This window comes from Antechinus flavipes, chromosome 3 (genome assembly GCF_016432865.1).
Source record: "Antechinus flavipes isolate AdamAnt ecotype Samford, QLD, Australia chromosome 3, AdamAnt_v2, whole genome shotgun sequence".
Classification (NCBI taxonomy): Eukaryota; Metazoa; Chordata; class Mammalia; order Dasyuromorphia; family Dasyuridae; genus Antechinus; species Antechinus flavipes.
In genome coordinates this window covers 519,011,352-519,299,709 of record NC_067400.1, presented here as the reverse complement: position 1 = coordinate 519,299,709, position 288,358 = coordinate 519,011,352, and the positions used below count along the sequence as shown (strand labels likewise).

The window sequence follows — 288,358 nt, the reverse complement described above, 5'->3', positions numbered from 1 at the left end:
ATAGCAGATCAGGGATTTAAAATATGGTCCCCAGAATCTTTCCATTGAAATTGTGCTGCCTCTTTAAGATTGTTTTGATCTTTTCCCCCTTCCCAACTTATCTCCCTAGAACAGAAATTCAGAAACAGAAATATTCTCTCCCCAATAGAGTGGAATTTCTTTTTGGGGAATGACTCTGATGAACTGAATTGAATTGGCTAGAAAGCCCAAACCAAACACTGAAAGTGTAATGCCAGAGAAACTGAAGCAAAGACAGAGATTGGTTTATAATCTTTTAAGGTAGAGAGGTTTTTTTTAGGCTACCCGACTGAATAGAAGTCATGTTCAAAAATCATTCGGCCCTGAGGAACTGAGGCTGGCAACTTAAATAGCTAACTCGGGTTTGCAAACAGAATACGTAACCTGAGCATACAATCTTATAGGAGAAACAAAGGTAGATGAGGGAGGCGAGGACACTGGATGAGTGGACAAGCCATAATTCCAGGACAGGTTCATAACTTAATCTTGACAGGATAAGGGTCAAGATAAGAAGATCAAGGACAGAAGACATTGAGATGGGAGGCCATATTCAAATGGAGAGGCAATTATTCTAGCAAGGATCCAGATAATGCACTTGGATTTTAAGATCAATGGCATGTAAAGTGGCCAGAGCTTCAAGGTTTTTTCCTGACTCAATTCTCCCAGTCCTAATAGCAAGGAAGAAGGCAGGGGATGGGGGAGGGGAGGCACTATAATAATTTTATTTAGGATATAGCAATTCAGGGCATGACAAGAAAGGGATAAAGACAGAAGGGTATTGGGGAAAACAGGGTAGATATTAAGGGACCCTAGAGAATATTAGGGGTGGGCAAAGAAAGGAGGAGTTACAGAGTATCCAAGGATAAACCAGGGATCATAGCCCTACTCTGACTTAATAGGAGGAGGATTGAGATGATATTGACAACTCTTGGCTTTTCTGAGATAAGCTCAGGGCCACAGCCACTTTAACTGGATAGATTCTGTTGCTCTAAGCTAGAGTCTCTAGCTGGGGCTGTGGGGAGAAGCTTCCTGGGTTTTCTAGCTACTGCATTTGAATTGCTCTCCTCCTCTGTGAAAAAGGGGGTCCTTAAATTCTCCTGAATCAAGAGCTGCAAGACTTAAGTCACCTAGGGCCACCTCCTCCATGTTCCTGCCCCAATTGACTTTCCTTTCACCTTGGAACAGGAAGCAGAAAAACTGAATTTTATTCCCTGTTCTGCCCTGTCAGACCTTGAGGAAATAATATCCTCTCCCCATGTCTCAGTTTCCTCTTTGGTAAAATAAAAGAATGCATTAGATAGCCTCTGACTTCATGTTCCATTTTCTAAGATCTCTTGAAACTCCAGTAGTTTGTTTTCTAAGGTTTCTTCTGGCTCTCGTATCCCATGAGAACAGAATGGTAAACTCAGTCAAGAAGACCCAGAATCAAATCCTGCCCCTGATACCTACTATGTAACTCTGGACAAATTATTTAACCTTTCTGAACCTCAGTTTCTTTACCTATAACCTGAGAATAATCATAGTATTTACATCCACAAGGCTGTTCTAAGAAATAAATGAATGAATGAGTACTTATTAAATACTTACTATGTACCAGTTGCTAAGCTGTATGCTGGAGCTACACATACAAGCAAGCAAGACAGTCCAAATCTCAAGGACTTTATATCCTAATAGGGGAGGCTATCTTACCTGATCTTGGTATGGAGGGTAGGGAGGAACTCTAGAATTGGCCAGATATGAGAAGAGTGCTTACTTGGTGAGATGTCTGAAAGGCATGGTAAATGCAGATAAGGTGAAAGCTCAAATAACAGAGTGTACAAAAAGTCTTTAGCAAACCTGAAAATGCCATATAAATGGGAATTGTCATTTTGTTCCAAGAATCCTTTTAGCTCTATCTAGGTCTATGTTCTTGGGTGACCACATAATCTAGCCCTCATGGTCCATCAGTCAGTCAAGCATTTACCAAGCAATTACTATGTACCATGTTTTGTGCTAAATCCCAGGGACACAAATGTAAAGGTCTGAAACTCTGAGTTGATGCACTGGGAGCAAACAACCGGGCTCTTAAGGCTAATTACTTATTGGACAATATTCTATTAGTATATGCTAATAAGATAAGGAGGATATGAAAAGATTTGCCTTTTCAGTGCCCAGCATTAACTTAGCTGAGCCTTATAAAAGATATGAATGGACAGTTTTGCCACAGGGAATGAAAAACAGCCCTACTATGTGTCAAATGTATGTTGCTGCTGTTCTTACTCCAGTAAGAAAAGCATTTCCAAAAGTAATGTTATAATATTACATGGATGATATATGGGGATGTGCACCTGAGGAACAAATGTTAGAAGCATGTCTACAAAAGACCATAGAAACACTAAGGAACTACAAATTGTACATAGCTCCAGAAAAAATTCAAAGACATTCTCCTTTCCAATATTTAGGATATGAAGTATACCCTAAGGTGCTTACAGTACAAAAACTTTCCTTAAGAACAGAAAAGCAACACCTTAAATGACTTTCAGAAATTGATAGATATCCAATGGATGCAGAAATATAGTGTTAGGCTTGACTATCTATCAATTGCAACTGTTATGTGACATTTTAAGGGGAGACAGTGCTTTAAACTCACCATGCCAGCTTACAAAAGAAGCTCAAGAGGTTTTGAGAGAAGTTGAATTGGCTTTATCCAATGTGGTTGAAAGAGTCTCTCAAAAACCCTTGGAAATATCAGTTTTTGCTACACAAGAGGTACCCACAGCAGTCCTTCATCAAGGAGACAGTGTGACAGAGTGGGTGAATCTTCCAGCACATTCAGACCAAAGCCTTGCTCCTTACCCAGTGCTTGTGGCTAGAATTTTATTAAAGGCCATTAAGCAAGCAGTACAATTATCTGCGATAAGACCTGACCTTTTTATACTAATGCACAAATTAACGTATGCTGTGAAACCATCCCAGAGTGGCAAATTTTATTGATCACAGCTCTAAATTTTACACACAGGCTTCCATTAAAAATAATCAGACTATTACATAATTGGCGATGGATTCTTGAAGAAAAGGTTTCTAAAATTCCTCTTAAAGGACCAACTATCTTTACAGATGCATCCAAACATAATATTTGTGCTGTATACTCTCGTGACTTAACTATAAAGAGAGTAGTCAGAACTCCTTTTCAGTCCATTCAGCAGAATGAATTGTATGCAATCATTCTAGCTCTTACTTATTATCCAGGAGATACAAATATAATATCTGATTCAGCCTATTCGGTAGGTGTGGTACAAAGAATTGCCACAGCCCAAATAAAATTTGTAGCCTCTAGGACATAGAATAGGAGAGGGTTTGCTGGTATCTCCACAAATGGAGAAGGAATCAGATGGGTGCCAACAAACTGTATTTGCCTTGTCCATCAGAGAGAGATGGAGCAAACCCTTGAAATGAAGGAGAAGGCCCAAGAAACATCGGGTGGTTCTGTCACTGACTTTGCCCAACACTGAAAGAGCATGGCAGTTAAGGCATTTGAATCATGGACATCAAAAATTGTTGGACTTCAAAACCCTCAGGAATCATTGGATTCTCTGAGACACAATAAGATTGTTGTAGGACCTCAAAACCCTCAGGAATCATTGGATTTTTTGAGACATGATAAGACTGTTGCAGGACTTGAAAACCCTCAAGAATCATTTGATTTTCTGAGACATGATAAGACTGTTGCAGGACTTGAAAACCCTCAGGACTCATTGGATTTTCTGAGACATGATAAGACTGTTGCAGGACTTGAAAACCCTCAGGAATCACTGGATTTTCTGAGACATGATAAGACTTGCAGGACTTGAAAACCCTCAGGAATCATTGGATTTTCTGAGAATGATAATACTGTTGCAGGACTTCAAAATCTGCAGGAATCATTGGATTCCCTAACACATAAAAAGACTGTTCCAGAACTTCAAAAATTTGTGGGGATCATTGGAGTCCCTGACACGTGAAGCAATGGACAATAGATTGGTTTTGGACTATCTCTTGGCTGCTGAAGAAGGCATATATGTGACTGTTGTTTACATACCCTCCTTTTAGGACTTCTGGAAATCTTTTACAACACCATGTTGATTCATATTGCTTGTTATATCACTACTCACATGTACAATTCATGTTTGTACCTGCAATGAGCCTGCACCGACTATGAGGAAAGTCATCACTAATAGCCTGTGAGTTATTGCTATATGCTTGTGTAACATCTCCCATGCTGATGGGTTTGTGCTGTTTCTAATAAGACTCTTCAGCCCAGAAACCCACTAGCAATATCTGTCTTGACTCCCCACTTCCCTTTGGTGCTTTTCATCTCCCTTCCTGAGAAGTTGGGAGGGATGGGGAGACTGATCACCTCCTTTTTGGTGTTTTCACCTCCTTTCCTGAGACGTCAGGGAGGGCATGATCACCTTCTCTTTGGGGTTCTCACCTCCCTGAGAAGTCAGGGATGGCGTGAACACCTGTGTACTAAAATAAAAGAAAGCGGGAGATATAAAGGATTGAAACTCTGAGTTGATGCACTGGGGTCGGACAACCAAGCACTTAAGGCTAATTACCGATTGGAAAATACACTATTAGCATATGCTTGGAAAATGGCCCTTCCCACTATTCTGTGCTGATTCTATCTTTTGGTGTATGCAGAGAATTGTGGGAAGGATTAGGGGGTGGAGTAAGACAAGCCAGAGTCACTTTGGTGATAGAGGAGGAGAAGGGAGGTCTTGGAGATCTTGCATCCATCCAATTAACTTCTACCCCTAAAGACCAAGAATAAAGACCAAGGACTTTTGCTTATCCTGACTCTGGCTGATTCTAAGGTATCCAGGGTGTTAACTCAGTCTTCACAAACAAAGAAAAGCAAAAACAGCTCCTGCCCTCAAGGATCTTAACATCTAATATGGGGAGAGGGAGGGAGTGGAAAGAAATAGAAATTATTTAGATATGCACAAGGTACAGACAGAGTAAATGGAAACTCTAACAGATGGCTAAGGCAAGAGGTGGGAAGGAACCAGGAAAGTCCCTGCACCCAAATCCCACCTCCTATCTAAAGAAGATCTGGAAGGAAGATAGGAAGCATAAGTAAGAACTGGAAATGAAGTAGGTACCCATCCATTGGGAAACAACTAAACAAATTATGATACACAAATGTAATGAACCATCACTATTCTCTAAGAAATGACAAATGAGCTAGATATGGAGAAATATGAAAACACTTTTACAAGTATACTGATACAAAATGAAGTAAGCACAACTAGGAAAGCAAAACACAAAATGATTACAACTAAGGAAATGGAAACAAAAAGGATAGAAACAATGCCACAAAATTAAAATGATGGAACATAGCCCCCCAAAAAGAAATTTGAGATTGCTCCTCCCCCACTTCTTAACACAGGTGGAGGGGTACTATCCCCCATTGTATATAACTTTTTCAATATGTTAGTTGGTTTTAATTTTTTCTTCCTTTTTTTCAGTCTTTATTTTAAAAGATGGATGTCCAGAAAGGAGTAGGAAGAAGGATTAGTGGGAAATCTAGGTAATAATATATACATACATAATATACAATTAAAATGTATTATTTTAAATGAAAGCAGAAGTCCTTGGGTCTCAGTTTCTCCAATTTTAAAACAAAAAAGGTTTAACTAAATGACTTCTGAGATCTCTTCTATTCCTGAATCCATGATCTTATGAGTCAATGATGTAAGATAAACTGGGGCAGCAGCATAGCATGGTGAACCCTGGAATCAGTAAGACTTGCCTCTGACACAAATGAACCGTACACCATTGGCAAATTAATCCCAGCACTTAGCACTGTGCCTGGAACATAGGCTTAATAAGTGTTTAGTAAGTTGAAATGAACTTACATTTACATCAAACACAAAAAGTATTTCACTTAATGGAGAGAGAAAATGGTTCTTTTTATTTGCCATTTTAGGAGAGAAAAAAACAGATAGTGCCACTTCTTATAATTTGGACTTTAACGGACCTTGAATTTGATGTGACTAAAAATCCCTTGTTTTGTGGAAGAGCTTCTGAGTAACCTTTTCATAGGCATTTTAGCCTCTAATGGTGTTTGCCACTACAACAGAAGGAAAAGAAAGGAAGAAGGATTTACTAAACATTTCATATGTGCCATGGGCTTTACAAATATTATCTCAATCCTCACATCAATCCTAGGAGTTAGATGCTATTATCTTCATTTTATAGCCTAGGAAACTAAGACAGATTATGTGACTGGCCCAGGATTATACACCTAATAAGTTTTTGAGATAAGATTTGTTTTTAAAGATTCCAGCATCAAAGCACTAGCCACCTTACTACCTGACTGCTCCTGGAGTTTAAATGGAAAGATTCTCTATAGATCAATAAGCATTTATTAAGTACCTATTATATGTTGGAATTAGACTAAACATTGGGATAAAAATAAAGGCTAAAGACAATCCTAAAAGAGCCCATAATATAATGTAGATCATATATAAGCAAGCTAAATGTAGGATAAATAAGAAAAAATCAATAGAGGGAAGTTTCAGAATTTAACCAGATTGGGAAAGACTTCCCAGAAAAAGTGGGGTTTTAGCTGGGACCTGAAGAAAGCCAGAAAATAGGAAGCAGGAAAGAGAACATCCCAAGTATGGAGGAGAGCTAATAAAAGTGCCCTGAGTCAAGAGATAGAGTGACTTGTGTGAAGAACAGATTGGAGTCACTGAGGAGGAGTGGGGAGGATAGGAAATGGAAGAAGACTAGAAAGGAGGGAAGGGGCAGGTTATGAAGGGTTCTGAATACCAAACAGGATTTTGTTTTCATCCTAGAGATGACAAGGAGCCACTTGAATAAGGGATGTCCTGTAATTTAGGAAAATCACTTTAGTGATTGAATGCAGGATGGGCTGGAGCAGGTAAAGAGACTTGTGGCAAGCAGAGAAACCAGCAGGCTGCTGCAGTAGTCCAGGAAGGAGGTAATGAGCCCTGCACTAGAGTGGTGGCAATGTCAGATGAAAAAAGAGGGCACATTCAAGAGACATTGCAAAGGTATAATTAACAGGCTTTAGCAACAGATTGGATATGGGGATGAGAGAATGAGAAGTACACACACACACATACACACACATTTAATGTCAACCTTTTTTCCCCAGAGTTCCATCTGAGAAAGACAAAACAGGTTATATCCATGGCTTTATTTCTCCTAAGTAAGTGGACTTGTATACATGGGAGCACAGTTAGAACTGAGCCCAAGGTGGGCATATATAATAGGGGTCATAAAGGGAAAAATCACCAGGTGGGTGGGTACAATTACATAGTGGTCTTTATCAGATCATTTCTGCACTAAGTTGTTTTTCAGAACTGGGATTGCTATGAATCAGTCTAAGTTGTTATCTGGCATAGCAGAGAAAGTTCTGGGTTCAATATGTCAATACTACAAGGAACTTCCAACACACAAAAACTGCAAGAAACTTCTGATGTTCCCAGCAAGAAATGTTCAGTTTTATTTGATTCCCTGGTCACTCTGGCCACTGCTGGACAGTAAAGGAGTTTGAACAAATCAATGTGATTAGTAAAGTTATTAACCATTCCATTTTCACTATATATGTATATTCACCCACACACACCCACACACACACACACAGAGATATATATATATATATATAAAGAGAGAGAGAGAGAGAGAGAGAGAGTACATCACAGAATGTCAAAGTTGAAATGGACTTCAGAAACCAATTATTTTAATACATTCTTTTCTTCTCCAGACTAGTGTTCCTGGCTCCTTCCAACAATTTAAATAAGATATTCTGCCCACACCCTTCATCCCTCCTTGGGATGTTGTCTATTTCATCAATAACTTTCATAAAATGTGACATTTAGAATGGCACACAATCCTTTAGGTGTGATCTGATCAGATCAGAATCTACAGAATTATGGAATTAAGTCCCCTCTTGAAGGTAGTTTAGGACCAAATTAGCTTATCACACTATGGATCTTAATGAGCTTGCAATTCACTAACATCTCCCCAAGATCTTTTTTCAAATAATCTAACCACAATGCCCTAATTTGTATGTATGGCATTCATTTTTTAAGCTCAAGATTAAAACTTTATTTATGGTCCCACTAAATTTCACCTTAATATTAATATTAACTTCAATATTCTTAACTGATGAGATATTTTGGGATCCTGATTCTGTCTTCCAATGTAGTCATTATATCTAGCTTTGTTTCATTCAAAAATCCAATAAGCATGCTATTTATTCAAGACATTGATAAAATTGTTAAATAGTGCAGGGGAAAGGACAGCTCCCAGGAGCACTCCACTAAAAACCTTCCTCCATGTTGACATTGAGTTGGACCTGGCCGTTCAACCAATTTCAAATCAACAATACCATTTTCTGATTCATTTTTTTCTATCTCCATATCTTTCCTGCAAAAACAATTTAGGACATTGTCAAATGCTTTGCTAAAGCCTAGGCAACCTATATCAACAGCTATCCTTTGATGTTCTAATCAAATAACCCTATTAAAAAAGGAAGTGAGCTTTGGTCTACTGTAAATTTGCTGAAGTCATGTTGGTTTGTTGTGTTTACCACTTCCTTTTCTATATCCTCACTAACCACCCCTTTAGTAACACATTCTATAGTTTGTTTGTTTGTTTTTTATTATACTTTTCTGATTCTAGTCTCTTCCTGCTTTGGAAGATTGGAATATTTGACCTCCAGTTTTCAGAAACTCAGTTTAATAACTCAATATGCATCTATTAAGCACATATTATGTACCAAGCACTGTTCTAGGTACTGGGGATTTAGAGGACCCCCTTAAAAACATTTCCCATTCTTAAGAATTTGTCTTATGATCAACTCCCCTGTTAACATAATCACTTAGAGATTTACTTCCTGTAGAGGAGCACAGGATATGATAGAGAATATCTCAAGACTTGTCAAACACTATTATCCATTTCTAATATTTTATAAGGGCATGAATGATACTGCCCAAACATTATTATGGAATTAGGGGTAAGATGGGGGAAATGGAGAAATGCAACACATACAAATAAATGAATATAAAAAAATATAAAGTCATTTCTGATAGAAACTTCTTCAACCTGGAGGATCACTTCAGTCCTTTGATTTATACCTCATGAGTACTTTGTGCCTTTGGGACCTTTCCCTCTAATTGGAGAGTGAGGGGATCCTCACAGAACCTCCATTTAAGGAGAACTACCCTTCTCTTTATTTCCTAACCCACTGCCTATGTTTGGACTTCTCCATCATGCCTCCCCATCAGCTACTTTCTCTGCCTGCTTCTCTCCTTTCCCAGAATTACCCACTTTTCATCTTCCTTTTCTGTGTTATCTTTCTCCATTAGATTGTCTTTGAGAAGAGAGGAGGGACTGTCTTTTTCCTATTTGTATTTCTAAGACTTAGCATAATGCTTGGCACATAGTAGATGCTTAATAAATGTTTATTGACCAATAAATGTGTATTGAACCACTTTGTCAGAAAGTGTATACAATATCCCAAACTCATAGTTCCCCTTTTCTTTACTGAGAGAACCAGACACCATTTTCTTAAACAACTGTTTATTTCCCAAATCTGCCTCATTCTTTTGAGGGCTTTGCCTTTAGTAGGAAACAGTACAAAAAGTATCATCTGGACTCCCAAGATCTTCAGGGTTTTGCCCAAGTCTCCATCATCTTTAGCACTGTTTTTCTAGAACCCTTTGAGAAATATCATTCATATCCCCATAAAACATCAGAAATAGATAATAGTATTTGACAAGTCTTGTGACATTTTCTATCACATCCGGTACTTCCCCAAAGGAAGCAAGCTTCTAAGTGATTAGGCTAAGAAGGCCGCAGACCAGAGGTTCCTCTACTATCTCTAACTGCCTGGATTGTCCAAAATATCCTTTTGAAAAGACAGTAGCAAGCTACTGTCAGTGGTCTTTCAGTTTTCCTTCCTCAGAACCTGAAACTCACTAATATCCATGCAGCTCATCTGAAGGCTGTGAAGACATACAATTCTCTGAGGAGGTTTTGGAGTCTATGAAATAAGCTTTTATACTGGATTTTCCCCTAGATTGAATTTTTCTTATGATTTCAGAGAGGAAAGGGGAACCTGAGAGATGATATAGGCTCAAATTAGAATTTAATAGGAAAACAAAAGCAAACAGGGTAGAAAACAGAGTAGAGAGATGGAGAGACAAAGAAATGGGAAGAAAGAATAGTACAGAGAGAGGAAAAAAAATCATGCCATCATAGAATTTAGAGCTGAAATGCTATCTTGGAGATCATCTAGTCCAAGATGCTGGTTTTAGAGATGAGAAAACATTGAGGTTTATCAAGAGGTGATCACTTCCCTAGGGTAATAAATAAAAGAGAGAGCCCTATGAAAAACAGAAGGATAGGATAAGTAATACAGAAATCAGGAACAACAAAAGCAAAAGAAGGAAGACAAAGACAAGGAAACAAGAGAGGCAAGAAGGGAGAATATGAAAGGAAAAATTGAAAGAGGAATGAAAGAATTGTAACAAGAGAAAGTAATGGAGAGAGACAGAAACTGAGAAAGAAAAGAGAAAATAAGAGTTTGTCTGACATGGAAGACAGAAAAACCTATTCAATAAAAGTCACTTTCCCTTTCCACATGGAGACCTCTTTAATTGAGTGGAGGGAGCTGGCTTCCAGGAAATGAGGCTTAGGCCTCATTATTCACAATTATTTCCCTCCATTCTTTTCCCTATCATCCAAAGAGGTCTGGTAGCCATAGCCTGAGGGTGAAAGTATGAAGAGACGAGACTGGTGGAAGATAAGAATACATGGAACCCAATGAGGAGGATAGTGGGAAGAGCCCTCAATGAGAAAGATTAGGATTTAGACTCTGTTATTTATGAATGCTAGGATATTGACAAAGTCTCTTCCCTCCTTTGGTTCTCAGTATTCTGTAAAATAAAGGATCTGAGGATTAGATGGGACCTCTTGAAGCCTCCTAGTCCAACCTGCACCTGACCAAGAATCCTTTTGCTAGCTTCTCCAACATATGCCTCTATCCTCCACTTGGAAGCTCCAGTGAAGAAGCCCAGCAAGGAACTAGAAACTGAGTGGATGCTTATCAGTTGAAGAATGGCTGATAAGTACTGGAATATTACTATTCCATAAGAAATGTTCCATATGAACATCAGTTAATATAAGTCTTTCAAGGCTGATTTCAGAAAGGCCTTGAAAGACTTATATTAACTGATGTTCATATATAAGAACCAAAAGAACATTGTATATGGCAACAAGAAGATTATATGATGATCAATTCTGATGGACGTGATGCTTCAATAGCGAGGTGATTCAGAGCAGTTTCAATAATCTTGTGATGGAGAGAACCATCTGTATCCAGAGAGAGTACTGTGGTGAATGAATGTGGATCACAGCATAGTATTTTTACTTTTTTGTTATTGTTTGCTTACTTGGGTTTTTTTGCATCTTTCCCCTTTTGATCTGATTTTTCTTGTGTAGCTTGATAAATGTGGAAATATGTTTAGAAGAACTGTACATGTTTAACCTATATTGGATTATTTGCTGTTTGGGGGGGGGGATGTGGGGAAGGAGGGACAAAAATTTGGAGCATAAAGTTTTGCAAGGGTGAATGTTGAAAACTTTCTTTGCGTGTATTTTGAAAAATAAAAAGTTATTGTTATTAAAAAAGGAGAAGGAAGAGGAAGAGGAGGAGGAAGAGATGAAGAAGAAGAAGAAGGAGAAGAAGAAGAAGAAGAGGAAGAAGAGAAAGAAGAAGAAGAGGAGTAGAAGGAAGAAGAAGAGTAGAAGGAAGAAGAAGAAGAGGAAGAGAGAAAGAAAAAGAAGAGGAGGAGAAGAAGAAGAGGGAAAAGAAGAAGAAGAGGAAGAAGAAGAAGAAGAAGAGGAGGAAGAAGAGAAAAAAGAAGAAAAAGAAGAGGAGGAAGAAGAAGAAGAGGAAGAAGAGAAAGAAGAGGAAGAAGAAGAGGAAGAAGAGAAAGAAGAGGAAGAAGAAAAAGAAGAGAAAGAAGAAGAAGAGAAAGAAGAGGAAGAAGAGAAAAAAGAAGAAAAAGAAGAAGAAGAAGAGAAGAGGAAGAAGAAAAAGAAGAGAAGAAGAAGAAGAGGAAAGAAGAGAAAGAAGAGAAAGAAGAGAAAGAAGAAGAAGAAGAAGAAGAAGAGAAGAGGAAGAAGAAGAAGAAGAGGAAGAAGAAAAGAGAAAGAAGAGGAAGAAGAGAAAGAAGAGAAAGAAGAAGAAGAAGAAGGAAAAGAAGAAGAAGAAGGAAAAGAAAAAGAAGAAGAAGAAGGAAAAGAAGAAGAAGAAGAAGAAGAAGAAGAAGAAGAAGCAGCCACTAGGACTTCCACTCCTATACAACATTAAACTGGTATTTCCCTATTCTAATAGAAAAATTCTCCAAGAGGACCATGACATTAGGGAAATTATGTCATCACCTGCAAGTGAATTGCATTGAAGTGAGGAAGGGCTATACAAGGTCACCTGCCTCTTTTCCCTCCAGAGCTATCAGGGTTCAGTGACTAGATATAGATCAGGACGACTGGAGATGACCCTGGACGCAATGGGAGACTTGGCCTTGTTAAGCTAAGGTCTTTAACAGGTTTGACTGAGACCAGTAGTGCCTTGCCCATGTATTCTTCAGCCCGGTGACATCAGTCTCCTTGCTATTCTTCACATGATACTCTTCATCTCTTCACTCTGTGTTTTTATGGTTGGGCCCACCAAGGTTGGATGCTCTTCCTCTCCATCTCCATTTCCTGGCTTCATTCAAGTTCTAGCTAAAACCTCACCTTCTGCAGAAATTCCTTTTTGATGTCCCTTAGTATTCATACCTTTTCTCTTTTCATTATCTTCATTTTATCCTATCTATAGCTAATTTGAAAGTAGTTGTTTTCATATTGAGTTCTTCATTAGATTGTGAGTTCCATGAGATCATGGGCTATTCCCCTCCTCCTTTCTTTGCACTCTCAGTATTCCCAGCTGACACACAGTAGATGCTTAATAAATATTGGTGGTTAGTGACAAATATAACAGGCACTGAAAAGTATCCACCTTTGCTTTATCTGGAATCCCTGCCTTCCTCCCCTCCAACTCTTAGAATTTCTAGCTTCTTTCAAAGCTGAGATCAAGGGCCACCTCCTCTACAGAGGCTTTCCCCATTGCCATTGTTGTTGCTGAGTTGTTTTAATCATGATCGACTCTTCCTGATCCCATGTGGGGTTTTCTTGGCAAAGATGGTTTGCCATTTCCTTCACTAACTCACTTTATAGATGAAGAAACTGAGGCAAACATGGTTAAAGGACTTGCCCAGGGTCACATGACTAGTAAGTGTCTGAGGTCAGATTTGAACTCCAGACTCCGCGCTTTGTATACTATGGTGCTATTTGGCTGTCCTACTTCTCTCTTCATAGTGTCCTAATCCCAAATTATTTTCTATCTGCTTTGTATATATTTGGTGTATACATGTGAATATGTGTGTATATGTAACTACACATACACATATTCATACTTTGTGTATATCTGTATATTTTGTGTGCACATGTAAATATGTGTATGTGTAAATACACACACACACACACACACACACACACAGAAATAGTTTCTTCTCAATGGAATGTAAACTTCTTGAGGTCGGACTCATTTCATTATTTATTTATTTTATTTTTATTTCTATTTGTAGACCCAGGATCTGACACACAGAAGCTGCTTAATATATGCTTGTTCACATGAATCAATATCCCCCCCTTCCCTTCTGACATTCTGTGATTCTGTAATCCTTCTCAGTTGAGAACAGAACCCGCTGCACTGCACCCTCTGGTGGCCATAATGGACAGCTTCACCATCTTCTGCAGGCAGGGCAGCCTCCATCCTGAGCAACAACTCTTTCTGGAAGTAGGAGCTAAATTTGAATAATTAGTATTCTCCTGGAGTCAGATTGGGACCCCAGAGGGGGAGGAATGATTCTTTCCCCCTAGAGGGTTGAGTCAGGTTTTACCCCAGAGATGTTAATTTTTTTCTTACAACTCTGATCACACGCTGCTTTGTGTGTTCTATTTTTGCTGCCAGACTGTGTGACATTAGTCATCGGTCAATGCTCAAATTTCAACATATGGCTCTATTCATAAGCATTCGATGAATCCTGGATGGATAGATCCAGGATGGATGAAAGAATGAATATATAGATGACTAGATGGACCTACGGATGGATTGAGGCAACTAGAGGTTATAGTGGAGAGAGCATAGGATGTAGAGTCAGGAAGATTTGAGTGCCAATATTTCCTCAGACTCTAACTATGCAACCCTGGACAAGTCACTAAATGTCTCAGTTTTCTCAACTGCAAAATGGAAATAATAATAGTTATTACTTTACAGGGTTGTGAGGATCAAATGAGCTGATTCATGTAAGGCACTTTGCAAATGTTAAATGCTATATAAACATGAACTGTAATTGTTATTATAGGTGGATTAGTGAAGGGTGAATGAGCCTCTCCTCATTTGGGGCTGAGGTTGGGAAAGGTACAGGGTGCTTATACTTAGATGAAGAGAGAATGCAATGATATGCAATGCTATTTTACATCCAAAAGGATCCAGCTCATGCCTTCATGCATTTGCAATGGCTTTCTCCTGTACCTGAAATGTTCCTCCTCCTTTTCATTTCTGCTTCTAAGAATTCCTGATTCTCTTCAAGATTAATTGAGGTGTTGGTCAAAAGATATGAAAGGCAAATTTCAAAGGAAGAAATCCAAGTTTTCCATAACCATGTGAAAAAATATCCCAAATAACTAATAATTAGAGAAATGTAAATTAAAGCAATTTAGTTCTACTGCATACCCATCAGATTGACAAAAATGTTCATAAAGAAAATCACAATTGATGGCAAGGAACTGGAAACTGAGTGGATGCCCATCAGTTGGGGAATGACTAAATAAGTTATGGTAAATGAATATAATAGGATATTATTATTCTATAAGAAATCATTAGCAGAATGGTTTCATAGAGTCTTATATGAACTGATGCTAAGTGAAGTGAATAGAACAAAGAGAATATTGTACACAGCAACAATAAGATTATGTGATGATCAACTGTGAAGGATTTGGTTCTTTTCAACAATGAGGTGATTCAGGCCAATTTGCTATAGACTTGTGATGGAGAGAACCATCTGCCTCCAGAGAGAGGACTATCGGGAATGAATGTGGATCACAACATAGTATTTTCACCTTTTGTTTACTTGCTTCTTTCTTTCTTTCTTTTCCTTTTTGATCTGATTTTTCTTCTGCAGCATGGTAAATGTGGAAATATGTTTAGAAGAATTGCTCATGTTTAATTTATATTGAATTATTTGCTGTCCAAGAGAAGGGGGAGGGGAGGAGGGAGGAAGAAAAATTTGGAACACCTTTTGCAAGGGTGAATGTTGAAAACTATCTTTGCATGTATTTTAAAAATAAAAAGCTATGATTAAAAACTTTTAAAAGAAAATCACAATTATTGGAATCTGAAGTCTGGCTTCTAATCTCATCATTCAACTGAAGCTACTCTTTCCAAAGTGGCCTTTTCCTCATCCTTGACCTTTCTGCATTCTTTGACACTATCAAACATCCTCTTCTTAATTCCTTTCTCTCTTCCATTGTATCGGGGTCATCTCCAATCATCCTAATCTATAATCTGGACACTGGACCCCTATGACTCTGGAGGAGAGAGTGAGGCAGGTTACCTTGCACAGCCCTCCCTCACTTAAATCCAATTTATTTGCATGTCATGGCATCAGCTTCCTGATACCATGGTGTTCTTCAAGAACAAAGGACAAACAACAACAACAAGTTTTCGCGACACTGCTCTCCCCTGCCTCTCTTCTCACCTGTCTAATAACTCCTCTTCAGTCTCTTTTACTGGATTTTCATGCTTGTCATTCCCACTAACCATATGTGTCCTCCCAAAGTTCAATCCTGGATCTCCTGTTTGTTGCTTTCATGACCCTTCCATTGATTCAATTATATTCTCTATAGGGGTGATTTTTAGATCTATTTATCAAGCCCTAACCTCTCTAATGACCTCCAATCTTGTATTGCCTATTGGACTTTTGAGTATCACAAACATCTTAAACTCAACAACTCTATAAGTAAGCTCATTATCTTTACCCCTAAACCCTTACTTCCCCAACTTCTATTATTATCAAGAATACCAGCATTTTACCAATCACCCCTTTTCACAATCTAGCTCTGATTTTCAACTGCCTTCTTTCTCAGCCTGCTCCCATCCTATCTGTAACCAACCCTTGCTTAGATTATATTTCCACAGGTAAATGCCTCCTTCTCTCCTCTAATACTAGTGGGTCTGCCTTTTCAAGCCTCTCCCCACTCCAGTCCATCCTACTCTTAGCTACTAATGTGATATTTCTAAAGTGCAGATCTGACTATTTGCCTTCTCCCCAGTCCCACTCCCCTCCTCACAGAGCTACTTCAGTGGCTCCCTATCACCTCCAGTTCTCTGTTTCACTTTTAAGCCTTTCATAACTTGGACCCTTTTCAATTTTTTTATATTTTATTCCATTCCTTATACATTGTCATCCAGTAATACTGACCTCTTTGCTGTTCCTCACACAAGACATATCTTCTAACTTTGAACTTTCATTGGCTATCACCCACACATGATATGCTCTCCAATCTTATTCCTGTAATCTTGCTTCTCTATCTTTCTTCATCTCTCAGTTAAAATCCCACCCTCCATAAGTTTTTCCCATCCCTTTTACTGCTAATAACTTCCTTCTGAGATTACCTCTAATTTTTCAAATATATCTTTCTAGCACAAAGTCCTTTGCATGTTGTCTTCCTATCCAATTTTGAATTCCTTCAAGATAAGGACAGCTTTTGTAGCTCTAGGACTTAGCACTGTGCCTGGCACATACTGCAACCCTAATAATTGCTTGATGATTTCAATTTTTCTGGAGGGGCCATGGAAAATCAGAAATGGTGAAGCTGTAAATTGGACCAGTCATTTTGGTCTGTGATTCCAGCCATCTGGAAAGTGATTTGGAATTATGTTGGTAAAGGATGCATGATCCATCAATACCACTATTAGGCATATGCCCCCAAAGAGATCAAAGAGGAAAAAACCATTCTCCAATTGATGATACATGCAATTTCCAGTTCTTTGTCCCCAAAAAGAGAGCTAAAATGTTTTTAAACATTTTGGAACACTTATAAAGCAGTTTTTTTTTTCTTTTTTCCCTAATATCTTTGGAAATAAACTAGTAATGGTATTGCTGAGTCAAAGTGTAAAAATATTTATAGCATCTCTTTCAGTAGTAACAAAAAAACCCAGAAACTAAAAGGGTATCCATCTAATATGAAACTAAACAAATTATGGTATATTAATGTAATAGCATATTATTGTGGCAAAAGAAAAAGTTTCAGAGGAAACTGAATATCTGTATGAAATGATACAGATTGAAGTGAATACAAATAGGAGAATTAATATAATGACAACATTATAAGGAATAACAACTTTCAAAAATTTTGGAATTTATGTGATGACAAGCTACAAGTCCAGAGGCATGAAGATGAAGCAAGTTATTCATTTCCTGCCAGAAAGGTACTGGACTTAACATTTAATTTGAGACATTTTCAGACCTGGCCATTAAGGGAGCTTACTTTGCTTAACCATGCATATTGTTTCAAGGATTTTGTTTATCTTTTTTGTTGTGATTCAATTAAGAAAGGGGTGATGAGAAAAAAATAAATATTTGTTAATTTAAAAAATATTTCAGAGAAGGAAATAAGACTCATTCAAGTGTCATCTGGTACCTGAAGCCATTCCCAGTTTCTCCTTGTTATGAGAATTTTTGATTTTTTAAATTTCCTTTTATTGTCTGTATTACTTAGATTAGGGTCATTTTTCCTAGTTAGGAGGTTATTGAACTGGCTAAAATCTATCCTATGGGACCTTAAGGCCTTATTTAAGGCCTTAAATATTCCTCAGATAAAGAAAAAAGGAAGTCAAGATTTCACAAAGTAATTTGACTTGCTTTATCCCAATGAGCAGCAACTCTAGTTATCTTTGAAAGATGTAAATCTCCCCTCTCAATCATCCCACTGTGAATCCTCTAAATATAATTTAATCAGGAGCTTGACATAGTTTACCTATAGAGTCTGTTTAACTAGGCTTTTTTTTCCTTAAGAGATATAATGATGTTTTGCTTCTATTTAATTAAATTTGTTCAACTTTCATAGCCTAAGAGGACATAAGAGATTGCTGGATGTCAAATACTATTTCTCTGTTTCTCTGCCATAATTTTGTCTATTAAAAAGCCTTGTTAGGATCTTAATTTTATTCAGAGTTACATCTTGGTTTATATATAAGTATAATAAAACTAGTTTTTTACTTCTATAATTTTTGCATTGTGGTAGATTAATTTAGCAACAGAAACCTACCACATGAATTTGATGGGAGATATTTCTCATATTAAAATATCACCGGGACAGCTAATTGGTGCAGTGAACAGATCACCAACCCTGAAGTCCCGAGGAACTGAGTTCAAATCAGAAAAATCTGGTCTCAGATACTTAATACTTTGAAGCTGTGTGACCCTGAGTAAGTCACTTAACCCCAATTGCCTCAGCAAAAAATAAAAAATAAAAACATTTCCACCACCCTCAAGCCATCCTCACCTCTAAAATTACTTTGTAACCACTCTATATCAGGTTTCTATTAGTTTTATATAGATGTAGCTTTTCCCTTAGGATGTAAGTTTCTAGAGGACAGGGATTTGTTTTCAGAGTTTCTTTGTATCCAAAATATTTAGCACAATGCTTGGCTCACAGGGCTGCAAATATAAGTAAAAAGACAAGGAGCTTATACTCTAGTGAGGGAAAAAACACATAAAAGGGAGCTGAAAAAGTAGAGGAAGAGGGGAGAGGTAAGGAAAGATAGTGTTGAAGTCTAGCAAATAAAGGATGGCTGGCTTGAATGAATTATGCCTCCCAAATGGAGGCTCTTCTAAAAACTAACAAGAGGGAAAAGTGTCCACAAAAGAAGCTGATAGTTTTATTAGTAAATGGGTGAAAGGTTAACAGCTTTTGTCAACATATTCATTACTTTTGAAAATATGTTCTAAATATGCTATATTATTAATAGAGGGGAGTGGAGAAAACCTATCTGTAGATAACATACATTATTACATTGTTAACGAGCAGAAACTGTTTCACTTTCATTTTCGTGTCTTCTAAACCCAAATTTGGTTCAGGGCAGCAGGTTCAAGGGTTTTGTTTTTGTTTTCTTTTGGTAAAGTTTCAACATGCACTCATGAACCATAAAATCTAATTTAAGACTGCTTTAATAAACAGCAAAAGCACATAACCAAAATATATTAAATCCAATTCTCCTTGTTCATTCATTCAAGAAAGCAACCATTTTTAGGTCATTTTTTTTTTTTAACCTTCTTCCTCATGTCAAAGCTAATTCTTCAAGTCCTCAGGTATGTAAAGCACTAGGCAAGTATGAGGCAAGGGATTGGGCAGGGGACACAATTCATAATCCACAACTAACCCCAGGGCCCAGTCTTCCCAGCCCAATTCAATTCAAACAGTTAGACATGCATTTAGCAGTAAATAACATAGTATGCACTTAACAAATGTATAAAGGCAGCTAGGTAGTGCAGTGAATAAAGTATGGAGCCTAGAATCAGGAATATTCATCTTCCTAAAATCAAATCTGGCGTTAAACCAATGTGACCCTGGATAAGCACTTAAGCTTGTTTGCCTCAGTTTCCTCATATCTAAAATGAGCTGGAGAAGGAAATGGTAAACCACTTCAGTATCTCTGCCAAGAAACCCCCAAATAGCAACACAACGATTTGGACAAGACTGAAATGACTGAACAACAGCCAACAATAATTTCATATTGGTTGATTGCTATGGGCTCATACCAATTACATTAGTTGGTAGACTATTTATTTAATAAGCACTATGTTCTGAAAGAACTTCTAGTGTGGATCTGGAAAGATTCAATAGGGAACAGATAGATAACTTGTCTTCAAATATTTTCTCTTTAGCCAAGAGGAAACCAGTAGAACACAGAGGGTCACGCCCTCCTTGACTTCTCAGGAAAAGTTGTGAACACCAAGGGAAATGGGAAGCCACACCAGATATTGTCAGCGGGTTTCCTCTGGGATAAAGAGTATTATACCTTACCCAGAGTTCCCCCACTATCTGCGGCCTTCTACGGACTATCCTTTGGAAAGAGATTAGTTAGACTAGTTCCATTTGGGGCCAGAGGGCAAAACTAGAAGGGATAGGTGGAAATGACAAAGGAAAACTTCTTAATAATATGAGCTGTCTAAAAGTGTGATGGGCTTTCTGGAGAAGTGTATAATAATAATAATAACTAGGATCACTATACTTAAAGGTTTAAAAATCAGCATTCATAGAGTACACTTCAAAATTTGCAAAGTGTGATATCTCTTTTGACACTCACAACTCTGTCAGATAGCTGCTATTATTACATTTTACAGATGGAGAAGCTGAGGCTGAGAGAGGGTAAGTGACTTACTCAGTGTCACAAGTCTGAGGAAGGCTTTTTTTAAAAAAAAATTTTAAAATAGCCATTGATTTTTAACACTAATTTCTTTTTAAATTTTGAGTCCCAAATTTTCCTTTTCCTTTCCATCCCTCCCCCATCTACTAAGAAGGCAAGCAATATGATATCAATTATACATGTGAAATCTGGAAAAACATATGTACAGATTAGTCATATGGGTGGGAGCAAGAAAAATTAAATGAAGAAATTATACTTCAATTTGCATTTCTTTCTCGAGGTAGATAACATTTTTTTTTTCATCATGAGTCTTTTGGAATTGTCATGCATCATTTTATTCATCAGAATAGCCAAGTCGTTAAGAGTTGATTATCCTTATAACTTTGCGGTTACTGTATACAAGGATTTCCAGGTTTTTCTCACTTCACTTTGTATCTTGTATCTGTTCACATAGGTCTTGTCATGTTTTTCTAAACTAATCCCTTTATCATTTCCTATAATACAAAAGTACATCACAATCATATGCTACAACTTGTTCATTTCCCAATTGATGGGCATTTCCTCATTGTCCAATTCTTCGCTACTCTTTGTTATAAATATTGTTGTACAATTGAATCCTTTACCCTTTTTTTAAACCACTTTGAGATATAGACCTAGTAGTGGTATTGCTGAGTCAAAGATCATGCATGGTTTTATAGCTCTTTTTGACATAGTTCCAAATTGCTCTACAAAGTGGTTGAAACAGTACACAATTCATTAGCCTACCTGTTTTTCCTTCAGTCCCCTCCAGCATTTGCCATTTTCATAGGTGTGAAGTGGTTCTCCAGAGTTATTTAAATTTTCATTTCTCTAATAATGATTTAGAGTATTTTATAAGACTATAATAGCTTTGTTTTCTTCTTCTAAAAGCTGCTTGTTTATATCCTTTATCATTTCTCAGTTGGAAAGTGGCTCTTATTTTTGTAAATTTGAATCAGTTCTATATTCAGTATGTATTTGAGAAATGAAGTTTTTATCAGAAAAACTTGCTGTAAAATTTCTTGATATTACTTTATTGTCTATGATACTTTTCAGGAAAATGTAGTTTTCCTGATCGTCTCTTTTAATTAGATCTATTTTTGCTTTCGCTTTGTTTGAAATCATGATTGCTACTCTTCCCCCTTTTACTTTGGATGAAGCATATTAGATTCTATTCTATTCCTTTATTTTTTAATATTTTATTTTCCCTCAATTGCATGACATTCAGTTTTTTAAAGTTTTGAGTTCCAAATTCTATCCTTCCCTCCTCTCTTTTTCTTGCCTGAAACATTAAGCAATCTGATATAGGTTATACATATGTAATCATGTAAAACATTTCCATATTAGTCATCTTGTACAAGAATACTGAAGCAAAAAAAAAAAAAAAACAAGTAAAAATAGTATGCTGTTAGGGGCCAGAACTCTGTACTTAAAACAAGGGTTCTGACAAGGTGCTAACTAAGACAATGGTTATCTAGTTTAGCATGATGATTAATAGTTGTCTAGTTTCGGACATGTACTTGGTACTTAATATAGTTCCACAAGATTCACACCTATGATAATGTAATTATAATAAAGTATATAACAGCCAGCAGGGACTGAGAGACAGATTCATTCCATCATTCACCTTTGTGGTGGCTGGAGGCTGAAGCACAAGCCCTAGAATTCAGAGACAGATTCACTTCATCTCACACCACCTTGGTGGCTGGCTTCCTGCACTTCCCCCACTGAGACCAAGACCTGTCTGAAAGACTCTCCAGAAAGCTGGCCAGGCGCCCCAGGCAAGGAAACTAAATTGTGAAGGAGATAATAAAGGATTTGGACTTCAATACCTGGCTATTCTTGTGGTGATTACTCTAATGAAAAGAAGGCTGTTCCAGGGACCTCTAGAAAACCAACAAGAACACTACAGCATGCTATCTCTGTATTCATATGACATCAGTTCTTTCTCTTAGAGGAGGAAAGGATTTTTCATCATGAGTCCTTTGGTATTGGCTTGGAACAGCTGAGAACAGCAGTCATTCAAAGTTGTTCATTATACAATATTGTTTTTAATATGAATAATGTCTTCCTGTTCTGCTCACTCCACTTTCGTGTAAGTCTTTCTGTGTTTTTCTGAAATCATCCCACTTATCATGTCTTATAGTACAATAAAATTCCATTGTAATCATATACCACAATTTGTTCAGCCATTTCCCCAATTGATGTTTTCCTAGTTCTACATGTTTCGCTCAGCATCAGTTCATGTAAGTCTTTTTAAGTTTTTCTGAAATTTGCCTACTCATCATTTCTTATACAACAATATTCCATTACAATTGTACACCACAACTTATTTGACTATTCCCAAATTGCTGAGCATCCCCTTGATTTCCAATTCATTGTCACCACAAAGAGAGCTGTAATAAACATTTTTGTACATGTGGGTCCTTTTTCCTTTTTTGTGATCTCTTTGGGATATAGACTCATTTTCCCATTGGTTGGGGAGTGACTAAGTAGTTGTAAATTGACATAATAGAACATTGACTACATAGTCAGAAGAAATGAAAATATAATGATTACAAAGAAATATGGCAAGTATGATGAGAAATGACCCAGAGGAAAGAAGATAGAACTATGGCTTTTCCTACTTAGTCTCCCATGCCTGAAATGCGTTCCATTCTTACCTCAGACTTAGTACCCAACTTAGAGATTACCTTCTACATAAAGTCTTTCCTGATCCCCCAGATGTTAGTGCCCTTCCTAACAAGCTACTTTTTATTGAAGTATTTTGTATTCATTTGAATTTGTTCTAATACATACATACATATATGTGTCTACTCACATATATACACATAAATAATAGAAATTAACATAGACATAGATATAGAAAGGCATATGGATATAAACGTAGAAATGGATATAGATGCAGACACTGACATAGTATATATATATACTTGCTTTCTCCTTGACAATACTATGGCATTTGAATCCCCAACTCCTAGCATAGTGCCTAACATATGGTAGGCACTTAGAAATATTTACTGATTGTTTCACTGAAAAGAACACTGACTGCAGGGGAAATAATAGTAGCAGCAGCAAAAGCAATAAAACAAAAACAAAAACAGATAAATACATGGGGAAAGGGGAGGAGTTCAGAAATGGATATATGAACATGACAATTTTATTACTTGCTTATTAAAATGAAAGCATGCATACACAACTCAAAGTTTGCATTTTTTTACAAATATATTATAAATAAAAAAAATTTATGGTTTCATTTACAAGTGTTTATGGCCTTTTAAAAGTCATATTTTTAGTTTTATTGTGAAGTTACAAGGAAAAGAATGAGCATTTCTGTAAACACTGTGGAACATAAAAAGGATTTCATATGAAACAGTGAATCTCCATTTCATAGCTTTAAATAGTATGTAGTTTGTTTCAAAAGTCTTAGTACAGCTGCAAGCTTTAATATCTTAAAAACTAAAACTTTTAGGGCACCTGTTATAACAAGTCAACATGTTAATTTCAAAATTGTTTTTCCATGATTATCTTTTTTTCAGAAATTTCATTCTCTTTTATGCATATAAAAAATTTCCAACAGATCTCTTTTTTTTTGCCATCACATTTGCTACATTCTTCCAACCTGGAATAAAGCAAGTACTTGATTAATGATTATTGTTTAAGATGCGGGTAAGAGGGAACTTAATGGTATTAAAGAAGACTCAATCTGGGAGAATGGAAGAAAAGGACATTGAAGAAGGAAGCCTGGCTCTAACAGCATTTGAGTCACTGACCCCCCAAATTTGCCCTACTATGTGCTTAGGAATGGCATCAGTGGCCCAGGGCGATTGTAGGCAGGCAAAAATATAGGGATTGGGAATTCTATGTAATGGTTCTTAGTCATCTCCCAGAGTTCTTTTGCTGTGTATAGCTTGTTCAGTTCATTACTGCTCCATTGGAACTGATTTGGTTCATCTCATTGCTGAAGATGGCTAGTTCCATCAGAATTGATCATTATATAGTATTGTTATTAAAGTATACAATGATCTCCTGGTCCTGCTCATGTTCACTATAGGCCTGGCATTGTGCTAAGTAAGTTCTGAGAATGTAAAGAAAGGCAAAATTAATCCCTGCCCTCAAAAAGCTCACATTATAATAGGAAACGTAGCTTGCAAATAACTAGGAAAATATAAGCTAAGTACAAGATAATAGGAGGTAATCTTAGATGAAAGATACTAGTAGTCTCCCATTCTGAAAGGAGGAGAAGTAAGAAAGGAAGGAAAGGGCCAGGAAAGGCCCAAATATCTAAAACTGAACTCATTTGTTCTCTGACTCCAAAGCCTAATTTCCATATTTCTAGGAGAGGACACTCACCATCATTCTGGTCACCCAGAATTTCAGTCTCAGAGTAATATACAGTTATTCATCTTCACTTACTCATATCCCATCTCATCAGGCACAGACTTGCCTAATTCCATAACATCTCTTGCATCTGTCCCTGCTTTTCACTCTGATGACCACCATACTACTTTTGTTTCTTGACATCACTCAGTCCCTTACTTTTCTCTTAACCAAATCTTTGCTCATAAAGATGCTAAATTGATATTCTAAAAGCACCACATCATCTTCCCCACTTGAAAGTTTTCATGGATTTGCTATAGCCACCAGTATACATCAAAAGTATTTATTAAACACCTTCTGTATGCTAGATATAAGTGGCAAAGAAACACAGAAAGGCAAAAGATAGCCCCTGCTCTCAAGAAGCTCAAGTCTAATGGGGAAATATGTAAACAACTAGATACAAACAAGTTACCTACAGGAAAAATGGAAGATAATTAACAAAGGAAGGTGCTAGCATTAAGAGAAGTCAATAATGGCTTCTCACAGAAGAAAGGATTTTGTCTTAAAAGAAGCTAGGGAAGCCATGAGGTAGAAATGAGGAAGGAGATCCTTCTAGGCCAGGGGCATAGCCAAGTGAAAATGCCCACAATTGAGAGATGTGAGAATTAACGAAGTAGGAAGTGGAGGAAGTATAAGGTACAAGAAGAAAGGAAGGAAAGGTAGGAGAGTACCAGGGATAAAATGCAAAGCCCTCTCTCTGTTTGGCTCTTTAACCTCGTCACAAGCATTGACCTTACAGGTTCCAATTTATCTTTCCAGACTAATTTCATATTCCTTCTTTGCATTTCAGTCAAATTGGCCTATTTGCTGTTTCCTGTAGTCAACATTCCTTTTCTTACTGCCATGTCTTTGCATGAACTTTCTCTCATACCTGAAATGCTTTCCTTCCTCTACTGCCTCTTGGAATCATTCTCTAGCTTCCTACATAACCCCAGGGTTATCAAGTTCTTTTTGTACTTCCCTTGTCATCCCTATTGTGAGTACTCTATACCTGTTTCCATGAGATTACATTATATTTATTTCTCTATTTACATATTGATACTCCAGTAGAATGGAAATAGAAATAATTTCCATTTTTCTTTTGTATTCCCAACCCTCAGCACAGTGCCTGGCAATAGTAATATCAACCCCTTAACAGCCCTTAACAGTAGGCATTCAATAAATGTTAGTTGAATTGAATTGTTAACTAGAAAGCTCACGGAAATGAAATGGGGTGAGATGGGCAGGTAGGTGCCACTGTGGATCGAGTACAAGATCTAAACTCAGGAAGACTCATCTTCCTGAATTGAAATCTGAATTCAGACATTTATTAACTGTGTGACCCTTGGGCAAATTACTTAACTTTGTTTGCCCCATTTTCCTTATCTGTAAAAGAAGCTGGAGAAGGAATGGCAAACCATTCCAATATTTTTCCAAGACATGCCAAAGTGGTCACAAAGAGTCAGACACAACTGAAATATCCAGAGATATGATCATTGAAACCTTGGAAAATGAGTTTACCAAGAGATAATATGAGGAAAGAGAAAAGAGAATCCAGGATAAAGTCTTAAGGATATTCTTAGATGATGAGGGATAAACCAGAATAAAGGAGTGAGAAGAAGCCATTAGGACAAACTGAAAGAAAATGAGGAGAGAGAATGGAGGCCAAAGGAGGAAAGAAAGCCCAGGAGAGATGGGGTGATAACTGCTGAAGGACAGGAAAAGAGGATAAGGACTCAGAAAAGGCCACTGGATTTACTTGGCTGTTTTTTGCTTATTGTTGGGTTTTTTTGGTAAACTACTAAACTTTGTTACAAAGGAAATTTCTGTAATATAAAAACAAATATAGTGAAGAGAGGTGATCAGAAGGTCTCCCCACTTCTAGCACAGTGGACAAAGAGTGGAATGGACATAAAAGGGATGGACAGAAAATGAACAGAGCTGGGAACATCAGGTTTCAAGCCCTGCCTCTGATGATCCAGTCACTAGATAAAGTATAACAAAATGAGGGATATAGTTGTCGCTTCAAAATCATGGAGGTTAGGAGCATGATGCCTTTGTGGTCTAGAAAACCTGTGGAAAATGTTTTGGATTCCCTTCATATCAGACAAGAATTTTGAATTTTTCCTTTGTCGTTTATGGAGTGTTTAATTGTAAAATGTAGGTTGCTATTGAAGAATAATACATATAATTCATAATATATATATATGAAATGTATTTGTGAGTTTCTAAACTTTTCCTGTATTGGCTGAGGTCTTCCTTCTGCAAAACGCCAAAAGATTCCCATTTAATTTCTTATGCTGACTAGTACTATATTGAAACCTCAGTGGGGAAAATCATGATGTGGAGCGATAACTATATAATCTCTCCCTAGGTACTCATCTAAGCAACTATCTAAGACTCTTAAGCTGACCTACATTGGTAGAAGGATTTGTTTTATCCAAGAATTCCCTATGTTAATGAAGTCCTCCCATGTTTCTTTGAATTCTTCATGTTCATTTTTCCTTACAACACAATATTCTATTACATTCATATCCTATAATTTTTAGCTATCCTCCAGAGAAATAAAAACAAAATAGATACTGATCAACTGGAGAATGGCTAAACAATTTATGAAATAGGAACATAATGTAATTGTAAAAAATTATAGATATAATACATTTGGAGAAACCTGGGTATGCTCTGTGTGTGTGTGGCTCTTGTAGATTATGTGTATTCACATGGATCTGTCTAGATGTGTTTTCCAGGAGGCATGAATACAGATATCTCTAAGATCACCTCCCTTCATTTTTCTTCAAAGGAAAACTTAGATTCATTCCAGGAGAGAAAGTAGAAAATTGGGACCAGAGTCTGGCCACCCTACTTTCCTAGGAGGGAATGTGAATTCTAGACTATATTCATATCTCTCTGCTCCCTTAAATATTGTTAGACTAGGAGAAATAACTTTTTTCTTCCACTTAGTTTATTTATTTTTTTTTTTAACATACATTGCTTTATAAATCATGTTGGGAAAAAAAAAGTCAGAGCAAAAGGGAAAAAACATGAGAGAGAAAAAAGAACAGAAAAAAGAAGTGAATTTAGCATGTGTTGATTTACATTTAATCTCCATAGTTCTTTTTCTGGATGAAGCTGGCATTTTCTGTACAAAGTCTATTGGAATTGTTTTGGATCATTGAATCACAGGAAGGAACCAAGTCTTTCATAGTTGATCATCACACATTCTTGCTGTTATTGTGTACAAAGTATTCCTGATTCTGCTTGTTTCACTTAGCATCAGTTCATAGAAATCTTTCCAGGCCTTTCTAAAATCTAAAGTTTGTTTATCATTTTTTATAGAACAATAATATTCCATTATTTTCACATACCGCAAACTTATTTAGCCATTCCCCAGTGATGGGCATCTACTCATTTTCCTACTTACGAGAAATAATTTTAAGATTCAAGCTCACTTCCCAATCACCATCTCTAAATAAGGAAAGTGTTCCACAAGTTGTATATTCAAGGCTTAACACCCTTTCCATTAAATTCCAGTTCCACAATAAATGCACATAGTGGATGATCAATTCATTTATACTAATCAATAGAGAAACAGAAATCAGAGAAGGCATACATGTGAAAATATGCCAGAAAATGTAGAGTGAATGAGCTCTTCCATTGCAAATATGATACCTCAGCTTAACCAAAAGAGTATCTCAGATCTCACTCAAAGATAAATTCCCCAAATTTTCTGATGTAAAGGTGTCAAATTCATTCTTTAATATGGAATCAGATGAAAATACCATTAGGATAAGAATATAATTATAAAATATAAAATAAAGCAAAATATAATTAAGAAATGTTTAACAAAAAATCAATAAAATGACAATATAACATAGATGATGTTAATTTTGTGGTTTTCTAACAGGAATAGGTTCTATTTGTCTTTGACATCACTATTGTAGTAGGTCCTTAGCTGAGAATAGGGACATGATTGAGACAGAATAAAAGGAAGGAAGGAATTTGCTAGGGAACGAGGATCAAGAAAGATATAATTTAAAACAAAGGTTCTTCAACTGTGGATCACAACCCCATCTGGATTCTCACAAATGAATCTGGGCATGAGAAAATTATGATTTATTATCAGTGAATGTTTGATTTGTATATCAATTTTATATACTTGTAAACCTGGAGTCACAAAAAAATTTCTTGAATGAAAAGGAGTCATGAGTAGGGAAAGTTTAAAAAGCCCTGATTCAGAATTAATGTGGGTCTTGAAGCTGGTAAGGAATTCTATCAGGCAAAGATATCAGGAGAGGAAGACCTATCTTAAGCAGATTATAGGATTCAGTGTGATGACAAGAGAAATGGAAGCTGAAAAAACAGAAGCATCTGTTGGCTGTCTGTGTGTGTTTACTGCAAAAACCTTTAGCGATAATTGAGATTTTAGCCTTTTTCTCTGAAGGGAAAAGGTTATAGTAAACGATACAATTCATTAGATGGCATTAGGTACCAGAAGAAAACCCAAAGAAGCTGCAGAGCCACCAAGAAAGAACAGATGACAGAGAACAGCTTAGTGGAAACAGAGGAAAGTGTGGCAAAGAAATCAGAGTAACTGAGAACCACATCTCTGTGTGATTCACCTGATGATATCACCAGAAGGCATTGATGATGATAGCATTGGACAAGTGAATTGTCTCATCTGTGCATCTGTTCCTTGACTTCACAGATTCCCTTTTTCGGCCAAAATAAATAAATAAATAAGAAAAATGAGAAGTATGAAAGCAAAGTTTATGGTCTATACAACAGAAATGATTGGAGAAATGGGAAAATTTGAATCCATGGTGGTAAGTCTCACCAAAGAAACAAAAGAAAAAATAACTGGTTAGAAATGCAAATATACAGATGAAGGATCACCTGGAAGAAGAGAAACAAATGTTATTCTGCCTCAACTCTATCCTCTGGCATTCCTGACTTCCTTAAAATCCCAGCTAAAATTTCACCTTCTACCTAGAAGCCTTACTGAAACTCTCTTGATTCTAATGTCTTCCCTCCCTTGATAATTTCCTATTTATCCTTTATATAGCTTGTTCATAGAGACTTGTTGATCTATTGCCTCCCCCATTTTTTATGAGTTTCTTGAGGGCTATAATTGTCTTTTAGCTTTCTTTGTACTCCCAATGCTTAACCTGGTACCTGATACACAGTAAGCACTTAATCAGTGCTTATTAATTGACTGATTGAAATGCTTTGAAATGTTTTAAATTAATTTCTGGCTATTTCCTGGACTTGATGCTATTGTGTTCAAGTCTGGTTTTGCCTATGATAATTTTTCATAAAAATTTTTCTTGTTTTGAAATAATAATGAGTGACTGTAATAAACAGTGAATCATTTTCTGTAACAGACTAAAATTTTGGAGATTTTCTGTAGAAAGATAATAAATGCATAATATTATTATCATGAACCAATATGTTATGACAAAACTGTAGATATTTGATAATAGAAAACATTTAAAAAGGTAACATTATGCAAAATAAATGCCAAATAAAGATAATTTTAAATGTAAAGACACCAAAAATATTTAATATTAAAAATTTATCATTCTTAAAATGAAATTTTAAAACACATAAAACCTTCAGTGTCCTATCTGGTAATCTTGAGTTTTGTTTTATGACAAATATACTACAAGAAAAAAGAAAAAAAATTCTTTCATTTGGTGTTAACACTAGTCAAATGTTTAAATGTGTATCCAAAAGCAACTTCAAATTGGGTATTAGAGTATATGATACTTTATCCATAAAAGTTTGTTTCCTTTAATGATGAATATATTTTGTCTACTTGGTTCAATTTTGGTTTTGCTTTTTTTTGGTTTTGTTTTTTATTAAAACTTTTTATTTTCAAAACATATGCATGGATAATTTTTCAACATTGACCTTGTAAAACCTTGTGTTCCAAATTTTCCTTCCCTTCCCTCCATCCCCTCCCTAGACAGCAAGTAATTCAATATATATTAAACATATTAAATATATATATACACACATTAAATCCAATATATATACAGGTATTTATACAATTATCTTGCTGCACAAAAAAACAGATCAAAAAGGAAAAAAAAATGAGAAAGAAATAAAATGCAAGCAAACAATAACAAAAGAAGTGAAAATGCTATGTTGTGATCCACACTCAGTTCCCAAAGTCCTCTTTCTGGGTGTAGATGGCTTTCTCCATCACAAAATCATTGGAACTGGCCTGAATCATCTTATTGTTGAAGAGAGCCACAACCATCAGAATTGATCATCATATAATCTTCTTGTTGTTGTGAATAATGATCTCCTGGTTCTGCTCATTTCACTCAGCATCAATTCATGTCAGTCTCTCCAGGCCTCTCTGAAATCATCCTGCTGATCATTTCTTATAGAACAATAATATTCCATAACATTCATATACCACAATTTACTCAACCATTCTCCACCTGATGGGCATCCACTCATTTTCCAGTTTCTTGCCACTACAAAAAGGGCTGCCACAAACATTTTTGCACATGTGGGTCCTTTTCCCTTTTTTATGATCCTTTGGGATATAAGCCCCAGTGGAGACACTGCTGGATCAAAGGGTATGCAGTTTGATAGCCCTTTGGTCATAGTTCCAAATTGCTCTCCAGAATGGATGGTTCCATTCACAGTTCCACCAACAATGTATCAGTGTCCCAGTTTTCCCACATTCCCTCCAACATTCATCATTATCTTATCCTGTCATCTTAGTCAATATGAGAGGTGTGTAGTGGTACCTCAGAGTTGTCTTGATTTGCATTTCTATGATCAGTTATAATTTAGAGCACCTTTTCATGTGATTAGAAATGGTTTCAATTTCTTCATCTAAAAAAATTGTTCATATCCTTTGGTATCTTTCATATCAACTGGAGAATGACTTGAATTCTTATAAATTTGAGTCAATTCTCTACATATTTTAGAAATGAGACCTTTATCAAAACCCTTGAATGTAAAAATGTTTCCCCAGTTTATTGTATCCCTTGTAATCTTGTCTGCATTATTTTTGTTTGTACAAAAATTTTTTAACTTAATATCATCAAAATTATCTATTTTGTGTTCAGCAATGAACTCCAGTTCTTCTTTGGCCATAAATTCCTTCCTTCACAGATCTGAAAGGTAAACAGTCGTTTGTTCGTCTAATTGCTTATAATATCACTCTTTATGTCTAAATCATGATCCCATTTCAACCTTATCTTGGTATATAGTGTTAGGTGTCAGTCAATGTCTAGTTTCTGCCATACTAATTTCCAATTTTCCCAGCAGTTTTTGTCAAATAGTGAGTTCTTATAGCAAATGCTGGAGTCATTGTGTTTGTCAAATACTGGATTACTATAGTCATTGACTATTTTGTCCTATGTACCTAACCTATTCCACTGATCGACTACTCTATTTCATAGCCCGTATCAAGTGATTTTGATAACTGCTGCTATATACTAGAGTTTTAGGTCTGGTACAGCTAGATCACCTTCATTTGCATTTTTGTCATTAATTTCCTTGAAATTCTTGACCTTTTGTTCTTCCAGTTGAATTTTGTTATTATTTTTTCTAGAGCTGTAAAATTCTTGATATTTTTGCAATTGATTAGATCTGACTTTATTTGTGTGAAAAGTGTTTTGTAGTTGTGTTCATATAGTTCCTGACTTTGCCTTGGCAGATGGACTCCCAATTGCTTTTGAAATTAATATTGCTTGTGCTAATTCAAACTTTAGATCGATTTCTGACTTCATATTGGAGTACCCATACCGTATTTTCTCTTTTGCATTTCTTCTGTTGCATTTTCCTTTTTAAAAAGTCTTTTCATTAGTGATTTTGCCTATCAAAATGAGGGATCATAAATCTTTTAAAAAATATTTTTATTTTGAAAAAACAGAGTAAGAAAAAAAAGGAAAAAAGAAAAGAAATACAAAACAAAATAGAATATTGCCATGTGCCCAATAGAACATCAGGGAAGATTTAAAATATATAAGAACAAATTGCCAGATCAAGGAAAAATAATATATGTATATGTAGAAGAAATTATATTCATAAATGACCATTTTTCTTTACTTTCTTATAAATTGTTCTTTGATTCTCTGCTGCTCATCTTATTTATTTTATTCTTTCCCCCCCACTCATCCTCCCCACCACTCCCAAGCAAGCTATATTTAAGAAAAGATATATAAGAAAAGAAAAGATAAGAAAAGGTACATATATAAATATATAAATACATAGACACACTCACACCTACAGTCACTCCACATATACACACATCTTTCCTATTCTTGCTGCCTCTTTAATTAAATTTTGCTACATAACTTGCCTTGCTATTACTTAACCTCCCCCCAACTAAGGATCCCTCCCTTATCTTTTTCCCTTACCCTTTGCTTTCCTATCCATCCATCCATCTCCTCTTATTTCTTTACAGATTTTGGAGGATGCTATACCCTTCATGGTATATATGTAGTGTTACCTACTGAACCCATTCCTGATATGAGTAGGTTTTCAGAACCATAAGCCCTCTCTTCCCTCTCTGCATCTATTCTTCCTCTGTATCCATTTGTATAACATGATTGTTATTTTTACCTTAATTCTGCCAATCTTTCTTTTGAGCTAACCTATTATTGATGTGAATCTTATATACATACATATATTTAAAAAACATTAATTTGTCTGCATTTAAACAGTTTGTTTATGTTAAATTTCTTAAAATTGATCTTTATATGTTAAATTTTCTGTTAAGCTTAGGTTTGGTTGATAGAAAGTCCTGAAAATTTGCAATTTCATTGAATGTCTATTATTTCTAATTCAGGATTAGAGATAATTTTGCTGGATATGATATTTTTGGCTGCCAGGCCTAGTTCTTTTGATTGTTGGTAGATATGATTCCAGGATCTGCAGTCTTTTATTGTAGCTGCTGATAAGTCTTATACAATTCTAACTGTAGCTCCAGCGTATTTGAATTGTTTTTTATTTGTTTCTTACAAAATTTTCTCTTTAATCTGGGGGTTTCAAAATTTGGCAATCATATTGTGTTTTCCACATAAGATCTATTTGAGGTAATGATCGATGGATTTTTTTCTATTTCTACTTTCTCCTCATGTTCTAGCACGTCAGGACAAATTTCTTAGATTATTTCCTGCGTTATTATGTCAAGGCTCTCTTTTTGGTCAGAACTTTCTGGCAGTCTAATTATTTTTCTCTTCTTGATCTATTCTCCATTTTTCTTTTTTCATATTCTGTTCTATTTTCTCATTCTTTATAATAATCTGTTTTGTTATTTCTTGGTCTCTCATAGCTTCACTGGCTTTCCCTTGCCCAATTCTAATTTCCAAAGCATTATTTTCATCTTTGAAACTCTGTACTTCTTTTTCTAATTGGTTAACTTAAAAAAAAAAAGCTTCTTGTTTTTCTTGGATAGTTTTAATTTTTTTCTTTAGTTTTTCCTCAATATTTATCATTTGATTTTTGAATTCTTTTTTGAGTTCTATAAACTCTCTCTGGGCAGGGAGCCATTTGTTATTACTCTTTGGGCTAGAAACTTTTTTTTTTAAACTAAAGTATCCTCTGCAGATGAATACCTGTGGTCTCTGTTCCCATAATATGTTTCAATGGTGGGGGTCTTTTTTTTTTTTGCCAGTTCACCTTTTTTTTTAATAAGAGGAATTAGTGTAAACTCTAAATATGGGGTGGGGAAATGGTTCCTCAAGTTTCCCTTCAATCTCCACTCTGACCAGGAATCCCAAATCAAGAGTGCCCACAGCCAGCAGTGCCTCTGCCCTGCTACTTCTGCACGCAATGAATGCTGGTTCCTTCTCACCCAGGGTCGCATCTCAAAAGTACAGTTGGACCCGGTGCTCACAATCAGTCGAGGTTTGTTCAGTATTCCCAGACTCAAACCCCAACTCCATAAACAATTTGGGAAGTGAGAGTCACTGTGGTTCCTGCTGAGGCTCCCGCCACATCCAGATAGCCAGAGAGGTCGGCTCTTGATGTTGTACTCTGGACATGTTAATCCCCAGCTCTAGGCCTTTCTTCAGATCTTCTGGGGTTGTATTAGAACGACCACTGTTCTGCCCCAAGTCTTCCTGATTTTTCACTAGTCTATGTTTGCCCTGAGGTGCAAATTTATTCTATTTGTAGGGGAAATAGGAAAAGCTTGAAATTTACCAACCTACACTACAATCTTCCCAGAATCCTCCCCAGGGTGATAAATCTTTTTCCTACATTTAATCAGTTCATTTTTAATTTCTTTTTTAAAAAATTTTTCTTTAAAAAAAAAAAAAGCAAAATTGTTTTTTCCAAACTAATGTGGTAGGATAGCAATGCTTACTTCATAATAAACAAGTGACAAATTCACAGTGTTTGCCTACAATAATTAAGGATTATTTACAATATAGGTTTGAGTAGTTATTATTGGATATACTACAGATAGCCTTTCTTTGATTTTATTGTCCCTATTCTACTTAAGTCATATTATTCTTAGAAAAACTGTCTGAATCAAATAGTCTATTCAACCTTCATCAGTCTTTTATTTTTTTTTTTGCCACTTTCCTTGACTCCCTCTCCCCTTTCATTAATCAGTATTATAATTTACTTTCCCCTGTATTTCTTTGCAGAGTCTTGCCATCAAAACTAGGTTTTCTGCCAAACTACTTTTGTGCTTGTCTTTCTTTATATTTCCCAGGTGATGAACTGATTACTCATTCCTTTTCCAAAGCATCACCTGCTGGCCGTTTTATCAGCAGAAGTTAACATGTAGAGGAGTTCATCATAATCAGTGTCAATTTCCATCTTCTGTTGCAAGATGATTGTAACCAATTCATTATCTGAAAAGACAGTTTTATTGAATAGATGCTTGGGGGCTAGTCTTTGATGTCCTATGTTGGATTTCCCATGGCAATTCTTTACTACTGCTGTGGGTTCACAGGCACCTAAGTTGTTGTTTTTCTAGAAGGAGGACCATAAAACTTTGGCCTGCGTTCACAATAGCTAAAGGTGTGCCAGGAAAAGGCATGGGCTGCCAGTTCGATCTATCTTTATTGCCATCTTGTTCCAGGACATGCCCTAAAATTGGGCTATTATGAAAGGTTACTCTGTCCATTGAGAATATATTATTCACTCTATTTCTCACTCCTTCTCTACTTTGTGTCAGCCTTTGAAAGATTGCTCTTTTGTGTTTAGTCAAGTCTAGCCTCCAATATTTGAACCAGAGAGAAGTGCTCATTGACTGAAACTTGAGACATGAGACATTAGCCCTATGTCAGATATACCACAGAAAATAATTTTCATGTAATCTATGATGAAGAATTCTCTGTCATAATTCTATTTTGTTGGACCTAAGAGTTCATGATAATAATTAATTACATAGATATAATCATGTATATATGCCTTACTCACATTTTTTCCATACTATACAATATAATAAATCACTTTCATTACTCTTTCTCTATTAGGTTGAAGTCTTCTCATTCAATGTTGTAGATTAGCATCTTCTGCCAATTTAAGATCTTCACAAAATTGTCTTATTTCTTCTATTAATTGTATTGAAATGTGTCTTGTCTTTGAACAATCAAAATCATGTGACCATGAAAAATGATCATTGTTTAGCCTTTCCATAATTAATGGGTTTTTTATCTTGAAAAAATAAAATACTTATTAGCTGTAACAATCTCCTTAAAATGTTATCCTCATAGTTTAATGATGCTTCTCTTTATCATCTTGGATCTATGAATTTAGGTATCAGTAATCATATCTCAGGACAGGATTCTGTATTCTGGTTTGCCAGATAGAATGAGTTCTTTGTTTGAATCCTGCAGTAATTTGGGGATTTCCCAGGTATTCATCTAATCACTTGAGGAATCACAGAATCTCAGCATTGGAAAGACCATCTTGTCCAACCCATATCTGAACAAAAATCCTCTCTACAACATACCTATAATGTGGATTATCCAGTCTTTGCTTAAAGACCTCCAAGGAAGAGAAATCTATCATTTCCTCTAAGCCCCTTCCTTTTAGAAAGCTCCCATTGGCAGGAAGTTTCTCTTTATGTGAAGTTTAAGTCTGACTTTCTTGAACATTGACAATTATTTCTAGTTCTGCTCCCTGGAACAGAAATATAAGATTAAACTTGCTTCCACTGAGTCTAAATACAAATTTGGGGACAGATTTTTATTGCAGTTCATTTAAAAGTTGTTCAGTTGTGAATAATTTTTCATTATCCTATTGGGGTTTTGGTTTTGGGGTTTTTTTTGGCAAGGATACTGGAATGTTTGCCATTTCTTTCTCCAGTGGATTGCTTTTTTGGGAGTAGGGAGAGTCAGGTCTCTTTATTATGACTTGTCCATCTTGGACAACCTTGCATAACACAGCTATGCAAGCTCCTCTGCTAAGAGAAGATAGTGATCTAGGAGGAGTTTGTCAGCTAAGATAGAAAGGTCTATGTCTCATCTAAGGGGAATTTCCTTGAGGTGTCCAGTGTAGCAAACTGATGTTACAAACATGATCAAGGTGTCAGCTCATCTGTATGTGGGCTTTCCCCAAAAGTTGTTCTTTTCCTTCAGGGACCTTAAAAAAATCTGGAAGTGTGTCTTCTCTCTTGAAGCTAGTAGTCTGAAGACCAGGATCTCTCATCTTTCTCAATCTTTTGCCAATTCCATGTCCTTAGATGGATGTGGAACATTGAGTAATCAATTTCCACCAAAGAAGAGAGTCTTTTTTCTTGAGGATTACACTAAAAAGATTTGTAAGAACTGATTCTGAGTAAAGTAAGCAGAACCAAAAGAACAATTTATACAATGACTATAAAAACATAAAGGAAAATAAGTACTCTGATCATTTCTATGACCAATGATAACTTCAGAATCCTGATGACAAAGCATACCTTCTACTTCAACAGAAAGAAAATGCCCTAGAGGTATAAAAAAAGATGTATTTTCAGACAAAGCCAATGAGTTAAATTGTTTTGAAAGTCTTATGTCTTGGTGGAGAGGGATAGAGAAAAACACACATTTTAAAAAGTAAGAAAAGAACATTAATAATTTTTAAAAATACAGTGTTGAAAAATTACTTAAGGAGCTTTATGAGACAAAGGAAGTGTATTTCAAAGATGAGGAGAACTGACAGTTAAAAAGCACAGACACTGTAGTTGTTCTGCTTTTCAGTGTTCCCTTCTGAACTTCCTTCTGCTCTCTTCTGTGTATTTTATTTACCACTTGTTTATGTATTTTAAAATTTTATTGATATCTTGCCTTTATATAATCTAAATTTTCCTTATATTCCTTCCTATCTTCTCTCAAAGAGCAATCTATTATAATAAAAAATTTTAATAAGGAAAAACCACAGAAAATATTCAGCAAATGAATCAATAAGTGAAGAAATATTAAACATATGCTGTTCTAAATCTATGAACCCCTCTTCCAACAAAGTACATGAGAGAGGTATCTTTTCATATCTTCTTTTGGACCAAACTTACCTTCTATAATTTTTCAATGCTATATATATTTTTTAAAAATGTATTTCCCATGCAGATGGAAGGGGGTAGTTAACATTAATCCACATTTTCAGGAGTTCTTAAGATTGCCTTACATGACTTGGATTTCTTTGTGACAGCCTAAAAGGGAAAGGTGGGGTATCTTTATACCCATTTTACAGAGAAAGAAACTGAGACTCAGAAGTTCAGTCTATCACAAATGTCTGAATCATGATATGAATCTGCCTCTGATCCCAAAATCAGCATTCTTTCCATTTGAGCATGATGCCTTCCAATAGTCAGTGGTGTCAAATGCTGTAGAGGTCTAAGAGAAAAGAGGACTGAAAATGGGTCATTGAAAGTTCCATTCAGTCCAGTAACAGGAGTAAAAGACATTCTTCATAAGGAGAAGGAAGAAACAAAGGGAGCTTGTTTTGATGAATGGGGAAGAAATGGTTGCCAATATATGAAAAACAATAAAAATTTTGCAAGAGATATAACCATTCCATTTTAGAATTTATCATAAAGGAATAAAAATAACCAGCATTGACATAGTAGCTTTAAGGTTTGCAAAGTGCTTTATGACAATCTCATTTAATCCTCACAAGAACCTCATTTCACAGATGTTGAAATTGAGGCAAAGAAAAGTTAAGTCACTGCCCAGGGTCATACAGCTAGTATGTGTCTGAGACAGGAGTTAAACTTAGGTCTTCCTAATTCCAAGTACAACTCTATTCACTTAAGCTGGGCATAGTCTCATGTGTAGCCTATCTTAGGAGAAAGCAAAGTTCAGAATTAAGAGAGAATATTGATTATGTTACATTAAAAAAATTTTGCATAAACAAAACCAGTGCAGCCAAAATCAGAAGGAAACCAAGAAACCAAGGGAAAATTTTATAGCAAATTTTTCTGACAAAGGTAACATTTCTCAAATATATAGAGAACTGAGTTAAATTTATAAGAATATGTTACCTTTCCCCAATCGATATATGGTGAAAGGATATAAACAAGCAATTTTTAGAAGTAGAAATCAAGACTATCAATAATTATGTGGGAAAGTGCTGAAAATACTAATAATTAGAGAAATGCAAACTAAAACATCTTTGAGGTGTCACCTTACCAATAGAATTAGCTAACATGACAGAAATGAGAATGCTAAATGCTGGAGGAGGTGTAAAAAAATAAGCATGCTAATAATGTAATTTAAGGCAGCTAGATAGTACAGTGGATAGGACACCAGGTCTGGAGTCAAATATGGCCTTAGAAATTTATTAGCTGGGCAAGTCACTTAACCCTGTTTGCCTCAGTTTCTCATCTGTAAAATGAGCTAGAGAAGGAAATAATATCTTTGCTAAGAAAACTCCAAATGGGATTATAGAAAATACTAAAATAATTGAACAACACCTATTCTAACCTTACTGTAAAACAATTTAGAACTATTTCTCAAAGACTATGAAACTGTGCATACTCTTTAGCCCAACAGTGCCATTATTAGTTCTACCAAAAAGATCCAAGAAAAAGAAAAAGGACCTATATGTAGAAAAATATTAATAGCAGCTTTTTTTATGTGGCAAAGGACTAAAAAATGAGAAAACACTCATCAACTGAGAAATGACTGAATAAGTGATGATATGTGATTATGATGGAGTACCATTGTATTATGAGAAACTCTTAAGGAGATGGTTTCAGAAAACCCCGGGAAGACTTATATGGACTTGTGCAAAGTGAAATGAGCAAGACCGGAACATTGTACACAATAACAGCAATAATGTGTGTTGATGATCAATTGTGAAAAACTTATTTACTCTGATGAACACAATGATTCAAGAAATTCCAAAGGACTCATGATGAAAAATTCTATCTACTCTCAAAGAGAGAGCTTATGAACTCTGAGTGCAGATTGATGCATTTTTTTCACATTTTATTTTTCTTGCCTTCCTTTTTTTGTTTGCTTGTTTGTTTGCAACATGGCTAATAAGGAAAATTTTTTTCATGACTTCATTTGTATAATGGGTTATATTGCTTGCCTTCTCAAGGATTGGGAGAAGGTTTCAAGGGAGGAAAAGAATTTAAAGTTGAAATTAAAGTAGACAAAAAAAAAAATAAGAGAAGATAGGTAAGACCTAAAGCCTAAAATGCTACAGGTCAAGTCCATCAAGGAAGGGTGAAACATACTGTCCACCTCTGGATGGAAAGGTGATGGATTCAGGGTGAAGATCAAGACATAGGTTTTTGTTAGTTTGTTTTTTTCTTGGACAGAAAAGAAACTGAGGTCTGAGGAAAACCTGAACTTAGAAACCTACTTCATCCTGGGCCATCATCGGTTATCTTGACTCTTATTCTGCCACTAAATTTTGATGACTGGAGAAGAGAGTGAAATGACGATTTTGGCTTTTTACCCTGATTAACAAGGCAAAACACAGGACAGAGAATTAAAGGAGGTCATTATAAGTCCATCAGCAGCAAGTTGACTTTTTAATTCTCTCTGTCCTGTGTTTTGCCTCATTTAACAGAGTGAAGCATTTTCCTTTCAACAATCAGCCAACTCAAAAATTTAAACAATCATAGATGACGGAAGCAAATCAGGAAATGTAGCGTGAATAGAAATAAGGCTAGTCCTGTAAATGTTCCTGAGGAACTCATACTCCTAAGGAGTTGAGGCCAGTGAGAAATTGAAGTCAGGGTTGCTAAAAGCGTCCAAGAACTATGCTGTGGTCAGCCAGATCAGAGAAGGAACGGGCCTGCTGCTCAGTGGGGGCTGATGGCTCATGGTGTTAATGGACCTCATTTGCATGACTTCTCGGGTCCTCCCAGCAGACACACCAGGCATTAGTAAGAGAAATCAGGCCTAATTGCCTACCTCTCATTTTTACTTCTATTTTCTCTATCTAGAGCTGGGGTGTGGGAACTGTTTTTAAACATATTTTCATCATTTTATTTCAATATAATTGGGTTCCTTTGTAACTCTATCTTATCTGATGCATATCTGATAATGACATTGCTATAGTGCCTTAAAGTTTTCAAAGCTCTTCACAAATATTATCTCATTTGATCCTCATCACATCCCTAGGAGGTAGGTGCAAAATACAGGTGAGAAAACTGAGATCCAAAGAAAGAACTTGTCCAAAGCAACACAAGTAGTAAATGGCAAAGTCAGAATTTGAATCCCGTCTCTGGCTCCAAATTTAGAACTCTTCCTAGTGAGTTCCACTGAGGACCTGGAGCAATGAGTAGGGGGAGTGATGGGAGAGGGTTTGGGGTGGGGAAATACCTGCAGAAATACAGAAGTAGGGGAGAAGAGGAACAGGAGCAGAGTATCACTGAGATGGATACCAAGAGCATCCTACCCCATTTTTACTCTTTGCGGAGGTACATGTTAACCCAGGAACTCTGACATCAAGATTGTTCAGCCTTATTCCTTCAACTGAGCCCTGGATCACCCCTAAGGACTTCAGTTCAAGGTTTATTTCTCCAGAAAGCCTTCCAGGGGACCGTGGGGAAATGAGTGTGATGGGGAAGACTATTGTTTCCCTACCTTGTCTATACCCTTCAAAGACTGCAATTCAAATCAATGAACAAGCAGTTACTTTTTGCTTATCAAGTGACAGATACTTTGCTAAGCATGATTTCTCAAAAGTAAAACAATGCTTTCCCTCAAAGAATTTAAATTCTAATGGAGAAGACCATGTGTATATAACATATAGTAAAATATATGCAAAGATAGATATTAGAATCAAGGTACCTTTAATGGACAAGGCATTAACAACTGAGATCGGGAGTTGAAAGGAGATGAAGGAAACTAGAGATTCCAAGAGGTGGAAGTGAGGAAGGAAAGAACATTTCAGGAAGGAGCAACAGCTCAGACAAAGGCAAGGGGAAGGGACATGTGTGAAGAACAGGAGATGAGTAATATGTAAGAAAACCAAAATGATAGGAAGCAGCCACATTGTGTTCAGTTGTACATACCTTAACCAAAAGGTCAGAGAAAGTCACTGGAATTTTGGGGGCTGTAGGTAAACTATTGATCTATGTCAGAATTTCTTTCAATGAATTGAAATCTTTTTAAGTTTTCATAAGTTGAGATTTCTCCTACTGTGGTCATTGGTAATTTTCTGTTTGATAGATAAAGGTGAGAGAAATAAATATTTCTCTCTTTATTTCTTTCTTGTACTAATAACTAATTTTTGAATCAGAACCAAGGTTTTTTCCCCTTTTCTATTTCTTCACCAGAAATCAACCTGCATGGGAAATCTTTCTCAGACTTACCCAGACCAAAATCAAATCAGACAGTAAAAAATATTCTAAGACTGGCTAGACTCCTGATCATAGTGTTTAATTAGATAGGTCTGGGAAACGTTGATTTTCCTTTGTCAAACAGATGACATGGAAATTGATAAACCTCTTTTCCCAAGATTTAAGCGATCTAAGTCACATGATCCAAGACCATAATTGTAAAACAGCCCACCCTCTCATTGTAATATTCATTCTCTCATTAGTTGTTAACCAATCAGAGTTAAATGCCACCCTCAGAAATACCTGCTTTTCCAAGAGTTTATTAACTGTAAGCCCATTGCCATGAGGGTTATTCCGTCTAGAAGAGAGAGCCAAATGGCAACTTTTTATTAATAAATTTGCTGGCCTTATTAGTAAAATGCTTAAATGCCTCTGAGATTTATTAAATATTACAGAGGGGATCATTTTGTTTGTGGCCTAAACAAAGATGATCAGCAGGACTTGGTCACTCTTTCTTTTATCCCTTGCACCCCTCTGTGCTCCATGGCTTCCTTGTGCTATAAGTGACCTGTGGCTGGGATTTTACTAGTTCACAGGTAATTTTTATTGGTTTCTATCTTATTTGGGGAAATTTAACAAAGAACCAGGTGATAGAGCTTTGATTATATAACTCTTTGCTTTGAAATAACATTTTAGGAAATATCTTTTTCAGGAAGAAAGATTTCCTCTAGAAGAAAAGGGTAGGCAGTGGATAGAGCTCTGTCCATGAAGTCAGGGGGACCTGAGTTCAAATACAATCTCAGACACTGGAAATTTACTAACAGTGTGACCCTGGGCAAATCACGTTGCCAAAAAAAAAAAAAAAAAAAAAAAAAGAAAAGGAAAAGAAACTTTTTCTTGGCTTAAGTGTACAGTGTAGGAGGGAAGGTGGCTAGATGACCTTTAGAGGTCTCTTTCTACCTAAAGATTTTGTGATGACTAATGATGCTACTGGAGAATTATATAGTCTCAACCTCTGGATTATGAGAGATAAATAGTAAGGGCCAAAGCAAGAGAATATTTGGCCAGGATGGAACAGTAACGTGGATGAGGCTGGAGCTGGCAAAATCTGTGAAGTAGTCTTGAGAGGCCTTGGGTAATGGTTGCTCTGACAGCTGCCTGAGGGCTTCTGCTTTTAAATTAGAGTAGCTCAGAACTCATTGGTATGAGCCAGGATTTAAAATAGATGGTACTTGCATGGCAGCCAAGAATTTAAAATACTTTCCTTAGTTTCTTACCAGGTTTTCTTACTGCTTGTTTCTTAAGCTTCTTGAGATCTGAGGTTCTATCTTGTTCTTCTTCATATTCCCAGTGCCCTTATTCAGGATAATATTGTAGCTAGTAGGTGTTCAATAATTGTTTGTTCAATTGAATGAAAATGCCGAGAAGCCCTGGACTGCCTTATCTTTGAGATCATCTCTGTAGGTCAGGGACCCTGGAGATAAAGAAATTCTGACAATGTTGATCTTAAGGTCATTAATATCTTTCCCTTTAATTTTTTCCCTTATAGGATATGGGTATGTTCTATCACGGAATCCAAATGGTCGATGAAGCCTTTGAGGCCGGAAGATTGGCAACTCCAGAAGTCACAGAGGTAAATACCTAGCACCCAGCATCCCCATAAATGTCACAGCAAATTATTATGCTTTCTTGAAATTCATGGATCAATGAATGTGAAATGCTGGCAATGAGACTATGGAGTGTTCCCAGAAATGAAATGGAATATAGATGCTTTCCTCCTGGCTTTGTATAAAGAGGTGGGTGATGGAATGGCCTTGGATGTGCAGGAATTCAAGCTTTTGCCTCAGTTTGTGGCTAAATGCTGACTTAGCAGGGGTGACAAGGTGCCTGCAATGGTTCTCAAACTTTTGTCCTCAGTAACTTCATATGTTAAAAATTACTGAGGATCGGTCCAAAGAGTTTTTGTTAATGTGGGTTATATTTATAGAGATTTATCATATTAGAAAGAAAAACTAATTTTGAATTTGTAGACCCTCTGAAAGCATTTCAGAGACTCCCAGGATTTTCTGGACCACGCTTTGAGAAACACTGATATAGTAGATAGCGCACCTAGTTTAGGGTCAGACCCGAATTCAAGTCCAGCCTTAGATACTTTCTAGCTGTGTAACCATAGGCAAGTCACTTAACTTCAGCTTGCCTCAGTTTCCTCAATTGTAAACTGTGGATTGGCATAAGAATCAAATGAAACAATTTTTGTAAAGCACTAACTGCAAAAAAAGTTAACTGCAACAATTAACCACATAGCATCACATAAATGCTTTTTCCCTATTCCTCTTTTCTTAATAGTGTGGTGTGTTATTGGGGAAGCAGGATTGATCACTCACTTTTACAGAATGATTTTCATTTAAGGTAAGTGTATGAGTTCTTTAAAAATTGGTTTCTGAAATGCCTGTGGTTTTTATTTGCAAATAGGTTTTCTGAGAGCATCCTCACCCTCTCTACCAAAGAACTCAAGTCATACTTCACTGAAAAAAAGAAATTGAAAAATTTCTCCCCTCTTCCTCATATCATATCACTTATACATCTTCCATCACTATTTTCTCCTTTATCTCTTTCTCACATGAAGAGGTGTTCTCCTCTTTTTTAAGGCTTATCCCTTTATACAAACTCTTAACCCCCATTCCCTCTCATCCTCTATTTGCTCTATTATCTCCACTCTCACTCATTTTCAATTTCTTCCTGTTTATTAGTTGCTTCTCTCTTGCCTACACATGCTCCCAAGTCTTCCCTATTCTTAAAAAAGTCCCTCATCTGAGCATCCATGATAAGTACTGTCAAGGGGGCCCTCTAACTTGTCTTTTTGATTTGCCATATTTTCCAGAAATAGTGGCCCAGAGTTTGCAGGAAGTCCTTTCTCCTCCCACTCCCAACTCCTCACAGCTGACATAATTTGCAAATTGAACTTTCTGTGCATCTTTGGACGTCAAAACCAGGCACTACCCAATCTGCACAAAACTGAGAACCTGTTTCTGCAACAGACACCCTTGTAGATAAGCAGACCATCCTATTTTCATAATCTAGCAGTTCCCAAGGGAAAAGAATGCTGCTTTTGCCATTTTAGTTGCCCTTAATTAATTCTTGTTAATTGTGTACCTTTAAGAACAGCTGCTGTGGTGAGTGAGCTAGAGTGGGATGGAGAATCACTTACGGATGATGAAAGAGACTGCTCTCCAGCAGTGAGGACCACCAGAGGTTCAGGAGCTTCAAGAGTGAGCAAATTGCTGATCCTATTTTTACCAAATCCAAGCTTGAGAGATGCAACCCAGTAAGTTAACTGACCCTCAAGACAAAACACTGGGTCTTACAAGCAAAGAAGCAATTCTGTCCACAGGTCATGATGTATTTACAAATAAACTTGGTAGGGCAAATGCTTTGTAGCAACTACTTTTTATCTCAATTGAGATTCCAGATCTCACCCAAGAGGAACTCGATATAGCAAGCTAGGGAAAGGGACATGAATGAGACCACCAGCTCCTTTCATGTCAACTTCTTTCCGGAGATTTTTTTTCCTTTAGCATCTTGAAATGAAATTGAAATTATCCAAATTCTCTGTCAAAGCTGAAAACTAGAAATGTGCAAAGTCCAGAAAGGTTCAGGGGAAAAATAAGCTGTAAGACTGAAGTTACCTCTCTCTGGCACAGGTGTAGGACATTATTCTCTACTAGTAAGAAGAAAGACCCATACCAATGGGATTTGAAACTAGGATAATATTACTATAGTTTTCCAACTTCAAGTCACCCTTCTGTCTCTCAGTCCAATGGAGAGTCATTTGTGTCAAATTCTCTTACCAGTGGTCAATCATCTCAGGAAATCCTCTGATACAGAAAGGTACAGATGAACTAAGGGAGTAAAAATCAGTATAAACTGAAGGAGATCAAGCAAGATTTCCTAGAAGAGATATCAGCTGAGTTGAACTTTACAGAATGGTTAGAAATGTGATGGGGAGGAGGCATTCTAGGTTTAGTGATTAGAAAGGGTGGTAGAGATGGCATGTAAGTGTGATGAATGAAAAGTTTGAGACAATTTCTGGAAATTAGTAATCAATTTTATTAATTATGGTTAGCAAATAATTAATGAAATGAAGGTCATTGGCCTTCTCTTCTCAACCAAAGACAACCCCTTGGAGAACATTTAATGCTTAAAAAGCGTGTGGAAAAGGAGGTATACCTGAGGGTGGAAATCAACTCTGATTGCTTAACAATCAATGAAGGGGCAGACATCAATGAAGAGATGGGCAAAAAGTCTTCAGCTCTTCCTGTTGAAAATGTGTCTCTATCATGAGACCCAACTGCCTCCAGCTATCTAGACAAAAGACTCCATCTTTACCCACACTCTTGTGGCTGGTTTTCCCTTTATAAGTGGGGTCTCCATGGAAAGTCCGAAGAAGAGTGGCTTATTTTCTCAAGGAAGATTTCACCTCGACTGAATTCAAATTGTAAGGTCTTCTGGTTTGGATGGGGATCCCATCCAAAATTAAAAAGCATGGATTTGGACAACCTCATCTATCAGCAATGTCCTTTAGAGACTGGCTAAATAATTTGCAGGAGTTGGTTTCTGAATGAGGAAATAGGAAAGGAAAAACCTTAATCTTAATTTAATAATTGGTTATTAATATAAGAGGAAAAATAATAATTTCTCTTATGGTTGCATCAGAAAGTACTTCCAGGGGAATAGTGAGATGAAGTTTAAAAAGGAAATAATTCTAACATTTATATGTTACCTTAAAGTTTGCAAAGCACTTTACAAATAGTATCTCATTTTTTATCCTCACAAGAAACCTGGGAGATAGAGGTTTTATTAAGCACTGTTCAAGCCTACACCAGAGCTTAATCATTCGATTTTGTGCTGCCCTAAGCCTCTCCTCTCTTTCCTTCCACCTACAAGATACTGCTAGGTCATTAATGTCAATATGAATAATATGAAATTTTATTTAATTTGAATTATAAAATGATACCAAGTATCATCTAATGTAACCCCAACTAATGCAATGTATGCAAGCTAGATTTTTTTTTTAAAGCTCTTAACAAAATAGACAAAAGAATACTTCAGATAGTTGTTGTTCAATTGTATACAATTCTTTGTGATCCCATTTAGGGCTTTTTGGAAAAGATTCTGGAATAATTTGCTATTTCCTTCTCCAGATCATTTTACAAATGAGGAACTGAGGCAAATGAAGTTAAATGGCTTGCTAATGGTCACCCAGGTAATGTTCATCTAAGTTCATATTTGAACTTTGGAAGATGGGTCTTACTGACTCCAGGCCCAGTGTCCTATCCACTGTGCCACTGAACTACATACAAAGTTCTCTGTACCTACCAATAAATGTATATATATTTCAAGAAAGAGAAAGTTCAATCTGTTCTGGCTAAAATATTTTGTGATGAAATGACATTTTGTTATAGCTTCAGTATAGGGTTATCTTTAGGTATAATATTTAGTATTTTTTTAATTTTAAGTTTTGCTTTCTATAACTATTATTTTGTAATAAACTTGAAATAATTTTTCTCATTCTTATAGTAATAAACAGATCTTTAAAACTTTAAAAAATGTCATTGTATATTTATATTGGATTAGAACAATGACCATGTTTTAAATAAAATCATAACTTTACATAATATAACCATTTCACAGAATTCTCTATTCTCACTAATCAGGGGCAGTCTCTGAATATAGCTCATTCCCCAGGGACTTGATTGTTGTGAATTGTCCCTCTTCCTTTTAAGCTTCCAGGAACCTATAGCTCCTTCAATTTTTAGAGAGCTCTCTGACGCATAACAGTGATTTTCATAACCCAGCTCTGTGGGAGATAATGACTTAGTAAGAGGTACAATGCTCAGAATGTGGGAAAAGGAGGAGGTAACCCATCACAACATAAATAAAAAAACTATTGGGCTACCCAAAGGCATGTTCCCATTATTATCTGAACAGCTCTTTTGTATGGAAAACTGGTCAGCATTTTTTCTTTCTTTTTAAAAAATATTTTGATGTCATTTGTTTTTAAATTTCTTCCAGTATTGCCTCCAACCCCCCCCTAAAAAAAGCTATTCCATCTAACAAAAAATTTATTAAGAAAAAAAAGGAGGGTAAAGATGGGAGGCCCATGGATGTAGTTCAATGCATATATTTTTGGACATTGTGCATTAATTGATTTTCCTGATTTTTTTTTTTTTGATCACTTCTTCTTTTCGTTGAAAAAAAGTATTTACTATATAAATGGTTCTCTGGGATAGGAAGGAGGAGGGATCCTTGGAAAATTATGTAGAGATTAAAAAAAGATATCAATATAAATCTATTAAAATTTTAAAAATGAAAAGAGGGGAGAAAAATAACAATCAAAATAGATATTAAAAATCAGAAAAAAACAATGTTCAACACCTGTGGATCTCTTATTTCTTCAAAGGAGTTTCAAAAGATATCTTCTCATATTTCTTCTTTGGGGCCAAATTTGTTCTTTGTAATTTTACAGCATTCACTTTTTAAAAATGTTACTATTGGTCTTTTGCTTCTTTTTACATAACCATAATTTCCCCCTGGTATTCTTTCCCTCCCTTCCCAGAATTATTCCATATAACAGATGTGGGGAACATCTGGTCCTTGGGCTATAAGGTCCTCGAAATTATCTGCTAAGGCAATAGACAGTGATGAGCTGAAAGCTAAGTTCACAACCTCCCACTGCTTGAGTTCTATAAGTTGATAGTTTGGTATGGCCCATAAATGATGTTACAAATATCTAAATGGCCCTTGGCAGAAAAAAGGTTCTCCAACCCTGCTATATAAGAAGTATTTTTAAGCTTAAAAGAAGAGGGGAAAATTAGCTTAATGTATCAATACATTGAAAAATTCTGAAAATGTGCACAATGTACAACACATAAACTTCCCACCTCTGTAAAAGGGTAGAATATGAGCATCTTCTTGTATCTCTTTTTTCAAGAAATACTTGTTCTTTATATTATTGTTAACATTCATGTAGATTTTTCAATGTGTGCGGTTGTTCTAGTTATATTGCTGTAGAAATTATGTATGTTATTTTCTTAGTTTTGTTTACTCCGCATTATTTTATGGAGATCTTTCCATTTTTACACCATTACATTCATGTAACCACAATTTATTTAGTCATTTCTCATTGATGGGCATCTACTTTGTTTTCAAATCTTTGCTGTGTTGCTATGAATATTTTGATGTGTATTGGACTTTATTCTGATTAATGGCTTTCTTGGAATATAATTCTAGTAATGGAACTCCGGGTCAAAACAGATTTTTAGTCACTTTTTATTTACTCGATTACAAATTTCTTTCTAAATTAGTTGTATAACTCTGTCAACAGTACCCATTAGTGTGTCTGTCTTTCCACAGCTCCTCCAACACTAACTGTTCCCATCGTTTGTCATCGTGCAAAGTGAACTCTCAGTGTTGTTTTAATTTACATTTCTCTTATTATTAGTTAATTGGATCATTCTTTCATTTGGTTGTTAATAGTTTGTCCTTCTTTTGAGAATTGTTCAAGCACTGGGCTTGGAATCAGAAAAACCTAAATTCAAATCTAGCAGGGATCCATGGGGTTCCAAAGAATCAGACACTATTGAAGCTACTTCTTTGGAGAACTTTTATTCATTGGGGAATGGCTTTTGATTTCACATGTATATACATATCTATCTATCTATACATTAGCTAGATGGGATGTTGGGGGAGAACTAGAACCTCTGAAATGAATGCTTGTGAAGTCTTTTTCAGAGCTGTTCACCCACCTTTGGTGTCTACCTGTCACACAACTCTCGGCAACGGCTCCAAGAAGTTGTAGGATGGACAGTGGCCACATCCCAGTAAACCTTCTAAGCAGATAAGCTAACCCAGGTTGAAGGGAACTAAAAGTCCTCAAACTTGAAGGTGAGTTGGGGGATGTCTACCCCAAGAGTGTGAAGACTTCCCCCCAAGGCAGGGCTGATGAGAACCTTTGGATCCTAAGTTTAAATATAAGTGTTGTGGAGCACTTAGAGTTTAATCAGACAATAAAGATATCTTTTGTGATTGCTTCAGATTGGGTTAAGAATACATCCCCTTCCCATCTTCTAATTTTTAAAAATAGTCTGATCTTTAATGAAACATTCACTTTCAATTGTCCTGTGGTGCTTCTTTCCATTTATACTGTTTTAGTCATTGTGTATATTATTTTCTGAGTTTGGTTTACTTTCCTCTTCATCAGTTCATGCTTCTCTGCATCTGTCACATCTATCATTTCTTACAGCACAGTGATATTCCCCCATTCTTATACCACAGTTTGTTTAATCATTCCCTAATCCACAACAATCTACTCTCATTGGAACAAAAAGCGTTGCCATATTTTGCTGTATACGAGATCTTTCTTGTTAAAAGCTAGCTGGCATTTAGAGAGCAGTTAACATTTTCAAAGTGCTTTCTAAGTATGATCTCCTTTGTTCCTCACAATTCTGGGAGGTGGGTGCCATTATTATTCTCATTTTAGAGTCGAGGAAACAAAATAAAGCAGACAGATGTTAAGTGGTTTACCGGGGGTTACATAGTAAGTGACTAAGGCTAGATGTGAAGTCAGGTCTTCCTCTCTCCACGTATGACATTCTATCTATTGAGCCTTCTAGCTGGCAGTACGCATTGGGAGTATTACATGAAAAAACTGTAATTGTCTCTGAGTCAATTGCTTAAGGGCTGGTCCTTAAAACAGGGACAACCACCACCATCTGCTGGAGGAAATTCAGCAAAGCAAGCTATGGATCTATCAAATATTTGCTCAGCTACATCCATATTTTCGTGACTCATTTGGGGTTTTTCTTGGCAAAGATACTGGCGTGGTTTACCACTTCTTCCTCCAGATCATTTTACAAATGACAAAACTTAAGCAGAATTAGATGACTTGCTCAGGGTCATATAGCTAATGTGTCTGAGACTGAATTTAAGCTCAGTTCTTCCTGACTTGAAGTTAGGTGCTCTATCCAGTGCTTCACCTACAATGACAAGAAAATAATATCATCCTTTCATTCCCTCTTCCATTCCTCCCTGGCTCCCTTCCTCCTTCCCTCTCTTCTTCTACCATTCTCTCCCTCTCCTCCCCTTCCCTCTTTTCCTTTTCTTTTCCTCTCCTTTTCCTCCCCTTTCTTCTCTTCTTCCTTCCCTTATGCTTCCATTTCCTTCCCCTCTTCTTTCCTTTCTTTCTCCCTTCCTTTCTCCCTTTCTTTCTTCCATGTCTTGGGCTTCAAAGGCCACATTTCTTTAAGAACCATGCCTTACAATGGGATGATTCAGGCCAGTTCCAATGGTCTTGTGATGATGAGAACCATCTACACTGCGAGAGAGAACTGTGGGAGCTGAATGTGGATCACAATATAGCATTTTCATTTCTCTGGTTGTTTCCTTGCCTTTTATTTTCTTTCTCATTTTTTTTCCTTTTTCATCTGATTCTTCTTGTGCAGCAAGATAATTATATAAATATATATGTCTATATCAGATTAACATATTTTTACCATGTTTAACATAGATTACTTGCCATCTGGAGCGGGGAAAGGAAGAGAAATTAGAACATAAGGTTTTTCAAGGATCAATATTGAAAAATTACCCTTGCATATGTTTTTTATTATTATTATTTTAAGTTTTTTATTTGACAAACATGCTGATTTTTAAAAAAGTTTTAATGAAGTATTTACATAAAAACTAAGATCCTGAAAAGCTTACCAAAAAAATCACTGTTCTACAGACTTGTATTCAAAATTTAGAAATATTTATTATGTATATTTTCTGCAGTTTTAAGGCATAATCTGGCCATTTAAAATAGAAGATCCTAATGACGTGCATAACAACAATATACAAAACTGTAGCACTGAAACAAATTTCTGTGTTTTCTATTAAAAAAGATAACATAGAAAAGTATGAAATACTGAAAAACAAAAGTAAATTTTTTTTTTTCTGTAGGTCACAACTTTTGAAAACACCAATTTCAATTACTACTATGAAAAAACAAATTAGGGTACATTTGAAAGTTTACAATCAACTCTACATTATCCTTTGTCGGATGATTCTCTTTTCAGATTATTTGCAAGAGATGCTAAGAAGACAAAGATGGTTTCTACTTCATTTTTGTAATGCAATGTCAATGGCCTCAAAAATGTGCTCACAAACCAAGAGTCCTAAGTGGAGCCTGAGAGTGCTGCCAAATTCTCAGTCTCCTATTCTGACTCAACATCCCACGAAGGTCTTTTCTACAACAAATAAAGTCTTTTTTCCACCTGTGCAAGCCGACAAGTCTGGGAACTTAAGAACATGAAAGGATTATATTGGTGATATACCAATGTGGCCATTCCAAACTAAAGTGACAAAGAAAGGGGGTCAATGGGCTAAGTGATAGAGGGGGTCAAAGCCCAGTCTCTTTCCAGGGCAGTCTGATCTGCGACACTGATGAGGATGTGGTCCCTTTAAGATTCCTTTCTTTGTGACTCCCAACACCCCCTAGTTAATGTAATTACCCTTTGACTCACAAATCCTGGTCCCTTTGTATTCCAATAGAAGATCCAGACCTGTCCCAGCCCCCCCCCCCATCTGAGCCAACTTTGGGGCTGCACCCACAGGCCCCTCGAGCTAAATCTCCCATTATAAAAGGGGCACCTCTTTGCAGAGGTCCCAAACATGCTAGCCATGTGAGAACTCTGTCCGCTGGACCCTCTGTCCAATGCCCTCCTTATCTCTACCTTCGCCTATTTCCTTAACTATACTTTAACCTTGCTTCCAAACCCCATAATGAACCTCTTTTATCAATCTAGCATTTCAGGCTGATAAATGCTTTTATTGGGGACTCGCGCCGCTACTAGACCTCATTTACCGCTGTATCCTTGCGCCGAATCTAAGGAGGTTGCAGGAAAGCTTTGCTTGACTCCCTGTACCCCAAACCTGCCACTAGACCTCAACTAAACCCTAATTTCACTTAGGTACCCCAAATCTAGACCTCATCATTTGGTTCCCTGACAAACAAACCCCAAAACTAGGTAATTTGGCGACCAAAGCAAACCCCAACCTTTTCAGGGCACTCAGAACCGATCTGGGTTTGGAGCTATTTGGACAGTGTTCTTCCGGGAAGAATCTGCGATCCTTCGTCTCACTCTATCTCTAATGTACTGGGAAGAACATTTGCATTCCGTCTCACCCTACTTGCATTTCAGGTAAAAAGTCCTCTATTCTTATCAGGAAATGCGGAACTCTGGACAAGGTAAAAGACTTTTTTTCTTTCCTTATCTTGCAGTGGACACCCAAAGCCCTCGGGTCCGGCTTGGATCGTGGTTGGGAGCTCTAAGCTTGGGCACAATTCTTTTTTTTTTTTTTTTTTTTTAATAACTTTTTATTGATAGAACTCATGCCAGGGTAATTTTTTACAGCATTATCCCTTGCATTCACTTCTGTTCTGATTTTTCCCCTCCCTCCCTCCACCCCTTCCCCCAGATGGCAAGCAATCCTTTACATGTTGAATAGGTTACAGTATATCCTAGATACAATATATGTGTGCAGAACTGAAGAGTTCTCTTGTTGCACAGGGAGAATTGGATTCAGAAGGTAAAAATAACCCAGGAAGAAAAACGAAAATGCAGATAGTTCACATTCGTTTCCCAGTGTTCTTTCTCTGGGTGTAGCTGCTTCTGTCCATCTTTGATCAATTAAGGCTCTCTTTATCGAAGAAATCCACTTCCATCAGAATACATCCTCGAACAGTATCGTTATTGAGGTATATAATGATGTCCTGGTTCTGCTCATTTCACTTAGCATCAGTTCATGTAAGTCTCGCCAGTCCTCTCTGTATTCATCCTGCTGGTCGTTCCTTACAGAACAATAATATTCCATAACGTTCATATACCACAATTTACCCAGCCATTCTCCAATTGATGGGCATCCATTCATTTTCCAGCTTCTAGCCACTCGGGCACAATTCTTTAGGAATTGCTGTGGACTGACAAAAGGCCTTCTTCTGTCTCACTCTCTGCCTCTAAAGATATGACAGAGGTTGCAAGATTTGGAAAACTAAAAACTTTTACCTGTCTAGACATTCCCCTGCCTCTAAAATCTTTTCTCCAGCAGATGCTTGGCTTGAGGAAACTCCCTCGGTCCAAATCCTTTGGAGAGACAAAGGCCCTTCCTTTGCATCTCAATGCATTTCTAATCTTTTTTTCTCTCTCACCAGAAAGACCAAGGAGACCCAAGGCTGTTCTGGGGACCCCACCTCTCTCGGGGCTGTAGCCACGAGGATAAAGGTCACTGAATTGGGGTGAGTTTAGAGAATGTCTCTGTCCACCGCTGCTACTCCCTGGACAGGGGTGAGCGGTCTTCCCCTCAGGTTTTGCTCTCCCAGCAAGATTTGGGGGCTTAGATGAGCTGCCTGCCCTCAAGTTCCGGCATGGAACCCCCAGAGGAGCCCTCGCCATTGGGGCCCGGTAAGATGGCATCTCTTCCTCCCCCACCGTCACTCTGGCCTTTCCTCCCCCTCTTCCATGGAGTGGGGAGTGTACAACTCGGGGCCTGGTTCAGACCTCTCTCAGGCTTGTAACCTGCCATTTAAATGCTTTTATCCTGTCCCCTTCTTGGGGACAGTGGGAGGTTGGGGACTCGATCTCAATCTTCTCAAATCTCCAGAAAGGTTTTCATCAACTTTTAAAACGGAACTTTGCTGGCAATCAGGACAAGTGGGCCGCGCCCCTCCCAGACCTTTGCTTCCAGCCCTCAGGAAGCGGGCTGTCCCATACGTTTTAAATAGGGTTTCCCTGATTTGATCATCCTGTGTTAGAGCCATGCCCCTCCCGTCACAGCCTTCTAACTGTAGAAGCCTCAGAATCAAGCTTTTCCGTGCTCACAAGACTGTCTACCCAGACTGGGGGTTTAAACTGCAGCCCACAGAAGGGCCTGATGCATCTCCTGCTGTTGCCATCGCCACCCTGGATGACACCCCACTTTTAACCTGCTCCGGAGATCTGGGCTTCAAACTTTGGATTCTCAACTGCCCTTCAGCCTGGAGAACACGGACAACTGACTGGGAACGACTGACCGGGACACACACCCCTTAGATGCCCTGCTGCCCTCCCCAAACCCCACGTCTCACCGCCTGGAGTGAACCCCAAATCCCTATGACCCTTGCCAGCTCGAAGCAGTTAAGAGGAGATCGTTGCCCGCCTTTCCCACATGCCTTTGGAGGTGACTGCTTGAGGGGGGAATGAAGAGGAGACCCCCGAAATTGGAAAATCCTGGAAGGAGAAAATCGTCAACTCTGCCTCAATAAGAGACTTTGCCCCATGTCTTTTTTTCTTAAATGAATTTATTCAACTGCTTGAGCGGGGAATGATGCAGATGTGGTCCCTTTAAAATTCCTTTCTTTTGATAATAAAGGGAAAGGGACCTGTATGTGCCAAAATGTTTGTGGCAGCCCTGTTTGTAGTGGCTAGAAACTGGAAAATGAATGGATGCCCATCAATTGGAGAATGTCTGGGTAAATTGTGGTATATGAATGTTATGGAATATTATTGTTCTGTAAGAAATGACCAGCAGGATGAATACAGAGAGGCTTGGAGAGACTTACATGAGCTGATGCTAAGTGAGATGAGCAGAACCAGGAGATCATTATACACTTCGACAACGATATTGTATGAGGACATATTTTGATGGAAGTGGATTTCTTTGACAAAGAGACCTAACTCAGCTTCAATTGATAAATGATGGAGAGAAGCAGCTACACCCAAAGAAAGAACACTGGGAAACAAATGTGAACTATCTGCATTTTTGTTTTTCTTCCCGGGTTATTTATACCTTCTGAATCCAATTCTCCCTGTGCAACAAGAGAACTGTTCAGTTCTGCAAACATATATTGTATCTAGGATATACTGCAACATATCCAACATATAAAGGACTGCTTGCCATCTAGGGGAGGGGGTGGAGGGAGGGAGGGGAAAAATCGGAAAAGAAGTGAATGCAAGGGATAATGTTGTCAATATAAAGTAATCATTAAATTTAAAAAAAAAAATAGAAAAAAAAAAAAAAAAAAAAAAAAAGAAATGACCAGCAGGATGAATACAGAGAGGCCTGGAGAGACTTACATGAACTGATGCTGAGTGAAATGAGCAGGACCAGGAGATCATTATATACCTCAACAACGATACTACAGAATGATTAATTCTGACGGACCTGGCCATCCTCAGCAATGAGATGAACCAAATCGGTTCCAATAGAGCAGTAATGAACTGAACCAGCTATACCCAGGGAAAGAACTCTGGGAGATGACTATGTACCACTACATAGAATTCCCAATCCCTTTATTTTTGTCCGCCTGCATTTCTGATTTCCTTCACAGGCTAATAGTACACTATTTCAAAGTCCGATTCTTTTTGTACAGCAAAATAACTGTTAGGATATGTATACTTATTTTGTATTTAATTTATACTTTAACATATTTAACATGAATTGGTCAACCTGCCATCTGCGGGAGGGGATGGGGGAAGGAGGGAAAAATTGGAACAAAAGGTTTTGCAACTGTCAATGCTGAAAAATTACCCATGCATATAACTTGTAAATAAAAAGCTATAATAATAATAATAATGATAAAAAAAGAAAGTGAGCTTTTTGAGGGCAGGGCCTGGCACATAATAGGCATTCAATAAAAGTCTAATGGCTTAATTTGTCGATTAATTAACTCTCCTTCCTCTTTCCAGTTATTTCTTTAAAAGTAAAAAAAAAACTACACTTCCCATAAGTCCTCGCTCTGGGAAATTGACAAAGATTTCACTGCCGCTGCGCTTCGCACTTGCGCAGTGACTGACTCTCCTCCCCCTCGGCTTTATAGTCACTTCCTCTGTACAGCTCTCCCTTTCCTGTCGGTGCAAGATGGCGGTGCAGATCTCCAAGAAGAGGAAGGTGAGGTGCTGGGAGCTCCTGGGAGGGATTGCAGGACCGCACGGGATGCCCTGGGAGGATTGGCCGCCCGGCCACAGGTCCTAGGCTTGCTTGGGCATCGCAGGGAGCCTCGGCGGAGGAGGATGGCGGTGGATTGTAGCTCCCGCCCTGCTGACTCCATGTTCCCCTTTGGGCTCTGGTGGCGGGGCCGGGCCAACCCACGCTGGCCAGGGCCCGGCTTGCATGTGGGGGGCGCCGCGGGGCGGATCGCACCAATGAGCGGCTGGAGGCAGAGGCTTCCTCGGGCGGCTTGGGCTGCGCGGTGGCAGCCGGGCCTGGGAGCCGGGAGGCCTGCAAGCCTCCCTACGGCTGCATGCAGCCTGAGCCGGGTCCGGGCCTCATTTTCCTCCGCAAAAATGACTAAGCGGGGCCTCTTCAGAGCGGGAGCTGGAAAGAAGGGACGCCGGCTATTTAAATGTCCTTTCCCTGAGGGGAAAGAGAACCTTTCTATCAATGAACGAGCATTAGTTTTTCGAGCCTGCAACGTGCCAGCCACTGCTGATTGCGAAGCTTTGTTTGATTTCCTGCCCCCTTTTTGATTAAGCTTCTAGAAGTTATATTAGGAAGTGTTCACGATTGTATGGACCTGAAGCGCTTAGTGTAGGCCAGGCCCTGAGCTACGTGACGTTGTGAGTGAGTACATAAGAATTGTTATTAAATTCTCATTTTGCAAGTGGCGTAGTACCAAAAATTGTTCTGTAAGGCAGACTGGTTTTTGGTTGGTCAGTTCTTTAAAAAAATTATCACATCGCCTCTAAAGGTTATTAATGCTATATGTAACATGAAATACTGTTTTCTAATGACATAGTTATAATAGCATTTATATAGTGCTTCGAAGTTTGCAGCGCACTTTACAGATGTTTCTTTTTATAATCACTAGAACTCTAGGAATAAGTGCTATTATTCCCCGTTTTACATGTGAGGAAAACTGAGGCAGATAGGTTAAGTGCCATAGCTACTAAGTGCCTGGTACTAGATTGAATTCAGATTTTGATTCCAGATCCAGCATTCGTTCCACTTATTTACACCATGATGCTGCATCTGAAAAGGATTTGTGTATAAGAGTAACTTAAATTTATTGTAGTGACTTCACACAAGTGAGGTAAGTGGTAAAAGCGGTTCCTTTTTATGGTTGAAGAAAGAGTCCTAAAAAAGATAAAATTAAGTTATCCAGAGTCAAAGCTACCAACTGGTGGGGTGGGAGACCCCAATCCAGGTGTTGTGGTTCCGTAGTCCTCCCCTTTTTTAAAATCCTCAGTTGTGTTGATGTTTAAGTGAATTAAAAGAAAGCGGCTGTTGGTTATTGGGGAGATTAACAATCATAAGCATGACACTTATTTTTCTGGGACTATGAAGATAATGGAATATTAAGAGCAGTGGGACCACTTAACCTGTAGCTTGGTGCTTGCTTAATAACTAAGACATGTCCGTGTCATTTACTGGTTCCTATCTCAAATAGGTAACTCGTTGTGCATAGTTTGCCTCAGTTTCCTCATCTGTAAAATGAGCTTGAAAAAAAAAGGTAAAATACCAATATCTTTGCCAAGAAAATTCCCAAATGGAGTTATGAAGAATTGGACAGAGCTGAAAACCTCAAATGAAATTATCCTAATCCAAAATTCTTTTCCAGTACCACATTGAAGGAGTCTTGCCTGTTACTGATTAGTACTGAAGCTAACTGAAAGGGGTTTCAATTCAGTGAATGTAATTTGTAAAAGAGAGAGAAATTGCTGACGATAGATCCTCATAGTAAATTTCATTTGGAAAAAATTAGCAGAGCATATTGGGTTGTAATTTGTCAAGTCATTGGATTGCAACCATAAGTGGACTGCAGATTTTAAAAAAAAAAAGGTATTGGTTTTTATTAGTCATCCTTATTTGTAAAATTGATTGTAAACGTGCATTTTTAAAATACAATTTTATTTTGTTAAGGTAGACACCTTTCATCATGACTGATTTTTTTGTAATCAGCATATTATGTAGGAAAGGTAGTGAGGTCCAGCAGGACAGGAGACTAAGCCTTAGTCACTTTTGACTCTCCTTAGAGCAGTTCGATCATGAGGTTTTGCACAGCCCTTGTTCATTGGATACTGATGGTGTGGTGGAATTGATCATTTAAATTGAGAGGTAATCTAGAGGGTAAATCCAAATCTGACCTTAATAAGGTAATCTAAGGGGAAATCACCGTCTTACTTCAGTTTATAATCCAACTCTTCATTCTAGCTTGTGACTTGTTTAGCTACTTCTGGTTCAGGTTGAACTAGTTCTGGTGGAGTGGTGCGTTGTGATCTATTAGGCTGACCATATACTTTGTTTTTTGGGTCTGACCAGACATAAGTGGCATGGTAATAGCACATAACTTAAAGGGTTTGTTATAAGAATCAAATAAGATGTTTGTCGAACACTTACGGTGTTTTTAAAAAACAAAATAAATGCGACTTAAGAAAAACCCTTCCGTGAAGATACGATGACGAGTCTGACAGGAGGTGGACTCTTTGTTCAGGTGTTCTATTCTGCTGCGTTCTGCAGACCAGAATTTCAGACTCCTGGCTCAAAGTAACTTCCTAAAGAAGATCTAGAGGCATTTGTCTGAGAAGGGTTGATACACTTAAGTCAGAGCAGAAAGGTAATTAGCATATCATTATATCAATACAGGCTCTTTTCTCTTATATTTAGTTTGTAGCCGATGGCATCTTCAAGGCCGAGCTGAATGAGTTCCTCACCAGGGAACTGGCTGAGGATGGCTATTCTGGTGTGGAAGTTCGAGTTACCCCAACCAGAACAGAAATCATCATTTTGGCCACCAGGTAATGAATTTCTTGCTTGATTCTAAAAGTCTGAACATTCATTGGAGGTGCTTGCTTGCCAGCTGTGTATTAAACAGGACACCAGCTGAAATTGGCCTTAAACAAGATTCATTTACAAGACTATCATCATAGTTTATCCTTTTAAGTGGACATATTCTTCCTAGCAGACATTTTAACTTATATTTCAACCATGACACATAATTTATCCTTTAGGTTATAGTATGCTCTAATCCATACAAGCTGTTTTAAGTATTTATTGTAGGATGGATTTGACTTCAAATGGGATTTTTGTAAGCCAGAACTCCTGTGTCTGTTCAACTCTTACTGGTTATGATTGGATTGGTATAGACAATGTACTGTAGAGATAAGCAGTTAATATTCTCATCTCTGCTACTTACATCATAATGTGGTGGATAGAAAACATGAGGGCTTCAAGGTGCCACAGATAAAACAGGGTGTCCCAAAAGTCTTAAACTATTAGAGCTCAAAAGACTTTGTGGCACCCTGTGTAATAGAAGAGACTTCAGAAATCCTGCTTATGAATGAATTCCTTTAAATAATCATCTACTTTATCTCAACACTGAAAGTAATTGGAAATCATCTCTGAAGATAAACTAGTCCATTTGTGGATAGGACTAACAGTTAAACTGTTGTGTGTTACCTTCCCTTTGCCTTTTTACCCATGTGTACAAGGAGAAAATAAAACGTAAGCTTTTCTTAGGCATCTGAGAGCTGCCAAACTGTTCATGAGTGCTTCTTCCAGTGATTTTTGCCTCCACTTTCAGGACTCAGAATGTCCTTGGGGAGAAGGGTCGCCGGATTCGTGAACTGACAGCTGTCGTTCAGAAGAGGTTTGGCTTCCCTGAAGGCAGTGTAGAGGTGAGTACAGTCTCACCTGGACAAGTTGTAGAAGATTAACACATGAACAAGTGAGGGAAATGCAATTGCTTCTCTGCCCTAGTTTGAGACACTTGACTTCAAATATATGAAAAAGGGGGTAGCTTCTGTTGGCCAAATAACTGAGATCTGGAAAGTACTTTGAAGGTCTTGGCCTTTTGCATCTCAGTATGGTCAATTTCCTTAAAAAGCTGTTAGAAAGACCCTGGAGTGCCCAGAGCTTTGGTTCCTTATTCCTAGAAGAAGAAGCAGCATGGAACTTGGCCATTTTGTTTTGGTGTTTGTCTCTTGGTTGGTTTTTCTTTGCTGGCCAAGCAGAATAGTAACTGAGTAGATTTTTTTTTAAGCTTATGGCCATCTCTAGTTAAATTTTAGAGTTTAATAAACTTCTTAATGTATCATGACATGTAATAAGTAGACAACACAAATGAAAACAATCTTGTGTGTTAAGCCTCATCAAAGTCATTGTTTATTTCTTTTAAAGCTGTATGCTGAGAAAGTAGCCACCAGAGGTCTTTGTGCTATTGCTCAGGCCGAGTCCCTGCGTTACAAACTCCTAGGAGGTCTTGCTGTGCGTAGGTAAGTTTCTCACTCTACTAGGACTTATTTATATTTTTACAGCCTGCCTTATAGGGGCTCTTGGGAGCAAACTCCATAATCTAGGGCTATTATTTATTTGAAGATCTTTGATTTATTTAGCAGCTGTAATCTCCAGCTTTCTATAGCTGGACTCTTAGTGCCTTAGTGACAATTTATAAATTTCTGTGGTTAGAAAAATTCAAGCCAGTTCTTGGGGATGGGATGGAAGTTGGGAGTTATAATCTTTAGGACCTCACACAAGGGATGCCTTCTGGTGTGATGCAGTGGCCAGTCAGTTAGATCCTGTGACATTATACTGTTAAGCTATTGTAGAGCCCTCCTCAGAAGTGGTCTACCCTTCATTTGGCCTGATAGTATTAATTAGACACAACTTGGCATAATGGGTGCCCAAAAGACCTAGGTGCCAGATGACCTAAGATTTCTTCCAGCACTGACAGTATAGTCTGATATATTTCTTGCAGTTAGCTTGAATCTCAAGCATTTTGTCTTAACAAGAGAGTCACAGCCGCTGAACTTTCCCTTTTCTATTGCTCATCCAGTCTTATCTTTGCTAAAGGGAGTAAGTTCTGAGTTGAATCAGAGGTATGAGATTCTCTGACATCTGGCTCCTTCCTGGGCCCATCACCCTTTCTTCACACCCCCCAAACAGCATACTATTGGATAATGGCGTTTCTCTCCTCTCTCCTCCCAAAGGGCCTGCTATGGTGTCCTCCGCTTCATTATGGAGAGTGGAGCAAAGGGATGCGAGGTGGTGGTGTCCGGTAAGCTCCGAGGCCAGAGGGCCAAGTCCATGAAGTTTGTGGACGGCCTGATGATCCACAGTGGAGACCCCGTCAACTACTACGTCGACACAGCTGTGCGCCACGTCCTCCTCAGACAGGGTGAGCCGCTGCAAAAGCTTGGGTTCAACCTGGTGTTGCCCCAGATAGCTTATGCCCTCAGGAAGTGAATTCAGGAAGGGAAGTGGCTGGGTAGGGAGCCTGGACCAGCAGCCCAGCCCCTGAACTTCAGAGTACCCGAAGGCTGCAGGAATTCCCTTCAGTGATGACAAGATGACGAGTCAGAAAGGACACATCCTGCTCTGAGTCCCCTGGCACTGGCATGTTCTTTGTCGCTGCACGTGGGGCCTTTGCAAAAGTGTCTTCTCTGTGGTTGACCTAGAGGCATTTGTCTGAGAAGGGCCAAAGAGCTGTTCTGTCCTAGAAAGTTACTTGATTCTGTCAGATTTTTGTCTCAAACTCCATAAATGAAGCCACTTCATATTTAACCTTGGTGCCATTCAGGTGTATTGGGAATTAAAGTCAAAATCATGTTGCCCTGGGACCCAAGTGGCAAGATTGGCCCTAAGAAGCCCCTGCCTGACCATGTGAGCATCGTAGAGCCCAAGGATGAGATTCTTCCTACTACCCCCATCTCAGAGCAGAAGAGTGGGAAGGCAGAGCAACCAGCTATGCCCCAGCCCGTGCCCACTGCGTAACAGGTCAGTCTGTCCAGCTGCAATGGGGTGCAATTGGCTAGGAAGTGTTTGGTATAAGTGAACGTGTGTCTGTTTAGTGCCCATGCAGAGATGACTTTTACCAGGGCCTTTTCCCATGAATTAAGTATTAGTTGGCAAGAACCCAAGAGGTTCTTTTACCTAATCTACTGAAAAGTGCCCAACTTATTAATGGATTTATGTCCATTGCTTTGCGATCCACACCTTAGTCCTGTGAAGGAGGCAGGGTAGGGACTTTATCCATTTGAGGCTTTGGGAAATTTGAAGCGTCTCAACTCTTCATACTGGGCTATGTGATAGATACTGCTAAGAAATGTAACTCTTAGCTTTGTTGGATAGTAAAGACTGTCAAAGGCTTGAAAAGGGACCAAGAGACACCTGAGAAGTGACCCAATTAAAGAGCAAGGGATAGACTTGGAGAGGAAGTGACTTATATGGCACTACATTCCCTCTGCCTTCCCCACTTTGCTGTCCTGCCTTTGCTTGCATGTCTCGTTCTAACACCCAGAAGTAAATTGCTACCATTTGGCATTTCTGATTGCTTGGAAGTTCTCAAATGGAGCCCAAGTTTCATCTCTTGTATTTCCGTCAGAGTGAACTGTCACTGTCTAGTTTTCTTCCTTTCCTTATGTATTTGCTCAATAGACCTGTCCTCTTAATCTTATCCTGTTCTGTCTGTATCAGTGGATATTTGTATGCATGTGTCTCTCTTAACACACTATATTGAAAACTTTGTTAACACCTTTTACTTCTCTCTGTCTTGCATATAATAAATATTTAATAAATGTTCACTTGAAAACCCTGCTTTTCCTTTTATTTTCAACCAGTTATCCTAGCTCTTTCGAGCTATACAAAACCTTTTCTAACCTTTCAGATGTTTGAGGGAGGCAGCTTGGTGTGTGGAAAGTCCTTTGGTCAAAAAGGTATGGTTACCAAATCACCACTGACCTGGCTCCCTCTGTGGCTTTGGATGAATCACCCTTCCTAGGAAGTTGGGGCTAGTTTTATCAAGGTCCTCTCTGACTTTCAAGCCATTTTGTTTAATGTTTTCCCAGAGAAACTTGTGCTTAATAATACCTCAGTAGACATCCAGATTTGGAGGATCAAGGTCACCAACCCACCTGCCAGAAGATAAAACTGGCAGACATGTCTAGCCCAGATTTCCTTTGTAGCTGTTTGTCACTTAGAATTTATTACAGCTTTTCTCCTAAAACAGACTACTAGTCTGAGATTCTGATTCGAGCTCTGTTAATTCTTAACAAATTTGAACAATTTTTCCCCCTCTGCCTCAGTTTCCTCATCTATTTGAAAAACAAAAAAGATAATAGTCCCTCCCTGCCTCCAGTCAGGAGCTAGTGTGGAATAGTTAAGTAGAAAAATTATTACTGTTAGATTTCAGAAATGGCTCCTAGGATACTGGTAGAGATTAAATTGATTTAAGCATCTTGGAGAAATGGTATAAATCGAAGACTTCAAAATGAAAGTGAGAAGTGAGGGAACTTGTAAATTTTACGTCTGCCTTGATGTCTAGTGGAGTGGGGGGGCAGTCAAATACTATGAGTAGGAAAAAAACAGTGCCATGTATGGTACAAGGTAGATTTTTATTTTTGAGAGGAGTATCTTGAAAGGCATCAAAACTTTTGAGTTTTGCATTTAAAGGATGCCTGAGAATTTTGATAAAAGTGGGGGTTGGAAAAACATCCCAGATATGAATTGCTTATGACCAACAGAGGAATAGCACAGATCTGCTTTTGAGCACACAGGAGTAAACTTTTGAGTTAGGCTCATAATTGAAGGTAGAATGTTAGAAATCCTTGAATACCAAGCAAGAGTTGGAACTTGATTTGGTAAGGAGTAGGGCAACTAAAGCTTAAGCATAATGATATGATTAGATTTGTGCATAAATTATTCTGGTGGTGGTGGGATGGTAATGAGGACCTCTGGTGTATTGATAATAGTGGAAATGAAGGGGACAGATGTTAGAGATGTTGCCAAGATCGAAAATTAACTGACTTTTCTTTTCTCACCTCTCCAAAGATAACACCAATTTCTGACTTTAGAGTTGCTGCTTTGATCTAACTTTTGTCTTATTTTGGTTTCAAGGACTCTGTGAATGGTGTGCCCGAAGCTCTTCTGTAAAGATCTTTAATAAAATCTTTTTTAAAACAAGCACTCTATAGTTATATTGCATTTTTCAAAATGTGGGCAAATTGTACAAAGTCACTTCACCAACACTCATTTCTTCATTTAAATATTTCATGGGGTTAGGAAAATAATTGCCTCATGTGAGATTAACCAGCTATAAAGGTTGAAAGAATCCCACAGTCAGTCACCTCATACATAAGAGATCTCAAAATGAAATAAGAATGTTATAACCAAAATCAAGCTCCCAGCTCAAGCAGCCAGAAACATTATCTTTAACTACAAGATTTAGTAGCTTCTACATTAAAGAATCAGAGAGCAGGGGGCAGTGTGGAGTTAGGATGACAACCAAGAATCACCCATGAATATTGAATATAATCCTTCAGGAGGATAAACGGATATTCAATGAAATGGACTTTAACGTTTTCCTGATGAAAAGGAGAGAGTTGAAGAGGAAATCTGACTTTAAAATAGAAGGACAAGAAGGGAAATCAGAAAGGACTTGATTTTCTTATGTAGGAATGTCAACTGTTTAATTTGCTGGTAAATGTTCTCATAGCACAATGAAATGAAATATGTAAACAGGGCCACAGCTGTGTTGAATATGAAGGGAAAAGAAATGTCAGAAAATTATTTCTACCTGAAAAGTTAGTTTTGCTAGAATAAAGGTAATGATAACAAGTTTGTCAAATAGCCCATTCTAGCATTTTCAAAAATTTGTTCACATTGGGCAATATAATATGAGAGAAAAGGATATGAAACCTAGTTATTTGGTTAACTATGGAGTGAGAAATAGAAATGTACTAGGAGAAAGGGTTGTAGAATGGGGTAAATCATCTCAAAAGGAAGCTTTTACAGTGGAGGGGAAAGGAGCCAGTGGGTCTTGCTCGTGAGAAAAGGATCAGAAGGAATTACATTCAGGTTGTGTATAGAAATCTACTTTGTGAATAAATCAGGACAGTGCAAGTTAAATACTTGAGGCAAGGATGAAAATAGAAGATGGACTTGAATACAGAAAAAACTATTGACGTTTCTAATAAAGGCCTGATCAAAAGATGTAAACAGTTTCAAGACAAGTAGATCTAGCCATATGAAAAATGCTAACTCACTGCTGATTGGAGAAATGCAAATTAAAACAGTTCTGAGGTACTACCCCACACATTAGATTGGCTAGTGGGGTAGTAAAAATGACAAGGGGATATGGGAAAAATAAGACATTGATATACTGTTGAAACTGATCAACTATTTAGCTGTAGAACAATTTGTAACTGCCCAAAGGACTATGAAATCTTTGACCTAGTAATAAGTCTATCCTAAAAGAAATAGAAGGAAAAGGCCCCCAATTTTTTTAGCAGTTCTTTTTCTGGTGACAAAGAATGAAAGTTGAAATGAGCATCAATTAGGGGATGGCTAAACAAAATGCATATGATATGATTGTAATGGAAGACTTGTGCTGTAAAAATGTTGAGCAGGATGCTCTCAAATACCTGGAAAGACTTCCAAGAACTTAGGCAAAATGAAATGTACTGTGCACAAAGTACTATCGAGATTATCAGCTGTGAATGACGACTACTCAGCAAAATAGTGATCCAAGACGACTCTAACTATATCCCTAGAGAAAAAACTGATGTATGACTATAGATTGAAAATTATTTTTCTTGGTTTTTTTTTTTTTTTTTGGTGGGGGATAGGGGTGGTAGTTTATTTCTGACTTAAGAAAATATTTTGCATGACTACAAATATATAACATTGAATTGCTTGCCTTTTCACAGAGGGAAGGGAGAGAATTTGGAACTTAGTTTCAAAAAAGAATGCTATTTTTCCTAGTGTACATATAAACACAACTTCTACATCACAGTGTCCCCTGATGTCATGGTCCTCTTGGAGAACGAAGGACAACCTCTGCTTGCCAGGAAGTGTTGGAACCAGTTTCCAAGACCTTATTTATTTTGTTGGTTTGGGCCGAGGCAATTGGGATTAAGTGACTTGCCCAAGGGCACACAGCTAGGAAGTATGCAGCGTCTGAGGCCAGATTTGAACTTGGGTCCTCCTGACTTCAGGACTGGTGCTCTATCCACTGTGCCACCTACCTGCCCCACTTTTTTATTTATTTTGTGTTAAACTTCGGGCCAGCATTGACACTCTCCTCTTTAATCCTCAAGAGGCTTCTTAATTTTTTTCTTTTTTTTTTTTTTAAATTAAGCTTTTTATTTTTCAAAACATATGCACAGATAATTCTGCAACATTAATCCTTGCAAAACCTTGTGTTCGTTTTCCCCCCTTCCACCTCCCCATGACTGCAAGTAGAAATATGTTAAATCCTATATATGCATACATAGTTATACAATTACTGTAAAAGGAACAAAATCAAACCAGGAAAGAAAATTATGAAGAAAATAAAATGCAAGCAAACAATAGTGAAAATGCTATGTTGTAATCTCTGGGTATAGATGGCTCCACAAGATCATTGGAATTGGTCTGAATCATCTCATGTTGAAGAGGACAGGTGTCTTAATTTCTCTTCGTTTTCTCCCATCAGTATCATCTGCATATCTCAGATGGTTGATATTTCTTACAGCAATCTGAATTCTGACTTTTGGGTTAAACTGGTATTTCATATGATGTATACTGTGTATAGTTAAATAAGGGGATGATATACTTTATTTTTCTTTTCAATCTTAACCAATCCATTGCTCCATGTTTGTCCTCAACTGTTGGACCCACACAGGAGACAAATGCATTCTTCTACCCCTTTCTTTTTGAGGACTTGTCATATTTTATTGCAGTCCACATGGTCAGAGGCTTTATTGTAGTCAGTGAAGCAGAAGTAGAAGTTTTTCTGAAATTCCCTTGTTAAACTGGGTCTTGACTAAGTCACTCCTTGGGCTCTTGTTGGCAAAGACAGCTGTTTGCCATTTCCTTCTGCAGCTCATCTTATGAATGAGGGGACCGAAGCAAACAAGGTAAAGTAACTTGCCCAGGATTACAATATCCAAGGCCAGATTTGGATTCCAGGCCTGAGTACTCCAGGTGTCCCCCACACTGCCCAAGGAACTCCGTAGCTTTCTCCATAATCCAGCAAATGCTGGCCATCTGATCTCTACTTCTGATGCCTCTAAAAACCAGCATTCTGGTTATTCTTGGTTCACATATTGCTGAGCTTAGTTTGCAGAACCTTAAGCATAGCCTTGCTGGCATGTGCAATGAGCACACTGTTCGAACATTCTTTTATATTGCCCTTAAAGAACTGGGAAGGGAATGGATCTTTCCCAATCCAGTGGCCACTGGATTTCCAGTGAGATTTCCAGATCTTCTGGCATATTTAACAGCATCATCTTAGACCTTTAAATAGCCCAACTGGAATTCTGTCACCTCCACCACGGGCATTGTGGGCAAAGCTTCCTAAGGCCCATTTGACTTCATTCTCCATGATGTCTGGCTCTAGATCAGTAGCTACATCGTTTTGGTTATTGGCGATGTTAAGATCAGCTCCAGAAATGATCTCCCTAAGGCACAAGTATGAACATAGGTTCATAATCCCCACCCCAACCCCCTCAATCTATAAACTCCATTGATCCCCTATTCCAGAATCAAATATAAAATTCTCTCTTTGGCATTAACAATCTGACCCTTTCCTTCTTTCCCAGGCTTGTGACACAATGTATTCTTCCACCAAGTAATCCTGGCCTCTTTGCTGTTCCTTATACAAAACACTCCATGCTGTCTCTCAAATGTTTTTCCTTTGGTAGTTCCTTATTCCTGAAATGCTCTTCCTCTTCAACTCTTTCCTCCTAGCTTACCTGATTTCCTTCAAGATTCAGTTCAAATCCTACCTTCTACAAAAGCTTTTTTTTTTTTTTTTTGTCTATCTTCTCTCTATCCCTTACTTTCAGGAGTTATCTCCCACTTATACTGTATATATCTAACTTGTATGTAATTATTTACATGTTCCATTAGACTGAACTTCAAAGCAAGAACCTTAGTTTTTTACTTTTTTTTTTGTATCCCAACCCTTAGCTGGGCACTTAGAACAGTGCCCTGCATGTGTTTAATAAACATTTGTTGATTGGTTGACTTATCAGAGAAACTTCCTACAAAGATTCTTTCCTCCCCTTTTTCTTCTAATTTTAGCTACATTAGTTTTGTTTGTGCAAAAACCTTAAAATTTTATATAATCAGTTGTCTCTTTTATCTAGTACCTATTATCTAGTATGATTACCATATTTGATCATACATCATACCATACATCAGAAAATTAATTTTTCTTTTTAATTTCCATATGATACAATGCTTTATTTTTGTCATCTATGCATTTGGAGTTTATCTTAGTATTCAAGTGTGTGTGTGTTCATTTTCTTTTGTACATTGTGTGCCAATCCATTCTATTAAACAACCTCTTATTTTTTATTCAGTACAAAATTTAAATGATTATTGCCTTGTAATGTAGTTTAAGATCTGGTTTTGCTTACTTTGGGATTCTTGAATTTTTATTCCTCACGATGAATTGCTATGATTTTTTTCTAGCTCTATTATATACGTGTGTATGTGTGTGTGTGTGTGTGTGTGTGTGTGTGTATAAACTCCTTTGCAGTTTGTTAATACACCAAATAATTTGAGTTATTTGGGGCTCTACCTACCCATGAAAAATTATTTCTCCATTTATCGAGGTCTGACTTTCTGATCAATTCCCTTCTTTGTAAAAAGGGAAAATTGTCTTTCTTTGTATCCTCAGTGGTACATAATAAGTATTTAACAAGTTCTTTTTAACTGTGTAAAATGATAGGATTGGACTAAATGTTCTCAAGGGTCTTTTGATGATAGCTTGGTTGTTCTGTTTTTGAGGTCAGTGATGTTCACTGATAGTGGAGATGACTATAGATGTAATATTTTCTAGGGGAAGCAAATTTTCTTAGACTGAACAACAGTGTACAGGATGATAGAGAAAAGACCTAATGGGAATGGCAGTAAGTTAACAATTTAATGGGGTCCCAAAAAGCACAGTAGAAGGAGAGGGCTTGGGAATAGTTACACTCAGATTAGAATAGACCTGAGGTAGATGAGGATGTAGAGCTGTAATGGAAAAGTTCTAGCCTAGGTAACCTTCAACTGGGAATCACAGAGATTGTGACAGGAGGAGGAAAGAATGTGATAGCTAAAGAGTAGTTCCACGCTTCCCAATAGCCAGAGAATTTGTGGCCCAGGCCCCAGGTGGATGATGTTTTGACACCATCTCTGGGAGACGAGATTAGTTTTTAAATTTCCGAGGTTAGGTGGCCTAGTCTTGAAGCACTAGACAGTGAAAAAGCCTGATATTCTAATTTTATATGGTGACTAATTTCCCTCAGTAGGGGCAGCTCTGCTCCAGGCCTCCCCTTGCTTCCTTGTTAATTGTCCTTTGGGAATGGAAGGTGGGCAGAGGATCGCTAAGGTCCTTCCCACTCCTAGTATTATGTGACTCTGAATTTTATTCTCTACATTGAGGCCCAACTGAAATCCTCTAATGCTACTAGTTCTTTTTCAATAGGTGAGGTAGTGATCTTTGAAATAGGCCCCAAAACAGAACGGTGTGATTGGGCAAGTTAGCCACTAGAGAGCAGTAGCTTCCCAGTTTCCTCAAAATGAAATGGTTGGAATAAATGTCTACAATCTCTCCCAGCTTTGATTTAGAATAGAAATAATTGCTATTCATTTATTGATTTGAAATAGGTAGTTCATCTGAAGTAAGTGTGGATAAGACCTGTGATTTCATTGTATAGGGAAATTCCAGGTGCAGAAGGAAACTCCTATCAATACAGGCTGGTACCCTTTCTGCAGCCATTATCCCTTTCTCAAATAGAAACTGTATTTCAGAGAATGGAAGTGACTTGACTTTATTACACAGCTAAGTGTCAGAAGTAAAATATATATTTAGGACTTTATGATTTCAAGTCTAATACTCTACTAAAATGAAAATTCTTAACTTAGGATCTGTGGAAAAAAATTTTCTAAGTACTTTGATCATTTCTCTTTCTCTCTTTGCTGAGACAATTGGGGTTAAGTGACTTGCTCAGGGTCACACAGTTGAGTGTTAAGTATCTGAGGCTAAATTTGACTTCAGGAGTGGTGCTCTATCCACTGCACCAACTAGCTGCCCCAATAATTCTATTTCGATTCAATTACTTTCTTTTGAAATCTTTTGTATTTTGTGCATTATTATTTTGAGAAAGGGTTCCATAGGCTTTCTTAGATTCTGAGAATCTGACATCTTACTAAAATATTGATAAGATCAAGCCTCTCTTCTCTGGGTGTAGATGGCTTTCTTCCTCACTGAACAATTGGAATTTGTTTGAATCATCACATTGTTGAAGGGAGATACATCCATCAGAGTTGATCATCTTGTAGTCTTGTGGTGGTTGTGTACAATAATCTCCTAGTTCTGCTCATTTCACTCAGCATCAGTTTATGTAAGTCTCTCTAGAACTTTCTGAAATCATCCTGCTGCTCATTTCTTACAGAACAATAATATTCCATAACATTCATATACCACAGTTTATTCAGCCATTCTCCAATTGAGGGGCATCTACTCAGTTTCCAGTTTCTGACCACTACAAACAGGGCCGCCACAACATTTGTGCACATACAGGTCCCTTTCCTTCCTTTAAGTTCTCTTTGAGATATAGGCTCAGTAGAAATACTGCTGAGTCAAAGGGTATGCCCAGTTTGATAACTTTTTGAGCATAGTTCAACCGTTCACAACTCCACCAATAATCAGCATTCATTTTTGTAAGATTTTGAGTTTCAAATTTCTTGCTCCTTCCTTCCACTTTCCCTAAGATAGCAAGCAATTTGATATAGGTTGTACATGTACAGTCATTTAAATTATATTTCCATATTAGTCATGTTGTGAAAGAAAAATAAGAACAAGCCATTCTCTGAAAATAGTCAAAGGATATGATGAATTAACAATTTTCAAATGAAGAAATTAAAACCATTTATAATCATAGGAAACAATGCTCTAAGGGTAGGTTGGTGGCACAGTAGATAGAGCACCAGCCCTGAAGTCAGGAGCACCTGAATTCAAATCTGGCCTCAAACACTTAACACTTCCTAGCTCTGTAAGCAAGTGACCGTGGGCAAGTCACTTAACCCCAATTGCCTCAGCAAAAAGAAAAAATGCTCTAAATAATTATTGATCAGAGAAATGCAAATTAAGACAACTCTGAGATACCACTACACACCTGCCAGATTGGCTAAGATGACAGGAAGAAATAATGATGAATGTTGGAGAGAATGTGGGAAAACTGGAATTCTAATACATTGTTGGTGGAGTTGTGAACTGATCCAATCATTCTGGAGAGTAATTTGGAACTATGCTCAAAGGGTTATCAAAATGTGCACACCCTTTGATCCAGCAGTGTCTCTATTAGACCTGTATCCTAAAGAGATCATAAAAAAGAGAAAAGGACCCATATGTGCAAAAATATTTATGGCAAATGTCTGAATAAGTTATGGTATATGAATGTTATGGAATATTATTGCTCCATAAGAAACAAACAGCAGGATGATTTCAGAAAGACCTGGAGAGACTTACATGAACTAATGCTAAATGAAGCAAGTAGAATGAAGAAAACATTGTACATAGTAAGAGCAATATCATATGACGATCAGTTCTAATGAACGTGACTCTTTTCAATGTGGCAAGGTGATTCAGGCCAGTTCCAAAGATCTTGTGTTGGGGAGAGCCATCTATACCCAGAGAGAAGATTGTGGGGACTGAGTGTGGATCACAACAATAATATTTTCATCTTTTTTATTGTTGTTTGCTTACATTTTATTTTCTTTCTCATTTTTCCTTTTTGATTTGATTTTTCTTGTGCACCATGATAATTATGGGAATCTGTTTAGAAAAATTGCATGTGTTTAACATATTAGATTACTTGTTGTCTAGAGGAGAGGGTAGGGGGAAGTGAAGAAGAAAAAATTTAGAACACAAGATTTATCAAGCTTTAATCAACAACAACAAAAGAAAAATCAGAACAAAAGGGGGAAAGCCATGAGAGAAAAAAAGCAAGCAAAAAAAAAAAAAACCAACAAAAAAGTAAAATACTACTTTTCAATCTGTATTCAGATTCCATAGTTCTCTCTCAGGAGGCAGATAGCCTTTTCCATCCCAAGTCTATTGGAATTGTCTTGGATCACAAATACAATAAATTAAACTCTTACTGTCCCTAAGCTTTGGTGCTTGGCTGGAAATGTGACTTTCTTCCTAGGATGCTACAGAGGTATTTTGATCTTTTAGACAGTGTCAACATAGCCAGCAGCCATATTGGTACTTTAGGGGATGGGTCAGAGATCACATTTTGTTTTGTTACAGAGGCACTTGTTTGAACAGAAGTGTTGGGAAGATTGTAAAACAGTGAGATAATGAAGAATTACTGGGAAGCAGAACCAAGATGGTGGCATGAAGGTGGAGACTCACCAAGCTCTCCCCCAAACCACTCCAAATTCCTTTAAACAATGCCTCTAACAAATTTTAGAGCATCAGAACACTCAAAAAAATGGAGTGGAATATTTTCCAGCTAAAGACAACTTAGAATTTCATCAGGAAAAGTCTGTGGCACAGGGTCCAGCATGTAGCCCAAGGCCTAGCTTCAGCCCCAGCCTACATGTCAGCAAAACAGGAACGGGCCTTGGACCCTTAAATCAGCAGCAGTGCTGGTGATTTTTCAGCCCAGAGACACAAGGATAACTTGGAAGGTCAGCAGGAAAGGCTTGTAAGTAGGGTGAAGTGACCTTGAGAAACAAGCAAACCAGGAGTGAGCATGGGCCATGGTGGCAGCAATAGCAGCTTCTGGAGGTCTCAACTCACAAGAAGTCTCTTTATTAGTACTGAGAAAAGACTCTTGCTTTAGAATTTATAGTTCTAAACACTGGAACTTACAGTCACAGTGGAGCAGGGACCCTTCTCACAGTTCCAGAACAGAAAAGAGTGCTCATGGTCAGGTCCCTAGAAAGATCTCTAAAAACACCTTGAGACAGTGAACCTCCACCCTGGAAATGGAGCCCTATTTTAACAAAGAGTTAAAAATCAAGTAATAAGCTAGGAAAATGAGCATACAACAGAAAAAGATTCTGGCCATAGAAAGTTATTATGTTGACAAGAAAGATCAAAACACAATCAGAAGTTAACAAAATCAAAGCCTCCAAGAAAAATAAGAATTGCTCCTAAGCCATAAAAGAGCTCAAAAGGGATTTTGAAAGTTAAGTAAGAGAGCTAGAGAAAAAAAAATGAGAAGAGAATTGAGAATGGTGCAAAGGGAACTAGAAAAAGCTGACAAGGAGAAAAATGCTTTAAAAAGCAAAATTGGCCAAATGAGAAAGAAGATACAAAAGCTCACTGGAAAATAATTTCTTGAAAATTAGAATTGATTAAATGGAAAGTAATGACTTCATGAGAAATTAAGAAACAAAAACAAAACCAAAGGAATGAAAACAATAGAAAATTATGAAATTTGAAATTTGAAAAACAACTGACTGGAAAATAGATTCATGAAAAAAATTTAAAAATTATTAGTCTATTTGAAAGCCATGATTGAAAACACAGTCTGGACATCATCTTTCACAAAATTATCAAACTGTCCTAATGTTCTAGAACCAGAGGGTAAAATAGAAATTTAAAGAATCAACCAATTACCTCCTGAAAGATCTCAAAATGAAAACTCTCAGGAATACTGCAACTAAATCTTGAACTTTCAGGTCAAGGATAAAATATTGCAAGCACCCAGAAAGAAGCAATTCAAGTACAGTGGGTCCACAGTTGGGATAACACAATATTTAGCAGCTTCTCCGTTAAAGGTTTTGGGGGCTTGGAATATGATATTCTTGAGAGCAGTGACACTAGGATTACAACCAAGAATCACCTACCCAGAAAAAATGAGTATAATCCTCCATGGGAAAAATTGGATAATCAATGATTTTGATTAAACTTTTCGACATTCTTTTTATATCTTTTTCTTTTTTTCTGGTTATACATGTGCATTTATTTAAAAAAATACAAATTTCTTTGTGAATCATATTGGGATAGAAATATCAGAACAAATGGGAAAAACCATGTGAGAAAAAAAGTGAACATAGCATGTGTCAAATTACATTCATTCTCTATAGTTCTTTCTCTGAATACATATGGTATTTTTTATCCCAAGTATATTTGGGGGCAGCGAGGTACCACAGTGGATAGAGTACCAGCTTTGAAGTCAGGAGGACCTGAGTTCAATTCTGGTCTCAGACATTTAACACTTCCTAGCTGTGTGACCTTGGGCAAGTCACTTGAGCCCAATTGCTGCAGAAAAAAAAAGTATATTGGAATTGCCTTAGATGACTGAACTGCTGAGAAGAACCAAGTCTTTCTTTTTTCCCCTATATATTTGTTCATATCCATTAACCATTTATCAATTGGGGAATGACTTGTATTCTTATAAATTTGACACAGTTCTTTATATGTTTTAGAAATGAGGCCTTTCAACAGCAAGATTATACGATGATCAATTCTGATGGACATGGCTCTCTCCAATAATGAGGTGACTCAGGCCAGTTCCAATGTCTTGTGATGAAGAGAGCCAACTACACCCAGAGAAAGAGGAGTGTAGGAACTGAGTGTGAACCACAACATAACATTCTCACTCTTTTCCTTATTGTTTGCTTGAATTTTATTTTCTTCTCATTTTTTCCTTTTTCATCTGATTTTTCTTGTGTAGCATGATATTTGTAGAAATATGTGCAGAATAATTGCATTGTTTAACATATATTGGATTACTTGCCTTCTAAGGGAAGGGATGGAGGAAGAGAAGGAAAAAATTTTGGAACATAAGATTTTGCAAAGGTGACTGTTGAAAATTATTCATGCATGTATTTTGAAAACAAAAAGCCTTAATTAATAAAAATAAAAAAGAAATGAGGTCTTTATCAAAAATATTGGCTGAAACATTTTTTTCTCAGCTTTATACTTCCCTTTTAATTTGTTTGTTTTGGTTTTGTTTGTGCAGAAACTTTTTAATTTAATATAGTCAAAGTTGTCCATTTTGCTCTTCATTGTTCTATAGTTCTTCTGCTTTTGATGAAAATTTCTTGATGAAAAGACTAGAGTTGAATAGAAAATCTGATTTTCAAATGCAGGACTCAGGAGAAGCATAAGGAGGTAATCAGGAAAGGGACTTTCATACCATAAGGGACTTAACATGATTTATCTGTTTACATTACTATGTGGGAGGATGATACTTGTAATTCATTAAAACTTTGTAATTATTATGGCAGTTAGAAGGAGTATATATAAACAGAGGGCACAGATGTGAGTTGAATATAAAGGGATAATATCTAAAAAATAAAAAAAAAAATTAAGGGTGAGAGAGGAATGTACTGAGAGAATGGGAAAGAGAGAGATGGAATAATGTAAATTATCTGCCATAAAAGAGGCAAGGAAAAGCTTTTACAGTGAGTGGAAGGGAAGAGACAAGGGGAGCGAGTGAACCTTACTTTCACCGAATTGGCTCAAAGAAATAAAACGAACTCAATATGAGTATAGAAATCTATCTTAACTTATAGGAAAGTAGGAGGGGAAGGAGATTTGAGGAAGGGGAGGAGGGTGATAGAAGAGAGGACTTATTGGGAAAGGGGGTGGTCAATAGCAAAATATTTTTGAGAAGGGTCAAGGTGAAAGGAAAGAGAGAATAGAATTAACAGGAGGAAAATACAGTTAGCAATAATAACTGGGAAAAGAATTTTGAAGCAAGTTTCTCTGATGAAGGTCTCATTTCTTAAATATGTAGGAAACTGAGTCAAATTTATTTTTTTTAAAAAAGTCATTCTCCAATTGATAAATGATGAAAAGATATGATCTTTACCCAAAGGGCTTTAAAATCATACAATCTGATTGTATGACTTGAACTAACAATATCACTATTAGGCATGAATTCCAAAAAAATTTTTTTTAAAAAAGGGTAAAGCTGTAGCCTATTTAACATGTAAAGGACTGCTTGCCATCTGGGGGAGGGGGTGGAGGGAGGGAGGGGAAAAATCGAAAGAGAAGTGAGTGCAAGGGATAATGCTGTAAAAAATTACCCTGGCATGGGTTCTGTGAATAAAAAGTTATTAAAAAAAAAAAAGGGTAAAGGACCTATTTGTACCAAAACATTTATAGCAGCTCTTGCAACTCTCTTCTCAGGACAAAAAATTGGAAATTGAGGGGATGTCCATCAATTGGGGAATGGATGGATAAATTTTGGTTTATGATTATGATGGGATATAATTATTTTGTGGAAAATGATGAGTGGGATGCTCTTAGAAAAACCTGGAAAGTTCTCCACAAACTCAGGCAATATGAAATGTACCGTGTACAGAGTAATAGCAGTGTTGTGGGGATATCAGCTATGAGTGACTTTGCTATTCTCAGCAATACAGTGATCCATGACTACTCTGAAGGACTTGTGATGAAAAATGCTATCCATACACAGAGAAAGAGCTGATTATCTCTGAATACATATTGAGGCATACTCTTTTATTTTATTTTTCTTGAGGGATTTTTTTGGGGAGGGGATGAGACATCTTTGTTTTCTTTCACATCATGACTTTTATGGAAACATGGAAATGTATTGCATAACTTTACAAGTGCCTTCTTAATGGGGGTAGGGGTAGGGAGGAAAAGAGAGAATCTGGAACAAAAAGTTTTTTTAAAAAATGTAAAATATTGTTTTACATATACCTGGGGAAAATAATATTAAATATTAAAAATATCTCCATAAAATTACTTAACCAGTTTAAAAAAATTAAAGAGTCATATTTGAAAGGCATACTGTTCAGATCACCTAGTCTAATTTGTGCTTGAGCAACAATTCGTTATACAACATTACTGACAAGTGGTCATTCAGTTTGTATAAACTAACAGAGAACAAAGTAGGCAGGAATGACTATAGTAATATATGGGAGGACAACATTGAGACTTCAAAACTCAGTGCAAAACAGTGAGTTTTCACAAGTAAAGAAGACTGATGGTGGGAACATGTCTCCTGCCTCTCAAGAGATGCATCAGAGATGCATGAAAAGGCTGGCATTTTCGGACATGGCCAATATGTTCATTTATTAGGTTTTACTGTATATGTTTCAAGGGAGGGTCTCTTTGTGGGGTTGAAGAACTTACTGGGAAATGATATTGATGTTAAAAAAAAAGAAAGATCATTGTTAGTAATACTTGGTAAGGAAGGACCTTTCCATGAAGAGGATCCCGTCTCCTCCAAAAGCAGCCTCATCCACTTTTTGGATGTTCTTTCCTTCATCCAAGCTGAACTCCGCAAGGGCTACGTTCTCCCGCGCTGCCTTAGTAACCGATGACAGATGGTGATGGGCAGTTGAGATTATTGGAATTACCCTGCTGAGGTAAGGTGTGCTATTCACCCTTTATTTGCAGATACTTTATACTGTGCATTTCATGGTTATGGCAGCAGATCCTAAGTTCCAGAATATCCCTCTATGCTGAAAAGATCTAAAAACTGGTCCACCCCAAACTGGTCACTAATGATTTATTATAAATCAGTAAATTCAATATCATTTTCCTGAGTCTCACCCACCCCTCAGTCTCTTTGCAAAATTAAACACTGAGGATTCCTGGCGTGCTGCCTCTAAGAAAGCACCTGAACGTGGCCTTGAACAAGGAGGGGAAGGATTTCAATAGGGAGAGAATTAAAGATCTTCTCCTACCATATGAAGTGAGAAATTGGGAGGAGAAGGAGTATAAAGTACAGGAGGAAACTAAGGAACAGCTAGTGTAGAATCACCTGGATCATAGAATGTTTGAGAAAATAGAGAATAGTAGGATCATAGATTTGGAGCTTAAAAGGACCTCAGAGATAATCTACTATAAATCCTTTATTTTGTGGTTCAGTTGCATCACTCTTTGTAACTCCATTTGAGGTTTTCTTGGCAAAGATACTGGAGTGGTTGACCATTTCCTTCTCCAGCTCATTTTACAGAGGAAGGAACTGAGGCAAACAGAGTTAAGTGACTTGCCCAGGTCATTCAGCTAGGAAGTATCTGAGGCTGGATTGGAACTCAGGAAGATTAATCCTTCTACAAGACCCAAAACGACGTATTGTGATGCTACCAGTGGGATCTGGGTAAAAGGTCATAAAACCTGGGCTCTAAGGACTAACCTTCCAATCATAAGCTTCTCCTCTCTTAAGCAGGCTGCACTTCATACAGAGTCTTTCACAGGGCTCAGAGCCTGTCTTGGAGGCACCTTTCCCAAAGTCAGAAGTTGCTTTTCCTCCCCTTGATTTAGGCCTTTCTGACACCTCCCTGAGTACTTAACCCAATTCTTCTTCTGCTTAGTTATGTCTACTCCTGTCTTATTCCCTTCAACTAGACTGTAAGTTTTGTAGTAAGAAACTACTTTTCATCTCCACATCCCCTTGGTCATAGTAAGTGCTTCATAAATGTCTTAAGTAAAAGCAGGTGCAGTGTTGCAAAGTTTGGGGCTGGGGGAATCAGGAAAAGACCATTGAATTTGCTAATTAATGATATTAGTGACTGGCTTTTGGTCTACTGGTGGGATAATGGAGAATATCAATTTTTTTTCTATTAACTTTTTTCCGATTGAATCTGTGATTTCAAAAATGTCCTCTTTCTTGCCTGGGCACTTTGAGGTTATGTGATTTGCCCAGGGTCATGTAGCTGTAAAGTGGCAGTTTCCAGAAATTTAGCTGTAAGAAGAGAAAACTGGGATTATAAATGGATGGGGTAGCAAAGTCAAGGGATGGCTTTTTTATAAGGATTGGGGAGGCATGTTTATAAGTATGTAGGAATTTGAGAGTAAAGGGGAAGTAGAGTCCTAGAGGAGAGGGAAGGAAATAGGATCAAGGTCCTAGGCATAAAGATATTAACTAGGGATAGGAATACTTCTGAAATCTAATATGGAGCCCTCGACTAGTTTATGAAAATGAACAATATAAACATTTTCTAAAATCACATCAATATTAGTATGTTTAGACTGCTGGGCCCACAGAAGGAACAATTGTCTAGTAAGCATCCTTGAACCCAGGTAACCAAGCTGCTGTTTTGACTAACTGGTTTTAACAACCCTTGCGGCTAAGCTACTGTCTGAAAAAGATTCTATTTTCAGCAGTCTTGTAACCTGTCTTAGGGCCAAAATTATGATATATAAACTTTCTTCCTGCATTCTTAATTGCCAATTAATTATCCATGCTATTTGGTCCACCTACTTTGGTGAAATAAAGCTTTGACTTAATGAGAATCCTGTGCAAGTGTTCTCACTCCGGCTGAGCCAAACTGCTCTCCAAAAGCAAGAGGTGTGTGTGTGTGTGTGTGTGTGTGACAGAGAGACAGAGAGAGAGAGACAGAGACAGAGACAGAGACAGAGACCGAGACAGGGATACAGATAGACAAAGAGAGACAGAGTTAGAGAAAGAGGAGGAGGAGGAAAAAATGGAGAGAGAGATGTATGGGGATCATTTGGGGATTTGAAAGAGGAAAATTCCTACTCCTTCCCAATCTGTCTTCTCTGCTTTACGCCCATGAAGCCTGTTATAGTCCTGAGCCAATGCAATAAACCAATTCAGCACTAACCTTTGAGGACAGGGCTAGTAGGGGAAAGACTGTGTATCTCAGTGTTCCTTACAACAGCTCTATCTTGAGGGCAGGGCATAGTTTATCGTCTCCATTCTGTAGAGAGGAAGCTTACATCTCTTTGCCAGACTCTATAATCTTATTTCAGTTTGTTAATGCTGAGGGCTGTTTCTTGGATGATCACAGAAAGTCAATGTGCCCTATAGAAAAGATATATCTATACATGGCAACAGCAAGATTATATAATGATCTATTCTGATGGATGTGGCTCTTTTTAAGTAGAAGCGATTCAGGCCAGTTCTAATGGTCAGATGATGGAGAGAGCCATCTGCACCCAGAGTTGGACTGAGTGTGCATCACAACATAGTATTTTCGTTCTTTTTGTTGTTTGCTTGCATTTTGTTTTTTCTCATTTTTTTCTTTTTGAACTGATTTTTCTTATGCAGCATGAAAATTGTGGAAATATGTATAGAAGAATTGCACATGTTTAACATATATTGGATTACTTGCCATCTGGGAAAAGGGGTAGAGGAAGGAAGGAGAAAAAATTGGAACACAAAATTTTGCAAGAATGAATGTTGAAATGGGAAGATTCAGACCAATTTCAATGATCTTGTGATGAAGAGAGCCATCTATACTCAGAAAGAGGACTGTGGGGTTTCAGTATGGATCAGGATATAGCATTTTCACTCTCTTTATCATTGTTTGCTTGCATTTTATTTTCTTTCTCCTTTTTTCTTTTTGATTTGGTTTTTTGTGCAGCAAGATAATTGAATAAACCTTATGTGTATATTGGATTTAACACATATTTTTACCATGTTTAACATATATTGGATTATTTGCCATCTAGGGGAGGGGGGAATTGGAATACAAAGTTTTGCATGGGTTAATGTTAAACAATTGTCCGTCCACATGTTTTGAAAATAAAAAGCTTTAATAAAAAAGTGAATGTTGAAAATTATCTATGCATATGTTTTGAAAATAAAAAGCTTTAATAATAATAAAAAAGAAAAGGTATGTCAGGGGAGGTGGAATGGGTTTAGCATAATTCAGAGTGAAATTGGGTTTCCTCCCTCCTCCAATTGTGCCCCTGGAAATTAGCTCCTCAATTTGAAGCCAAGCTTAGCTGAAAGAGCTGTGAATCAAGCAGACGTCTTTGTCTCTGCCAGAAGAAGAGGGGGAGGATGTAATGTATTCATCTTGTTCCCTCTCCAGCCCTCCACCCTGCTTCCACACAAGCCCCCAGATCTCCTTGAGGTCTTTGTGTGATTGAAAGCTTTGTTAAATGTGAGGCTCACCTGCTGTGTAAATTGCTTATCTGGAATCGTTTTCCTTTAGTTCCAAATGGCTTCTATCTAGGCAGCCCCCTCCCCCCCAATTTAGAATTGAGTATGGAGGTTTGTGTATCTTTTCCTGGACAAAGAGAGGACTGGTTGATCAGAGGTGGAGGGGCAGTGAGTTGGGGAGGGGGGATTATAACTGTCCAATATTCCTATCAGCATTCATTGAACTGCTTCCAAACTTAGCCTCGGGATATGGCTCCTCATGATTTCTTGAGACATAGGTGGGGGAAAGAGACCTGTACTGGACATCAAAAAATTGGGTCCTTAACCACTGATTTACTGTGTGACATAATAAGGAAGAACACAGAGGTTCTCTAGTACAGGGATTAACCAGTACATAAACTTATTTTTAAAATATTTTAATAATTGTATTTCTGCACAATTGGTTTATTTTGTAAACCTACATATTTATACATATAAAAACACAATTCTGACAATACCATAGGTTTCTCCAAACTGCCAAAAGGCACAGAAAAGATTGAGTCTCTGTTCTAGTCTAGCCCAGTGCTCTATCCACTACACTACTCTGACTCTTTAAATCCAAGTTTCTCAATGTACAAAATAGAAATTTGAGCTAAGAGGCATTAATATACATTGGAAAAGAATGCTCTACATGGAACCAATGTACTATATATGGAGCTGTCTCCATTTCAATCAGTATGATCTTAGCCAAGTCATCATTTAATATCTCTAGACTCAGTTTCCTCATCTGCAAAATGAGGGGGCTGGACTCTTTTTCACTTCTCTCTGTGACTTAGATTTCCTCTTCTGAAAACAGGAGGGTTAGATTCAATGATCTGTAATTTAGGGGATCTTTGGGTTCCTCTTTTTCTAAGGTCCTAAGTCCTTGCTCACTGATTTGGCTTCTTGGTTGTAACCCCAACACTTGTATGACACTTTTCCCTTCATTATAGCCTAGGTTCTTTTTCTGAGAAGTGTCCCCAGAGCTTGGCTTGAGCCCTCTTGACAAGAAATTATATAGTAGGCATGTGATCATTAGGGTTCCTGCAGCTAATACACCCCTGCTCTGGCCACAATTACCTACTCTGAATTATAGGGACCGAAAACTAAAAGAGACATTAGGAATCATTTAGTCCAGATGTTCTCTAATTTTGTGTGTGTCCTAGATCACTTTGGCAGGAATCTGGTGACGCTCAGGGGCCCCTTCTTAGAACCATGTTTTTAAATGCATAATAATGAAATAAAATCCACTGGATGTCAAAAAAACCCATTATCACAAGAGATAGTTTATCACATAGTAAAAGACCTATTTCATCTATCCCTTGGTTATGAATCTCTGATCTAGTTCAATGTCTTTATAGGGCAAAGGAAGAAAATGAACCTCATAGAAATTAAGCCTTTCTTCATGCACTTTCTTAAAGTCCTAGAGTGGCAGAGTTGGATTGAGAATCTGGGTCTCCACATGTGCAAAAATGTTTGTGGGGGCCCTTTGTGTAGTGGCAAGAAACTGGAACCTGAATGGATGCCCATCAATTGGAGAAGGGATGAATAAATAATGGTATATGAATATTATGGAATATTACTTTTCTGTAAGAAATGATCAGCAGGATGATTTCAGAGAGGACTAGAGAGACTTACTTGAACTGGTGTTAAGTGAAATGGGCAGAACCAGGAGATCATTGTAGATGGCAACAGCAAGACTATATGATGATCAATTTTGATAGACTTGGCTCTTTTCTACATTGAGATGATTCAGGCCAGTTCCAATACTCTTGTTATGAAAAGATCTATCTGCACGCAGAGAGAGGACTGTGGGAACTGAGTCTGGACCACAACATGGCATTTTCACTCTTTCTATTGTTGTTTGCTTGCATTTTGTTTTCCTTCTCATTTCTTTTTCCTTTTTTATCTTATTTTTCTTTTGCAGCAAGATGATTGCATAAATATGCATACATCTATTGGATTTAACATATATTTTAACATATTTAACATATATTGGATTACCTGCCATCTAGGGGAGGGAGTGAGGGAAAGGAGGAGAAAATTTGGAACACAAGGTTTTGCAAGGATCAATGTTGAAAAATTACCCATGCATAGGTTTTATAAGTAAAAAGCTTTAATAAAAAAAAAAAAAGGGAAAAAAGAGAAAATCTGGGTCTCATCTGCTAGATTTCAGGTTAGGGTTCATGATGCTTCTCTTTTCTCATCACCTCCAAGTCATTCTAGTCACTTTCCTCATTCCCCTGTCAGAATATTTCAATCAGGGAGAAAAGGTTACATGGTGCTTATCATGATGGATCAATCTCAGCATTTAACACCAGAAGAAGTGCTTTCTGGCTTCCCTTTTCCCTCCACCCCAGATCAGGGGCTTCCCAGAGGCCAGGGGCTATCTGCTTTCTATCATCCCTTTATAACACATAGCTTCCTAACCAGGGAACATTGTTAACTAAATTCATCAAGCATTATTAAGATGCTCATTGTTTGGGGGAAGAATTCATCTTGATTTGCCTAGGCTTTGTAGACTGGTTAAAGGAATGGATTGGGGTCGGGGTAGAGTGTTCATGTTGCATGTGATTCCCTGTATCCCTGATGCTTCCTGGCTGATTCTTCTTTACCAGAGTGATCCTAGGGGCAGAGGGCCGCAGATAGTGGGGGAACTCTGGGTAAGGTATAAGATCCTTCAACCCAGAGGGAACCCTCTACACTATGGATTGCTGTAATGGGAGGCAATAGGGGGGCAGCCTCCTCGTCATTATCAGCGGCTTCCAGATGGTCCCAGTGCCTATAATCCTGGTTAATCAGTCTGGACCCCAGGCTCAGCTGGGAAACAAGGTTTTTGATGAGCCTGGCCCCAGCTGGGGAGGCCTCAGCACCAGTGCCTCCAGGGGGACTTGTGGGCAAAGGAAGGTGCAGGGGAAGTCTGATGGGGATACCATGCTTCTCATCAAAGCTCAATGAGAAACATGTGCACTTTGTGCCTTTAAAAAGTAATCTATATGCAAATGAGAAGAGGAGATAGAATTTTAGAGAAAAAAGCCAAGATCAGCCTCTCTGTGTCAGCTCCTGAGCTGTGAATAATTAGGGGATTATAAAATCCGTTTGGCTCCTCCCACATCATAGAACATTAAGTGTTAAAACTGCTCTTAATTTGTAGACTATTAAGAGTTGTAAGGGACTTTAGAACATGAATTAGAGCTGGGAGGGCCCTTAGAACCCAGGATGTCAGAGCTGGGAGGAACCTTAGGACACAGGATGTCAGAGCCAGGAGGACCCTTAGAACCCAGGATGTCAGAGCTGGGAGGGCCCTTAGAACAGGATATGTCAGTGTTGACAGGGTCCTTAGAAATCATTTAGTTCAATCCACTCACTTTAAAGAGGGGAAAACCTAGACTCAGGGTGTTTAGTTGATTTGCCCAAAGTCATGCAGTGATTTCAAGGGATGTCTCTTAGTTCCTTGCTCAGGGCTGTTTGCATAATACCACATTCAGAGATGACATTCAAAATATGTCCTTTAATAAATAAATCTACTTTGTCTCTTAAAAAAGATCTCCATTAGTTTCTTGAATATGGCTGCTTTAAGTATGTTTCCTGAAAGATAATGATGAATGTTGGAGGGGATGTGGGAAAACTGGACACTAATACATTGTTGATGGAGTTGTGAACTGATTCACCCATTCTGAAGCACAATTTGTAACTATGCTCAAAAAATTATCAAACTGCACATACCCTTTGACACAGCAGTGTCTCTATTGGGTCTGTGTCCTAAAGAGATCATAAAAAATGGAAAAGGCCCCACATGTACAAAAATGTTTGCAGCAGCCCTTTTTATGTGGCAAGAAACTGGAAACTGAGTGGATGCCCCTCAGTTGGAGAATGGAGAATAAGTTATGGTATGTGAATGTTATGGAATATTAATGTTCTACAAGAAACGATCAGCAAGATGATTTCAGAAAAGACTGGAAAGACTTACAAGAACTGATGCTAAGTGAAGTGAATAGAACTAAGAGTGTTGTATAGAGCAAGAACAAGTTTATGTGATAATCAACTGTGATGGATGTGGCTCTTTTCAACAATGAGATGATTCAGGCCAGTTCCAATAATCTTGTGATGAGGAGAGCCATCTGAACTCAGAGAGAGAACTGTGGGAACTGAGTTGGATCACAATACAGTATTTTCACATTTTTCGTTGTTGTTTGCTTACATTTTTTTCATTTTCCCCCTTTGGTCTGATTTTTTTCATGAAATATGATAATTGCAAAAATATGTATAGAAGAATTGCACATGTTTAACATATATTGCATTACTTGGTGTCTAGGGAAGGGGTGGGGGAAGGGAGGGAGAAAAAAATTGTAACACAAGGTTTTACAAGGGTGAATGCTGAAAATTATCTATGCATATTTTTTGAAAATAAAAAGCTAAAAACGATAATAAATGTTTGTTTAAAAAAAGAGTATGTTTCCTGAACTGTGATCCAGCTCTGAGTTTGATGACTCAGAAGGCTTGACTTTTTGCCTTTACAAGTGACTTAATTTCTCTTGGGTTCAAATTTCCTTGGACCTCAGTTTCCTTATTTATAAAATGAAAAGAGGTTGTACTAGAAGATTTCTAAGATCTCTTTCAGCTCTGAACAATGACAAATACAATCTACCAGGGGTGAAATCAGAGCAGAATAGTTCAAAAAAGATGCTCTAGAAAGCCTTTCACAAACTGTAAAATATTTTATAATATTAATAGCTCAAATATTTATAATCCTTTACAGTATACTTTAAAGAATTGTATAAAGGTAAGGAATTAAGCCTTTTTTCTTGGAGGTAAGAAATGAAATCCTATGGGGTATATCTGCATTCAGAAATAACACACTTGCCAGCTTGAATGAATAAAAGTAAATCAGGCCTTATTTCTGTAATAAAAGGGGAAAATAAGTTAATCAGATTTATGTACACAGAGACCTCACAGGAATGGAGGCAGAGGTTCTCTTGGGTCTTGGCAGCGATTATTGTGCATCCAAGATGTTTATGCTGAAGGGTTCAGATAACCCTACTCAGCCCTTTTGGGTGGGTCTGTCTCTGGCCGAGGTGCTGAAGGATGGTGACGCAGCCATGGGCACTGGTGCATCGTTGCAGAGGTTGTTGGTTTTCCAAGCACCCACTTAGTGGGTCAAAGGCAAAGGTCTTATCTGTGCCTTTTCCTCTCGAGTCCCGACCACCAAGGATATAGATCTTCCTGCCGCAAACAGTCACTCCACAGCTCTCCTGGAAGGCCAAGAGACAGACGTGTATGATATATGAGATATGTGTGTGCTTTGTAAATCTTAAAGATTTAAATAAATTATAAAAATTCCAATTATAAGATCATTATTATGAATAATAATAAAAATAATGTAATACTACATCCTTGTATAGAAAACTGAGCAATTTGTTTAGACACCCATGAGTTCTTACTCTGGGATTCAGTGAACTGGTTTTAAAAATATATTGATATCTCTATTTTGGGTATCTAGGTGGTGCAGTAGATAGAGCATCAGGCCGGAAGTCAAGAAGACTTGTCTAGAATTCAAATCTAGCCTCAGACACTTGATAGATAGATAGATAGATAGATAGATAGATAGATAGATAGATAGATAGTCATGGAACCTTTTTTGCAGTTAATTGAAACCTATGGACCCCTTTTAAGAATAATGAATTTAAATATATAAAAATAAGATATGTAACATTACAAAGAAAGCCAATTTCATTAAAATAAAGATATAGCTTTTTTCCCCATCCAAATTTATGGATTTCCTGACATCTATCTACTTGAGTTCTATGGATTCCAGTTTAAGAGTCTTGCCTTAGAATGTCTGTCTTAATGGGGAGGTTATCTTAGACTATTTGCTTCCCCTCCTCCCATGCCATCCCCAAAGGAGCCCAGATGGAACACAGGCCCCCTCCTTACCAAGGGCCCAGGGAGAGAAGCTGCTTCTGCCCAGAAATCTCTGCATGGATCATAGCTGAAGATCTTGTTCAGGAGACCCCCTACCACGTAAATGGTGTCATCCAGAGCCACAGCTTCTATGCACCTCTGAGTGAAGGGAGCTGGAGAAAGGAGTCTCCACTTGTCTTCCCCAGGATCATAGCATTGCACCTGAAGGAGGAGGTCAGTAGAGTCAGGGAGGGAGATGGATTCTCCTGGTGCTGGAAGCTCCAGAAAGCCAGATGGAGATGAGAGGATCAGGGCCTCAGGCCTCCCAGCCACATACCACTTTTGTCTATAGAATCAAAGAAGAATGCTTTGCAAACCTTAAAGCTTTATATAAATTTGAACTATAATTTATTATCATTATTGTGAATAATAATAAAAATGTAAGCTACAGTGTAATACTACATCCTTGTATAGAAAGCTGGGAAATATGTTTAGACACACATGAGTTCTTAAACTGGGATTTGGTGAACTTGTTTTTAAAATATATTGATAACTATTTTAGGGCAGCTAGGTGGTACAGTGGATAAAGTACCAGGCCTGGAGTCAGGAAGATTTGTCTACAGTTCAAATCTAGCCTCAGACACTTTAGTAGCTATGTGATCCTGGGCAAGTCACTTAACCATATTTGCTCAGTTTCTTCATTTGTCAAAAGAGCTGGAGAAGGAAATGGCAAACTACTCCAATATCTTTATTAAGAAAAAACCCAACAGGGGTCACAAAGAATCAGACATGATTGAACAACAAAAAAATTTTAATGAAATTGGTTTCTTTGTAATCTATATATTTCATTTTATACATTTAAAATAAAATTCTGAAAAGGGCCCCATAGTTTCACTAAACTACCAGAGTGGTCCATGATACAAAAAAGTTAGGATCCTCAGGACAGAGTCAGAGATTTTTCTATCTAGGAGCCTTGGAATAGATTATCAGAGCCTGAATTGGGCTCCATCCAAGAGTTGTGGTTCCTGTGTCCACCTCTCTCCAATCCATTCCCTTCTCTCTTCATCCTCATTCTGGACTTTCTTTTCATTTGAACTGCTACAATAGCCTCTTAATTACTCTACCTGCCTCCAGGTTCTTTCCTCTCATCCCATCCCTCCTACAGCCCCCCAAATCATTTCCCTAATTTGACCAGGTCCTCTCTGCCAACAATATTGAGTCTAAAATCTTTGACTCACAGTCAAAGTCATCTGCATTCTAATTTCAATATCTCTTTTAATCCCCTGCTCGTTTTCCTATATTCTGTTTCACTCAAATGAAAGTCAAATTGAGAGAAGTGGTATAATAAAGTGGAAAGAGCCCTGACTCTGGGGTAAAAGAGCCTGAGTTCAAATTTTACTTCTGACACCGATGGCCTGTGTGACCTGGGGCAACAAGAGACCCTTCTCTTGGACTCAGTTTCTTCATCCATAGAGTAGGGGAAGTTGAGCAGAGGGCTTCTGAGGTCCCCTCCATTTTAGATCTATACCTATAACCACTTTCCTCCCTTCGCTATGGATATTTTGCTTTCTTGTCTGTGTACCTCTGTTCAAACTCTTTCTAGCACAGCCAGATCCCCTTCCCTTTTCAGCCACCTCAGATTGAAGGTAAGGTTCTCAAAGGTAGCAACTGTTTTTGTCTTTGTCTACGCACTGCCTTGTACAGAGCAGGTGATCAATAAAGGCTTGTCGGATTAAAACTATTATCTTCCTTCAGAATCCAGTTTAGGTGCTGCCTCCTTCAGAAAGCAAAAATAGTCTTTCCTTTCCATGTTTTGATACTTTATTTATTCCTCCCTGATGGTTTTTTTTTTGGAGGGGGGGAGTAGAGGTGCAATTGGGATTAAATTCTTTGCCTGGGGTCACACAGTGAATTGAGGTCATATTTGAACTCAGGTCCTCCTGACTCAAGGGTGGACTAATCTAACCTATTTATGCTTCCTTTATGTTTTTATTATGTTAAAAAAATTGTTCCATTTTGAAGTACAACACCTAATCCTATTAAAAACACTAGAGAACAGAGGAATAAATGGAGTTTTTCTTAAAATAATAAGTGGTATCTATCTAAAACTATCAGCAAGCATTAAATGTAATGGGAATAAATTAGAAACATTCCCAGTAAGATCAGGGGTGAAACAAGGGTGCCCATTATCAACACTATTATTCAGTATTGTACTAGAAATGTAGTTTTAGCAATAAAAGAAATAAATGTTGGAGATGTGGAAAAACTGGGACACTAATGTATTGTTGGTGGAGTTGTGAAGTGGTCCAACCATTCTGGAGAGCAATCTGGAGCTATATCTAAAGGGCTATCAAACTGTGCATACCCGTTGACCCAGCCATTACTGGATCTGTATCCCAAGATAATCATAAAGGAGGGAAAAGGATCCACGTGTGCAAAAACGTTTGGAGCAGCTTTTTTTTTTTTTTTTTTTTTTTTTTTGTGGTAGCAAAGAATTAGAAAATGAGTGGATGCCATCAGTTGGGAAATGGTTGAACAAGGTGTGGTACATGACAGTAATGAAATATTATTGTTCTATAAAAAATGATGAACAATCTGACTTTAGAAAAGCCTGTAAAGATTTACACAAACTGATGCTGAATGAAACAAGCAGAACCAGGAACACATTGTACATTGTAACAGCAAGAATGTGCGATAATCAACTATGAAAAAACTTGGTTCTTCTCAGTGGTTCAGTGATTCAAAGCAATCCCAATAGACTTTGGACAGAAAATGCCATCTGCACCCAGAAAAAGAACTAAGGAGATCGAATGTAAATCAACACAAGCTATGTTCACTTCTTTATTGTGTTTTTTATCTCTCCCATGATTTTTCCCTTTTGCTTTAATTTTTCTCTCCCAATATGATTCTAAAGCAATGTGTGCTAATATTTTTTTTAAAAGCAATAAAAGAAGAAAAAGAAATTAAAGAAAATAGGGTAGGTAATGAGGAAACAAAACTATCACTCTTTGCACATAATATGATAGTATACTTAGAGAATCCTAGAGAATCAATTTTAAAAACTATTAGAAACAATTAACTTTTGCAAAGTTGCAGGATATAAAATAAACCTATTAGACATGGAGTTTCCTGAGGGTAAAAAATTTTTATTCAATCTCTTTCTCTCGATATGTGAAGCATATTTAAAAAACTCTAAAAATGCTAACCTTGTATCTGTTTAGTTGAATTGAACCAAGACTTGTCAGCTAGACTAAGTGCAAGAGCTTTGTGTTGGTCAGGAAGAAAGAGGAAGCAACCTGGAACCAGAAATTTCAGCTTCACCTTAGACAGCAATGGCCTTGCTGACCTGGCAAAAGGAGCTCCAAAAGAAAGCTGTCATCCCCCCCCCCCACTTAATTTCCTCTACCTCCCCATGTCCATTCCTTTGCTTGGCTCACCTTGTCTGTGTTGAAGCCGTCATCCACAGCACCTCCAATCACGTAGAGCTTATTGCAGCAGGGCACCACAGCTGCTGAGCTCACAGCCTCCAGGAGTGGGGGTATAGGGGTCCAGGTGTTGAAGAAGGGGTCATAGCATTCCACACTCCTCAGGCGGTGGACACCATCAAAGCCTCCCACGGCATAGAGCTGGGAGAAAGAGGAAGAGTCCCAGAGGACCAAGTGATCAGTGTTGAATTCCTGCAGTGGCTTCCCCTGCTCACAGGATCATGTCCAAACCCTCAACCTCTGATTTGAACCTTTCCAACCTATGTGATCTCAAGCTACCTCCTTCAATAGCCTGATCCTCTCAACACTTTCCTATTATGTGAAGTCTCTGCTCTGGCTAGTTCTTCTTTTCCTGGCTTTCTTCCATGTCTCCTTCCTTCCTTCCCTTCCCTTCTCTTCCATGCCCTTCTCCTTCTTCTCTCCCTACTTAAGGTTATCTACCTTTGAAGGACCTGGTTTAATCCCATCTCCTTTAGGAAGTTCCTCCTCATAATTTCAGCCAACAATCAGAAATCTTTAGTATTTCCATCTAGGGCATGGATCTTTGTGAGATCAGTGTGCCTTAATGGAAGGAATGCTGAATTTAAAGTCCAAAGATCTGGATTGAAATCCTTCCCTTAACAGTCATGTGACTTTGTACAAATCTCTTCTCTTCATGGGGATTCAATTTTCTTTTCTATAAAATAAGGGCATTAAAAAAGTTTCTTTTGTGTCCTAAAGTCTCTGAGTCTACCTACAGTAAACTTTCAGAATGGTGACATTCTGTCTCCAAGCTTGTGTGTATTTTCTTTTTTTTTCATTTGTGGAAGTGGATGGATGGTAAGTAGGTAAGGATTAGGTAGAAATCAGAGCAGGATGCTATATCATCAGGAGAATTACAGATGGTTTAAAAAAAAAAAAAAGGAACAGGGAACTATAGATTGGATTAGTGAGTTTGATCTAGCCCCAATTACAAATAGGCTTGGGACTGTTCTAAGTTTTTGAGCTCTTAACTAGAAATGTTTGTTCTTAGTGTAAGCAGTATAACAGGATCTTAATTCAGTTGTTTTGGGGTATTTTTGGTGGGGAGAGCCCTGGAGACCCCAAGACACTGACTGATGGTAAAGAAACTACCAAAGGGCAAGTAAGGAGGGGCTCATGTGGTGGGAGGCTGCCAGCAAATTCTCTTGGTTGTTTCCTATTTTAACTAATTCTTGATACCCACAAGCTAGGCTCAGATGTCTCTGACTGCTAAAGGACTGCAAGTGATATCAGCACCCTGGGACAAAGTCCCAAGCACCCTGCCCTGCTTATGGTTCAATTAAAGATGCTAATTTCATGTGGGTTCAAAAGGGGGGGATGTGTAGACTGGGGGAATTACAACTCCAGAGAATATCTTGGGAAGTTTCAGTCTATTACAGCTGGAACTGGGTCGATTTTGGCCTTGTACTTCTAATGACTTTATAATTTACACATCTATATATTATCTTTCCTTTATAAATCAACCTTAGAAGTGAACCATCTCCATTGTGTTGCGATGGGGGGCAGATGAGGGAGCAGGAACAGATGGCAGCCTTTGAAGGCAACAATAGAAAGGGAAAGATAATTAGGAATAAGATATAATGCAGGAATCAAGTGGGTTCAGGGGCCTGGAACAAGAACTCAGAAATCAGAAAAGGTTTTGAGAGCAATGAAGAATAAAAAGCCTGTGGGCTGAAGTAAAAAGATTCTCTGCACAAATCTTAACAATCTAGGGCCTTCCCATCTAAGGTTAGCTTCTGTTTGATTTGTATGTGTCTTATAAGTGATTAACTACATACGTGTTGTCTCTCCTGAAGGTCTTTGGCATATAGACTCTTTAGGTGACTTGGATTAAGACAGCAAGAATTAATTTCTTGAATTCATTATTAAGGAGATCTCTAGCTAGCATTTACATAGCACTTTGCAAACTGTAGCGTGCTTTACAAATATTATTGCATTTGATTCTCACAACAATAGTATATAGGGGTTATTTTATTCCCATTTGACCATCAGGAAGGTCCACTGTGGACCTTGGGAGAGAAGAACAGGGAATAAGTATTCATGAAGTACCTTATTGTGCTAAGTGCTTTTACTCTTTTGATCAGTCAGCCCACTCCCCTGGGCTTAGGGGTACCCCTGCCAAGCTCATACACCCCCTACATCAGCTGGGTTTGGAATCTTCTGGATGAGTTCAGCCTTGGGATATTCCTTTGTAGGGGCAGGTCTGGCAACTGGAGACCCAAGGGGGTTGGTGACCCAGATGGCACCCACCTACCCGCCCTTGCATGACGGCCATCTTGTGCCTCCACCTGCCCTCATTCAGGGGCGCTGCCCTGACCCAAGTCTGCAGCTGAGATCGGAACATCCAGAGGTCACGACTGTGGATGTGGCCACCTGAGGAGAGTGAACCATAGCATGTCAGAGACAGAAACGACCGGAGAATATAGAACAGAGAACGGCTGACCTGGAAGGGACCTTCAGACAGCGTATACAAAGTGTAGGCCATGGGAGAAATCTTAGAAAAGAGCTGGTATGGACCTCAGACCTTAGGTAGAGCAGAAAATGGCAGCATGAGATCATCTGTTTAACCTTTTTGGGTTAGACATGGGGCAATTTAGGGGGAGGGAACAGAAGGGAATTGCTCAGTGTCCATGGAGATCGTGCTAGTAAATGGCGCGGTTCTCCTCTTGGATGCAGCCATTCCTCTCCTGTGTAACACATGCAAATCTCATCCCTTCTTTAGACTCCAGTCTCCCTATCTGAGAATTGGGAATTGACCTATATTATCTCCAGGTTTCTTTTTGGCTCTAAATTCTGGATGGAGAGGTGGGGCCAGCAGGGGAGCCAGAGGAGAGGATGAAGCAGAAGCCAGTTACTTCAGGCTCTGCCATTGCTGAGGGTCTCAGCCAATTCAGGCAGGCCCATGATGGGTCCTGGAGTGGCCCCGTGCTCACCTGAGAGGTAGATGTTGTTCCTCATGGCGCACATGGCAAACTCGGATTTGGTGCAGCCGGGCACACTAGGCAGCGTCTTCCACTCGCGGCTCCAGGGATGGTAAGCATCGACGAAGGGCAAGGTCAGCAGCCCTGTCCTGTCGCAGCCACCGACCACCACGATCACTTCGGCCAGATCCATAAACCTAGATAGGGAGGGAGGAAGGGAGGGAGGCTGGACCAGGAATTCCCCAATCCCCCAGGCTGCTGACTCCCCCTCTTTCTATCGTTAATCCCTTGGCAATCCCAGAGACCCCTTCAGAGCACTGATTACTTCCCTCTCAGGTCACTAGCCCAAGTCCCACTGATGTTTTAGGCTATCACTGAATAATCCCACTGACTTTCATCCTCATGACCTCTTCAGTTTAATAACTAGTCTATCTCATCTCTGTGTCAATGACACCTACCCTACTGACCACTGTTCCCAATGACCATTTAGACTACTAACCACTGAACACTGATTTCTCAGGGATTGACCTTTCAGGCTACTGACCAATCATCATGCTGCGCTCTGAAATTTTATTAAAAATGAATGTTAATGTATAGGACTGCTTACCATCTAGGGGAGGGGATGGAAGGAGGGGAAAAGTTGGCACAGAAGGGAGTGCAAGGGATAATGTTGTAAAAAATTACCCAGGCATGGGTTCTGTCAATAAAAAGTTACAATTTTAAAAAAATGAATGTTAAAAATTGTCTTTACATATAAGTGGAAAAAATAAAATACTATTTAAAAAATCCTGCTGAGCTCCACTTTATAGCACCTCCTCCATCCTGGCTCTCTCTCTTCCTCATTTCAATGGACCCCTGATCACTAATTCTGAAGACCCTTCCTGAGTGCATCAGTCTGATTTGGCTTATTTCCTGACCACTCAGCCACTCTCCTAATTTTTGACGGTCATCAGTTTTACCACTGATATATGTGTAGATTTTACTCAATCCCGGGGTCCTGCAGTGGAGGAGCCATGGGTCTCCAGAAACCCTAGCACTGCCCTTTTGTTCTGGGGAACTGGGGGACCCCCTACCTCCTGGGGGTCGCCTTCCATGAGCTGCCCTCCCTCCCGAGGATGAAGCACTGGCGGGCCTCCAGCAGAAGCGGGTGGCACTCGCGGCTGGCCTGAACCATCTCATCAGCCTCCACCTTCTGTAGGAAGTAGGCTGGGGCCAGCAGGGGAAGCCGAACTTGTTTTAAGAGGCCCGGCAGATGTCTTTGTCTGGTGGGGGGATCATGTCGCACCCAGCGCATAGCAGCCTCAAACACAGCCTCCTCCTTTGCCACCCCCAGGCTCTCATCGGCCAGCAGCTCAGCCACCTGGGCCAGCTCCAGCTCCAGGAACTCGGGCTGGGAAGAGACTTCTGGGAACGCCCGGCGCACCACGCGGAGGCTCCCGGCTCCCAGGGAGGGCAGGGAGAAGGTCCGAGCCAGCTGGAGGAAAGCCAGGCAGTTCTGTGGCCCGAGCTGGCCCTCCAGGAAGCTGGCGCAGGTCTCCCGAAGAGGGAGCACCCCCAGCAGGTCAGACAGGGCCAGCAGAGCAGCCGCGTCCTCCTCCAACAGGCTCACGCCGGCTCCGTAGAGGTGGTCCAGGAGCAGACCCAGGACTCGGGGGGAGACTTGGGGGAGGAGCACCATATCCTCTTGGGGCGCGCCCCCAGCAAACAGGGCTCGGAAGTAAGTGCTGCCGGCCGACAAGGCCGCGCGGTGACAAGGAAAGTCCCGGTCGCCGGCCCGCAGGACCACGTCCGTGGGGGTGCCTCGGAGCTGGTGCACAGGGAGCGTCTGCAGGGCCTGCGGGGCACGGGCAGAACCGACGCAAAACCCAGCTTGGGATGGGTGGTCTGAGCGAGACTCTGTCTCCTCCCTGGTGGGGCTCGCAGGCATCCTGTTTTATCAACAAACAAACGAGAAATGACTTTTCTCCTCGATATTTCCAAGGCCTGAAGGAAAGAAGGCAGAGGAGATGAGGTGGATTGTGGCCCCCTCTTTCAGCATCCAGCTCAAGCCCCTCCCCTAGCCACTCAAGTACCCACTTGCAGAGAGTGATCGATCCCACACTTCCATTCAGCCCAAGCCAGCAAGCATTAATTAAATGCCTACTCTGTGCCTGGCCAGGATGTTGGGGAGCCAAACAAAGACACCCATTTTATCCCCTGTTCTCTACTGAGTAACTTTTACCCTCATTGCCTCTTACTTGGGTTATTGCAATAGCTTTGTAATTGGCTTTTCCAGCCTCCCCCCTTTCCAAATCTAGCCTCCACAGAGCTGCCAAATGGCATTCCTAAAACGCAGATCTGATCACAGCACTCCCTTACTCAAAAATCTGCAATGACCCCAGAATAAAATGCAAAATCCTTAGAGTAGCACAACCTGTGTGTGCCGCCTCCCCCCTACCCCCCACCCCAGGCTTCCACATTCCTCCCCTTCATGCCTTCCTTCCACTCAAACTGGGCTTCCTGGACCATGTCTTGCACATCCTTCTCCCACCTCTGGTCCTTTCACAGGCTGCCACCATATTTGGAACATACGCCTTCCTTCTCCCCCTTCTATGAAAAGATTCTTATCTTCCCTCAGAACATAACCCAGGTGCCACCCTCTACATAAGCTTTTTCTGATCCAGCACTTAGCACAGTGCCTGGCACATAGTAGGCACTCACTAAATATTTATTAAATCACTGACAGATCCTCCACTTATTAATGTTGTTTCTGGTCTAAATATTCTCAATTTCTTTAACTTCGCCTTATGGTTTTCAATTCCCCTCACCATCCTAGACATGTTCCTTTATTTATAGAAAGTTTGACCCTTTCTTGATCTTGCATGGGGCAGTTTGGTAGTGGATAGAGTTCTGGGCCTGGAGTCAGGAAAACTCATCTTCCTAAGTTGAAATTCAGCCTTACTAGCTGTGTGACCCTAGACTTAACTCTGTTTGCCTCAGTTTCCTTATCTGTAAAATGAACTGGAGAAGGAAATGGAAAACCACTTCAGTATTTCTGCCAAGAAAACCCCAAATGGGGTCAGGAAGAGTCAGATGTGACAAAAATATCTGAATAATAACAAAGGTCTTGCCTGATCAGCCTGGCACTCCCTACTTCATTGAACCTCAGTGAGGAAAGTGGTTTATGCATTGTAGCCAGTTTATAAATTGTAGAGTCTTCCTGTGTACAAGTCACTCTTTGGGTCTCAGTTTCTTTATTTGTAAAATAATGGGGCAGGAATGGAATGGAAGGATTAGGACTAGAACCAGTATAGGGTGACTGCTAAACCCATCTCTTGGGACCTGGATATCCACTGAGGTGGGTTCTTCCTGATCTGTTTCCTGGTCTGTGGACTACTCCCTCAGGATGTCTTGAATTGCCGCTGGATGGGATCACCAATACCATTATTCCTCCCCAGATTATACACTCAGCCCTAGTCCTGTCCTCCCTTACAGCCCCTCTTTTCTATTGTTCAACTCCCTTTCATCCTGGACCCCTTCCTCAAAGTTCTGGTGCTCATTGAGATCTGCCTTCTTCTGGCATGTCTCCAAAGCTTTTGGCTCCTTTTCTTATGTCTCATGACAGACAAGGCCAGGAAAAGGAAATGGCATTTGCCTTTCAGACTTCCCACACACATACACACATCTTGTCATCATCACTTAACAACCATCTACCTCCTCTCTTAGGTTCCAGTCTGAGAGCCAGTCTGGTCCTACAATAGGTTGCCTGTCCTTCCCAACAAGTTCATTATCTGGTTCACACTCTTCTGCCTCAAATCCCTTTCTATATGCTCTCCCTCTCCATCACCCCTCCCCTCTTAAATTTTGTCAGCCTAAATGACCTCTATCCCCTGTCTTCCTCAGCACAGGGCTAGCCCCATAGGGTCTAAGATATAGAATTGGGAGGGATCTCAGTTTACAGAGATCTTCATTTTACAGAGGAGAAAACTAAAGATTAGAGAATATAAGTAATTTGTTTAGGTTATAGAAGCAGTAAATGTCAAAGGTGAGAATTTGAATCCAGGTCTTCATTTTTGTTTTTTACTTGTCCAAGGTAACAAGTGTCAGAGTGAGAATTTTATTTTATTTTAATTTTAAATTGCAATAGTATTTTATTTTTCCAACAACATATAAAGATAGTTTTCAACATTCATTTTTGTAAAATTTTGAATTGGAACTCAGGTCTTCTTAATTGAGCATTTCATCTACCATGCCATAGTCACTGTCATTATATGTTAGATACTGCTTCCCCCTCCCTGCCAACTCAACTGAATTTGCCTTAGGTGTCAATGTTTCCGATTATGAGGGGAAGAATAAGATTTGCCCAACAGTATCCCAGCTTCCCTTCTTCTTTCTAGATCACCCAACCAGAGTTCCATACAAGATCAGCCCACTCTCCCAACCTCGCGGCTGAGAGTAGGAAGGAACTGGCTCATTTGAAGAAGATTGTTGGGAGGAGAATCCAAGGTCTTCTAGTTCAATTTCTCTGCCAGTTCAGGAATCTTGAATCCCTTGGGTATCTCCTGCGACAGAGAGCTTACAGTCTTCTGCAGCTGATTGGAATGGGCATTGGAGTCAGGGAGACAGAGGCAAGATCTGCCTCAGACACTTGCTGTGTGATGGTGATCAAGTCACTTTGTCTTAGTTTCTTATCTGTAAAATAACATTGCATTCAAAAGTCTCTAAGATGCTTCCCAGCTCTAAATCTATGATCTTGAAGTCAAATTATGGGTCAACTCTGATTGGTATAAAGTCTTAATATAAGTAGAATATATAATAATATATAGTAACTAATATATATAGTATTATAATATATCATATTATTATAATATACCATATTATGTAATTATAATATACTATATTATATAATTATAATATATCGTATTATAATATATAATAACTTCAGCCTCAACATTTCTAGTTTAGCCCTTAAAGGCTAAGCCAGAAAAAACCCTACTCACTCTGTTCTAAATCAGCCCTGCAAATCCTTGAAGTCAGTGATTCCAACTGAAGAGCCTTCTTTTCCCTACGATCAATTGTTCAATCAACCGATAGCCCTAAGATCGGCTTCCGTCACTTTCTCCTGTCTTCCTCTGGTCTCCAAACTTGTCACTGTCTCTCAATGAACTCCTAGACACACGCAGAAAAACAAATGGAAACGTACTACTTCTGGGCCACATGCCCAGGTAACAAGCATTTATTGAGCATTTACTAGTGCCCGGCGCAGTGCGCTAGGAGCCCGGAGAGAATCACAGATTTGGAGCGGGGAAAGGACCTTAGAGATATGTCATCCGAGCCTCTCATTTTTACAGATCAAGAAACTCATGCTAGAGGCTGACACCGTCCCAAGTGTCAGGGCCGGGGCCAGAACTTGAGTCTTCTTTAAGTTTAAGGTCCCAGTCCTGGAGGGACAGACATACAGACTCAAAGACACACACACAGCCGGGGCCATAGCCCAAGGCGTCCAGACTATCCATCAGCCTCTGCCCGGGAGTAGGGGGACGCACCGGACTTACCTGGAATATACCTGGCCCGTCTCTCCGGAGCGCCACCCACTCAGTCCGGCACCTCTGGCCAAGCCCAGCCCAGTCCGCCCCCGCGCTGCCACCCTCTCAGGTTCGGGCTGAGAGTGAGTGGAGGACAAAGCCTCAAAGCCCGACGGGGAGGGGAGGAGGGAGAGAAACCCGGAGAGGGGGAGGGAGGGAAGGGGCGGGGAACGCGCTTTTGTTCCCTTCTGATGACCCGAAGCGGATCGGGACTTGGCGTGCACGTGGCTGTGTTTGTCACTGTGATCAGCCGGCGATTGTATCCCGCAGTGGGCGAGTCTGTGCATGTGAGTGTGCATCTCTGAGTGACTGACGTCTTGTACCGCTGTGTTCATTGTTGCCTTTGTCACTGTGACCCTGTCACAGAGATTTTATGAAATGTAAAATCAATGGAATTTGGCCACAGATTGGATAAAGGGGGAGAGGTGAGAAGGAAAGAGACTGAGTTAAAGATACTTAGGATTTCCAGCTTTGATGACAGGATAGTGGTATCTTTGACCAAAATAGGAAGTTAGGAAGAGAGAAGGGTTTTGAGAAAAGAACAATGAATTATTTTGGACACATTTTTAAGTCACTTATGGGGCATCCAATTCTAGATTTGAAATAGAGATGCAAGTCTGGGGTTTAGGACTGGACGAATAGACCTAAGAATGATCACAATAGAGATAACCAATAGGTGGCACAGGAGTAGAATACTGGTGCTGGAATAAGAAAGATCTGAATTCAAATCTACCCTCTAATATTTACTAGCTATGTGACTCTGGGCGACTTAGCCTCTATTTCTTGCTCTACAAAAATATGGAAATTGGACCAAGTCCTCTGAGTCTCAGCTGGAAATTATGATCCTAAAGCTGTGTCTCTGAATCTGTGTGTATGTTTGCACATACTTATCGAAGTGTTGGTAGCCGTGTCTGTCCCTGTGTGTAGGCAGAGGACAAGACTGCTGATCTATCCAAGCCTCCTTCTGGAGCACAGCCATGAAGTACAAAATAGGAGGGCTCCCCAAACCACTCCCAATCCTAGAGCCTGTGTTGGTCTCAAGAGAGAGTAGGGAAGGCTGGGAAAGAGAAATAGAAAAAGGTCTTTTGAATGAGGGGTGAGAATGAAGAGCTCGGGCATAAGGAAATGACACTGTGGTGTGAGAGCAATGTAGCTGGGAGGTTGTGAGTTTTTTGAACTTCCAGATTCTTCCACTATAAAATGAGGGGGTGATCTCTAAGGTCCCTGCCAGATCTTAGGATCTTAAGCATTTCTTTTGGTTAAAAAAAAATAAGCTTTAGATGACATCTTAAGATACTCCTACATCAAGAAACTAAAGAACAGGAAGGTGAGTGAGGAGCTCAAAGTTACATAGGTAGTAAGTGGCAAGAAGAACCCAAATCCGTCAGTTCCAAATCCATCCTCTCATAATGATGTGATTGAAAAGTAAGGGAGATGAGAGAAGGCAAACAGAGGAGAGGAGGCCATTGGAAAATGGAACAGAACTGCTCTGAAGTTTACAATTTATTCAATTTTAGATAATCTTGGTGCTCGAATTTCAATTCACTCAACAATAAAGTGAGGGGATTAAACTTGGTCTTTTTGCTTTCTTTAGTCATATAAATTTATTTTAATATGTGTTGCCCTTAGTTGGCTCCTGGGATACTGTGGGCATTGCTGAGCCCCACATGACAGGGCAGGGATCCTTCCCTCTCTAACCCCAATCACTAGTTCCCAGCCTTTGGGAACTGGTTGGTATGTGGGAACAGAGCCAAAGCTAGACGCAGATCCAATGCTAGTTAGCATCAGCCTCCAGGAAGTCTAAATCGCCCCTATTTTTGGAAATTTTCTCATTTAAAAGTTAGGAAGGAAACTAGTTTGTCTTTCCTCAGTGCAGGTTAAGAACCACTGAGAACCCAGGATCTTTTACTTTCACCTTCTATCTGCAGGGGGCCTAAGACAGTATTTAAATCAACTTCCCTCCTAGAACAGAAATCCTTAGTCTCCCTGACTGGACCATCCATTCTGTTTGGACTTTAAATTATCTATGAAGAGCTCACCACTTCATGAGAGAGGCATTTTATCATACAAACTTGATTGAGTTGAAACTTACCTTTCAGCACTTTCTCTGCCCTGTCCTCACTCCCAATCAGTCCCCTTGCTTCCCCATTAGAATGTAAGCCCTTTGAGGGCAGGGACTATCTCTCTCTATTGCTATTTGTATCCTAAGTATTTTAGCCCAGTACCTGATATATAATAAGCACTTACTAAATGCTTGTTGACATCTCTCTGCATCATGTATCCCATTCCCCAGTTATCTGCGGTCGTAAAGAATACCTATTCCCCTCCCCTACTGGCTCCAATTCTTCCCTAGGGGGTCACATAGAATCCGTCTCTTTAAATAGTCGACCACAGAGCTCAGGTGTGGTTTGTAATTTTTTTTTTAAAAACAGGTTCAAAAACGAATACGACCTCTCTCCCCATCCTGGTCCCACTTCCCCCGTACAACCCTTCAAACCCTGGAAACCCGACTCATCTGGAAGGTAACAAAGGCATTTTGACAAGTTCTCAAGTTCTGGTTTTATTATTAATTCTGGCTTTTCTGACATTGACCAGCTAGCAGGGTGACATCAATTCCCTTCCCTTCCCCAAGTCTGTTTCCATCTTTCAAAACAAATTGAATAGCCTGTGTCTAGAATCTTTCCAGCCTACATGTGAATCTCCCCGAACCAGTCGGACCCCTGCACCCAGGTTTAGGATTTGCTCCTCCCATCTATTCCCACCCCCCCAGCGAAGGATTGGCACACATAAGCCCATTAATAACTGACAGTATATGGGCTGATTTGCTCTTTTAATAACCTTTTGGGGTTTATCCTCAAATCTATTTTTATTTTTTCTTCAATTGATACGAATTTATTTTTTCTCCATCTTCTCAAGCAAAATGAAACCCCTTATAACAAATAAGCAGAGTCAAGCAAAACAAGTTCTTCTGTTGGTGGTCGCATCCTGGGTTCATTACCTCTCTGTCAAGAGGCTGGCAGCACGCTTCATGATCAGTCCACTGGAATGGCGGGTGAATTGTTGTTTCTCCTGTGGTTTCCCCTATCTGGACGGCTCCTTTGAGCTGCAGGAAAGGAGTGCTCCAACTTGGGAATGGTTTCAGATCCTAGTTCTGGCAATCAATCAATCTACATTTACTAAGTACCTACTATGAGCCAACTTTCTGCCATTTCCCTCTGGGTCTATTTTCTGTAATATGAAGAAGCCCAACAGGATGATTTCTGGCACCAACTCCAAAATCTTAATTTTATTCACTACTTCTTCCATTGTACTCATGTTCTTCTTAAGTATTTTGTCATCTTTGCCCCACTAAACTGCAATCCTCTTAAGGTCAGGGACTGATCTTTCTGTATCACCAGCACTTATAAGTCTGTTGAATTAAATGAGCTCTGGTGTCAGGGCAGGAGCTCCTAGCTGGCCAGGGCCCAGGGCCTCCATTTAGTTTATGTATGAAGAGGGAAAGCTCATCCAGGCTTCCGCTCTTGAGAGATCACTTTCCGCAGGGCAGCGTACTTGCCAAATTAATAATCTGCCCAGGCGAGAGCCCCCATCCGAGGCCGGGCCCATCTGCCATCTTTTAGACACATGGAAACGCCTTATAACGTGGAATCCCACCCGATTAGAGCTCCTGTGTCCCAGACCCAGACACCAGAAGCTTGGATGCCAACGGCTCAGTTTGATACTGGATACTCTGTCCTCCACCTCAGGAAGCCCTGAGATCTAGTCCTTGGTGAATGTGACCCAAACCCCACATGAGACCTGTATCTAGCTTAGGAACTGGGACAAGGACAAGCAGGAAGGACACCTGAAATGGGCAACAGTTGGAATGGGTTCATGTCTTGCCTCTGCAGATAGATTGTGGGCCCCAGGCTCTGAGCCCCGAGATAAGAAATCAGGATCGTGTTTCCTTTGAAGGGAGAAGAAAAGGTAACCCATAATTCTAGAGCATGTAAACATAGGCTAGTGGGACTAGAACCAGGGAAAATAAGGAAATATTCTTTTCCATCTCTGCCCCTTTCAAACAAATGAGGTAATATTTGTAAAGCACTTAGTACTATGCTTGGCACACAGTAGGTGCTTAATAAATGTATGTTCCTTCCTTCCTTTTCCCATCCATCAGGAAGAATCCCTATAGGAAGAAAAAAGTCAACAGAGAGGGAGGGAGGAGAGTGATAATTAAAAACTTCTGGTCCTCTCAATCCTGGAAAGGCTTAGAGCCCCTTCAACTCTCCCCTTAATTCACCGACTTATTTTCTTCCCTTGAGATGTATTAGCAGAAAGGATACTGAAGTACTGAATTAGGAGTTAATAGACCAGGTTCAAGGATCACCTTCTACATGAAATCTTTCCTGATCTCTCCCCTCCCTGACTGGTTAAACTTCCCTTATTAATTTTGTATAAATTTTGCATAGACTCACAAATGTTGGCTCCACTCAGAACTTAAGCTTCTTGAGGGCAGGGACTGAGTCCTTCACTTTTGTCTTTGTATTATTCCCAATGTCTCACACATAGTAGGTGCTTAACAAAAGCTTGACGATTGATTCACTGTTTACTAAAAAATGAGAGCTGAGTATTATTGGGGCAGCCGCAAGCTAGCTGCTCCTGGAGGCAGGAAAGCCTCCTCTCAGATCTGACCTCAGACACTTGCTAGCTATGTGGTGACCTCCCCATCTCGGCCAAATCACAACCTCTGCCTGCTTCAGTTTTCTCATCTATAAAATGGGATAACAGCACCAACCTCCCGGGGTTGTTGTGAAGATCAGATGTGATCCTATTGGTGAAGTGCTTTTCAACCTTAAAGCACCACATAAATGCAGACTATTATTCATCCCCACCTGCCTCCCTCCTTCCTCCCTCCCACCCTTTGCACAACCCAAATCTTTTCTTTTCTAGGCTAAATATTTCCAGTTGCAACTGACCTTGTCTGGAATGCTCTGTCCCTCCACCATCCTGCATGCCCTCTGCGCCAGGCACAGGATGGCACGAGAACATGAGGAACAGATCATTTCTTGTTAAATAGGTGATTCTGCCGGGAGTGATAGCACTTGTGCTTTCATATTTACAGGTGATTGCAGCTGTAATCAGCGCTCATCAGAGGGAGGCCCACTAACCTGATAGGCCGTATTTAAAAATGTTTTAAAAATGAATTTCATTCATGCGCACAGACGGACAGACATCTCACACACATACAGTCCCCTCTGTGGTGCGGGAGGATCCCAGGTGGCCCTGACCACCGGACCCCCTGACACTGTGCTTCCCTTGTAGTGGCAAAGCTGACTGAGGACACAGCTCTGCCTGGGACACGGGGAAAGAAGAACCAGCTCCTGTCTAGGGCTTCTTCTCAGCGTCCCCCATGTCGGGGCTGACAGGGAACACTCGTTTCCTGAATTTCCCACCCCCATCTTCATAGCCGCCGGGCCCAGGAACTGCTGTGGTCTCTGTTGCTCCCGGGAGGACTGGAACCAAGCCCCTCCCATTATGAAGGGTTCCCCTCCATAGGGAGTACAGCCTCCCTCTATGACCTGGATCAGGGACAGCTTGGCCCTTGATTCTGCCCACCCAGAGCATACACAGGGATGAGGGGCTTGGCCAAAAAGTTCCCTAACAGGGTCGGTGGTAGTTGAGAACGTAGGTGAAGGCAGAGCTGAGGGGCTGGGGAAGGCGGCTCGACAACCGTCTCTGGGTCACACTGGCCTCCCCCTGGGCGGGCCAGTCCGGGGACCTCGTGGGGTAGCCGCTGCTGGTCTCTGCCTCGCACCCCAGCTGCCTACAGTTACCACCAGCTCTCCGAGGGCTTTCTACATATTTACAGGCCAGGCCATGGGGCCCAGGGACCCTTCCCATGCTTGGCTGGAAGGGCAGGAGCGGACTGGAGACACTGGATCTGTCAGGGTTAGCGTCCTCCTCTGCCAGGACGTGTCTTGGGCTCCACGGGGGTGAGGACATCATTGGAAAAGCCATTCTCAGAACACATGGAGAGGTCATCCGTGTTCTCTACACCATCGCTGATTTCTGAGTCAGGAAGGAAAAGGGTAATTAATATCTGTGCTCATGAAATGGAGGAGATAAGAAATAAGGGAGTTATCAGGGGCAGGGGAGAATGCCTGCCAGATACCTCCTGGAGAGTCAGGGCCTGGAGGAGTCAGGGACACCGACACAACCTCAGGGTGAAGTCGGGGAAAGACCTCTGGCTCCTGCTAAACTGGGTACCCCCCTGTCTGCTCTGGATCTCGTAAGCCTCTGCTTAGCCTGCGAAGCCTCCAGGACTTGGCTCAGGTTCTTCCCAATACCCTCCTTCAATAATTTAAAGGAGACAATCTATTAATGTGTTTTGCAAACCTTCAAGCTTTGCTATTAATTTATTATGTGATGGAGAATAGTGAGGAACAAATCTAGAGAGACAGGTAGATGCTATCAACAGCCTTGAATGAATTAAATTTATCCTCTGAAGTCAGTTTGTCCTTTAGCTTATAGGCAAATGGGAGCCATTGAAGGCTTCTGAGAGAAAGAGTTCTATGATCACATTATGTGCATTAGGAAATGTAATGAAAAGAAGTTGTGGGATCGAGTTTGGAACCTGGCTTTGCTCCTTCTGAGCTGTGGTGACTCTGGCCAAGTGTTATAATTCTCTGGATCTCAGTATCCCCATATGTAAAATAGGGAGGCAGTCAGATTGTATCTTAAAGGCTCCTTCCTGTTTTAAATTCTGTGTCTCTCCACAGTGCCTTGGGCCCTAATAAGAGAAAATTAGGGGAAGGAAACTGAAATTATTGTGACCTTGAAATCAAGGACAAATGAGTTATTAGATACCCTTATCCGCAGAGATTTTCAGAGAAGCATTTCAGGGGAAGGGGACAAGGAGTATCTGGGGAAGGGAGATAAGAGGAGGTCATCCAGGAGAGAAAGAGACCCTGGAGAAGGGTATATGTGTGTCTATGGTGGAGAGACCCCATTTCTTTAGGTCACAATTGTCAACCACACTGCCTGCTCCCTAGTGAGGCTCGAACCAGATTAAAAATGTAATGTAATTGAGAAATATTGAACAGTAAATAAAAATGCAACAAATCATAATGTTAAAATGTGTTTTTCAGAGTTAATCTGTATTCTCCCTGTCTCTCTCTAGATGTCATCTACCTGGATGAACCCTCACCCTAGTTCCTATAGGCTTCTGGCTATCTCCTTGTGTTGAATTGGAAAAGAAAAAAGGATATACTGGCTTTTCTTTGTCTTTCCTCATCACAATTTAATATGGTGCCCTTCCTAAATTTTTATTTAAGTCATAAGATTCTTATATGTGGTTTAAACGTCATTCTATTGGAGTTTGACCCTGCAGATTTAAAAGCTGGAGGAGAAGGGAAGGCTCCTTAGGAAAGAGACAAAGAGCCAGCGGAAAGCTGCTAGAGCCAGATCCAGCAGGCCTCTGTCCACTGTCAAATTTTCAGCAAATCGGGGCTTGATTTAATATTCTATTATACCATAACTGATTATTCTATTGGTATCGATACTGGGGAGGTAGAATGGATGTGACTTGGCAACTGACTGGATACAGGGAGTAGTGTTGAGAGAAAGGAAGAACTTAATAATGAGTTGATGAAAATTCATTCACTCGTTCATCTGTCAAGTCAGCACCTACGTTTGGTGTGCAGCATACTGCTGGACAACACATAATAGGTGTTGGAAAAAATGCTGGTTGGCCGAATGACTGACATGGCCCTGAGAGACAGAAATAATATGTCTACCGGTATCTTGCATATTCTCCAAGACCCAGTTCCAATGCCATCTCCTCCTCCAGAAAGCCTCTCTAATCTTCCCTGAAGTGATTTTCTCCCTTTTATTAATTTCTCTTTATTTATTTGTTAGCACTTCGTACTCTTCTTACGTTGTCACCATATTCTTATTTGTATTATAATGTTCTGTTCCCTGTCTTAGCCCACTTATAGACTGCAAATTCTTGAGGACACGGACTGAATTTTTACTATCTCTAGTATACAGTAGGCACTTAATAAGGATTTACTTTTGTAGCCTGTCTCTTCCAGCGTAGTACTCTGCACACGATAAGTGAGCAAATACTTCTTGTATGCACTGCATTAATAAGTTGGCATAGGACAAGACTGGTCTTATCTCTTTGGATGTCCTTGATGCTCCATTCTCTGTTCTGATTCACTCACTGATCAATAGGTTTGGGGACTGAAAGCACTGGCAAAGGGACCAGGAAAGCTCAGGACCCTGGGATTCCCCCCTCCCCCCAATCCCTGAGGCTGCAGTACTGAAATGGGAGATTCCCTCTGACCTGGTGTCAGTTCTGGACCGTGCCCTCCTAGCTCTTTCTGTCTGAAGATACTTTGAGTTACTCTGGAGTGTCACAAAGCAAGATGAGGAGCCTGAACACTTTTGAATGAAAACATTCTTGTCAATTCTATTGTGATCCCACCCAGAAGGAAGATGGGTTTGGAGGGTCAGGGATCAGTCTGGGGACAGAATTAAGGAATGGAGGAGATGAAAATCATCATCCCATCAGTCACCTGGGTCGTTTTTTTTAAACTCATGGGGATGTGAGGCAGCAATGCCTTTGGTATTTCCGAAGAAGTTTCATTAATCACCAAACAAAGGGGGAGAGAGGTTTAGGACCGTGGTTCATATTGCCATCTAGTGGGGGAAAATGAGGGAGACCAGCCCGGGAGGCTTGCTGAGATGGTCTTTAGTGAGGCTTAGAATCCTTAAAGGCAAAATGACAGAAGATAAGTCTTCCCAGCTCTGATATCCTGTGTTCTAAGGGCCCTCCCGGCTCTGACATCCTGTATTCTAAGGCTTCTTTCTTTCAGCTCTGACATTTTCTGCTCTGAAAAACCTTAGAACACAGGATGTTAGAGCCTGGAGGGCCCTTAGAACACAGAATGTCAGAGCCGGGAGGGCCCTTAGAACATAGGATGTCAGAGCTGGGAGGGCCCTTAGAACACAGGATGTCAGAGCTGGGAGGATCCTTAGAACACAGGATGTCAGAGCCAGGAGGGCCCTTAGAACACAGAATGTCAGAGCCAGGAGGGCCCTTAGAACACAGAGTGTCAGAGCTGGTATGGACCTTAGAACACAGAGTAGGGAGGGCCCTTAGAACACAAAATGTCAGAGTGGGCAGGGCCCTTAGAACACAGAATGTCAGAGCGGGGAGGGCCCTTAGAACACAGGATGTCAGAGCCAGGAGGGCCCTTAGAACACAGAGGGTCAGAGCTGGGAGGGCTCTTAGAACACAGAGGGTCAGAGCTGGGAGGGCCCTTAAAATATAGGATGTTAGAACTGAAGAAATGAATCACTTAGCCTATCTGAACCTCAGTTTTCTCATTTGTAAAATGAAGATAATTCCTGTCCTATCTACCTGCTAGGGCTGTCATACAGCTCAAATGATAATATTTTTGTAAAGTGCTCTATAAAACTTAGAAACATTATATAAATGTCAATTGTTGTTATTAAAAAAGAAAGGAAAATGGCACCATGGTGGAAGCTAATTTAAGACTGCCTAGCTTACTTCCTGCCAAGAAAAAAAATCAACCAAGAAATCAAAACAGGAGAGAAACAACATTGGGGAGGGAGAAATCTAAGCTTATTTTTATGCAATTAAAAACCTCATTCTGAAAAGGCGTATTTAAGTTTCCCCAGACTACCTTTTCTTCACAAAAAAAGGCTGAGAAGTAGAGTGCAGGCAATGAGGGTCCCACTCTTCTCAGCTCTAGTTAGGCAACATCTAGAATAATTCTGTTGTGGGAACTCATTTTAGTAAGGATACCGACAAATTGTGAACAATTAAATAACAAAACTGAGCATCATCTAAACAAGTGATTTGTTTAGCAGTGCAAGTGGCTGCAAAACAAACTTGACCCAGGGCTCTCAGCCCAAGAACTAAAACTGTTGAATGACTTTGAGACGTCATTCCACAAAATGGTGGATAAAAGTGAAATGGAGTCACTAAAGCTATTTCAATATTACAAAATTGAAGAGTGTCCAGAGAAGCTTGAAACACAGGGATACCTTTAAGGAGCCTAGAATGTGCAGTGAGGAGGTGGGAAGGCTAAAAGCAGAAACAAGAGCAGTCTCCAACATCTGCAGGGTTGTCATGTCAAAGAAGAGTTATATCTGTTTTGCTTGGGCTGAGAGGGCAGAACTGGACTTCAATCAAAGGTAATGATTTCAATTTAAGTAAGGAAATATTTCCTAACAGAGAGCTCGCCTAGAAATCCTGTCCCTCACAGTTAATTACAGGGAAGCTGCATGAATGATTCGGGGATTATAAGTGATGGGATTCATAATTCACCCAAGGGCTGAATTAGATGCATTTTGTGGTCCCTTTCCAATCTCAGGTAATATAACTGTGAACACAGAACACAAAATATTTAAGCTAGAAGAAAACATGAAACACAGAATGTCACAGCTCAAAGGAAGTTTAGAACATTGAATAAGAAGGCTTAGAAACAGCAGGAACCTAACAAGGCAAATATTCCACCTCTCTCATTTTACAGATGGGGAAACTGAGGTCTAGAAAGGAAAGTGACTGTCCAGGGATGCTCATACAATCAGCTTGTGGCTCAGTCAGGTATGAAACTGAGGTTTCCTGAAAGTCAGCTCACTCCCCTTTATTAGTATAAGCTGTAAAATTTAAGTCCTTAGGGCTAATAAATGTTGGTTGAATTTACTTGCACTGGCAATGTCTATCTGAATATTGCATATAATCTGTTCCTAAGGCTATGTGTCTCAAAAACGTGCAAGACTGGTTTTGAGAACCGTGTGAATAGTGCAAACCTATATCGGTTGATAGAGGCACAACTCAAGATATGTAGCCTACGGTTGGCCATATAAAGGACAGGATACTCAGAAAGATGGGCACATACATGCATACACGCCTACATGTACAGTGGATTATTTAGGGCACATCTGCCTATGTTGTAGGGCTAAGAAGGCGCTGAAGAGAGACATTCTTTATGGTAGGCGTTGTTAACGGAGAGTCTGTGATCTTTAAAAAAAAATCTGGTAACTATTTCAATGTAGTTTCTTTTGCAATATTATGGATTTTATTTTATCCATTTAAAAACATGATTCTGAGAAAAGATCCGTAGGTTTCACAAGATGACCAAACAGATCTATTACACAAAAATAGATAAGCACCCCGATTTAAGGGATGCTCTCTCTAAGACAGATGGGACAGGGTACATGCTCCCTACTTCTACCTCTCCTATCTCCAAATCTTTCCCAAATCCCTCCCATCACAGATTCATAGTACAGATTATGTGGCTCACCTGAAAAGATCAACTTCTCTTTCATGATCTTGACGTCACGGCTGGTCCTACGTACAGCTGCACTGAGCATGATCTGTTCTGGGTTGTAGGTCCGGATGCTACCCAATCGCCACCTATGGATGGGAAGAAGGCTGAGGGTCAGGCTTATTATCTGGAGTGCCCTGGGCCTGATCCCTGAGCCAGCTGGCCCTGTTAGGGTCAGATTCAGGAAGCCTGAGCACAGGGCTGAGTATCTGGGTCTCAGGTTTTACTGTTTCCTCCTTTTCCAAGAAAAGACCCCAAGCTACATTGGTCCCTTTGGAATAAAGTATTCCAGAAAGCAGGGGAAACAAGAGACATTGAACATGTTTTGTCGGTTAGAAAGGTTCTTAGAACACAGAGTTCAGAGAAAGGAGGGCCGGGAGAAGTCTTCATCTGATCCAGAGAAAGAACTTCAGGCTTAGAAAGGGCCTCGACCAAGGTCATGGAGTAACAGCCCAGTCTAGAACCTAAGCTCTTTTCAGCATACCTCTCATCCCCCGAGGGCACATGTTTATAAATGTCTAGCCTATCTCCTTAACCTTGCTAGGGGCTGCATTAACAGGGATCATGATTACAGGGGAACTAATCTCAGTAGACTCTTGCTGCAGGGGTCCATTATAAGCATGCTCTAACAGACTCACTATTTACTGGTGCAGTGTATGCACATACATTTACTGTATGATCTATAATCATACAAGCCTGGTAGAACAGAGATTTCTATTACAGTGGTTTGCTATGTAATAGGGGCCTAATATAAGAAATGCTAGCTAATAAAAAGTGACTGTTATATATCACTACTACAATGGCCTGTTATAATAGGGACCTAGTATAAGAAGAACTTGTTAGAACAGAGATCACTATTAGAGTGGTTTGATTTATAATAAGGGCCTAATAAAAGAAATGCCAGCTATCAAGAAAAACCTGTTGTATGTTTGAAAGATATGCTATGAAAGGGGCTTGCTATACCAGTAAAAATGACTATATATAATATAACATATAGGGGCCTAGTATTAATAGACTTGTTAAAACAGAAATCACTATTACAGTCGTTGTTATATAATAGAGGCCTATAAAAAGCTCTATTAAAAAGAGCTTGTTAAATATTTGAACGGTATAGTATAAGAGGGGCCTGCTAGATCATTATTACTATGATAGGAGTCTAATATAAAGGGTCTGCTATTACAAAAAGCTATAATATTGATAATGCACTACCATATAAGTCACTATTACAAAGCCATCTGTTAGGACAGGAGTGCTACTGTATAAGTTTTAACACAAGTATTTTATTAAAGGGGAATCTATTACAACAATGGTTATTGCAGGACAGAAGGCACTGCCAATAACAGATCTATTAATTATAGCTAAGATCTATTGTAACAATTATCAATCAGAAACAGGGACCTTTTGAAAATGTGACCTGATTTATGAGGTTTCTGATATAATGGCAATTTTCTATCTAGCAGTATGTGCTTGGTACCAGGGGTCTAGTCTAACAGAGGTATGCTATTAGAAGAGTCTAGGTCTGTATGGCAGGGAATTGGCTGTAATGGGAGTCTGCTAAAACACCTCTGCTTTAACAGGATCTATAATACAAGGGGTCTGCTATAAGAAAGATCCACTATCACAAAAGCCACTATCAGAAGGAGTCTGCTATATCCTATAGGGTTATTACTCGAGTAGGTTTGCTAGATCCAAATTTAGGTGTAACAGAAGCATTTTAGTTTGATAAGGGGTTCACTACAACAGGGATCTACTCTTAAGAGCTTGGGGCTGAGGTGGGTTATTATAATGAGGAATCTGCTGTAACGGATCAACAATAACAGGGGCAGGTTTAATGGATAGGAAAGAAGAAACCAAGAGAAAGAAGGTAGGAAAGTTTTGGAGAGGAGGAGGAGGGTTTTGGGGAAAAGAAGGAGGGTTTTTTTAATTGATCCCTACGAGCACAATGGGCAAAGGGGTAAAGGGGACTGGGAGACAATGCTCTCCTTCCTCTCTTTTTCCTACTGTCCTAGTGCAATGTGACTGTTCTTAAAGGGGAATCACAGCCTGTAGCATTAAATCTACTGTGCTGAAGGTGTTCCTCTGATAATTAAGAGAAACAAACTAAGCAAGGACTAAGAGGAGTGGAGGAATAGCTTTAAGGGGAGTCTAGGGAGGGGGGATATCAAGAGGGGACAGACATGAGTAAGGGAAAAAGAAGGGAAAGGAGGCAAATAAGCAGTGATGTCTTTTGTTCCATCCTTTGCTGGGGGTGGGGAGAGGGACGATTGTCACAGGGACAGAGAAAATGCGAGAGTTCTTCCCCTAGTGAATGGCTTACTGGGAGTAGGGATAAGTTCTTCTCCCCTGCCAAAAAAAATCAATAGGATTGTTTTATAAATCAATAATCCACAAAATGGGTAGAAGGGTAATGCTTTCTAAAAAGTAGGTAAAAATTTACACAAGTATTGCTAAGAACATCTCAGGGGGTTCCATCTCAAGTGAACTCCCCCAACACATGAAAATCTGCACTGACCCCCAAAACAAATTAGAGAAACGGTACTGAACAAAAGCAATTCTTTTTATCAACTAGAATTCTCTTTATATGTCGACTTTTCCAACATGTGCTTACAAGGTTATAATAATACAAATTTGAAGTACCCATGGAAAGATCCACAAGCATAAAGAGAATCCCACTTTTATAGCCACAGCCAGGGAGCTAGCCCTTCCTTCCTATCCTCTGAAGGCAGAGGAATAAAGGTGGGACTTGGAGAAAAAGGAAGGTGGGAGGATTTTTAAGCAGTGGCTTAAGCAGCCAGACTCCTGGAATACCAAAGGTGGAAAGTCTCTGTGAAATCACCCAATGCAAACTCTTCATTTGGCAGATGGGCAAACTAAGGCCCAGGGAGAAAAATGACTTGCCCATGGTCACATAGCAAATTAGTGGCGAGCTGAAGTCAGAGCCCAAAGTATCCCTAAAGGAAGTAAGGCTAAGGAAGAGTGGGGGTGAGGGTGGGAAAAGAGTTTAGCAAACTGTTCATTTCATAATCATGACACCGAAGAAGGGAGAATTATAGGGACAGGATGGACAGAGGAAAAGAGAGAGGGAGAAACCCACAATCATTGAGAGAGAGAGAGAAACAGAAAGAGTGGCAAGCAGGAACTAATGTACATGGGGGATGGGAGAGAAAGAGAGAAATGGAGGAAATGAGAGAGAGGGAGAAAAAGAGAGAGGTAAAGGGGAAGGAAGGAAAGGAAGAAAGAAGGTGGGAAGAAGGAAAGGAGAGAGAGAGAGAGAGAGAGACAGAGAAGAGCCCGAAAGAGCAAGACAGACAGAGAGACACAGAGACAAAGACAGAGACAGAATGAGAGAAGGAGGGAAAAAGAGAGAGACTGAGCCATGTGACCAGGATATTTCCAGAATTTCCAGAATTGCTAGGACTAAGCTAAGTGCAATTCCAACCACAGCCACTGTAGAAAGTCTGATCTGGTTATATGGCATCTTTGTTTTTATCCCTTCCTATGCAGCAGAGCCCCATCCCTTGGATGACTGGGCCATGGAGCTCTCACTGCTCCCTCCCCTTTGGCCCAGGTAAGGGCCCACAGCACAGGTTCTGAATTTGAGATGTGTGAACTTAAAAAAAAAACATTTTCTTTTTGGCTAACTATTTTAATGTAATTGGCTTCCTTTGCAATTCTATGTATTTTATCCTTTGTCCTTAAAAACATGATTCTGAGAAGGGGTCCACAGGTCTACAGGGGTCTGAGAAATCAAATTGCCCAAAAGGACTAAGCCATGCTTATTGGCTGATGGAAGCCCTGAAAGAGGATGGGACGGAGAGACTGAGTCATAGTTCTCCTCTTTGGGGGGACCTAAAGTAGTGGCTTTCCTATTTCATCCTCTTTCTGGTTCAGCCCCTGTCTTATTCTCACCTTAGTCCCCAGCCTTGCTGAGCCAGTTCTATTATTCAAGAGTGATATGAGGCAGAAGGGATGGAGGAAAGAGCTCCTTGAGAAGATGGAGAGGGGAGGGAGCAGAACAATAGTCTAAACTCCCAGAACTGGAAGGTAAATCTTTATTATCATTAATTATTATGATGATGATTATTTTCAAAACACATGCATAAATAGTTTTCAACATTCACCTTCACCCTTGCAAAACCTTGTGTTTCAAGTTTTTTTCTCTCTCTTCCCCCAACCTCCCACCCCTCCCCCTAGACGGCAAGTAATCCAACATAGGTTATACACGTGCAATTCTGGAAGGACAATCTTAAAACACCATTTAGTCCAACCTCCTGGTTTTAAGTTTAGGGAAAATGAGGTCTCCAAGAAGAGAAGTGTCTTTCCAAAGTAAAGGACTACTGAACTGCTTAGTCAGATCAAAGTTTCTAGGGCTCTTTCTACCACACCTGAATAGAAGGAGAAGGAAAACAGAAAACAGAACAGAATATAAGTGAGAAAGCAGAGGGGAAGGGCAATGGAAGGAAAGGGTAAGGGAGAAGACAAGAGAAGGAGGGCTAGAGAAGGGAAACAAAAGGCAAGGTGGGAAAAGGGATGAGGAAGGAAAAGAGATAAAGGATGAGCGCTGGGAAGAATAGCAGAGCAGTGGGAAGTGGAAGGTGAAATGGGGGAGAAAAGAAAGGCATCAGCAGAATTACCTGATTAAGTGATAGCTGAGAGAGGCCCGAGTGCAGCAGAAGAGAAAACAGGAGGGACAGGCACAATGGTCAGAGAAGTCAGGGGCCTCCAAGGGGCTTCTCCCACTCCACCCCCCGGGGCTTTGCTCTCTCCCTGGCCAGCCTCCATCTCCCCAGTGCATCCTGAGCTTCAGACCACCCAGTGTGGAGGGGGCAAGGGTGGGAGCAAGGCAGCATCTTCCCCTGACATCTTCTGGGACAAGGATGGGACAGCATGGAAAGAACCCGAGAGAGAGAGGACCAGGAGAGTGGGAGGCCTGCGGCTGGCTCACTGGGGTCCGGGTCCTGTAACTTTCCCATTTGACAAAAATACTAATTAATCCCTCATGGGTGTTATTGAGGCACATAGGACAATGAATGGGGAAAGAGCACCTACAATCCTCTGGTCAAAGGGCAAACTTGATTTTATAATAATACTAATAGTAATGATAAACCTAATAATAATTCTAATGATGATCATCATAATAATGAGAATAATAATACTAATAACGGCTAAGATTTATATAGCACTTACTATGTGCCAAACACTAGGCTAAGCACCTTATACTTATCATCTCATTTGATACCCACAACAACCTTGGGAGGTAGGTGCTATTATTATCCCCAATTTACAGATGAGGAAACTGAGGCAACCAGAGTTAAGTGACTTGTCCCAAGATTTTGTAAATTGTTCTCTTCGACTGAATGAATATTTCTAATCACACAACTGATAGAAAGCTACAGAATTTAGGATTCCCCCTTTAGAATAAAAATGCTGGGACAGCTAGATGGTGCAGTGGAATGAGGAGGATTTGAGTTCAAATTTGACCTCAGACACTTAAAACTTCCTAGCTGTGTGTCCCTAGACAAGTCACTTAATCCCAATGCCTCAGCAAAAAAAAAAAAAAAAAGAGAGAGAGAATAAAAATGCCAAATACAATCTTAAAGGCTTTCCTTGAACAAAGTGTATCTCAGGGATAGGTTCAAGTTATATGATTGTTCCTTGAAAAACTTAATTGTAGAGAGCTCTGTTTCCCAATGGAATATAAGCTTCTTGAGGGCAAAGACTGTCTCATCCTTGTGTTTGTATCCATCATCTAGCAAAATGCCTAGCACATAGTAGGTGCTTAATAGACATCATAAAACATTCTGAAAACTATTTAGAGCTTTGAAAATAGAAAAGTGTAAAAGGCTTTACAAATTATTAAATATCTTAAATTATGTCACCTTACAGTTATAAAAAATATTATAAACTATTAAATCCCTAAAGGGGATTATAAACAGTTATTAACAGTAATAATAGCTGATATTTCCGTAGCAGTTTAAAGTTCATTTGAGCCTCACAACAATTTTGCAAAGCATGAAGGTATTTTTAGATATTATTTTATAATATAAAATATACCTACTTGTTCATTTGAGCCTCACAACAATTTTTGTTAAACATGAAGGTATTTTTAGATATTACTTTATAATATAAAATATTTTAAGTAATTTGGGTATTATTTTCCCCTGGGCACTTGTGTTGGGGGCAAGATGCCAACCTGGCTTTTCCTCATTCCTAAGACTATTATAAGATGCTCCCTTCTCAAGAGCTCCCTATAGATTACAAAGAGCTTTTTAAAATATAAGGGATTTAAAAAGTCGAGACACAGATAAAAATGTTATTATTCTCTATAGATAAAGTGCTGGATTCTTTCAAGTTTCCATCATACTCGCCTTTGGGAGGAAGGCTATATAAGGCCCCACAGGCTGGTTTTACAGAAGAGGTAAATTGACTTGTTTAAAGTCATATAGAAAGAGAGTAACAGAAAGAGGATTTTCTTTTTCTTCAAATTTTTTTCTCCAGTTACATGTAAAACCAATTTAGGAATTGAAACCTGGCCTCTTAATGTTCAGTCCAGGGCTCTAATTTTAGCCCACCAACCTTGCTGAGAGGCACAAATGGGGCCCATCATTGGACTCCGAGTTTGTTATCCTATATGCTGAGTTTGGCTCTGGGGTTTCAGCCTCTGGCCAAAGGGGAGAAGGAGCAAATGCTTGGTCAAAGGATTTAGAACTGGAATCAGTCTTAGAGAATTATCTGGACCAGAGGTACCAAATACCCAATGTTTATCCAACTAGATTAAAATGTAACTAGAAAAGGTTTAATAAGCTGATTATAACTATAACACAACACAATATTAATTTGTGGTTTCCTAAATTAATATGCACACATTTCTATTTGAGTTTGACACCTCTGATTTGAACTAATCTCTTCATTTTAAAAAGGAAAAGTTAAAGCTTAGACAAAAATAAGTGACTGTCCAAGGTCCTTTAAGTAACCCCAATGAACAAAAAGATTACAGTTGGGGAGGCTCCTGGAGCACAAGGAGCTTGGGGCAATACCTTGAGGAAAAGGTTCATCCTGGCCTGGCAGGAATGGGAGCCTAGAGTAAGGATGCAGGGGGGCAGCTGACATTACTCACTTCTGAAATACGAAAATGCCCACGATGAGTGTGAAGGAGACCAGGTCAGCTGTGATCCAGATGAGACAGTACTCGTCCGGGGCCTGAAAAACAAACAGATATCCAAAGATATGAAGGATACTCTAATGCAGGAACAAGTTCACAATCCTTCCTCAGAAGGGTCCAGGGGCTTCTTTCTCAAGATGGGAAAAAATGTCTGGAGACGTCTTAGAGAGGGATGTATTTAGGGATAGGATCTGCATGTCATGAGTTTCAATTCAATTAAATAAACATTTTATCAGGAGCCTACTACGTTCAAGGACTGGGCTAAGTGCTGGATATAAAGAGAGGTAAAAGACAGGATTAAAGTCACTTGCTCAGGGTCATAGAGATAATATCTGAAGCAGGATTAAATATAGGTCTTCCTGATTCCAAGTCAAGTGCTCTATTCATCACATACCTAATAAATGTTCAAGGAAGAATCTGAATCTACCTCTCCTTGATTAAAAATAAAAATAAAACGTTTTATTCACTAAACCACTGCCCAGGGTCACACAGTTAGCAAATCTCTGAAGCAGGAGTTGAACACAGCTTTTCTTGACTTCCAGTCCAGCACTTTATTCACACTTTACATGCATCCTCCTCCTTATCACCATGTTGGTGGTAGAGTTTAACCAAAAGCAGACTGTTTGGAATTATCTCAAGTCTTAGTTCAGTGTAACCTTGGCCAAATCACCTAACCTGTACAAGCTTCACTCATATAATGAGTGAGTTTCTGAGATTCCTTCAAGGTCTAAGTATTCAATCCTAAAGGTAATATGGGGATTTTCCACTGGTCATCTCCCATGATGTCTTTTGGTGGCTTAAATGGGACTTGGGCTCTCAAAGGTCCTGCCAGGTTGGAAAGTCTTTAAACCCAGGGATGGATTTAGCATTTGACCTCCTAGCTAAAGTCCAAGAAACTCATTGCCACAATGATCAATTTTTTGGACACAAATATTCACTGAAACCAAAGACTGAGATACAGAAGGGTTGAGGATAGGGAGCTGGACTAGCAACCCAATCCACACTGATGAAATTACTAATCACTTAAGTACGGGAAGATGGGAATTTGTATTTTATCTGTAGGGCTACCTGAATCATGTGGTTCAGGTAGCCCATGAAAATCAAACGATGGTATAATATTATTACTCTGTAAGAAGAGATGAATATGAAGACTTCAGAGAAACACAGAAGACGTACATGAACTGTTGCAAAATGAAATAAGCAGGACCATGAAACAATAGGCAATTTGCAACAATGTAAATGGAAGCAACTACAAAAGTATGCAGTATTAATGATCAAATCTGGTCTCAGAGAAGAGACCAAAAAAATCAAACTATATTACTTGTTTGTAGAGCTAAGGGAATAATGGATATGCAATATAGCATCTATTGTTAGACTTAGTTGATATGTGGGTTGATTGTGCTGAAATGACTTTTTTTAAAACTACTTTTCCTTTACGTTTTTATTTTATGTTAATGAATGGTACATATATCTGGGGATATCGGAGTTTGTGGAATTTGTGTCAGTCTGGAATGTGTCTGTGTCATATGTATCTTGGTATTATGTATGTACCTGGGGAACAGCCTTGCATCTGGAATGCTCTTCTCAAATGCTGACTCTTAGAATCTCAGACTTCATTTAACACTTGGCTCAAGTACCACCTCCCTACAGCAGGTCTTTCTTGGAACCCCACCCCCACCACAATCCCCTAGCTGTCTGAGATATTTCCTACAAGATACCTTCCACCTACCATGTATATCTTGTATGTTGTGATTTATACACATTTCACCCATTAAAATGAAAACTCCTTAAAGGCAAAGGCTGTTTTTGCCTTTAAAAAGATACAATTAGTGTTTAGTAGTGTGTCTGACATGTAGCAAGCATTTAATAAATTCTTATGGACTGTCTGGTATCTGTCACTTTATCTTCATAGGTGGTCAACAAATGTTTGTAAACATAAATGGATAGAAGTGGGGAATATGTGTACCTTATTTCCCTTTCCATATATGTGTGTAGCTCTTTATTTCTCCTTTCTCTTTATATTTACTTATCTCTTTCTAAATTTCTTCTTGCTCTATCTGCTTTTCTTATTGTTCATTCCTTTATTCCTACCTGCCAAGGTTGTTGTGAGGATCAAATGAGATAAAGTATGTAGCACAGTGCCTGACACAGAGGTAAGTATGCTATATTCCATCTCCCTCCTCCAATTTATTTGGATATAAATTGGTACAGCATTACTATACTAGGAATGTTTTTCATAACCAAAAAAAATTATATTTCTGGCTGTTAATTTTTTAACTGGTGAATTTAATCAACCTCTTATTTCAGAAATACTATATTAGGAATCTTGTTCTATATTGAATAACATTCTGTATTAAAAGTCATTATTTTTGAAATTGATGAGCTTAATTTTTTATTTCTTTCCCTTAAGGGAAAAAAATTTAAAAAAAGACTACATGAGGGAGAAGCCAGGTGGTGCAGTGGTTAGAGCACCAGTCCTGAAGTCAGGAGGACCTGACTTCAAATCTGGTCTCAGACACTTAACACATCCTAGCTATGTGACCCTGGGCAAGTCACTTAATCCCAATTGCCTCAGCAAAAAAAAAAAAAAAAGACTACATAAATTTTCCTTTTTTGTGTGAAGACTTGACAAAAAAAACTAAATTCAAATCAATGTATATTTTGATTTTTGAAAATTTCAAATGGAAGGTAGGCACAGAGAAGATGAAGAGAAGCATATAGGAAAATACAGTTTGGGTTTAAGACATGAAAGAGTCCAAAAGTATGCAGACCATGCAGAAACTTATATTCTTCAAGAGTTGGAAGGCATTGGACACTGGGCACTGAACAAAAAGGAAAAAAAAAAAGAAGAGACTTTTTTTTCCAAATAGACAAATGACTGGTTATTGATGTGGGAGTCATATTAACAAAGGTCAAAATCAATATCTAATTTGAAAACATCTTAGTGAAGATAAAAGATACACATAGATAGATGGGCAACAAGTTAGACTGATTGACCTTGAAGCCACTGATATTAGAAAACAGGAAATTAGAAGGCAAAGGCATGGACCCCAATTATGATTATTTTATGTAAGAGCTGAACCAGGATAAAGCAGGCATCATGACAAGGAAGTCAAATGTGCCCCAAAGCCACCTTAACCAGACAGAGATTGACCATTTTGCTAAGCAAAGAAGGATGACAGCCAAGAGCAATCCCTGTTTAGAGTACTAACTCATCTACAGACTACTGGAAAGGAGAAGGGCGGAGGATTGTAAGCATAAAAAATATATATATTTTTAGCTCTAAATCTATGATCTTAAGTGTGGTCTTAGAAGAGTCACTTTTTCTTTCTGGGGTTCAGAAAGGTTGGATTAGATGGTCTCTAAGGTCCTTCCTGGTTCTATAATTTTTGACCCTCCTGTTCTTTTATGAAGGGGCAGCCTAGGGTAGTGGAAAGAACTTTGAATGGGGGGGGCGTGGTGGTTTGCAATCTGGCTCTGGAACTTGCTAGCTGTGCGACCCTGGAAAAGTTTTCTCATCTATAACAGGAGGATAATAACAGGATACACTACTTCCCTTGTGAGTTGCTGTAAACAAAGTACTTCTTAAGCCTTAATGCACCAGAGAAATGGGCTTCATGATGATGAAAAGGGCCCAGTCTCCAGACAGGCAGACACCTGTCAGTCATGTCACATATCAGACTTGACATGACAGCTCCATGGACCCTCTGACTCCTCCCCCATGTCCCTTCTGTATGAATAAGCATTTCTTATCTAATTTGTCCCTCTCATTTAAAGAGTTAAAGACAAAAATAACATTTAAAGTTATGATTTGTGTTTTCTTCTGGTTGTCTCTAGTAACTTTCCTCTAAATTGGATTTGAAGTCCAATCTCTGACATAGGATACCCTATATAAATCTCTCAATTTCCCCGTATTCCCCAGAAAATTCCCAAAGATTTTAAATTGTTGGTTTTATATCAGTAATGGGACTAGACAGATAAAAATCATAGGTATAGGGAAAAAATATATTTTTTTCATCCACAGGGGAAGTAGAAGGAGAAAGGAGAATGGGGTCCTTTCCCTCAATACCAGTTTTCTCCTTGTGTTTGCTTTATTAGAGTGTAAGTGAGGAATTATCTTCAATTTTGCATAGCACTTGGTTCAGTCAGTGTCTAACAAATGTCTTTTCATTTTTTTCCTGTCATTTGTACAGGGACTTGCCAGGCTTACCATGATCCAGACGGGGGAAGGCACCTTGGACAGGGTGTGGGAATTGTCAGATGTGACGGACTGGACGCCTGAGCACCACAGGAGGGAGAAGAGCCAGGGTTCATTGACCGTGTAGAGGTTCACACTCAGGTTCCACGCAGAGCAGTCCCTGAATGGAAAAAGAACACATGAGGAACCAGTCCTGATGCTTCTGAGGGCTTGTTGCTAAAAATGCTTCATTTTACAGAAAGGAGTGAGTTAGTAGCAGAGCTGGGACTCTTAATTTTAATTGCAATTAATTTAATTAATTTGCAAATTAAAGACAATTAAGTTTAATTCTTAACTCATCATCCTATATCTTTTTCTATCCTATCATAACCTAGGGATGCCTTTTCTCCCTAAGTTGTAAGCTTCCCGAGGGCAGGGATACAGTAACAAAAGGATGAGCTTCTTCCCCACTTGGTCTGGTGACTCCCTGAAGCCAGAGGAAGAAGAAAAACACTGAAAGAAAGGTCTGACTCTACCTGATGTCCTGGCTGGAGACCTGAGTGTAGCGTAAATTCAATTTCTGAATATGTCCACGTCGCAAACTGGCAACTGTCTCTTTGATGTCTGAGGTCTGCTGAAAGCCCGGAGCAACTTTCTGTACCAATGTCCTTTGTCTGCTTGGCAGCCACATGACCTAAGGTGGAGTAAAGTAGGAGTAGGGGGAGAGAAAGAAAGAACCAGAGAGAAAGACTCAGTCTGGGATTGAGATGAAGGCTCAATCTAATTTTTGTCAGGTTCTTCCCAGTCTCCACTTTAACCTAAAAGAACCTAAATCCAGCAACTCAGGTCATAAAAGAAACTGGGAGGTGGGGTCTCTGGAATCTCTTCCCTCTCATCTCCTAAGATCTAGGAGGAAAGTGCCTGGAAAATGGATGCACAGTTCTAATAAAAGAAAAAAATGTGATTAGTGAATGGCAGAAGTCAAAAAAAAAAAAAGGGGGGACCCACAAGATCCAAAGATAGAGGGAGCATGTCTAGCCAGAATTTAAGGAAGGCTTCCTGACTAGGATGAAGAAAGAGGAGGTTTTCAGTGGGTAAGGAGACCATTCCATTTGGAAAGTATGAGCCACAACATAAGTAGGAGAGGATTTGTATTTTCTCTCCTTGCCAGACCAAGAGATAGCTATGACAAGGGCAGAACTTTAAAAGGTTCATGAGTTTGTTTGTCAAGTTTATTGAAGACATGGCCACAGATATCCAACAGCCCACTGAGCCTGGGACCTGCCCATATATTGTGGAGGGCTTACCAGGTGTTGTGGGTGGCCAGAACGGAGGATAGCATCCAGGGTGATATTGAAGAAGGTTCCCCTGTAGGGGTGGTCATGGGGCAGGTCCCAAAGGTTGAGCAGCAGGGTCATATTCCCTTTGGCCAGTTCCAAGAGGTCAGTCAACTTGCAGATGGATTGGTTCTGTGCTTCTCTGTAGTCGGAGGCTGATAGTGAGTGCACAGTCCAGAAGGGGTCAGTCTGTGTGCACAGAAGGTCGACATGTCAGTCATGTCACATATTGGACTCCATACACAATCTCCATGGATCACCTGACCTCTCCATCATGTCCCTTCTGAATGAATAAGCATTTGTTTTTTATTTAATTTCTTATTCTTATTGAATTCATTCACATTCTAAATGGTAAAAATTAGATTTATTTTTTTTCCCATATCTCTAGTATTCCCCCCTTCTCTAAATTAGGATTTTTTTTATTCTTCTTTAAAATCAGGATTTTGATCCTATTATTAGTTTTGCTTAATACAAACCCATTATTTTTTGGTTCTTTTCCTTTTTCTCTGTAATCCTTACTCCATGTTTCCCAACCTTTTAGTTTTGAAGTTTTATTTAACATTCTTTCTAGAAACAACAACAATAATTTATTATTAGGCAATTGCCATGAGTCAGGCACTGTCCGTCAGTCAATAAACATTCAGTACTAAGATTCTGATCAATACTTAAGGTAAAGGCTTAGCCTGAGGTTAAAAATCTCTCTAGATTTAGTTCTTTGGCTTAGGCAGGGTTTTTTTTTTTTTTTTACACCTCTGAAACACCGGCCTTTCCATATCTTTACTCCACCCCCCTTTACTTTTTTGCTGAGGCAATTGGGATTAAGTGACTTGCCCAAGGTCACACAACCAGGAAGTGTTAAGTGTCTGAGGTCGGATTTGTACTCAGGTCCTCCTGACTTCTGGGCTGGGGCTCTATCCACTGCAGCACCTAGCTGCCTCTACCCCATTTCTTTAAAACTGAGATCAAATCCCATTCTTTCCATTAATCAAACCCTAACTACTCATGTGCCTTCATTTCTTTCTACTCCTAAAAAGCCATAGTTCAGACAGCATTACCTACAACCCATTCAATGAGAATGAGTTTACTAAGTAAGAGCCCACTACCCACAGAGGACCCTGTAAAAAAAAAAAGTGCAAATGTGAAAATGACCCAGCAGCCCTGCCTTCAAAGGGCCTACAGACCAGTAATAACATGGAAGGATATAACATGTGCACATGAATATAGTGCAAAGTAGACTGTGTTAGGCAGTGGGATTCATACAAAATGTTCTAGGAAAATTTAGGTAGAGGGAGAGTTTAGTGGAGTTAAAGATGGGGAGGGACATACTTGGGAGAAGGGAAGATCAGGGAAGGCTTTGTGGAAGAGGCAGCACATGTCCATATTCTGCCAAGTCAAATTCTCTGGTGTTTGTACCATCATTCTATGGCAGACCCTGAGTTCCCTGAAATCAATGATATACCCAATTGCCTTTATAGCCCTAGTCCCACATGACACTCAGGATTAGAGTTCCAATCTTCCCAACTCTGAGTCTATCTATATACCACCTAGCTTACTTCTTCCCCTAACCTGGCTCAGGTCAAAACAATTTATTCTCCAAGGCAATCCCAACAAACTTTGGCTAGAAATCACCATCTGCATTCAGAAAAAGAATTAGGGAGACTGCATATAAATCAACACATGCTATGTTCACTTCTTTTTCTGTTTTTTTTTCTCCCAATAGGATTTATAAAGAATATGTATTTAAATAAATAAATGTAATTTAATTTTTAAAACAATTTGTTGCCTGATGACATGTCTCTCTTCACTTAGTCAGACAAGGCCTTGACTGACAGGCCCAAGTCAGATAAAATGGCAGAAGGGATCAAGCAGTTGCTGCCTGATGTTCTTGTCCTAAGTTCCCAGGAGTAAAGTCATAGATTTCCTCACCTGTTTTAAAAAAAGATGGGAACAGTAATAGTGCCCACTTCCCAGGATGCTTATAAAGATAAAACAACATTTGTAAAGCACTTTGCAGACCTTAAAGAGTCATGTAAATGTTAACTATCATGATAGGGAATCAGAGAAGAACTTTAGCATAGTTATAACTATTGGTTTGGACTAGAATCATGATTTCATTGGCATATGGAAGTCTCAGTTAGGAATAATACTAATTAAAAAATGCTAAGAAACATTTATATAGTTCTTAAGGATTTCAAAGAGCTGTACATACATACAACATCTCTGGGAGGTAGGGGCTATTATTAATTCCATTTTACATATGGGGAAGCTGAGGATGAGTAAAATTAAGTGTCCCAGAGTCACATAGCTGGGGCTAAATTGGAATTCAGAATTTGCAGGCCCATCGCTCTATCCACTGTTCCATCTGTCCAACTAGTAGGTTGAGAGAAGAAAGTCCTTTTCAAAGGAAGCTCAATATCTGCTCTGTAGTGAATAGTCTTAGAGACCTGCCTGGATGTGCATAAAGGTTCAGTTACTTATTCAGGAAAACAGGACCAAGAAGTTATCAAGGAAGGGCGTGAGTCCTTTTAAAAATGTTTATTATTATTATTATTTTCATCAGTTACATATAAAAATATTTTTTGTATGTACATTCATTTTTTACATATTTCTACATGTATCTCTTCTGGATTCTACAACTTTGCCAGTAAACTCTAAATTTTGACTTCTAGTACTGGCTTTGTTATTGTTATTGAGTTGTTTCAGTTGTGTCCAAGTCTTCACAACTTCATTTGAGATTTTCTTGGACAAAGACATTGGAGTGGTCTGCCATTTCCTTCCTGAGCTCATTTTACAGAAGAAAAAATAAGGGGAAGAGCATTAAGTGGCTTGCCCAGGATCACACAGCTGGTAAGTGTCTATGGTTGGATTTGAACTCAGGACCACTTGACTTCAAGCCCAGTGCTCTATCTATTATGCTACCTGGCTTTTGGGATAGACCCTGGTAACGGGCAATGTTGTGGATCCTGGGTATCTTGCCAACATGGGAAGATGTCATCCAATGATGAAGTAAGCCTTAGCTTCTTTATTTATAATATGTGGATAACAATAGCACCCACATCATGGGTCTATAATTAGGATCATAAGTCTACACTTGTAAAACACTTTGCAAACCTTAAAGTATTACATAAATGCTTGCTATTATTGTTGTTTAAGCAAAGAGGAGCAATAATTTTCATTGTTGGAGAGAAGACAACAGAAAATGGCCCAGAGCTATTTTTAAATACATACATTTTATGAGATAATGTACATAAAATCTCCTGCCACCTGCTGAGTAGCCAATACTGATATTTGAGAACAAATGCTCAAAGACAGATTCATACCCATCTTCAGCAGCAGCAGCAGCATCCCCCTCCCAGAACCGCCCTTCCCTCCTTCCCCTGCCATGACCATACTTATTCCTGCCTTGGAACTCACTCCTCATCAGTTCTCCTTGCCCTTAGGAGCAAGGACCTCTCCGCTGGTTGGCTGACTTCCCTTGGACTCTCCATATAAGGCTGAGGCTCCAGGCAGCCATCTCTTAATTTTCCCACCTGGCTCCTCTCCTGGACTTACCTTTTCCTACGCTTCTCCTGCATCTGCAATGGTTCCTTAGCGCGCGCGCGCGCGCGCGCGCGCGCACACACACACACACACACACACACACACACACACACACCCCTTTGCCTCCTTTCAGTTTAATTTTATGTATAATATTCCTCTATTAAGTGATAAGCTCTTGGAAGCATCCTTCTTTTTATTCCCATTGTTTATCACAGTGCCTGATACATAGCAGGGACTTAAATGTTTATTGACTGTTTTCCGCAGGGTATTCTCCCTCCTTCCCCCCAGGCTGGGCCTATCGGAAGCACAGACACACCTTAAGGAACCACTCTCCTGCATTGAGCTGCTTCAGGTCAGTCCAGTTGAACATGGAGGCGGGCCGGCGAGCCAGTTCTGGGACAGCTTCATCCACATTGGTTGTGCGTCGCAGGGTAGCGTCATGCATGAGGAAGGGAACTCCATCCAGGCTGCAGGGAGAGCGGAAGGGCCTCTGAGCATGTTATCTTGGGCTTTGCCCCGGAACTAACAGAACCAGAGCTCCAAGGAGTTCACTGTGTCCCAGAGGTATCCAAAGTCGGGGGCAAATGTTGTCTGAGCTGCATGGATTCTACTCTATCCTATCCTCAAAGGTGATTCATTATTGATTACCAGTGTAGACTGCCAGGTGTCCACTCCCAAGCTATATTTATTTTCTAGATGAAGACATATGGGTCAGGTCAGTGATATCAAACGCAAATAGAGGGGAGGGGGTAGCACTAAACCATATATGACAATTAATTTTTTAAAAATGCTTCCAAAAGTGGTCATTCATGGTTTCAGGTCAACATGGGAGGCTCAAGCATCAACCCTATGCTATTCAACATCTCAATTTTGCAAATGGCATAAAGCGAGGAGGAGGAGCTAACGAGTGGAATGAATCCATATCCAAAGTTGTCTAAGTAGGTTAGAAGATTGGTTCAAATTGAAGAAGATTAAACTTATTAGGGACCCACATAAAAGTCTTATATGGGTTAAAAATATAATTTTCACAAGTATAAAGTGGGACAGATATAACTAAAAGGGAGGTGGTGGTCCTATGGAACTCTGCCATGGTAGGGTTATAGCTGGAATATTGTGTTAAGTTCCAAGTGCCATATTTAGGAAAGACAATGACAAGCTAGACAGAAAATGTCTAGGGACAGGATGACTAAGGATCTTGAGTTTATGCTATATGAGAATGAGGCCAAGAAATTGGGGATGTTTAGAGAAAAGAGAAGAAGATTTTGGTATAGTGAAATGTGGGGCAGTTGTTAATTTCAAATATTTAAGAGTTATCACTGAAATACTAGATTTTTTGTTTAGCTTTAAAGAATTAGGAATAATTATTATATTACAGAGAAATAACTTTAGACTTGATGATAAGGGAAAACTTCCCAACAGTTGGAGTTACCCAGGGAAGCATATGGTGAATTCCCTTCAAGATCAGAGTTTCCAAGCAAAGGCTGAATAGCCATTTGCCAGACAGGTGGTAAAGGGAATTAATAATCTGTTATTAGCCACTAAGGCTCCTTCCAGCTCTGAGAATGTCATTATCTCTGCTTGTGGATGAATCTCTACCCATTTTTAATCATCTTTACTTGTGTTACCTACTACCCATTCTCAATTATCTAACATACCTTAATTACTATCTGCTTTTTAATATTTACTCAGTTATCAGTATATTTTGTTGATGTATATATACTCTTAGGTCTTCTCATGCAGGCCCTCCTGCAGATTATTAGTACCAATAATGCTAGGTTGAATTTCTCTGATTCTACAAATTCTGTTTCCTGTGCCCTCCTACTCTATTAACATGTTCTCAGAGAATACAGTCCTGTCCCTTTAATCTTCACAATGATGACAATTTATCAAATTGTCAGAGAAAAAGGGGAGAAATATGCTAAAGGAGAGAAGAATTAGGAATAATGAACAGAGAAAGGTAGACCAGTCATTTGTAAGGTTAAAATTCTAAATTCTCTGATCCTATGATATGGACATTATCTCCTAGATTAGGTCTATTTGTACCTAACTCCTCCTGGCCTAATCAAAATTATTCTGTATACCCTGGGCTTTGACTAGTACCTTAGCCAATGGGTTCATCCATTCAGTTCTCTTCTCTGTGCCTTGATAATTAGATAAGGTCATTTCTCCACCCCATTCCTGCCCCATATATGATCTCTCCAAACCATCTGTTCCCTGGCTGAACTATTCTCAGATCCAGACATTCATAGAATCCCAATACCCAAATATGGAAGGGATCTTCCAAAATGAATAGTACAGTAGAAAACAGAGAATTCTATTAATGAAGCTGGCATTAAAACAGATTATCAGAGCTAGAAAGAATATGTGTGAATGTGTGTGTGATGTGTACATACACATATGTGTATGTGCATACACACATGTATACATGGAGATTTGTGAATGCATACGAGAGTGCATATGCACATATTACTGTATGTATGTATGTAGTGGGTAAATTAGATAATCCCAATTTATCTTTTTGACCTTGGCAAACTTCATTAATAACATTTAGAGTTAGATTAATTTAACTTAAAAATCCTTTCTAGCTCTAGCATCTTAAAATTCTAACCCAATGTTACCTCCAAAATAAATGCAATTCTAAAAGTCTGTGATTTTGTGCTTCTAGAATTTGATCCAATGTGAAATTAGGTCACTCCTGGAAAAAGATGAAAAACTATCATCTGCTCAACTGACCTGATGGTCACATCAGCTTGGACCCCATAAAGCTTCTGCTCTCTGGCTTTCTGGAAGGACATCAATGTATGTTCTGGAGCCAGCTGGGAAGGAAGACATGAGAAGAGAATCATGAGACTAGCCTTGTAATTCTTCTAAGACAACCCCCCAGTACCGACTTCATCTAGCCCAGTACCCCAAGAAGTCAGAAGTAATGAGTGTGATTACAAGTAATTACCCAATTAAGATCAACAAACACCTCTTTCCTTTGCAATGCAATATAATTGTCTTCCTTTTGCAATGCTAGATATGACGAACATAAGGAAAAAATTCTAAATGGCCCTGCCTCCAAGGAGTTTATATTCTATTGAGGGATACCCAAATAGATTCATTTTTTTTTTTAAAAAGGGATAACTTGAAGAAGAAGAGAATATTAACAATTCCATGCAGAAGGTGACACCTCAAGAGCAGAGCTCCTGAGTTTAGATAAAGGGGTAATGAGGTACACAAGAGGTGGCAGTACATTCCAGGCATGAAGGATGGTTTATATAAAAGCATGGAGGAAGATATGAAATATCAATCCTAGAGCTAGAGGGACAGCTAGGTGGCGCAGTGGATAGAGTACTAGCCCTGAAATGAGGAGGACCCGAGTTTAAATCTGACCTCAGACACTTAACACTTCCTAGCTGTGTGACTCCAGAAAAGTCACTTAATCCATTTGCCTCAGCCAAAAAAAAAAAAAATCCTAGAGCTACAAGTCCAGTGTATCCAGAACATAGAATATATGGAATAAGGCTGGGAAAGTATGTTGGAGCTAGATCTCAGAGAGACTTAAATGCCAGGCTGAGGAGTTTGTATTTAAATGGCAATAGGAACTTCTAAAACTGTGATGGACACTCTGGGAAATTATAGTAAAGGAAGCACAAAAGGAAAAAAAAACACCCTTATTCTGCTTTGGTCACTTGTTATATCCCAGCTTCTGAAACTGTGGTTCAGGACACCATGTGGGGTCTTACAATTGAATGTGGGGGTTGAAAAAGTATGATTCATTATAAGTAAATGTTTGATCTGTATACCTATTTTATACATCTTTATGACCAGTATCATGTAAAATTTCTTGGGTGAAAAAAGATCAAGAGTGGAAAAAAGTTTCAGAAACCCTGATAGATGATCAAGTTCAAAGCACTTCCTTTGAAGTGTTTTGAACTTCCTCTCTTTGGGTCTTAGTTTCTTCTTCTGTAAGAAAAGATGGTTAAAGAGATGTTCTCTAAGGTTCACTCCAGTGATGATGCCATTAAGCTGGAAGACCCAATTCTTTGGTCTTTCTCTTGAAGCCATTTGGATCTTGTTGTAGCTTAGAATGTATCATTACCCTGCTCTTGGTTCTCCCTCCACCGAATTCAATTTGGCCAAACTTTGGCCCAAAGTCTAATGGAATTAGAGGCAGTGAGATTCCAGAAAGAAAAATGGAGATAGAAATAGGAATGGAACAGTGGGGCACCTAAAAGATGGGGAGAAGAAAGCATCCTGTCTTCTGTAGCTCTGAGAGTGCCCTCTAGTGGTAATTAAAGTGTCATCTCAAAACTTTATTTCACACCCAAGCTGGGAGAAATGGAGTCTCTTGGGGTAGTATGGGAAAGTATTATTGTCCATATTTTACAGATGATGAAACCAAACCTCTAGAGGCCAGATTATTAATATGTCCTGGTAACCTGGTGATTACAATATTTAAGCTATGGTAGTGAGGATTAATAATAAACTCAAAGGGAAATACAGATACATTACAGAATGTGACATTTGAAAGGGACTTTAAACCATAGATTATCAGAGCTGGGGAGGATCTTAGAACCTAAAATGTCAAGAGTTGAGAGGGGCTTAAGAACTTAGAATGGCAGAACTAAAGCACCTTAGAACCTAGAATATCAGAGCTGAGAGGGACCTTAGAAGCTAGAATGCCAAGGGCAGCTAGGTGGTGCAGTGGATAAAGCACCAGTCCTGAAGTTAGGAGGATCTGAGTTCAAATCTGACCTCAGACCCTTATCTGGGTGACCCTGGGCAAGTCACTTAACCCCAATTGTCTCAGCAAAAAAAAAAAAAAAAAAGAACATAGAATGCCAGAGCTGGAATAAAATTACAACTAAACGTTTGAGCTGCAAGGGATCTCAGAACTGAAAACAGTTGGAAGAGGTCACAGTACCTTTCCCCCTTTTTATTACTCATTATTTGTTTTATAACAAGATAAGGGAATTCCAATGATGATGCCATAGGCTGGATACCTGGGTCCTTCTCCTGATGTCATGTGGATTCTAATGTGTGACCTAGAATGCATTACTCTCCTGTTTTTGGTCTCCCTTCCTGGCCAATTTGCCCAAACCTTGGCCCGAGATATTAAGGATTAGAGGAAGTTTTTTTAAGAATGGAAAGGATATTTTTGGAAATGAACAGTAGAAGATTTCTAACCAATAGCAACTAGTTTTTCTCTTTGTAATTTTTAAATACTTCAAGGATATGTGCCTTCACTGATGTGAGTCTTACACTAAGACCAGTCATAATAGATAGTTTTATAAAATTCTATGACCAAAAAGTTCATACCATAGTGGCCAACTCTGTGGGAATCATCCTTTAGGTAGAACATTTCAGACACATGAACTCACTTAAAATAATCTTGTGAAAAAGACAAGGCAAAGATTATTAGTTCCATTTTGTAGATGAGGGAATTATTGTCTCAGAAAAACAAAGGTACTGGTCCAGTCACAATGCCAGTTAGGTCCAAGCCAGGTTTATATCCCAGGTCTCCTAACCCTGCAGTCTAAGGATACCCCTTTCTTACCCCATGTTTGCTCCCTTTTGCTTGAATCTATACCTATTCCACAGTGCTTTCCCATGTTGGAAATGGGCACTAAGTAGTTTCCTCTTTTCTTTAGGAATAAGGAAGTCAGTGTTCCCTGTCTTAGGCCCTAATCAGTTTATATCTGGACTACTGTATTCATTTCTGGTCATTAATAATTCATAGAATGGTGAAGGGCCTTGACTAGGCTATGCAATGATCAGTGGAAGGAACTCAGGATTTTCAGAGTCCCTCTAGTGGTAATTCATATCTTCAAGTACTAGAGCTATTAGGAGAGTTATCAGACATGTTTGGTTTGGTCCCAGAGAGCATAACTAGGAACAATGGGTGGAAGCTGCCAAGGAGCAATTTAGGATAAGCTTCTTAACAATCAGAGCAGTTCATGGGATGGGCTGCCCACAGAGGTCACACTAGAGGTCCTTATGCAATGGCTGGACAACCGACCACTGGCAGAAAACATTGTAGAAGGGATTATTTTTTCCAGCATGAGATGGGCTGGATCTCCTCCCTACAAGGTCTTTTCCAATCCTGGGATTCTGTGACTCTAGGCATTGGCCTAGGCACACAGGGGCATGGTTTCCGTGTGGGATAAGGATAATAAATGCCCACTGAATGAAGTTCACTATAAACAGAAAAGGTTCAGGAGGCGCTCCTGGTCTGAGGAGTCAGAGTCACAAAACAAAGCAACTGAGAAGCAACATCATGATTGTGCTGGAGCAGGATATACAGCTCTGACACCTGGAGAAGTGGGGAAGGGAAAGATGGGGGCAAGTCCCAAATCTGCCAGTCCCTTCCTGTGTGACCTTAAGGAAATCACTTCTATTCTAAAATAGGATGATCCTAAGGTGATACTGGCCTTGAGAGTTCTAGACCTTCTTTGTGGCATAGGCTGCTTGGATAGTCTGGGAAAACCAATGGAAGGAACCCTTTTCAGAATTATGCTTACTAAGACAGAACATACATAGGAAGAGAAAGTGGAGAATAAGCATTTAAATAGCCCCTACAATGTGCTAAGTGCTTTAAAACAAACAAATAGATATTATCTTCTTTGATCCTCACAATAACCCTGGGATATAGGTGCTGGTATCATTTCCATTTTACAATTGAGGAAACTGAATAAAATAAGGGTAAGTGATTTGTCCAGTGGTACACAGCTATTAAGTGTCCAAGGCCATATTTGACTCCAGTTTTTTCTGACTCCAGACCCAGTACTCTACCTACTGTGTCACCCAGCTACTTCAACAATACATAAGAAATCAATTATATTGAAATACAGTCATCAGAATATTAAAAATTAAATTCAGAGACTCTCTTGATATCTCTTTTGGGGATAGGATGGGGATAGACCCAGAATTAAGAAGTAAATTCTGTTTTAGGGGAAAGACAATGAGGAGACATTGAACAAAAGAACAGAGTCACTATCTTTTGCTGGGGTTGGACCCCATCTGGTATAGAGAACTGGGGTCCTTTTTGGAAAGGATATTTACAAAATTGAGAGCATGTGGCTTACAGTACCCAGAGCACACAAGTGTTGGATGAAGAAAATAGGGATATTTTAGCCTGCGGAAGAGACAGGATTTCTTGGACCTTCCCATGAAGAGGAATCAAATTTGACCTTGTTTGGTCTCAGAAAGACAGGACTTAACAAGGGCTAATGACTGTGGAAACAAGTTTCAGTTTGATATGAGGAAAAATTTTCTGACAGCCAAAACTGTCCCAAAATAGAAGGAGCAACCTCAGGGGGAAAGAAGAGAAGGAGGAAAGGAAACTTCCCTTTATTTTCCCTTCCCTATCATTAAACAGAGGCTGGATGATGGATGGGCAGAAACTATATGTGAAAGAATTCTTCTGGCATGGGGAGGGAGAGGGCAATAATGACACTAAATGGACTCATTTCACTCAGACACAATAACTCTGTGGAAATGGCTCTAAGGATATTCTGGTCATTAATTTTACACCTGAAGAGGTAAAAAAAAAATTTGTCCCAGGTAATCAGAAGATAGGAAGCATCAGAAATTTAGAATCATATTGAGCTGGAAAGGATCCAGAGAAGTTGACTGAGTCTATCTCTCATTTGGCAAATTATGTGCTTAGGGTCAAACATCTATTAAGTATCTGAGACAAGATTTGAGCCCAGGTAGATCTTCTTGACTTCAAGGCTAGCAGCATCCTGTCCACCAAACTCCCGACTCCAGAGTCAACACTCTTCCCACTATCCCGAGACTAGAAGAACTTTTTCCTGTGTCGCAATGCAAGGAAGCAGGAGAGCAGGATCTGAATCCAGTTCCTCTGACTGGATCGTGTCTCTAGGACCACTTCTAGCCCTAATTTAATTCTGCATGGTTAGGAAGCTCCTTAACTCAATGTCAGTGAAAAACACACTGCCACAAGGGGGCAGCATGGAAACAAAGATAAACGAATCTTCTCTGTCCTGATCCATCCCCAAGATGGGGCTCCCAAGTTTCCCTAAAGCCTGCCAAGGGAAAGAAGGCCCTGGGATCTCCAAGGCTGGAATAATTTTGCTTCTCCTGGGCACTCACTCCTCGAAGTTAGCAATGGGAGAGCACTCACTCACCATGGGCGCTCCTCGGTGGCCGATGATGGCTGGCTTCGGTCCCAGGTCTTTCTTCTCCATGATGCAGGGAGAAGAGATGGTGAGGGGAATCAGGTAGAGCACAAACACCACTGCGAAGTAGATAGTGAAGATGACCATCTGGGAGGCTGAAGAGACAGAAGAGAGACTCCATGAAGCCTCCTAGAACGAGAGAGCCCAGCAGACACACCCGTGTCCCCACTCTAGGCAATCGCACAACTGCTCCCCAACCCCGAATCCTGGAAGAGGAGCCAATGTCTGCCACCCTCTGCTCTTGCATGAAGTCCTCATCCAACAGTCTGTGCTTCCACTGCATTTGTTCATGTGGACGCCTGTCACAGTTGGACAGTGAGCTCTCCCTTCAGGAGAGGGGCTGAGTGAAGGCAGAGCCCATGGGAGGCAGTGAGATACAGTAGGCCAGAATTAGAGGGCTTGAGCCTGAATACTAAATAATTCTGGCTTCAGTTTCCCCATCTACAAAATGAGGAGGATTAGACTAGATGAACTCTAAGACTCCTTTCAGCTCTAAATCTATGAGTCAGTCAATGGGCTAAATCCCTTCCTCTTCTGCCCCCAATCTCTCCTGCCAGGGTACTCAGAGAAGCCCTGGGTGCAGCGGGCAGATTTCTTCTCTTGGGACAGAGATGGCACTTAGAGTGTGTGGATTATCTTTGACAGGCTAGACTAGAGACATAGCGAGACAACAGATGATTTTTTTTTTTCTTCAGTGGAAGGTTGTGGGACAAGAGGTTTGCAAACACATTCGTGTGCTCATGGGCCTTGTCCACACAATGCGGGGGATGTGATAAACAGGCGGTGCTGAATTTCAAAAACAACTCAAGAGGTGGGTGTTTTAAATAGACTGCTGTGTATATTTGCGTCCCACAGAAACCTTGAAGAACAGGGAGTCTCTTCTCTGTAGATTTCTAATGGTGTTCCTGAAAGCTACCTTCAATAATAACAATTATAGCAGCAACAACAACAGTAATGGTAGTAATAATAACAATAACCATAACAGTTAAGGTTTACAAAATGTTTTCTCCAAACAATTCTAGGGAAAAAATAATCCATGAATGTAGTGTTTTGTTGTTATCATGGGAAACCTGAGGTTTGGCAAGCTTCATCCCCAACACTTTCTAGTATATTGCCTCACCCTCCAGCCAGGTCTTAGATCCTGGGTCCAGGGACTCCTATTGTGTTCTTAGTTAGATTCCAGACTCCCCTCTCTGGGCCTGATTTCATAGGCCATAATCACTTGAGCAGTTGAGAAAACGCTTAGAAAGGAAAAGGAACATGGAACTGTGCGTCCAAGGTTGAATTCTGAATTGGGAAAGCCCAGGACATGCTTCTGACACATGGGCAATTCACTGAAACTCTTTGTAGCCCAGGCAACTCTCTCTTCCCCTTTCCCCTTTTGTCCATCTGTCTGTTTCTCTTTTTTAATTTTTAATTTTTTAGGAGGCAATTGGGGTTAAGTGCCTTGTCCAAGGTCACACAGCTTGTAAGTGTTAAATGTCTGATACTGGATTTGAACACAGGTCCTCCCAAGTTCAGAGGCAGCGATCTATTCACTGCATGGCAGGAAACCCTTTAAGACTAAGTTAACAATGATCTACATTAGTAGAGGGGTTTTCCACTGGGATTTTCCTGTACTGACAAAAATCATCAATCTAGTTCCTTTTTCCTATTTGGAGAGGGCCAAGACCAAAAAAAAAAAAGAAAAGAGGAAAAATAGAGAAAAAAAAAAAAACATTAGGCTTGAATCCCAGAGATCTGGTCCTGATTCTTGCTAGCTAGGTGATCTTAGGCAAATCACTCCCCTAGTTTTTTTCTGTAAAATGGAAGAAGTAATAATGACTCTACCTATTTTACAGGACTATTGTGAGGATCCAATGAATGTATATATTTATACATTGCTCAATCAATAAGTATTTATTAAATACTTATTAAGTGTGAGATCAGGAGGAGGGTCCAGTTGTAAAGAAGGAAACAATATCTCTCTCAAGGGACTGGCATTCTACTAGAAAAGACAATAAGTATATTATGTATGTACTTGTATGTTAACATGTAAATACACTGTGTTACATATTATATATGCTATGTCACATATAAATACAGTGTAACACAAATGATGTATGTTACATATGTAAATATGTGCAACATCCATTTAAAGGGAATAAATACAAATACATGCAAATCAGTGAAATACCAACTAGTCATGGGAGGGAAGGCACTAATAGTTGGAGGCAAGATACCAGGAAAAGCTTCATGTAGAAGATGGTACTCTCTGTGTATAATGTGTATAAAGTATTTTTTAAGCCTTTTAGTGACACAGACATGTAAGCTACAATCAACCATCCAACTCCCTCTCTCTATGTGATTTCCCTGATGCTTCCTAGGGAAGGTCAGTGAAAGGTGGTGGCGGGGTGTTGGAGGTGAACAACCTCTCTCAACCTTTATAAAGTATTCTGTTTTTAAAGACCCCTTTCAGCTCTGACAGTCTAAGATTCTATGAGAAAAGCACCAAATTAACACCACCTCTTTGACCCTACACACCTTCCCTCTCTTAGACCAGACAACAGCCCTATAGGGATGGTTGTGAGCAAGGCCAAATTATCTTATACTCACAGACTTTTTCAGCTCTTGCAAACTGGCCTGCCACAATCCAGGAGAGAGTGGTTACAGCTATTAGGGCTCCAACGTGCAGAAACGGGGCTGTACCCTAAACATGAAACACAACATTTCAGATGTTAGCCCTGCAGTACAATCCCAGAGAGAAGGGAGGGTTAGGGGCTGTCATTTCCCAACCAGCCCCATCCTAAGAGCTTTGGAGGAAGGGGTTCTTACAATTAGCCACATATTTGCTCTTATCTCCTTGGAAGGTTCATGCAGCAGGGGCTAGCTTGGAAGAGATATGAGATACATAGGCTGCTTTCTGGATAGCCACAGGCAACTCGGAAATGGGCTTCAATTACTATACCTTGAGCCATCTGGCACTGGAGGGCAAAGGCAGGACAAGTCGGGGTGGGTGCAGTTAGAAGGAGGCAGATTACAGTTCATAATAAAGAACTTTCTAATAATAAGAACTTTCCCACTATAGAATAGATCGTCTTCACAGGTAGTAAAGCTGCCCATGACTGGAGCTGTCCAAGCAGGGAAGCTGTAAAGGTTCCAGTGCTTAAGGGGGTTGAACTGGATAATCTTGGAGGTCCCTTCCAGTTGTGAGATTCTATAATTAAATGTAGTAGCAGGGTGTAGGAGACCTGGATTTCTGGTCCTTGCTTTCTGCTACACATTCTCTATGGGACATTGGGAAAATGACTTCCTTTTTGGTACCTCAGTTCCATTCTCTGCAAACTGACAAGGGATAAACTAGATATTTTCTAAGGGCCCTCCCAGCCCTAAAAATCCTATCATCCCCCAGACAATTATGTTTGGAGACACAATTGAAAGAATCACAGACTTAGGGTCAGGAGAACCGAGTTTGAGTCCAGGCTCTGAAACTCTCTCTCTCAATGACTCAGGGCAAATTCCTTCCCTGCTATGTACCTCAGTTTCTCTATCCGTAAAAGAAGGCAACTGAACTAAACAACTTCTAAAGGCCTATTTTTTTTGTTACCTTTGACTTTCTAGGGTCTTATAATTTATGAATTTCTCCCATAGCTGAAATCAGTGAATATAGTGAATACAGATTGACTTCCCCACCCCATCCCCAGCTTTGGGTCAGATGGGCACCCTCTACTCACTTGCAATGATATTAGCAGCACAGCCCACTCATCATCCCAGAGCTGGGCTATAGAGGACACCGCTATGAGGGTCGCAATCAAGGCCACAGTCAGTGCCACCTGTAAGAAGAAGGGCTGGGGTCAAAGCTGGGGATGGGAGGAGTAAAGGGCTCCCAGGAAATCCTCTTCCTCATGTTCCCCTACTGGTTTCTGTATATGTGTGTGTGTTTGCATGTGTGTGTGTGTGTGTGTGTGTGTGTGTGTGTGTGTGTATACATCCACATGTGTATATGTATGTGTGTGTGTATACACATATGTATCTGACTGTGTATGAGGGTACAATCATGTACAATCATATGTAACTGGGTGCCTAGTGACATCTTGCAAACATAGGTTTGACTAGCTGTGAACTTAGCCACGTGTATAAGTGTGTGTCTCTGCATGTGTGTGACTACACAAGTGGTATACAATTATGTGTCTGAGTACATATCTGAAGAGCACAGGTTTGTGTGATGGTGTATGTGTGACTGATGGGCAATCAGTGTATGTATGTGTGTGTGTTTATGTATGAAGAGTACATGTACACAATTGGATGACTCATATATGGGGGAGAAGGGATAAATGGAAAGAAGGAAAGAAGATGAAAAATCACTTTGCTAGACTTCAGCCTCCACTCAACAGTCTCTGGGATCAGTGTCTGGAAATGACAACACATGCTGAGACTGAATGAAGTGGAGCCTGGCTCTCTGGGTGGGATGAGGGTAAGTTATCTAAGACCTTGGGAAGGCTGTCACCTGAGCCTCAGCAGCCTAATGTGACATGTTTGATAACAGTAACAAGAAGCAAGAAAAATAAAAACAGAAGCCTGAGGAAAAGGTTCTGTTTGTATGGAAGAGGAGAGAGAGAGAGAAAGAAACAAACAGAGACAGAGATAGAGAGACAGACAGACAGAGATTGACTAACAGAGGCAGAGAATCATGGAGACAGAAACAAAAGTAAAAAGAAACAAAGAAAGAGAAGAAAAAGGAGATAGCTACAAAGGAAGAGATAGATGAGAAAGAGACAGACCAACAGACATAGAGAGATAGAAGCACGAGAAAAAAGGAGGCAAATAGAAAGAATGGAAAGAGGATGAAAGAGGAGACAGCTACAAAGGAAGAGATAGATGGCACACAGAGAAAGAGACAGAGAGACAGACAGTCAGACGGACATTGAGACACAGACTAGTAGAGAGAGAGTCACAGAGAGAGAAACAAGAGATAAAAAGCAGATAGAGAAAGAAGGAGGATGAAAGAGGAGACAGCTGCAAAGGAAGAAACAGAAAGAAAGAGAAAGTCACAGAGAAAAATGGAGACAGGGAGAAAAGGAAGGGAGAAAGAAAGAAGGAGAGAAAAAGAGAGGGAGGGAATAAAGGAGAGAGAGAGAGGAGAAAGAGAGAGAGAGAGAGGAAAAAGAGAGAGAGAGAGAGAGAGGGAGAGAGAGAGAGAGAGAGAGAAAGAGAAATAGGAAGGGAGAGAAAGGGAGAAAGAGAGAACATGAACACACACCCTTGGCTGGAGTCAGGGGAACTGGGTTCTTGTCCTAGCTCCATAACCCTAAGCAAAATATCTCTATGCCTGGATATTTTGTCACTGCTCATTAAAAAAAAAATAATAATAATAATAAAGGGATGAAAATCCACTGAAATTCTTAGGTTAAAAATTCCTTTTCTGTTTTTTTTTTAAAGTATACAGGTATGAAGTTTTATATGTGACATATTTAGACTCATTGGCAGAGCCCAGAGAAGAGTCAATATCCAGAAGAAGGTAGTCAATGGTGTCAAGTGCAACAAAAAGATGTGGAAAGGGATGAAAATTGGAAAAGAAAGAAAAACTATATGGCAATTAAGAGATCATATGATTACTTTGGAGAACATTTCATGTGATGTTTCCTCATATCCTTCCAGCTCTGACATTCTATGGTCTATGTTCCCCTCTGGAAACCCCGGCATGTCTGCGGCTCTGATGCTATCCCCACAAAGCCTGGAGGAGGCAGCACAGAGGAGCTCTGAGCCCCTGCCGGTGGTGCCAGCTGGCATGTTTCTCTCATCCTCCAGCCCTGAAGCTGAGAAAAACGAATGCCAGGTGGGAAGCACAGGAGCCCAGGGGAAATGTTCAGTTCTTCTGAGAAGAATGAGCAGGAAGATCTAGAGTGAGGGTGAGGGGATGGTGTCACAAGGATGAGAAGGGCTCCTGTATACTGAAGGCTAGAAATGGCTTCCTTGGTGAAGACATTCTCAAGCTTTCTGGAGGTTTAAAGAGTTCTCCTAACAACTCTTCGAGGGAATATCTATATTTCCCATTTTACAAAAGAGGAAGCGAAGGATCAGAGAGGCTAATTGACTTACTACACTAAGTAGCTAAGCCAGGATTCAGGCCAGGGCTCTATTCACTGGCCCACATTAATTGTAATTAGCCGCTCCCTCTGAACTCTTCGTGGTCTGGCCTTCAGCTCCCATGGTAGTTCTCTGTGGATTCTGGCAGGGGGTGATCTCCCAATATTAACTCTTTTCTCCTGCACTCCTGTTCTCCTCACTGTTCTTTTCTCTTCTCTCCCCTTACACCCTTGGGACGACAGAGCCCTTACCTTGTGAAGCCAGTGGAGGTGCATCTGCTGTCCCACAGCAATGTGACAGAGGGCCAGGATCTGAGGAGACACAAAGATAGAGAGCTTTCAGACTCCCACTGAAGGAGGAGAAACCAAGGGGAATGAAAAGGAGGCAGATTTCAGCTCAATAGAAGGAAAAGCCTTCAAACAATCAGAGCAGTCCCACAATGGGACTAATTCTATTTTGAAGATAGTGAGTTCTTCCGTCTCTCATCAAAATCAAGAATCTCAGAGCTGATGTCATCTTGCAGCTAAATGTCATCTTGTCCATTCCACATACCTGAGCAGAGAATCTTTCTTCTTTGTTCCTCTTGATTGACTGAGTTTCCTCTTGAAGAACTCCAGAGTTTTGAACTCACCCTCAGACAGCTTATTCCAAACTCAGAGATCTCTGACTGTTGACAAGTTTTTCCTTACACCCAATCAAAATCTGCCTCTCTCTAGTTTTCCCCATGCTTATAGCTCTGTAAAGATTGGATGCCTCCTTAACAGGGAAGTTAGGGGGGTAGGAGAGAAGGAGAATTCCTATCTAAATATGAGAGGGCTGGGATAGCTTCTAGCTCCAAGAATCTTGGGGTTCTATGAAATACTCCTGTGAACCTCTACAAAACAGGAGCCCACTTCTCTGCTGGGACCCTTTCCCTCAAACTACCTTGTACACAATGACTTTATGTTTATATTTATTCTCCATACGGTATGTTCAAAGGGTTTTAATGCAATTTAAAACTACAATAAAATTTTTGGGACAGCTGATTCTCTCTCTCTCTCTCTGTATGTGTCTGCTGTTTTCCCCTATTGAATTATAAGCTCCTTGCAAGTAGGGATTGTTTCATTCTTTGTATTTATCTCCACAATCTAATACAAATGCCTGGCATAAAGTAAATGCTTAATAAATGCTTACTTTTTGACTAACTGACTGGTCACTGGTAGCTCTATCCAATAAGACCAAGCATTTGCTAAGAGAACTTCATATGGACCAGCACCCACCAGAAAGTCTTTTCCCTATCCTACAAAGTCCAGCTCAGGGACTACCTTCCTTCAATAGGATTCAGTTCAAATTACAAAAGCACATTCTCTATAATGTATCTAGAGGTCATCAATTTGAACCTGAGCAAGAATCAATCTATATCTATTTTGCATCTTTCTTTGCATATCTTCATAGAGGGGGAACTTATTACTCTGAGACAGCACATTCCACTTTTTAGAAAGCTCTAATCATCATGATTGTTTTTCTTTTATCAAGTCAAATCTACCTCTCTATAAACCTTCCCTCCTTCCCAATTACTCCTAATTCTGCTCTCTGAGGCCTTCTGAATAGGTGTACTCCTTTTACAGGACAGTTCTCCAAATACCTGAAGACTTCCCCCTCCCCTTTTCCCCTTCCCCTACCAGGTCTTCTCCACCCTGAATAGCCTTAGTTGGTTCAAATAATCTTTAAATGGCATGAAATTGGAGCCCTGCCTCTCTCCAGGATGTTCTCCAATTTATCAATGTCTTTTGCTAAAATGTGCTGCCTAGAAAAACCTTTTTGTCTAAGAGCTGGCTCATGCCAATCTTGCAGTTCATTCAAACCTCTAAATCTTTTTTCAAGAACTGTAGTTTAGCCACTCCCCTGCCATCTTATTAAATAGTTCAAACAGAGTAATAACACTACATTTAGGCCTATTAAGTTTCACCTTATTAGATTTCAGTCCAATGTTCAGCCTGCTGGGATCTTCTTGGGTACTTTATCATTTGATGTATATTAGAGCTCTCTCTCTAAGTCTGGTGTTTTCCGCAAATCTGATAAGCATATCGTCCAAACTTTCACCCAAGTAACTGAAAACATTGTTGACTAACACAGAGTAAAGATAAATCCTTGGGACACTTCATAAGAAACTTTCACAACAAATCATTAATAGTTAGTTTCAGTCCATCTGGTTATTCCATTATTTCAAAATTACTTAACTATATTTTCATCTAGTCCAGAGGCTGATAACATTCTCCCGTGCTGCATGAACCAGATTAAAATGTAACTGAGAAATAATTAATAAAAATAAAAAAAAAACACAATGGAATATAATGTTAATATGTGGGTTTCTAGGTTCATATGCAGATATCTTTATGAACAGTTCAGTGGCCTCCATTTCAACTGAGCTAGAAATCACTGGTTTTGCCTTATACATCTTCATTTTTTCCCACAAGAATAGTATGAGAGATTTCTGGATGAAGCCATGCTGGCTCTTTGTGATCCAGCTTCCTTATCTAAATGTTCACCAACCTTTAATAATAAATTCTATGATTTTGCTAAGAATCTGAGAAGATGCTATCGCCTTCTGTTTTTTTTCAAACTAAGCAATCATCTTCAATCCACTCAAACATCCTTCCATTAGTCCTGTTGCCTATTCATGCATCCATTCATCTATTTATGTATCCATCCATCCGTCTATTCAGAGGTTACTTGAAAGACATCCTGTCACTTCCGTCAAAACAGGGAATCCCCAAGGATCAGGGATCTTGTCTTGAAGGAACAACTTTATTCCCAGAGATGATTTGTCTTTCTCATGCTATTATGTCCTACTAGACATACCAACAATCCTGTGATGTAGGTGAAACCAGTGGCAGTGGTCAGAAGGATAGGAATGGACCAGTCACTCCAATATCCCATCCGATTATAGAGGAACCTGGGAAAAGACAAATAGAGTCAAAAGTCAGCATAAAAGTTTAAGGCTAAAAAACTGATGCTGGGACACAAAAACGTGAGAAGATCCCTAAGAGTTTTACTAGAAGCATAAGATGGAGGTGGGGGAGCAAGACAGAAACCAGTGAACACAGAATACTAAAGCTGAGAGGAATATATCATGCTGTGCAAGAAAAATCAGATCAAAAAGGAAAAACATATGAGAAAAAAAAACCAAGCAAACAAAAAACAACAAAAAGGTGAAAATACTATGCTTTGATCCACATTCAGCACCCATAGCTCTCTCTCTGGATGTACATGATACTTTTCATCAAGTCTATCGCAATTGTCTTGAATCACCTCATTCAATAACAACAACATCTACGTAATAAATTGCATCATTTTTGGAGAAGTGGGAGGTCTCAGGTTTGAATCACTGCTCACAGTGTCAGACTACTAAATGTATTTGTTAGTTTTGTTTTTTTTTTCCTTTTTTTTTCACTATGATGATCACATGGATGGGGAGGGATATATTTGGGAACAAAGAGGACAAAACCCAAAAGATATCACTTTTTTTTTTTTGCAAAAAATTCTCATGAATATTTTAATGAGCTACCTACATGACACAAAATTCAAATATGAGATTTTTTTGGACTGACTGCAAATATTGCCAAACTTGCCACTTTTAAAGCAAAATGGAACTTCTTATTCAGAGCCCCAAAATGTAGGGAGACCCTAAAAATGTCACTAAGAATTTTAAAAATATAGCTTACATAACTGGTAGGATTTTAAGGCATCAAAGCTGTTCATCTCTCACCAATCCTGGGAGGGTAATGGTCTTGTTATCATTTTGCAGATGAGGAAACTGAGCCTCAAATATGAGTGATTTGCCTATAATCACAGAGTTGGTTCATGTCAGAGTCAGGATGCACATCTAGACTATTAATTCCAAGATCAATGCTCTTTCCATCAGACTATACTGCCCTGATTCATCTTTATGTCCTCCATGAAAAGAAAGTATGAGATTCTGTCCATGAAATATTCAGGGAATATCCAAAGAATGGACTCATTCCCTCAAGTCGAGTTAAGTCTAAAAATTCTTCCTAACGCTGACATCCTGTGTTCTACCTTTTAACACCTTCTTTAGCTCTGGCTCAGTGAAAGAAGTGAGAGACTAGAAATCAAGGGGACCAATGATCAATCATAGGGAAATGAATAGTCCAGGCCAACAGATGGCTAGAAGTCTAATCAACAAGCATTTATTTGCTGAGAGCCTATGCTATGTCAGGCACTAAGAAAAAATTTTTAAAAGCAAAAATGAACCTTGCCTTCAAGGAACTCATAATATAATTGGATCTAATCTTATCTGGGGATATGAGGATGTGAGACCCAGAGAGGCCTCTGGGTCACTGAAGGGAGGAAGGTTTCCCCAGAAATAATCAGTAACATATAGCAAAGTCCTTATTCTCCATTCTAGGTTCATATAGTTTCAGTTTGGTTCCAGTTTCAACTTCCATTCTTTATAGGTCGACTTGGTTTGCAAGTTGAGCATTCATAAATGGCACTGCCTGTAATGTGCCACTGGGGAAGAAATAATGAGTCATTTGATATATCACTCTGCATTAATTCAAACAGAGAGGTGTAGTGTACATACAAACTGTCCTATTTTGCTAAGGCTAGATGTAAAGGAATATTGAAATTCCCAATGACAGTGAGGAAATGAGACTTCGCTGTTTCCAAGATAGATGGATTTGAGGGGAAAGTGGGCGGAGGGGAGGAGAAATGAAAATAATCCTTACTGTTTTGGAACTAATTTAGTAAAACCTATAAACATGAGCTTTAATTCCATCAATATACCTAATTAACTCAAAAAGTAGTGTTTTATTCAGACCAAGAATGAGATCTGTTTTTGAATCTTAGATCTACTATTTACTTGCTGTAGGAACTCAGGCTTAAACTGTTAAGCGCCTCAGTTTCTTTACCTATAAAATGCTGATAGCATGTAATGGTGGATAATGAGCTAGATATGGAATCAGCAGGACTTGGGTTCCAGACCCAGCCATGATACATAATGGTTGTGGAACCCTGGGCAAGTTTCTTAATTTACCTTTTAATGCCCAGAGCTCTTTAAACCAAGGAAATTACAAAAGGGCACAGAAGGTGGAGGGAGTAGCCTTATCAGGCAGTTAACTACTCCACGAAATCATAGATCCTATCACTACCCCTGTATTAGATGTCGGAGCCCTTTTCAGCTCCAAAATTCTGTCTAAGTTCCTTCCCAATTCTGATTGTCTATGGTTCATCTTGTCTCTCAGAGCAAAGGTAGGTGGCAAAGGAATGCTTGCCAATTTAACTGAATCATGTGCAATTCTGTGGGTCATTTGGAGATGCAGAAAAGGTGGTTCAGGGAAGTGAACTGATTTGCCCAAAAGCACACAGCAAGTTAGCAGAAGGACTGAGACTAACTTTAGTCTCCTAATTCAGTGATCTTTCTCAGCACATCATGTCACTCAGTGACTTGGAAGCTATGGAACTGTAAGAGAAGCTGGATCTTGAAGAGGAGGGACAAAGGGAGGAGGAAATATGGGGAGAGGAGAGAAGACTTGATTGATATAGTAGTATGTGACCCTTCCAATTTAGTTCAAGAAAGGAGAAATCAGCAGATATGCATTTAGAGCAAAGTTTTTAACCTTACGTCCTGGAATTTTTTACAAAAATATATAGATAATTATTCTTTCAACATGTTTGGCTTTTTTTATAATACTATATATTTTATGCATATAAAATCATCATTTTTATAGTGCATATTCTTTCTCCCCCCACACACACACAGTGTCCCCCTCCCCCAACAAAAATTTAAACACAGCATCAATTTTTCTCTTCTATACTCCCCCTTATCCCTGTTACCAATAGGTAGTCATAACTGGTCATAATTCAAGTTAATGGAAATAGAGGGAATCCATTCTGATCAAGGGAAGTCAGGTCTAGACAGGACCATCAAGAAAGGCCCAAGAGATTAATTAGTTCCTTCCTATCTAGCCTTCAAGGTTCTAAATGAGCCCCCAATTCTCTTTCAGAAAGCTCTCTTTCAACAATCCCAGCCCACAATGATCATCTTCTTTCCTGAACTCTTAACAGTCCTTAGAGACTATATAATTAAATTCCATAATAGCTATAAAATGGCTATTATGTACAAAGTCCTGGATTTTTTTTATTAAAGTAAGAACTGCTTGAAAACAGAGACATACTGACTTGCTTTTCTCTTTGTAGCCTCAAAACTTAGTACTTCAAACACAAGAAATGTTTTCTCAATACTTCATTGAATACTGAGTACAGAAAAGTAAGTAAGTATACCTTCCCTGGCCTTCAGGAGCTTGCTGTCTAATAGTGGTCTCTATCACAGGTACACAAATAAATGACACAAAGAAAAAGGGCAAAGGAGAGATCTAGACAAAATATTCCAGAAAAATTCTCAGGAGAGGCTGAAAAATCTTTCTAGAGAAGATGGCCCTTGAGTTGGGTCTTGAGAGAGGAGCAATCAACAAATATCTATTCTGTGTCAAATATTAGGGGTGGAAAGAAAAAATTAATAAATAAAACAGACCTTGCTCTCAAGAAGCTTATGTTCTTTTTTTTTAATAGCATTTTATTTTTCCAAATACATGCAAATATAGTTTTCAATATCGATTTTCACAAAACTGTGTTAAAGGACCTTGTGTTTTAATGAAGAAAAGGACTTCAAAATAGACAGAAAACACAGCTCTAAGGATAAGGAAGAGATAGTCCATACTAACACAATTAGGAAATACTATGGCAGTTCTAGTGATACAACAGACTAAAGGTAGAACCAATCAGGCTTAATAAGGGACTAGATGTGACCTCTTCTTTGTCTTCCATTGTTCCCAGATCTTCCCAACTGGTCTAGGAATTCTCACTTCGGAAAAGATTTATTCTTCATCTCTGTCTCAGGGTACTGTCTCATAGCAAACACTGACTTTAATAGACAACAAGCAGGCTTTTGTGAGCCTTCTCAGTGCTGGAAGATGAGCTTGCTGTAACAAGAATCAGGGACTTCAAAGGTCAGTCCAACTAATACCTGAAGTGGACTCCTCTCCACAATTCTAACAAATGACCATCTAATCCCAGCTGAAGACCTCTGGTGGTATAGACTGTAGTAAATTCTGAGACAGATTATACTTTGGGATAGAAAAATGAAACTTATTAAGTAGTATGTGACCCTTCCAATTCAGTTCAAGGAAGGAGGGGTCAGCAGATATGCATTTAGAGCAAAGTTCTTAACTTTGCATCCTGGAATGTTAAGGTGAGGTAGAAGAGAAGAATGAGCTCAAGATGTAGACTAAAGACATTTTTGGAAATGGCCAACGAGTGGATTTATTTTGTTTGACTATGCATTTTAGTTACAAGCTTTTTTTTCTTTTTTAATGGGGAGTTATGTGAGAGAGAAAATAAATGCTTAACTGAAAATAAAGTAAAATGACATTAAAAAATTAAAACTAGAGCGTTTCATCAGAATATCTCTAAGGTTCTTTTCATTCTAAATTCTATGATGTATGAATTTCCTCTACAGCAAAATGAGAGTCAGTTCATTTAGGTAATGTATGCTCTGCTCTTCTCTTCCTCTCAGTAATTCTTAAAAATGATTTATTGATGACATATATTTTCATCATAATGATTTTTCCTCCTCCCCCCTCACTGAAGCTTCTCTTGTGACAAAGAAAAATAATCGAGTAAAAACATCCAAAACAGAGGACTGGCTGCTCATGAATAAAAGCGTCTTTCCTGAGGAAGCTTTCATTTTCTCTTCATTATTTACATTGGTTTTTTCAACTTTGCCTTCGACTTCCTTTTAGCAATCTTTTCATTTACATTGTGGGGGTTACCACACATGCTATTCTCTTTATTCTGATTTTCTCAATCATTTTACACAGCATGAAAGCATTCCAGTACAGCCTGGGATAGTGGCTTATGCTGGTAATTCACTACTACTGCAGAGACTGAAGTTGATGTGCCTGATATTTCAGAGCTGAAGCTGATAGACTGTTTGCATCAACATGAGAAGAGCCCCCTGACCAAGTTGGGAAGGGTGTGGATTGCCAGGTAGCTTAAAGAAAGGAGAACTTAACCTGGATTGGAAATGGAGCAGTGGGATCTCAGTACTTCTAGCCTGGTCAAGATGGGGCAACCCAGTCTTGAAAATAAAGTAATATTCCAATAAACTTCTATACTATTATGTTTTGGGCCATTCTCTAATTAATAGGCATTATTTACTTTCCAGTCCTTTGCTACCCCAAAGAACGCAGTATTTTGAGTCATGTTGAGTCTCTGTTTCTGACTTTGCTATTCCAAAGAATGCAGTATTCTGGGACATATTGAGCCTCTGTTTCTGATTTTGATTTCCCTGAGGTATATGCCCAATACTGGGACTGACTACCAAAGAGGAACTGCAGTTTATTCACTTTTCTTGTCCGATTCCAAATCCAGGAGCCAAATACAGAACCACTTTACAGTTTCCTCAAAGCTGCCTGTCTTTCCACAGCCTTTTCCACCTTGTCTATCCCTGTCTTTTGTAGCTCTGCAAATTTGCATGTAGTGAGGTGGCAGCTCAGGAATGTTTTAGTTTGCATTTCTTTTATAAGCAGTGATTGGGAGAGTATTTTCATAGCTTAATCTCATTCACAGTTTGACAATCTTCTTTTGAAAACTGTTCATATCTTTTGACCACCTATTTATTAGAGAACAGCTCCCAGAGAGATATGTATATATAACCTCTATTACATTTTATTACACGTTTGTTTGTTTGCAGTGGATTGAGTGCCAGACCTAGAATCAGGAAAACTCATCCTCCTGAAATTCAAATCCAGCCTAAGATACTAGTAATGTGAGCCTGGGCAAGTCACTTAATCCTCTTTGCCTCAGTTTCCTCATCTGTAAAATGATTTGGAGAAGGAAATGACAAATCATTCCAGTACCTTTGCAAGAATGTCCTTTGGGATTTTCTCTTTTACACATACAAAAATACACACACATATATGTATGTATGTTCACATATATATTTATATATGTATATGTATATACATATATGTGTGAATGTATATGTGTGTATGTATAAACACACACATATGATGATAGCTTAAGTGGACAGTATCACTGAAATCTAGGGAGATGAGATTTGTGATTAGAATATGGCTTTAAAAGGATAGACTTTATTCAAAACAAAGAGGATAAATTTAAGAAAAAAAAGTGTGGGGGAGAGGGAGAAATGGGTATAGAGTTATATTATCTATTAACATATACTCATATGAGGAAGTCTAGAATAGAGGGAACATTTCTGTACAAATCAGTGGATCCTAAACATAAGTAATGATAATAACAGCAGTAATTAATATGTATATAGTATTGACTACATGCCAGACACTGTGCTAAATGCTTTTCCAATACTATTTCATTTGGAACTCACTGACAACCTTGGGAGGTAGATTATTATTTCCATTTTGCAGATGAAGAACCTGAGGCAAACAAACAAAGGTTAAAAAACTTGCCCAGAATTACACAGTTCATAAATATCTTTCTAACTCCAGGTCTGGCCCCCTGTCCACTGTTCCACTTAGCTGACTTGAGTTACCAAGTAATATTATAATTGGAATGGAGTACACCACAGACTATCTGGACAGGCAGCCTGTTTTTATCTGTTTCTGTCACTCTCTCTGCCAAAAGCAGGCAGAAGATCTTTTCTCGTCTTGCTTCAATAATAATTTCATCCTTCAAGAGTGGAAGAAGCAATTAGGGGAACATTTATCCTGAACCTGCTGCTCAATCCAAGCAGTGGGCTAGGGGGCTAGTCTATTGTAGAATTTCTGCCTTAGAGTTGGCAGGAAACATGGGCAGTGTAAAATGCATCCCAGATTCTAGGAAAGCAGATTTTAAAGGCTTCAGAGAAAGAAGGGGGAAAGCCACATGTGCTGTGGAAACCAGAGGGCCAGTCAGCTCTGGAAGGATAGGAAGTTCATGAAAAAAGAATTTTTAACACAAAGAGAAACAAGTGAATGAGGAGGAAGGGGGTGGGGGTGGGGGGTGCACTGTCTCAAAGGACCAATGAAGTTACACAGAATACGCCACTACCAAATTGGATTTTCAAAAGACTGGAGAAAAGGAGGGGCTGCAGGGGGGACATGTTAACTCTCTCTTCAAGGATTTATAGGGCTGTCATTTGAACTTGTACTGTTTGGCCCTCAGGAAGAAAACTAGGAACAAAGGAGGGAAGAGAGGAAAATTTAGATTTGATGTCAGGAAGAAGCTCATAACAATTAGAGCTCTCCAACAGTAAGAGGGGCTGCCTCGGGAGCTAGCAAGAACCACCTCCAAGGACTTGTTGGGCACATTGTAAAAGAGATTTCTGTTCCAGGACGCTTTGGACCAACTAGGAGTCTGTAATTAAGCCGCCCAGCATAAAAGTCACAGACACTAGGATTTGGTGGCTTAACTCCAAGCCCCTACAGTTCTGATTGGGCCCCTCCTGAGCCTACACCATGTTTGTGTAATGTTTGTTTAACTTTGTACCTTTGTGTATTATTCCCCTATTTGCATTGGAGCCTGGAGTGCTAAATGGAGTGTCATTGCTTCTCTGAGGTTGAGAGCCTCATTAAATAATTTTCTCCTTTTTTTTTTCTGAGGGGTGCTGTAACTTTGGCAATATAGGGCACTCCCAGTAAGACAGTTCTCGTTATCAATACAGATCATCCTAATTGGACCAAGAGATTATGAGATTTGATGAGGGTCCCAAATGTCAGGATGTTTAAGGACCTCAACATGCTGGGTCTCAAGTAATTTTCTACCTTTATTTCACCCTCCACACACTCTTTTCATTCCCTAATTTGCAATGAATTTGCCTTTTTGGAGGCAATGGGACAAAATGGAAGGGAATCCTTGGTATCTCCTTCCCAGAAGAACAAATTCTTAGAAGCCATGGTTTATCCTTGCTGCTGCTGCTGTTGCTTCTACTTCACCACATGCTTCTTTCTGACCCTGTCAATCAAATAAAATGGGTCCCACTGGTTGCCATGGATCCCTTCATTGCTACATCTGAATTCCTCATCTACCCTCGCCTTTGCTGAATGCAACTCTCACTTTAATCATGTCTTCCTCTTGGACACTCTCACCTTCCTGGGTTTCCATGTCATTGGTTTTTCCACCTGCCTGATCTCCATCATGACTCAACATCCTCCTCTGGCCCCCTAAGAGGCTAGGCTTGGGTTCCTTTATCTTCTCCCTCAACATTCTCTTTAGAGATGAGTTAATCTGCTCCCTTGGGTCACAAGATCAGTTTTACATCTTGAAGGGATTGCAAAAGTTATCTAGTCCAATTTCTACATTCTACAGATGAGGAAACTGAGGTTCAGCAAAGGGAAAAGATTTGCTCAGAGTTACTATAGAAAGTATTCATCTAGAATGGGATTTGATCTAGTCTTCTGACTCCAAATTGAGCATTCATTCTTTCGTACTGTTGCTATTGTTTTTGTTTCAATCATGTTCAAATTTTTGTGACCCCATATGGAGTTTTCTTCACAAAGATGCCAGTTTTTCAGCATTTGCCATTTCCTTCTCCAGCTTATTTTACAGATGAGGAAACTGAGGCTTCCTGAGTGGGTTTTCCCGGATCACACAGCTTGTGAATGTTTGAGGATGGATTTAAACTCAGGAAGATGAGCTTTCTGATTCTCTTTTCACTGTGCCATCTAGCTGCCCTCCCCTGTTCTGTGGTGCCTCAATTTGCTGCCTGATATCTCTATCCAATGCTCATCTCTCCCCCATATATTCACCAGCCCATATTCCCTGAGCCAACACAATGCCTTGCACATAACAGCAAATAATTGTGAGATTGTACAACCTTTTGGATATCCCCAAAGCTCTTCAAACTCAACACGGCCAAAACAGAACATATCATCTTAAAGCTGCCACTCCTTCTGAGTTCCCTATCAGCTGACAGCACCCCCTGCTCAGGACGCCCTCTCTCAGAACCTTAGCAGCTCCTTTGCCTCTCTCCTCTCCCTTGTACCCACAGGCAAACAGTGTCCAGTCCTATCAATTCTACTCCCAAACAGAATTTGTTCTCTAAAGACTTGCTGACTGACTTGTAGTTGTCCCCTCCTTTTCACTCCCCAATAACTGGTCTCCTCTCCTTTCTCCAGTCTGTTCTTCACACAGGTGCCAAAATTATCTTTACAAACTCACCCATCACTCCCCTGCTTGAGAGCCCACATAGTTCATATCCGGATATTTAAGGACAGACCCAGAATGGCTTAAAGTAACTTTCTACCTACCTTTATCTTCATTATCCCTCTTTATATTTCCCAAAACATTTGCATTCATAAAGGTATATTGTGCAGGGAATCTGGGTTCAAATCTTGACTCTGCCACTTATTATCTACATGACATGAGGCAGGGCACTTTCCTCACCGACAAACTGAAGAAGAGGGCTGGACTAAATGACCTCTAAGGTCTCTTCTATCTCTAAAGAGAGGATCCTATGATTTTTAGCCTCTAAGCTCACTACAGCTACCACCTCCTTCATCATGGATGGAAGAGTAAGGTTCTGGAGCAAATCCTGGGCTATCGATGTCCACACACTCTTTCCAGTCATCTTACACTGCTGGATTTAAACAGCTACGTGAATAGAAGGGGACCTAAGAGAATCATTGACTCAACGTTTTATTTTAGAAAGGGAAAAATAACTGAGTGAGGTTCATGCGCAGGAAGTGATTTGCTCAATGTCACACTGTAAGTAACAGAGTCACTTTTGATTATTAGTCTAATGATTTTCTCAGTAAGCCACAAGGTTCCTGAATGAACAACTGAACAAGAGCAGATATTGGATTGCAGTGGGGAAGTTTAACTTACTAAAAGAAAACCAAATGCTTTTTATTCACTGTCCTTATATAATCCTAAATTGCTAATCCACCTTTAACAAATATTATTAAGCATCCCTAAAATATGAAAAATTTTCTTCTTTTTTTAAAAAATGGTTTTTATTGCTACCTTTCATTTTATATTGTCTGTATCCCCCCCCATATTCTAACTCTTGTATGCCATTCTATATATTTCTTTCTAAAAGTGGAAAAATTCAGATATATTTAAAATCATTAACTACATCAATATATTAAATATATTTTGTTCATTATACTAAATATAATATTTAATACACAGACAATAGATTCAGTGTTCCACACCCAAGCTCTGGAAAGGAGCAGGAGGAGCTATCTTCTCATATCTTTTCTTTGGGACCGTGCCTGCTTTCTGCAATTCTGCAGAATTCCTCTTCAATTGTTTTGTAGTGCTTATCCTTTCTACTTACATTATTGTGGTCACTGTGACGACTGTTTTCCTGGAAGAGCTTCCTCCTTTACATTAAGCTGAAACTGGCTTCCCACTCACCTACTTTATCTACTCCTCAATGATCTCTCCAAGGCCCAATGCAGCTAATATTCTTCTTCTAAAGGATTGTGAAGATAATGGACAGGAAAAATCTTTTACCATATGAAGTTCTATATAAGTGGAAGGGATAATTATTCCTTTCCTTCCAATACGTGGCTCAGCATAATTTCTGCAGGGATGGAGACCAAGCTGCCTGTCAGGTTCAAGTTCTTTTTGTTGATCTCTACAAGACTGTGGGGTCTCGCAGTCAGGCAGTCTAGTCTCTTCTAACTCAGGTCCCCCACAAGGCAGCCCAGAAGAGTGGAAACAGTCCAGATATTGATTCCTGTTTTTATTCCTACTACTTCAGTGACCCTGGGGGGAGTTTTTTTCTTATATTAGTTTTTTCTCAAGTAAAAATGAGGAGACTTGACTAGGTTAGGATCAGAAAACTACAACCAGGCCCCACTGCCTGTTTTTATATAACATTTGAGCTGAGAATGGTTTTGACAGGAACTGGGGCCTCAGGCCATTGTTTGCCAACACCCGAACTAAAGGATATTTAAGGTCTTTGCTGATTCCATTTCCTATGACTGTTTGTTACAATCTATATCTAATAGACAGAGGTCTTCAAGACAGGTCATCAGTATCCAACTCAAAACTAGAACTAAAGATTAAGTCTGTTCCTTTCCTAAATCAGCTGGCTGGTCACAAAAGTATAGTCTGATATCTTGCTAGCTCATTGGCTCCAGTTTCTAGAGCTCCTGAATATTTAGAAAATACTTTTTTGATTACAACTAAGTCAGCTGTGCAACTACTGTGAATCTCTATTTTACAAAGAAGAAAACAGAAAGCAAATCAATGGCAGAGACAGGAGAGGGTAATTAAATCCCAGCCCTTACTGGTTTTGCCTTTCTTTGTATTTTCATCATTTAACACAATGTCAGGCATATAGTAGGTGCTTAATAAATACTTGCTGATTTATTGCTGATACATCTGGGAATCCTGGACCCAGTTCTACTCACCAGTTGAATTCATTGTAGTCATTGTCAACTTCCCACCAGAAATAGAACCAGGTCAGGGTGAGAAAGAAGGTGAAGATGAGAATCAGAAACCAGAGACGTTCCCACTGTGGAGATAGAAGAGTACGATGGTCACTTGAAGGCTAAGGTAGTACAGCTCACTCATCTGGCCACCCCTTTATCTCCTTTTTGTTTCCCCTCAAAAGAGTCCCCCCCACACAATAAGAAATAATTTTGTTAAAAAAAAAAGAGGAAAAGAAAAAAAAATCAGCAAAATCAATACATTGGAAAAACAAAATAAAACAGATATCACATGCAATATTCCATGTCCAAGGACTGCCCCCTACCCATCCCTGCAAAGGAATGGGGGAAATGCCTTCTCATACTTCTCCATTGGAGATAAAGTTTGTACTTTACAACTTTCCAACATTTGCCTGTGTGTATCATATTCAACAAACATTTATTAAGCCACTACAGTGTACAAGGTCTTCTATTCTGTGCTAAGAGAGATGCCAAGTTTACATAGGATACAGCCATCATGATGAGCGACTCTTGTAGAGCAGAGGTCTTCCAGTCTACAACAGCCAACCAACCACCCTGGATGGGTCAACAAGTCTAAAAGCTCCACGTCCTGCTCCCTCAGACTGCTGGCCCTGCCTCCATGTTAGCCATCATCTAGAAGAGAAAGTCTTGGGAAGTTTCGATCTGGCAATTGCCTTTGCACTTGGGGTCTGCAGCCCCCAACTTCTTAGAAGTTACAGCGATCAAAGACTCAGAAAAGAAAGCTCTCATCATTAGTTTCTGGCAGCCTCAAATAGTTCAACATCAGAAACAGATTTGATTTTATAAATGGAAATTAAAGGAAATGCATTATTTTTTAAATGACAATGTACTGTAAGGACCATGGGACATTTCCTCTTTTGCTTTTTCATCAATTAATTACCCATTAGCCTATTAATAGCCCAATTACTCTGTAATAATCATTATTTATAATTAATTAATAATTCATTAACATTTATTTTTAACTTTATTATTTTCCCATTAATAATCATTTATTTTTCCCCTCCAAGTGAACAACTTTTAAAATGCAAAAATAAATCCTCCCTAACAAATATTCGTAGTCAAAGCAAACTCTTTTCTGGTTGTGTCCAAAAAATGTATGTCTCAGCTACATCTTGAGCTGTAGCTCTCTCCAGATGATGTTAAATTAGCACTCTTCTCTTAAATTATTTGTCAATCCACCAACATTTTCAAGTCTTTCAAAACTGTTTCTCCATTTGTTACTGTATAAACTGTTCTCTGGTTCTATTCACTTCATAGCATACCAAGTGATGCAGGTCTTTGAAGAGACCTTTCCATCTGCCCTACTGCCAAACCCTCCTAAATGAGTTATCTCCCCATCAAAATGTGAGCACCCTGAGAGTAGGGAACATTTTGCTTTTTTATTTCTATGCCCAGCACATAACACAGTGCAATGCATATGTATTAAAGCATACTAAGTATGCTTAATAAGTGTTTTTTTAATTCGTTTGTTCCCAGATCTCAAGGAGCTCAAAGTGGGAGAGGGAGGTGAGGTAGTAACTGAAATAATGATAACACAGATTATTATACAATTAAGCTCAGCATTAGAGAGAGATGTGAAATGCTTGGTGAGATCCAGCTGGGGTGAGCAGAACTAGCTTCCCGGAGGAAGGAGCATGTAAGCTGGGCTTTTATGGATGGGCAAGAAGCCAATTAGATGAAGGGGAATGGAGGAAGAAGACATTCCAAGCAGATGATAAAGCATTTTCAAAGAAGAGTGTCTAGAAGGAAGGAATCAATAGCTAACATTTGTTTATAGAGAGTTTTAAAATTAAAAAACCTCTGCTACCTGATCAGAGCCCTACAATCACCCCTTGAATTAGATGATGTTATTATATCCATTTTATAGATGAGGAAACTAAGTGTGAGAAAAGTTAAATGTCAGACTCTCAAAAATAAATGTATGAGATCTGATTTCAAGTTTGTTTTTTCCATGAGGAGGTTCAAAACCATTTAGGCCCCAATTCTGGGTTGAACCCTTTAGTACATAGGGCGCCCAGACGTCTTCCTCAGTAAGTGAGAAATGCTCAAGAAAAATTGAGAGAGGCCTCCTGCAGCAATAAAAAGAAATGGGCTATTGATTCCTGAAGGTGAATGGCCTCCAATCAACCGTGATTTATGGCTGTCTCCTGGCTGACCATTTGGTAGAGATGAATGTGGTCTCCTCACCTTTACCTCTGTGACTAGAAAGATTAAGCTCTTCTTTAACCATCAGATTAGGGAGTCTCTGTAGCCAGGGGCCATGTCTCCCAGGAGCTCCATTTTTCCCAAGATTAATTCCACAGCACACTGGGGGCTCAAACCCAAGGCTTCATGTCTCTAAGGTCTATTGATTTTTCCTATATTATGCTGTTAGGGGAAGGGAAGATTTGTGTCCAGTCGAAAAGGATGAAAAAGCCTTAGTTGTTCTTTCTACCACACTCTCCATGATTTGACAGTAGCTAGGAAGAAGGAATGCCCTTCCCCCCAACACATCACTGGCCCCCTCCCCACCCTCCCACCCGAATTCTCTATGGAGATGGAGTGACTGCTAGCCACCTCCTTCCCTGTTCTCCCAGCCCGGTTAGACCAGGCGCCCAGGGCTCATAGGACCATCTTCATCTCAACTCTGGGCAGAATGCCCAGTACAGGGCAGCAGGGGGCTCCCCTTCCATGTCAACTTCCACTCCCCCACTTATTTATAGAAGTTCATTAACTGGAGAAATACAGTAAGCTATCCTCCTGATCAGCCCTCTGGGGCTCTCTGGGAGAGAGGGGAGAGGAAGAAAGAGACCTGCCATCTTCCAGCACCACACGGATGCAAAGACCTCAAAACAAGAAATATTAGCGTTAAGAAAGACTTCAGAATACAGAGGGCCGGAGCTCGGAGGGTCCTTGGAGCCTAGAAAGTCAGAGATGAGAGGAACTTCAGAACAGATCCTATCTGAGCTGAGAGAGCTCTTAAAACAAAGAATTTGAGAATACTGAATGTTAGAACACAATTTTAGATCTGGAAGGAACCTTGGTTATAGAATATTCGGGAAGACCTCAGATGAGAGAATGTTAAAATTAATGTTAAGAAGCTTAGAATGGAGAATATCAGAGCTGAAAAAGTCAGAATTATCACTGAATTCAATCCAGAATCCAAATCAATAGGAGAAAACAAAATCCCACAGAGTACAAAATCATAAGATTTAAGTCATACAAAGGGTCTAAAACTTAGCTTTCCTGACTTCCAGGTCAGGATTTTTTCTACTACATTCCATAAAACATCTTTTGTTGGGGGGAGGGGAGGACAGGCAATTCTAACCACAACAACAAAAAGATTCACATGATTATCTCTTTCTTCAGTTTACAAAAGTATTTCCATATCCCCTTTCATTTCCTTCTTACAACAGTTTGGTGAGGCAGGGCATGCATGGGATGAAATGAGAGCTTGGACAGGAAGGAGTGGGATCATACTTCATTTCCCCTAGGGAGAATTCTTCCTTTTCTCACTGCTTTCCTCCCCTTGTTGAATTTGGAGTCCTCCTTTAGAGTCCCAATGCTCCTTTCTCCAGAAAGCCTTCCCAAGTCCCCTTTGAAAGGTTAGCAATGACTTTATAAAGCTCTCTGTTCAAACCTTGCTGATGTATTATAGTTGTTACATTAGACTTAACACCTGCATTTCCTAAATCCCTAAATGGAAAAGTACAGGATCCATTCTAAATTTCATATACCTCTTAGCTCTGAACACAACAGGCACTTACTTATTGCTTATTAAATCAGGGAAATACTGACTTGGCAGCTTTTGTGGCAGATAAGTTCTGGTCCTGGAGTCAGGAAGATAGAGGTAAAATCTTCTTTCAGACACTTACAAGTCATCTGACTTTGGGCAAATCACTTTAACTCTATATGGCTCAGTTTCCTCATTTATAACCTTCCATAGATTGTTGAGAAGATAAAATGAGATAATATACATAAAGTTCCTTGCAAACCTTAAAGTACTATATAATTGTTAGCCATTATTATTTCTACTACAACTGCTGAGACAGGAAATAGATTGCTGGACCTGAAGTCAGAAAGTCCCAAGTTCAAATTCTATCTCAGACATTTATTTAGCTGAGGGATTTTGAACAAATTTACTTAACTTGTCTGCCTCAGTTTCCTCATCTACAAAACGTCAATTTATTGTGAGGATAAAATGAGATAAAATTTGTTCAATGCTTTGCAACCTTAAAGCACTACATAATTGCTAATTATCATTTATTAGATTCAGCAACTACAATTTTTCTTTCTAGGGCTATCCCAAAATACACTTTTGTATCTCCCCCTTTGCTCTGTAACTCATACCTGTTCTCCTTTGAATATACATAAAAGAATACTTGGGATTTGGAGGAAAGAAAAAAGGTAAACTCAAACAGAATTCTCCAGAGTTGGAGCTTGGGAATCAAAGACAAGATAATCCCAAGGAAGGCCTCAGAGACCCCTTTCAATTTGAAGGCAGTTTTTATGAGCCTGGATTTTGTGACAGTAAAAGACTGTGATTCTAAGATTCAATGACTCATTCTAAGTTTCTATGAGACTGAGATTCCAAGATCTGTGATTCTAAAAATGCTCTCCAAGTCCAAGGTGTCAGAAACAATTAAACAGATGTTCCAGGAGTTTGGGAAGGCAACCATGAAACAAAATAAAGAAATAACTAGGATCCTGGCACTGTCTTAGACTCTGAGGCTTCTGACCCAGCCTTGGAGATTAGAAGCAATCAGCAAGAAGCTGGGGGACCTCTGGAAGCTGGGGTAATGGGGAGGAGAACGTGCACAGTTGAGAGATAAACAGCACTGCCGGGGGAACATAATTAGGGATATAAATAACTGGTTTGCTTCCTCTCTCCCTCTCCCTGGTGTACCCTTTCCTTTCCCTCCCCCCTCTAGCATTGCTGCAGGTTAGGTCTACGCCCTTCAATGCCCAGCTTCTAGATGGATTGGCCCAGGGTAGGACTGCAGAGGCCAGAACATCTTTATTAAAACCATAAAACCTGGCTGAGAGAAAGTCTTCTTCCTTTCTCTCCTCTTAACACCCTATAGCTGCTGGACTATATTTACTGTTCCTGGGTTCCCCTAAGCTCCAAAGCTGATAATAATGATAACCACATCATAATCACTCACAAGCCCGATAGAATACATCCTCAACCTCATGCTGGATCAATGACAGATAACTAGACTAAGGTTCATCAAAACAGGCAAAGTAGCTTAGTCAACATCACCTGGCAAGCCCAAGGCAGAGCCAGGACCATAAGTGTCTTTTTTTAGCCAAGATCAAGATTCTTTCCATAGGGTCACCTGGTAAAACACCTCAAGTCCCTCCTTTATTGCTTCCTAGGATTGGAAATGACTGCACAAATTGCACATTAGTCTGTGTTAAACGCGCAACCTCACAGATATTCAGACTTCAGTTCTGGCAGATTGAGCGAGTGGTCCAAGGTCCTACAAGGAACGATCAAAAAAGTCTCTTTTCTTCCCTGAGTTGGCTACTGCATGGTCACCTCATCCAATGCACACCTGAATAGGAACCTCCAATCTAACTACTCCACATGTCTACCTTAGTGGTGATTTACATCATTTATATCATTGAATAGATGCCCAAAGGCAACTTAACACACTCTCTTCTTTCCATCTATTGTCCACCTTCAGTCTCTGTCTCCTGTCTGCCTTTGACTGATATCTTTATCTATCTATCTACATACACAAATATATATCTATACATACGTACACACACAGCCGGTAGCATTCTAACTAAATGGCATAGTCTGAACCACAGGCATTCTTTATTCACTTGTGTTTTCCTGTGTGGATGTTGTTGAATACTCAACAAGGGTTTGTAGATGTCAATTAAACGATCTATTAAAAGGTAGACAATCTCCCTCTTGGATTATGAATATCAAGCAAAGGATAAAACAAGGTGACAGATCTTATTATAAGGGTTTGGAATCACTATAGGGGATGTCCTGTGAAGACTCCTAATAGATGGGAAGATCCTCAGAGAGCTTTTGCTTGCTGATGATCTTGTGCTGATTGCATCAAGCCCCAGAAGGTTGCAAAGTCTCCTAGATGACATTCATAATCAAAACCAATTATCCACACAGGGAAAAATAGGTAGATGAAGATTACCTACTGTTTAGACTATGCCTTGGATAGAAAATCCACAGAGCTGGCTCATCAGCACACATCTCTTAGACAGAAACTGAAGATGGACAACAAATGGACAAGAGTTCACTAGGAAAGGTGTGTACTGGGCAGCCTTTAGTTAAGTGTTCAGTGCTAACAACGAACCCGAGGTTCTCCTTGAAATAAAGAACTATCTTTTTAACCAACCATCAACATGGAATACAGCATCTCTGAAGAAGTAAAGTTGAGAGTCACCCTCAGGGAAATAGAAAGGTGAAGGATAGGTGTGAGTAGGGGTTAGCAGATCACCAACAAAAGTTTTACCAAAAACAGTATTAAAGATAACCAGCAGAGAAGGGGGGAGTCACCTAGTCAGTGATAGATAACCAATGGACAAGCCTTTTACTTCACTGTTATCCATCAAAGGCCTGAGCATGGTGATTAAGTGTCCTGCAGAAGACTTATGGGATATGAACAAAAGTCATACAGATCAAGTGGATCACGTTATTTAAGAATATCTCTTTATATATATATATATATATATATATACGTATATATATATATATATATACACACACACACACACATATATTATAATCTATACCACTAGAAAGTCAGTCAACAAACATTTATTAAGCACTTATTATATTTGAGGTATCTACTAGGATAAAAAGAAAGGGGAAATCCCCAAAAAGCTTACAATCTAATGGAAGGAGAAAACATAATTAATAAGGTACATACAAGATACATACAGAGTGGATGAAAAGTCAGAAATAAGAAAACTGGGAAAGGCTTCATACAAAAGGTGGTATTTAAGTTGACTCTTGGAGGAAACCAGGGAAATTCATTGGTAAAGATGAGGAGGAACAGCATTTCAGGCATAGGGGACGAAGAATGAAAAGGCAGATGGGAGATGGGGTACCATGTAGATGGAATAGCAAGAAGGATAGTGTAACTAGATCATAGAATAAAGGAAGGGTAGTAAAATAAAAGAAGCCCTAAGAGGTAGAAAAGGGACAGGTTATAAAGAAATTTCAATATCCTACATAGGAATTTCTGTTTCATATTAGAGGCAATAGGGAACCACAGGAGTTTACTGAGTAGAGGTGAGGCAGGGGGAAGAGTGACAGTCTGAGCTGTGCTTTAGGAAAATCACTTTTGAAAACCAAATGGAAGATGGAGTGGAGAGATTAATGGGATTACCTAGTATTCGACTGCCTAGATTGAGCTACATGAGAGCAGGGGATTTGTATAATCTAAACCAATGGCTCTCTCAGTATTTTTATACTATTAAACATTACTGAGGCTCTGTCCAAAGGATTTTTGTTTACATGGCTATATTTATAGATATTTCCCATATTATTAATAAAAACTATAGTGAATTTGTAGACTGTCTGAGTTTCAAAGACCCCTAAGATTTTCTGGGTCACACTTTGTGAACTACTGATTTAAACTGTATAGCTTTCCTAGCATCTAGCAGAAAGCTCTACACAGTAAGTACTATTAAGTTTAATAAATGAATGAAGGAAGTGAGAACCTCACTGTCTCCCTCCTTGGACAGATCTCATCATTTTCATTCAGTTTTGGGGTCACATGTTAAGAAGGGCATTGACAAGCTGGAGTAAGTCCAGAGGGAAGTAACCGGATGCCATTTGAGGATTAACTGAAAAAAATGAGGATGTTTAGTATGGAGGAAAAGAGACGGGAGGGGGGTGGCTATAATAGCTTTTGGTATTACAAGAGCTGTCTTAGGTCCTGTTTTGATCTAGAGAACTGAACTGGAAGCCACGGGTAGAAATTGCCTAGTGGTCAATTTAACCAAAATATCAATAATAAATCATAATATAATTATCTATATATATTTAAATAAATAATAGAGCTATCTCCAAGAGGTAGTGTGTTCCTCATGTGTGAAGTCTTGAAGTAGATACATTGTATTGTCAACTGGTTTAAGATGGTTGATTCCTGCTTAGTCTACATGCTTTGAGAACAAAGGACCACAAGCAATCATCTGAGATGCCCTCCCCATCTAAGCCCTCTAGTTCTGGGCTTCTAACTTCCCTATTACTGTTTATGTCACTAGTGTCAAATTCAGATGGAAATGGGGACCATTAACCCATAATAAGGATCCCTGTGGCAGTAAAATGACTTAGAAAACCACATCATAATATCAATAAAACACAGGTCAGACCATGTCAATCCTCCCCTTGCCCTACTCCCACTCAATAACTCCAGTGGCTCCTTATTTTGATTGTCTTTTGATTTATTTTGCTAATATTTCCCTGTTACATTTTAACCTACTTCGGGCCAGACGTGGGAATGTTTGGGGCTTTATGTTGCACACGCCAACTATACTCAAACTTGAAGTCTCAGCTCCAGCCTTTGCTCCTCACTTTCTCAACCACCCCCACGTCCAGTCTGCTGCTAAGTCCTGTTTCTACTTCTGCAAAATCTCCTTCTAGAGTCCCTTCTCTCCTCCAACGCTGCTGCCCCTTTTCACCTCACGCCTGCAGGGATGCTGGTAGGTTTCCCTCCCTCAATTCTCTCCTCTCTCCAGCTATCCCTCACTCATCTTCCTAAATGATCTTCCTAAAGTACAGTTCCCCCTTCCTATTCAATAAACTCCAGAGGTCTCTGATGAACTCCAGGATCAAAAATAAAGCCTTTAACATTCAAAATCTTCACAATTTGATCCATTGTGACATGGGCCTCTTTGCTGTTTCATAAACAAGTCACTCCATCTCTCAGCTCTGGGCACTGTCTCCCATGCCTGGAATGCTCTTCCTCCTTGTATCTGTCTTCTAACTTGCCTGGTTTCTTTCAAGACACAGCTAAAACCTACTTTCTGCAAGAAGCCTTTCGCAGAAACTCTTCCTCTTAATGTTAGTGCCTTCTCTCCAATAATTAGTTCCATTTTTTTGTCTTTATTTCTTGCAGGGATGCAGTTGTCTGCACGATGTCTCCTGTAAAGGCAAAGACTGTTCTTGTCCTTTTTTGCATCCCTAGGCTCAGCACATCACCCAAGACATAATAGGTGCTTATTAAATGCTTATTGGCTGATTGTGATTCTGCAAGCTGTCTGGTTCAGGAGATTCTGGGAACAAGGCTTAACAGTGAAGGAGTGGGACTGACAGTGAGTGAGCGAGTGCCAAGGAGGGTCAGGGGAGGCTGAGATGGGTGGGATCCGGAGGGGCTGGAGAAGGTTCTGCTAGCATCGAGGAACTGCTATATGACTGCAGGAGGGGGAGGCCCCGGGCAAGTAACTGTCTGCCTTTTGGTGGCTTCTGGGAGATGGAAGGCCTTGGGGAATTGAAGAAGCCAGTCAAGCATGATACATCTGGACACTACGGTTTTCCTCCTCTAATTTCCCTGTCAAACATAGCCACTGGCTAGCATATGCTGTGCTGTGGAGCTGCCAGTCCATCTCCTACTTCAGTGACAGAAGGCCAACAAGGACCCTAGAAAAAGGAGAACGGGCCACATGTCTTCCTTGGTTGGCAGCTCCCCGGGTTCCACAGGGAGTCATCCAGGAAGGACAGATGAATCTCATTATATTTTTACTATTGATGGGGGGGGGGGTTCAAGGGGAAACTGGGCAACAGCTTTCTGTTCTAAAAACCCCATGCATGAGCTAGAGTATAAATGTGTCTAAAAAGAGGCAGCTTGAGCCATGGAATAGAGATTCAGGGAACCTGGGGTTAATCCAGGCAGTGCCGATGATTCTATATGTGATCCTGGGAAAATAATTTCTCCTTTCTAGCCCTCAGTTTTTTTATCTGTCAAATGGAGCAGAGGGGATATAAGACCAGATAGTTCAAGGAGAGCAAAGACTAAATCTTATGTAAATGTACTTCCATACAGTGACAGCATTCTGTCTGAACAAAGGGAAAATTTCCTGAATTAAATTTTAAAGCCCCTTCCAGCTCTAATCTATGCTCTAAAGTCCCTTTCGGGTAAAATCAGTAATCTATCGTCCAAAATCCCTTCCAAATATAATTGTTGTTACATATATATCTTCAAATCCTTCCAATGAAGCCATTCTACAAATATGAAGCACTACTCTTAGGTGGAAACAAGCCCAGGCTTTTCCCATTCCCTCCACCCCCCAGGGCTCCATCCTTTGTTCTAAGAGCCTGGCTCCCTCTCTGACCCCGAGAAAAAGCTCTGATTGCTGAGTTAGCACGAATGCTAAATTATCTCCTTAATAACCCAGACACACAAGGAAGGTTGTCCAGGGCCCCTGGCTCTTCTACTCCTTTTATTCTTAAAGCAGCAATCACTCTCTGCACTACCTCACAATTACAGGGGCAGTGTGTCTGAGAGCAGCAGAGATGATAACCACTGGTTACTGCACTCTGGTAGGCAGACAGGTACTCAGATGGTTTTTTCCCTCTCCTCCTATCTGCACTACATGAAAGGTTCTTATCTCCTAGGGATCTTAGCTAGAAGGAGTATAACTAATAACAAACAACAACTCTCACTTGTGGAGTATCTACTATCTGCCAGGCAATGTGCTAAGCACTTTACAAATATTATCTCAGTTGAACCTCACATCTTGGAGAGTTAAGTACTACTATTAATTTTAGAGTTGATAAAACTCAGACAAACAGAAATGACTTGGCCAGGGGGACATAGTTAGTGAGATCTGAGGCTGGATCTGACCTGACTCCAGGTTCAATCTTCCATTCACTGCACTACCTAGCTCCTTGAGTCATTTCCCTGATCACTGGATTTCTGGTGTTTACGTCAGAGCCAGAGAGTAAATTCACGCTAACTTTTGCAACCTGAAAAGAACAATTCACTACTGACGATTCTATTTCTGCTTTCATTTTCAAGATGAGGCCTTAGATTTCATCCTGTTTCAAACCACCTTTTTAGTTATAGTGGAAAGAGCCCGGGCTTGAGAGGCAGAATGTATATGATTCTCTGATGAGTCATTAACTAGTCGCGTAACTTGGAACAAACCTAAATCTCAGTTTCTGAACCTGAACTTTTCTTATTCCATGATTCCTTTTGCCCCCTAGTGCCCAGATTCTATACATCCTTCTTGTCTCTGCTAACATCCCAACTCTTCCAAGAAGCCCTTCCCCAGCCCCGTAGCCCACATTGCTCTTTCTCTTCCCTTCTCAGGGACTTATAATGGCCCTAGTCCATGATCTTGAATTGCTTCCTAGTTGTTTCCTGCATACATGTCTTGTGTCTCCCCCAACTAAACCATGAGCTCCTCATGGACAGTGATCATGGCTTCTCCTACTTGTAATGTTGCTAACCACAGAACTAGGCACTAAGAGGTGGGGCCCAGAGTAGTATGGACTATCTGGCCAAATCAAAATCCCTCAGGCAGGTCATTTTTTGAAATTTCTATCTTCCCAAGTAGCTAGCGCAGTGGCTGCCACACAATAGGTGGCTAACAAATGCTTGATGATTGCCTGATGTTCAGGGATATGGTGATTCCTCTATCCCTGGACAATTGTCTCTGGATAACGTAAGAAGGAGCCTTCCAGGGTTGAATAAATGGTAATAATAGCAATAACAATAATGTAATAGAATAATATAAAAATGGCATAACACTGCCATTGCTCTACTAGACTAGAAACTACGGCCAAGATTACAGGATGATTTTGTTTAAGTCCCCTTAAAAATACAGCAAAGAAAAAAATCTGTTCTGAATAACCCTGCCTCTGAATGAGAATTGATCTCTGGTGAATACCCATGTTCATCATTTATCATCAATGACATCACAGGATGATGTCTTGACTTGCATGTGAATAGGACAATATGCTAAGGACGGCCAGTATAGGTACAGCAGGACAACCCACTCCAGTGTTGGAGGCACAAATCAAAGGTCAGAGGCTAAAATGAAGGGGCCCCAGGAGCATCATTCCCAACATGTGATGAAGAAATACTTGTGCCATATATTTTTAGGGCATGTTATAATTAAAAAGTCTAGAAAAAGGGAGGTGAGAGTCCTGCCCTCATCAGATTTCACATGGAGGATGGTGTTTGGTTTTAGGCACTAAGGTTTAAGAAAGGAATTGATAAACTGGAAGAGCATATGGGACAGCAACCTGATAGTGAGGAAGGGTCTATGAGTATCTGTGTGTCAGCTGAAGGAAAGGTACATGTCCCACTTGGAAGGACCCATGAGTCTCTTTGCATTAGGTGATAAAAAGGCACACACATGTCCTACTTGGAAGGGTCTCTGGCTCTCTCTGCATCAGCGTAAGGATGTTTTCCCCACTTGGAGAAAACAGAAGACAGATAGCTGTCTTTAAGTTTATGAAGGATTAGCATGTGGCTACAGAGGGCAGAATCAAGAAAATAAATGGGATTACAAAGAGAACAATTGACATTTGCTGTCAAGAAAACTCTCTAACAAAATCAGAAGTAGGTTGCCTGGGAAGAGGGAGCTACTCCAGGTTTTTGCTATACAGGCTGACCTAGAAGGCAAAGGGCACTGTTACTGTCATTATTCAATTATTTCATTCATATCTGACACTTCGTGATCCCACTTAGGATTTTCTTGGCAAAGATCCTGGAGTGATTTCTCATTTCCTTCTCCAGCTCATTTTACAGATGAGAAAATTGAGGCAAACAGAGTTAGGTGAATTGCCCAGGTTCACATATCTGGCATCTGAAGGTGGATTTGAATTCAAGTCTTCTCAACTCAGGGCCCAATGCTCTACCCAGTGCCCCATATAACTGCCCTTGCAACTTGGAAATTCTGTGACGTCTGGGATTGGGAATCAGGAAGAGGAAGGGAATGAATATTAATATAGCATCTACCATGCTCTACCTATATACATCAGGCATTGTGCTAAGTGCTTTACAAACTTTATCTCATTTGATTTTCACAAGCCTTCATGATAGAAGCTGTTATTATCTCCATACTGAAGCAGAAAATACATGCTCAGAGTCACACAAGCCAGTATCTGAACTCAGCCCAATGTTCTCTCCACTAAATTACTCTGCCTCTGCTAAGAGACATGTCTTTGACCCTTTCCTTTTTTTCCCTCAAAAAAGTATTTTATTTTTCCAAATATATGTAAAGATAGTTTTCAACTTTAATTTTTTTAAGACCTTATGTTCCCATTTTTTTCTTCCTCCCTCTCTTACTTCTTCCTCTCCCCAAGACAGTAAGCAATCTGGCACAGGTTAAAAATGTGCAATTCTTTTAGATGTATTTCCATATTTGTCATGTTGTATAAAAAAAATCAGACCAAAAGGAAAAAAATCATAATAAAAAAACCCAGCAAACAAACAAGAAAGGTGGAAATACTATACTCTGATCCACATTCAGTCTCCATAGTTCTCTCTCTGGAGGCAGACAGCATTTTCCATCTTAAGTCTATTGGACTTGTCTTGGATCACCATTTGGCCCCTTTCTGACATGGATTCATTGTGTGACTTGAGCAAGTCTCTTTTCCCTTCTCTTTCTGGGCCTCAGTTTCCCCATCAGTAAAGTGGGGATAAAAATCTATGTCCTGGAAACTTCTCAGAGCCATTGTGACCCATCAATCATACAATGAAATAAAGGGTAGAAAAATAGCTTGTAAAGTGCTGTTCGTACATAGAGTCCTATTTTCCTTCCTATTTTTGCCTTTAATCGCCCCAGAACTAATTGATATCATGTTGCTTGATTTCTCAATGGGTAGGGGAGGAGCAAGAGGAAGGGAATGAATTTAGAATTCAACATTTTTCTTAAAAAAAAAATGCTAAAAATAAATAATGATTTGGATGGTCCCAGAGTGCCTAGCACCAGAATATACATTTCCGCTAGGACTGAGGCACCAGCCAGAATGCTCAGGAATTTTGCTTGCCTTTGAGACGAGCCCTGAGCTATAATCCAGAGGTATGAGAGGGGTATTTCTGCCTCCCCCTGAGCAGCAGGTGCAGCTTAGCCAAATTCATTTAACATTTTCCGGCAGAGAAGTGTTAGGAGTCACAAGGGATGAGCGGTTTATTAGGGAGAGAAACTAGGTCATTAAGAGGGAGGTTTTAGGAGTGTATTTAAAGGAAAAGACTGATATAAAAGTTGAATTCACCACCCTAAAGCAGTCCCTTGGGGAAAGGTTCTAATCAGTAAGGCATAAAATCTTGGCAAGCAGAAAAGGTCAGAACGATGACAGCCCTGAGCTTCCGACTGGCAGCGTGGAGAAGTGAAGAGAGCCCTGGGCCCGGAGCCAGGGTTCAAATCCCAGCTCCAGCATTAGCTAGAAGGGTGCCCAAGGTTATTTCAGCACAGCCTCAGTCTCACTTTCCCCACTCATTGGTAAAATGGGGATCAGGACCACTCTACGGCCAACAGTTAGCCCTCTCATACGTGCCCGAGTAAAAGCTTTTCCTGCATCTTCTCCAGCAGCAACAAAGGAGAGCTGTGAATTGTGAGGGACGAATGGCTGATTAAGATGGGGAATTGGGTCATCAGGAGAGAGAGACTTTCCGGACATTGTACCTCATGGGGTTCTTTTAAAAGAAGGTGCTTTGCAGACCTCAAAGTGCTGAAGAAATAAGGATTATTATTAGCCTATGTGGTTTGATGGCTGCTGTCAACTGAGGTTAACCTCTCTGCGCCTGTTTCCTTCCCTTCTTTGTAAAATGAAGGTAATTATACTAAAAGGCAGCTGGATTCAGATGAAGGCAGTGACCGCAGGAGAGATGATGAAACCTCTTCTGGATAGAGGTGATGGGCTCTGAGTGGGGGGTGTTAGACATGTCAAACCTCAAGTGAGGGGAATGTTTTATATGGAATTAACTGACTGTGACATAAAAAACCCAAAAGGTAGCAGTGAATTTTTAAAATACATTTTTAAATGGATCATTCCTTAAATTATTCTAAGAAATGGGAGTAGTTAGGAGTAGATGGTCGCTAAGGTACAGTTTTTAGGGCACCATAGCAAGAGGCATTTATGACTACTATGTGAGCTGGAGCAAGTTACTTAAACTGCTTGCCTCAGTTTCCCCATCTGTAAAATGGTGATAATAACAGCACCTACCTCATAGAATTGTTGTGAAGATCAAATCTTGCCTCTGACACTTACTAGCTATGCAACTATGGGCAAGTCACTTAAATCCTGTCTCAGTTTCTTCATCCGTAAAATAAGGATAATAATAGCAACTACTGTCTGCCAGGCACGGTACTAAATGTTTTACAAATATTATCTCATTTAAGATATCATATTGCATGGAACAGCTAGGTAGTGCAATGGATAGAGCACCAGTCCTGAAGTCAGGAGAACCTGAGTTCAAATCCTGGCCTCAGACATTTAACACTTCTGGCTGTGTGATCCTGAGCAAGTCACTTAACCCCAATTGCCTTAGGAAGAAAAAAAAGACATCATATTGCTGGCCTTTTCAAGAGGTAAGGGAAGAGTTGGAAGGAGAGAAATAATTTGAAATGTAGAATAAAAAAAAGAACGTTAAGAAAAAAAGAAAAGAAAAAACAAATATCTTGTGATCTTCACAAAAATACTGTAGATATGTAGTTATAATCTCGATTTTACAATTAAGGAAACTGAGGCAGATACAGGTTGAATAAATTGATCCTGGTCACACAGTTAACAAATATTTGAGGCTAGATTTGAACTCGGGCCCATATGACTCCAAGCCTCATATTCTAGCTACTAGGATTATTGTAAAGAGCAACTTATATAATATTTGTACAGCATTTAGCATAGTCTCTAGCACAGAATATGCAATATATATAATATAAGCTATTACTATTATTCTGTCTCTATCTAAGATCTCTTCCAGCTCTGATAATTCATGTTCCTAGTTCCAATCCTTTTAAGAGTCCAGGTCTACCAATTATAAAAACAGATGTCAAAAGAATGGCATCTGAAGCATCAGAGAAAAGAGATTTTCCGCCCTCCCTTTTATGGGGAGGATCTGCATTTCTGACAGACACTCTGAGGTCCTTTTTCCTTTAAGAGACCAGCAGGAAATGAGAAGGATGACAAAAGATTGTGGTCAGCAGACAGCTTGGCTTTTTGAGATCTACCTGAGATCTGAGCTGCAATTACAGGAAGGAGATTTTGACTGAATATAAGATAGAACTTTCTAACAATCAGAGCTATCCAACAGAAGAATGAGCCTAAACTGAAAGGATCACAGATTCGGACTTCCTTCAAATTACAGTGAAAATTCTGTCTTCTACAAAATGTCTGCCCAGTCCCTTGGAGGCAGCTGGATGGTTCTGTGATCGAGTTCTGGCCTGGAGTCAAGACCTGGATTCAAATTCAGCCTCAGATACTTACTATTGGTGTGATTCACCCAAATCACTCAAGCGCCTCAACTTCCTCACCAGTAAAACGCTGGGTGGTTGTGATGATCAAACAAGATTTGTAAAGTGCTTAGTACAGTTCCCAGCACCTAATAGGCACCTGAGAAATATTAGTTTTTTTTCCTTTATTGCTCATGATTTCCCTCTAGTAATCATTTCAAATTTATCTTGTGTATAACTTGTTTGTACACACTTATTTCAACGTTTTCTGCCACATTAGACTTTGAGCAGGAACTGAGTGGTTTTACCTTTCTTTGTGTCTTTTTTTACTTTTACCTTTTTAAGCACATAATTGGTACTTAATAAATGCTTAATTGATTAACAGAGGTGATTCTTCTCCTAAATGAGAAGTTAGTCTTGCATAAGTGTAAAGTTATATGGTTCTAATTTAGGCTCTTAGTCTTAGAAAACTGGAGGTGGAAAGGATCCCAAAGGTCACCTAGTCAAACTTTCTCATTTTATTTTTCTTTTTAAAAATGGTTTTATTGTATTTTTAAACAAGGGCCAGGCTTTTCTTCCTCCCACTTCTCTCCCCTTACCTTGAGAAAGCAAAAAACAAAACAAACAAATTTTTTTTTTAAAACAGTATATAGTCAAGCAAAACAAAATTTCTACAAATTGGCCATGTTTTTAAAAAATTTCTCAAATCTGGACTGACTTTGTTACTGCTCTGTCAGTAAGTGCACAGTATGTTTCATCATGAGACCCCAAAACACACACACACACACACACACACACACACACACACACACACACACACACTTTGTTTTGCTTTAATCAGTCAAGATCCTCCTTCTTATCCTCCTATAATAAAACCTTTCCCATTAAGAGCACAAGAAAAACAAGCCTGTTACAAAGACATGTAGTTAATCAATACAAATTTCCACATTCGTTATAAGCTTTATATATATATGTGTGTGTATGTGTGTGTGTATATATATATATACATACATACATATATATATATTCATTCTACATTCTAAATCTTCTCATCTAAACTCTAGATCCTTGTTGGTTATTATGCTGACAAAAGTTCAGCACAATAACATTCTGTCATATTTATATATTCTATTTTGTTCATCCATTCCCTAATGTTGTAGGAATATCCATTAGACTCCTGTTCTTTGCCACATTAAAAAGAGCTATAGATATTTTTGTGCATCTTTAGAATCAGTTTTCTTAGGATTCCCACAATCTATCCTCTCTCTAATTAACTCTCCCCTTCCTTCCTATATCACTGTTGAATGAAATGTATTTCTGTGTGTCTTCTGAACAATTCAGATGAGTGTGAAGTTCAAATGTCATCTTCCCCCACCCCCACCTACTTTATTTGTATAAATGTTTATTTCACTATATGAAATAATTTCCCCAAACTTTTCCCTTTCCCTTTCTATTTTTTAAATTAAGATCAAGGTATAACATACTCATTCTTAGAAGTGACCATATTTTAATATAAGCAAGTTTATCCATGTTTAACCTTATGTTTCTTTTCATGTCTGTTTGTAACTTCAAAGATTCTTTGAAGAAATGGACTTTTCACCAAAAATGTTTCAAAGTCTTCTGTTTTATTAAAGATCTATTTTTTTCTCCTTTAGCATTATGCTGTTTTACTGGTTATGTTTAACTGTACGTCTCATATTTTTTGCCTTCTGAAAAATCATATTCCAAGTTCTCTGCTTCTTTATAATAGTGCCTGCTAAATCATGTATGATCTTGGCTGTAGCTCTTCAATATTCAAATTCTTTTTTTCCGGATGCTTTCAGTATTTTTTCTTTGACCTAGAAACTCTAGATTTTGGCTATGATATTCCTTGGAGTTTTCATTTGGGGATTTTTTTCAAAGGAACTAACTAGTATAGCCTTTCTAATTCCACTTTGTCCTCTGTTTCTAAGAGATCTGGGAAGGATTCTAGAGTGTGTGTATGTGTGTATTTTGTTTTGTTTTGTTTTATAGAGTTCTACAAATAGGATATCTATGCTCTTTGTTGGTCATGATGTTCAAACAATTCATTTATTCTTAATTCCCCCCAATCTTTTTCAATTCAGTTTTTTTTTTACTATAAGAAGCCTTACTTTTCTAAATATTTTTCCAGTTTTTTAAACTTTGTTTAAATATTTCTAATTGCCTCATGAAGTCATTAACTTGTATTTGGTCCATTTGAGTTTTCACAGTTTGTTGTTTAGAAAGGGTTTGTACTTTTTGTGCCAATCTGCTAAGGTCTTTTCCAATTCTTTCTTCCATAGTTCTCACTTCCTCAGGTGCTCTCATTCCATGTTATACAAACATTTTCTATATTCTTTTTAAAATTTTTTTCATAATTATAACTTTTTATTGACAGAACCCATACCAGAGTAATTTTTTACACTATCCCTTGCACTCACTTCTGTTCCGAATTGTCCCCTCCCTCCTTCCAACCCCTCCCCCAGATGGCAAGTAGTCCTATACATGTTAAATATGTCACAGTATATCCTAGATACAATATATGTGTGCAGAACCTAACAGTTCTCTTTTTGCACAGGGAGAATTGGATTCAGAAGGTAAAAATAACCCGGGAAGAAAAACAAAAATGCAAGTAGTTTATATTCATTTCCCAGTGTTCTTTCTTTGGGTGTAGCTGCTTCTATCCATCCTTGATCAATTGAAACCGAGTTAGATTTTCTCTTTGTCAAAGAGATCCACTTCCATCATAATCTATCCTCAAACAGTATCGTTGTTGAAGTATATAATGATCTCCTGGTCCTGCTCATCTCACTTAGCATCAGTTCATGTAAGTCTCTCCAAGCCTCTCTGTATTCATCCTGCTGGTCATTTCTTACAGAACAATAATATTCCATAATGTTCATATACCACAATTTACCCAACCATTCTCCAACTGATGGGCATCCACTCAATTTCCAGTTTCTAGCCACTACAAACAGGGCTGCCACAAACATTTTGGCACATATGGGTCCCTTTCCTTTCTTTAGTATCTCTTTGGGGTATGAGCCTAGTAGAAACACTGCTGGATCAAAGGGTATGCACAGTTTGATAACTTTTTGAGCATAGTTCCAAATTGCTCTCTAGAATGGCTGGATGTATTCACAATTCCACCAACAATGTATCAGTGTCCCTGTTTTCCCACATCCTCTCCAACATTCCGCATTATCTTTCCTTGTCATTCTAGCCAATCTGACAGGTGTGTAGTGGTATCTCAGAGTTGTCTTAATTTATACAAACATTTTCTAATTCTTTATTTTTTTAACTTTTGCTTCACCTCTTCAGGAATTCTAGTTGAGTGTGCCCAATCTATGTTTTTCTTTGAAGCTTTGCTCATAGATCAATAAGAGATATTCTTTTTTTCCTCTCTGCAGACACTTCAACAGCTCGTTCTGATACTGCTTCTTTCTTGGTCTGTCCATTCTTCTAGCTTATTTCTTGACTTCAGACTTGATGTTAGGGCTGGGCTCTTGCATGCTTCTGGAGGGAAGAGCTATGCTGGTCCTGTTGCTGCTTTCTTGGAGTACTGAATGTTGTTATTTCAGAATATCAAGGACATGCTAGAGACCTGCAAGTTTTCAAAGGGGTCTGACCCAGGGAAAAGTCAGATTGCTGCCCTCTGCTCTGAGCTCTGCCAGAGAAGACTACTATGGACTCTGCTCCTACCAGCCAGCTGGAAAGCTCTGCTGGCTCAGGATGGCCTCTTTGGTCTGGGATTCTTGCCTTGCTTCGTCCTCTGCAGGCTGGGCGAGGTGATGAAGTGAGACCTTGCTTTGCCTTGGGGTTGTGTTGTCGTGTCCTTAGCCTGTGCTCCTGGCCCAACCACATCTTCAGAGTCCAAAGACCTCCCTGTCTATCTCCCAACGCCAACCAGGCTGGAGAAGGACTCACTATGACTATATTTTCTGGATCTCTCCATCAGGATTCGTTTTAGCGCATTTTGTTAGTGTTTGGAGGAGAGTACGGCGTGGAGCTCTCATCACTGCCATTGGTTCTGCCTCCCTTCTCATTTTACAGATGAGAAAACTTAGCCTGCGAGGAATTAAGTGATTCCCCCAAAGAAGAAATCGGGTCTTTTGCTGTAGGATATTTACAACATAGAACCCTTTCTCTTTAGGGACAAAGACTAAGCTATCTAAATACGACATCTTTTTAGGGACAAAGACAATGTTTTGAACACAGCAGGTGCTAGACCCAGGAGTCACAAAGCTATCATGTATTTGAAGTAGGATTTGAACTCAGCTCTTCCCCACTCTGGGTCCACCCAGGTGCCTAACTATCTCATCTTACCTTATAGAGTTGCTGTGAATATCAACTGAGATAATGTGCATAAAGCACACTTCAAATCTTAAATAAGTATGTTTAAAAATGCTAGCTATGTGCCGTGTGAGAGTGGGGAAGGAGCCGGATCAGGGACCCAGAAATAAGACCCACTTCTTAGGAATCCACTGCCAAGGAATTGTGTAGAGGATTGAGGAATGAGACTCTCTGTGCTCTCCTCTTATGCTTCTACTGAACTCCATGACTACCTACTATGGGCAAAACTGTCCCTGCCTTCAAGGAGCTAACATTCCAGAAGTATGTCATTTCCAGGCATCTGACCTCTGTCCTTCCTACTGCAGCAGAGGCCAACAGACACAAAGCCAGATAAAAGAATTACTGAGCCACACAGAAGAGAAGTTGCTGAAAACAGTCCAGGAAACAAACCCTAACTTTCCCGTTCTTGTCTCCCAATTACTTAAGCAAGAGTATTATAGTGAAGAGCCAAAAGCAATTATCAATTAATTATCACCAGCCTGCAAAGTGCTTTGCTTCCTCTTTCTGAACAGTGTGTAAGCACAAAGCATAATAAACTCCAAGTAGATTACAGAATCACAGATTTAGAAATGGTAGGGTCCTTCAATGTCTTCAAGTTCAATCAGCTCATTTTACAGATGAGGAAACTGAGGCTAAGAGATTAATTGACTAGCCCACAATCATATAAATAATAAGTGGCAGGGTTTAAACTCAGATCTTCTGACTTCATGCTCTCTTCTCTTTTTCACTATAATACATCTGACCTATATAAAAAGGTTCCTTTAAATTTTTTTCTTTTACTGGTAGTTTATTTTTCCAAATACATGCAAAGATAGTTTTCAACATTCACCATGACAAAACCTTGTGTTCCAAATTTTTTTTCCCTCTCTCCTCATCCTCCTTCCCCAAGCAATCCAATATAGGTTAAACATGTACAGATTTTCTAAATATATTTCCATAATAGTCATGTTGTGCAAGAAAAATCAGATCAAAAGGGGGAAAAAACATAAGGAAAAAAAACAAACAACAAAAAGGTGAAAAGATTATGCTTTGATCCACATTCAGTCTCCAAAGTTCTCTCTCTGAATGTGAATGGCATTTTCCATCCCAAGTCATTCGGAATTGCCTTGAATGACCTCATTGTTAAATTTGTTGTTATGTACAATGTTCTTCTGATTCTGCTCACTTTGCTCAGCATCAATTTATATAACCCTTTCCAGGCTTTTTTGAAATTAGCCTGCTCATCATTTCCTATATAACAATAATATTCCATAACATTCATGTACCATAACTTATTCAGCCATTTTCCAACTGATGGGCATCCATTCGTTTTTCAGTTTCTGGCCCACAAAGAGGGCTGCCCCAAACATTCTTGCACATACAGGTCCCTTTCCTTCCTTTAAGATCTCTTTGGGATATAAGCCCAGTAGAAACACTGTTGAATCAAAGGGTATTCCCTTTGAACATAGTTCCAAATTGCTCTCCAGAACCACTGGATCAGTTCACAACTCCACCAACAATGCATTAGTGTCCCAGTTTTCCCACATCCTCGCCAAAATTTGTGATTATTCTTTTCTGTTATCCTAGCCAATCTCAGAAATGTGAAGTGGTACCTCAGAGTTATCTAGTTTTCTTTTTTAATGAAAGAATAAAAAGAAATATCTCTATTATAGCTAGGGAAAGAATTATTAAAATCAATATACCTAAAATTAAAAGAGAAACCATTAAATGGAAGAGGAAAAGACGCAACTGGCACTAAGTGAGTTGGCCAGTCACACAGTTAGTAAGATTAATAGTCTGTGGCTGGATTTGAACTCAGATCCTCCTGACTCCAGGACCAGTGCTCTATCCATTGGGGGAAAAAATCTTTACCACAAATATCTCTAACAAAGGACTTGTAGCCAAGTCAAAAAGAGAATTGTTGTTTTGTTGTTTAACTATTTCAATTGTATCTTCCTCTTTGTGACCCCATTTGGGGTTGTCTTGGCAGACACTGGAGTGTCTCCTTTGCCATCTCCTTCTTCAGCTGAGGAACCTGAGGCAAAGAGGGTTAAATGACCTGCCCAGGGTCACACAGCTATAATAAGCATTCCAAGTCAGATTGGAACTTATGAAGATAAGTCTTCCTCACTACACACCTGGCATTCTATACACTGCACCCCCTAGCTGCCCCTATAAGAACAGGAGTCATTCCTTAATAGGTAACGTGGTCAAAACAATGCAAATAGACAGTTTTCGAAATGAGAAATGCATGGTACTTCACAACCAGAGGAAATAATGCTCCAGATCACTAATAATAAAATGCACACACATTGAAACTGGCTTAGGTTTCATCTCATATTTATCAGATCGACAATCATTAACAGGAAAAAAGAATCAAAGGCATGATGGTGGAGAAGTGAATTGGTCCAATCCTTTTGGAAAGCAATAAATTGGGAAATAAGCCCCTCAAACATATTCAGGATGCAGTAATACCACTACTAGATCTCTGTAGCTAAAAGAACAAGAGGAAAGGGACTAAAATAGATTTTAAATATATTTTTAAAATGTATTCACAGCACTTCTTGAAATAGCAAAGACCTGGAAACAAAGCTGGTGCCTATTGATTGGGGAATGACTGAACAAATTATGATTATAAATGTAGTGGAATATTACTGCACTGGAAGAAATGATGAATAGGAAGGATTCAAAGTGGAGAGATTAATCTAAGCTGATGCAGAAACAAGAAAACACTTTATATAATGACCACAGTAATGTAAAGGAAAAAGGACACAGAGAAAATGCAGAATTCTGATCCATACCAGGATGAATCAGTCATGACTTCAGAGCCCTCAAGTACAAGTACAAGTGTGTCTCCCATCTCTGGGCAAAAGAGGTGGTGGACATGTGCAAAAGTGTTTATGGCAGCCCTGTTTGTAGTGGCCAGAAACTGGAAATTGAATGGCTGCCCATCAGTTGCAGAATGGCTGGGTAAATTGTGGTATATGAATGTTATGGAATATTATTGTTTAGTAAGAAATGACCAGCAGAATGAATACAGAGAGGACTGGAGAGACTTATATGAACTGATGCTAAGTGAAATAAGCAGAACCAGGAAAACACTATACATGGCAACAACAAGATTATATGATGATCAATTCTGATAGACATGGATCTTCTCAACAATAGATGATTCAGGCCAGTTCCAATGATCTTGTGATGAAGGGAGCCACCTGCACCCTGAGAGAGGACCGTGGGAACTGAGTGTGGATCACAATATAGCATTCTCACTCTTTGTGTTGTTGTTAACTTGCATTTTGTTTTCTTACTCATTTGCTTTCTTTTTTATCTGATTTTTCTTGTGCCGCAATATTTAATATTTAATATATTAAATCCAATATATATTTTTACCATGTTTAACATATACTGGATTACTTGCCATCTAGGGAAGGAGGGCAGGGGGGAAAGGGGGATACTGGAACACAAGGTTTTGTAAGGGTCAGTGTTGAAAAATTATTCTTGCATATGCTTTGAAAATAAAAAGCTTTAAAAAAAGAAGTAGTGAACTATGGGTGCTAGATGAGGCATACTTTTTAAAAATGAGGTATACTTTTTTAAAGACATGGAAAAGTACTGATACTTTGTTTCACTATACTTTTTTATTTTGCCTAAAATAGAGTCTATTAAATAGAAAATGACATTTTTAAAAACAAAGGACATCAATGCAACATTTAAAAATTATGTCAGTGCATAAACCAACATCCTGAGTCCTGCTAGGAATTGAGCCTCAGGTTGAGGACTTCCCCAGTTCTTCCTCTCACTCATTTCATAAATTCAAATCCAGTCTCTTAATAGTGCCACCCTGGCAAGTCCTCTCACCCAAAAGGCAGGAAGAGTCCCTCCCCAACAATAGCTAGCCAGACATTTTAGTTAATTCAATATATGCTCCTGGAACCAGTTCTTCTGTCAGAAAGAACACTGGATTTGGAAGCACAAGGCAGGAACTTGATTCCCAACTGTCCTAGTATCTGGCTGTGTGACCCTGAGCTTTGGCATCCTCATCTGTAAAAAGAGAGGGTGGGACTGGATCATCTCTGGATTGTTTTTTGCTCTAAATTCTAGAATACTAGGAACCCATCTTTAGGAAAAAGAGGTGAAGAAAACAATGCTGATTTTTAGTATTTGTACAAAGCATAAAGATCTTGCAAGAACTTTCCTTAAAAATAATCCTGGGAGATAGAAAGGGTAAGTATTCATTCGAGCAAGCAACAAGCACTCTTAAGTACCAACTCTGTGCTAAGAAAGGCTTGGGACACAGGTACATTCAGTTCTTCTCTAATGGAATAGAAGAAGGGGCTGGAGATGGGGCCACCAGAGGCTCTGTTGAAAGAAATGGGGATAGATGTTTAATTTGGAAAGGATTCAGTGGCGTGAAGAATTGCCTTCTTCAGATATCTGAAGGATTATCTATTAAAAAAAAAAGTGTTAAGCCTCCAAAGGCAGAACTAAAGAAAATGAAGGCAAGTGACATGGAAACAGATTCCATTTCAATATTAATTTCCCAGCTACTATTGGTTATCTTATAATGAGATGGGCTGGTTCAATGAGCTCCCCAACACAAGAGATGTCCAATAAGGAAAGTAAGCATAATAATGTTACTATTTAACATAATGTTTTTAATAAAATATCCTCTATTATCCTCATTTGATGCTCAGAATTCTGTGAAGTCATTTGACAGATAAAAAATTAGTTTGGAGAGGGGCAGTGTTTTTCCCAGTGTTACACAGCTAATAAATGTGTGAGGGACGATTTGACCTCTGTCAGATGGGATTTCTCCCTTGAGTGGCAGAAGCTGAGAGTGCACAACAGGGGTGAAAAGGAGATGCCCTCAGAGGTCGTTTGATGGCTCTGACTGAGCAGACTCCCAGCAATGCAGACAGGAGTCTGCCTTGGGAATGCTTCCACAGGCGGCCTCTCTCACCGGGTCCTTCCATTCTTGTGGGCTTTTGTTCTTCTAAAACAGTACAGTGAATGAATCTGAGACCAGGGGCTGGAGGAACAATGCCTGAGATGAAAGGGCCTTCCACAACTCTGTCCGAATCCCACACTGGCTGCCCATCCATCACTCCCATCAGACTCGTGGTTGGCAGTACCAGCCCAGCTGCACAAATCTGAGGGAACGGAGAAAGACTGACTCCGTGCCATATCCACATGTCCCAGAAGTCAGAGAATAGTAGAATCTCAGGGTTTAAAGGTACCAGATATTGTGCAATTGAACCCCACATCAACTAAAGAATCCTTTCAGGAACATCCCCAAGATCTCATCATTCATACTCCACTTAAAAACCTCAAAAGATAAGGGAGCTAAGTCCTTTATAAAACAGATAATTGGGACATCTCAGGATCATAGGGTCACAAATGTAGATTAAAAAGGACCCTCGAAGACCATCAACTCCTACTCTCTTATTTCACAACTGAGGAAACTGAGACCCAGGGAAGTTAAGTAACTTCCTAACTACAAATACAAATACAAATAGCATCAGAAGCAAGACTTGAACCCTCTACCTCCACAATCAATGTTCTCTTCAAGGGGCAGGGGATTTCTGAGCAGGGCCTTAAAGGGCTCAAACAAGAAAAGTCCTCTGTAAACCTGAAAGCATCATGTGAGTTATTAGGAGGAGGAGTTTGATTGAAGCAAGGTTTGTTCTCATTCACTACATGAGAACAGGGCTTCTGAATTGCTTGTCATAGCAATCAGTCTGATGAAGTCTTCAGATTTCTGCTCAGAATAAGGTTTTTAAATGCATAAATCAGATTAAAGGACACTAACTGCATTGAAATAAAAAGCTCATGACCCCAGATTAAGAGTCCCAGTGTTAAAGGAAGAAAATGTACATTTGCAGAGCTGAGTTTAGTATGGTGGAAGGGAAGGCTTCAGACAATAAGAATAAAGCTTCAGTTAGAATGAATTTTTTGTCTCATATTAATAACTAATTACAGTATTGAGATTGAGGTTTTCCCCCTTTTCTAATTTCTCATCCAGAAATTAACCAGTGTGGGAAAGACGTACCCAGTCACTGTAGCTGCGAGCTAATCAAAAACAGTAAAAGAAATTCTAAATTTGGGCTAATGGAGGGATTTTTGCTTAGACAGATCTGGAAAAAAGTAGATCCTTCCTTTTATCAGACAAGTGATATGGAAATTGATAAGTCTCTTTAAGATTTGGATGATCCAAATTATATACCACAAAGACCCTCACTGTAATATAGTTCAGTGTCTCACTGCAATATTCATTTTCTCATTAGATAGACTAGATAGAACATTGGCTGGAATCAGAAAGACCCAAGTTCAAATCCAGTCTCAAACACTTAACACTCACAAGCTACTTAACCCCAAATGCTTCAGCAAAAAACAAACAAACAACCCCCCCAAAAAAAAAAATGCTTGACAAAATGTTAAAGCACTATATGCTTATGCTGATTATTCTCAGATTTACTTATTCAGGTCTAATTTCCAATTTTGAATCTCCATTTTCCATCTCCAACCAGACATCATAATTCAATATATCCAAAACTGAACTCATTATTTTTCTCCTCTAAATCCTCTCCTCTTCCTAACTTCCTATTACCATCGAGGGTATAGCTATCCTCCTAGTCACTCAGGCTTGCAACCTAGCGGTCAACCTCGATTCCTCACTGTCCCTCTCATCCCCACAGCCAAACTGTTGTTAATTCCCATTGATTCAACATCTCTCTTATTAGTCCCCTTGTCTCCTCTGACACTGATACCACACTAAAATAGAGTGTCATTACCTTGGTTATTAAAGTAACCAGCTAACCTACCTTCATGACTCAAATCTACCCTATCAAAGTGATTTTCCTAATAAAGTCCAGATTTACGTCACCCTTGCTCTTCAAGTATTTCCTTATTATCTCTAGCATCAAATCGAAAATCCTGTTTGGCTTTTAAAATTCTTCATTAACTAGTGTCTTCCCTCACAAGTTTCCCCCCACACACAAATATACACATCCTCTGTGACTCAATGACACTGACCTCCTTGCTGTTCCTGGAGCAAGAAACTCCCTCTCCTAACTGTATTTTCACTGGTTCTTTCCCTTGTCTCTTCCTATTGACTTCTCTGACTTCCTTCAATTCCTAACTAGAATCTCACTTTCTATGAAGATTTCCATGGTCCCCTTGACTCCTCCCACTGAGATCATCACTAACTTATCCTCTTTATAGCTCATCTGGATGCAGTTGTTTCCTTCTTTAGACGATGAGCTTCTTGAACACAGGCACAAGTGTATTTGCCTTTGAATTGCCACTTCCTGGTATACAACAGGTGCTCAATAAAAGCTTGTTGATACAAATGGCAGACCTTAGTATTGAGATGATTCCCTGTTCTACTCTTATATTTGAAAAATACTTATTGGCTGAATGACTGACATTCTATATTTGCAGATCCCTTCCAACCTAATATGCTTAGAAGGATGAACAGAATCATGGAATTTGGGAGTCAGGGTAAGGGAAAGGGAGTGTTAGTTTGCATGTCACTTCCTCCATTTTGTAACCATGAGACACAATCATTAGGCAAGGTTTGTAAAATGGGAATAATAATCCTGCTTGTAATCTTACAGCACCACATAGTATTTTAGTTTAATTTTAAATGTTCCATGTTCCAATGAGCTCACAATTTTGTCCAGCTGAATCATCAGAGCCCTGTTTAAGGCTGGACAGAAGGAATCTCAGCAGACACCAATCCAATGCCCTCCTTTTATGGAGAAGCAGGCCCAGATTAACCAGTGCAAGGTCACGGAGTCTTATGACTCCACAGCCAGTACCCTTGTCAGTGTACTGCCTAACAAATTGATCTTTCTCGATCAGAGGGAAATTTGGCTTGCCCAAGCTTACAAGGCTCAGGGCAAGAATCAAACTCCTGCATTCTCAACCCAGCCCTCTCTACCACACCTCCCCTACTCCTTGTTTACATAGATACACTGCATCTCACTGTATCTCCCTCTCCATTTCCCATCTTTGGAGGAGCTCAAGTGTAACAAACTCCCTTTCTCTCTGTGTCTTTATATAGGTTTTCTGCTCTAAAACCCTGCCCAGATGATGAAGTAGAAATCATTTCTTCTGGAAGAATCAAATCTGATTGCTCATTTCCCATCCCTCAACTCACTGGAATGCAACAGGTGGGTGGGGGAGCTGGAAGTACTGAGGAGACAATGGGACTCAATCATATATCTGAGTTCAGATCTATTCAGAGACAAGATTGGACCTGAATTGGGCTCCAATACTTGCAACCTCAGTGAATTAAAGCAAATCATTTGATTTCTTCTTTTCTCATGTGAAGAATGAATAGCTTGGACTGAGTGATCTCAAAGATTCCTTTTGGAGCTAATACTTAATTAGCAATGTGACCACTAGCAAGTTTCTTAATCTCATATCATTCACCTCCAGAGCTGTTGTGAGGAAACATGCAGTGTGAACTTTAAAGCTCTAAAGAAACTCAAGTTACTATTGTTATTATTTTCTCCTCTCTGCCTCCCACCACAGAAAATCTCGTTTCTTACTCCCACCTCCAAGAGTTGAATTTTCATGGCAAGAGCCAGCCTCTGGACCTGTCATCATCCTGGTAAAAGAAATAATCAACCCAGCCTCCCTCTTCTTACATGACTGTCAAAGCCTGATGGAGATATGATTGTCTCATTAGCAACTATTAATGGAAGTGAGAGATGCCCTACTTTTGGCATCACATTAGGAGGATTCACCCATAAAGATTTATCCAGTGAGGGTAAGGAGTGTTTGATTTTTTTGCCTTTGTATCTCTAGCAGTTAACAAAGTACCTGGCACATCATAGGCAATTAAATACTTTTAGATTAATTGATTCATCCATCCAACCATTCATCCATCTACTCCCTCACCCACAAACTTTCAACACCAGGTCTGACCTTAGGTCTATGAACAATCATTTCCCCTTGCTTCGGATTCCCCATCATCTTATAATAGAAGGTGAGGGTTTACTGATTGGTGAATGACACTGAAGAACATCCTAACTTAGAACATAAGTTCTAAGCATAAAGAAGAAAGAAAATGCTTAGTCTCCTTAGGGAACCATTTCTTCTAGACCTAGAGACATAACAAGAAAGACAAAAGCAATGGCTTTTGAATCAGAGGAACTGGATGCAAAGTCCAGCTTTGCTTCTTACTAGTTAGGTCATTTTGGACAAATCAATGGCATCACTTCTATGGGATTTCTATAAAGTGATTGTTGGGCCAGATCATGGGGTGTAAGATTTAGAAGTGGGGGGGATCTAAAAGGTCATTTAGCTAGACCCTTTCATTTCAGAGATGAGGAAAATAAAGGTCACAAGAATGAAGAGGCAGGGTATTTTATTTTCTAAGGTCCCTTCAACCTCAAACCCATATTGTTTTGGGCACTAGGGAGAAAAATATGCCCCCTCCCTTAGGGATTACCCAATCTCAAGGAGATCTAACCCCAACCCAGAGAGAACCTCTTATCTCTGGAAGATGCAGGAAAATATGCAGGAAAAAAAAACTGCATGCTTACAAGTGAAATAAATAACGAGACCCTCATGCAATAGATGCAATGTTTGTTAATTTCTCAGGGCTTCCCCATTACGGTTTGGATTTTTTTTTTTTAACAAAGGAGGAAGGCATTTCCTGATTCCCCAAAGCAGGTCACGGAAACCACATCCTCAGAGATGCTGGGTGCAAGGGGGAAAGTCGGAGTTAGGAAGCCCAGCTTCAAGTTTTAAATCTGACTTAAATGACTGTGAACAAATATATTCCTCTCTGAGCCACAGATAGTGACTGAACCAGATAGTGGGTCTAGGAGCTGTCCAAAGTGTCCAAATACATGCAGCATGTTTGTGGTATGAGTCTAGAACTGGCCTCTTCCACCCTGTACATGTTCTGGCAAAAGAGATTATTCCTGCTGTTGTTCCAAGTGCTGAGGATTCAGGAACTCCCACATCCCTGGCTTCATCACTTACTCACAAAATGAATCAATAGTCAGAATTTCCAATGAATAAGAATCCCATAGGATGAGAAGGCACACTGAAGTTCTGTCCAAAAAACTCCATAGTCCCAAGACTATTCTGTCTCTGATTAAAAAAGAATCCAGTAGGTTGAAAAAAATCTGCCACAATCTTTTCCTATTCATTAATTGACCACGGGATGTCAGAGCTGGTGTGAACTCTGGAACCTAGACTATTAAGAACTGAAAGGAGCTTTCAAAAAGAGAAGACAATGTCAGAGTAGGAAGAGACCCTCAGAGGCAGCACAATATAGTGCACAAAGAATACCTGATTTGGAATGGGAGAACTCAGTTGGAATTATCCTTCTGTCATATTAGCTATGAGAAAAAGTGACTTATTATTTCTCAGCCTTCCTACTTTTCTCTTTGTTCTGGTTAAACATTCAATTAAGGTTCTTTTTTTTTTATCACCGCCATCTGCCCTGACCTCGACAGAACCCTTTCTTGTAACAAATTTAACAAAGCAAAACATACAAACCAGTTTTGAAAATGGATTATACCTCATGGTCTCACAGCCCATCATCTCTCTGCCGCAAGGCAGCAATTGGATGTGAGGAAGGAATTTCCTCATCAGTAAAATGAGAATAAAAACCCTGCATTATCTACCTTATGGTAGTATTGTAAGGATCATCAAATCAGTCAACGGGCACTTATTAATCACTATGCTACCTGTGTTAAGCTCTGGCTCAAGTGAGATAGCATATATAGCATATTCTGTGTATAAATGTTAGCTATTGTTACTTTAGACAAATATTTTATTGATGCTTTATTTTTGAACATAGTTGGCTCCTAGACTTTTAAGTGGGAAAAGATCTTTGAGGTCATCACCGACCCTCTCACTTTATAGATTGAAGGATATGAGGCTTAAAAAAGTGACTTGTCTAGAGTCACACATCTGGTTAGTATATGAAGCATTCCAACTTCCTGACTCCAAGCCCAGTGTTCTATGGCAAACTTTCTTTAAAATCTGAGGTTAGCCTTTGTCAGACTTGATAAAATCCATGGACCTCTTCTCAAAATAAAGTTTTTAAATGAATAAAATCAAATATACAGGATTATAAAGGAAACCAATTATATTAAAATATAATTTAAAATACTTAAGAAATCTCAGGTTAAGAACCCCTGCCTTAAATGGAAACCACCCTTGCAACAATTGGAAACTAATAGCATTCTTAGCACTTTGGCATCTTGAAAGCATTAAGGAATCATTTTCTAAGATGTCTCAGGGAAAGATGAGAAAAAAATAATGGGGAAAAAAGGTGACTGAGTGGATGCCTACTCTCTCATCTATGTGAGAATGACCTACATACGTATAGAGGATAGCTTCTGATCAAAACCTGAAAAAGGCAGGCACGGATTTGGTAAGTGGACTTTCCCCAGCACACACCATTATAGTCTCAGAATTGACTGAAGATGCAAATAATCTAAAACCCCACTGGATTTGCTGATGGCTGATTGCAGAAAAGCCTTTGACTTGCTTAACAAAATAATCTACAGGGTTCTTTTCCTTCTCCCACCAAAAGTCCCTCAGACATATGTTAAAGTCAGGTAGGGTCCCCAGCTGGATAAAATCATTACCATCGCTCTGCCCAATAGCCTATTATGAAAGGGAGACATAAAACAAGATGTTTGCCCACCAAGGAATCTGCCAGTATCCTAGAGGACATCCTGAACTGAGTCCAGAAGAAAAGACTCACTACAAATAGTGAGATTCCCCAGTGGCACCTCTTTACAGACTCTCTTAGAGGGAGGGAGGAATGGGGGGAAGAAGGGAGGCAGAGAAGGGAGGGAAGAAGGAAAGGAGAGAAGGGAGAGAGGGAGAGAAGGGAGGGGAAAAGGGAGTGAAGAAGAGAAGGAGGGAGAAAGGAAGGAAGAAGGGAGGGAGGGAGGGAGGAAGGAAGAGGAAGAAAGGAAGAAAGAAAAGGAGAGAGGAAGGGAAGAAGAAAGGGAGGGAGGGAGGAAGACCCAGAGGCAATGGAGAGATATATGGTGAGTACAGAAAGTAAAGTATTTCTAGAGATGACCTTACTATGCTAAACGATATTAATGAAATATCCAGGATTGGGAGGTGAGCTGGTCCCATGGGGTAAGATGGAGGTAGTCTGAGCACTGCATGAGTACCCAGAATGCTAAACAACTCAAAAGACAATCTCCAACATCTGTGGAAGATCTAGGGGAGCACATGAACACACAGGATAAGGGCACAGAGGTGTGGTGGGAGTTGTGCTGCTGGAGTCCATATTTATATCAATGAGATTGTAGATTTCACTAATTATCAATATTATTTACACAAGATTTCAAAGCTGAGTAGGATCTTAGAATATAGACCAATCGGTCATTTACTATGTCCCAGGTGCTGTGCTGAGTTCTGAGGATATCTATAAAAGCAAAAGATGATCCTTGTCCTAAAGAATCTCCCAGTCTAATAGTGGGGGAGAGGGGCACTCAGAGAAAACTATAGCGTGCCCAAGGCTGGGGAAGGACTTTATAACATAGGGTGTCAGAGCTGGAAGAGGTATTAGAATCACAGAATGTTAAGACTGAAGAGATGAGAACACAGAGTGTCAAGAGAGCTAAGAGAGAGATGGAAGGGAACCTTTTTGACCAAGAGCTTTTAACTTTTGTCATGGACCTCTTTGACAGTCGGCTGAAATCTACAGAGCCTTTCTTAAAAGGGAATGCTAAATTGCAGTTATTAGAGATCAGTAAAAATAAATTGTCTTTTTCTTTTTCCAAGTTCATTGACCTCCTAAAATGGGGTCCTGCTCTAAATCATGTGGCATAACATATTTGGTGGTTTTTAAAAAACTTATTTACCATTTTTCCCAGTTACAAGTAAAAACCATTTTTAACATTCATTTTTAAAAGTTTTAGCTCCAAATTCTCTCCGTTCCTCCTTTCTCACCCTGCCTATTGAAAAGACAACCAATTCAATAGAGGCTATACATGTGTAGTCATGCAAAACATTTCCTTATTAGTCATGTTGTTAAAGAAAACATAGACCTTCCTTCCAAAAAACCAAAACCCTCAAGAAAAATAAAGAAAAAAATGTAAAAAGTATGCTTCTATCTATATTCAGACACCATCAGTTCTTTCTCTGGGGATGAATAGCATTTTTCAGCATAAGTCTTTCAGAGTTGTATTGGATCACTGTATTGCTGAGAATAGCTATGTCATTTACAGCTAATCATCTTACAATATTGCTGTTATTTTGTACACATTGCATCTCATTTTGCATTAGCTTATGTCTTTCCAGGTTTTTCTGAAAGCATTCTGCTCATCATTTCTTATAGCACAATAGTATTCCAACATAATCACATACCACAATTTATTCGGTCATTCCCCAATTGATGGGTATCTCCTAAATTTCCAGTTCTTTACCATCAGAGAAGAGCTGCTATAAATATTTTTGGTACATATAGCTCTCCCCCCCTTTTTTTTTTGCCTTGTTTCGGATACAGACCCAGTAGTGGTATTATTAGGTAAAAGGGAATGCATGGTTTTTAGCTCTTTGGGAATAGTTCCAAATTGTTCTACAGAATTGTTGGATCAGTTCACAACTCCCCCAACAATGCATCAATGATGCAATTTTCCCACATCTCCGCCATCATTTGTCATTTTCCTTTTCTGTCCTATTAGTCAATCAAATGGGGATGAGCTAGTACCTCAGAATTGTCTTAATCTGAATTTTTCCTATCAATACTGAGTTAGAACCTTTTAAAATATGGCTAAAGATAGCTTATTAATTCCTCTGAAAACCATTCATATATTCTGATAATTTGTCAATTGGTGAACGGCTCTTATTCTTATAAATCCGACTTGGTTCTCTATATATTTGAGAAATGAGAGCTTTATGAGTGAAACTTGCTTCAAATTATTTTTCAGTTACCATTGCTAATGTCATCATATTTATTTTATTCTCTCTCTTCTTTTACCTTGTCCCTCTTCAAATATGTTTTGCTTCTGACCACCCCCTTTGATCTCCCTTCTTTGAGCTTCCCCACCTTTCCTTATTTCCTTTCCTCCCATGTTCCAGTAGGGTAAGAAAGTCTCTATACCCAATTGAGAGTGTTGAGCATGTTGAGTGAGAGAGTATTTTTCTCTTTTTGAGACAATTCCAATAAGAGTAAGATCCCATCATTAGTGTAATTTAATAAAACATAGCAAAAGAATTTTTTAATGAGTAAGACCCCATCATTCCCCACCACTTCCCCCATTTTCCCCTCCACTATGAAAATTTTTTTTCTTGCCTCTTTTATGTGAGATAATTTACCCCATTCCATCTCTCCATTTCCTTTTCTTTCAATGCATTCCTCTTTTTCACTCCTTAATATATTTTTTTAGATATCTAAGAGGGAGATGGGAGGGGACCTTTTTTGACCAAGAGCTCTTAACTTTTGTCATGGATCTCTTTGACAGTTGGCTTAAAACTACAGAGCCTTTCTTAGAAGGGAATGCTTCCATCATACTCAATTTATACCCGTGCCCTCTATCTGTACTCTTTCTAACTTCCCTATTAGTTTTTTCCCCCTATTTTGGGAAATTTGAATAGGGAATATTTTGAAAAATATTCCCTATTAACGGGAAAATTCTTATGAGTTACAAGTATCATCTTCCCTTTAGGAATGTAAACAGCTTAACCTTATTAAATCCCTTGAAATTTTCCTTTCCTGTTTAACTTTTTATGCTTTTCTTGGATCTTGTAATTGAATTATGATTTTCTAATTAGTTTTTATTTTTTCATTGGAAATGCTGGAAAGTCTGAAGAATTATTCTCAGTTTTGCTTGGTAGGTGATTCCTGGTTATAATCCTAGCTCCTTTGTCATTGAGAATATCATATTCCTATGCCCAAAAAATTATCAAATTGTGCATACCCTTTGATCCAGCAGTGTTTCTATTGGGCTTATATCCCAAAGAAATACTAAAGAAGGGAAAGGGACCTGTATGTGCCAAAATGTTTGTAGCAGCCCTATTTGTAGTGGCTAGAAACTGGAAAATGAATGGATGCCCATCAATTGGAGAATGGCTGGGTAAATTGTGGTATATGAATGTTATGGAATATTATTGTTCTGTAAGAAATGACCAGCAGGATGAATACAGAGAGGACTGGCGAGACTTACATGAACTGATGCTAAGTGAAATGAGCAGAACCAGGAGATCATTATACACTTCGACAACGATATTGTATGAGGACATATTTTGATGGAAGTGGATTTCTTTGACAAAGAGACCTAAGTTTCAATTGATAAATGACGGACATAAGCAGCTACACCCAAAGAACGAACACTGGGAAACAAATGTGATCTATCTGCATTTTCGTTTTTCTTCCCGGGTTATTTATACCTTCTGAATCCAATTCTCCCTATGCAACAAGAGAACTGTTCGGTTCTGCAAACATATATTGTATCTAGGATATACTGCAACATATCCAACATATAAAGGACTGCTTGCCATCTAGGGGAGGGGATGGAGGGAGGGAGGGGGAAAAAAATCGGAAAAGAAACGAGTGCAAGGAATAATGTTGTCATTATAAAGTAATCATTAAATAAAAAAAAAGAGAGAGAATATCATATTCCAAGTCCTCTAATACTTTAACATAGAAATTGTTAAACCTTGTGTTATCCTGATCGTGGTTCCATGATACTTGAATTGTTCTTACTGGTTGACTGCAATATTTTCTCCTTGATCTAGGTGGGAGCTTTGGAATTTGTCTACAATATTCCTGGAAGTTTCATTTTGGAACTTTTTTAGGAGGTAGTAGATTCTTTCAATTTCTATCTTACCTTTCAGTTCTAGATTCAGATCTAGAGGACCATATAGATCTAGATGATACCTAGTCTCTTTTTTTAGATCGTGGCTTTAAGGAAATTCAATAATTTTTAAATTCTCTCTCCTGGATCTATTTTTCAGATTAGCTGTTTTTTCCATGAAACATTTTATAGTTTTCTATTTTTTATTCTTTTGATTTTGTTTAATTGTCTTTATGTCTCACGAGTTATTAGCTTCTACTTATTCAAATCTAATTTTTAAGGAATTATTTTCTCCAATGAGCTTTTATACCTCTCCTCCCATTTTGGTCAATTTTACTTTTTAAGAATTTTTTTTCTTTCACTGACTTTTTCTATTTAGCCAATTCTGCTTTTCAAGGCATTCTTCTCATTGGGCAAATACAATTTGTATTTCTTTTACCATTTGGCCTATTCTGTTTTTTAAGGTGATATTTTCTTCAGTCTTTTTAATATACTTTAGCCAAACTATTTACTCATTTTTCATGATTTCTTGATTCATTCTCATTTCCCTTTCCAATATTTTCTCTATGTCTCTTACTTAATTTTCAATGGCCTGAGACCAATTCATATTTTTCTTGGAGGATTTTTTGAGCTTTCTTATCACCATAGTAATTTTCTATAGTCAGAATTATCTTTTCTGTAGTTTGCTCATTTTCCCAGTCTATTTCTTTACTTTTAACTCTTTATTACATAGGGCTCTACTTCCAGGGTGGAGAGAGCGCTGTCTGAAGTTTCAAGGGTTTTATAGGACTGTTTTCAAAGCTACTTCTAGGGACTGATAAATTTTCTCTTCTCTATTCTATGAACGACTACAAAGCTTTCTTCTTTGCCCTGGAACTGTGTAGAGGGTTCCTGTTCCACTGCACTCAAAAGCACTGATGTGTTATTGTTCCTCCCTATCCTGGGAATGAAATCTAGGACTGTGACCCAGATCCAGATGTGGGTAAAGCAACAGAGTCCTGCCCCAATGCTGGCAAAGAGACCCCAATAATCTCCTTTTGACCAATTCACCCCCTTACCATCTGGGGGCTGAGAGTTCTGGAAACAGAGCTGATGATTCAGTGGCTCCTAAGGTTTGTCCTTGGTTTGTTGGGGCTAGGTATAGCCTGTGCTTCTTTGTTTTTCACTCTTTCCCGGGTATAAAAGACCTTTCCTGATGACCTTTTACATTGTCTTTGGCTAAAAAATCATTTCACTTTGTCCAGGAATTGTTTTGTGACATTATTTAAAGGTGTTTGGAGGAGTTTGAGGGAGAGCTCAGATGAGTACCTGCCTTTTCTCTGCCATCTTGGCTCCACCCCCCAACCCTTTTCTTTTACAAAATAAGAAAACTGAGGTCCAGAGAAAACTGTCTCCCTTCCCCTGCTCCCTATATCCATTCTCTGACTACTGTTTCCAAGGGCTAGCATTGGAGCCTTCCTTTCCTATTCAGACCACCACCATCATCAGTAAATAGTACCACCTATCCTCTTCCTTCAAACTCCTAAGGTGGATGTGAGGAGGCAGTTGGACCAAAAAAAAAAAAAAAAAAAAAACTGATGAGAGATAACCAACTTGTTGGAACACTTTCCCATTTTACCAATTGGGAGCATGAGAAGTTCACAGAGATGAAATAACTTGTCCAACATTACACAGTGAGTCAAATTCAGGACTGGGGTTAGGGGAAAACTAGTCTTATCCCTATTGCTCTAGGCAATAGTCAAGGCTGCAGGTCTCTGCTCTTCCCTCTAGCAAAGCTGACTCCAATCACATTCCCAGAGGTAAGTCACATTGGAGACTGCTCTGGCTTTGTCACACACTCATTTATCATGGGAACCTTGAGCCTCTGGATTCCTCTCACTGGTTCTCATTTTCTTTATCTAAAAGACAGAGATGATCATTGTTGTACTGCCTCTTTCACAGGACAAGGTCAGGTTGGATGGATTTTGTTAGTAATCCAGGAGCTGCAAAGTCCTGACCAGAAGACTTACAAGGTTCCTTGAGCTCTGACATATTAGGATTCTCATCATCAATATATAGTCAGTATCACCTGAAAGGGAATATGGCTAAGATGTCTGGTAAGAACTGTTCTGAGGGTGAGAGGAAGGGGCCCAGATCACTATCTCCCTTTCTTATTTTCTCTCTTTCTCTACTGATCCTCCCTCCTTTTATCACACACTCTCTCTTTCCCCCTCTTCTTTTTCTTTCTTTCTCTTTCCTATTTCTTCCTCACTCCCCTCTGCTCTTCTTCCTTCTCCTCCTCCCTTTTCCATTTTCTCTCCTTTCATCTCTTTCCTCCTTTTTTTCTCTATTTTGCTCCTTTCTTCTTCTCCTCTCTTCTTTCTCCCTCTTTTCATCTTCTTTTCTTCTTTCCTCATCTTTATCCTCTCTCTTCCTTCTTGCTTCTTTCTCCTACTGTTTCTTTCTCTTCCTCCCTTTTTCTTCTTCCCCCTCCTTTCTCCCTCTTCCCATTTTTCCTTTTTTCCTCATCTCATTATCTCCTTTCTTTCTCTTTCCCACCTCTTTTCCTCCTTGCTTCTTTCTTCAGTCCTCTCTTCCTTCTCCATCTTCCTCTTTTCTATTCTTTGTCTCTTTCCCCCTCCCCATTTCTATCTCTTTTTCTCCTTCCCCCTTGTCCTCTTCTCTTCCTAGTATTTATTTTTTCACTTAATCTATATATACTCATATATGTATATTTGGTTACAATGTTTGAATGTTAACTCCGTAAGAGCAGATATGATTTCATTCTTTTTGTACCCTCAGTATCTAGCATAGTACCTGGTATGTAAATTACTTAACAAAAGCCTACAGATTGACTTCTCTGCTCTTCATTCATCCTTCTCTTTCCTTTTTGTCTCCTTTCCTTCCTTTTCCATTATTCTTTGGTTTTCTAGATCTCTTGCCTTTCTTTCTGTTTCTCTCCCTATGGAAGTCTGGACATGCTTCCTAATGATATTTTAAGAGAGGAACTGGGGGATAAAAGAAGGAGGGATAGAGGAGGAAGAGGAAACAATGACAAAAAGGAAGAAAGACACATACAAAAAGAGGAAGAGAGAATGATGTCAGCTGGTGGCAAAGAAGGAGGAGGAAGCTAATTTTCTGCTGCTGGAGTGACCTGAGGTGAGCTGGGCAGTCTTCAGAGGGTCACACATACAATAAGAACATCTGGTCTTGCAGAAGTAAGAATACAGAGTGGTAAAGCTGGATGGTATTTAGCACATAGATGTTGGAGATCAAAACAATATTGGAACATATAATTTTTTTAAAAATTGTCTTCAGAACATTGAATACTGAGAGGAAAATAACCTCAGAGTAGAGAAAATTCAGACCGAGAGAGAGAGAGAGAGAGAGAAAGGGGGCTTTCCTAGGGTCACACAGTGAGTGAATGGCAAAGCCAGTTCTAGAAACCAGAGCTCCTTTTCCCTGATTTTCCCATGGCAGGTATTCCTTTTGTCTCCCACCACCCTCTACTTCCTACACAGACTATCCCAAAGAGGAGACAATATGAAGCAACCAACCAATAACTTAGCCACTGATTGTGTCACTCACAAGATCCGTCCAGCACACAGCCAATCTCCGGGCTTGGGGATTCACTGAGCAAAGTGCTTTGTCAATATGAGATGCTATGATTGTCACTTAAATGCTTCCTCCTGGGCACAGAGAGGCTTGCTGTCCTGGGTTCTGTTCTTCCTTCTCTTCTAGCCCTGCCCAATATCAAAAAGTCTTACTTCCTCTTCCTTACCCACAGCCCCAGGCTCAAAGCTGGGGGAAGTGGGAGTGATTTCTGCAGAGGAAACCGCTTTTCCTTTATCTGTGTTTAAGAATGAAAATATCTAGGACAGGAGCTTCCAAGACCCTTCCCCACCCTCCCATCCCCCCCAAAAACCTCAAGAGGCCCCTCCTAACTTCTCCTTTCCCTGACACATCTGTCTAGGGAGACCTGCCTCTCTGAGAACACAGACCAACCCACTTTAATACTAGAATGTCAGAAATGAGATGGCTCTCCAAACAGAGTGTTAGAAGGAGAAAAGGCCCAAGAATAGCAATTCTGAGAGCTGATTCTTTACAAAAGACAATGTAAGAACACAGAAAGTTAGAAAACCTACAAAATGTAGATTTTCTGTTCTATAATGAAATGGAAATGTACTTATTATTGGCATTTGTTAAGTTCAGGATAAAAAAAATTAAATAAAAAGAGAAAAGAAAATTTAAGAGAGAATGTAAGAACATAGAACATTAAAGCTAGAAGAGATTGCTTTGTCCAATTCCCTCATTTTACAAAAGAGGAAACTGAGTCCTGGAGAATGGAAGTGATTCATTGCAAGAGATACTATACTCAAAGGGCTACAAAACTGTATATGCTGTGTGACTCAGCAATACCACTATCAGGTCTGTATACCAATGAGATCAGAAAGGCAGCGAGAGGGAAAAATACATATTTGTACTAAAATGTTTAGAGTAGCTCTTTTTATAGTAGCAAAGAATTGAAAATTGAGGGGATGCACATCAATTGGGACATGCTGGGGGGTTGTGATGGAATACTATTGTGATATGAGAAATAATGAGCAAGATAATTTTGGAAAAACCTGAAAAGACTTATACAAATTAATGCAAAATGAGGCGAACAGAATCAGGAGAATGCTGTACACAGTAACAGCGATATTGGATGAAAATCAGTTGTGAATGACTTAGCTATTCTGATCAATACAATGATCCAAGACAATTTTGAGGGACTTATGATGAAAAATGCCATCCATTTCCAGAGAAAGGATTGATGAAGTCTAAATGCAAATTGAAATATACTATTTTTTACTTAATTTATTTTTTTATGCTTTCCCCGCTTTGGTCTGTGTTTTATTTCACAGCATGACTAATATGGAAATATGTTTTGCATGATTACACATGTATAACCTATATCAAATTGCCTATCATTTCAGGGATTGGGGACAGTAAGAAAGAAGAGAAGTTGGAACTCAAAATTTTCAAAAATAAATGTTAAAAGTCATTTTTACATGTAATTGGGGGAAAAATAAATTATTATTTAAAAGAAAAAGAAAGAAAAATGCATACTAAAATCAGATAAACCAGAGAAAGACTTCTGCTTTATAGAAAGATTCCCTGCAGGGCTCTGCAAAATAATAAAATCTCTGAGGGCCATTAAAAAAATATTCCATTTATAAGAATTTGATTTCAAATGGTCTGTTCGCTCTTCTCTGGGAAACATGCCAGGCTAACTACTGTCTCTTAGCTTCTGTTCAGATCCCTTCTTCCTAAACTCAACTGTGACCCCCTAGGAGGGAATGGGTAATCTCTATACATCCCTCCTCTAGAGACCCTCTCCTCAAGTAAGCCGCTGCTGACTATCTCAGCCCTCAAGAGCCTCTTCCTCCTTCCTGACTTTGTGTACATGCCACTTATTTAGCAATTACTCACACGCTGGCTTGTGGGTAGAGTTTCCTGTGTGTATCTAGGTTATTCCTTTCCCATGATAAGATTACAGAAAGAACACAGCACTGAAAATCATGGAATTCAAATTCTAGCTCTTAAACCCCCCTGGCTAAAGGATACTCTGGGCAAATCACTTAATTTGTTTGAGCCTCAATTTCCTGAGCTGTAAAGTAGGGATAATAAATACCCACTTCACAGAGGTGTTAGTTCAATTAAGAACCTGTATGTGAAATTTTTTGTAAAGAACAAATCACAATACAATAGATCTTATGCTCTTTGTGGGAGAATGATCTTGTCTTGTTCATTGCTATCTTCCCTAAGCCAGCTCAGCTAGATGGCACAGTGGATAGAGGGCCAGACCTAGAGTCAAGATGACTCATCTTCCTGAGTTCAGATTTGACACTGGATACAGCCTGGCTGTATGACTCTGGGCATGTCACTTAATCCTGAGTGCCTCAGTTTCCTCAGCTGTAAAATGAGCCAGAGAGGGAATGGCAAACCATCCTACGATCTCTGCCAAGAAAATCCCAAATAGAGTCATGAAGAGTCTTAAGACCACAGAAACCCCACCACCCCTCAAGCATTCAATTAGGGTGTCTATTGATTTAAATACAATAGGGATAGGGACTAGACTTATGGTACTATTAGTTTAGGAATTCCTGAAGCAGTCTGGGCTACTCTTCATAATCATAAAGTGGTAAGGGGAGGAGGGAGAAGTGAGCGACCACATAACTTGCAAGAGTTACAGACATCAGAAGTAAGACAAATCCAGATCTCCCTAGTTTTGAAACAGAATCAAATACATTACACTGATTTAAACACAACAGTTTAAGGAACAAACATAATATCTTATATTAGGCCCAAATTCTAGAACTTCAGAGCTAGAAACAGATGTCATAAGGTAGAATCCAATTCAATGGATTGTTACCTGAGCACAAACTTCTATCACATCCCTGACAAAAATGCAAACAGCCTTTCTCTGAATACCTGCAACTATGGGGACCTTACTACATTACAAGGCAGCTCATTCCACCCATAGACAGTGCTAAGTGATAGGATCAGGTGATAATCTTAAACAACAGCAGAAGTTGCTTGATATAGGCAGAGGAGCCAGGCCCAAAGGTCACTAAGCAAGGTAGTGTGATAAAGGCTTAGTAACCAGCCTGTCTCAGAAGAATCTTCATTTAGAGACAGCACAGCTGGGTCTGAATCCTGGCTTTGTTATTTAGTTCTTGCATGACCTCGAACAAATAAATGAGAGAGAACTAGAGTCAGAGAGATCTGAGTTCACATCCTGCGTCAGACACTTAATAACTGCATAACACTGAGCAAATCATTTAACATCTTCTGGGCTGAAGTTTCCTCATCCATAAAATGAGCTGATTGGATTGGAAGATCTTTAAGGTTCCTTCCAGTTTCAATTCTATTATCCTCTGAGGTATTTAACCTCTTTGGTCCTCAAGTTTTATCTTTATTGAGTGAGTGAGTGAATGAGTGTGTGTGAGGAAGAGAGAGGAGGAAGGGAAGGATGTGGGGTGTGTGAGTGTGTGTATGTGAGTGTAAGGGAGAAAAGGAGGAAGAGTGAAAGAGGAGGAAGGGAAGGGTGGGGGAGAGAGAAAAAGAAAGAGAAAAATGAGAGAGAGAGAGAGAGAGAGAGAGAGAGAAGAGAGAGAGAGAGAGAGAGAGAGAGAGAGAATATATGTAGTTGGGACAGGACAAAGGGACCAACAAATGAATAGGCCTTAGTTTCCTCTTCTGAAAAATGGGGATCCTAATCCCTGTTCTGTCATCCCTCACTCATGGAGTGTTTTGAGAATTGAGGGAGGTCATAGATTTGCATGTGCTTGTAAACTAACTATTCTAGAAAAGTAAGATTGGGACTGAGCAACATATGAAGCCATAAAGATTATTCCTAATCTTATGTTCAAATCATCTAATCCAGGAGCTTCCTTTCACAGATGAGGAAACTGAGCGGGGTAGGGTTATGTGCCCATATGCATATCTGGGTTCCCAATTCAGCATTCACCAGGCCAAGAAGGGATATTTAAAAGAGGTTTCAGTAAATCTGAAAAGGAATCCAAAAGGATTTTTGAAAGTAAGTAAAAGGACTATATGCCTTTGCCTATAATATTCCTATGCCTAGAAAACTCTCCCCCTCATCTGCCTGCTGAATTTCTGCCAATCTTTAAAATTGTAATATTGCTTCCTCCAAGAAGACTCCCTAGCTTCAGCCTCATAAAAGACATCTCCCCACAGATTTCACTAAGTATTTTGCTTATATTTCATTAATTCTATTATATAATATTGGGGGGCTATTACTGCCTCTGTCTTGAGTTCCAGGAAGATGGAGATCTCCAAATTTTGTATTTGCCAACCAACAGGGCAGTGGACTATACAAAGCAGGTGTCTGATAAATGTCTTAGCAAAAGGATGCCCCACTTCATAGGGGTACTGGTGACTTGAAACTGGAAAGGAACACTTAAGAAGCAGGATCTAATCCAATTCTCTCACTTCACAGAGCAAAGATCTGAGGCCCAGAGAGATTACTTTCCCAAAGATATGAAGCCTGTAAAGGACACCCATAATCTGAATCCAGAGCTGACATTAAACCTAAAGTATGCACTTTCCAGTCCCCTTGGGCCTCAGCTGCCCAATTGCCTTTGAAGCCTGCTTCAGATCCCATCTCTGTCTGCCCAGGTAAAGCTGGAGACAATTCTTCAATCTTTAGGGTTTTTTTTTAAAGAAGAGGAGGAAAAAAAGTTGTTTTTCAAGCTGCAAAGTCCTTAGACAAATAAAGGAGGAGAATTGTGTTCCCTGGGAAAAGAAACCAGATAGGCTGGGGCAGATAAAGCACTAGGATGGGGCGAAGGAGTCCTGGGGTCTGGCCCAAGGGAAGGGAGACTGAGGAGCCATTGTCTGGGCTGGGCGCCTAGGAGCAGCTCAGGTGACTGGCTTCTCTCTTCAGGGGAAGGTCAAGCTGCGGGCAAGTTACGTGGTGCCAGCTCCCTGGGCTCCCAGCCATACCAGGGAGGGTCTGAGGAAGAGGTGCCAGGCTGTGGTCATCACCTCTCCACCTCTGCTCAGCCTCTCTCATGGGAGCCACATGGGTCAGCCAAGGGCCTAAAAGGAAGGGGGCAGGGAGTGGGGGAAGAAGAATCCTGAGAACTCAAAGCCTAAACTAAAGGAAATGCTATCTGGCTATGTTCTCTCCACTTTCTTCTTGCTATGGGTCAGGATAGAAATCTTCCTCACATAATTGTGGAATTATAAAATTGCAGACCTGAAAGAGGGCTAAGAACATAAAATAACAGAGCTGAAAGGAGCCTTAGAACACAGAATGTTAGAACTGGAAGAGCCTTAGAACATAGAATGTTAGAGCTAGAAGGGCTTAGAACACAGAATGGCAGAGCTGGGAGATGTCTTAGAGAACACAGAATGTTTGAGCTAGAAGAACCAATGATTTGTCTAAATCTCTCATTTTACCAATGTGGGATGGGAGGAGGGATAATATTCAGAGGCAGAGGCAGAACTAGCACCTTGAGTCAAGGTCTCCTGACCCTGAGGGCAGAAATCTTTCCACTTCAGTTTGATCATTCTCAGATACTCTGATTTTATGAAACTAAACAGCCTCCAGGCAGCAGCTGCTTCTCTAAACCCCAGAGGGCTCTTAATCCAAGGAATTTCTCACAGAATCTGTTTCTGCTGGGACTATCTTTAGTCTGACCTGGCCCTCACTACTTTGCATGGATGGGAAACAAGGTAATCAACAGCTAGAGGTGAATCTGGAAAGTACCCAGGCTAGCAAACAAAAGAGAAGTACTCCAAGGGAGTCTGGGCAGAGCTGAACCAAATTCATTCCCTTGTCCCCCCAGGCCATGGAGGTTACCCATGCTCATAGTATGGAAAAGAAGGCCCAACATACATCTCATGCTCTGGGAAACCATTCTTGTATTCTCAACTTTTAAAAAAAGTTTGATAATAATTTTTTATTTTCAAAATATATTCAAAGATAGTTTTCAGCATTCACCCTTGCAAAACCTTGTGTTCCAAATTTTTCTCCCTTCCTTCCCTCCACCCCTTCTCCTAGACAGCAAGCAATCCAATATAAATTAAACATGTGCAATTCTTCTAAACTTATTTCCACATTTATAATGCTGCTATTGTATTCTCTATTGGCCACTGTGTGACTATAAGGAAGTAGCCAGCTCTGGAATATCATTCACAAAAATTTTGCCTGTTTCCCTTCTGGAATTTCATCATGGATACCCTCCAGAAGTATGCAGACAATTCTCATAAAGAATTAATAAAAGTAGCAACATGGGATCATGGTTTCTACTATTTTCTCTACCACCTTTTCTGAGTAGTAATAATTTCTGTGATTTTCTCCCCTTTTTTACTTTCTCTTTTTCTCAGAAACATACTGAAAAATGATTTCATAGGCCCTTACAGTTGTCATCCTTTGTATATGCTACTTTGTCAATATCCTCAACCTTTTTTAAAATTCCTTTTTTATAGTATTTTATTTTTCTCAATAACATGTAAATAGTTTTTTTCAACATTCACTTTTATAAGATTTTGGATTCCATATCTTTTTTCCCTCCTCCACCCCCAAAACATGCAATCTAATATAGGTTATACATGGCCAATCATATTAAACACATTTCCACATTAGTCATATTGTGAAAGAAGAATCAGAACAAAGGGGAAAAACCATGAGAAAGAAAAAAAAAAACCAAAAAATAAAGATACTATACTTCAATCTGTATTCTGAATCTATAATTCTTTCTTTGGATGCAATGCCCTAAATCTGATTTTACTATCTTGTACACAAAGAAAAGCAAGTGGTATGTATACAATAAAGATCTTTATCTTCATAAAAAAAAAAAACACCTTTTTTCCCCTGTTTTATTACTCATATGTAAGTGTCTATTTGTTTGGTGCTCAGTTCAGAATAAAGATTTTAAAATATTTATATTTTGCCCTGTTAGACTACATGGGAGAGCTGTTGGAATACACGGGAGCTACCTGACAATGGCTGCTGAAATTCCAACCCAGAATGGATCTCCTTTTGTGAGAGGAGGATACAAGGAGACTGAGAAGCAGTTGCTGTTCTCTGACTGAGAGGCTGTTTGTTGTCTGACCTCTTTCCTCTTCCCTCTACCACCAATTTATCTCATTCCCAGTCCGCAACACCTGTGTCAGCAAAGGCTGCCTTGCAACTCCTTCAGATGTTATGATCCACAGCTGTGGAGACTTTCGGAGAATTGATCTGTCCCTTAACAATAATGTTATCTCCTGAACCTTCACTATACTACTCCTTCAAATCCTCATCTTGATGGGCAGGCAGTAAACATTTATCAAGTGCCTACTATTTGCCAAGTAAATGCTAGAAATACAAAAAGAAAAAAAAGAGGCAAAAGACAGTCCCTGACCTCAGAGAGCTCACAATGTAATGTGGGACCAATAAGCAAACAAATATGTAGAAACAAGCCATACGCAGGATAAATGGGAAACAATTAAGAGAGGGAAGGCACTAGAATTGAGAAGGGTTGAGAAAGGCTTCTTTCAGAAGATGAGATTTCAGTTACAGCTTTTCCTAAACAACTAAGCAGTGTGAGCTCTAGCAGATCCCACCCCCATTAAAGAGACTTAGAGACTTAGCCAGAGGTGTCCAATTCAACCTCATGACACCCACAACACTAAATGTAACTGAGAAATGTTTAATAACAACAACAAAAATACAATACATTCGAGGTAATGTTAATATGTGGTTTTCTAAGTCAACATGTGGATCATTATGTACCCATCAATGGCCCTATTTCTATTTGAGTTGGAAACCACTGGGCTAAACAACAGATATCAGTCTGTGTTTCCAGGCTGGTGTATCTCACAGAAGCTCATTACTACAGGGCTAGTACTTTCCGACCACAGAAATTCAAGAAGCTGGCTAAAAAGGTATGAAGGTAAGAGTCTAGTCTGCTTTGATTTGGTTTGGTTTGAAGGAGGGAAAATTACAAGAAAACTTTTGCAACTAAGTGTTCCAGAAATAAGAACACTTATTGTGATAACTGTCCTGGGGATGCCAAAGTACTCATGAGAAAACATGTTGGTTCCCTTCCTCCAACCAAGAAGTGATGGATTTAGAGAGCAGAATAACATCTAGACATTTTTTGGATATGGCTACTGAGGGAATTTATTTTGTTTGATGATGCATGTCTGTAATGGAGATTTTGTTTATCTTTTTTACTCAATGGGGTGATGAAGAAGCTGACTGATAAAAAGAAAAGGGGAGGGTTGACTGAAAAAATTATTTTAAAAAAGAGAAATGAAGGCAATGTAATAAAAAATTAAGAATAAATTTTTCAAATAAAAAATTAGTTGTTAGTAGGACAAATATCCATAATGACAAACCCTAATTCTTGTCAATTTTTTCCAAGTAAGAACATTCCATTCCCTTAGCTCCAGTCTCCACCATTCTAGCCTGCTGCCATCTTCCTAGACTTGGATCCCATTATTTAACTATATAGCCAATTCTCCTAGTTCTGAGTGTTCTTAAAATATACCAAGCATGTCATCCATACTTTAATTCATGTTACCACTAAAAATGTTGGTTTGCACCAACTCCAAGAGCACCTCCCTGAAGATCTCCTTCAGAATGACATAAAGCCACTGAAGACCCCTCTTTCTAACTGCTCTTTTCACTGGTCTTGAACTCAAGTAAAAGAACCATCATCTTGCCCATATCTATCCTCTTTATCCTAAGGACAAGAAGGATTGCACAAATCATCTTGGAGGAACAAGCATTTAAGCTAAGTTTCAAAGGATGGGCAGAAATTGAGCAAGTAAAGGAGAGAGATGAAAGTATTCCTGACAAGGAACAATATGAGCAATCCTTCTTTTCTTTAATGCATTTTCTCCTTGGATCTCTTGGAGCATTGTGTTTGTCTCTTTCCGATGTACTTAGCAAGGAATATTATATCTTCTAGGGTTTGTGTGTGTGTGTGTGTGTGTGTGTGTGTTTGTGTTTATATTTTATCCCCCATCAGATGATGAACTCTACAAGGGCAGGGATTATGTTTTATCTAAACTATGCCTCCTTCAGAGCCTAGTCAGGCTCAGTGAATAGTAGGTACTTAGAAAAGCCATTGAATGAATTGAATTATGTCTTCAAAATGCATGCCCCTTCCCCTCTAAGGCTAAACTGTTTCTTCCCCATACCTCTCCCTCACCCGCCACCTCCAAATCCCTGGACATTTGGCCAAGTGTTGGTCAAACTCACTGGAGTGGTATCATCATGTGACCGCTGGTACCGCTTCCATCGGCAGCCATAGATCCCGGTGAGGCATGATAGGCAGAGCTGGGGTTCGTAGTATTGTAAGGGCTGATGTCTCACCATCCTCTTGCCCGCAGGCCCAGGAACTTGTCCTCAGAGGCCCATCCAGCCTCAGTGCACCCTGCAGAGATATCAGACATGAGGAAGAAAAGGCATCAGCTGGGGTTGATGGAAAGGGGGGGAAAGCTCTAGCAACCCTGAAACTGTTTGGTAGAGTAGAAATCTCTGCTTTGGAGTCAAGGATCTGGAGCATCTATATGAACCTTGGTTTCCAGAGTATAAGGAGGAGATAATAGGATATACATCAGTTTGTCTCAAAGAGTTTTGGTGAGGAAGGTTCCTTTGTAAAGTTCCAATTGTTCTTTGGATAACGGATTTCTAAATTATATCTCCATTTATTTATGAGCAGACTTGGAGAATAGCAACCTCTCTTGAAATTCTTCAAGAAGATCAGGATCTTTCCAATAGATCCCTTCTCTCTCCCCTTAAGCCATCACCATGATAGTGGTCCTCATCACCTCTCACCTGATGAATGACAGCAGTCTCCTCATTGGTCTTCCTGCTCTAAGCCTCTCCTTCCAGCCTAGCCACTCCTGTGAAAATCACTCTTCCTAAAGTATGACTCTGAAGTTTTTCTACTCAATACACTCCAGTGGCTCCCTATTATCTCTAAGATCAAATATAGACTCCTCTGACATTTTGGAGCTCTTTATACTCTGGTCCTATCCTATCTTTCCAGTTTTACTATACATTAGTGTCTCTTATAAACACTACAGTATAGGGAAACTGGGCTTCTTATTGTTCCTTCCAGTTCTTTTTCCATCTCCAAATCTTAACATGCCTGATTGTGGATCCTTCTCACACCCTTCCACATAAAGTTCTTAATTCTAGTTGCTAGTGTATGTCAGCTCATAGAGGCAGTTAGCTCATTTATAAAAAGAGAGGACTGATCCCTGCTTTGCCATGAGAAAAGGACCAGAGACAGAGCTTAGAGGGTTCACAAAGAGAAGAGATTTTCTCTGGCTAAGTCCCAATATAATGAATTCCTGGGGGATACTTCAGCCTTTCAATACTTCTAACAGTCTCCTGTACATCTCTTTTAGTTGCTATAGCCAAAAACAAAAGAGACCAACCCTTTGCTAATGTACCCCTAGGACTCAGATGGAAGACATCACCCTACTATTCACTTGGCCAGGCTGTCAAATTTCACTGGTAGAGCCCAGAAAATAATTTTGCTCCCATTGAGCTGAAATGTTCTTTTTGGGAATCAGGAAAACTTTCAAGTTTGAATCCAGCCTCAAACACTTACTAACTATACAATCCTGGGTAAGTCACTTAATCTCTGTATCTTTAAATGGGACCAATAGGGGCTACTAGATGAAGCTATGAATAGACTACTGGTAACATGACTATTCATGATCACATAGTAATTGTCTGAGGGGAGACCTGAATCTGGGGCTTCCCAATTCTAGGACCATTTGCCTATCTATCACACCATGAAAACTCCCAAGAAAGAAGTCCTTTTCTGATCTCAGTTACATTAAGTGTCTTTTGAGTCCCTTTGCAACTCTGCTATTCCATGATTCTATCTATGCCAGACACTGGAATCCTCCAGCTGTGAACTGAAAAACAACTGAGGAACTGGGAAGCATGACCAGGCCTCTGCGTGCATTCCTAGTCTCCAGACTGCAGGAGCCTAAGTGATACTTATGACTTGCTTAGTTTTCAAACTGTTGCTTACAACACACTTAATTGGCAGGCCGAGTGCCAGGGCTTGTTGCAGAGAAACGACCCAAACAAGAGACAAGGCTCCTGTTTTATTCTTTACACGATGGGAATATTTATCTGTGTTCATGGAGAGCACAGAGAATGGAAATCTAAAATCTATGAGAGGGAAGCCTGGAGAGTCCTATCCTGCTCCACAGCCATCTGCCAGGGTCGTTGAAGAAGGGATTCATTCAGCAGTCAGAGGACTGGATGGGATAATCTTTGTGTACCCTTTTAGAATGTTCTAGCTCCCAAACCCAAGACAGGAGAAATGATGTAATGAGGTAATCCAGACTGGAACCTTGGCCATCAGCCAATGTGCTAGAGCTGTAGGGATAGACCCCAGAGGACATCAAGCCTGCTCTTCTCAGGAAAATAATCCTCTCTTTAGCATCCAGGGAGCCCCACTTCTAGTGATCCCCATCAGATGCTCCAACCTCAATCCTCTGGCATCCTATGAGACCATACTCTCAAATATGCTCATATTGCTTATACCTTAGAAACCTAAAATAAAGAGATTGAAGAATGCCTAGAAGGAACTAAATCACTCATACTAAGCCTTGGCATTTTAGCTTTAGATTTATGGGCCTTACCTGGGCCATTTTATTTGAATGTCACGACCACCTTAGAAGACAGATGCTAGGATTTTCTATTTTGCAGACTGAGAACTTAAATGACCCTGCCCAGAGTAACACAGCAAGTCAGTATATGAGGTAGGATTTGAATTCAGGTCTTCCTGACTCAAAGTCCTTTAATAATCATTAAAAATCAGCATTTAAATAGCCTTTTAAAGTTTACAAAACACTTTATATATGTTATCTCATTTGATTCTCTCAAGCTTATACAGATGATAATTTTACAAATGAGGAAACTGAGGCAGAGAGGAGTTGAATATCAATAATAATAGCAGCTAGATGGCTCCGTGGATAGGTTGCTGGGTCTAGAGTCAGGAAATCTGAATTCAGAGTTCAAATCTGGCCCTAGATACTTACTAGTTGGGTGACCTTGGATGGTCACTTTACCCTGTTGCCTTGGCAATTCATCTTAGCATTTTTGTCAAGAAAACCCATGGACAGTATTGGTGAGTTACGGGATATGGGGTCAAAGAGCTGGATATAACTAAACAACATTGATGTAGTACTCACTATGTACCAGACAGTGTGCTAAGCACTTTATAATTATTGTCATTTGAGCCTCACAACAACCCTGAGAAATAGAGGCTATTATTATCATTGCCAATTTTACAAAAGGTAAAACTGAAGCAAACGGGGTAAGTGACTTGTCCAGTATCAAATAACCTAGTAAATGTCTAAGAAAGGATTTGAACTCAGGTTTTCCCAACAGCTGACTCTAAAGTCAGCATTATCTGCTCTCCCACCTGGTTGCCTCATCTAGTTAAGTTCTCTGATATTATGAATGAGGAAATGTCTGGATAAGGAAAGGATAAGGAAATACTATCCAATGACATCCCTTCCCTTAAGGTTCAGTCTGGTACAGCCTTTTCCATGAAATATTCCCTGCCCTTTTCTCCCAATCCCATATCCTATGCCTCCAGCTAGTGATGATTTCTCCCTCCTTTGATTTCATAATACTTTATGTTCCAAACAAATACAGAGCAAATCCTTTAGTACTGCAGTTCTTGGTCCATGTCTAATCCTCAGTAATAGATTATAAGCTTAGTGAGGACAGGGATCTACTATCAGTCATTTGTGTAACCCTCCAGAAGACTTCAAGAAAACCTCATGGTATTACTGAAATATGGGTTTTTGATCAAATGAGATGGAAAGGAACCAGTGGAGAGAGACGACTGATGTTTTTAATCATACCTATGTTTGGTACATTCTGTACCTGCAGTTAAACTCAGGTAAGTCTAGGAGGTGAGACACTGAGTAGACTACAGGGTTTAGAGTCAAGGAGACCCAAATTCAAATTCTAACCAGTTTCTTCCTCTTTAAAATAACCTATTTTATAGGATCTTCCTAATTCTTTATTATCATTATTATAGCTTTTTATATACAAAACATATGCATGGATAATTTTTCAACAATGACCCTTACAAAAACTTCTGTTTCAACTTTTCCCCTCCTTCCCTCCACCCCCTCCCCTAATTCTTAATCTATGATCCTTAGACTTCTAAACTGTGTGTGTTTCCTGCACACGCATGCACATACACACATACACACACAGAGACACACACACATAGTGTGTTCTCTGAATGTCAGAGCTGGAAATTAAAAGGGATCTCAAAATTCATCTCCAAACATTTATTGAGCACCTATAAAGTAAGAGGAACTCCGATACCTCTGCTGGATACAGAAACAAAAATGAAACAGTTCCTAGTCCTCCTGGAACTGATACTGTCTCACAGATCACAATGTAAACATTTATATATACAGAGTAAATAGCTTCAAGGAAGTTAGGAAAGGCTCCATTTTAGGAGATGAGGTTTGACGGGAATTCGTTCAAGCTCCTTCTGTTCTGAAAAGGGAAACTGAGGCCATAGCACGGGAAGTGGCTTACCCAATGTCACACCATGGGGCCATGTAAGGGTCAGAATTCTCTGGCTGCTGTTTCCCCTACAGAATAGTTGTCCCATTTGGGGCTTTGCTCTGATTTGGGATTAATCTCACTGCCTTTCCCAGTAATGCTTCATCTCAACCTGGAGGTTAGCTTCCATTGGTATCTTGTTGGGGCAATGTTAGCAGATGAGGGGGTTGAAATAGATGATCTTAAGTCCATTCCAGCATTTTGACTTTGAGCCCACTCAGTGGCTGCTGATGCCTCTGCTCTGAAAATTGGAAGATTCTAACTGGAATTAGGGATGGGGAAGAATCCCCAAAGAGCTGGCAGCCCTCAGCAAGAGATCTGGATCTTAAGAACTTGGGCAAGCGGGGCCCACTTACAGCGGTGGCTGGAAAATCTCTGCACTGATATGGTAACTTATCCCTTGTAGTGAAGTATATTCTAGAAGAGGGTTTCTTAAACTTTTTCCATTCATGATCCTTTTTAGCTTTGGAAATTTTTACATAATTCCTTTTTATAAATATATATATGCATATATAGGTATATAAACATTTACTGATTGCAAATGATAACTCCATGACCCCATATTTAGTTATGTGACCCCATATGGATCATTACATAGATTCAGAATCTGAGCTTTACAAGGAATAGTCAACCTGTCAGATATGTGGAGAAGGGAAGAATTTATGGCTAAAGAAGAACTAGGCAACATGATATGGAATACAAAATGGATAATTTTGATTATATTAAATTAGAAAGTTTTTGCACAAACGAAGCCAATGTAGCCAAGATTAGATGGGAAGCAGAAAGTTGGGGGGGGATTTTTACAGCCAGTGTTTCTGATAAGGGTCTCATTTCTAAAATATATAGAGAATTGGCTCAAATTTATAATACAAGCTATTTCCCAACTGATAAATGTCAAAGAATATGAATAGACAATTTTCAGATGAAGAAATTAAAGCCATTTCTAGTCATATGGAAAAAATGCTCTAAATCACTATTGATTAGAGAAATGCAAATTAAGACAACTCTGAAGTACTAAACACCTCTCAGATTAGCTAAGATAACAGGAAAAGACAATGATAATTGTTGGAAAGGATGGCTGAAAACTGAAATACTAATACATTATTGGTGGAGTTGTGAAATGATCTAACCATTCTAGAGAGCAATCTGGAATTATGCCCAAAAGTTATCAAATTGTGCATACCCTTTGATCCAGCAGTGTTATTACTGGCTCTGTAACCCAAAGAGATCATAAAAACGGGAAAAAGGACTCATATGTACAAAAATGTTTGTAGCAACTTTTTTTGTACCATCAAGGAAGTGGAAATTGAATGGATGCCCATCAGTTGGTAAATGGATGAATAAGTTACAGAATATGAATGGAATAGTATTGTTCTATAAGAAATGATGAGTAGAAAAACCTAGAAAGTCCTACATGAAATAATGCTGAATGAAGTGAGCAGAAGCAAGAGAACTTGTAAAATAACAAGATTACGTGACAACCAACTGTGATGGACTTGGCTCTTCTCAACAATTTGGTGATTCTATATAATTCCAATAGAATTGGGATGGAAAATGCCAATTGCATCCAGAAAGAGAACTAGGGAGGCTGATTGAAGCATGGTATTTTCATCTTTTGTGGTTTTTTTTCTCATTTTTCCCCTTTTGGTCTGATTTTTTCTTGCACAACATGACAAATATCAAAATTTTTTTTAAAGTATTGCATATATTTAACTTATATCAAATTGCTTGCTGTTTGTGGGATGGGCTAAAGAGAAAGAAAAATTTAGAACACAAAGTTTTATAAAAATGAATTTTGAAAACTATTTTTACATGTATTTGGAAAAACTGTATTGAAAAAAATAATTTAAAAGAAGCAGCAGCAGCTGAGACCTGAGAAATTCCAGTGATTGGAGGGTGGTGTGGAGTAGTGGGCAGAGTGCTGGAGTTAGAATCAGGATGATCTGGGTTCAAATACCACTTTAGATCTATATTAGCTTTATGACAATGTACAAACTTATTAGCCTCTTTAGGTCTCATCTGCAGAATGAAGGGAGAGAAGGTGTGGACTAACAAGCTTTCAACCTAGGTCTTATGACTTGTTCAAGTTGAATAGTTCTTATGTGTCAGATCTTGAACTTGGGCATCCCTAACTCTAAGTCCAGCCTCTACCCTCTGCCCATTCTGCCACTGTCTCTCTTTAATAATAATACCTCTATGATTCATGTCAGTTCTGATGAACTTATGATGGAAAGAGACATCTGCACCTATAGAGATGACTGTGGGGACTGAGTGTGTGGATCACTCAGTATTTTCACCTTTTTTGTTGTTTGCTTGTTTTTTGTTTTCTTTCTCATTTTTTTTCCCTTTTTGATATGATTTTTCTTGTGCAGCATGATAATTGTGGAAATATATATAGAAGAATGCACATGTTTAACATATATTGGATACTTACCATCTAGGAGAGGGGGATGGGGGGAAGGAGAAAAATTTGGAGCACAAGGTTTTGCAAGAGTGAATGCTGACATATCTAACATATATAGGACTGCTTGCTACCTAGGGGAGGGGGTGGAAGGAGGGAGGGGAAAAATCGGAACAGAAGCTAGTGCAAGGGATAATGTTGTAAAAAAAATTACCCTGGCATGGATTCTATCGATATAAAGTTATTATTAAATAAAAAAAAAAGAGTGAATGCTGAAAATTATCTACGCATATATTTTGAAAATGAAAAACTTTATAAAAAATAATAATACCTCTAGTCTTGATGACTCACCAAGCACTTTCCTTACAACATTCAGAAAGGTAGAGCCTCTGAGTATCACTGACTCCATTTTACAGACAAGGAAACTGGAACTCAGAAGGGATGAGTGACTTGATTTAAATCATAGTCAGATAAATTGAGTCAGGGCAACTGAACTTGCTGAAGTTGTCCAACACTCTCCCTGTCATCCCACACAATACCACTCAGTCTCCCAAACTAGGATTTTAAATGTCTTTAAATGACTTATTCATCACTTTCAGGTGATGTGGTGTGAGGCTGGAGGCATGATGCCAAAATTTATTAGCTTTGTGAACCCAATTAAGCCCTCTCTGCCTTGATATCTGAGCATCTGTAAAATGGTGATTCAAAAAACATTCACACTCCTCTGAGAATTCTTGAGAGAAGCAGATAAAAGTGTGTGTGTGTGTGTGTGTGTGTGTGTGTGTGTGTGTGTGTGTGAAAATGCTATGCATCTGTCAAGAACTGGACAAATGAGGGTTATTGGGACAACTATTCCTCGTGGATAAAAATAAATAAATAAAGCAAGAACTCATGACATATCCATCTTCATTTCATTTCCCCAATCCCCTCCTCCTCCCTGCTCTCCTCTGGGTTTTGCCAACAACATTGTAATGGAGGTAGGGAAGGCATTAATCTTTTCATTTAGCCATGGAGCTGCTGAGACTTGAAGAGAACTGGCTGACCCAACGTCACAAACTCTTTCATTTGTCAGATAGAAGAGGGACCTGCTTCGCCAGATTCAAGCTGGCCTTGATCCCTACTATGGAATCATACAGGATCAGAGTACCTTGGGTTTAGAGCTGGAAGAAAACTCTCATATATTACAGGTGAACAAAATGAGGCACAGAGAAATTAAGTGACTTCTCCAGGCTTGCACAGCTACTAAACAGCTAAAGTAGGACCTTCTGATTCCAATACCACCAAAACTCCAGTGAGCCTCCATGATAGGGGAGGGTGTTGGTCTAGATCTTTGCTCTGCTACTTAATCAATGTAATAAACTTGGGGAAGAATTTTCTTTTTCTCTGAGGCTTCATTTTCCCCATCTTTAAAATCTGCTTTACAAGCCTCAATGATTTTTCGGGCTCTTTTTAGCCCAGACAATCCTTCCAACACTGGAATCTCTTGAGACTAAGGATAAGGCCTGAATCTTCCCACTTCAGAATATGGCAGGACTATGACCCTCGTTCTCTGTGACTCCCCCAAATCCTGCTTCTGTTGCTAAATGCCTGAACCAGACACCTTGCCAACCCCAAACTTCGCCCCCCTTCCCTGTGAGTGTCACTTATGGCTGGCAGCAGCAGGGCTGGGTTTTCAGGGATCTGAAGCTTAAGAGTGAGTTAATTTAAGGCCAGGGCACATTAATTCTGCCTCCCACCTATAGCAGGGAAGATAAGATTCATAGCTGACGTGTCTGGGACTGTGTGAGGGAGCGTGTGCGCATGTGTGCCTGCCCCTGTGTGTGTGCAGGCCTTCTGAGGAATAATTCAATTGCAGACTTAAAGATTAATTTTTCTGGCAAGACAGACGAGAAGGACAGTGAGCAACATCTTCCCTCTCCTAATGCAATTCCTCCTCACGCCTGAGGGCCCAGCCCCGGAAGACCCTCCTTGAACAGCTCCCTGCACAGCTGCTGCTGGGACTCTGGTTGTGGGAAGGGCAACAGCTGTGTTTAGGGCCCTGGGCAGGTGAGCTTGGGGAAGGGAATACTGGGCTCACACAGCTGAAGGGGACCTCTGAGGGCAGGAAGGCATGAGTCAGATCCATGACTGGACAAGAATCCTGCTGAAGCATCCCCTCCCCCCCCCCCCCCCACACACAGCCATCTCCAGCCTTCCTTTTATCCACACTTTCAAGGATGGGGGACCTGCTCCCTCCTGAAGCCAACCCATGGTACTTTTGGACAGCTCTCCGAATTAGGAAGCTTTACATCAAGCCCAAATGGCATCTAGTCCAGCCCTCTGGATAAACAAACAGAATAAGCCTTATCCCTATTCTACAAAAGATCATAGATTTAGAACTGGGGGGTTGGGGGGGGAAGGAATTTAAAGGGTTTCTAGTCCAACCCTGTCATTTATTAAAGAAAGTGAGGCATAGGAGTGGGGTAGGAAGGGTTTGAAAACCACTTGCCCAAAGAGGTAGTTTAACATTTTCAGATAGTAAATGACAGGGCCAGAATTGGAACCCAGAGCCTCTGCCTCTAAATTCAGCATTCTTTCTACTTAGTCATGATGCTTCCTCTCATGAAATACCTGGCAATAGCTACCATCTCCTCTCTTCTCCAGACTAAATATCACCAGCTTCTCTTGAACTGATTTTCAAATGGTACAATCTATAGGCCCCTCTCTCACTATGTATTAATGTATTGTATGTAATGTAATGTGTATTATTACAGTGATAATAATTCTTATAATGGCTCCTCTCATTTCTCTGGCACTTTAAGACTTATAAAGTACAATCTTTACGACTCTGAGAGATCCCTCTTTTATAGAGGAAAGAAGTAAAGTTTCAAAGTGTAAACTGACTAGCCACTTCTTGGTCACCAGTTCCAAACTGCCCACCTTATTCCCTGAATTCTGCCTCTGGAACCATCTTAGTTCCAAGGTATGAGCTTTTGGCTCAGAACCATTCCATAGATCTCCATACTAGGCATACAATTTCTACTTATGTTGTCCTTTCACACTAGAATGGAAGTTCCTGAGGGCAGAAACTGACTTGCTTGCTTGCATTTATTATTTTTAACTTTATTTATTTTTACTTTTAAATTTAAAAAAAAATTATATTGCTTAAATAAGACAATTCTGAGGGTACCACTACACACCTCTCAGGCTAAGATGACAGGAAAAGATAATGACAAATGTTGGAAGGGATGTGGGAAAACTGGGACACTAATACATTATTGGTGGAGTTGTGAACTGATCCAATCATTCTGGAGAGCAATTTGGAACTGTGCCCAAAGAGCTATCAAAATGTACATACTCTTTGATCCAGCAGTGTTACTACTGGGCTTATATCCCAAAGAGATCTTAAAGAAGGGAAAAGGACCTGTATGTGCAAAAATGTTTGTGGCAGCCCTTTTCATAGTGGCTAGAAACTGGAAATTGAATGGATGCTCATCAAGTGGAGAATGGCTGAATAAATTGTGGTATATGAATATTATGGAATATTATTGTTCTGTAAGAAACGATCAATAGGATGAATACAGAAAGTCTTGGAGAGACTTACATGAACTGATGCTGAGTCAAATGAGCAGAACCAGAAGATCATTGTAAATGGCAACAACAAGACATGATGAACAATTCTAGTGGATGTGACTCTTTTTAACAATGAGATGATTGAGGCCAGTTCCAATGATTGTATGATGAAGAGAGCCATCTACACCCAGAGAGAGGACTGTGGGAACTGAGTGTAGATCACAACATAGCATTTCACTCTTTTTTGTTGTTTGTTTGCATTTTATTTTCTTTCATATTTTTTTCTTTTTGATTTGATTTTTCTTGTGTGGCAAGAGAATTGTATAAATATGTAAGCATATATTGGACTTAACACATATTTTTTCTATGTTTAACATATATTAGATTACTTGCCCTCAAAGAGAAATTGGAAGAGAAATTGGAACACAAGGTTTTGTAAGGGTTAATGTTGAAAACTTATCCATGCATATTTTGAAAATTAAAAAGCTTTAATTTAAAAAACTGCATTGCTTGTATTTGTAATAGTGTTTAACATTTAGTAAGAATTTAATACTCTATCCATCCATCTGTTTATGCATCCAAATGATTCATCTATCTACCTATCCATCCATTTATCCAACAATCTAACCATTTATGTATTTATGTATATATCTATCCATCCATCCACTGACCTATTTATCCAGTTATCAATCTTTCTACCTATCTACTTATCTATTTATCTATCTATCCATTCATTCATCCATCTACTGCTTCATCCATTTATCCATCCATCCATCTATCTATCCACTTATCTATCCAATCATTATCTAGCTAACTAGCTAGCTATCCATACCTATCATCTATCCACTCCTCCCTTCCCCCCTCCAACCATCCATCCATCCATGCACCCCATTTATCCATTCACCTATCTTATATGTTTGAAATGCATCTTCCTCCTGATAGCCTCGTGAGGAAGGGAATGCAAAGATGATCATCCTAGTTTCTTATTACAAAAGTATTCATTTCCCTAGTGCTTAAGGTTTACAAAGCATTTTTCTTCAAGCCCTGTGAAGCAGAGAACCTAAAGATAATTAAGCTGCTTTTACAGCAAAGAAAACTAAATCTCAGAGGGATGAAATAAAGCTGCTCACCAGCACACAGTTAGTTGGGAAAAGGAAAGGGGAGGGAAGGAGGAAGCGAGAACTAGATTTTCCTAGCACATCGAGGAACTCATTTGATAATAACTGCTAAATGAATGGATTAATGACACCATCACTCAGTGGCCCACATTCCCTGGGTCCTGGGAACATGGCCGGTCTCCTTCCAGGCAGGGCTTTTTCTTTTAAAAACAACAACAGTCCCAAACACCCACAGACCAGATGTCTGAGGCCTGGGGAGGGTAACAAGGCAGGACCTATCTGGAAAAAGGCCTCACTGGAAAAAAATTTAAAAGGCCAATAAGTGTGTGAGGGACTGCCTACCCGCCCCACAGGGCTTGTAAAAAGCCCAGGGAGAAAAGGGGCATGTTTATCCAATCCCAGTTCTTCCTCTCCTCTCCATGAACTCTAAATGCCGATTCCGAGCCCTGGCTTTTTAAAGGGACCTGGCCCTTCCTTCCCCCATCAGTATTTCCAACAGTCAGCCAAAGATCCAGAGCTTGGGAGGTCAGGACACATGGATTCTTTCCATGTCCTTCTCCCTCTCTGGGCTTTAGTTCCTTTATCGGTAAAAAAGGTGAGATTGTACACATCCAAATGAGAAAACCCATAAGACTAAAAACAGGAAGAGCAGAAAAGGACATTAAAATATGACACAGAATAGACATAATGGGAGGAACATGAAAAAATATCAGTGTTGAGAACAGTGCAATCAAATTATGGGAAATAAAATAAAAGAGGAATTAAATGAACCTCTATAATGCAGAACATAGGCTAGAGCTTAAAGTGGTCTTGAAATACAGAAAAGAGAATTTTAGAGTTGGGAGGGATCTTAGAACATAGAATGTTAGAGCTAAAGGGGGTTTTGAACAGAAAGGAGAATGATACAACTGAGATTATATATAGACTAATTCAACCCTCTTCAATTACAGACTGGGAAACTGAGGCCCAGTTTATGGCTTTGTATATATAGCTTCTCAATACCCAGATGAAATTATTATCCTGCCACCTCAGTCTGGCCTCTAGCATTTTCAGGAAGCCTAGAAAAATAGTGAATTCCCAAACACAATCAGCTCCCAATTAGTAAAACTTCTGTCTTCCCTCCCCACTTTCTTTCATTTCTATTATTTTGAGGGGGAAAACTGAAGTTCAGGTAGTCCAAAATGAAAATTGGTCATTCAGAATATTTTTACTTTGCTTGGAAAACCAATTTTTGTGGCCCATTTAGGTGAACACAGGTAGGCAACTATATGGTATAACAGATAGGCCTGGAACAGGAAGACCCAACCAAGTTCAAATCCCTTCAGATATTTATGAGTTGTGTGGCCTCAGGCAAGTCATTTTATCTGCTTATCTCAGTTTCCTCAGCTGCAAAATAGAGTTTAGTAAGAGCTCCTGGTTCTCATAAACACAATGGGCTGGAACTTAGGGACAAAATAATACAAATATAGAGTCTCTCTCACTGATTTGTTATATGACCTTAGGTAAGTTAATTCTTCATTCTCCTTAATACCCTCACTTCCCACTTTCTTTTTTTTCTTTTTAAAAGCTTTTTATTTACAAAACATATGCATGGGTTAATTTTTCAACATTGATCCTTGCAAAACTTTCTGTTCCAAATTTTCCCCTCTTTCCCCCATCCCCTCCCCTAGATGACAGTAGTCCAATATATGTTAAAATATATATGTTAAATCTAATATATGTTTACATATTTATGCAGTTATCCTGCTACACAAGAAAAATCGGATCTAGAAAGAAAAAAAAACCTGAAAAGGAAAACAAAATTCAAGCAAACATCAACAAAAAGCATGAAAATTCTATGTTGTAGTCCATCTCAGTTCCCACAAGCCTCTCTCTGGGTGCAGATGGCTTTCTTCATGACTGAACAATTGGAATTGGTTTGAATCATCTTATTGTTGAAGAGAGCCACAGAACTGATCATTGTACAGTCTTGTTGTTGCCGTGTATAATGATCTCCTGGTTCTGCTCATTTCACTCAGCATCAGTTCATGTAACTCTCCAGACCTCTTGGAAATCAGCCTTCTCATCATTCTTACTGAACAATAATATTCCATAATATTCATATACCACAATTTATTCAGCCATTCTCCAATTGATGGGCATCCACTCAGTTTCCAGTTTTTGGACACTACAAAAAGGGCTGCACACACATTTTTGCACATGTGGGTCCCTTTCCCTTTTTTAAGATCTCTTGGGATATAAGCCCAGTAGTAACACTGCTGGGTCAAAGGAAATGCACAGTTCAACAACTTTTTGAGCATAGTTCCAAACTGCTCTCCAGAATGGTTGGATCCATTCACAACTCCATCAACAATGTATTAGTATCCCAGTTTTCACACATTTCTTCCAACATTCATCATTATCTTTTCCTGTCATCTTAGCCAATCTGACAGGTCTCACTTTCCACTTTCAACCTTTAAGATTTCTTTTGAGAAACTTAGCAAAAGAAATTTTATAAAATCAGTCCAAGGCTGACAACAGACTCCTTAAAGGCATCCCTCCAGAGATGTCCCTCTAACACAGCATCCACCCATTAAAGATTCCTTCTCAGAACTTCAGTGATCAACCAATCAACTAATATTTACTAAGAGCCTACTACAGAGCAGGCACTATGCTAAGCACTAGAGGAAGAAATTTACAAAAAAATAAAAATCAAGTTCCTGCCCTTAAGGAACTCACAATGGCTTTAACTATGCTGTCATCTAGACTACTCTTGGTGAATGATCCAGTTATGTTGTTGGGACTTTAACAAATCAAAATTCCAAATATACTATGTTATGTGTGTCATTTTCTTAATTATCAAGCCAGCCACTCCCCAAACAAAATGTTATTAAGCACCTATGACATGCTAAGCACTCTGCAAAGAAGGCTGGGAGAATTGGGTTCCAGATGCAGTTTTGTGAATTGCTTCCTATAAGGACCACAAGGAAATATACTCCCCGTCTCTTTCCCATAAAACAAGAATTAAGTAATCTTTAAGCCTCCTGCAAGCTATAAGATTATGAGATTAGAAAAGTGTTGCACTGCAGCAGAAAGGGCAAAGTTACAAGATTGAGTTCAAATCCCTTCTCTAGCAACTTCCTTCATGTATGATGTCCTTAGGAAGGTCAACTCATTTCTCTGAGACTCTGTATACAGCCTGTTTGTAAAATGAAAATTTACTTAATTCCTATCCCACAGGGATGTTGGGAAAAGCATTTCATGTATCTTAAAGAGCTAAAGAAATGAAAATTATTACTAAGTCTACGATTTCTTTCTGGGCCTTAGTTTTTTCTTTCCCTTTACTCTCTTCCCCACAGGACCAGTGTTAAGATAATAGAAGCCAAAGTTAAAAGTGTAAAGTTATATATCAACACTAGATTAACAGCATTCCTGGTACATGCATATTTGCAAAGCCACACACAGAGCTACCTTATCTCTATCCCAGGGAGACTAATTATGAGGACAGCTCTGTAGAACTGGCTCTGACCCAAACAGGAGTCCTTCTGCCTGTAACCAAGTGTAGACACCGTCAGGAGGCCTGAGGCTGGAGCCCCAGATAAGGAGAAGTCAAGGGGCCATATCTCTAGGACACCCTTCATCAACTCCCACCCCCTTAATCTGAAGTCTAGATGGACCATGTCAGCACTCACAAAATGTCAGAGATAGAAGAAGGGACCTTAGGGCTGAGAATATCAGTGGTAGAAAGGTTTACAAGATCATTTGAAGGGGGAAGGGAACAAGCATTTGTTAAGCACCTACTATGTGCCATGTAATATGCTAAGCACTTCATTTCATCCTCACCATCACTCTGGGAGACGGGTACTGTTATAATAATTTCTACTTTATAGATGAGGAGATTGAGGCAGAAAGTGGTGAAGTGACTTACCCGGAGTCACAAGCTAGGAAATAAATGTGTGAGGCCATATTTGTATTCAGGTCACAGAGCCAATAGCTTTTTGAGTACCAACTCCTTTTTTTTGGAGAAGGGAACTGAAACTTGTTGAAAAATAACAGGTACTAGCTTCATCCTTTGTTCCTATCTTTCTAATATGAAAGGAGTGATTCCTTCAAGGTTGCAAAGCTGTGTAGCAATAAATGCCAGAGCTGATCTCCCACTTTTAAATATGATTTTCTTCCCATCAGAGCAAGAGCAGGCCTCTCTACCCAGAGAATCGCAATGGTGAAAGGGAATCCAAAGGCCATAGAGTCTCATTTTTAAACCTGAAGCAGAATTCAATCCAACCCACATAGGGGCAAGCACACACTTTATAATCTCCCAATCAAGACTCCACTTGAATTGTGCTGATGGGGAACTTATTACCCTCTTATACAACCTTTTCTGCCATTAGAACAGCTTTAAGTTTTAGCAAGTTTTTCTTTATAATAAACCTTCATCTTCTCCTCAGTAACTCTCCTCATTTTGGTACTACTTTTCAGTGGAACCAGGCAAAACAAGTCACATGCATATTCACCAGACAGCCCTCAAATGCTTCCATTTAATTCAACAAATATTTATGAAGTCCCCTTACTATGGGGAAGATGTAAGATTTCTTATAAGAGAGCCTACAATCTGTTTTCAGATCTCCACTGATGGGGGCTCTCTTGGTGACTCTGTATTAATCAAAGAAGTTGCTTTTTAGAATATTTTTTATACAATAGACTAAAGGTGTCCCTATGTCCTCTTACACTCTAACTCTCACCTGCTTTTAGCTGTGTTCTTTTGGGCTACACAGAATGTAGCTGTCCCCCTCCCCATATATGGATCTTAAAGCAGGGGGGTCCCTAAATAACAGGGCTGAGGGCCTTCTGAGCCAACTCTCAAACTTACCTGTAGGAAGGCCTGTCCCAGCTGTTGTCCAAAGTCCCACTGCTCACGGGCACCTCCTCTCCAGGGGGCAGGGGGACCTCACAGGCAACACTGCAGGGAAACAAGAAGACAAACATCAGTCAAGTACTGCCTGCCCAATCAGAATGACAAAAGCACCCAAATCTCCCCAGCACTCCGCCACAGAGACAACAAAGCACAAACCTGAGTGGCAGACGAACCACAAAGGCAGCCACACACCAAACACACACTGCACTGAGAAGACAAATGCACCCAGGGTCCAGCCAGGAGTCCAGGGTGCCAGCATCTCCTTGCTAGTTGTCGTGCTCATTCGGGGGAGGGTGCAGGACCCAAGGGCAGGAGGAGAGGCTGATGTTTATGTCCCAGCTTTCTCCAGCTGTTTGCAATCGGCTTCTCAGGCTAGCCAGTAAAACCAACTGTTACATAGCTGCCCTTGGACCCAGACAAGGAGGGGAAAGGAGGCAGGGGGAGGAGAAAGACCAGGAAAAGAAACTAGGAGAGGAAAAATCTGAAAGAAGAATTGGAAGAAGAGAAAAAGGAAGCAGAGGGGGAAGGAGGGAGGAGAAGGAGGAAGAACTGGGACACTGCAATTATATTAGTAAGAGCACGATGGTGGAGGATAGCATGTGGCTGACTCATCGGCAGCTCTGGGCCCCCTCACTCTCAGAAAACCAGGGTGAATTGGGGCAATGGGGAACCACGACCTGCTCCCACACAAAAAGGGGGAGGGAGAGTGGGGCCCAGAACCCCAAAGCCCCAAGATGGGGGTCCCTCTGCTGAGGTGTCTTTTGCAAGGGAGTGAGGGCAGGGGAGGGAAGGGTTGCTCAGAAGCCCTGTCTGTAGGGCTGGTGGTGGGAGGAAAGGATGGTGGTACCCTGGTCTTTTGAAACTTCAGACAGAAACAGAAAAGAATAAGGAAAGGGGAAACCCAGAGGCAGCTGGAAGACACACCCAGGAAGAGACAGGGAACATAGATAATCAGAGGCAGACCCTCCGGAGGTACGTGGACAATAAACCCAGAGCTGAATATGGACAAAGAGATAGCCTAAAATGGGCAGAAATGCTTGAGAGACAAGAAGGACAACAACCATGGAGGTAGAGAGGTGGATGAACAATAAGCCTAGAACCAGACAGAGCCATGTAGAGATGGATGAATGTTCCAGTTAAAGGCTCTAGAAAGTAGATGGGCCAAAGATACTCAAAGGCAGGACAGAGAAGAGAGAAAAAGTACATGGAGCCTAACCTGGCCTTTTCTCAGGGCTTCTGGGCCTCTCAGCCAGATTCAGAGATGGGTGCTCCTGGGAAAACAGGGGAACCAGGACCTCTGAAATAGGGATGAGCCCAGGTTCCCACCTCCTCAAGTTCACTGCCTGCAGGGCCCGTCTGAGAGTCAGTGAGTCAGCCAGAGGAAGCCCTAGGCACCAGACAGGAAACAACCCCGTTCCCCTCAAACACCCCACCTCCCATCCTCATGCCCAACTACTGATACTTCCACCTCCTATGGTAAAACAAAATTTAAATGAATAGCCATCAGTGCCGAGCAGGAGAGACTGCAAGGCTGCTTGTCTGCCTCACCTTCTAAGTAGGGCTCCAATCCCATCTGCTACATGAAAACCTATCCCCAAAAGGCAAAAGACCCATCTTTAGGGCCCAGCTCTGCTACTGACTCAGTGTAGAATCCCATGCAATCCATCAATGAGCACTTATTGTAAGAAAGCAGTTTTTTTGTGCACTGAGCTAAGTACCAGGAATTCAATGACAGAAGGAACATAAATCATGCTGGCCCTCAATGAGCTTAGATTTTTCTGAGTGAAACAACCTGTATAAAATATAGACAAATTGTAAATGTGGTAACCTTAAAGGAGACAGCACTAGTAGCTGGGCTGCATGTAGGGGAGATTAGGAAAGACCTCCAGAGAAGTGAGTTTGAGCTAAATTCTGAAGGAGAAGAGGGAATCCAGGAGATTGAGGTATGGTGGGAGAGAGCATCCCAGGCAGAAGAGGGAATAACGAAGTCTGAAGGACCATGTCAGCACTCATAAAATGTCAGGGATAGAAGAAGGGACCTTAGGGCTGAGAAAACGAAGAATCAGTCTAGCTGAAAGAAACTCTACCCATGTGAGTGTCAATAACATCACAGAGCCACTGAAATCTGGGGCAGAGAATTTGGAGGAAGGTAGATGTATTAAGGTGTGGAGAGGTAGACACCTAGCTCATCGGAGAAAGGAGGTATCCCAGAAAATCCTGACAGTATCTGCCTCTATATACAAATATAAGGGATAGCTTACACACTCTGGCTCGCTCTCTGTCTCTCTATATGTCTCTGTCAGTCTTCTCTCTCTTTTACTCTTTTACTTGAACTCTCCCTCCTTCCCTCTGTCTCTGTCTCTCTCTGTCCCTCTATCCTTGTCCCTCAGTCTCTGTCTCCTTTCTCGCTCTCTCCATCTCTGTCTCTCAATTTCTTTGTGTCTGTCTGTCTGTGTGTCTCTCTCTCTCTCTCTTTCCATTCTCATCACACACACATAAGCCCCTTCCCCATCTTGGCTACCTCCTCTGGTTATTCTCCATCTTATCACCATCCTTCTTAAACTCTCCTGGAACTCAGCACGATACTCCAGCAAGCTGAAGGGAGGAGTGGACGAGGCACACAATTTGGATAGAGAAACCGGACAGCCCAATCCAGTTCTTACTCTGTAAGACTCACTATGAAGAGTCTGAAGATTGAAGACATACAAGAATTGTGCATCAATATTTAAGCCTGGCCACAGAGATCATTGGCTTCCCGTCAAGGGAAAACCAATTACATCTGAGAATGGGATGCTGTCCTCACCAGGGGGCTCCCCATCCTGGCAAACAGGTCCATTTGTAAAACAACAGTATCATATGTTTGTTGCTTGAGTAATCTAAGCAAATCACAACGTCCCGGGGTTTCTTCCTGCTATCAAATGAGTGGACTGGACCAAGTGATCTTCTAGAAGGTCTCTTCCACCTCTAAAGTCCAGAAAGTCACCAAGGATGCTTGACATGAGTGATGGACACTAAAACTATCCACTTACCAAGAAAGCTGCCTAAGCCAGCCAGTCTTTCTTGCTTGGGGGCCAGCTCACCATCTACTGTAGAAAGGAAATGGGATGTGAAGCTAAATGCATGGAATTAGGAATTGAGTAAAGTGGTCTCAAGCTTTGGTACTTAATTTAACATATAGATCTGAATAAATCAGTATCTTTGGGCTTCAATGTCCCCATCTGTCAAGTGGATCAAATAATCTCCAATAAGAAACCATTTCATAGTTCCTGGGGTGGGGGGAAGATGAGAAGGGAGTAAGCACTTATATCACATCTATTATGTGCCAGTTGGACAGCTAGGTGGCAAAGTGAATAGAGCATTGGGCTGGAGTCAAGAAAACTCTTCAAATCTGCCCTTAAGACACTTACCAGTTGTGTGACTGAGCAAGTCACACCTTAAACCTGCTTATCTCAGTTTCCTCATCTGTAAAATGAGCTGGAGAAGGAAATGGTGGACCACTCCAATATATTTACCAAGAAAACTTCAAGGGGACCGCAAAGAGTTGGATATGACTGAAAACGACTGAACAACAACGGAACACTATGTGCCTGGCACTGCATTGAGCAATCTTTACAAATAACTTTAAAGTGTAAACACAGAAAGCACCAAGTAAATATTTGCTATTTTTAATATTCTCATTTGATCATCACAAAAACCCTGGGAAGCAGGAGCTATTATCCCCATCCTAAAGATGAGGAAATTATGACAAACAGAGATGGAGTGTCTTCGTCCAGGTCACACAGTATCTGAGGTTGAATTTTAATATAGCTTCTCCTCCTTCCAAGCCTACTGCTCTGCTCACTACCAGCTGCCTCTCCTGGGTGATGAGCATCACTGTACAACTATTGAGGGAAGGACTGTGTCTAAATCTCTAGGAGCCATACTCCTAATAGGGCATCAACTACCTGGATAGAAGGAGCTCTCCCCAAGCTGTCTTCCTTGCTAGATTTTTTTTGAAACCCAGAATTTAACCTTATATCCCTGTTAAGCGTTTATCACTTAAAAAAAGAAAAGAAAAGAAAAAAGTTAATGCAGGACTAAGATTATATTGAGAAGCAAAGACATGAGGAGGGGAGACAACAGAACACTACGATGCTGCTCTCTTCCTACCTGACTATCCTACAACTGGAATATTGGGCTGTGCTGGTGTTTTAGGAAAGCTGCTAATAAATGGGAAGATATCCTCACAGGGCAACTACCAGGACAGTGAAAGGCCTAGGGGTCATCAAGACATTCAAGTAGCAGTTAAAGACTCTTGGGAAAGCATCCCTGGTGGAAGATGATGTCTGTTTTTGGAGTGTTTGAAGGCCAGTGTTTTGAACAAAGAGCTAGCTTTTTTTCTGCTTGGTCCCAGAGCTAGGAGCAATGAGTGGACTGCAGAGAGGCAGAATTGGGGATACACATAAGAAAAACTTCCTAACTATTGCAGCCATCCAAAAATAGACGAGGTTGACTTGGGAGATGGTGGGTTTTCTATCCCTGGAGTCAGTATGTAAGAGGCTGGATAAGCACTTCTTACAACCATCATCAAGGAGAATTTTGGTGACAGCAGAGTTGGGATAAGTCTAAGGCCCAACTGTGACACTGGAACTCTCCATGGGCTATGAATCAGGAGCCAGCACCTTAATAAAGACTAAGAATGTGCAGCCCTTGAAAGTTTGACAGGTGGTTTCCAGATGTGATCTCATTTGGTTGATTACAGAACCCACACCTGGTGGTGCTCTGGAATTCTCTAACATATCCCCAAGGAACCTCAGCAACGTAAACGTCCACTTTAGATCTCACACCTCATCAGTACCCTCAGCTCCTGCTCTGTCTGAATGGAAGGAGGAGCAATGAGATCTTCCCCAAAGCGCCATTCAAGAAGGGGAACCACCTGGCTTTTCATTTCCCAACTGGCTGTACACCCCAGGTACCTCCCTTCCTCTCTCTCCCACCTTTTTTACTTTCCTTCAGGGTATTGTCTTTCCTCATTCGATTGTTGAGCAACTTGAAATCAGGGGTGTCTTTTTCCCCCTCCATATTTGTATCTGCAGAGCTTAGCATAGTGACTAGCACATAGTAGGCATTTAATAAAAATTTACTAATTAACCCAAAGAGACACATAATGGGAATACAGAGGAAGCATGTCTTCAATAACAACTTTTTGGAAAGTGGCACAAATGACATCATCAGGGACAATCAATCAAAAATCATTTATTCAGTTCCTATAATGTACCAGGCATTGTGCTAAGCAATGAAGAGACAAAGAAAGGCAGGGGGGAAAAAAAGCCCTGCCCTCAAGGAACTTACAGTCTAATGGGCAAGATAATACATACATGCCGAAGGGGAAGGCTCTATCAGATCACTCATGAGAGCAAGGGATACTTGAGGGGCAGCCCAAGAAGCATTCATGAAGCTTTAAAATGCACTCAGACTTTTGGGACATCCAGCATTCCATCAAAGGAGAGAAGGACTTCCTTGCAGTCTGGGTATTAGAGAAATGATAATATAAATAATTGCTATCATTTATGTGACACCCTATGTAAAGCACTGCACAGAACATGCTCTCATTTGACCCTCATAACACCACCCAGTGAGGGTGGGGTAGTTTGGTGACCTGTCATCATCCTATTATAAGAAAAGTCATTGGTCCTTTACACAGAATTTATACTCAAGACTTCATCTGTTTCTGAGAATGACCCTTGTGAGGAAGGAATTGTTGGATCCCCATTTTCTGGATAAGGAAACTAAAGCCAAGGCAAACTGGAGTCTTCCTCTTATCACCATACCAACCATACGGAGGAGGTTTGAAAGAGTTGGGGTCTGGCCAGGTAAGAGAAGTACCCACATTGATGAGTTAGAAGGCAGAGCACTGGACCTGGGAGCCAGGAAGATCAAATCCTGCTTCAGCTGTGTGAGCCTGGTCAAGTCACTCAGTCTCAAGGTCATCATCCGAAAAATGAGAATAACAGCGCTTTCTTCACAGCATTGATGGGAGGGTCAAATGAGGCAACATACATAAAATGCTTTGGAAAAACCCTAAATCAATACATAAACGCTGACCGTGGTTGAAGTCATAGGTCCAAAGTGCTGAAAAACAGAGATGTGGGGGAAGAATGGCTACATGGTAGCAGAAGAGAAGGTCAGGAGGCATTTGGGGATTATTGTATTGATCAAGAGAAAGAATCTTGGTTTAGCATTTTGCAGTAAATCACTGAGGGTTGGATCTAACTTAATCCAGGCAAGAGTTGGTAGGCAGCCAGGAGTAGTGGACAGACCAGCTGATTTTAGAGCCAAAAGTAGGTGGAATCCCACTCCTGACACATATTAGTTATGTGACACTCTGGACAAATCACATGTATGGAGAGGGTGGCGTTTAGGATTCATATTTGTAAATATAATAAAACTCCAACTATTCTTGGTCTACTAGTGGTAACAAAAACAGGCTGGAATTGGGCACTGGAGTTGTAAATTGCCCACCTTCTGCCCTAGGCTAACCCAGCGAATTGTCCGCTTGCATAGCAGAGTGAAGCCCCTTACCTAGGAAATGAAACACAGATCCAGTCCCCACTTCCAACATAACCCACAATAATGATAGAGAAAATATCTCCCAATTCCTTCCTGCATTAAGGCCAGCACAGTAATTTTCTCCTAAGAATTTCTGAGTTAGAGAACACAAGATTCATGATTAGTTCCATTTTATAGAGAAATAAACTGAGATCTATCAGATGTGGGAAGAGATTTGGCCTTGACCCAGGTTCCGACCGAGAGTCTGGGGCTTTTCTTCAATGTGACCCTGGCAAGTGATTCCCACAAATTCTGTTTGGCTGGGGAAGCTGTTTTGGTCTCTCCACATGAACAGGGGTGGTTCCCTAGTTCTGAAAGCTGGCGGACACTTCAAACATAAACAAAGACACCAGGCTATAAAACTGGCCGCTTGTCAGCGAGGCGGTCCAAGTCAGCCAGTCTTTCTGGTCTGCTTCATCCAGATGTAACTGGGCTGAACGTTTCGTCAGAACGAGCCACTCCCTGAAAGACCTTTGGAGCCAGCCCTGGGCCTAGGAGTCACGGCCCGGCCCTACCACTGACTTGGGCTAAGCCATCTTCTGGGCCTGGGATTTCCATGCAAAGTGAGAGATCCAACCCCCCATGAGAAACAGGGGAAACTCGTTCCACTTGGCTCCAGAGGGGCAGCACCCAGGGCAAAGCCTCAGAGCTGCCAAGGGCTCCTGCATAAGGAAAAACTTCTTACCAAGGAGAGCTCTCTCAAAGTGGACCAGACAGCCTCCAATTTCTGAGACCTTGGGCAATCCCTCCTTCTCTCCGAAAACCAGTTTCCACATTTGTACACACACTCACTCTCTCTGTCTCTCTCTTTGTCTCTGTCTTTCCATCCCTCCATCCCTCCTTTCCTCCACTTCTGTCAGTCTATATTCTAAGCCCCCGGGCTCCCTTCCTAATTTGCTCCCTCTTGTGTGATCTTGTAACTCACTTTCTAGATCTCAATTTAGACCCTTGTAAGATCAAAGATGGGACTACTAAATTCCATTTAAGGTCCTTGCTAGTTATAACATTTTTTAAGGCCCATTCCCCTCTAAAATTCTGTTTCCAGGATCCATCCAGCTCCGTCATCTAGGCTCTGAAATCCTTCCCCATTCTGACATTCTATGACCTAAAATCTCTCCCACTTCTGAAGTCCCTTACAATTCCAACATTTAACTCCACCCTAAAATTCTGCATTTCCAAAGCCCTCCCAACCCATCCTCCTGGCTTGTCTCCTAGCTCTGACATCCTAAAATCTAGGGCTTTAACATTAGGTAGGTGTTCCAAGGCCCCTTCGGGTTTGGACAATCTGGAGTTTTTAAAATGCTCAAGCTCTCTGCCCATATCGCACAGAGCTGCCTCCTAGTGGGAGGGATGCTGCTCAGTCAGGGGAAATGGGCTGGGTGTGGGTTTATTAGGAATAAGGATGAAGGGACTTGACAACTTTTGAAGGTTCTTCCCTCCTTCCTCTCCAAGTCCCCCACCCTTCTCTATCCCATAGCATCTTTCATTTACTAACCTCAAAAGGATTTTTACAATTAATTCTGCTTTGTGGTCAGAGAACCTAAAGCCTGTGCATCTCAGGACCCACTGAGTCACTCTGTGGGGTGACTAGCCCCAGACACTGGCTGAGCTCAGGGCATACCTGTGCCTCAGAAGGTCTGAGGTATTCATAGCCATAAAATAACACATGAGTTGAAGTTCAATCTCCTATTTTTATCATGAAATCTAAGGGCAGAAGAGTGAACTCATTTGTCCAAGGTCACATGGAGAGTTGTGTCAGAGTAATAACAGTAAGTCAGGGAGCCTGCCTTCCAGGGCAGCTCCAGAATATGCCGTCTCAAAACAAAATCATCATTCTCTGAAGATGATATGATAATATTCTTAGAGAATCCTAGAGAATAAATTAAAAAAACTATTAATTTTAGCAAAGTTGCAGGATACAAAATAAATTCACATAATCATTGGCATTTCTTTATTGTTACCAACAAAATCCAGTAGCAAGAGATACAAAGAAAAATTCCATTTAAAATAACTGTAGATAATATAAAATATTTGGGAGTCTCCTTGTCAAGACAAAGGAACTATATCAACTATATCTTTTGCTATGCAGGGTGACATTACTATTTCAATCATTGGATTGGTTCCATGTAACTGTTAAGCTCTTTGAGTACTAACCTAATCTGGGGGGCCGCCTGAGGAGTTGTCTCCCAGAAATGGTGCTCTATAAGGGTAAGGGACAGGGCTTTCCCTGAGACCAAAGGATGTTGGAGTGTAAGGCTGCCTCCTAGCTCTCTCTGCCCTCTTACTAGGGAGTCTTCTAAAGATAGACAAAGGCCTTTCTTTGGGGTCCCCCTTCCAAGCCGTGTCCACAGTGTAGGTCCAGGCTGAGTTGTAGCCAAACTAAATCCCCTGCTCTTAACTCTCACTCCTTGTGGAACATCTTTCCTTCCTAAGTTGCTCCCTAACTAATGGATCTGAGAGGGAGTGCCCTCCCCTTCCCAAGCAAGGAGAGAGCTGAGCCAGCAAATCTGACTGAAGGAGGCTTTTCCCAGAACCCAAGGCTAGTACTGGACTTCCTTGGCACAGGAAGTCATTCCTTCCTCCAAAACTATGCCCTGGGAAGGGGAGGAAGAAGGGAGGAAGGGGGGAGGAGAGACAGTCCATAGGCCAGAACCCTTTCAAACCTTCTGCTTTGAGGGAAGAAGGAAGGGAATCCCACCAGCCTGACTCCCTGCCCCCCCCCCAAGTTGACCCACACAGACACTACTCCAATCCTCTCACCTTCTCTTTCCACCCTTTGTACACACTAGCCTCCTCCATGGAGCAGGAAACCTGAGACCTTGAGTACCACTACCACTAGATGACTATCCCTGAATCATTATATATTCTCCAACAAGTCACTTCCTCCTCTATATAAAAAAAAAGTGGGAGGAGGTTGGACCAGCTGATCTCTAAGCTCAAATATTCAGCAAGAAAGGAGAGAGAGAGAGAGAGAGAGAGAGAGAGAGAGAGAGAGAGAGAGAGAGGAGACAGAAAGAGAGAGAGAGAGAGAGAGAGAGAGAGAGAGAGAGAGAGAGAGAGAGAGAGAGGAGAAAGCGTGCCCTGCTCCCTTCCACTCTAGTAGATGACCTCAATTCCTCCTTTTGGAAACTCGAGGTCCCCCAATATGGATTCTTCTCAGCATCCTAGGATCTAAGGGTGACCCTCATGCCAAAGCCAACCCTGACAATTATACCCTAAACCATACCCCCATCTATTGCCTTGGCAACCTGTCTCCATTACTCATTCCCTGTTCTCTCAGACATCTTTGAACCATCTCTCTCCAATGGTTCTTACCCCTCAGCCTAGAGATACAATCAAGTCTCCTTAAACTAAAAGCCTTCTTTCCTTTTCCTTGTCATGCCATCTAATTACTGTGCTCACTTTCCATCCCTTCACCGCTATTCTACCAAAACAGAAGCCCATCCTCACTGTCTCCATTTCCTCATTATTTACTTACTCAGTTCTCAATTCTTGCTTGCAGTGTGGCTTCCAATGCCATCAGTCCACAATTGTCTCTACTAACTTCATTATCACTAAATCCAATGGATTTTTTTCAGGTCTCCGTCACTTTGTCCTTTTTGCAGTACTGGGATACCTACTTGATACCCTTTCCTCGCTTGGCTTCCATAACTCTAGTCTGTTGTGGTTCTCCTCCTGCTTCTCCAACTACACCTTCTCTGTTAAAGAATCGCATAATTCAAAGGCCATAAAGTCTGATGTGATTCTAAGAGATCCCTCTACAACCTATGCAAGGGGGCATTTAGTCTTCATTGAAGACATCTGCCTTCTGAATGTCTGACTCCAAATCTAGCCTTTTTTACACTGTACTACTGACTAGACCTTAAACTGGAGCACTCTTTGTGGTCCCATTCTTGTCCTGCCTCTTTTTCTGGGCCTTTGCTAATGGTATTACATCATCTCTGGATTGGACTCTTTACCTCATTCCTCTTATTTTCATCTGCTGCAATTGCTTCCTTCCTTCCAAGTCCAGCTCAGTAGAATCAGGAGAACATTGTACACAATAAAAGCAAGATTATGTGATGATCAACTATGATAGATTTAGCTCTTCTCAGCAATGTAGTAATCCAAGACAATTCCAATAAACTTGGGATGGAAAATGCCATCCGCATCCAGATGGAGAACCATGGAGACTAAATGTGGATTGAAATATACTATGTTCACCTTTTTTTGTTGTTTGGTTTCCAGTTAATAGCCATCCACAGCGCTCTGATAAAAACAATGAATTTATTATAATTTACAATGGGATTATCACCAACTACAAAGATTTGCGAAAGTTTCTGGAAAGCAAAGGTTATGATTTTGAATCTGAAACAGATACAGAGTCAATTGCTAAAGAGGAGGAGAAAAAATCTTTTAAAAAAATCAATGATGAAAATTATCTCTATTTGTAATTGGGAAAATAAAATACTGTTGAATAAAAAGAAAGAAATTGGGGCAGCTAGATGGTGCAGTAAATAGAACACCAGTCCTGAAGTCAGAAAGATCTGAGTTCAAATATGACCTCAGACACTTAACACTTCCTAACTATGTGACTCTGGGCAAGTCACTTAATCCCAATTGCTTCAGAAAAAAAAAAGAAAAGAAAAAAAGAAATTTCAATAAAAATCACAATAAAAGTCACAAAATTGGCTCCCATCATGAAGCCTTCCCTGATGTCCCCTGGTAAAAGGAAGCTTGTCCTTCCCTTTCTCACAGCTCTGTCTGAATCTCTTCTCTGAGGATATTCTCTCTGGTGTTCCTTTTCCTCCATTATTATAAGCTCCCTGAGAACAGGGCTGCCTCTTATATTTGTACTCCTATATCTAGCACACATCTTTAACATGATAGATATCTAGCAAATCTTTCTTGACTTTAGGGCCTTTTTCAGCTCTTGTACTCAGTTCTAATGTTTTAAGACTGACACCCAAGGACCCTTTCCCTCTGAGGAGCCCAAAAGATCCCCCCTCCCTCTGGGACTTCCCATTCTTGGCTTAGCCAAAGCCAGCTCTCACTCTCTCAGACAGTATTGAGGGCAGGAGCAGGATGTGGAATCTGAGGGGAGAAGGACCAAGGCAGAGGAAGAGCAGAACTTGATGCCTGGAGCCAAGGAATAAAGAAGGGGAATAAGTGTGCATTATCCAAAACTGTTACACACAGCACATGTAACACTCTGGGCGAGCCACCCCAGAAACCTGGATCTTTCCTTCCCCACCTCGGGTCATCCTAGGATACAAGTATATGGCCTCTCCAGGCCTAGCTGCAAAGGCTGAGCGGGCCTTTGTAAAACACCTGCATCCCTAGTCAAAAGGTATGAGAATCTGGTGAACTAGGGATCCGGGGCACATGCAATCACATCATCCTACTTGACAGACACGACCTTTCCACGTGCAGGACGCATCATGATGATATCTCAGGGAAGTGCTTTGGAGAGAGACTACTGGGACTTTCTGTAACTGGTTCTGGCCAATTAGCCTGGTGGTAGGCGGGACCCAGCCCAGTGGATCAACTCTGGAAGTAAGAAAGAAGGGAGGGAGAAAGAAAGGGAGGAAGTCACACAACTAGTGAGTGACTCAGTCTGGATTTGTACTTAGTGCTCTATCCACTGCATCAAATAGCTAATGGGACCAATGATATAAACGAACATATTGAAGGAAATATTTATATATTTGTTCTTGCTATCTCTTTGAAAAAGCCACTATATTAAGGAGCTAAATGGGCCTGAAGTGCCCACACTCTGAAAGCGAAGGAACATAATCAGTGGGATTTAAGTCAAGAATAGGCCAAAGAGATATTGTTAACCCCTCCCCCCCAAAGGTTACCCTGGACCTGAGGGGGCCTGCCTGGTTCTGTAAAAGTGATCCCAGGCAGACACTGGATAGATCCGTCAGGATGCCGTGGGAATGGACATTTCCAAGGTCACAGATGTGGCAAATGGCAGGGCCTAAGTCCTCCAGGTCCCCTGAACCCCAGTGACTCACAAGATGACCTTTGTTTTCTTCCAACTCTGAGATTCTTTGGAAATTACTTCATTCTTCCAACAAACACCTACTGAATACATACTGAGTTCTTAACTAGGAGAGAGACAGAGATAGAGATGAACTGGCCTTTGACCCCTAAAAGTTCAGTTTTAATAGGAGAGGACATGGAAGGGAGAAAAACAAGAAATAGACACAAATACCCATAATGTTATATAGACTGTGAAATGAGCCTCAGAGCTGTGGAGGTTCTTGAGGGTGTGGGAAAATCAGAGAAAGGCTCTTCAGGGGAGATGCTGCCTCTGTTGGGCCTCAAGTAGAAATGGGGAATGATATTCATGGGGAGAGGGTAGTGGGAGATAACAGCCATTATTCCTGTCTTTATAGCACTTTAAGGTTTGTAAAGCATCTTCTCCATTTTACAGATGAGGCAAATAACTAGGTCTTGCAAATAAAAGAACCAGTACTAAAATCCAACTGCAGCTTCTCCTGACTCTGAGCCCAATATTCTTGTCTGCTCTACTATCCAGATCAGGCAGTGAAATCGGACGAGGTCAGATGCTCCAGTGAGCTCTTCTTATGCCATCCGTACCCCTTCTAGCACTCAAAAGAAGCAGAGATTTAGTAAGATGCCAACCCAGAAGTAAAGAAATCTCAGGCAGCTGCTCTCCCTGTCTTGCACCAGAGAACTGACATATCCAGGCTTTCTCCTGATTTCTGATTCCCCATCTGATTTCTTTTGGGGTCAATGTCTAATTTCTTTCAGACTCTGGGTGGGAACTCTTGGGGTATGTAATTTTGTGGCGGCTGAGGAGTAAGAGGAAGGGGAGCCCCAGAAGTGATAGTAAAGGCGTCCTTTCAAGACAAAGTGACAGAACTCTGAAGACCCATTCCCAAGGAACCTCCAGGACTCTCCCCGCTTCATGGATGGATTGGCAAAGCAGCCGAGTGCACTCAACATCGCATCGCACAGTTTGTCAGCTACTCCCAGAGAGAGTGCGGTAGTAGCGACAGCACTGGACCCAGGGGGCAAACCTGGGTTCAAATTTCTTCCCAGAAACCTGTGAGTTCCTGGGCAAGACAACTGACCTCTCTGGGCCTCAGTTTCCCATACCTTCCAGTTTTGAATCTTGATACTATCCTTCCCCACACTCCCACACCTTCTTTGCCAAGGTTTCTTACTGAATTTCCTCCTTTTCTACCCCCGACTTCCCTATTGTCAGGGGACAAATGAGGCACTACATCCCCAACTCTCTGGTTTAGATTTTCTGTCCAGGCGCTCTCACTGATTTGTTCTGATACTTTGAAGTCTCTCTCCAGGTCTTAATTTCCTCATTTGTAAAATGATTCAGAGAGAGCTCCTCTAAGATTACTTCCAGCTCTGACTTTCTGTGTTCTAAGCGCCTCACACGTTCTATGGTTCCTTATAGCTATAACACTCTAAAATTCTGATTAAAGTCCCTTAATTTGATCACTCTGGCCCCAGAGTCCACCTTGTCCCCAGGAAGCCAGACAGGTACAGCATGTCTAAGGTTCAAACTCCAGCTGCTCCCTTCCCACGGTAGAGGTCTCATTTCCCAGGGGGAGGGGAAGGCAAGTTGAGGGAGAAGTATGAGAAGTCTAATTGAGTTTCACAAAGAACAGGGCTAGAAAATAGATCCTGACAAGCAAGAAAGAAAAGGATAATTGTTCCCAAAAGTCAGCTAGGAGTTTCCCAATCTACACCGAGACTGACATCATGTGAGTCAAAGAAACCAAATTCTAACCTCCTGTTCTTCTCCAAAATAGGTTTGGGAGCTCAGACACTTCCTATCTGAAAGTCTGGGTAAGTCACTTAACCAATGACTGCCAAAGTTTCCTCATCTGTAAAATGAGGAGGAAAACAGCATCTCCCTCACAGGGCTACTGTGAAGATCAGATCGGGTAATACAACTAGGTCCCAGCTAGTGACAATAATGAGTGGTCAGACGTATCTAAATGTGTGCTCTTTGAAGTTATCATTGTAGAGGAGGCTGAGCTGTGTAGTATATAGAGCACTGGGTCTAGCATCATAAAGACCTAAATTCAAATCGAGCTTTAGACCCTTGACATGTGACCCTTGGCAAATCACTTCCAACCACCTCAGTTTCCTCAACTGTAAAATGGAGATAATAATATCATCTACCTCCTAGAGTTATTGTGAGAATAAAATTAGATATGTAAAGTGCTTAACACAGTGCTTGCCACATAATAAGTGCTTAATAAATGCATTTCCCCCTTTGTTTTTTCCTTTCTTCCTATCTCACAGGATGGCATTATTAGGAGGAAAGTGCCTTGTGAATTTAAAGCCCTAGAGAAATGCCAGCTATTAATATTCAGACCGCATCTCAGTAGTGGGTTGCTTACTACCTGATGAGACAGACCTTCAGGTACAGTCACAGGAGCAGAGGAACTGTGATCTTCCTTTTAAATCAAATTACTATGTTTAAACACTGAGATTTTCTTCACCACTACCATCACACACACCTCCTTGCCCCCCCTTTTTTTTGGGGTGTAATAGTGACTTTCCCTGAGGAAGGACACGAGTAAAGTTAAGTCTCTGGTGCATCCCCAGGGAGAGCCTTGTTGCTTGGGAAGCAAAGTGCAACAACACCATGTGTGTGTGTGATACATGTATACATAGACTTAGAAACCAAAGCTGGCTCTCTAAGGGACAGCCCCAAGAGACCTCTTCCTCCTCCTCTTCCTCATTCTTCTCCACACACATTTTCCAACCAGGTCCTGCGCACCACTTTTCAAGCACTCCTTCCCCCTGACCTCCAACACAGCCAGGTTTTGATGAGAGATTTCAGGACTTCCACTAATCTGAGTTAATAAGATCCCATGAGACAGGGCTGCCGATTTCTGATAAGATCAGTCTGGTACTTAAGTCTCTAAAAGCTTTTCTATTCTTAGTAGCTTCTAACCATATCTTAGCTCCAGGGGTTCTAGAGATCGCCAGCATAACTACCCACTGGGAAATGGACGGGCCACCTTCCAGGGGCTGCTTTCTGATACATACTGGCTACGGAGGGGACCCTGGACAAGCCCCTTCCACCTCTCAGGGATCTAGGCAATTCTCGAAAACTATAAACTGCCAAAAAGAGGGTCAGTCAGTATTAACATAGGCAGTTTCCTTCTAAGGAATCACAGATTCAGTCCCTCTCTATTCTACGTTCTAAGCCCCTCTGTTCAAGCTCCCTTCCAGTTTTGACATTCTGTATTGCAAAGTCCCTCCCCGTTCTGACACTCCAAGTTCTAAGATCCTTCCCAGCTCTGACAATATATGTTCTAAGGTCTCTCGTAGCTCTGGTATTCTCCCTCCCACTTCTGTTGTTCTCGGATTCTATCTATAGCCACATTCCCCTCTGACTCCACATTACCTTTTAAACCAGTCCCAGAGCAACTCAGCCGTTACAAAGGAGGACCCACCTACCAGAAGTTGGTGTCTGTCTCTTGTGTTTCTTCCACTTTTATCAGTGACCCAGAGAGTTCCTTCTGTCCAGGAAATCTGTCTCTCTGTCAGTTCTAGCCTAACAACAATTCCCACTGGGGAACTAAAGTGGCTGCAAATCCAGGCTTGGGGAAGGACAAGAGGACCAGCTCCCTCCCAAAGCAGAAAAGCTAAGGGGATTACAATAATCCTGAAACTGGCTGAAGCTGGAAGCCCTGCTCAGTAAGAGCACCAGGCTGAAGGCTGCTCAATTACAGCACAAGAAGGTCTTTAGAGAGCTCTCCCCCTTCATTTCTGGTCTTGATACCAGCCCCTGGTCCTGGGGGTGGGGATGAGGGTCTGTATGGGGGGAGGGGAAAATGAATTTGGCTCAATTTAAATAGCTGTGTGGTCTGAAGCAAGTCATTTTCCCTTTTTTGAGGCCTGAAACAACATATGCAAGGCAGTTTGCACGTCTTAAAGCTTTATATAAATGCTAGTTGTTATACTCATCATGATCTGTAAGTTGGAGATAATAACATGTGCTACCTACATCATAGGACTAGTAGGAGAAGTTCTATATAATAAACCTTCAAAATCCCTACAGATATGGGTGTTATTATCAGTGACTGTCTGAGCACCCTCCACTCTTACCCTCACCCCAATGTGCTCAGGACTGATAAGCTAACAGCTTCCCAAGTTATCCTCCCTCCCAGGGCTAGTTCTCTTTTCGAAGAAGGCGGCTTTGAAAAAGCAAAGCCTTCAAGTCCCTTAGGAATGAGGAGCATCCTGGTTTAGATGGAAAATGCCCCCAGTGAATTCAAGGCTTGGTTCTGCTACTTAATAAATGTCACGTTGGGCAAGTTCCTCATCCCCTCTCATTTTTTGATGGACAATTAACCTTTTTGTATCTATCGCTGCCCCTTAGAGTCTGATAAAGCAAGCCGTTCCAAAAATTGTGTTTTTTAATCATGAAAAAGATACAACATTTCAGTGATGGGTGGTAAAAGTAATGTAATTTTTTTCTCCATCCTTGTTCATAGATCATCACGCTTCCCCCAACCTATCCCAGGCCAAGAACTCTGGGCCAGACAGTCTCTGAAATTTCTGATGGCTAGCTCCCGCTCCCTGTTTCCTGCTGTGATGAAATATGGTCCTCCTCTTCCTATCATTCCTATCTGCTCATAATGTTCCCTATACCTGAATGCTTCACCCTTTCCTCTCTACTTATATTAATCCTCCCTAGGATGATGGGCTTAGAGACCTAGAAGCTACAAGGCTTCAGAAGCCCCCTCCCACTCACCCTACTTGCATCCCGCTCTATCATCCCCTTTTCGACACTGGGTCTCCATTTTTGGAAATTTATTATACAGATTACATAGTTGGGGAAAAGGATCAACTTGGCCCACTACAGGTCAGAATTCCAGAAGGCAAAGAGATTCACAGCCACTCAGTCTACAGCCAAGTCAGGAAGTCCCGAGTTCAAATCCATTCTCAGATATTGACAAACTGCAACCTGAACAAGTTGTTTCACCTCTGCCTGCCTCAGTTTCCTCATCTGTAAAATGGGGATTAATAATAGCACCTACCTCCCAGGGTCACCGTGAGAATCAGATGAGATAATATTTATAATTATTTATCAAAGTGTGTGGTATATACTCGGCATTATATAGAAGGGCACCTACCCTCCCTATTTTTCCAACTAGATCATAGAGTTTCAGATTCAAAAGAGATCTTATATTAAGGACAAAAAAGGAAGCTTTGGAATCTAAGCCAAGTCTGTCATTTTACAGTTAGGAAAACTGGTCTGGGGGAGTTTAAGTCGCTTACTAAAAGGCAGACAGTAAGTTAGAGGCGAAGCTGAGGGCAGCGGAGCAGGTCTCCTGATCTCCCAAGCACCACCACAATTGCTCTGACCTTGAATGACCTCTCAGTCTCAAGGCTACTCTGGCTAGTCTAACCTGCACTCACCCATTAGCACTCGATAAGATATGGCTGTAAATTAAGGGGACTGGACTAGGTCACCCCCGAGTTCCCTTCCAGCTCTTTATCATGTTATCTCAGGGAATGTGTCACAACACTGAACTCTCGCCTTCCCTTTGGTCCAACTGGGGAGACAGGACTAGGACCCAGAGATATTCAAGGAGCAGTAAATAGCCACATCTTAACAAGTACTACTTAAGGCAGATCACTTAACCTCTGTGGAACTCCATTTCCTCTCTGAAAAATGGGGACAACAGCACAGACTTCAGAGGTCTGTTTAGTTGTGAGAATCAGTTGAGATATAAATACATATGTATATGTATCACTTGTAAACCTCTGAGCACTAGAGAAATGAGACTGCTATTAAAATGTCATAATTATTATGCAATTGTTAAAATAATAATCCAATTTCCTGGAGCTTTTAAGGTTTATAAAACATTTTGCGATCACAATGGTCCTGTGAGACAGGTAATCCAAGTATGCTAATCACCATTTCATAGTTGGGGAAACCTGATGCCATATAAGGGAAGTTAAGTTACTTCAGGTTTCTAAATAAGCCAGAAGCAGAGCCAGGATTCGAGCCCTGATCTCCTGTGACTTCAGCCATGGAATGGCATGTTACCGAGACACTGCAGGAAGACCAATCTGAAGACACTAACAAGTTTTTGCATAAATATATAAATAAATAAAGGCAAGGTGGAAAAAGGCATCTCCTCTCACATCAGTAGCTCTGACTCTAAACACAAGGAAGGTCCCTATGCCTGCCTATTGAACCCCCAAACACCCCCAATGCCCGGGATCCCAAACGCTACACTCAGACCTAACCTAACTTGTCATTCATTCCCTACCCTCCCTTTTCTTCCTTCCTAAGGGGCTGTATCCAACTTTCCTCTCAGAGTGGGGGTTCTCTTGGTGCCTCTCTCTCAGAGTCACTGGTGTTTTAAATATTTAAAATATTTTTTATTTTTTTTTTAATTTAAAATATTTTCCATCGGTTTCTGGATCTTCCTTCCCCTTCCCCATCTCCCCAAGATTCCCTAAGAGAAAGGACTATTTCTTCCCAGTAGGATTTCTTGAGAATAAAGTTATATCCCTCCACCTTATTCCTATCACTTCAACTTCAAACAGAAAAGGCATCTCTCCTCCCTACATCTCTTCCACCCAGGCCCCGCATGGAGAGGAAGTGGTCAGTTCCTGGGTCTCCTAGGCTACCAATGGGAGCATCAAGACCTGCTAGTCTCTCAGACGGAGCACATGCAGAGCAGACCCTGTCTGGCCTGGCATTTGTTCGCTGGGGACACTCCAAGCCTAAGTGAGCAGCTATCCAATTAGGGGAAGAAAATGAAGCTCCACTCTGGAGCTTAGACTCCAGTCTAAGTGACTTAGGCCACTTGCTTGTACGTGTCTGGCTCTTTTGTAGCTTTCCCATCTCCCACCCTCCAATTGGTCTTTCCAGGTCAAGGCTAAAACATCCTCCCTTCCCTCCACCCACAGGGATGCTGTATCCTGAACTAAAAAGGGGGAGACCCAAGGGATTCCCTGGTCTGTGAGCTGACCTCTTCAAAGCCATTGGAAACAGCACACACTCACCGAGACATACATGCAGAGCAGACTGGCCGTGGGAAACGCCGGAGACTGACCTCAGGATGGGGGAGGTGGCTGAAATCCATAAACCAGAGAGGGCCAGGAATAGAGCAGGAAGGCTTCAAAACCCTATTCTTAATAATAATCTTAATAATTCTTTATATTTATATGAGGCTTTATGATTATAAAGCACTTCACAGAATGACAGAATGTTGGAACCGAAATTCAAAAGTCGATCAAAAAAAGAAAAAAGTCAACCACTATCTATTTATTAAATGTCTCTCGTATATAAAACAATAAAGACAAGGAGGAGAGATACAAATCTCACCCCCACACAGGCTCTATCCTATTCCTCTCCAGAATTTCCAGGCTTTCTCTAACATTCCTAGCCAGAAACCTCTTTGCTGGAGAAGCTCCCGGCACCTCTGGATCTCACACATTGGAAGCACACTTGGGCCCTGCAGCACCTTTCCTGATCGTATCTCCTCCCAGAACCTACTCATAAAGGAGGAAGGCCACGTCAGCCCTCAAGGCATCCCTCTACAGGATGCCTCTCCTGATTCTCTACCATGCCCTCCTCCACCTTCACAGCTTCCTTTTATGGGATGTCTTGCTCTGCTAGAATGGAAGCTGCAGAACGACAGAAACTGACTTTTTTTCTTCCTGCCTGTATAGGTACACTCAGGACTCCATCTGGCACACAGGAAGCCCTTCAGAAAGGCTTGCTTGTTGACTTGACTCATGACTTTTTTTTCTTGGTCTGGATCCAGACTTTAAGTATCAATTTTGTGGCTATCACAGGGGTATGTAAAGACAAAATGGGGAAAGGTCAGAGCCAGAAAAGCCTTCAAACAGGAATGGTGTCTTAATTGAAGGGAAATTGGCACTCTCAGAGCAAAGGCATTAAAGCAATGGATGGAATGGCATGTTACTGAGACACTGCAGGAAAATCAATCTGAAGACACTAACAAGTTTTTGCATAAATCTTTTCCAGGCTAAACATTTCTAATTCTTTCAACTGATCCTCAAAGAACAACAGATTTAGACCTAGGAAAGCCACCCTCAAGAAATCTAGATAGGAAGCTAGATTTGAAGTCAGGTAGACCTGAATGTTGGAATAAAATTCAAAATTCAAAAGTCGATCAAAAAAAGAAAAAAGTTGTAGTAAGGACCAATTATACATGAGAAAATGAATGAAGAGCTTTGCATGCCCTGTATCCCAAAGAGATCATAAAAAAGGGAAAAGGACCCACATGTGCAAAAATGTTTGTGGCAGCCCTTTTTGTAGTGGCCAGAAACTGGAAACCGAGTGGCTGCCCATCAGTTAGAGAAGGGCTGAATTTGTGGTATATGAATGTTATGGAATATTATTGTTCTGTAAGAAACGATCAGCAAGAGGATTTCAGAGAGGCCTAGAGAGACTTACGTGAACTGATGCTGAGTGAAGTGAGCATAACCAGGAGATCATTGTACATGGCAACAAGATTATATGATGATCACTTCTGATGAATGTGACTCTTTCCAACAATGAGATGATTCAGACCTATTCCAATAGACTTGTGATGGAGAGAGCCATCTACACCCAGAGAGCAGACTGTGGAAATTGAATGTAGATGACAATATAGTATTTTCATCTGTTGTTGTTGTTGTTTGCTTGTTTTTTTGTTTTCTTTCTCATTTTTTCCCTTTTTGATTTTATTTTTCTCCTGCAGCATGATAAATGTGGAAATATGTATAGAAGAATTGCACGTGTTTAACATATATTGGATTAATTGCTGTCTAGGGGAGAAGAGGGGATGGAGGGAAGAGATAGAAAAATTGGAAGACAAGATTTTGCAAGGGTGAATGTTGAAAACAATCTTTGCATATATTTTGAAAATAAAAAGCTATTATTCAAAAAAAAAAAAAAAAGAAAAAAGAAATATCAGCTGGCTACCAAAAGTGGAAAAAACGAGATTTGCATGTTTTAAAGCTCCACATAAATTTTAGCTATTATTATCAATACCATCTGCATCACATAAATATTAGCTATTATTATCAATTCCATCTGCATCACATAAATATTAGCTATTATTGTCAATTCCATCTGTACTATCTAAATATTAGCTATTATTATAAATTCCATCCCTCACAGTTTATGACTAAGGAAACTGATGTCCAAAGAAATTACATGAGTTGATCAAGAACAATTTCTTTAAAGAAAACAAGTTTGAGGGACGTGAGAATTCTGATCAAACAGTGATCAGTCATAATTGCAGAGGACTGATGATGAAGCACACTACTACTCCTGACAGAGAAGCTAGTGAACTGAGGTGCAAAAGGAAGCATTCATTCTAAATGTGGTCAATGTAAAAAAATGGATTTTTAATTGAAATAAATTATTTTGAAATGAGTTAAATATTAATGATTCATTACTGGCTAGAAAGTAACAAAGGATTCTGACTCCAAATCCCAAGTACTTTCCGAGCCCTTGACCATCCAGATCTCCTTCTGATGTTTGCAATTTTATGACAGTGTGGTCCTACGAGGGGGTGAGAGCAAGGCAGGTAGAAAATGACCATCACCCTCTCTAAATTTAAACTGTCTTTCTTAACACAGTGAATAGAATTAGTTTTTTTGTTGTTGTTATTGCTGTTGTTGGCTTTCTTTTATTATGACCATATCTCAAATGTTTCCAGTCTTCCCCATTTCCCCAACATATTCCAGAGTTATAAATATTTGGATGAAACCAGGCATTTAATCGTGAGGCTTCCAGTTCCCTGTCCTGTTAGTGCCTCCTGCGGTTCAGGTCAAATTAGCCATTAGCACAAACAACTGGCCATTTCATCCTGGCTGTGGGAAAGAGGCATGAATAATGAATGTTGTGGGCATTGTTACCCAGCCTTCTACTGGGGAAACTTCTCCCCACCAGTCCCTGCAGTGCCTTTCTTCTGGGAAGACACATGAAGATAAGCAGAATCAGTAATATAAAGGGAAAAGCACAGGCTTCAAGAGATTGGTTCCTGCCAGTGTGGACATTCTGTGTACTTTTGGCCAAAGGTTCCTTCCCACTCTGACATTCCTTGTTCTAAAGCCTTCCCAACTCTGACATTTTCAGTCCTAAATTCCCTCCAAGCTCTGACATTCCTTGTACTGACTTCCCCCCAGCTCTGACATTCTGTGTTCTAAGGCCCTTCTAGCTCTGACATCCTGTGTTCTAAGGCCCTTCTAGCTCTGACATCCTGTGTTCTAAGGCCCTTCTAGCTCTGACATCCTGTGTTCTAAGGCCCTTTTAGCTCTGACATTCTGTGTTCTAAGGCCCTTCCATCTCTGACCTCCTGTGTTCTAAGGCCCTTCTAGCTCTGACATTCTGTGTTCTAAGGCCCTTCTAGCTCTGACATTCTGTGTTCTAAGGCCCTTTTAGCTCTGACATTCTGTGTTCTAAGGCCCTTCTAGCTTTGACATTCTTAGTTCTATGGTCCTTTCCAGCTATAACACTGCTTTTTTTTTTTTTTTCCAATTATGTCATTCTTTATTCTAAGGTCTTTTCCAGCTGTGACTTTTTTTTAGGACTTCCAGTCCACTCCAAGCTACTTCAATTGTCAAGAAAACCCCAAATGGGGTTACACAGAGTCAAACACAACTGAAAAATGACAGAACCACGAGACAAAAACGTTTCTCCTTGCTCTAAGAGTTGGGTCTGTATCTCCACTCTGCCATTTACTACCTGAATGACCTTAGGAAAATTAACCTGCCTTTTCTGAGTCTCATTTTCCTCACACAGGAGAGGAGGGAGCCAAGCTGTATGATCTCTAAGGTTCCTAATGGATCTCATGGTCAAAAATTCTACATTCTAATACCCACTTAAGCTCTGACAAGAAAAACATAGAATAATTATTATGGGAGAACTTGCTTCCAAATGAGAAAGACTCGGCTCTCTGCATGTTCTGGCTAGGATGAAGAGAAGGGCCTGATCTGCCTCAGTAGAGCATGGTCTACACAAGGAACTCCCTAAACCAATGAAATCACAGTTTGGGTTTTTTAAAATGATCCATAAAAATCCTTGTTGGATTTAACAATCCATGTCCTATGGCCCCTCCTGTAAGTCAGCTCCATCCATGGGTCTGAGCCCCCAAGGCAGAGAGAAATAAAATGGAAAGCAACTGTCCCACTCTTGCCACAAGGCTAACTTCATGTATGTCCTATAAGCAACAACCAGCAAAAGAATATCGTCGCCAAGATGAGGAATAATTCAGGGGATCAGGAGGCTTGTACTCCCATTGCCAAGACGATTCATTTCTTCTTCTCAAGGATGGCATTCTGCTTTCCCTGAAGTCATGGGTGGCTATGAGGTAATATCAATACCTTTAAAGAGTCACAGATATGGATGACTGTCATGAACTTTACTATTTCTGGCTCAATCAGCAAGGTCCAGAGTTGTCACCATTGTCCCAGACTTTGAGTCTAGTTAGTTTACAGAGGTATCTAGAGTGAGAGTATTGAGAGTTTTTTATATTTAGTCATTTCAATCATGTCTGAGTTTTTGTGACTTAATTTGAGTTGTCTTGACAGATATTAGAAAGATTTGTCATATCCTTCTCCATTTGAATTTTATAGATAAGGAACCTGAGATAAAGAGAATGAAATAACTTGCCCAGAGTCACACAGCTACTAAGTGTTAGAAGCCAGAGCCCAGTACTCTTATCTACTGTACTACCTAGTTGCCCACCACAGAGAGCAAGTATGATATAAGACTAGTAATGGGAAACAACATCCAAGAAGAGAGATAGAAATAAAACTCATGGGAGAAGACAGTGGGGATTGAGTGCGTTCACAACATGGGTTTTTGTTGTTGTTTGCTTGCATTTGTTTTCTTTTTCATTTTTTCCTTTTTGACCTGATTTTTCTTGTGCAGCATGATAATTAGGGAAATATATATAGAAGAATTGCACATGTCTAACTTATATTGGATTTTTGCCATCTAAGGGAGGAGGGGGGAGGAGAAGGTAGAGAGGAAAAAATTTGGAGCACAACATTTTGCAAGGGTGAATGTTAGAGACTATCTATGCATATGTTTTGAAAATAAAAAGCTTTTTTAAAGAAAAGAAAACTTATAGATTCTAATGTCTATAAACAAGTGTACCAAGTATAGTTAACAGAAATGGCAGACCAGAAATCCTGCACAATAAGGGAAATCTAACCTCAGAGCTATCTCTGAGAGTTGGTGGGAAGGACCAGAACATTTTTAAATTCTGAAAAGGCATAGCTAATTCAAAAGCAACAGAGCAGCTGAGGATAATGGGAAAGATAAAGAGTATTTACTCTTTATTATGATTATGATATGAAAGACACTTTGTTAAGCACTACATGAATATAAAGAAAACACTCAAGAAAAAAATTCAAGAATTCAAGAGGAAAAACGTGGTGGGAAACATTTGGATGAAAATCAATATGGAAAAAAATAGGAATGCCATTTTCCTCAGGATATATTAATGACCACCTAGACAGATGAAAGAAAACAAAAGTCTCATATGTAGGGAGAGAACACTCCAAGTATTCAGTCATAACCCTCTCTATTTTCTCTATGTACACACACCAAAAAAGCAGAGCTGCTGATAAACAACTGACTTGCCTAAGTGATAATTTTTTTCCTTCAAAAGAAGAAGAGGGAAAGGTGGATGAAAAGATAAGGAAGAGAGGGGTGAATGGGAGGGAGAAAACCTGAAAATTCAAAATAGAAAAAGAAAAGATTGTTAAAAATTAAAAAGAATAAATGTGAAGGGAAAAAAAAGCTAAAGGAGACTAGGAAGGAAGCTGCTACCCTGTTCCTGATTCTAAACATAAATAAAACTGGTTGTTGAAGCAGAAAGTGATAGAATCCTAGGTGAGGCAGGAGGGTTTGGGGTGGGGTGGGAGGTGGAGGAGAAGAATAGACACTCATGATAGTCGGATATACATTTTACACACTGATAAAAGAGAGGTCAAAGAAAGGATAGAAAAGATTTAATAGTTTGACATTCTTTGGGGGAAATTTGGACCACAAATTTAGTAAGCTCCAAAAAGTAAAAATTGGAAGGCACAAAGAATTCCTATGGAAGAAAAAGGGGAGCTGCCCAAAGAAACCAGCTGGACAGAGGTCTTAGGGACCAACTGGGATTTTTCAAAACTGTGAAGACTACAGAAGCAAGACCAAAGAACAGAGATTTAACAGCAAAGAGCAAAACAACCTTCCAAGTTCTAGGTCCTGATGGTATAACACAGCAAGAGATGAGGCTTCTGATGAACATCAAGGACAAAATAAAGGTCTTTTTAAATCACTTTGGGAAACAGGAGAGAATCAAAGATGGGACAGGACTATCATTCCTTTCTGTGGATGAAATGATGATAATGGAAGACAGTGAGAAAATTGAATTTCTTAATTTCTTTGCTTTTATTATTCCATCTTAGAAGAATGATCCTTGGACTGGTAAGGACCAAACAAATGTAATTTAAAAAGGGATGAAGTCAAAGTTCAAGTCTCAAAGAATAAAAAAAAAAGGGTGGGCAGGGGGTCTCAGCTGCTGTTGGAGATTTCTAAAGATCTGGAGGAAGGCACAGATGAAGCAGGAATATAAAAGAGCTAGTTTTCGAAGAAGCAAAAAAGGGTAGAGTCCGAACTAATAAGCTTGATTTTTCACATCTAACACATTTAAGAATAATAGCAGCTATCATTCAAAACTTTAAAGTTTCTAAAATATTGGGTTTGGGTTTTTTAAAACACTATAACACATTGATCTTCATAGAAACATAAGGTGGGCCATACTTTGTGTCCTGGACCCTCTCTAGCACGTCACAGACCCCTTCTCAGAAGGTTTTAAAATGCATATAGTCAAAGACATGGGATTACAAAGGAAACTGAGTATGTTGACATGTGATTAGCAAAATATTTTTTAAAATTCAGTTCACAGACCCCCAGTGAAGAAGTTCTGTACTATACAATGCTGCCTCCCTGACTGAGGAAAGGTTTTTGATGATTTTTTTGATGATTCAGAAAAAGGAACAGCGATCACTGAAAACCAGACTAACCTCATTTTCCTTTTTGGCAAAGTTACCGCCCGGGCAGATCAGGGGAACCTGACATTTAATTCACATGATTATAGAAAAGAATCTGATATTATTTCCCGATAAGATGGAGACAGCTGGACAGATTTGGAACTGCTAACCTCTCCTTCTTCATTGGCTGTTTTTCTGTCTGACTAGAAATCCTCAGTCCTAAAGCAATCTTCCCTTGACCCTTCACAGGGGCTCATCACCAGAAAGGGCCTTAAAGAGGACCTAGTCCCTCTCTTAACTTACTACCTAGTTTTCCATTCATTCCCTCCAACCTTATTCCATCTTGAACACCACTAAAATCATCTTCTCAGTCACACCAATGCCCTTTGATCACCAAATCCAATAAAATCCAATGGCCTTTTTCTTTTTATTCTTCAGGGAAAGACAGCATAGTACAATGCGCTAAGCACTGAACTCGGAAGTCAAGAAAATCTGAGTTTCAAATCCCACCTGGATTTGTTAGCCACATGACCCTCATCATGCTATTTAACTCTTCCGACCCTCAGTTTCTTCACCTGCAAAACGAGGGGTTTGGATTCAATGGCCTCTAAGGGCCATCTGTTCCTATGATCACCCTCCTTGACCAGTCTACAATTTGTGACAGTGATGACCACCATCTCCTCTTCTTCCTGTCTAGGCTCTCCTACGGGGAGAGATCCCATCCTCCCGGTTAGCCTTCCTCTCTCCCCACCAACATCGCCACCACTAACCAGGACCTGTTCTGCCTCCTCCTCATCCTTTTATTGGTCCCTTATCATGTACGCGCTCCCAAAGCTCTTTCCCTCATCCTGTTTTTCCCTGTGCATTCTCTCCCTGGGAAATCCTATTCATGCCTGTGACTCCAAATAGCACCTCTATGCAGATGATTCCCCAAACTGGGTCTTCCCTCTCTTCTGAGTTCAGATCTCCAACTCCAAACCAATGTTTATGTATCACTCGGCTTTTCTCCCTTTCTCTATGTCTCCCTCCCAAACGGCGACATCAACATAAGCCATTGTTATTTGTCATCAAGCATTCCAAAGATAAATATAAACTGCTCTGGGATTATCCACTAAAACCTTTTCATAAAAGGGGGGGGGCAGTCATTCCCACAGCAACCTCAGATCCCAGCCTGTGCCGGGGCTTCCCTAGGGTCTGGCACGGTTCCCCAGATTCCAAATCCCTCTTCCATCCTCTATGGTCACCTCCAGTTTAGGGGCCCAGGCCTGGCCTAGTGTGACCAAGCCCCTGAGCAACAGGAAGGACAAGATTCTTGGCCAGCTTCCTCTGCTGGGAAGGGGGCCAAACCCAAGCAGGGAAGCCCCAGCTCTAACTGGCCCCGTAGCTGGGTCAGACCAGTCTTAACCCCTAATAGACCATCTGCCCAACGTGGAAGAGCCCCTTGTGTGTGGGAAGGCAGCTTTGTCTTCAAGAAGAGACCTTAGAGAACATTCAGCCTTTATCCCTGAGTCGAGGAACATGAGATGACCCTTGCTGTTGGCCCTCCTTACCACAGTCCCCGGAGGGAAGGGATCAATGCCAGTCTCATTGTGCCAGTAGAAGGCATTCCAGAGGCACGGGAAGTGAGGGTGAGGGACAAGGGAGGTTGGAGAGCAGGTCACTGGTCCCCTGGCCAAGACAGACTCCAGGCACCAGGCCACGGCATTGCTCTCCCGTCCCCACCCCCAGCCAGCCTTGCTTCCAATCTTATTCTCAAGTTCCAAGGGAGAGCTGGGAAAGCCCGAGATGGAGGCCTTTTTTCCTCCAGAGAGGCAAGTTGGAGGCAGTGTCAGGGGCTCCCATAGAGGTCATTAACCCTTCATCTCCTAAGAGAAGCACCAGAAGGGAAGCAGGACAAGCATTCACAATATCTCTGGGAGAAAGCTCCAAGACCAGCTGCACCTGGAGCAGGAATCTTTGGTACAAGTCCATCAAGAGGGAGTATTTTCCTCTAAACCCCAGAGGTTTCAGACTTCATCCCACCGCCAAGAAAAGTCAGAGTGGAGAGGGCTGGGAGTCAAAATATTGGGCTCAAAGTCTGTGGCGGACTAGATGTGTGACTTTGGGGCAAGGTCCCATCTCATTCTGGGTACCACATTTTAGGAAGAACTGATTGCAAGACCTGGGAACTTTTAGTCAGTAGAAAAATTAAGGAGATTCTGTAATACCTGCCTTGGGGAAGTATTTGAAGGGAATAAAGTTCAGATTTGTTCAGCATATACCCAGAGGTACAACCAAGAGTAAAGGGTAGGAATTGCAGAGAGGCTGATTCAGGCTTGATTTAAAGACCAATTTCCAGACAATTAATAAATGTGAAGTGAAAAGGACTGCCTCTGAGGTAGAAACTATCTTCTCAGTTAAAGGTCTTTAAACAGAGGGAGGGAAGGAGGGAAAGAAGGAAGAAGGGAAGGAAGGGAGTGAGGAAGGGAGGGGAGGGAGGGAGGGTAAGAGAGGAGGGAAGGAGAGAGGGAGGGAAGGGAAGAGAAGGTGAAGGGGAAGGGGAAAAGAAGAGAAAGGGGAAGGAAAATATAGAGTTTATTAAGCACTTAATATGTGTTAAGAATTGTACTAAATGCTCAGAATAAATAAACAAAAAGAAAAGTCAGTCCTAGCCTCGGGGAGCTTATAGTCTAACAGATGAAATTGTTGTAGGGTCTTTTGGACTTCAGTCTATAGGGTCTTCTTGGCAAAGATACTCTGAGGCTGGATTTGAATTCAGGTCTTTCTAACTCCAAGGCACCTAGTGGCACCTAGTTGTCTCTTAATGAATGAATACAAGCACATAAAAGACTAAGCCAGGTGTTAAGTGAGCATGGTTCCTCAAAGGGAAGTCCTGGGGAGAAACTTCCCGGTGTGAGGAGGCTACAAGGGTAAGGACACCTGGATGGAGAATGAGAAACGGTCTGACAGAAGACAGCAGGACAAATTCTGTATCTCTCTCGGTGAAGCTTCTAATTCTGAGTTCTTTAGGGCGGCAGGATAGGAAACCGTCACTTCACACAATTTAATTCCTATGAAACTTGCAACCCAAAGAAAGAAAACCCTCGCTTCTCCTATGGGATTATTATCTCCATTTGACAGATGTAGAAACTGAGGATCAATTGAAATGACTTAACCTAAGTCATAGAGCAAAGAAGTAGTGAAGCTAAGATTCATGACATGGTAGAACTGGACTGGACCTCACAGATCAGTTCTTAACCTTTTTTTTCTTTTTAATCAGAGATCCTTTTGCCAGTCTGAAAGCCTATGGACTCCTCAGAATGTTTTTAAAGTCATCAAATAAAATATATACGACTACAAAGGGAACCAAATATACTGAAATATAATTATCCACATAAAAAATTCACAAATTTCAGGTCAAAAGAACCCGTTATAGACCTTTGCCCCTCCTCTATAGAGGAAGAAACTAGACAGACAGGACAAAGGACTGCAATACTCAGACCTTTGTACTGAAAGGCCAGAGTGTCCTCTCTGCTGCACCACGAAGTCTCCTGCCTCACATCTCGCTCTGCCTGTCAGGGCTCTGGGCCCATATTAGGAGGGAAGGGAATCTTGTCCAGTGACATACACCCTTCCGGGGTCTCCCCCTCCCCACCCCCTACTGAAACAGGTGCCAAGGAAGGCGATCATGAGTCATATCCTCAGGCCCCTGGGGACAAGGTGGGACAGACACCCCCCAGCCCACAAAGCTCTGCCTTAAGGACTCACATACTGTGTGGGACAACGCAAGATCAGGCAGGCTTGTGTCTCAGGGAGGGTTGTAATATCATATTTGGCATGAGAACAGACATACAGCCAGAACCAGAGAAGCTTGGATGCATCCAGAGGAAGAGAGTCAGAACCATCAACATGGGAGGGTGGGGAAGGAGAGAAAGGAAGAGAGACAGAGACAGACAGAGAGAGAGAGAGGGAGAGAGAGAGAGAGAGAGAGAGAGAGAGAGAGAGAGAGAGAGAGAGAGAGAGAGAGAGAGAAGAGAGAGAGAGAGAAGGAGAGACAGAGAGAGAAGGAGAGACAGAGCCAGAGAGAGAGAAGGAGAGACAGAGACAGAGAGACAGACACAGAGACAGAGACAGAGAGTCAAGGGGAGAGACAGACACAGAGACAGAGAGAGAGACTGAGAGACAGAGACAGAGAGACAGAGACAGAGACAGACAGAAAGAGAAGATCAGAGACAGAAAAATGTCTATGAGTTATACTAAAAGACATGGTCACAGACTTCCCCAACTTCTTGGGAAAGGCAAGAATAACAGGTGTGAAATGTAGCATATATTTTCAGATGTTTAAAATCTATTTTGCTTATTGTTTTTTCTTTTCTTTAAAAATATATTCTGTTCTAAGAGAAGAAAAGGAGGAAGGCTGTGGGAAATATATAGATGATGTAAAAAATGCAAAATATCAATAAAATTTATTTTGAAGAAAAGATGATGAGAAAGACGGGGGAGAAATAGAATGAGAGGAGAAATACAACAGTCACACAAATAAACAGAAATAGGAAGAGATATACAAACAGAAGCACTGGGAAATAGAGCTATTGGGGGAGGGATAATACACTGTCATAAAAGGCAGTAAACAAAGCAATAGAAAGACCCAGAAGGACCAAGTAATTGAATGGAAGCCCTTCCCCCTCTTTTTTTCTGGTTCAAACAACTTAATTCAAGTCTCTTCTTCTGTTCCAAACCAGCTCAGACAGACTTGACCCTAACCACTCACTATTGTGATCACTGCTTCTTGGACAATTCCATTCAGAAGTCACTGAACATAATTATTTTATAATTAAAAACCCTTATAAAAGTATAATTGTAACAATAGGATAGATGAGTGGGGCTCCAGCCTTGGGGAATCTCCCCTGATCCCTGTGTTTATATCTTAATTAGGTACTTTCCAGCTATGTGACTGGAGCTTTTCACTTAACACATTTTTAAAGACCTCAGTTGCCTTATCTGTAAAATGGAGATAATAAGCTTGGTGCTATCAACTTCACAAGATTCTTGTAAGGATAATGCTTTGGAAAACACCAAAACGTCATTGAATTAGTTTATTTTGTTATCAATTAGCCCCAGTTCTGATATTCACTCCAAGTGGTCTTAAGCAAGTCTCTTCTCTCAAGTTTTTCCATCAGACCCCACAGCAAACATGAACAATTACCCAGGGCAAGTGGGTGGGAGGGGGAGCTGGGAAATAACTGCTTTTCATCTGCCCTTTAAAAATTAAAGCCCTGACTACCTGGACAGTTACAGTAATATAGACAAAGGTTCTAACTGGGCTCCTGAAATATTCATGTGCATCAGAGCCCAGGGGACTCAGCATGGGGGAGGGTTTGTGCGTAGGCCTGGGCTGCTGGCTGCCCACATCTCACCCCAGCCCACCCAGCCTGGGCCAGAGTCCTCTGCTCTTTCGCCAAGGCAGTGTGATATAACAGGAAGACCCTCAGGAGTCAGGAAACCTAGATTCCCGACCCCATTTGCCTCCAATTCCTTGTGACATCTTGGAAAATTCACATTCTAATGTCTAGGGATGCTTTCTCAACTGGAAACTGAAAGGAGAGGTAGAAGAACAGTAACATATACAAAAGTATATGAAAAAGTAACCAAACCCACCAATCCTGGTGACAGAGAACAAATGATAGGACCTTTGAGAGAGCTCAGAACTGGGAATCAGAATCCTAACCTATCTGAGACTAAATCTTTTCTTCTCTCAATAGAGAGGTGGGGGAATAGTGATACTGAATGTTGCATACACAGTCAGATAAGGTCATTTTGCTGGAGGCAGTCTGGAAGCAAGGCACAGAAAGTGCTGAACTTGGAGTCCTGAATTTGAATGCTTCCTGCCTCAGACTAGCCCTGAGACATAGAACAATCCCTTATCTTCTCAGTTTTCAGTTTCCCCATCTGTAAAATGTGAATAATGCTGAGAACATTGTGGAGACTTTTTTAAATCTCCTTTTTATTAAAACTTAATACTTTCCTCTATAGCGCTTTCCTGACCCCTGGGAAAAGCCCCTTGGAAAAAACTAAAAGGCCTGGATTACGGGGGATAACACAACTCAATCTTACCTAGGTTCAAGAAATGGCAGATGAGTTACTCTTCAATTCTGATTAATCCAATATGTTTTTTCTTGGCAAAAATAATAGAGCAGATTGTCCCTTTTCTCTTTAATTTATTTTTACAGATGAGGAAACTGAGACAAACAGGGATAAATGATTTTCCCAGGGTTACACAGCTAGTGAGTGACAGATTTGAATTCAGGAAGAATAGTCTTTCTGACTCCAGGCCTAACACTATCTACTACATCAATATTTTGTTAAATATTTCCTGCTTACATATAAAAAATATTAACAATCATGTTTTCTGCCCTGGGTTTGGGGGCACTTGTTTATAAAACACTCATTTCCAAAAAAATAAAATTAAATAAAATTTAAAAATCCAAGATCACATTTAAATATGCAGCAGATGAGATTTGAACTCAGATTCCTTCCACAATAATCACATATCTGGTCATTAAACTTCTGCTCATGTAACCTGGGATCAAATTTTAAAGCAGCTGCAACATACAGTGGGTGTAAAAGTTAATCTGTTCAAACCCCTTTGAGTCTCTTTCTCCTATGGAAAAAGGGAAAACACAGGAAATGTTTCCTAGCCAGCATCAAATCAGTGAAGAGATAGACAAAAGCAGAGGAAGACAGTCACAGAGACAGAGATGGCCTCAAGGACACAGACACATACAATGAGCTCCTCATCCTGTGGGAAAAGGCCCCTCTATTGTCACAGATGGCTGGCCCTTGGAGGGCCTATCTCCATTCACTTCACAGTGCTCTGTGGCTTGGACACATCCCCACCTGCTCCTGTGGAGACGAAACATGGGACGTTCAGCATATGCAAGAACAGGGGGCCTAAAGGGGGCCGAGCAAAATGGACCCAAAGCAAAAGTTCTCTTTCCCCTTCCCCCAAATCCCCATCCCTGGCCATTTGTTCCCCTTACATCAACACTCTGATAACCACTGTCCTTTGGACCTTGAAGATAAACCAGCTGTGACAAGGGAGCTTAAGCAGTTGCCATAGAAACAAGTGGGGTAGGTGGATTGGTGGAATAAAGGGTGGGGGGAAAGAAATGTATTTCAAGTGAAATCTCCAGAAGTTCCTACCCTTCTGCTTCCCCTAAAGCAGAGAGCTGGATAGCTAGAGCATCCATGGAAAGTGGTGGGAGGAGAGACTGGGGGTGGGGGTCCCACCCATTGTTCCTCACCTAGAGGTGTCAGTGATCCCAAGTACCCCCAGTAAAGTCATCTCATGACTACCTAGTTAAGCTGGCCCAGTGAAATCTTTCTCAGCCTCCCACTAGCTACCAGGGATTCTGTTTTCCCATCTGTAAAATAAAGTGAATGGTTGAGATTTCTAAGCTCCAAAATATTTCCTTCTAAACCACTCTCCCCACTCTCCAAGCTTCTTTTTCACCCACGCTACAGGGCAAGCATGGCACAGTGGCCAGGTGAGCTGGCCTTGAAGCCGGCGGTACATACCGACGATGGCTAGCTCCGTTAATATTTCAGGATTCTAGACTACTCCCTAATCTAGAGTTGCAGAGAAGAAGCTGGCTGGTTGGTGGAGGGAACTTCAAGACCTGGAAGTTCTCTATATGGTCATGAAATCACAGATCCATCCCTTGTCCTAGCACCCAGGAGAGCTTAATCAATGACATTCACTTCCATCTCTACCATTCTCTGTTCAAAGATCCCTCCTCACTTTTACACTGTGTTCTCCCACCATCCCTCAGCCTGGTATTGAGGCTTCTGTTCCTAGTACTTCCCTCCTTGTCTTTTCTCATCTCCTCCAGGTGGACCCATCATTGCCCACGTTCACTTCTGCCTTCATCCCCTCTGCATCCTACCCAGACCGTCCTCTCCTTCCAGCTCTCCGGAGACCAGCTGAGGGGCCATCTCCTCCAGAAAGCCTTCCTCCCCCAAACAGCCGAAAAGGATGCCCATTCCACCCCTCCTCCCGAGCCAGAGCGTTGTACTGGTACCTGTGAAGCTCAGCTTGTATTTCACATGACACCATACACCCTACCAGGGGTCCTCAAACTACGGCCCACGGGCCAGATGCTGCAGCTGAGGATGTTTATCCCCCTCACCCAGGGCTATGAAGTTTCTTTATTTAAAGGCCCACAAAACAAAGTGTTTGTTTTTACTATAGTCCTGCCCTCCAACAGTCTGAAGGACAGTGAACTGGCCCCCTATTTAAAAAGTTTGAGGACCCCTGCCCTACACTGTGAGCTCCCTGCAGGCAGGAGGAGCTAGGTCTCATCCGTCTCTCCCCCAAGCTCCAGAGCATTTGGCCAAGCCCACAGTCAGCACTAGGAATCACTAGGAATCACCTGCTCAACTGCCTAGAACTCAATCAATAAGACAGTAAGCAAGAGACTGGACTGGGCCGACGGCAATCAAAAGACTCGGGTTTGCGTCCCAGCTTCGCTCCTGGGCAAATCACTTCCTCTGAGGTTCACTCAGGTCATCCACCGCCCTTTAAAATGAAGCATTTGGGCTTGACCATCAAGGATTCATATTACTGAATATCTGCTGTACATAAGGCATCGTGGCTCTCTAGGTTCTGCTGTCCATGATGGGACCAAGTCTTATTCCAGAAGACAACCTCCTTAATGATAGAATTTCAGGCAATGAGGCAGGCAAGTAGGGGAGCTATCAAGGGGATCAGAACACACCAAAAAGACAGGATGATATAGGAGAAAGACTATAGGGCTGTGGCCAGAAGACCAGGACTGAGTCCTGGATCCGTCCCTTCTACAAAGTGCAGTCCCAACAAGTTATTCCACGTATGACCCTTTGTCACTTCATCTGTAAAATGGGGATATTAATGACAGCATTGCCAACTTCACAGACCACTGGTGAGGAGGACCCAACAGAGGAAAGGCTGTAGTGTCAAAGAACCTAGGTTCAAATCTTGCCTTGGATATGTTTGATCTCAGGGCCTCCATTTCCTCCTCAGCTAAATGAGAGAGGCTTCTACTAATTAACTTGCAAGGTCTCTAAATCTAACCCTTTATAAACCCCAAAGCACCAGGTTATCTTAACACACAGATATAGTACAAGACACTCTTCTGGTTCTAAGTCCTTTCTGTATCTACTTTTATTTGGGGCCCTGAAAATCTTAGAGAAAGACACATACCACGAGAAAATTGGACGCATCTTACAGAAGCTTCCTCTAATCCCAATGTCTTTATCAACTTTTTCCACCCCCAAGATGATTTATACATATAAAAAACGTATTTTATCACAACATAAAGGTATTTACATCATATAATGTAGTATTATAGAATATGTATGCAAACAATTACAAAACAATAAACAATTATAAAATGTGAAAACATGACCAAATTAACAATAGCTCCCGGCACATAATAGGCCTTTAAGAAATGCTGGTTCCCTGCCCCGCTCTATAAAGCCCTTAAAGTGCAGTGCACATTCTAGCATCCTGTGCACACATCCCATGCTAACGACTGTATCTCCGCTTTCATCTCTGGATCTCCTCTTGGACAGCCTCACAGACAGTTATAACAGAGAGAGAGAAGGGCAGGCTCGGGAATTCTAGCACAGAGTCACGGGCATCCTGATCCAAGTGGGGATGCCCATTCCCATGGGCGAGAGGGCAGCCACAGGAGAGGGAAGGGGCTGGCCACAGCCCAGGAGCCGGCTGGGCGGGCACAGGCTTGAGTCCGGGAAGGAACGGCTCAGGTTCACATTGCTCCCCTTCCCTCCTTCAAGCTTAGTTCCTGTCCCTAGCTTGGCAGACTCACTGTTTGCTGAACTCATTAAGCTCATACAGCGACAAGTTTGGCAAACTCCCCCTTTCAAGAGTTCAAATTCCCACTCTGATCATGTGACTTCTGACAAGTCAGTACACCTAAATTTCAGTTTCTTCATCTATAAAATGGGCTTAAATAAACATATACTCACTACTGCACAAGGCTGTAGTGAAGGGGACTGCAGGAACAAGAAAGATTATCTTCACACCTAAGGAGTCACTACCTTAGTGGTGTTTCCACGGACAAATTCACTTCCCCACTGTGGCCCTATGTTTCCTCCTCTGAAATGACTGGATTGGCCAAGGCCTCTGTCAGGTCCCTTCTGGCTCTGACAATCCACAAAAGTTTCTCCTTTTATTTAGCTGACATTTTCGTTCCAAGGTCCATTCCTGTGCTAGAGTTCTAGGGCTCGGTGAACTCCAGAAGATAATAAACATCCCACCTTCCACACTGCACATACCATTCATTCCAGCCAAAGTAAACGGCTCCTGTTCCCGAGTCAGACTGACCTTTATCCCCCTGAACATGAATTGGATGAACAAAGTACCCATCACACAGTAAGCATTGAAAAACCTTCCTTTCAATTACATATGTTTAACCTGCATCAGATTGCTTGCTGTATTGGGGAGAGGGGAAGGTAAAGGAGGGGGAAAAAAATTGAAACACAAAGTCTTACAAAAATGAATGCTGAAAACTATCTTTACAAGCATTTGGAAAAATAAAATACCATTGAAAAGGGAAAATTTTCCTTTCTCTTTCCTTCCCTCTTCCCCTCCCTTTCCCCCCTTCTTTCCTTCCTTCCTTCTTTCTGTCCTTCCTTCCAGTGGATGGAATACCAGAACTTGAGTCAGAAAGACCCAAGTTCAAATCCAACCTCACATGCTTGCTGTGTGACTGATCAAGTCATTTAACCACTGTTTGCCTCGGTTTCCTCATCTGTAAAAGATGATAATAATAGCACTTACTTTCTCAGGCTGTACTAAGGATCAAAGGAAATAATAATTATAAAATGCACCTCAAAAGCACTATATAAATGTTAGCTATTAGTATTATCATTACCGTACTTTCTCTGTGGAGAGGTGAGGAGAACAAAGATGAAGGGGTACCAGTGGGTTGACCTCTCCCATCATGACTTCTAGGATCTTTTCTTAGCCACACTCTCAATCTTTTTTTTTTTTTTAAAGATTCTTTACTAAACTTTTTAATTTTCAAAAGATATGGATATGGATAATTTTTCAACATTAACCCTTGCAAAACTTTGTGTTCCAATTTTCCCCTCGTTCCCCCCACACTCTCCCCTAGATAGCAATTAATCCAATATATGTTAAACATGGTAAAAACTATATATTAAATCCAATATTGGCATACATATTTATGCAATTATCTTGTTGAACAAGAAAAATGAAACCAAAAAGGAAAAAATGAGAAAGAAAACAAAATACAAGCAAACAACAACAAAAAGAGTGAAAATGCCATGTTGTGATCTACACTCAGTTCCCACAGGCCTCTCTTTGGGTATAGATGGCTCTCTTCATCACAAGATCATTGGAACTGGTCTCAATCATATCAGTGTTGAAAAGAGCAAAGTTCATCAGAATTGATCATAGTATAATCTTCTTGTTGACGTGTATAATGATCTCCTGACCCTGCTCATTTCACTTAGCATCAGTTCATGTAAGTCTCGCCAGTCCTCTCTGTATTCATCCTGCTGGTCATTTCTTACAGAACAATAATATTCCATAACATTCATATACCACAATTTACTCAGCCATTCTCCAATTGATGGGCATCCTTTCATTTTCCAGCTTCTAGCCACTACAAACAGGGCTGCTACAAACATTTTGGCACATACAGGTCCCTTTCCCTTCTTTAGTATCTCTTTGGGGTATAAGCCCAGTAGTAGCACTGCTGGATCAAAGGGTATGCACAGTTTGATAATTTTTTGGGCATAGTTCCAGATTGCTCTCCAGAATGGTTGGATCCGTCCACAACTCCACCAACAATGCATCAGTGTCCCCGTTTTCCCATATCCCCTCCAACATATGTCATTACTTTTTCCTGTTATTTTAGCCAATCTGAGAGGTGTGTAGTGGTATCTCAGAGTTGTCTTAATTTGCATTTCTCTGATTAATAATCTCACTGTCTTTATAGCAACTCTGGGAAGAAAGAAAGCAAGACTTAATATCCCTGCTTTCCAGAGGAATAACTGCAATTCTTGAGAAAGGCAGACCTTGCAGGCCCTGTCTCCTTAGAAATGTGCCATTGCAATATTAGAGAAGTTAGGAATTGTGAGAATCCCAATGTTTCAGCCTCTTGGCCTTCCTGAACTTGTCGGACCTTCACATTTGGAAGGGATCTACTCTAAGCCCTTCATTTTGCAGAAGACCCTCAGAAGTGACCTGCCCAAGTCACCTGGTCAGCCAGTCCCCAAACTAAGACTTCAATTCCAAATAACGAGTGTTAACTGAATTGAGTCAGTCCTGGCTCTGTCCTTTCTAAGCCCAGAGGGAGCTACAGGGAGCTCAAACTCCTCCAGTCCCACAAATATTCTCCCAGATAAAAGGATAAAGTAAAACACACAAGATTGGAATTGTCATCGTTTTTTGTTTTTTGTTTTAAAAAGAACTAGCCTCAGTGTCCAAATACATTCAACAAAGTGCACATTGTTTGGGGGATGCTGAAATCTCATCAGTTCTCAGAGTCTAACGGAGTGCCTGACTCTGTCTAGCCTCATCGCCACATTTGCAGGGAAGGGAATACAGAAAAATATTCCTGACCCACTGCTCTGGTCCCGTGCCGGCTGCTGGAGTGAAGGCAGGTTACCTCACCCCAGTCACTTGTGTTCTATGATCTCAGAAAGAATCACTTCCCCTCTGTAACCTGCCCACCCCCTCAAAAGATCTATATGTCTCCTCTGAGAGAATAGAAATTCCTTCTGACCAGGGATTGTTTCTCCCTCCCATCCCCTCACTTTTGTTTTATTTTATGAGCATGTTTATTAATGGATTGGCCTGCCCGGTTTCTATTTCACAGAGGTTGGACTAGGTGATTTCCAATGTCCCTCTCAGCTCTGACATTCCATGTTTCCGTCTCCGGAATCTGAAAGTTACAGTGAGTACCAACTAAGATTAGCAGAAACGAAAGTCCCTCATGGCACACTGTGACCAGAGCCAGCTTATACCCTGCTCACTGGTGAGTTTTCCATAGGAACATTTACACCTTGTAAATTGGCAAATACTACAAACCAGGACCCGATTTATTGTTTTGTTGATTGCCTAGACTTAAAGTGATGGAGAAAATGTTATTAATGCAAATTTGATTTTAAGTTGTCTCCTGCAGCACTTTTTAAAAACTGCATTGTTAAACATTTTCTAGCACACAACTGTCCCTAGCCAAAAGGAAAGGGCCTCCCAAGACTCCAGCTCTTGTTCCAAGGCCTCTCTATCTCCAAATCAGGGGTTGTACTGCCCTACAGAACAAACTACTCTTGCAGATCAAAGTATCATTGAATGTTTATGTCTGCTTGTAATATCTCGGGCAGATTGATAATCTAGGGTGCAGAGTAGACTCCCCATCCCTAACTAATAAAACAAAAGCAAAACTCCATACCAAGGAACTGCCAAAAAAAGGAACCCCTTCTACCAACTGATTGGGAAATTCATTATCTAACCTACCATTCCACTTCCCCTTTAGGACACCTGTTCTCCTTCCCTTCATAGGGACCCTTCCCTCCATACCCTTCAAGGACCAACTGAATAAAACTCTCACAACCAGGACTCAAGGAACCAAGAAGCCAGACACCCATCTGTGGGATGGGGCAGATAGGGCACATTTCAAAAATGTTAGAGAGAAGCAGAGAATGTAAGAGCAGAATGAGCAGGAAAAGCATGTCTTCTGACTCGCTCATCTTATAGAAACCATGGAAAATTGATTAGGTTAAGGTCACATAAAGGACTTATACTAAGGTATTCTAACCATCACCCCCATTCTTGTATATTGGCTATCAGAACCATGCTGCTTGTGGATGGCTGGGGCCCCTACAGGTCAATTATCATCAAGCTTTCTATCAGCAGGCCACAGTCCTGTGGGCACAGTATCACAGAGTGAAAGAGCTGAGACCTTGTTATCTAAGACTTAGCACATATCAGACCCTTAAATATTTTAAAGTCATCTATAATCATATGAAAAATTGCTCTAAATCACTAATGATTAGAAAAATATAAATTAAAACAATTCTGAGGTACCACTTCACAGATTCAGATTGACTAATATGATAGAAAAGGAAAATGATAAATGTTGGAAAGAGGGAAAATGTATTGTTGGTGGAATTGTGAACTGATCCAACCATTCTGGAAAGCGATTTGGAACTATCCAAAGGGCTATAAAACTGTGCATGCCCAGTAATCCAGTAATACTATCTTCTGTATCCCAAAGACAACATTAAAAAGGGGGGAAGGGAGGAAGGACCCACATGTACAAAATTGTTTATAGTAGCTTTCTTTGTAGTGGCAAAGAATTGGAAATCAAGGGGATGCCGATCAACTGGAGAATGGCTGAACAAATTATAATATTTGACTGTAATGAAATATTACTATTCTATAAGAAATAATGAGCAGGGTGATTTCAGAAAAACCTGGAAAGACTTAAATGAACTGATCCTGAGCGAAGTGAGCCGAACCAGGAGAACATTATACACACTAGCAGCAATATTATGCAATGATCAACTTTGAGAAATTTTGTTCTTTTCCAAAATACAATGATCCAAGGCAATTCTAAAAGATTTGCAATGGAAAATGCTACCCATAACCAGAGAAAGGACTATGAACTCTGGATGAGGAGCAAAGCATACTTTTTTCACATTTTTATTGTTTTATTATTTCTTGCAGCTTTTCCCTTTTGCTCGAATTCTTCTTTCACAATGTGACTAATGTGAAATTCTTTAATATGACTGTACATATAAATAATCTATATTAGAATGCTTTCTGTCTTGGGGGGGGGGGAAAGAGAAGGAAAGAGAAAAAATGGAAATCAAAAACAGGCACCACTAAAATCTTCTCTTTATTGAGTTAAAACAGCCTCCATTCCTTCAATCAAACCTCATATAGCAGGTCTTGCAGAGGGAAGGTATGGTCATCAAGCAGACTGAATGGAAGTGAAACAATCCTTATTTAGAAGCTCCTGGCCAAGGCAAGTCTCCTTCTAGTCTCCCAAGCCCCAGAGGACAAGAGATAAGGAATAACAAAGCCAAGTCAAGGACACAGGAACAATGGCAGCCAGACCCCAATTACCAGGACTGGGAACTGCACAAGAACAGTTCTATCTTGTGACAGAACAGAAAAATATTGGACCACAAAACAGGAGAGCTGATTTCAAACTCTGACTACTTTCCACAACCTTAGGATATCAATTTGTTTTATTATTATTTTTTAAATTTTTATTTAATAATTACTTTATATTGACAGAATCCATGCCAGGGTAATTTTTTTTTTTTACAACATTATCCTTTGCACTCGTTTCTGTTCCAATTTTTTTCCCCTCCCTCCCTCCACCCCCTCCCCTAGATGGCAAGCAGTCCTTTATATGTTGGATATGTTGCAGTATATCCTAGATACAATATATGTTTGCAGAACTGAACAGTTCTCTTGTTGCATAGGGAGAATTGGATTCAGAAGGTATAAATAACCCGGGAAGAAAAACAAAAATGCAGATAGTTCACATTCGTTTCCCAGTGTTCTTTCTTTGGGTGTAGCTGCTTTTGTCCGTCATTTATCAATTGAAATTCAGTTAGGTCTCTTTGTCAAAGAAATCAGGATATCAATTTGGAGAAAGATTTTGATATAAGAGAACATCAAGAGGACCTGTGTCCAACTGTTACCTACCTGTATGACCTCTGGCTTCAATTTTCTCAGCTGTTAATTATGGATATTAGACTAGATGACCCCAGAATTCCATTCCAATTCTAAATCTAGGATCTAATGGTTTCTACTCAAGCCTCAATTTTTTCTTTACAATAGCAACTTTCTTTGTGGTGCAAAGAATAATACTTGATCCTTACTCCCTAATATTTGCCTTACAAAATCTCAGCAGGGAAAAGTATTTTGGGAACTACAAGGTACCATAAAAATGGAACCTATTTTTCAACTTCAATTCAAAGTGGGACTAAAGGTCGAGGTAACCAGCTATTTATTTTATATTTCAATAGTGAGGTGGGGTTTGGGGATGTCTAAGAGTTCTGAGTCTGGCTGCCAATGGTAATTTACATTGGTTGTTTAGGCTAAAAAAAAAAAGTTTAGTTTTCAAGAATAACAAAACAACTCTCATTTCAATAACAATTTAAGGTCTATGAAAAAAAGTTCTTTGTTCACAACATTCTGGGGTGAGGGAAAGTATTCTTGCAATGCAAGGATTACCACCCTCATTTTGAGATAGAAGAAACTAAGAAGCTAGGAACTCAAAGATTTGGACTCCAAGAACAAGGATTTCCAAAATCCACTTCGGCCTCTGGCCATTCATTCTTTCAAGGCACACGCACTGAGGTTCACAGCACAGGACCATGGGAGGACCGGGGGAAATCACAAAACTAAGTCTAATCATCAAAGTGAGAGGGTAGAAGGACGCTACCCAATAATATGCATTCTTCAGTCAAGACATTATCCTCTCATGATGTAAATGAGGAAACTGAGACCCAGGAGAATATTTTAAAATGAAATGACTTCTCCAAGATCACAAAGAAAATGAATGACAGCCAGGATTCGAAATTAGATCCTAGCCGAAACCCAAAGCCCATTTCATTGCACCATACTTTTTCTTGTGATGAACAGTAGAAAGAAATCTGGCTTGGAAGTCAGGAGACCTGAGTTCAAATTCCATGCCAGACTCCTGCTACAAGTCACTTAATTGAGACCCTCAAATTTCTTCTTCTGCAAAATGGGGATAAACACTACTTGTACACCTTATCTTAAAGAGTTGTCTGAGACTAATGCTCTGCTGGACTGGTACAAGTCACTGCTATCCTAACTTCCTACTGATGGGGCTGAAATATCTACCTTTAGTGGGGTCAGAATCTAGACTCCAGTAATTATCTGGAGTGGCCCTCAGCCTAGGGGTAAACAGAGCCTTCCCATGGGTCTCTCTGCCTCTAGCTTGCTACATGATTTTGGGAGCAAGTGATTCAGTTTGTTTCCTGCCCAACTCCAAAAAGCAAGCAATAGTTACAGGTAAGGAGCCTTAGGGACTAATCCAACCCCCTTACTTTGTATTCTTCAAAGCAAGTCAGTAGCAAAATATAAACTTGACTTGAACCCACATCTTTTAGGCAAATGTCCTCCTAATCACAACTATCTCTCTCTCAGAATTAGATGCTTAAAAGGTCAAGAACCCCAATGAAGCCCCCCCAGACCCTTTGCTTCCTTTCTTACATCAGTGTTCCCTCCCCTTCTACCCCCTCTACCCCTTTCCAACTTCCAGCTTAGGGTACTTTCCATGTCTCTACCCTGTCTGATTGCATAAACAGGAGATTTTTTTTTTAAATAAGGGACCTCCTCCTCCATATGGGGCTCAGACTGGATTGCCTCTGAGGGTAAAGAGATTGTGGAATAGATGGGAGGGAAGGACACAGCTCCCTTTTTCTTTAAGGCCCAATGGGAAGCTTCTTGTTGACTGGAACCAGGGCTGTTCATCCTGACTGGGTCATTCACTCTGATAAGAAGTGAAAAGTGCCAAGAGGGAAAAGAAAAACATCTCTTTCCCTCTCCTCCCCCAGTCAGGTCACACGAACACCATGCCAACCCTCATTCCCACAGCTCCAACTCAGCCCCCAGAGGCCGTTCTCCAACATTACTTCCAACCAGAGGTGTGTTTTAGAGAACTTGGATGGACAACAAATTTCTATTGATCAGAATCTGATCTTTCCTCTTCCAGGAAGGCTTCCCAGCCTAAAGTAACAGCCCCTTCCTTAGATCCTGACCCACCATCTAACACTTAGCATGATCGAGCTGGTACTGTTAGAATTCTGAAACCTCAGGGCAGGAAAGGACCTTGGAATATACCCAATGTGAGAACCAAGTCTCGGGACTTCAATCTATCTCATACTATTCCCTGTCCCTCCCTCAAGCCCCTCAAACCAGATTTCTCAATAGCCCCTGAATTCCACTCTACTCCTTTGATCACAAAACTCCAATACAGGAATGCTGCATCTTATTCATCTTTGCTGGTGACAGCCAGTCAGCACATGCTTTAAAGCTTAATTAAATTTCTGCCTCCTTCTCCCAAAAAGACTTCCCTGATTTCTCCTACCACCACTTCCCAATCCCCCAAAACTAAAAGCAATCTCACAGGAACACAGATTTCCTACTGATGGGACTTCTGAAGGCCAGAAAGTTCAACTTCCCTCTCCATTTTTGTATCCAAGGAATATGCCCAGAACTTACACAGGAAGGATCTGAGATAGAACAGCACTTCCTCCTTTGATCCTTTATTCCCTTTTAGACACTTTTCATTCAACATACTCTCTACAATAATACTTCCTCTCCTGATTTCCCCCCAAGCTGGGAATTTCCTCTCTCAGATCTGACCTCCTCTCCATTCTAATATCTATTTGTGTATATGACTTATGTTCACTCACTTCTTACTGAACTGTGAGATCCTTGAGGGTAAGTTGTATTTTCTAATTTTAGCATCTCTTCTAGATTCCCTGTACAAAATGGGAAGTTCCTTCATTCGTTCATTCAATAAACACTTTTCTCCTGCTCTGATGCTATGATGATGACTTTCTAGATATTGATGATAAACAGACTCTATGCTCAAGAGTTCTTCCTTTTGCAAATGAAAGTACAGCTTATGTGGAGTCCTGGGCTGCCCTATGGGGTCTTCTCAAGGAGATTCTTGGCTATTCAAAAGATATCATCTCTCCCACTCACACAGGAAAAAACAAGAGGATAAAGTAAGCCTCTTGGCCCTAATTGGGACAAGCTGATTAATGGGCATTAATCAAGCAGTACCTTTTGCACCCCAGATAAACAATTACTTGGATCCAGAATGAAAAAGGAAAAGGGATTAAATTGTACTTTCAAAGTATAAAATCCCTCCCCCAAGCTATTTTCTGCCATCAAAGCCTTAACATCAATATACCAGCTCATGTGGTATGATTGTGACTTATCAAACAGCATAATCAAAGAATAATCAAAACTGCTAGTGTCCCAAAGGGAAATGGAAAGACTCATGGTGAATGTCAATAGGATGCAAAACATTGTTAGAGATGTGACATTAAAGTCATCAGGGACACACAGGAACAACCAATGTTGGGGGCTAGTTAGTTATGCAATAAGGGTAAGGAATAACACATGAGCAATCCACAGGGTCCCAAAAGACTGGGGTAGCCGGGTGATGCAGGGGATAAAGTGAGGGATGTGGATCCATAAAGCCTCATCTTCCTGGGTTCAAATCTGGATTTAGACACATACTAGCTGTGTGATGCTGAGCAAGCACTTAACCTTCTTTGCCTCAGTTTCCTCATCTGTCAAATAAGCTGGAGAAGGAAATGGCAAATCACTCCAGTAACTTTGCCTAGAAAATCCCAAATGGGATCCCATCAAACTGAAAAACAACCAAACTTTTCAGAAAGCTTCCAATGTGTAGAAGATCCTCTGGGCAGTGTTTATAGAAGGACAAGGCCAAAAATCAAACAGCATGAAAATGCAGTCAGGGAACTTGAGCTGATCCTACGGAAGAAATACTCCATGAGAATACATGAGAGTGACATGTCTGGCCCAGGGATCCCCCAGCATGTCTCCTGCCCAGGCTGATAACCCATACAGTCATTTCCTGATGAAGCCGTGAGCCTACAGAGCCCTGACTGTGTCAGATAATTCACTGATGGGCCCCAGGGAGGGCAGAGCTTCACTGTGCCTGAGTGAGCCCTTCAGAGGACGGCAGGATTCTTTCCTGTTGTAAACTCCCTCAGTCTGACACCATCAGTTGACTAAGTCTGGAACCCCTCCCATCCCACCCTCCTGCCAGCCAGCAGACTGCCTTCATCCGGCTCCAAATCACAGGGCTCTCCATTTAGCACAGCTGCTAATTACCAAGGGGGAAGGAGCCTCAGGCAGAAGCAGTCTGCTCATTTTGATGAGCAGGCATCCCTTTCTTAGACTTTGGATGGCCAGGCAGGGAAAACAGTGCCATACTCCCAACATAACCTGTACTGTCTCACTGTGCTTAAGAATCTGCTATAGCTCCCTGCGGCCTAATGGATACAAGCATCAGGAGTCACAGAATGTCTTAACTGGGAGACCCGTAGAATACAAAAGGTCAGAGCTGGGAGAGACTTTAGAATAAAGTAAGTCAAAACTGAGAGGTTTTTTAGAGCACAGAATGTCAGACTAGAAAGGCCCTTAATACAGAAAATATCAGAGCTGGAAGGGATCTTAGAACCCGGAATAACACATTTGAGAAGGACCTTAGAACACAGGATGTCAAAACTGAGAGAGTCCTTAGAGCACAGAATGTCAGACTGGAAAGGCTCTTAGTACAGAAAATATCAGAGCTGGAAGGGATCTTAGAACCCAGAATAACATATTTGAGAAGGACCTTAGAACACAGGATGTCAGAGTTGGGAAGGATCTTAGAATACAGAATGTCAGAGTTAAGAGGAATCCTGGAACATATAACATTAGAAATAGAAAAGCACAGAGAATATGAAATGTTCAGAAATAATATTAAAGATGGACTTTGAAAACCTTCTTATTTAAATACCTTAGGAGCCATAATTTGGGGTTTCCCCAGCAACATAAATCAACCTCTCCCCTTCTTAATGGATGGTTTTGCTAAAGGATATGGCCCCAAACAAAACAGCAAACGAAGCTGATCAAAATTCAGTAACACCTTTGAGTATCCAGTCACCTTCAACTGTCTGTGCATTCTCTTTCTTGAAATCACTTTGTATTTCCCCATTGGAAAACCTAAACCTGGTATGATGGAAGCTCCCTAAAAGCAGGCCCTAATAACCATTCTTTGTGCTTGTACAGCCAGCAGGTAGCACAATGGCCCCATTCCACTGGTGAAGGGAACCCCCAGAAAATGTTCCAGAGTAAATCAAGAACGATTCTGAGTTTTAGTCTGAGTGTGCAGGACACTGAGGTGACTTTCTCTAAGCCAGGATGCATTCGAGGCAAGACCCAATTTGGTGGCCGGCTCTCTGGTCAATGGCTTGCTCTGCCTCACACAGAACAGAGGCCCTTATTGTGTTTCTGGATTGAATTTCTCCCTGTACTGTAACATACCTCCTCGGTTCCAGCCAGAACGCTGTTGTTGTTCAGTTGTTCGCTCGTGTCCAACTCTGTGACCCCAACAACCATAGTGCTCATGGGCTTTTCTGAGCAAAGATACTGAAGTGATTTACCATTTCCTTCCTAATGGACTATTAAGGTAAAAAGAGCTAAGGAAAGTGGACCAGGATCACATCACTTTTAAGTGCCTAAGGTCAAATTTGAACTCAGTTTTCCTGACTCTTGATTCAGCATTCTATCCACTGAGCTCCACAGCCGCCTCCTAATGGCAGCCTCCAAAGTCCCAAATCCTAAGGCTTCCTTCATAGCATTCTCTTTATGCCCTGCCCCCCCCCCCAATACCTCTCAACTGCACTACCTCCTCCAGGAAGTCTTCCCTGATTGTTTCAGTTGTCACAAGCTTCTTTTTCTGAACTTTGGCAGAGGCAGGGTCTTAATCTGTGTCCAGCCACAGGACCCAGATGGCTCAAGGCAGAAGACTTTGCACAGCCCTCCCTCATTTAAATCCAAATCATTTGCACATCATTGTACCACCTCGCTAATGTCATGGTCGTCTTTAAGAACAACGGACAAACAACACAAACCCAACCATTCATTCTTTCTTGTTGCAGGCATCAATACCTTTTTTTCCTCAACAAGCCTGCAAGCTTTCTATGAGAGGGAGACGTGGATCTTCTCTCTCTCCTAGTATAAAAACAAACTATTATTTCTATGAAACTTATTTCGAAAGAACCCTATAAAGTGTCAATGTCGTCCATGTTACAGGGAAGAAAACTGCTGCAGACAATAGTCCAAAGTTACATAGCTAGTGTCAGAAACAAAATAATAAGTCTTTAAAATATATGTTATTAATCTTCACTGTGAATTCCACATTCCCTTTCAGACCTGACAATTTATAAAGCACTTTTCACATTATTTACATTATTTCACATTAAATACATTATTTCACTTGATTTCTGCTCAAAATCCTTTACCTGTTAAAATCAATTCCAAATTTCTGCCATTCAAGGCTCTTCACAATCTGACATTGTAAAGGCCTTTCTAGCCTTATCTCACTTAATTTCCCCTGCTTCTCACAGTACATTCTGACTAAACTGGGTCAGTCTCTTCCCTAAACCCCCAGCGGACCCTAGTTCTACTGTCTTACTCCCTTTGCTCACCTCACTCCTAATACCTGGAATCCTCCTCTGTCACTCTTTACATACTTCCTGGAAAAGTGGCATTTTCTCTGTGACCATTTCACTCATTTTTACCAGGAATGATTTCCTCTCTTTAGACTTTCTAGAAGGAATGGCATTTTCTTCTTGATCCCTTCCCCTCCCCAGTAATCCTTTTCATTTTGGAATTTTACAAATTGTGGGCACCTCTCTAACGTCCCTACCAAGTATTATGGATATCTGGGTTTGTGTGTCAGCCTTGTTCTGGGTAAAAGGTCCTTAACCTTGGACCCCTTTGTTAGTCTGGTTAAACTGGAATATGAATTTGTTGAGATCCTTCTCAGAATGTTTATAGCCTATGTTGATAATGAAAAAAAAGAGCTAGATTTCAGTGAAACAGTGAAATAAAGATCTAATTTTTCCCCCCTAAGTTGATGGAGTTGAAGGATCTTTAAAATCTATTCACTAAACCCAGATGAAAAACTTCGTTCTAGACAAAGGTTCATGAGGCTGCAGGGCCTATCTACACCTCATCTAAAAACTGGATTTCTCCCAGTACCTAACATACAGTTATATGCTTAATGCATGTCTGTGCACAGCACTGTCCAAGGCCACCAGGGAGCCAGTGGCAGGGCCAGGACTCTGGCCTCTGTGACATTAAGACACTTCATAAATGCTTGTTCGATGCCTTTCAAACCTCCCAGCTCTCCAGGGGAAAGAGGAAATGCTTATCTGAGCATGTAACAATTTCCTGAGCCTCCAGCACATCCTAAGGGGTGTGATAAATTATTCAAGACACACCTTTGTAGAGAAAAAGCCCCAAGAGAGAGGCCAGACTGAGAGTCCAGGGGGAACCAGATGGCAGCTCTCTTGCACCTGTCAAAACCAAGAAAAGTTTCCTTTTCCTGAAGAGATGAGAGACAACCAGGAAGATCAAACAGAGCCACAGATCCCTTCTCCCAGATCCCTGAGAACCATCTTCAGCCCCAGCCCTCTCCCAACAGGCTGCTTTGGAAAATTTCCCTGAACTTGTCTGTGATGATTCAGAGAGTTAGATATGGGGGAGAGGATGGAGGGACTTTAAGGACTCCTAGCCAAACACTAAGTCCAGCATCCCCAACCACTGATCCTCCACCCCCAAATGCACACACATCAAAACAAACAAACAAAACAAACAAAAAAACTTTCTCTGAGCTTGTTCTTCTCTGTGTACAATATCCTCTCACTGTTTAGGGAGAAAGGGAAGGAAACTCCCTCTTCCTTCAAAATCAGATAATGTAACATGGCAAAAAGAGTACTGGAATAAGAGGAAGGATCTCAGGACCTCCAAGGCAACCCCCTACCCCCAGCCTTCAGTCTGTAAAAATAAAGGGGATTAATCTAAACCAGGGGTGGAGCCTTTAATGGCCTGGAAATCATTTGCTAAGGCAAGAGAAGGTATGGATGAGCTGGACAACAACCTCCCTTTGCTTGATTTCTCTAAGGTGGTAATTGTGTATGGACCTAGAATATACTGTAAATATCCAAGTGGTCCTTGGCAGAAAAAAAGTTCTCCCATCCCTGGTCTAAACTTTTCAGGCTCCGAACGTCTGACAACATCCCTCCTATCTCACTTTTTACAGGCAGCCAGTTAATCTCTAATTCATAGAAAACAGGACCTAAAGTCAGGAAAACATGAGTTCAAATGCAGCCATAAACTATTCTATGTGGACCTGACTATGTCTCACCTCTGCCTTCCTTGGTTTCCTTACCTGTAAAATAGGGATAGTAACACAACCCAAAGTTGCTGTAAGGATCAAGTGAGACAAAAATTGTAAAGCACTTAACACAGTGCCTGGCACATAGTATGCATTATACAAATGTTAGCTATCGTTATTATTATTAAATGAGATATTTGCAAAATGCTCTTTAAACTTTAAAGTTCTATATAAATGCTAGCTATTATCATTGTTGTTCATTATCATTATTTTTGGAAAAATGGGTGAGAAGGAGAGAAACCTGGAGAGTTTTAGTGATGGAGGCTAACCCTGTCAGAATCCTGGGACTAAGGACGCGATTAAGGACCACAGCCTCAGGAGCAACCCCTCATGAAAGAAATTCAGGTTATCAGATTACCTCTCAAATCCTAACAAACTAAACAAAAATAATCTGGTGAATGAGAAAAGAGCCAGACCTACTGCAGTGTGAGGCTAGAGTTAAGGAGGATTGGAATAAAAAGAGAAGTAAGAATCAAAAAATGTTCCTGCTAAGAAGAAGCTTTAAAATCATTAGTCCAAAAACCTCCCAGCATTGAGGAGATGGAACTGGTTCAGGCTCCCAATCAATATATGTTAATTACAGACTTGGGACTAGAATCCAAGAAGCCTCACTCCCAGAACTCTGCTCTTTCTTCCATGCTACAGCTGTGGAGGAAGCAGTGAAGGGAAACTCAATCAACCAACCAACAAGCATTTATTAAGGCCTACTATATGCTGGGCACTGAGCAAGGTGCCTGGGATCCACATACAAAGAATGAAATAGTCTCTACTGGAAAGAAGTTTACATTTCAATACAGGAGACAAGTATATATAAAACTATGTTCAGCTGAACTATAAAGTAAAATCAATAAAGTAAAACGAATATCTAGACAATCAGTAAATTCAAGGTGATTTCAGAGGGATAACACTGGGTATTTGGCAGAGATAAGGAAAAGCTCCAAAATGGCCAGGGGTATTTAAGGTGATCCTTAAAGAGAAACTCTTTGGGGGAAATAAGGAAGGAGTGAATTCCAGATATACAGTATGGACAGGGCAAAGGCTCAAGGGACAGGAAAGGTCCCTAGCAAGAGACCAGAGAAAAGTGTGTAGTGAGTGAGGAACAGAGAGAAGGCCAGTTTGGCTGAATTGCAGAGTTGGGTGGGGATGGATAATGTCCAGTGAGGTTGGAAAAATAGATTGGAACCAGACTGTAAAAAGGCATCTTTTAAGCTAGTATAGGATAATTAGGAATTGAAGAACACCCTTAAGGAGAAACTTTCATATCAGGGAAGATACTTTGATCAGGGGGGTTGGGTCCTAGTTACAGCATTGCCACAACTTGGTCTTGTTTCCTAAGGGAAGTCCTTCCCCCAAAATGACAGGGTTGGTTTTTGAGATCTTCAAGGGCCCTGGGAGATCAAAAAGTCCACATGTCTACAGATGCCTTTGTTTTCATAAGGATCAGTCTCATGCAGCCCACAATTCCATGATATCACAACTAATGCTTCAAGGAGCCATAATTCTATTGGAGACCATTAGTGGGTACTACTCCTTTTACCAAATACACTTGCCAAGCTCTCTTAAACCGTGGGAGCTTTTCAGTGTTGCTATAGGTGAATTATCCATCACCCAAAGTTGTCCTGGGTTGGTTCTTAAGCAGTGGATCTCCAATGCCAAGCCAGGTCTCAGAGTCTTTCCAGCTTGCGACTATCTGCCCCAAATGTAGCCTTGGAGAACCCAGGGTGACATCAATAGCAGAACAAAGTGTTAGAATAGGATGGTGGAGGACTTTCTTTTCCAGGCTTTATTATATCCTTCAGAAACTCCAAAGTCCAGCCAACTACCCTCCTAACTATCTTTCACACATGATATACAGTTCCAATCTCTATTTGTCTAAGCTATCCCCCAAACCTGGAGTGCAATACCAATTCATAGATTCTCCAGAATTCTTTTTTTTTTCATTTAATCATTTTCCTCCCAATAAATAAGCATTTATTTTCTCTTGTACTCCCTCCTTCAAGGTGAAATTTTGAAAAAAGTTTAAAAAGTAAAACCCTTGTAACTAATAAGCAAACAAAATATATTTCTACACTTTTGACCAAAAGTGTATGTCTCATTCTGAGAATCTCTAGCTTATTTCAAGATTCTGCTCAAGCAAGCTCTGGTCCACAGAAAGTCTGTCCTAATCCCTCCCAAAATAACCTTGACCTTACTTCCCCAATGAGAATATAGACTCCTTGAGGGCAGGGGTATTTTTGCTTTCTTGTCTTTGTATCACCACAACCAAACATACAGTGGGCAATTAATAAATGCTGGCTTCAGAAATGATCATCCATGACAAGAGAGACATAAGAATTGCTCACCTTTCTAAAAACAGCTTCCATCTCTATAGAACATGACAGATTTAGAAAACCCTTTCCTCAGGAGAGCTCAGTAAGCCACATATGATTTGTCCAGTTTGGATCTATGATCTCAGAAATATAGGAACCCAAAGAAAAAGACAATGATCTAGGGCACTAGGAAATTAAGTGATGGCCCAATAGTCATACAAGGAGTTTGTGTCATAGGCCAGGACGTGAAACTGGGGCTTCCTCATTCCAAAGCTGGTCTTTTACCCATGAGGACCCCATTGCAAGCATCACTGTCACCATTTTACAATCCCCTTCTCTTCTGAACTAAACTATCTCTGTTTTCCTGCTTGAATATAAGAACTAAGATTAACACAAAACAGACTGGCTAAATCCTTACCCCTTACATGGTCTAACATTAACATCCTTTCTCCTCCAGAGTCCTGCAGAAAACTGGGTTGTCAGATTTATACTTGATAAGTACAGGAAAGATAGAGAGCACTGAGCTTGAAGTCAGATAAGACCCAGATTCAAATTCTGCCAGACACTTTCTTTTCAGTATTACTCTGGGCAAGTCACCAGCTCTCAGCCTCTGTTTCCTCATCTATAAAATGAGGGAAGACTCAATAGCCTTAAGGTTCCTTGCATCTCTAAGTCAAATGAATAAATTAACTCAAAATAATAATAGTTGACAATTATATAATGCCTCTAAAGCCTTTTGTAGACATCATCTCACTCCATCTTCACAACAACCCTGTGAGGTAAGTGCAACATACTGATGAGGAAATCAAAGCCATGGGGAAGTTAAGGCTTAACACTAAGTTCTGAATCTGAACCCAGGCTGTTGCTTAAAAAAAAAAAATTAATTTAATTTAAAAAAAAAAAAGGAATAGGAAAAAATTGTTGTTTGGATGTTATCTCTCCCATCAAAATGTGAACTCTGGGAAGATAGGAATTTTTTTGCCTTTCAATCCCAAGTAGTTATCACAGTGCCAGGCACACAGCAAAGGGTTCATAAATGGTTATTGATTGTCTGTTGTATAATAGGGCTCCAAAGTAAGAATGATCCTGGGAGCAGGTGTACAAATAAAGGAAGGCCTCCAGGAAGGGAGAAATCTGGGCTTTGAAGGAAAATACAAATGAGTGCTGGGACAAAAAAAAAAGGCAGGGCAGAAAGATTAAAGTATGCACATCTTACCTATCTGGGGAATGATTTGAAATATGGTTTAATAATAATAGTATCTACATAATACTTTTTAGCTTGCTCATCATTTCCTATATGGATCTCATTTAATCCTCACACCAACTCTTGAGTAAGTATTATTATTATCCCATTTTGCAGATAAGATAACTGAAAGTTGAATTAATTAACTTGCATAGGGTCACAAAGCTATGAAGTATCTAAGGCAGGATTTGAATTCTGGGTCAGGCCACCTAGAATGGCATACAGGAAGGGGAATAAAATGCAGTACCTCTCAAAAGATAGTATAAAGACAGACTGTCCAAGGCCTAGAAGACCAAGTCCACTGGGTTCCACTCCTATTCCAATTCTGAAAACCTCATAGAGTACTATGTAACACACATTCTGTTTTACATTGTAATTATTTTTTAAGGTTTTTGTCTTCCCTACCAACCCAACCCACTAGACTAATCTCTCCAGAAGCAAGCCATAAGTTCAACCATTGTAGAATCACCAGATATATCAGCTGAAGTACTCCTCTAATAGTTAAGCCCTGGAAGATCCTACTCCAGCTGGCCAAGTATCGGGCTAGTGATGGCATGGATGTATCCTCAAAGGATCAGTGTAGTTAAGCAAAGAGAAGGCCCAACAACAAAGAGTTACCCACAGCTATTCCACAAAGCAGTCTAAGGGAGAAAGAAAGGGAGGGGCAGGTGTAGAGAGAGGTTGTGACCTGCAGCACAGAGGTGATGGCAAAGCCAATTGATGGAATCTCATGTCTCTGAAGGACTGGGCTAAGTATCTCCAGCTACACTTAGAAGACTGGCTGTTAAACTGAACTGATATTTACTAGGTGTCAAGAGAGAAGGAGATATCCAACATAATTTTTATCCTTCATTGCATTGCCCTGAAAAATACTGACTTTGCCCTCACCCTGTCTATGTATATTCTCTTCCCTTTTGCTCTGGTCTCTTCCATCCTTATTTTCACTGACTTACATCCTTCACCATCAACAATAAGTATTTATTAAGCATCTATTATGTACCACTAATCTTGAAGGATGCTGGAGATACAAAGGTCCCTGCCTTCAAGGAGTTTATATTCTACCACCAACCCCATCTCTCCTTGATGTCCTCATTTTCTTCTACAAGGAAGTGTAGCATAGCATAAACACTATTTATACAAAGTATAAAGGACGCATAAGTAAACACTGTATAAATGCTATTTATACATAGTAACATATAAGTGCTATTTATGCACAGTATAAGTGCTCTGGATTTGAAGTCAGAAAATCTAGGTTTCATTTAGTTTCCAACTTGCCTCAACTAACTGTGGCAAGTCATTATTTCTCTGAGCCTCAGTTTCTACTTCTGTCAATTAGGGATGATATTACAGCTCCATCATGTGAAAACAAATGAGAGCCTCTGGATATAAAAGCACTTTGAAAGATATATAATGGCTCTCATATGCCATGTCTCCTCCGTGTACTTGTTCCTTCTCACCTCTTTCCTTCTCTTTCTCTACCTTCCCTCACAATGTCCTCAGTTCTGTCATTTCTCCCTCCTGTTCACTGTCTGTCCACGTTTTCTTTTCCCTTGCTTTCTCCCCCCAGCCATCTCTTCCTCTGCTTCCCTCAGTCTCTGCCCTTAGCTTTCACCAGAAAAAAAGCTGAGAGGTGCAGAGTGGCATTGAGCATCATACAGATTAAGCACAGGAAGAGACCTTGGAGACCATCAACAGCCTCGCTTTTAAAGGAGGAAACCGAGGCCCAGGGTGTGACAAAGTGAATTCTCCTATTTTCTACATGTGGGTATTCCTGTCCTGAAAAGAGGTGGTGAGAAAGTGTACCTGATTCCCATTATCCTGGCCCTAAAGTCCCAGCTCCCAGACCCCAAATCTGACACTCACCTTTCTGGGATGTTTCCTGCTTTCTCCCGTGCTCCCGTTGGGCTTGATGCTGAGGGCTCACCTAGCCTCAGCCCAAGAGCCTCTCTCTTTCTGGGACGGAGATCACCAACCCAGTCGGCCTCTGCTCTTCTCTTCCGAGGGTGAGGGCCCGGCACGCCGGCAGTCGCCCCGACATATATAGCGTAGGCTTCCAGAGGTGAGGACCCAGAGCAGAGTCCGCTACAACCACTGTGCCCTCGGGGAGCCGGACCAAGGACGCCCGGCTACGGGAGAGGATGTGCCCTGGAGCAGAGGATAGGATCCCGGCTTCCAGCTAGCCGAAATTAAGGGAGCCAAGAGTGATAATGGTGTCCTGGTCCGGATGAGCGGAAAACAAGGAGGCAGCCGGGGTCCGACCAAATTTAATTCCAGACAGTGGGTCCGGGATTGTGGGCGCGGAAGGGTCCAGCCGAGTTCAAACCCAGGAGACTGCGTCCGGACGGCTGGCTGTACCGGGCTGGAGGAGCAGGCTGCGCCCGAGATCGCACAGCTTCCTGGGTTGTTCGCACGTGGGCAAAGGCTGGCAGCGCTCGGACTCCGGTACACGGGGCGAGGGCAGTGGGCGCGTATCCGAGCTCAGGCAGAGTTGTGGCTCGGACGCTCAGGATAGAAGAGCAGTCTTGGGCAGGGGCGCACGGCGACGTCCCGGGTCCCGGGCACCGGACTGGCGAGCTGCCTTGGAGATCCAGGAACCAGGGTTGGGGGAGCAGGCTGGCGGTGCGCTCCGGCTCCGTCTCCAGCCAGAGGCGCGGGCGGTGTCCGGGCTTGTAGCCCCGGCTGGCGCGGGGCGGGGAGTAGGACGCTGCAGCCGATGCCCCAGCGGGGAAGTCGGGCCGGGCGCCCGCTGCAAAATGGAGCGCAGGCTGTGGCTTGGCGAGCTCAGGTCCCAAGCAACCCTTCAGTCCCCCTCTCCTTATTCCTCCTTCTCCTCTTTCTCCTCCTCCTCCCCGGGCTTCCTCAGGTCCGCGCTACCGCGGTCAGCCCGCCACTCCGAGCCAGTCCCGCAGAGGTCAGAAACCGAGCCCTAGGAGCGGCGTCCGGGCCGGGAATGAAAGGAGCCGGGAGGACCCCGCCCAGAGGCAGGAGGAGTCTGCGCGGGGAGGGCGGAGCCGCAGCGAAGTGGGGGGAGGGGATGAATCGTCTAACCTGCCGAACCCCTTCCCCCAACTCCTCTCCCCCCACCCCTGCACGCGACTAGGGAAGAGGAGCCAATAGGAGAGTTCTGAATGAAAGGGGCGGAGCTAACACAATTACGTTTCTTGAGTGGGGGAGCGAAGTTGGGGTTGGGAACCTCCCCCCCAAGAAATAGGATAAGGCATGAAGTTGGGAGGCCGGGGAATCAATAGTCAGAGAACTTGGGGGAGGGGGTGAGTCAAGCCAGGAAGAAAAAGGGGGCTGGAGGAGAAGGGGCTGAGGGAGGAAGAGGGAATGAATAGAAGGAGGAGGAAAAATGAATAGGGAGAAGAGGGAGAGGCTAGTGGGTTAGGGGAGGGGGTTTGTGTAAGCGAAGAGAGTAGGGGGCTTGGGGACAGAGTGGGAAAGAAGGGGGGATTTCAGGAAAATGGATAATGAAAAAGACTTGGGGAAATGGACTGGGGAGAAGAGTGGGTGTTGATAGAAAGGGAAGTTTCATAAGATCGGAGGTGGGTGGGGGAGTCCTAAGAAAAAAGGGCTAAAGAGTGGATAAGATGCTGGGGAGTGGATAGGCGCTAGGAGGAAATGACTATAGGTAGCCAGGAGCTGGGGAAAGGGGGAAGGAGGTTTTACGCGTGGTAAAATGTGAGGAAGTGTTTAGGGGAGGGGACGATGGATTTGGGGAAGAGCCTTGGGAAGAGAAGGGCGTGGCTAGGTTAACCTTAGGGCAAAAAAGTGCTTTTGCTGAGGCCCTCCCGGGTTCAGCCCCATTTTGCATTACAAATTGCTTTGTAAATAAGTTTAGGAGAGGAAGGGGATTGTGTGGCATCCAGGGGGCTCTAGGATTCTTATTCTGCCAGCGAATTTTTTTTTTGGTGGGGGTCGATGGGTTCTGAGGAAGTGAGGTTGGGCTGGGAAGGGGAGCGGTAGGAATCCAGGAGAGATGGGGCGGGATGGGGGGAATAATAGAAAGATTTGGGGGATGGGGAGGAAAAAGGGAGAGGCCCTAAGAGGAGGGAGGGGAAATGGACTCTGGGGTCACCCTAGAGCCCTTTTCCTCCCTCTCCTGCTTTGCTTCCCTGATTGGTTGCTTCAGAGCCTTGAAAATATTCGGATTTAAAGAAGTGGAAGAAAAAAAAGCTTTTTAAAAATAGAAAACGGATCTATATTAAATCCTTCCCCTTTTCCCTACTCTATTCCCCAGGATTTCATTGCTGTTTAATAACCCCGGGCTGTTAAAGCGAAGGAATTTCACCGGGTGTCTGCCTTTCAACAAACATCCCGTTACAACCCTCCCCCATCTTTCCCCTCTTTGAAAATGAGCTTACACAGAAGAATGGGCAGGGGAGAGGTCAGAGACCAGGCCTGGGTTAGAGGGCAATTCTTCCACATGCCCAAAGCACCTGTGAATAGAGCCCGAGATTGAGTTTCCTGGTACAAAGAAAAGAATTCATGAATTTGATGACAAAAGATCTTCATTCAAATTCTCTTTCTTAGAGGCAGCTGGCTGTTGAAGTGGATAGAGCTCTGATTCTGAAGTCAAGAAGACCTGAATTCACATCCTGTTCAGACACTTTACTAGCAATGTGATCTTGGATATGTCTGCTTCAATTTTCTCATCTGTAAAATAGGGGTGATAATAGCACTTAGTAGAGTGGTTATCCTAATGATCAAATGAGATAATGATGAGCACTTATCTGCGTGATTTTTTGGAAATCACTTGGCAAAACTGTGCCTCAGTTTGCTGATCCATAAAATGGGGAGGTTGAACTATATGTTTCCTGTAAAGTCTTTTCCAAATCTGAAATCTGTAATCTTACCCCGATTAGTATTAGATTAAGGGACAGAAATTTAAAACCTGGTTTTTGCCATCTGGAATTTTATGATTGTAGCTACACTGAAACTAAAGTGGAAATGTAAATAAAGATATTAAAGATAAAGAAAGAAACAGTTCAGTTACTTAACTAAGAGCCCAATGGTCCAATGAGGATTAGAAACAGTAATAGTTCATGTCTCTATAAACTTTACCTTTCACATTTATTACCTGATGGATGAGGGAGGTCAGACAAGGATTAAGATACTTATTTTGTTGATGAAGAAACAAGGAAAAGATGAAGGGGCATTCATTCCACTTTTTTATCTTTTTTCTTTGCTATTAGAAGCTATATCTACTGCTATTCTATCTTTGTACTTTTTCATAGAATCCTAGATTTAGAGGTGGAAAAAACTTTAGAGCTTATCTAGTATGAATCCTTCCTTTTAACAGATAAAGAAATTTAGGGCCAGATTAAATAATTTGCCTAAAGTCAGAAAGTATAAGAAACAGAACTGTTTCAAACCCACTCAATGAATTTAAACCAATCTTCTGATTTCAAATCTCATGTGCATTCTAATGTGTGAGTTGGCCTCTAGGAAGATCTCTATGTAAATTGGATTGGATTTAATTGAGGCAGAGTTGCACGGAGTCGTCCACCTCTCTCTTCTAAAGCCATTATTGTCCAGTGGCAGGACAGAGTCAAGACCACTGGTGATAACTCAAGATACAGTAAATGACCTTGATGTCTTTGATGTCTAACCAAGCTCTAAGCACTCTCCAATACCTGCTTCACCTGTCTTTATGGCTGTTGGAACAAATTGTTCTTATCCTCCTATTCCACCAGGGGAAGTTTTTATAAGCTCGGGGTAGACATCCCCCTAACTCAGGTAGGGTAGCACCTGTGATGTGAAGGCTGCCAAACTCTTTACAAAACTGTTTTCCACCTTTAGTATCCACCTGATGCACCAACTCTTACCTGTGGTTCCAAGAAGCTGTGGCATATACAGTGGCCACATCCCAGCAAACCATTTCAGCAAATGGGTTAAACCAGGTTGAAGATAATCAAAGGAAGATGTAGGCAAAGACATAAGGAAGAAAGATTGGAGACAGAATGATAAGCTAAGAAGCTATTGCTTTTAATAGTCAAGTAGTATGAAGCCTGAAATTAGGGTCTGAGACTGTGTGAAGTGAGAGCGAAACTGATGAAAAACCTATTAGTAAGATGTAAATCATAATATATGGCAGTTATAGTAGAGTACCATTAACAGAATCAGGGGAATTAAAAAGACAAGTTAATCCATGAGTTCACATAAGACCAAATGAATTTGGAGGGTTAAGATCATCTTGGTGGAGATTGTTCTGTTCTTCCTCAAATCATGAGATTAAGTGCCTGCTTGGTGCCAGACATCATGTTAAGTGATGTCAACATGTTTAGTTAAGTTAACATGTTTAGCACATGTTAAGTGCTAAAAAAAAAAAAAAGAAAGAAAGAAAGAAAGAAAGAAAGAAAGAAAGAAAGAAAGAGACAAAAGACAGTCTCTGTCTTTAAGGAACTCACATTCTAAAGCAGGGTGATAACTGGTATACAACTATGTCCAAACAAGATATATGCAAAATAAAGTGGATATTGTTGTTCATCCTTTGTTCTCAAAGTGAACCAATGACATCAGGAGGAGGATGTTTTGATTCGAAAGTGAATTGGATTTAAGTGAAGCAGGACAGTGCAAAGTCATCACCCTCACTCTTTCCTCCATAGTCATCTGAGCCTAGTGGCAAGATGTAAGTCAGAATAACTGGAAATGGTCCCTCAAAATGGACATAAACTTAGAGGGAAGGCAATAGCACTAAGAGAATGGCTTCTTGCAGATTTTTATCATAGAAAGTCAGAGAAACTAGAAAATGGAAATGATGAGGAAAAGCATTCCAGGGATGGGGAAAGCCAATGAAAATTCTTTGAGTCAGGAATTGAAATATCTTTTGAGGAAAAGCAAGAAAGTCAAAGTCTCTGTATATGAGTGTGTTGGAAAGAAGGGGTATTGTGAAGCATAAGAAGACTGAAAAGGTAGGCAAGCTACATGTTATGAAAGGCTCTGATTAGTGATTCTTAAAATCATACAATAGGGACCCACTGGTTTGAATAGAAGAGTGACATAGCCAGAAATGAGCATTAGAAAAATCACTTTAGGAACTGAATGGAAGATGGATTGGAGTGGGGAAAGATTTGAGGCAGGCAGACCCACCAGCAAGCTCTTGTAGTAATCGAAGTGTGAAGGGAGAGGGCTGGAACCAGGTACATTCAAGGTATTTTTTGGTCCTCATTTTCCAAATCAATCCATCCTTCTGGATATTCTTTCCTCCCTAAATGTTGAATACATTTTATGAGCTCTTAGAATTTTAGAGCTGGAAAGGATTTTAAGAGGTCATTAAAGAACCCTCCTCATTTTGACATATGAGGAGATTGAGGTTGGATATATTAAGTCCATTAGACTGTGAGCTCCTGGAGTTCAGTAACTATTTTTATCTTTCTTTGTTTTGTATCACTAGTACTTAGCACATTGCCTGGCACATAGAAGGCACTTAAATGCTTGCTTGCTTCCTACTGGCTCGCTCACTCTATTCTGTAATCAATTTCAATTCAATAAGTATTTATTAATCACTCACTATATCATGTCTTGGAATATTAAGAAAAATGAAAGTTTCCTTTTCTGATAAAATTCATAGTCTTCTTTGGAATTGGAGAGGTACAAGCTGTACACAAATAAAAATTTTTTTGATAATTTGAAGAGGAAGAGAGCAATTGGAGGAATCACAAAAGGTTACTAGTGAGATGTGGCACTTAATTTGAACTATGAAAGAAGGCAAGGATTCTGAAAGGTGGAAGTGAAAATGGAAAGAATTTCAAGCATAAAGGTAAAGACAGGGGATGAAAGCAGGAACACCAAGCCCAAAGGTATATTCAGTTTGGATGGACCAGAGTGTGCAATTGAACTGAGTCTAGAGAAGCAGGTTGAAACCAACTTCCCTTTTGTTTTTATACATCATAGATGGGGGTAGTAAGAGACTAGATTGCCTGCTGAAGGCCTTCCTAGCCTCTTCTCCATCCCTACTCCCCATCATTTAATCCTTCCTTTCTAAGGAGACTTTTTATTATTCTTTATCTTCAGTATATTTATTTATTTATGGGTTGAGTCATCCATTAAGCTCTTGAATATCTAGATGGTTTTTGTGGGTTTGTCTTTCTTTGTATCCCTGGTGCTGAATACCATACCTGGCACATAATAGGTGCTTAATAAATGCTAGTTCCTTCCCTTCGCCTTTCTTAATAAGTGCTTATTGATTCATTGATCATGCAATTATTGATCTAGTTCAGGAAAGGTCCTTAGAGATTATCTATTCCAATTACTCTCATTTTATGTGAAGAAACTAAGGCCCAGTGAATTTAATTGGCTTTATCCAAGTTCACATTGATAGTAAGTGTGAGAAGTGAGATCTGAATCCTGATTCTCTGATTGCAAAGCCATTGTTCTTTCTACTATGCCAAAAATGCTTCCATTCCTCAAGATGACTGATTGAGATTCAGGGGACTAGTCTTTTATTGTCCCTATCTGTGGTCTATAAAAATTATACCACCAGCTCACACATTCTTTTTCTCATTCTCTTTGAGAATAATGGAGCAGAGACAAGTACAATGGACATGTAGGGTGGGAGAAGATCCTGTATCCATTTGCAGCTTCCTCCCTTTGGTAATAATGGATAAACATTTGTAGCAGAAGCACCTGGTAGGCATGTGGCCTGTGCTGGTAGTTCATAGACAATATTTATTAGTTTTAAACTGTTTGTACAAAAGGTAAGGTTTTGGATTTTCTATGCATATTGATCTAGTCTTCTAGTTAGAAAATGGAGATATTCTGAGAAGAATCAGCTTTGGGAGATTTAGGTCCAAATTCAAGAGATTCCAAGTTCAGGGGTAGAGAGAGAAAAACGATGTTCTCTTGTAGTATGTTCTTTAGAGAACAGAAGAACATAGTCCAGACTCCTGCACAGGATCTTCTTGGGACAAAACATTTAAAATTCCTCAGTTAATATAAGTGTGATAGTGGTCCTCCAAACATATTTATCTTTGAAGGGGAATTTAAATCACTCAGTGATACTATGGATCTTGGTGAGACTGTATAGGACTCTGGAGATAAGCAGAACATCAAAGCTTTGCCTAATAGTAATCCCAATTCAGTTCTCTTTAAGAAGAATTGTTAAGACTATTTGAACACTTCATTTGTTTCTGAATTGATTTATAGGATTTGTTAAGGGTAATTTTTTTATATCTCATGCATTTTTTCTGTGAGATGAAATGAAGAGTGTCCTTATCTGATATGTATTGGGGACCTTGAATGCTTGCATCATTCACATTTGAGAAAACCTAGATATGAACTATTCCATTTACATAGAACTATGATTTTATTTATTGGGGATGTAGACTACAACCCACCCATGAGAATCCATATATAGCTCTTGGCCATGTCCCCTCAATGGTATGTTACAAGGAATCCCTCCCTATAACTGAGACTTTCCTCAATTTCCCTTGATATCTTGAGGATACTACTGGAACACTCTAATTATCTGCCGATCATTCTTCATTCTTGCAAGATGATCAACTTCATTTTTTTGGGTAATCTTAATTCCTGTTCTCCAGTGTTTCTCATTGTTTATATGTTATAGCTTGCTCATAGTCACCATATACCTCTCCATTGCTCTGTGTGTGAAATTGATTTTTATTTCTCTGGATGCCATAGAATAAAATTGGTAAACTATTAGTATCATCATTCTCTGTGGCCAAGGTATATATACCATTTGACAAGCTCTATAGAATGAACATCAAAGTGCATGTTGAAATCTAGGTCATATTCGTCATTTATTGGTATTTCCTGTGTAGGTAGACTAAATTCCTTTGAATGCCTAGAAATCTTTTCTTCTTCTTCTTCTTCTTCTTCTTTTTTTTTTATGTGTGTGTGTGTAGGAAATGAGAGTTAAGTGACTTGCGTAAGGTCACACAACTAGTTCATTTTTGAACTTAGGTCCTCCTGACTCAACAGCTAGTGATCTAGCCATTGTGCTACCCAGCTGCCCCTTCTTTTTCAGAAGGATTTGAAGTGTTTGCTGAATGCAATCAGCAAAATATCATCCACAAGAAGGAGCATCTGGAGGATTTCACCATCCACTGGGAATCCTTCTTCAACCTTGACTCTGCCCTGGAACTCCTCCATCATAGCAACAAATAACTTTGGCAAGCATACCTTTCTATTTTGTGTCTGGATAATTATTATCATTGGGTCATTGAATAAGATTATTTCTGTTAGTATATCTTCTAGTGATATATGTTATAAATAATGATGTGTTAGAATCAGTGTGTACAGGTTCTTGAGAACCAATTATTAAAATTTTAGTATCTCAGAAATTGTCAAATACAGCTGGGGCTTGATTTGTTATTCTACTGATTTTCTAGACTTAAGAAATCAATAGAGAAAATGCTAATAGTACAGATCAAATTTAAAATCTCCCCAACCTCAGAGCTGATTGTTAAACACTTATCATCCCTTGTTATATCAGATTGATGGATGATACCTTATTGTAAAAGATCATATGAAACTGTGTTTTGTTCTTCCCAAACCAAATGCTTTTTCATCACCAACAAACAATAAGCACAATGGAATCTTATGTTCTCTACATCTTTCAGTTAATTGTGAAATGGTACTGATGGGACGCCTTTGTGGACTATTACTTGCAAAAGCATACTTGTTTTGTGAGGCTAAAGTATGCCATTGATTCATGTATAGATGACTCTCATAAAGATTTTATATAGCTGGGAGAGTAGACATATAGGTTACTAGTTATTGATGTTCTCTTGGTCACCTTTTTTTTTTTTTAAGATAATGCAATCAGATTTTTTTCATGTCTTTGGTATCTTTCCCATTTTCAGGTACTTTGTAAATCCACCCCTCACTGACTTTACAGTTGTATCACTTTTAATTCTAGGCATACAAACACACAATCCAATCTGTCTGCATGAGAAAACAGTTTGTTAAGGTGGATTTTGCAAATCTTTTCTATTTTCTTCTCTTTGTAGTTCTCCTTCCATTTTCATCCATAAATGTTCATAGAATGACTTTTAGGAGGATACCTGGCCAAATATTAATTAAATTGTTTTTACCATCCATTACTTCCCTCTGCTTTATGAGTTTAATAGTACTACTTATCATCAGTCATCCTTCATAACATTTTACAATTCAGTTTATATTCTAACCTCGTCCTATCTTCAGCAAGGTTTGGCAAGAAAGTTAGATATTTGCTAACTCAGGTTCTAAGTCCTTTTTTGGTCTTCCTATTGTAGCAATTAATTTATATTGGTTAAACTATTGAAATTATCATATTGGTATTATATTGATGTTGCTATTGTATTGGTATGTTATTCGTATTATTGTATTGGTATTGGGGTTATTTCTGTTGTCCATTTACCATTTTTGAATTTCAAATTACTTATTTAAGTAATACAGGATTAAGTTGTTTTAATTTATATATAGCATTTTCTCAATTTTTTTATTCTGATCTTAGCTACAATGAGTCAATGGTCTGACTGTATAATCAGCTGACTCAAGGATAACTCCCACACCAATAATATGTCTTTTCTTGCCTTCTAAAATATATATTTTATTCTTTATGGCTTTATTTTGTGTTCACTTTGTTTAGAGCTACCAATTTTTTTCCCCAAAGGAAATAATCATGACCTAGAGGCTTCTGTGTAATCTGCAAGTGTTTAACTTCTCTCAGTCCTTCCTGAGCCCATATCTTTCTCCCCATTCTCCCTTTTACCCACCTTTGCACTGAAGCTACCAAGTATCAGAGTATGTGGTGATTTGATATGGAGGAACTTAAGATCTTCATATAATGTCTCTAGTTCTTCATCACATACCTACTGTATAAGCTGCAAATATTTTCATAGTGGTCTTTTTTGAAAATACCATTGATAAGATGGGCAGAAGCAGCTATACCCAAAGAAAGAACACTGGGAGATGAATAT

The 288,358-nt window shown here is 40.1% G+C and overlaps 3 protein-coding genes and 2 non-coding genes across 7 annotated transcripts; 3 read left to right on the top strand and 2 right to left on the bottom strand.

Moving 5' to 3' along the window:
- Positions 1-57,497: 57,497 nt before the first annotated feature.
- RPS3 (ribosomal protein S3) lies at positions 57,498-65,609 on the top strand. Its single transcript, XM_051987093.1, has 7 exons — positions 57,498-57,602; positions 60,318-60,448; positions 61,234-61,327; positions 61,830-61,924; positions 62,639-62,826; positions 63,229-63,425; positions 65,544-65,609. The coding sequence occupies exons 1-6, from the start codon at positions 57,573-57,575 to the stop codon at positions 63,420-63,422; spliced, it is 732 nt and encodes a 243-aa protein (XP_051843053.1). The 5' UTR covers positions 57,498-57,572; the 3' UTR covers positions 63,423-63,425; positions 65,544-65,609.
- LOC127558486 (small nucleolar RNA SNORD15) lies at positions 60,093-60,239 on the top strand. Its single transcript, XR_007952866.1, has one exon. It is a non-coding gene; the product is annotated as a small nucleolar RNA SNORD15 (small nucleolar RNA).
- Positions 62,982-63,125, top strand: LOC127558485 (small nucleolar RNA SNORD15). Its single transcript, XR_007952865.1, has one exon. It is a non-coding gene; the product is annotated as a small nucleolar RNA SNORD15 (small nucleolar RNA).
- Positions 65,610-87,372: 21,763 nt separating the features above from the next.
- On the bottom strand, positions 87,373-96,786 carry KLHL35 (kelch like family member 35). Its single transcript, XM_051987092.1, has 6 exons — positions 95,897-96,786; positions 94,836-95,020; positions 94,157-94,275; positions 91,834-92,022; positions 88,430-88,618; positions 87,373-87,747 (listed from the first exon to the last, which is right to left on the bottom strand). The coding sequence occupies exons 1-6, from the start codon at positions 96,748-96,750 to the stop codon at positions 87,523-87,525; spliced, it is 1,761 nt and encodes a 586-aa protein (XP_051843052.1). The 5' UTR covers positions 96,751-96,786; the 3' UTR covers positions 87,373-87,522.
- Positions 96,787-102,921: 6,135 nt separating this feature from the next.
- On the bottom strand, positions 102,922-278,673 carry GDPD5 (glycerophosphodiester phosphodiesterase domain containing 5). Of its 3 annotated transcripts, none has more exons than XM_051987088.1 (18): positions 278,298-278,673; positions 222,169-222,258; positions 205,881-206,055; positions 156,585-156,688; positions 145,042-145,135; positions 142,452-142,511; positions 139,848-139,946; positions 138,730-138,823; positions 136,084-136,229; positions 130,682-130,764; positions 128,265-128,415; positions 124,379-124,597; positions 123,608-123,765; positions 123,105-123,252; positions 118,850-118,932; positions 116,367-116,381; positions 111,709-111,821; positions 102,922-106,438 (listed from the first exon to the last, which is right to left on the bottom strand). In XM_051987088.1, exons 3-18 carry the CDS (start codon positions 205,995-205,997, stop codon positions 106,320-106,322), a joined length of 1,803 nt encoding a protein of 600 aa, XP_051843048.1. In that variant the 5' UTR covers positions 205,998-206,055; positions 222,169-222,258; positions 278,298-278,673; the 3' UTR covers positions 102,922-106,319. The 3 variants fall into 3 exon arrangements, with proteins under 3 accessions (XP_051843048.1, XP_051843049.1, XP_051843050.1); XM_051987089.1 differs by lacking the exon at positions 278,298-278,673 and adding an exon at positions 222,370-222,918; XM_051987090.1 differs by lacking the exon at positions 116,367-116,381.
- Positions 278,674-288,358: the final 9,685 nt, after the last annotated feature.

Coding starts and splice junctions, on each gene's coding strand:
- RPS3 (XM_051987093.1), top strand. CDS start 57,573: ATGGCGGTGCAGATCTCCAAGAAGAGGAAG. Junction 57,603..60,317: donor AGATCTCCAAGAAGAGGAAG/GTGAGGTGCTGG, acceptor TCTTATATTTAG/TTTGTAGCCGATGGCATCTT. Junction 61,328..61,829: donor TCCCTGAAGGCAGTGTAGAG/GTGAGTACAGTC, acceptor TTTCTTTTAAAG/CTGTATGCTGAGAAAGTAGC.
- GDPD5 (XM_051987088.1), bottom strand. CDS start 205,997: ATGGTGAGACATCAGCCCTTACAATACTACGAACCCCAGCTCTGCCTA. Junction 138,824..139,847: donor TGCTGCTAATATCATTGCAA/GTGAGTAGAGGG, acceptor TTTCATGTTTAG/GGTACAGCCCCGTTTCTGCA. Junction 136,230..138,729: donor TGCAAGAGCTGAAAAAGTCT/GTGAGTATAAGA, acceptor CTGTCTCTTCAG/CCTCCCAGATGGTCATCTTC.
- KLHL35 (XM_051987092.1), bottom strand. CDS start 96,750: ATGCCTGCGAGCCCCACCAGGGAGGAGACAGAGTCTCGCTCAGACCAC. Junction 94,276..94,835: donor GAACAACATCTACCTCTCAG/GTGAGCACGGGG, acceptor CACTCTCCTCAG/GTGGCCACATCCACAGTCGT. Junction 87,748..88,429: donor CTTCTCTCCCTGGGCCCTTG/GTAAGGAGGGGG, acceptor TTGGCCTTCCAG/GAGAGCTGTGGAGTGACTGT.